Source organism: Homo sapiens, chromosome 14 (assembly GCF_000001405.40).
Source record: "Homo sapiens chromosome 14, GRCh38.p14 Primary Assembly".
Lineage (NCBI taxonomy): Eukaryota > Metazoa > Chordata > Mammalia > Primates > Hominidae > Homo > Homo sapiens.
Window position 1 is genome coordinate 91,734,169 of NC_000014.9, and position 221,312 is coordinate 91,955,480.

The 221,312-nt window shown below is 41.6% G+C and overlaps 2 protein-coding genes and 1 long non-coding RNA gene across 12 annotated transcripts, besides 4 other annotated features; 1 reads left to right on the forward strand and 2 right to left on the reverse strand.

The window, feature by feature from the left end:
• Positions 1-45,577: 45,577 nt before the first annotated feature.
• TC2N (tandem C2 domains, nuclear) lies at positions 45,578-133,368 on the reverse strand. 4 transcript variants are annotated; one of them, NM_001128596.3, is made up of 12 exons: positions 133,094-133,368; positions 79,535-79,657; positions 78,144-78,377; positions 68,086-68,253; positions 66,113-66,204; positions 64,821-64,896; positions 64,131-64,231; positions 63,617-63,733; positions 58,199-58,390; positions 53,345-53,459; positions 50,994-51,193; positions 45,578-49,042 (listed from the first exon to the last, which is right to left on the reverse strand). In NM_001128596.3, exons 2-12 carry the CDS (start codon positions 79,599-79,601, stop codon positions 48,932-48,934), a joined length of 1,473 nt encoding a protein of 490 aa, NP_001122068.2. In that variant the 5' UTR covers positions 79,602-79,657; positions 133,094-133,368; the 3' UTR covers positions 45,578-48,931. The 4 variants fall into 4 exon arrangements, with proteins under 4 accessions (NP_001122068.2, NP_001122067.2, NP_689545.2 ...); NM_001128595.3 differs by lacking the exon at positions 133,094-133,368 and adding an exon at positions 102,203-102,287; NM_152332.6 differs by lacking the exon at positions 133,094-133,368 and adding an exon at positions 102,015-102,287.
• Positions 95,384-95,584: a silencer, noted in NCBI's record as "peak2233 fragment used in MPRA reporter construct". NCBI's record gives its function as "represses an SCP1 promoter by STARR-seq MPRAs in K562 erythroleukemia cells {active_cell/tissue: K562}" and the evidence as "EXISTENCE:reporter gene assay evidence [ECO:0000049][PMID:32103011]".
• Positions 105,926-112,517, forward strand: LOC124903362 (uncharacterized). Its single transcript, XR_007064307.1, has 2 exons — positions 105,926-106,040; positions 112,159-112,517. It is a non-coding gene; the product is annotated as an uncharacterized LOC124903362 (long non-coding RNA).
• Positions 133,534-133,583: an enhancer, noted in NCBI's record as "active region_8925". NCBI's record gives its function as "activates an Ori minimal core promoter by ATAC-STARR-seq in GM12878 lymphoblastoid cells {active_cell/tissue: GM12878}" and the evidence as "EXISTENCE:reporter gene assay evidence [ECO:0000049][PMID:35858748]".
• FBLN5 (fibulin 5) lies at positions 135,243-213,526 on the reverse strand. 7 transcript variants are annotated; one of them, NM_001384161.1, is made up of 13 exons: positions 213,045-213,526; positions 208,739-208,793; positions 206,397-206,448; positions 205,682-205,782; positions 202,779-203,033; positions 160,782-160,904; positions 157,053-157,169; positions 153,025-153,144; positions 148,786-148,908; positions 147,124-147,250; positions 143,319-143,514; positions 139,329-139,507; positions 135,243-136,217 (listed from the first exon to the last, which is right to left on the reverse strand). In NM_001384161.1, exons 5-13 carry the CDS (start codon positions 202,987-202,989, stop codon positions 136,187-136,189), a joined length of 1,227 nt encoding a protein of 408 aa, NP_001371090.1. In that variant the 5' UTR covers positions 202,990-203,033; positions 205,682-205,782; positions 206,397-206,448; positions 208,739-208,793; positions 213,045-213,526; the 3' UTR covers positions 135,243-136,186. The 7 variants fall into 7 exon arrangements, with proteins under 7 accessions (NP_001371090.1, NP_001371089.1, NP_001371087.1 ...); NM_001384160.1 differs by lacking the exon at positions 205,682-205,782; NM_001384158.1 differs by lacking the exons at positions 139,329-139,507; positions 205,682-205,782 and adding an exon at positions 204,162-204,284.
• Positions 162,943-163,456: an enhancer, noted in NCBI's record as "NANOG-H3K27ac-H3K4me1 hESC enhancer chr14:92363455-92363968 (GRCh37/hg19 assembly coordinates)". NCBI's record gives its function as "activates a minimal SCP1, AML or CMV promoter by ChIP-STARR-seq in naive H9 embryonic stem cells {active_cell/tissue: H9 hESC(naive)}" and the evidence as "EXISTENCE:reporter gene assay evidence [ECO:0000049][PMID:30033119]".
• Positions 192,163-192,662: an enhancer, noted in NCBI's record as "H3K4me1 hESC enhancer chr14:92392675-92393174 (GRCh37/hg19 assembly coordinates)". NCBI's record gives its function as "activates a minimal SCP1, AML or CMV promoter by ChIP-STARR-seq in primed H9 embryonic stem cells {active_cell/tissue: H9 hESC(primed)}" and the evidence as "EXISTENCE:reporter gene assay evidence [ECO:0000049][PMID:30033119]".

Sequence of the window (221,312 nt, forward strand, 5' to 3'; positions counted from 1 at the left end):
CATCCAGGCTGGAGTGCAGTGGTGCAATCTTGGCTCACTGCAACCTCCGCCTCCCGGGTGCAAGTGATTCTCATGCCTCAGCCTTCTGAGTAGCTGGGATTACAGGCGTGCGCCACCACGCCCAGATAATTTTTGTATTTTCAGTAGAGACAGGGTTTCACCATGTTGGCCAGGCTGGTCTTGAACTCCTGACCTCAGGTGATCTGCCTGCCTCGGCCTCCCAAAATGCTGAGATTATAGGCATGAGCCACCGTGCCCAGCCTTCTTATCCTTTTTATGTGAGAAATTTTAAAGACTCAAAAAGTTCAAAGACTAAGATAACGAGGATGTTTCAGTCATCCAAGATTAAAATCACCCTCAGTTTTTAATAACTTTTTATTATGGGATGTGCCAAACATTGGGGGAAAAGTAGAGAGAACTATACATTATATATATGTAAATAATATATATATTATAACATATATATTCTATTTTGTGTAATTGCCTACCTTCGGTCTTGTTTCATCTATACTCTCTTTCACTCACTTCCTCCTCTAGTATTATTTTGTTGTTTTTTGGTGGTGTTTGTTGTTTTTTCTGAGGCACAGTCTCGCTCTGTCACCCAGGCTGGAATGCAGTGGTCTGATCCCGGCTCACTGAAACCATCCACCTCCGGAATTCAAGAGATTCTCTTGCCTCAGCCTCCCAAGTAACTGGGATTACAGGTGTGCGCCACCACGCCCAGCTAATTTTTAGTAAAGATGGAGTTTCTCCATGTTGGTCAGGCTGGTCTCAAACTCCTGGCCTCAAGTGATCCATCTGCCTTGGCCTATCAAAGTGCTGGGATTATAGGCATGAGCCACCGCATCCAGCCTGCAGGATTACTTTGAAGATATCCTAGACAACTGTATATATTTCAGTATGTATTTCTAAGAGAAAATGACTTTTTTTAAAGAAAAGAAAACCACAATACAATTTAAAACCTAAAAATAATAGTAAGTCCCAGATATCTACCCAGTGACTGTTTATATTTCCTCAGTTACCTCATTCACAAAATTTTTTATAGTTGTATGAATCAGGATTCAATAAGGTTCAAACTTTGCCACTGGTTGATGTATCTCTGAGGTGTCAAAATCTACAAGTAATTTTCCTTTCACCTCTCCCTTCACCCCATCATTTTTTTTTCTCTCGCTTTTTCCTTGAAATTCATTAAAGAAGAAGTTAGTTGTAATGTGTTTCCCATGGTTTGGATTTTGCTGAGTGCATCATTATGGTATCTTTTTACATCATAAGTTTATCATATTGTTCGGTAAATTGTTAAGTAGATTTAGAGGCTTGATCAGATGCAGGTTTAATTTTTTTGTCAAGAACACTTCATAGGTGGTGTTGGGTACTTCCATCAGGAGGCACCTAAGGTGTGGTTAGCTCTTTTTCTGATGTAGCATCTATCATTTATTGCCTAAATCTGTTAAATTCATTAGAGGCTGCAGAGTGGTGATGTATTATCATTTCTTCTTTGCTTATTAGCTGGAATACTTTTATAAAGATAACTTTTCATGCATCAACTATTTGTTTACTCAGAGGTACAATTCCTAAGAGAAGACAAATGCTTCATTCTTTTCCTTCGTTTACCATTTTGAAAATAATGAATTGATTCCCTAGCATCCTTATAGAGGCAACCAATAAAGTTCATTTTTGCTATCATTATGAACTCACAGGTTTCCATTTAAATATATTTAATGTATTTCTATCATTATGGTTATTATCCTTATTGATGCTCAAGGTGTCTAATTTTAACAGGTATGGTCCCTCCAAAGTTCGCTTCTGTCTTTTTGACATGACTCTAGTCATTTTTGACAGTTTCCTTCCTTCCTTATAAGACAAGATACTCTAGGCTCACCTTCTACATTTCCTGCCCCAGACATGGACTCAGTCATTTCTCTATATAATTCTGATTCCTTTTACTGGAAAATCGTATTCAGAAGCCATAGTTTTGGGAATTTGGCCAGTCTTTTTTTTTTTTTTTCTTTAATAAATATAGAAAACCTGGCCAGGTACAGTGGCTCACACTTGTAATCCCAGCACTTTGGGAGGCCAAGGCAGGCAGGTAACTTGAGGCCAGGAGTTCAAGACCACCCTGGCCAACATGGTGAAACTCTTCTCTACTAAAAATACAAAAATTAGCTGGACGTGGTGGCACACGCCTGTAGTCCCAGCTACTCAGTAGGCTAAGGGCAGGAGAATCACTTGAACCCAGTAGGCGGAGGTTGCAGTGAGCCAAGATCATGTCACTGTACTCCAGTTTAGGCAACAGAACAAGATCTGTCTCAAAAAGAAAGAAAGAAAGAAAAAGAAAGGAAGGAAGGAAGGAAGGAAGGAAGGCAGGCAGGCAGGCTTATGTAGGCAGGCTTATGTAAGATAGATGGTGGCCACCTAAAACTTAATTTCTCCACATATTCTTTTAAAAGTCCTATAATAAGAGGAGAATTAATAAAACAACTCATAGCACAACTGGGAGGCGGAGATTACTAACAACTTTAACTTACATATAAGTAGGAAAAGAAGCATATGAAACCAGAGGGATCAACTCCAGAGTCCACACCAAAGTGAAGTCAGGTAGAGGTTGTGTGGAAAAGAACAGAGGACAGCAGCAGTGGAGCAGCGGTGGAATCCGGATTAAATCTTCTCTAACGGAGTTCTGCCTAAAAGAGGAAATATACTGACAATGGGGTTGAGAACTGGTGGACTAGAACACTGCCTTGAAAATCTTCATGCAGTTTAGGAAACCATCGTTCTAAAGGAGAGGTAGATGTTTTGGAAGGGGGAGAAATTTTTGGATGTTTGATGGTGAAGAAAAAAGCAAGCAAGCAATAAAAATTAAAGGTCATACAGAAAGAAAAGAGAACCAGACGCTGGGAAAACACACCTACTCCACCCACAAAACTTCCATGTATAAAAATTGAACTTTACTGTAACAACAGAAAAGGATGCCTTTGAATTAAGAAGCCTAGGTACACACTCAAATTCTACCCCTTCAGGCTTCTCCAAAACAAGAGAAAACAGTGGCATTCCAAAATGAACACAAAATAACAGGCAATATCATACAAAGCTATTAGAGGGTAGAAAATGAGGCTGGGCACAGTGGTTCATGCCTGCAAATCTCAGCACTTTGGGAGGTCCAGGTGGGAGGATCACTTGAGCCCAGGAGTTCAAGATCAGTCCTGGCAACATAGCGAGAGTCCATCTCTACAAAACAGTTGAAAAACTTAGCTAGCCGGGTGCGGTGGCTCACGCCTGCAATCCCAGCACTTTGGGAGGCTGAGGTGGGTGGATCACAAGGTCAGGAGATCGAGACCATCCTGGCTAACATGGTGAAACTCCGTCTCTACTAAAAATACAAAAAATTAGCCAGGCGTGGTGGTGCACAACTGTAGTCCCAGCTACTCAGGAGGCTGAGGCAGGAGAATCACTTGAACTTAGGAGATGGAGGTTGCAGTGAGCCTAGATCGCACCACTGCACCTCAGCCTGGGCAATAGAGCGGGACCCCGTCTGAAAAAAAAAAAAAACTTAGCCAGGCATGGTGGTACACGCCTATAGTCCTGGATGCTTGGGAGGCTGAGGCAGGAAGATAGCTTGAGCCCAGGAGCTTGAAGCTGCAGTGAGTCATGATCACACCACTGCACTTCAGCCTGAGTGACAGAGCAAGACCCAGCTAGAGAAAACTGACACAACACTTCAACCTGAATTAAGTACGTTAAAATAATAATATTCATATTTTTTAAATCACCTTGAATAATTAGTTCAAAATAACTCAGACTAGAACATAGAACAAATAGGAAGATATGGAATGAGAGTTGACCAAACTCAGGAAATGGAAGAAAAAGACAAAATAATCTTATTAAATAAGATAAAGATTAAATATCAAGGTGCCCAAAAGAAAATAGTTTCGACCACAAACGTAATAAAGATCATGAAGGAGAAGAATGGCAACCATCAAGAGAACACAATTAAATAAGGAAAAAGATAAAAGTATCAGAGGAAAAAGTAGTACGTACAGACAACAGGAAAAGAAAATCCAACATCTTCCCCAAACTAAAGAAAGCACAAGTATACAGACTGAAAATATTTAAAGAATGCCAACATGAAGAATGGAAAAAGTTCATACCGGGTCACACCTTATGAAATTTCAGAACAAGGATAAAGGTTCTCAAAAACTTCTAGAGAGAAGTTCCTACTAAAGGAACAGAATCAGACTGACATGAGTCCTTATCCGCAATATTGAATGAAGGAAGAAAATGGGAGCAATGCTTTCAGAGTCCTAAAGGAAAAATAAATGATTTCAGTCTATAATTCTATAATCAATCAAAGAAAGTATGAGAATGAAATAAAGACATTTTACCCAAGCAAAGTATAATGACCATATGTTGTATTTTGGCTGATCAGCATCCATTCCACCAGTCTTTGACAGTAAGTTTTTTATTTTGGGGGACTTGCCCTCCCTTTGTAGTCTCGTGGGACTGTTAATCAAGGTACCCTGCCTTTCCATAGCCAAGTAGCAAGCATATGATCCAAGCCAGACAATAGGGTCCCCTCTCCTGGAGCGGGAATCCTGAGCATGGTGATCAAAAGACTGATGATAGTGAGAGCTGATTCTTGCGGCAGATTCCAAACAAGATTAATAAGCACTTTTTGCTATATCCCCCTCTGGAGCTGCCTAACCTTTATCTTTTCTGAACAGGGTTCATCCATAATTTCTGAGTCTGTGAGCACCCCATTATCTTTCAAATAAATTCCTTTTTAAAGTCTACTTTTACTGCATTATCTAATTGATACTACTAGGACTTAGAAATTTATATCCAATGAATTATTCTTGGGAAGTTATCTGAGGAATTCCAGCAAAACAAAAGACATGGAACCCAGAGAGAATTGGAGACAACCCAGAAGATAGTTAAATTCTGGGAAGACAAGAGGGTAGCAAAACTAGAGAGTAACCAATCTAGACTGGAACAGGATGACAGAAAGCTCCTGTTGAAAAAATAAACAGAAAAAGAAAAAAAAATTCAGTATAAAGTACGACTGAAAAAAAACAGAAAAACTTGAAGATATAAAAACACATAATTTTTATAAAATTCAACATTCCTTCATTATCAAAAATAACCATCAACAAATTAGGTATAGAAGGAATGTTTCTGCATGGTACTGGTACCAAAACAGAGATACAGACCAATGGAACAGAACAGAGCCCTCAGAAATAATGCTGCATATCTACAACCATCTGATCTTTGACAAACCTGACAAAAACAAGAAATGGGGAAACGATTCCCTATTTAATAAATGATGCTGGGAAAACTGGCTAGCCATATGTAGAAGCTGAAACTGGATCCCTTCCTTACACCTTATAAAAAAATTAATTCAAGATGGATTAAAGACTTAAACGTTAGACCTGAAACCATAAAAACCCTAGAAGAAAACCTAGGCAATACCATTCAGGACATAGGCATGGGCAAGGACTTCATGTCTAAAACACCAAAAGCAATGGCAACAAAAGCCAAAATTGACAAATGGGATCTAATTAAACTAAAGAGCTTCTGCACAGCAAAAGAAACTACCATCAGAGTGAACAGGCAACCTACAGAATGGGAGAAAATTTTTGCAATCTACTCATCTGACAAAGGGCTAATATCCAGAATCTAAAATGAACTCCAACAAATTTACAAGAAAAAAAAAACAAAATCCCACCAAAAAGTGGGCGAAGGATATGAAAAGACACTTCTCAAAAGAAGACATTTATGCAGACAAAAGACACATGAAAAAATGTTCATCATCATTGGCCATCAGAGAAATGCAAATCAAAACCACAATGAGATACCATCTCACACCAGTTGAATGGTGATCATTAAAAAGTCAGGAAACAACAGGTGCTGGAGAGGATGTGGAGAAACAGGAACACCTTTACACTGTTGGTAGAAATGTTTCTGAATACAGTAAAGGTAATACGAGCCACACCCACAGCTAACATCATACAAAATGGTGAAAAGTTGAAAGTTTTTCCTCTAAGATCAGGAAGAAAACAAGGATGTCCACTCTCATCAGTTTTATTCAACATAGCACTAAAAGTCCTAGCTAGAGCAATCAGGCAAGAGAAAGAAACAGAAGGCATCCAAACTGGAAAGGAAGAAGTTAAAATGTCTCTGTTTGCAGATGACATAATCTTATATTTGAAAACCTTAAAAATTCCATAAAAAAACTGTTAGAACTAATGAACAAATTAAATAAAGTTGTAGGATAAAAAATTAATAACAAAAATCAGTAGCATCATACACTAACAAAGAAGTATCAAAAAATTAAGAAAATCCCATTTATAATAGCATAAAAATACTTAGGAGTAATTGAACCAATGAGGTGAAAGATCTGCACACTGAAAAGTATAAAACATTGATGAAAGAAGTTCAAGAAGACACAAATGAATGTGAAGAGATCCCATGTTCATGGATTGAAAGAATTCATATTGTTAAAATGTCCATACTACCAAAAGTGATCTACAGATTCGGTACAATCAATGTCAAAATTCCAATCACATTTTTACATAAATAGAAAAAAAATCCTAAAATTTCTATGGAACCACAAAAGATCCCCAATAGCCAAAGCAATCTTGAACAAAAAGAACAAAGCTAGAGGTATCACATTACCTGATTTCAAAATATATTTAACAGTAATCAAAACAGCATGGTACAGCATAAAAACAGACACATTGACCAATGGAATAGGATAGAGATCCCAGAAATAAACTTACACATTCATGGTCAATTTATTTTCAACAAAGATGCCAAAAACACGCAATGGGGAAAGAACAGTTTCTTCAATAAATATGATTTGAGAAACTGACTATCCACATGCAGAAGAATAGAATTAGACCCTTCTCTCATCCCATATATAAAAATCATCTCAAAATGATTAAAGAATTAAACATAAGACCTGAAACTGTAAAACTACTAAAAGAAAACATGGGGGAAAACACTACATTTATCTGGGCAATGATTTCTTGGATATGACCCCACAAGCACAGGAAAAAAGGAAAAGTAGACAAATGGGATTACAACAAAAATCTTCTGCACAGCAAAAAAACAATTAACAGAGTGAAGAGACAAACTTCAGATACGAAAATGATATTTGCAAACCATACATCTGATAAGGGGTTAATATCCAAAATATATAAGGCATTCAAACAACTCAATGACAAGAAAACAAATAACCTGATTTAAAAATGGTCCTGGGTACAGTGGTGCAAACCTGTCATCCCAGTTACTCAGGAGAATGAGGCAGGATTGCATGAGCCCCAGAGTTTGAGTTCAACCTGGGCAATATAGCGATATTCCGTGTTAAGAAGAAATTTCTTTTTAAAGGGGAAAGGGCCTGAATAGACATTTTTTCAAAAGAAGACATACAAAATGGCCAACAGGTATATTTTAAAATGCCCAATATCACTAATCATCAGAGAAATGCGAATTAAAACTGCAATGAAATATCACTTCATACCTATTAGAATGGCTATTGTTGGTGGGAATGTAAATTAGTACAGATACGTACATTTTGTATTAGTATGCATACATTTTGGTAAATGGTATTAAGGTTCCTTTAAAAACTAAAAATATAATTACCATATAATCCAACAATTCCACTTTTGGGTATATGTATGTGTATATATATATATATATATATATACACACACACACATATATATATCCAAACAAAATGAAATCAGTATGTAGAAGCGATATCTGCATGCCCATGTTCACTGCAGCACCGTTCATAATAACCAAGATATGGAAACAACCTAAGTGTTCATCAATGGATGAATGGATAAAGAAAATGTGGTGTATATACTGTTTAGCTTTAAAAAGAAGAAAATTCTGGCAGGGCGTGGTGGCTCATGCCTGTAATCTGAGGACTTTGGGAGGCCGAGGCAGGCATATCACTAGAGGTTAGGTGTTCAAGACCAGCCTGGCTAACATGGTGAAACCCTGTCTCTACTAAAATATAAAAATTAGCCGGGAATTAGCAGAGGTTGCAGTGAGCTACGATCACACCACTGCACTCCAGCCTGGAGACAGAGCAAGACTTTGTCTCAAAGAAAAAAAAAAAGAAGGAAATTCTGTCATTTGCAACAACATTGATGAATCCAAAGGACAGTATGCTAAGTGAAATAAGTCAGGCACAGAAAGACAAATACCTCATGATCTCATTTATATGTGGGATCTAAAAAAGTCAAACTCATATAAGTACACCATAGATTGATAGTTACCAGAGGCTTGTAGGGGGTGGTGGCAGCATGGACAGAGAAAGGAGAGATGTTAATAAAAGGGTATAAGGGTACAATATTCCTTTGTCCTTATTTTCCAATAAGTCTTTTATTTTCAGAATGTGCCTTTTTATAGATTCTATTTTTATTTCATGTATGTAGTAACATTCTTTTCTGAGACTTAATGGCAGGGTTTTGGTTTTTGTTTTACTCTCCTTGCAAAGTTTGATTCTGTAAGTCATTTTTCCTTTTTATTTTTTCTGGTTTCAATCTTTCAATTTTGAGGCTTCTTAAACATGTATCATAATCCTTGGTTTTCTATTCAGATTTAAAAGCAAGTTCTAAGAAGCTTATCTGAGGCGCTGGATCAAAGAGAGGCCTATCTACTGTGAGTTTCACTGTAGCACATTCTGGAGTTGTTTTACTGGGGAAAAATCTCAAGTAGGTCTTTTCTCTTTGGCTTCTCAAATTCCCTGGGTCTTCCATCTCCTTCCCAAAGAGTACAGTCTTGGCTGCTAGTATTCTGAGATGTCAATATGCAGTATTTCATCTTGTTCTCCTGTTTTCAATAGGCACCCACATTCTCAAATGTTCTTGATATCTACCAGGCCACAGACCCTCTGTTTTACCCTCTCCCAAGAAGAAACTTCCAACTTCTCCCTGAAAGGGGGAAGTGCAGCTGGTAGACTGTAGAGTACTGGGGAGATAATCTAAATACTTCTTACATGAGTATTCAAACAATCCTACTTTTGACCCCACTTTCATTTCCACTTCAAAATCTACTTAGTGCTGTGAAGTCCTGAGCCCTTTGGGGGGTTCTAGAATACAAATCACATTGCTTTTAGTCTTTTCCAAAAGCCAGTTTAGGATTCTGGCTTTCCTACATCTGCTAATTTAGTTATCACTTAGCCATTTGCTTTCTAGCTGTCTAAATTTTGTTCCTACTGTCAAGTCTCCAGTTCTCTCTGTCCTTATGTGTTTACGCCACTTCAAAAATTCCTTTAGTGTGTAGTTCAGGAGTGAGAATACCTGTGTTCAAAGCCAAGAAACAGAAATTCTAAATGTGTCATGAATTTAAACAATTGATGGAGAGGGCTATGGTTTGAGTGTGTCCCCTCCAAAATTCAGGTGTTGAAACTTAACGGCCATTGTGATAATGTTAAGAGGTAGTGCCTTTATGAGGTCATTAGCCCATGAGGGCTTTGCCTCAAAATGGGATTAAGACCCTTATAAAAGAGGCTTCTTGCAGCGTTCTGCTCCTTGCCCTTCTGCCTTCTGCATGGGAGGGCACGGCACTCTTCCCCTCTGGAGGATGCAACAACACAGGGCCATCTTGGAAGCAGAGAGCAGCCCTCAAATCAGTGGGAGACTTGACCTACAACTACCCAGTCTCCAGAACTATGGGAAATAAATTTCTGCTTTGTATAGATTACTCAGTCTCATGTATTTTGTTAAAGCAGCAGACTAAGACAGAGGATAATTAAAAAGAGATCCATTTGATTTTGATGCTGGGAACATTCTCTTTTTGATGGCCTAGAGGTCATGACATTGGACCTCTAAGAAGGAGGAAATATGTTTCCTCCATTGGACCTCTAGGACCTCCACTGTTCCTCCACTGGACCCCCAGGAAGGAAGAAGATCAAATCCAGGCCAGATAGTGTGCCAGGATTATATTTCCTCCTCTAGAGGAGGAAATAAACAGTATTTACACAGTCATTGTGGCAAACATAACCCAAGGTGACCCACAATGATTCATGTCCTTGTATAATCCCCACCCCTTGAGTGTGCGTGGGACCTGTGACTTGCTTCTAACCAATAGGATATGGTAAAGATTATGAGACGTCACTCATTTAATTAGGTTATATTACATGACAGAGGTGTGGGATGTCACTCCTGTAATTATGTTTCATTACTTAAGAAGTCTTATCAGACTGCAGGGAGCCTCCTGCTGGTTTTGAAGATGGAAACAGCCATGTTGTGAGCTGCCTGTGAAGAGGGCAGGGAATTGCAGGCAGCTTCTAGGAGCTAAGGGTGGCCTCCAGTTAGAAAAATCAAGGACTCAAGGAAGTAAAATCTGTTAACAATCTGAGCTTATAAACAAATTCTTCCCTAGTTGAGCCTTCACTTGAAAAATCAGTCCAGCCAACACCTTGACTGCAGCCCTGTAAGACTCTGAACAGAGAACCAGCTAAACTTGTGTCTGGACCTATGAAACTGTGAGATAAAAAATCTGCACTGTTTTAAATCACTGTGTGTGATAACTTATTATGCAGTAATAGAGAACTAGTATAGATTATAACACTTTTTTGGAACTCCAAGTTGAGACTGCTAACTGGCCACTTTGGCCTCTCATACATCTTTGAATCTACAAACAAAGAAAGAGGTTACTGTACTGGCTAGACTGATGGATTATTTTTTTTTGAGACAAAGTCTCGCTCTGTCGCCCAGGCTAGAGTGCAGTGGCGCAATCTCGGCTCACTGCAAGCTCCACCTCCCAGGTTCACCCCATTCTCCTGCCTCAGCCTCCCAAGTGGCTGGGACTACAGGTGCCCACCACCACACCTGGCTAATTTTTGTATTTTTTAGTGGAGACGAGGTTTCACCATGTTGGCCAGGGTGGTTTCAATCTCCTGACCTCATGATCCACCCGCCTCGGCCTCCCAAAGTGCTGGGATTACAGGCATGAGCCACCGCGCCCGGCCGAGTGATTGACTCTGACTACCAGCGGGTAACTGGGTTGGTACTACACAATGGGGTAGACAGGAGTATATATGGAATACAGGAGAATCCCCCAGGGAATTGTTTAGTCTTGTGATTAAAGTCAATGGAAAACTACAACAACTCAATTCAGGCAGGACTGCTAATAACCCAGATGCTTCAAGAATGAAGGTATAGGCCATACCATTACACAAAAAGCCTACAACCAGCTGAGGCGCTTGCTGAGGACAAAGGAAACATGGCATGGATAGTAGAAGAAGGTAGTTATAAATATCAGCAATGACCACATGGCCAGTTGCAGAGGATGGTAATAGTTATGAGTATTTCCTCCTTATTTGCATGATTATGTTTGTGTATATAGTAACCAAATATTTTTGTGGTTTTCCCTCTCTTGTTCCCTTATGATCTAGCATGTGATAATAATGACTAATTTCATATCTCAGTATTTATGTTACAAAATATCAAAGAAGACTCAACATCACCCAGGGATTTTGTATCCTCTTCTTTGGAAAGAGTTAGCCTGTTACAGTTGTGCATAGAAAGTTGTATCATGTTAGGCAGAATTATGACTTTGCTATTGTCTTTATTTGGACATTAAGTATGATATAAGCAGATGTATATGGGTGCCAAGTTGACAAAGGGTGCACTGTGATGGCTTTGTGATGTGCCAGCTTGGCTAGGCTGAACTACATTCCCCAGAATTTCCTTCCTAATATGTTCATAGTTAGGCTGAACTACAAGGGATATTTTCTTGCAAATTGGAGGACAAAAAGGGAGGGAGCAGCTATTTTGTATAAATCACTTACCTTCTCCCAGTTATTATTCAAACACTAATCTAGGTCTGCTGTGAAGGGATTTAGCAGGTGCAATCACCCTCATCAGTTGGCTTTAAATTAATTAAAAAAAAGCAAAGGATCAGATTGCATATGAGCCTAGCTTAGTCAACTGGAAGGCTTTTAAAAGAGGGCCTAGGCTTTCCCTCAGTTCAGAGACATCAAGCTTCAGCCTGTGCTCAAGGGTTGCAGCCCACGTGTGATCTTTCCTTTCTGACTGCCTGCCCTACAGACTTCAGGCTTGCTTAGTTAGTCCTCACAATTGTATAAGCTAATTCCTTATAATAAACAAATAAACTGGAATGTATGTACATATATGTAAATATGTATGTATATTTTTATATATTGATATTATATACTTTGTACATTTATATAACATAATACTATATGTAATAAATAGCATTTACATGATTATGACTGTGTCAGAGTTCAACCGGAGAAGCAGAAACATATATATGTATGTGTGTGTATGTGTATATATATATATGTATGTGTATATATATGTGTGTGTGTATGTGTGTGTGTGTGCATACATATATATGTGTATATATGTATATATATATGTGTGTATATATATATGTGTGTGTATATATATATATGTATATATATATATGATCTCCTACTGGTTCTGCTTCTCTAGTTGAATTCTGGAACAGCCATAATAATGTAAACACCATTTACTGATTTTTAACATTTAAACTAAATTTAATAACAAAGCATGTGTTGGCAAGTCAAGAAATAGAGAAATTAGCATATTTTATAATCATTAGGACATAGAAACGGGTAAAAGAGGATACCTCTGCAAAGTGAGACTAAGGCAAGAGCTGATTGGAGCTCGAAACTGTTGCTTTCACCATTAGTTTTTCTGTCCTACTTTGTTTGTTCCTATGTGTATATCTCCAAATAAAAGAAAACAGCTTTAAAAAGATACACTCTTTCCTCCCCACTGGACAAAATAGATTAGTAAAGAGTAGGGATTCTGCAGTTAGATTTCTTGGATTCTTATTCCTGTGGTCTTTATTAATGGTGTTACATTGAAAAGGTTACTTAGCCTCTTTAATCCCAAGTTTCCTTATCTGGGGGATAATACTGCCACTTACCTCACATTGTGTATGAGCGCGTGTGTGTATGTGTGTGTGGGTGTACACACATATATAGACTTTCACTTTGCTTTACTTAAATTGTAGCTTACTATACACCCTATTATTTTCTTTATTTTGAGTCTAACAATACATGTTGGAGATTTTTCTTATAGCTGCCCCATTCTTTTTATCAGCTGCCTGTTATTCCATTGTGTGGATGTTCTATAATTTATACAACCAGCCATCTATTGATAATCTTTTGCTATTACAAAAAGTATTCTCCTATCATTTCATATGTATAATATAGCTATAAAATAGATTTCTAAGAATAAAATTGCTGGGTTAAAAGAAATATGCTTTTAAAATGTTGATAATATCAAATTGTTCTACACTGCTGCCGTGGAGTCAGTATGCAAGAGTGTGTTTCCCCATACCCTCACCAAGTGCTATGAGATCTTGAAAACATTATATCATCATTAACTTTGCATTTCTTATATTATCTACTTCCTTTCTTCTGAACTGTTTGCTCATAGGTTTTGCCCATTTTTTGTAGGTTGTTGATCTTTTTCTTATTGATTTGTAAATGTTTTTATATGTTAAGAAAATTAGCCCCTTTTCTGTAAGTTGAATTACAAAAAAAATCCTCCATCTGTCCTTTGTCTTTTGATTTTTAAAATAGTGATGTGATATTTTTTCTTGTAGTTAAATAAATGGATTTTCTTTTTTATCTTCTGGTAATTTATTGTTTTATTTTCTTCATGTTGTATCTTTGATTCATCTGGAAGTCATTTTGGTATAATCTATGAAGCAGAGATCCAACTTTTTTTTTTTCAGATGTCTACTCAGTTGTCCCAACATAATTTACTGAATAACCCATTTTTTCTTCACTGCCTTAAAATAAAACGTTCATTTAATTGCAGCATATATTTGGATCTATTTCTGAGTTTTCTAGTCTATTTCTGTGAATTGTTAATCCACTCATGTGCCAGTATCTCATCTTCATTATTGTAGAACAAGGTGGGTTTTTTTGTTTTTTTTGTGTGTGTGTTTTTTTTTTTTTTTTTTGCATCAGCTTGTCCAGTTCCAAACAAAAACAAAAATAAAAGTAGCCTGTTGGGGTCAGTTAGGTTAACTTAAGGAGAATTCATATCACGATGATGTTGCATTTTTCTATTCAAATGTGGCAATGCCTTTACATTTCTTTAAGTTTTCTTTTTTGTTTTCTCCATGGTGTTTTATAAGTTTCTTCATATAGATTCTGTTTGTTTAGTTTTGAGACATTCAAATGTTTCATGCTGTCTATTCCTTTATTTTTATCTTTTTAGTAGTATCTCCGCCTACTGGGTTCAAGTGATTCTCAAGTGATTCTCCTGCCCTTAGCCTGTCTCAGTGACCTTACTGAATAATTCTACTAGTTGGCCTTTCAATTGATTCCTGGGTTCTGCAAATATTGGTATGATTTCCTTTTTTATTATCTAAATCTGTATTTTAGTTTTTAAATTTTTTATTTTTTAAATTGACAAAATTGTATATATCTATAGTTCATGACATGATTGTTTTGGTATACATATACATTGTGGAATGACTAAATCAAGCTAACTAAGATAGGTATTACCTCACATACTTATGTTTTTGTGGTGAGAACACTTAAAATCTACTCTCTTAGCAATTTTCAAGTATAAACAATTCCATATTGTTATTATGTACCACAGATGTACCACAGATCTCTTGAACTTATTCCTACTGTCTGTCTAACTGAAACTTTGTGTCCTTTGACTAACAAATTGCCAATCCCCTAAGCCTCAGCCTGTGGTAACCACCATTCTCTGCCTCTGTAAGTTCTACTAATTTAGATTCCACATGTAAGTGAGATTACGCAGTATTTGTTTTCTGTGCCTGGCTTATTTCACTTACTGTAATGTCCTCCTGGTTCATCCATATTGTCACAAATGATAGGATTTCCTTCTTTTTAAAATAGCTGAAACTGGACCCCTTCCTCACACGTTATACAAAAATTAACTCATTCAAAAGCTAGCAGAAGGCAAGGAATAACTAAGATCAGAGCAGAACTGAAGGAAATGGAGACACAAAAAACCTTTCAAAAAATCAATGAATCCAGGAGCTGGTTTTTTGAAAAGATCAACAAAATTGATAGACCGCTAGCGAGACTAATAAAGAAGAAAAGACAGAAGAATCAAATAGATGCAATAAAAAATGATAAAGGGGATATCACCACTGATCCCACAGACATACAAACTACCATCAGAGAATACTATAAACACCTCTATGCAAATAAACTAGAAAAATTAACTCAAGATGGATTAAAGACTTAACTGTAAAACCCAAAACCATAAAAACCCTAGAAGAAAACCTAGGCAATACCATTCAGGACATAGACAAGGGCAAAGATTTTATAATTAAATCACCAAAAGCAATTGCAACAAAAGCTAAAATTGACAAATGGGGTCTAATTAAACTAAAGAGCTTCTGCACAGCAAAAGAACTAGCATCACAGCAAACAGGCAACCTATGAAATGGGAGAAAATGTTTGCAATATACCCATCTGACAAAGGTCTAATATCCAAAATTTACAAGAAACTTAAATGAATTTACAAGGAAAAAACTCCATCAAAAAGTGGGCAAAGGATATGAACAGCCACTTTTCAAAAGAAGACATTTATGCAGTCAACAAACATGAAAAAAAGCTCAACGTCACTGACCATTAGAGAAATGCAAATCAAACCCACAATGAGATACCATCTCAGGCCAGTCAGAATGGTGATCATTAAAAAGTCAAGAAACAACAGATGCTGGCAAGACCGTGGAGAAATAGGAGCACTTTTACACTGTTGGTGGGGATGTAAATTAGTTCAACCACTGTGGAGGACAGTGTAGTGATTCCTCAAGGATCTAGAACTAGCAATACCATTTGACCCAGTAATCCCATTACTGGGCATACACCCAAAGGAATATAAATCATTCAATTATAAAGATACACGCATGCATATGTTCCCTGCAGCACTATTTGCAATAGCAAAGACTTGGAATTAACCCAAATGCACATCAATGATAGACTGGATTTTAAAAATATGGTACATATACACCATGAAATACTGTGCAGCTATAAAAAGGAAAAGATCATGTCCTTTGCAGGGACATGGATGGAGCTGGAAGCCATTATCCTCAGCAAACTAACACAGGAACAGAAAACCAAACACTGCATGTTCTCACTTATAAGTGGGAGCTGAACAACGAGAACACATGGACATTGAATGGGGGACAACATACACTGGGGCTGGTTGGGGGGCTGGGGAAAGGGAGAGCATCAGGATAAATAGCTAATGCATGCTGGGCTTAATACCTAGGTGATGGCTGATAGGTGCAGCAAACAACCATGGCAGACATTTACCTATGTAACAAATCTGCACGTCCTGCACATGTATCCCGGAACTTAAAATTAAATTAAATTAAATTTTTAAAAATCATTTAATAATTACATTGGTAAGATATTAACATTTGTATAAGGGGAAAAAAGAACTCTATGTCACTGCTTAATTTTAAATTTTAAAAATAATCTTCATTCATTCAAAAATATTTATTAAATGTGTGCATACCTCATTAGGGTCTTGGAATAAAATATCGACGTGTCCTTGCATTCATAGAATTTATAGTATAGTGAGGGAAAAAGACAAAAATAAGTAAAAATTTGAGTAAATAAATAAGAGATCATGAATAGTATTGTGCAATAACCAAGAATAATGGTGTTAAGAGGTATGTGCTACTGGGGGAATGCATTTGAGCATTGAGAGGTATGCATGATTGAGGGAATGCCTCTTTGAGATGACACCTAGACTAAAAGATGAGAAGGAGACCTTCTGGTGAAGAGTTGTGTACTTAAGGGGTGGCACTAGAGGGAGTGGTTGTGGAGGGCAGAGAGAATAGCACATGAACTTCTAATGACTTTTCCTCATCACGTGATTCAATATTTCAAGGTAGGATAAGGATGTGTGTAATGAGAGTACATAAAGTATAAAAATGATCTTGTTGGGATAGGGAAGGCTTCCTAGAACTCTTAAAGTTTGTGCCTTCATTTCTATGAAAATCTTTAAAAACAGAAACATTTTCTGCACCATTTGGATTATTCCATATAACTAAGAACTACCATATAATTCTATTGCCCAAGTATGTGTTCATAATTTTTGTGTTTAACTTTATTGTTCCAAGCTTGAATAGAAAGAACAATTCGCAGTATTCCTTTCTCTTCCCAACCCTCAATTTTGACTTTTGTTACATTGACCAAAAGCATGGGAAATAGCCCATCATCTGAATGTCCTTTTCTGGTTTCTCCTCATATCTTTAAGCTCTTTGTTTTAGAGAACCCCGGGGCTGAGACCTTGGTATTCCTCTCTATCTAGACTCATTCCCTAAGCAAGTCTGTCCAGGCTCTTGGCTTTGATTATCATGTGTATACAAATGGCTCCAAAATTTATATTTCCAGCACAAATCTGGTCTCTGAACTAAATCCTATATATCCAGTTGCCCTCTTGAATCTTTGGATGTCTCACACTTAAAGTTCAATATGATCAAAATGGAAGTTTTCATCCTGTCCTCCTACCACAATAAACCTTCTCCTTCTCCACAGTTCCTTCATCTCATCACCTACCCAGTAGCAAAAGTAAAAAAACTTGGGAGTCATTCTTGATTCTTTCCTTTATCTCATCCCTCCATCCTGTGCTTCCAAAATTTATATCACCTCTCTTCCTTTCTTTCCACTTATGATGCCACCACCCTAGCCAAAGCAATCAGCATCGGTGTTAGTCCATTGTTGCATCACCACAAACAAATACTTGAGGCTGAGTAACTTATAAAGAAAAGAGGTTTAATTGCCTTGCCATTTTGCAGACTGTACAAGCATGGTGCTGGCATCTGCTCAGTTTCTGATGAGGTCTCAGGGCACTTTTACTCATGGCAGAAGGTGACACAGAAGCAGACACGTCACATGGTGAGAGGAGGCAAGAGAGAGGTGGGAGGTGCCATACCTTTAAACGACCAGATCTCACATGAACTACCAGAGCAAGAACTCACTAATCACCAAGAGGATGGCGCTAAGCCACTCATACAGGATCCACTCCAATGATCCAAACACCTCCCACCAGACCCTGCCTCCAACAGGGGAATTACATTTCAACATGAGATTTGGAGGGGACAAACATCCAAACCATATTACCATCTATCAAACTACTACACTGCTTTCTTGATTTCTCTGCTCCCATTCTAAACATTGTCCATATGGGAATGACAATTATCTTTTAAAGACCTAAATCAGAGCGAGTATTTTGAAATTTGCTTCAATGGCTTCCCAATGCAGTTAGGATAAAATAAGAACTCCTCATCACGGCCAGCGAGGCCATTTATTATGATCTGGCTCCATACTGTATTTTGAAGTTTTCCAGCTTCATCTCACGCTGCTTTCATTCTCCCTTCCCTCTATCTCTATGCTTCCGCCACCCAAACTAGTCTTCTTTCAATTCCTTAAACATATCAAGTTCTCTACCTGAGGGATTTTCCATATTCTTCCTCTGCCTAGAAGGCTCTTGTTCTAGATCTTCACGTGATTTGCTTTCTCAGAGCTCAGGTCTCAGCTCAAATGTCACTTTCTCAAACAAGCTTTTTTGATCACTTGAATAATCCGAAGTACCTGGCACATCCTTTAAATCTGCTTTTTTTCTTTGTAGCACTTATGTAGGTTTAAAGACAAACTCCACATTACATAGCATGGGTTAAAGATATACTTTATTGGGGAAAGAGAAAACTTACAAGTAAAATGCCACGGTTAGTGAGAGAACAAAAGATATGGGTATCTCATTCTCCTCCTACAAGAACCAATACTATGGGGATTTGCTTCTAGTTAGAGAGACAATGGCCTCTCTGCTATTCTCCCTGTTTATACAGCCTTAACATTGGAGGAATACACTTGGTGCCAGGCAGTCTGACTTTGACAGCCCAGCAGGCTGCTTACTGGAGTTGTTTAAGAATGCCAGCTTTCCTGCAAAGTTGAAATCACCTCTGCTGGGAAGACAAAGCCACCAGTCTCATAAGATTTGAGCACAGCCCCTCCCATGACATAGAAGAGAACTCCCCCGTTCTCACAGTCCAGGAAACCTAGAGTGAGAATTCAAGGCTATTTTCAGACAATCCTGCTCCTTGAACTGTAACTAATTTCTTGTCTTTCTCCCTTACTAGACTGGAAGTTCCATTAATACAGCAACCATCTCTCTTTTGTCTCCTATTGTATTCCTATTACCAAGCAAAGCGCTGGGCACATATTAGGCACTCAGTAAACACTTTTTGAATGAATGAATGGTAAATTGGGCACAGCAGGTACAACAAAAATAGATTCAAGATTAGAAAAACACAGCCAAAACACATTGATTTTCTGTCATTAGAGTGAAACAAAAATCAGTAAGTCTAGTCTAGCAGGAATGGTTCCAACTTATGAAATTCTTTCTTGATTCAGGTTTCTGATCAAACTAATTCCACAGAGCTTAAAATTAGCCTCAGTGGAGAGGTATTTATGGTGTATAATGGCAACAGTAGGATGAGTCAGATACTGCTCTAGTGGCACTGACTATAACATGTGGCACACTGGGTTGACTCAGTCCACCAAAAGCCCTTCAAAGAAAACTGTGCCTTTATATCAAATATGCTCACATGGCTGAAAAGGAGAAATTTAATAAGTCAATATACAGGTAGCACATGATATCAGCACTCCAACCATAGCTACTGGAATTCATTAACCTTTTCACGCACATGGCTCCTGGTGTGCTTTCACCCCCACAGCCAATGCCAGTGTCAGTCAGAGGGCTGCTCTTAAGCTGCCAAAGACCATTTTGCCTGAGTAAATTTCCTGGAAATTTACATCTCCCCAGGGACACTTAAACCAGTGGTTCTGAATGAGGACGTGACTTTGAGCTCCAGGAGTCAAAGTGTCTAGAGATACTTTTGGTTGTCATAACCGGGCCGGGAAAGGTGGCTGGGAGGCTACTGGCATCTAACACATAGAAGCCAGAGATTGTAGCCAGACAGCCTACAATGCGCAGGACAGACTCCCAAGACAAAAAACAAAAACAAAAACAAAAACAAAAACAAAAAAAACCAAAGAATTACCCCCAAAATGTCAATAGTATCAAGGCTAAGAAACTCCACCTCAAACAATGACTGATGGGCAGGGAAGTATGCACACTGTAGTTTTTTTCTCTTGTACCTGATTGGAACAGTTCTGAGATATGATCTACACTGTCTCCAGGGCTCTCCAGGGGGACTGAGCTAAAATTACTTGCTTGGAAGTTTGCCTGACATTGTACCATTGTTTTGTTTCCTTCTCTTCCCTGGCCACTTCCCCACTCCTCTACCAATTTTTCCTGAGAACACCTCCTAATAAGCCGCTTTTACACAAATTCCCATTTCAGGATTGCTTCTGGGAGAAACAAGCCAAAACAATATGTACAAGTGGATATTAAGGAGAACTACAGATTTTATGTGCATAATGTGGAGTAGGTTACTAAATGGTTAGCTATACTGTAACAGAACTCATAGCTGGACAAGCCCATAAGTAGGGTATCAGAGCATCTTAAACCAAGAAAGCATGGTGTGTTAGGAAAAAAACTAACAGTGAAGTTAGGAAACCCAGGTTCCAGTCTCACCTCTTAAGTGAGATCTCAAGTAAATCACAGCCAAGTGGAAAAGAGAAAATAAAAACTGGACAGTTATCTAACATTCTATGCTGTCTTAGAGCAGTGGTTCTCAAACAGGGGCAATTTTGACCCCTATGGAACATGTGACAATGTTTGGAGACATTTTTGGCAATCATAACCGGGAGCAGGGTGCTACTGGCATCTAGTGAGTAGAGCCCAGGCATGCTGCCAAACATCTATCTCATAATGCACAGGCAAGTCCCCCCTGCTCCCCACCAGCAAAGGATTATCCAGCCCAGAATGTCAATAGTGCTAAGGTTGAGAACTGCCTTACAGAGAAAATTAGATTAGATATTAACCTAAGAAATTTCTGAGGCTTAAAGTTATTAAAAATAGGTAATGTATTATTGAAGGAGACTACAACATAGTCTCTATATCCTTAAAAACAGCATATGGATGCTTTTCTGCATAAGATTGGGAGGGGTTATTCTAAACAGATCTTGAAATGTTATGTGGGAGAACTAAGCACCTATCCAAGTAGCTAGAGACAGAGGAGAGAGCAGGGGCCTGAATCTTAGCAGGTTTGCCATAGTGCTGAAGACTTGACTCTCACCCATGTACTGGGATTTAAATATATTATGAGCATATCTCCAGATCCATCCATCTCCCCTGCAATCACTGAAGACAACCTCCCTCACATGTTTAATAACTTTTGTATGCAACTTTGGGGACCAATTTTTCTCCACTAACATTTTCCTGGAGGGAAAAAGATAGTTTCTCCAAATTATATACAGGTAAAGATAAAACTATTTTATAGTTAGCTTATCTGAGTTAATAAAAACACTTAAATGTATAACATATTTGCTTATGAATCCGGGTTTATTCATGTGACAGGTGGTAAGATGATGCCATACTTAACTTTGACTTCACATTCCTGTTGGTCAAAGCCTCTCACACCCTTTTTAAACAAAGCTGGCAGTAAAATCCAACATATTGCGTAACTAACCAACGTTACATATTGCTCAGAAAACTCTACACTCCCAACAGGAAATTCCAGGAATGAAAGGATTTCTGTTTCATTATCAGAAAGGTGCCTTGTACTAGTAACCACAATAGGTAGGGTAAATTAAAAGATTTATTCCTGGATTGTTAATTTCTCTGAAAGGACTTAAGAACAAACTTAAAACTTTTGAGGTAGGTCTGACATAATGAATTCTCTTTCATCTGTGATAATACTTTTAAATGTGTTATCAGAAACTCTTCAAAGGTGCTTAGAACTTTGAAAGGCTAGCTGCTGTCACTTGAAAGTTAGGGTGACAGCTGAGACAGAGCCCAAGGTTTTCATTTGGGTAACTTGCCTGTCATGGATAGACCTAGCAGAGGCCTGTTTTCTGCACTTCACTGAAGTCTTATTCATCAGGAGTCAGGCAATAAGAGGCACATTTTCCTCTCCATGGTCTTTGGTAGACTCACTCATTAGAGGAGGACGTAGATATCATCTATTACAACTTCCACCATAAGGCACTTTGACAACCTGCTGTCAACTGCCAGATCAATACATGTTTAACAGAAATGCAGAGTTTTAGCTTTTTAGATCCAAGGTCTCAAAGCTGAGTATTTGCTCTTGATGATACAATTGTCAGTGTTATAGTCAGTAGCAAAGCATACATTTTAAGTTGATTTGTACTGTTCAAAGTCACTAAATGCAAAATTTAAAAAACTAAATAACAGTGATTTTTTGTTACTCCCATTATCATGTTTTAATCTTGCAGGGACATTGTATATCATCAAAGACATGAAATTAACATTAATTAAGATTCTACTCCAAATTTTCCAATATGTTTAAGTAAGATGCATTTAACTATTGAAGTGGTTGGGGGTGGTGGGTAACTGAAGGTACCAATTTAAATGAAGGCAACTTTACTGTCATTTGTGGTATTTAAAAAATAATAAACCTAAAAATGAGGTCTACTTTTATTCTTTACAGATTTGACATGTCAATCTTTATTTAAGACAACAAAAGTTTGTACACCCTCATATTAAGATATATTTCCTTTCTAGTCATATTAAAATAATCTCATTTTGTTACTCAAAAAGAATACATAGGGAAGAGAATGAACATAATTCAAGTAGATAGATTTCTAATTGGTTAAAACAGGGTTAAACAAATGATGTTCAAAATATACTTATTAAAGGGAACAGCACCTAGAAATAGGCAGTAGGGCAATGTTCACTTTAAGAATTTTATCAATAACTAGGGCAAAGAACAAAATCATTATCAAATTTTGAATTACACAAAAGCAATGGCCTATTACCTTGTTAACATTTGATATTTCTATATATCTTCTTCTCTAGTTGAAATGGGTAATGACTTGTATTACAAGGATGTTACACATTCTAAAATGATTTAAGCCAAAAGATTATCTTTAATACATTACTTCTAGATATAATATGTACTTGATGTCTGTTGCATCAAAGACTACTAAACTAGGCATCAAGAAACATGAATCCTTGACTCAGCTCTGTCATTAATTACCTTATAAATCTATGTAAGTCATTTATTTTGGACCCGGTTTGTTATTATAAAATGTTCATTTTAGCTCTGAGGTTCTGTGGTTCTAAGATAAATCATATGGGTTAAGTAACTAATAACATTTTAAAATAGCAATTGTTATGTGAAAATCCACGTTAGGTTAAATGCCATCAACCACTGAAAAACAGGATTGCAAGAGGAAGAAGAAAACTGGCCTAACAATAGCTCATTTAGAGAAAAAGACCTAGTGATAAACCGTAAAGTTCAAAGAGTGATAAGTCCAGAGGTAAAATGAATGAAATCTTGAGTCACATTATTAGAAATATAGCAACCAGACTACAGAAGAGAATAATCTTGTTGCAAGTGCTATGAGCTGGTCACTTCATATCTGGAATACTCAGTATAATTGCAAACCAGAAACACAGTATTTTTTTTTCTTTTTGAGATAAAGTCTTGCTCTGTCACCCATGCTGGAGTGCCATGGTATAATCACAGCTCACTGCAGCCTTGAACTCCTGGGCTCAAGGGATCCTCCTACCTCAGCCTTCTGAGTATCTGAGACTACAAGCACATGCCACCATGCCTAGCTACAGTTTTTTTGTTTTTTTTTTTTTGTAGAGACAGGATCTCCTTATGTTGCCCAGGCTAGACTTGAACTCCTGGGCTCAAGGGATCCTCCTGCCTTGGCCTCCAAAAGTGCTGGGATTATAGGTGTAAACCAGTGTGCCTAGCCTACAGTTTTTTAATTTTATAAAATGTTATTTCTAATTTTTCTCCAAAAGTAAAAGTGGCATTCCAATGGCAATATTAATTCAGGTATCCAGAACTCTTAACCTAAATTTGGGTGAGATGAGGAAAAGTGTATTGTTAATTTTATGTGTCAACTTGGAAGGTGTTTCTGGATGGGAATAACATTGACACTGATGTCCTCTGAGTAAAGAAGATTGCCCTCCATGATGTATGTGCACTTTATCCAATCAATAGAAGACCTGAGTAGAATGAAAAGACCACCTTCTCCAAGCCAGAGGAAATTCTCCAGCAGACTTCTGTGAGACTGGAACTGCACCATCAGCTCTCTTGGGTCTTGAGCCTGCCAGACCACATTGCAGATTCTTGGACTTCCCAGTTGCCATAATCACATATGCCAATTCCTTATAATAAATGTGTGTGTGTGTGTGTGCACGCACGTGTGTTTGTGTATTCAATCACATATTAATAGCTTTTATTTTTTGGTTTTGATCCCACCAAGACCAAAGCTAATGATTTCAGGTATTGAGGTTTGTATCTGAGTCTGTCTCTTCTTCTGTATCCCAAGAAAAGGAGAAATAAGCATTCCCAAAGAACATGGATTTACATATCATCGAATTCTCTTTTTCTCAGGACAGACTGTTTCAAAAGACTGGTGGCAGGTAATTAATCTCTTTTGATTAATGTTAACTATTTCTACTTGAGTCAGATTCAGTTGGGAAGATTGCCAAGCATTAATGGTCATTCAGTTGCACAAAAATCAGCTGAGAGCTTTCTCCTACCACTTTCTCATAGACATGCATGTAAGGCTGTATATCAATGTATGTTGAATAATGAAAAACTAAAAATTTTAAATGACTGGCACAACTTGGTATGGTCATAAGGCTGATAATAGGTTTCAAATGAATCATAGTACTATAAAACAAAAAAAAATACAAAGAAACAGTCTTCTCTGGATTCCATATATAATAGACACTCAATATACATTAGTTCATTGAAAACTACATCTAGCTTAGATTAATTTTAAAGCATGTATCTATTAAGACAACCATTTCTGTTTTTCTCCCCAACATAGCAGAATAGTGGCTTTGCCAGCTTGCCTCATGCATTTGGAAAAGGCAAAATAATGTGTAGAGATTCATACTGTGAAATTTTATCCAAGAAAGAACACGGGAGTTCAACATAAAAGTGAAAGAAACTTTGGATACTCTGAAAAATAAGGCAAGCAGCAGCCTGCGGGGTGGATCTGGTGGGAAACTGTGAGTGAATCCTCAGTGTGTGAGACGGGGAGAAACTGTCTCTGTGATACACATTCCCACTGGACAGCCAGGCAATCCAGGCCATGGAGGAGCTTCTTGACTTTACCAAGCCCTGATCTGACTCAGGGAGCAGTCAGGAGACCATGAGAAGGAACGGCACTGGGAAGTACCCCACACACACTCCCAAACATGGGTGCTGATAGGAGAAAGCCATTTTTGATGCTAACTCATAGTGGGTTGTATAAGAACCTGCCAACAAGCATGGGTTGCAGTCACTGATTTGGAGAGTCTCTGGATGGGAATTTGCAATCTAGTTTTGAGTAGGAGAGGTGAGTGGCATGGGCTCCAGCCACAGGTGTGGGAGTTAGATGCCTGATATGGATTGGATCTGTGTCCCCGCCCAAATCTCATGTTGAATTGTAATCTCTAATGTTGGAGGTGGGGCCTGGTGGGAGGTGATTGGATCATGGAGGTGTTTCTCATGAATAGTTTAGCACCATCCCTTTGGTCCTATTCTTGTGATAGTGAGTGAGTTCTCATGAGATCTGGTTGTTTAAAAGTGTGTAGCACCTCCCCACTGGATCTCTCTTGCTCCAGACACGCCTACTTCTGTTTTGCCTTCTGCCATAATTGTAAGCTTTCTGAGGGCTCCTGGAAGCTGGGCAGATGCCAGCATCATGCTTCCTGTATAGCCTGCAGAACCATGAGCCAATTAAACCTTTTTTCTTTATAAATTACAAGTCTCAGGTATTTCTTTACAGCAATGTGAGAACAGACTAATACAATACCCTCCCTTTGTGGTACTGAACTGGGAGGGTTTTAGTCTGATAGCCACAATTTTGACCTAGGCAGGAAGCTTTACAGCTTGAGGCAGTTTCATGGTCTGAAGACAAACTTCTTGTGACTTGCTGCCGGTGTTGGACTGCAGGAGAGAGCCTCACTGGGTCAGGAGCACGAGAACAAAGTGGATCCCACTACCACATCCCACCCCTCCTGTTTCAGAGGCATATCATGGGACCAGGACTACTGAGAGTTCCATGGCCCTACCCATCATCTGAAATGCCCAAGAACTTCTCCCGATTAACAAAGGTCAAGCATAAACTCTATTGCCACCACCACAGCTGGTTCTCACTTTTAGGTGCTACCTCCTGTCCTAAAGGTTGATCTACACAGTCCCTTACAACATCTGCCGACTCAAGAGCACAGAGCTCAAGAAGGAGACAAGCTTTGCATTGCCTCTGTTACCATCATTGCCCACGCCACCCAGGCTACTCAGGAGGCCTTGAGCCCACTCACCCACCCAGTACATCACTACTACACTTGGCATTTGAGAAAGCTACCACACAGGTTACTTATAACCAAGGAAATCATACAAAATCTATGCCACTGAATGTACCCAGAAGCAAAGCCAAATGACCCTACTTAACAAACACCATAGTCGCATCCTCAAGAAAAAAAAGTCCCACCCTAATGAAGGTAAAATTAAAAATAAGAAGCAGCAACTGGGCTGAGCACAGTGGCTCATGCCTGTAATCCCAGCACTTTGGGAGACCGAAGTGGGAAGACTGCTTGAGGTCAGGAGTTTGAGACCAGCCTGGCCAACATGGTGAAACCCCAACTCTACTAAAAATATTAAAAAATTAGTCAGGCATGGTGGCACACACCTGTAATCTCAGCTACTCAGTAGGCTGAGGCACAAGAATCATTTGAAGCTGGGAGGTGGAGGTTGCAGTGAGCCAAGATTGTGCCACTGCACTCCAGCCTGGGCAACAGAGCAAGACTCTGTCTCAAAAAAAAAAAAAAAAAAATTCTGGAAATGAAAAATTCATTGAAAGAATTACAAAATACAGTTGAAATATTCAATAATAGACTAGACCAAACAGAAGAAAGAATCTTAGAATGCAATGACTGGGCTTTTTTTCTCACTGAATTAATCCAGTGAGAAGAAAATAGAGAAAAAAGAATTTAAAAGAATAAGCAAAGCCTTAAAGAAGTATGGGACTACATAAAACAAGCAAACTGATAAATCACAGGCATTCCCAAGGGAGAAGAAAAAGCAAAAAGTTTAGAAACACTATTTGACTCACGCCTGTAATCCCAGAACTTTGGGAGGCCGAGGTGGGCGGCTGGCGGATCACGAGGTCAGGAGATGGAGACCATCCTGGTTAACATGGTGAAACCCCGTCTCTACTAAAAAAGTACAAAAAATTAGCCGGGCGTGGTGGTGGGCACCTATAGTCCCAGCTACTCAGGAGGCTGTGGCAGGAGAATGGCGTGAACCCAGGAGGCGGAGCTTGCAGTGAGCCGAGATCGCACCACTGTACTCCAGCCCAGGCGACGGAGCAAGACTCCGTCTCAAAAAAAAAAAAAAAAAAAAAGTATTCGAGAAAATAATTGAGGAAAACTTCTCTAGTCTACCAAGAGATTTAGACATTCAGATATAAGAGGCCCAGTGAACTCTAGGAAAACATGTTGCCTCACGACAACATATAGTCATCAGATCATCTAAAGTTAACATGAAGGAAAAAAATCCTAAATTCTGCAAGAGGAAAGCAGCTAGTCGCCTGATACAGTTTGGATGTTTTCTCACTCCAAATCTCATGTTGAAATATAATTCTCATTGTTGGAGGTGGAGCCTAGTGGGAGGTGTTTGGCTCACGGGGGCAGATTCCCCATGAATAGCTTTGTGCCCTCCCTGAGATAATTAGTGGTGATGGATTCATATGAGATCCGGTTGTTTAAAAGAGTGTAGCACCTCCCCTATCTCTTTCTTGCTCCTGCTCTTGCCATGTGACACAATAGTTCTCATTCACCTTCCTCCATGACTGTAAGTTTCCTGAGGCCTCACCAGAAGCCAAGCAGATTCTGGTAACATGCTTATACAGACTGCTGAACCATGAGCTAAATACTTTATAAAATACTCAGCCTTGGGTATTTATTTATAGCAATGCAAAAATGGCCTAACACATCACCTATTAAGGAAACTCCATCATACTAACAGCAGACTTCTCGGCAGAAACTTCAGAAGCCAGAAGAGATTGGGATTCTATTTTCAAAGTGCTTAAAGAAAAAACTGCCAACCACTAATCTTGTATCCTGCTGGAATAAGCTTTATAAATGAAGGCAAAATGAAGTCTTTCCCAGAGAAGCAAATACCCAAGGAATTTGTTACCACTAGACCAGTCCTACCATAAATGTTAAAGGAGTTTTAAACATGGAAGTGAAAGATCAATATTTGCCATCATAAAAACATATGACAGTATTGTCAATGAAAAGAGTTAAACTCTGTAAAATATTTGAAGAAACTTATTCTGAGCCAAATATGAGTGACCATGGCCCATGACACAGCCCTCAGGAGGTCCTGAGAACATGTGCCCAAGGTGGTTAGGATGCAGCTTGGTTTTATATATTTTAGGGAGACATGAGACTTCAATAAAAAAAATTTAAGAAATACATTGGTTTGGTCCAGAAATGCAGGACAACTTGAAGTGGGGGCTTCCTGCTTATAGGTAGATTTAAAAACTTTCTGATTGACAATTGGTTGGGTTTATCTAAAGACCTGGGATCAATAGAAAGGAACGTCTGGGTTAAGATAAAGGATTGTGGAGACCCAAGTTCTTATTTGCAGAGGAAGTCTTCAGGTACTAGGCTTCAGAGATCATAGGTTGTAAAATGTTTCTTATCAGACTTAAAGTCTGTGTTGATGTTAATGCCAGAGAGGTATAATGAGGCATAACCAACCCTCATTTCCCATCATGGCCTGAAACAGTCTCTCAGGTTAAATATTAAAAGAGCCTTGGTTGAGGAGGAAGTCCATTCAGATGGTTGAGGGGGGGCTTAGTATTTTATTTTTGGTTTACAGTATAAAACTCATAGGTCTTATAAAACAATCACACAGAGAGGACAGGGGAAGAAATCAAATGACAAAACAACAAATGACCAAATCACAAAGACAGATGGACAAAAAAAAAAAAAACCAAAGAATCTACAAAGAAACTAGATAACAATTAATAACATACTAGAAACAAAACCTCACATATCAATATTAACCTTGAACGTAAATGTATTAAACACTACACTTAAAATATATAGATTCATGGAATGGATTAAAAAAAAAAAACATGAACGAACTATATGCTGCTTACAAGAAACTCACCTTACTGATAAAGACACTTACAGTAAGGAGGTAAAGTGGTAGAAAAAGATATTCCATGCAAATGGAAACCAAAAGTGAGCAGGAATAGCTATACTTATATCAGATAAAACAGACTTTAAATCAACAACAGTAAAAAAAAAACTACCAAAAAAAGTTATTATACAATGCTAAAGGGATCAATTCAATGAGAGGATATAACAATCCTAAATATATATGCACCCAATGCTATAGCACCCAGATTCATAAAAACAAATATTACTAGACCTAAAGAGGGTAATAGACAGCAATACAATAATAGTAGGGAATGTCAACACCTAACTCAGCACTAGAGAGATCATCAAGACAGAAAATTAACAAACACTGGACTTTAATTGGACTTTAGACCAAATGAACTTGACAGACATTTACAGAAGATTCTACCCAAAAACAGCAGAATGTATATTGTTCTCATCAGCACATGGAGCATTCTCCAAGACAGTTCAAAGAAGAACTGGTACTGAACCTCCTCAAAATGTTCCCCAAAATTGAGGAATCCTTCCTGACTCATTCTGCAAAGCCTGTATCACCCTGATATCAAAGCCAGACAAGGACATAACAACAACAACAACAACAAAAACTATAGATCAATATCCCTGATGAACACAGATGCAAAAACCCTCAACAAAATACTAGCAAACTGAATCTAACAGCACATCAAAAAGATAATATACCACAATCAAGTAGGTTTTATTCCAGGGATGCAAGGAGAGTTCAACAAACACAAGTCAATAAATGTGATTCACCACATCAACAGAATTAAAACAAAAACCATACGATCATCTCAATAGATGCAGAAAAAGCATTTGATGAAATTCAGCATCCCTTCATGATAAAAGTCCTAAAAAAAGAGGTATAAAAGATCATTATACAAAATAATAAAAAGCATATATGACAAACCCACAGCCAACATCATACAGAATGAGGAAAAGTTAAAGGTATTCCCCCTAAAAACTGGTACAAGACAAGGATACCCACTTTCACCACTCCTATTCAACATACTACTGGGAGTCCTAGCCAGAGCACTCAGGCAAGAGGAAGAAATAAAAGGTATCCAAATTGGAAACAAGAAAGTTAAATTATCTGTTTGCTGACAATATGAGCTTATACCTAGAAAAGCCCTAAAGATGCCTCTAAAAGGCTCCTAGATTTGATAGATGGATTCGGTAAAGTTTCAGAATACAAAACCAATGTATAAAAATCAGTAGCATTTCTATATATCAAGAATGATCAAGTTGAGAACCAAATCAAGAACTCAATCCCATTTACACTAGATTAAAACATATATCTAGGAATATATTATTTAATGAAGGAGGTGAAGATCTCTATAAGAAACACTATAAAACACTAATTTTTAAAAAGTATTAACAGATGACATAAACAAATGGAAAAATATTTCAGGCTCATGGAATAGAAGAAACAATATCATTAAAATGATCATACTGCTCAAAGAAATCTACAGATTCAATGCAATTCCTATCAAAATATCAATATCATTTTTCACAGAATTAGAAAAACCAGTCCTAAAATCCATATGGAACCAAAAAAGAGTCCAAATTACCAAAGCAATCCTAAGCAAAAAGAACAAAGCTAGAGGCATCACATTATCAACTTCAAATTAGAAGAAAACCTGTTAGGGAAAACTCTTCTGGACATTGACCTAGGCAAAGAATTCATGACTAAGACCTCAAAAACAATTGCAAAAAAAAAAAAAAAACACACACAAAATAGAAAAATGGGACTTCAATAAACTAAAAAGTTTCTCCACAGCAAAAGAAATAATCAATGGAGTAATTACTTGAAAAATCAGATAAAATATCTGCAAACTATGCATCTGACAAAGGATTACTATCCAGAATCTACAAGGAACTCAAATAAGTCAACAACAAAAATACAAATAACCCCATTTAATAGTGGGCAAAGGATGTGAAAAGACATTTTTCCAAATAAGACATGGAAATGGCCAGCAAGCATATGAAAAAATGATTAACATAATCATAGGAGAAATGGCAAATTAAAAGCACCATGACATATCATCTCACACCAGTTTAAAAGGCTACTTTTTAAAAGTCAAAAAAAGGCCCGGTGCAGGTGGCTCATGCCTGTAATCCCAGTACTTTGGGAGGCTGCGGCAGGCGGATCACCAGGTCAGGAGTTCAAGACCAACCTGGCCAACATATTGAAATCCTGTCTCTACTAAAGATACAAAAATTAGCCAGGTGTAGGGGTATACGCCTGTAATCCCAGCTACTTGGGAGGCTGAGGCAGAAGAATAACGTGAACCCGGGACGCGGTGATCACACCATTGCACTCCAACCCCGGGTGACAGTGCAAGACTCTATCTCAAAAAAAAAAAAATTGATGTTAATGAGAATGTGGAAAAAAAGGGAATGCTTATATACTATCAATAGGAATATAAATTAGTATAACCTCTATGAAAAATATGGAGATTCCTCAAAGAACTAAAAATAGAACTACTATTCAATCTAGCAATCTCATTATTGTTTAATTTACCCAAAGGAAGTCATATTAAAAAGTCATATAAAAAAGATACCTGCACTCATAACTTTATGGCAGCACTATTCACAATAGCAAAGATATAGACTCAACGTAAGTGGTGTCCATCAGCAGATGATTTGATAAAGGAAATATGGTATATATATACCACATCTATATACATATATATATAATTATACATATAATTATATAAATGTGCTGAAATGTGTCCATATATACACATATTAATATACTTACATATATAGTTACATAAAGACACATATATCTATTTATATATAATTATATATATAAAAAGACACAAGGAAATTGTTATAGTAAAATACCTGTTTCTTTCTTTCCTTCTTTTTTTTGAATTTTTATTGGTAGGGATGGAGCTTCGCTATGTGGCCCAGGCTGGTCTCAAACTCCTGGCCTCAAGTGATCCTCCCACCTCAGTTCTCTTAAAGTGTTAGGATTACAGGTGTGAACCACCACATCTGTCAAAATACCTGTTCTGTCTTTATATGCTCCTCACATTCTCTAGGAAGTTTTCCATTTTTATTACAGGGTCACTGGAAAGTGTTATAAATGCACTTTTGATACTATCTGGCATCAGATAAAATGACAATTTATATATACGTATGTACATATTATAAATATATGTTATATATTATATTGTATGTATTATTATAAATACATATAAATATATAATCTATATAAAAATGTATATGTACACATATAAATTGTTGTTATAAAATACCTGTGGACAGCCGGGCATGGTAGCTAACACCTGTAATCCCAGCACTTTGGGAGGCTGAGGTGGGCAGATAACTTGAGGCCAGTGTTTGAGACAAGCCTGGCCAACATGGTAAAACCCTGTCTCTACTAAAAATTCTAAAATTATCTTGGCATGGTGGAACATGCCTGTAGTCCCAGCTACTTGGGAGGCTGAGGCAGGAGAATTGCTTGAACCTAGGAGGTGGAGGTTGCAGTGAGCCGAGATTGTACCGCTGCACTCCAGCCTGGGTAACAGAGTGAAACTCTGTCTCAAAATAAAATAAAATACCTGGGGTATATTACACACACACACATACACACACACACATATATATATACAGATATACACACACATGTATATATACATATATATAAATATAATATACATAATGGAAAAACTACTCAGCCACAAAAAGTATTATCATATCTTTTTCAGCAACATGGGTGGAACTAGAGGCCATCATCTTATGAGAAATAACTTAGAAATAGAAAGTCAAATACCACATATTCTCACTTATAAGTGGGAGCTAAATAATGTGTACACATGGACATAGAGTGTGGAATAATAAACATTTGAAACTCAGAAGGGTAGGAAGGTAAGAAGAGGTGAAAGATGAGAAATTAACAAATACTCATTATTTGAGTTATGATTACACTCAAAGCCCAGACTTCACAACTGCATAATATATCCATGTAACAAAACTGCATTTGTACCCCTTACATTTATACAAAAAATATAAACTATTTCTCATGTGCTTATTATTTTCTTTGGGTATGGACATTAAATTAACCTCTTCAAATGGACATGATTTTACTTATGACCAATTGGCTTCGTAACGGTACCTGATGTTTCACTCTTACTTTTCTCTATTCCTAAAAACTTGAACTTTGTCTATATTTGTTTTCTCATTATTACTGCCATGACAAAGTTATTTGGAATCTTAACAGATAAAGCCTTTTCCATGAGTGTAAATTTTCAGATGTTTTTTATAGGTATACTTTGGTAAACTCCCCTCCAAAAAAACATTCTGGAAGGTTTCTATAATTGTGACTATATCCTAGATACAGTAAGAAGAAAAGATAAACTCAGATTAAGTAAATTCTTGAGTAGCTTTAGCTCTAAGAACTTGTAACTTTCTCTAGCAAATACTACTGTAATATGCTAAATTGATGGCAACCATTCTGCCACAGTGGTTAAAAATGCAAATAAGTTACTTTTACATGACTTGTTAGCACCACCAACCCCCTACAAAAAGGGGAAAGACATGACTGAATGAAAGAATCTTAAATTTTAGATTACACTGTGAACATTATGAATCTCATAATGAAGAAACCCTACTTCTGAAACTTGTAAAACATATTGTGACCTTACAGAGAATCAGCAAGTCTTTAAAATATAATACTGTTATAAGATTGTATTTCTTTCAAATAGCAGTACACCACACTTGACATGAAAAATCTACTTCTTACTATTTTCTTCCTAAGGCAAAAAAAAAAAAAATGAGAAAACGTTGTCACTTTTGGATAAATACAGTGATGTCAGATATAATAGTATCAAAAGTGTATTTATAACACTTTCCAGTGACCCTGCAATAAAAATGGAAAACTTGCTAAAGAATTTGAGGATCATATAAAGACAAAAACAGGTATTTTAACAGATGTAATCCTTGTAATCCCAAAACTTTAAGAGGCTGAGGTGGGAGGATCACCTGAGGCCCGGAGTTTGAGACCAGCCTGGGCCACATAACAAGGCTCCATCTCTACCAAAAAAAAAAAAAAAAGTAAAGAAAGAAACAGTTATTTTATGACAACAATTTCCTCCTGTCTTTAGAAAACACATCACTGGTTAGAATCTCTCAGTTCCAGGCATCCAAATTCCAAACTGACATACTCTTGGGGTGCAGATTCACATAACTATGATGATGACCTGAAACAGTCTTTGACAAGCCAGAGAAGAATTCTACGCTAATAATTTTCTCTTACTTTCCTTGTGGTCCGAAGCTTACCAATCAACTACAATATAAACCCTGTTTAGCTTCCTTACCCTTTGAATGATAATGCCATATTTGCCATGCAGCTAATACAGTAATAAAGGAACCCCCACACCCCAAAAACAGTTTCTCAAAAGTGAAGAAATGTGTTAAGGAAGGAATAATCGAGTATGTTAAATACTTCAAATGCTATTGATAGACGAGATTTTGCAAACCTAGAGGCTTCAGACATACATTTATTTATTACCAAAGAGTGGAGAAAGTTCCTAAAACTGCACTTCAGATGACCCGGGTATAATGTCTGAGAGACATCGTAAAATGGGATTTTAACTTAGCAAGCTGAAATCTCATCAATTAAATGATAACTTGTCTGGCCAAAGATTCTGTAAACAGGTGGGGATGGTCAGAATGAAATATAGCAAATGGGACGGTCAAAGAAACGGTATAAACAGTGTAAGTCCTGTGCTCTCCAGGAGAAAGACACTAAATCTGGGCATCTGACAGTAAGGATCTTCAGCAGACTCCCGCTTGAGGCAGGATGTTACACTGGCCGCACCGTGGCCTGGATTATACCTCTGTCTACAATCCACTTCCCTTTGCTTTGATTGCATGCTCCCCAAACAATTACCTGGCTTCTAAAATTCAACTTAATGCATGCCCTGACACAATACAGAGATGCTGTAAAGGCAGACATAAATATTTATATCATTGGAAGGGACTATCTTCCATTTATAAATTAGTAAACTGGTATACAGTTTGCACATCAGACTTTGGAAAGTTTTATTAGCTGAACTAATTCCCCTAATTTATTAGCATCCTGATGAAATTAAAATTCAAGCCTGGTAAAACTGAGGGCCTAGACTTAAGGAATGTGAAGCCATCCTGAGTTGTTTTGGTCTTCCCAAGTTATTCTCACCTCCCTTCTCAAACAACAACCAAATTTACGTACCTCTCTTACAGCAACCAATCACAATCACGCAGGGTCCTGAAAAGAATTATTATTTCTGCTTTACAAATTAATATTTTGGGTGGTTAAACCGAAGTTTTCCAAATGTGGCCAAAACCAAAAGATTAATATCTTCCAACATCCTGATTTAAAAAAATGAAATAAGTATATCTTGTTCATTTTCCTTACTCCTAGGGCACAGAAATTATCTAGGCAATAAGATTAATATGGAAAAAGTGATTAAGAAATTCAAAAGAACAGATTACATTTTCATGTGTGAACTGCCTCAAGATAAAACTACATAGACTAGGTATGTGTTTGCATTTCACTATGTTCTACCTCCTTCAATAATTGGGGGCTTTAAGATTCACAAGCTAGGTGCAAATTATTGCTAGTGTGACTCACTATTAGTGATGGAAATGTGTCATACCCTTCAGATATGCTGGGAAAGAAAAAAGGTCAAGAACTATTTTCTTTCATATACCCAGGTAAATCATAAGGGAAAAAAATTTTTTAACCTTATCAGCTTTCAAGAAGGAAGCAGGGATAGAAACTCCTTGAGAATTCATCATTTATTACCACATAGCTGAGACAGAATGTGAGACACAATGAGCAGATCCGGCTCTGTACAACCATATATAACCTAAGCCAAAGACTCCATGGCATTATCCCAAACACTTTACTGTTCTGTTGTGTCTACAACTTAGTTTATTCTGGACTAGGAAAGGGAAAACTTCCTTATTTGTCAAGCTTAGTTTTTTTCTGGACTGGGAAAAGAAACACACTTGACTGTGATCAAATCTGTTACAATATTTCCACCACTCTTCCTACCCCGTTGATCATTTATTTCCCTCATTTTCAGGAAAACATGTCATTTTTCTAATTCTACAAGATAAATGGCATGTGTATTGTGAGCTTGGGTATATGCACATACACACACATTATCATAAGCCAAATCCTACCACTTACAGTAATTTTCTTGACCCTCGATGTGGCCATTCCCCTGTAAAAGCCCAGTATCTTGGGGCTGGGCACGGTGGCTCACGCCTGTAACCCCAGCATTTTGGGAGGCCGAGATGGGCAGATCACAAGGTCAGGAGATTGAGACCATCCTGGCTAACACGGTGAAACCCTGTCTCTACTAAAAATACAAAAAAATTAGCCAGGCGTGGTGGCAGGCGCCTGTAGTCCCAGCTACTCTGGAGGCTAAGGCAGGAGAATGGCGTGAACCTGGGAGGCGGAGGTTGCAGTGAGCCAAGGTCGTGCCACTGCACTACAGCCCGGGCAACAGAGAGAGACTCCGTCTCAAAAAAAAAAAAAAAAAAAAAAAAAAAAAAAAAAAAGAGCCAGGCATGGTGGCACGTGCCTGTAGTTCCAGCTACTTGGGTGGCTGAGGTAGAAGGATTGCTTGAACTCAGGAGGTTAAGGCTGCACGTGAGCTATGATCACACCACTGCACTCCAGACTGAGTGACAGAGTGAGACCCTGTCTCAAGAGAAAAAAAGTAGCTCAAGGAAAATAATATCTTTAAATATTCCTCTTTAGGTGGGGCAAAGGACATGAACAGACACTATTCAAAAGAAGACATACATTTGGCCAACAAGCCTATGAAAAAGTGCTGAACATCACTAATCATTAGAGAAATACAAATCAAAACCACAATGATATACCATTTCACACCAGTCAGAATGGCTAGTATTAAAAAGTTAAAAAACAACAGATGCTGGCAAGGTTGTAGAGAAAAAGGAATGCTTATATACTTCTGGTGGGAATGTAAATTAGTTCAGCCGCTGTGGAAAGCAGTTTGGTTATTTCTCAAAGAACTTAAAACAGAACTACCATTCAACTCAGCAATCCCATTATTGGGTCTATACCCAAAGGAATATAAATTGTTCTACCATAAAGACACGTGCACACTTAATGTTCATCACAGCACTATTCACAATAGCAAAGGCATGGGATCAACCTAGATTCCCATCAACGGCAGACTGGATAAAGAACATGTGGTACATACACACCATGGAATACAATACAGCCATAGCAAAGAACAAGATCATGTCTTTTGCAGCAACATAGATGGAGCTGGAGACCATTATCCTAGGCAAACTAATGCAGGAACAGAAAACCAAATACCATATGTTCTCACTTATAAGTAGGAGCTAAACATTGAGCACACATGGCCACAAAGAAGAGAACAACAGAAACCAGAGCCTACTTGAGGGTGGAGGGTGGGAGCAGGGCAAGGATCAAAAAACTACCTATCAGGTACCATGCTTATTACCTGGGTGAGGAAATAATCTGTACATCAAACACCTGCAACACATAATTTACTATATAAAAAAACTGCACATGTGCCCCTGAAACTAAAAGTTTTTTAAAAAATAAATGTATCTTTTTTTGGGGAAAAAAACCTGGATAATAATGCATTAGTACATTATTAACATGAGCATTTGAAGACAGAGAGAGATTCAGTGACGAAGATTGGCATATAGAACAGTCATATAGAAGGAAAGACCAGGAACAGACTTTCTGATTTTCTATTTGTTCATTCATTGCATGAAACCCATCAAATTTTAGTTGAAAATATTCTGTATATTCTGATGTATTCACTAAAATACAAGCTCTATGAGGGCGGTGTTTTTTGGTCTATTTTGCTTAGTGTTGTATTCCTAGCACCTGAAATGAGCGGCACAAAGTAGGTGCCCAATAAATATTTGTTGAAAATAAATATTGCTATGTTCTAGTTAGCTGAGCATTTACAGTAGAGAACTCTTAGGGTCTTTTCCAGGCAGGAGAGCCAGTGATTTTTATTACCACAGACCAAACTAGTTTTCAGATTTTCCATCAGGAAAGCAAAACATAGAGCAGGAGTTTTGGCAAATAGCAGGGATTGGAGAGAGAGGGAAGAAGGAGGGCAGGAGGAAAGGATGCAGGAAAGGAGAAGAGGAAGGGGTAATATAAGAATTTTGTATATATTCCTCTGAAGGAAATCTGAATTACAACAAGACAACTTACGTAAAACGAAAATGCATATAGTATTAGGAAGCATATAGGGTCACTATACAACTGCACCCTTACCTTCTTACTTTTCCATCCTTAACTATTCTCCATAAACTTCCCTTACTCTTAAAGGCCTCTATCTGGTTGTCCATCCGTCCTTCCCAGGGTTCTTTTTCATTATGACTTAAGAAAACGTTACTCAGCAATCTTTTTCACCTTCTTTATCTGCAGACCTATTATCTGTCCTTCCTGGATAAGGAGAGGTAGAGGAAACTGTCCCGAGTACTGAGATGTACATGGGATGAGGCCTGCTTCTCTTACAGCCTCTTCCCTGAATCCATTTCCTAAATTGTATCAGGAAGGGTCTCCAAAATTCTCATTCTCTCCCTCCAGGAGTAGAACTATCATCTAACCGATTTTCTACGCTCGTCTTCTTTCCTACAGAAGTCTTATAAATCCTGTTTAGGCCAGTAGACAACAACTACAGTACTTGTTTATGTAGGGTCACTTAAACATGTTAGTTACATCTTATAAGAAAATTTCAAAGCTGGACACAATCTAAGTATTGTTCCTACTTTATACAGAAATCAAATTTAACTCATTCCCTGCAAAAAATAAATGTTTTAAATAAATAAATATAATTTTTGTTCTTAGTAATGATATACATTAAGCTGCTAACATGTAATGATAAGGCAAAATCGGATAAAGATCTCAGCAATCTACTAAATTTAGCATTATGTGTTATAAACACTTTAAAATTTCAGAAGTTTTTTGTAAGCTTGATAGTATGAGTTAGATATGAAGCTATTATATTTCTTTTCTCTGATTAAGAAATGTACTAATGAATTTTAAAGTAAATATGGTAATAATGTATTATACAGCATTATCTCTTTCAATAAGAAGATATTGGCCTTAACTACCACTTTACTGAGCCATAAAACCTAACTCTATGTGTTCATTCATTTTTTTGTTGGTTCACTGTTAAATCCCTAACACTCAAAACATTGCCTATCGGTTAAATGTGTAAATGAACAAACATTGACTATGTACCTCTTATAGGCCAGATACTGTACTAGGTTCAGGAATGCAGCAATAAACAAGACCCTGCTTTCATGGAAATTACAGTCTAGGAGAGACAACTACGTAAGTTAACTATTTAACCATAATTCTGATAAAAGCTATAAAGAAAAAGCATAAAGTATATGAAAATAAGACCTAATATTGCTTGAAAAATCAAAAGAGACTTTTCTGAGGAACAGATATTTAAGCTGGCACCTTCAAAAAGAGAATAGGATTTAGTAAAGGGAAGAGTAAAGAGAGAAACTATTCCACATAGGTGAAACAGGATGTGTGAAGATCCAGAGGAAGCTAGGTGTGTATTGTCTGTCTTCCAAGAACTGAAAACAGATCAGTGAGATTAAAGAGGAGAATTGTTAAAAATAAGGCTGGAGTGGAAGGCAGAGCTCAGATTATACAGGGATATTGTAAATTTTTAAAACTTCCTATTTTCTTGATGCCTCAACATTCCCACAAACAGGCTATGAACACTATGTCTGGGCAATCAGGTGCACCAGTGTGAGAAGGCTGGTTCCTGCCACAAGTTCCCCTTTTTGTTATTCTGAGTGTGATCTAGTGACATTCAAACACTCCAATGAAACACTCTCATGCTTTTTGCTTATATACTGTACCCTGACCACCAACAAAGGCCCTTGTCCATAGGTCCTTCCCCCGACCCTCTCTCTCTCTGCTCCCCACCTGCTTGGGTGAGCTCACTCCCTGGGAGTTCCTCCCACATGCCCCCTGCATGGCATGCCATACCTCCCTCTTCTAGGACCTGCCAATATAATAAATCTCCTTCATTTTCATATGCCTCTCCATGGTGTTATTATTACATGTCCACATCTGACCGATCATCAAAAAAACAAACAAACAAACAAAACCCAACCCATTTTAAGTAACATAATTATTCCTTACAACACAACAGGAGAAAGGGGATCAGGATATGTCACCTCAAAGTATGCCACTTTGGCATAAAGATTTTGAGCTGAAAGCAACTGAGAGTCAACAGATGTAAGAAGAGTTCTTTGCCGTCCCCTTAACTGCCTAAAAGCAGGGCATAAATTATGCTTTGTGAAGGTGTTCTCCATACTCTGTGGACCAGGAAGAGGAGTGACTTATCACCGGAGATGGAGAGTCAACACCGAGATGAGTTTGCACAAACAGACCTAACTAAAATAACCCTTATCCTCCATTAGTTCCCCCATGTATTTCCTAGTCACTTCCCCACAATTTATCTCTTAAAGTCCAAACCTCCTTTCCTTTATTAAAAGGGTATATAAACTCCTAATCTAATTACCTCTTTGAGTTTCACTTTTCTGTGAATACTTATGCATGTAAACATTAATAAAAATGGTGTCTTTTCTCCTGTTAATGTCATTTGTTAGTTTGATTCACAGACCCCCATTCATTGAATATAAGAGGGTAGAGGAAAAGTGGGTCATCCCCTACAAGGGCCTTGTAGGCTGTGTTAAGGATTTTGGACTTCATACTAAGAGCACCGAGAACCAAGGTGTGACAATCAGATTATAAGGAAAGTACAGTACTACAGGTGGGATATGATTTTGCCTTTGATTAGAGAAGTTGAAGTGGAGATGGAGAAGTGGGTGCATTCAAGATCTATTTAGGATATATATATTTCTGAACAGGGTGACTTGAGTATGGGAGATAAGAGAAGAGTTCCAAGGTGTGATATTGATATAACATAGATTTGGTCTTTGTCGTTGACTCCTGGCACAGAGCTCCTAAAACCCTTAGAAGGCAGCTATGCTCACCACTGTACCATCAACACACCTAAGACCCTTGGAATTTCCTAAGCAATAAGTGTGATGAGGCATCTTTTCTTATATTTGGTTTTTGTCCCTGGCTCCTGAAATAGCTCCAGAGCGATGAAGGTGAAAGTAGCATCTTGTGTCATTCCTAACAAGCCCCTTTCAAACACACCCCAGTTTATGTTAATGAGGTGACTTTTGGAAAGCCGTCAAGAATGAGGGTCTTGTTGCCAGGAAAACAAAAATATAGTTAAGAGGGTTGGAATTTTCAGGTCCATCTCCCAAGCCCCCTCAACCTCTGGGGAGGAGAGAGTGGGTAGAGACTGAGTTCAACCACCAATGGCTAATGACTTAATCAACCATGCCTATGTAATGACATCTTCATAAAAATCTTAACTGAAGTCCAGAGGGCTTATTGTTGGTAAGCATATCGAAGAGCCTGCAAGGTGGCACTCCCCGAGTGGGCAGGGAACTTCCACATCCCTCCCCACTGGCTTGCCCCATGCATCTCTTCCATTTGGCTGTTCCTGATTTGAATCCTTTATAAAAAACTGACATATGTACATAAACTGTTTCCCTGAGTTCTGTGAACAATTTTAGCAAATTATCAAACCTGAGGTGTCATGAGAAGCTCCAATTTGTAGTCAAGTAAGACCAAAGTTGTGGGCAGCCTGGAGACCTGCCACTTATGATTGGCATAGGAAGTGGGGGGCAGTCTGTGGAACTGGGCCCTTAATTTGTGGGGTCTGTGCTAACTCTGGGTAGTGTTGGAATTAAGGTAAATTATACAACACCCAGTTGGTGTCCACAGGGAATTAAAGAATTGCTTGGTGGGAAAAGCCCACACATTTGGTGTCAGAAGTATTGTAAGAATAAAGAAACAGCTTTTCTTGTTTTAATTTCCCCCCCCCCCCCCAGCACAACCAGAATACAGAAAGAGAAATAGTTTTTCCATTTACATGTGTTAGTAACTGGTAGAAAATGATTCCAACAAATTTCTAAATAATTATTAGAATTTAAGTGTAATTAACTCAATGAATAGGTTTCTGGGATGACCAACTAGGTGGATGACAGTGCCTTTTACTCAGATGGGGAAAAGTGAAGATCACACTTGTGGTAGGAATGGGAAATCAAAAGTTTGATTTAGAACACGTTTAAGAAAAGATGTCCACATTAGCTATATGACAGTGGAACTCATAGCAAGATTTGGGTAGAGATGTAAATTAGACAGTAGATAGCATTTCAAGCCATGGAAATAGATGACGTTGCCCTGGAAAACAGTGTGGAATGACAAGAAAAGGTGGCCTATGACTGAGTCCTAAAGAACTTCTACTTTTTAAAGTCAGGTGCATGAAGATGAGCCGAACAGAGAAGAACAGACTAGGAAGGTTGTTAAAAAAATAAGCAGAGCATAATGACATGAAAGCCAGAGGAAGAGACGGTTTCAAGGAGAGAGGCAGGGAGAGACAGAGAGAGAAAGAGAGAGAGAGAAAGCTATTGTTAAGAAAGTTGATGAGAATAAAGGAAAAAAAATAGCTGAAAAGCATTTATTAAGACTTTAACATGAACTTTGGTGGAGTGGTGAGGATGGAAGATTGAAGAGAATGGACTAAGGACAGAGCGGTTAGAAATTATCTATAAAGAGGAGAACAGATAAGGCAGAATCTAGAACAGGAGAGGAAGTCTAGGAATATTTTTTTAAGAAAGAAACCACAGAGAAAGGTGACCTAACGGATGCTATGCTGAGAAACCAACCTTCCTATTCATTGAGTTAGTTACACTTAAATTCTAATAATTACTCAAGAATTTGTTGGGATTGTAGACTACCAATTACTAACACTTGTTGAGCAAGCAGACATGAAGGCTATGCTTGGGAACAGTCGGGTGGAAGAAGGAAAGTGAGGAAAGAAACTCCTGTGAGAATGAAAAGAGCTTCTGGTGCTGAGAATCTTCACTGGCTATGCATAGACTCACCCGTAGCAGTCCAACCCAGGGAAAGCTTTGGGGACCTCGGAAGACACACCTCTATGGGGAGCATGCTGCATTGGCTCCTGCTTTATGTAACGTTTCTTAGTCCATTCAGGCTGATATAACAAAATACCATAAACTAGGTAGCTTACAATGAACATTTATTCCTCACAGTTCTGGAGGTTGGGAAGTCTAATATCAAGATGCCGGCAGATTTGGTTTTGGGTAAAGGCTTGCTTCCTCATAGAAAGTCATCTGTTCACTGTAACCTTAGCTGGTAGAAGGGGCAAGGGATTTCTTTGGGTCTTTTTTATAAAGGCACTAATCCCTTAACAGCCTAATTACCAATGCCTTAACGACCTAATCTTTTCCCAAAGGTCCCACCTCCTAATACTATCATCTTTGGGGTTAGCATTTCAACATATGAATTTTGGGGGAACATAAACATTCAGTCCATCGGTGTTTACACGGGTTCCTTCATCAATACAAAAACCTAACCCCCAAAACTGTATCCGTAGGGTTCTTTGCATCAAACACATCACCAACCAATTTTGATACAGCCACACACCAGAGGTTTCAAAGATGAAACAAAGAATCCAGTAGAGTGAGTGGGAATGGTTCAAAAATAGGAGAAAATGGGCATAATAAATGGAACGAAATCCCAGAGAATGCGGAGAGGACTGGGTTCAGAAGTCATGAGGAAGGACTGGCTTTCCAACATAATGGGGGAAAGGATGTATATGGGTAAAAACAAGTTTGTGGATATGGTGGTAGGAAGTTGGAGGAAAACCTGACATTATTTTCTTTGCGAATCATGACATAAGGTCTTCTACTAAGAGCAAAGAAAGCAGCAGGCAGGCTAAAGGTTAGAAAAGAGTGAAAGAATGTATAAACTGTTTTTCACAGTGAGTCAGCTGACAACACAAATGAAGTAGGATGGCTAGGGAGGCAGAGTCAGTGATCATGAACAGCAGTGCTTGGTTTTGTGTGTTTCAGGTCAGGGACCTACCAAACCTTTCCTAATTCCTTCCGCTGCATTAAATTCTTTCTTTATTTGAGCCTCTAAAGCATTTTGTTCATACCTTAAAACCTGCTTTCTACTAGAATCTTGCTTTATATTATTTCATTTACCTACCTAAATATAAAATCTCAGTGTAAACAATGGCTTATTCATTCTTGTATCCCTGAAAGCACTAAGCATGGTTCTTTGTGTGAAGTACTAGATTTTTTTTGCATTTAGTTATTAAATATATCATATAAAATGGCCCATTTAAAAATGTGGTTTCGAGATTGACTTCATACATTATATAATCAAGAAAGATGAAAGACTCAGAAATTAAAAGACAATTTTAAACCACAGTTAACCAAATTTATTTCTGCTAAAATAAGTATCCTATCCTGAAGGGCAGACATTTTTATCATCCTACTGCCTCAGAAACTAAAGGCAGCACAGTGGCTTGCACCTGTAATCCAAGCACTTTGGGAGGTCGAGGCAGGTGGATCACCTGAGGTCAGGAGTTCAAGGCCAACCTGGCAAACATGGCAAAATCCTGTCTCTACTTAAAAAAAAATACAAAAAAATTAGCCGGGCATGGTGGTGGGTGCCTGTAATCCCAGCTACTCAGGAGGCTGAGGCATGAGAATCGCTTTAACCTGGGAGAGGGAGGTTGCAGTGAGACAACATTGTGCCACCGCACTCCAGCCTGGGCGACAGAGTGAGACTCCATCTCACAAAAAAAAAAAAGGATGACCCAGAAACAAATCCCACAGCATAGAATATGAAGATCAATACTGAATAAACATCATCACCATTTAAAAGTCATATTCTCATTTGGTGATTTAGTTTAACATAGAATCAGATAGCTTTCTATTGTTTCAGAAGACATACAAAACTTTTTTTTTTTTTTTGAGACAAGAGTCTCGCTCTGTCACCCAGGCTGGAGTGCAGTGGCGCGATCTCGACTCACTGCAAGCTCCTCCTCCTGGGTTCATACCATTCTCCTGCATCAGCCTCCCAAGTAGCTGGGACTACAGGCACCCACCACCACGCCTGGCTAATTTTTTGTATTTTTAGTAGAGAACGGGGTTTCACTGTGTTAGCCAGGATGGTCTCCATCTCCTGACCTTGTGATCCGCCCGCCTCGGTCTCCCAAAGTGCTGGGATTACAGGCATGAGCCATCGTACCCCAGCCCAGAACTTTCTTTCTAGACATCTACTGCCATTATGAGAGTCCTACAGTTTAATATAATTATTTATTGTAATCATGGTTTATAGAAATCACATTTTTTATAGATTAAAAAACTTAAAACTAAAAAAGTACTAAGTTAAAAAAAACTCCACTAGGAGATTACTAAAACTGTAGGCCACATTCATCTTCCTACAATTCTTCACCCACAAAATAAAATCCAATTTAGGAGGCTCCATTAACTCTTTTAATATATTTCTAAATCTTAAATCTATATTTCAAAATGAACATGGTACTTCATATGGGCCCACTTTTCATAATTCTTTCAACTCAATGTTTTAGCCAAAACTGCAAACATTTGAAATTTAATTTTGAATAAAAATTACAGCTTATGCACCAAGATAACATTAGAAAGTGTCTTCAGACATTTTATCAGGTATTTTCCTCATTACACCCAACCAAACACAGAAAGAAATATATATTTTTGAAATGTCAATTACTGCTATGCTATCAAAAGCTGACATTTATTACAAATTTCTGAAATCCTTCATAAGCAAGTATTTGATTAAACAAAAATGGAAAATGTTACTAGGAGATATAGTTTATACCTGGCTGTTGAGTACATTAGTATCAGAGAAATTCATGTAACTATATTTAAACAGAACTTCAGTTTAGGGTCTTTTCAGACCACAATTATATAACTTGTTCAAAATCCCACTAGTTTCTTCTTAACAGTCTTGGTAAGAGATGAAACTGATATACTTCAGAGGCCATTTCCCTAGGAGTACTGCTTTTAAAAATCATGCAAAACAAAAGCCAAATAGTGATGTTATATTTTAACCCAGGCTGCAGCTATTTGTGTTGATCTGAAAGCTTACAAGTAAATCCACTGTTAGGAATGAGCACTGTAAAAGCTATCAGCTATCAGCGTGAACCCTTCCATGGTTTCCTTTGATCACATGACATCATTATGATTTCCTTCTCCTTGCGTAAGTGGGTAAAGGTCAAGAAATGCCTAGGCAAATATGAAGAGAAGTTATTTTGGCATAGAATCTCATTTTTTACTACCAGCTCCTAACGTTTTTCTCACAATATGCATACCTATTAGCAGGAGATTGGATTTTTATTTATAGGTCCACATAAAGCTTCAAGGAAATAACCAGCATTAGTACCTCCTCACCTGAAAAAGGCTTAAGTAAACACTAATTAAAACATTTAGGATCTTAGTTGTATCAATACTTCTGTACCTGAAAGCTCTTTTAAATGTAAGGGTTTTCTTTTTATTGTTTTATTTACCTAGGATTCTAAGAAACTGAGAAGTCATAGCTTTCCCTTAAATTATACATCATACATACATTGTAAGAATATAGAAAATTAAATAAATCAAATAATTAAATATTAAGTTAAATGCATGACTACATATATTAAATTTGGAAATTCAAAGCATTAATAGAACAGAGAAACCAGCTAAAACAAATTGTAGCTTTTAAAATAAACAATAAAGCCCGTTATTTATTATCTAAAAGCCAGTAAATACATTTACTTCTTTGGTACCCATTAAAATAGTTGCATTTGCAGAGGATGTTTAGGGCAGCGAAACTATACTATATTATAATGATGCATACATATCATCATATATTTGTCCTCTAGCATGTATAACACCAAGAGGGGACTCTAATGTAAACCATGAACTTTGGATGATAATGATGTTTCAGAGTAGGTTCATTGATTGTAACAAATGTACCATTGTGGTGCAGGATACTGATAGCCTGGGAGGCTGTTGAGGGCTTTGTCAGGGGAGAAAGGAAATCTCTATCTTCCTCTCAATTTTTCTGTTAACCTACAACTGCTCTAAAAAAAAAAGTCTATTTTTAAAAACAATTTTTAAAAGTTGTATTCGTCTCAGATTCAAAATATTATCACACAGGTGATTTATCTTAAAAATCCATGTGAGTACTGACCTATATGTCATTTTTTGCAAATCTAAAACAAAAATATTTCAAAATGTTCAGTGGCAGAGAGTACTGGTACCACAAAATCAGAGCAGTAGAAGCAAAGGGGATATAAGATGTGGACATTTTGTAGCTTGAGGAGATGGCACCTAGGGAAAAGAGAATTAAGTGTTTATTTGGGAAAATGTTAATGATATACACAGAACATAGGAGCTGGAATAAAGAAGGCATGCTTAGGTTATAGCAAGGTATACTCCTGGCCTAAAATATCACCATCTTTCTCTGCATGCCTGGGACAAAGTAAGAATGGGGGCAGAAAAAAAGGGAAGACTGAGAACACAGAGCACTTAGTCTACTTATTAGCAAAAATAAAGTGAGATTTTCTAAAATCAGGTATAATGTCATCTGCCTCTCCAAAAAACTGTTCTTTTTGGCCACAGTTCTTATGGTCAATTAAGCTGAAATTATTTCCAAATACTGAGTTCTAATAAGTACTGGAAAGAAAACTGCAATAGAAAATATTTGTTACACAGTATAATCAGGTATGGTTATGAAAAAAATGAGAAAATACTCAAACACGGTAAATTATAGAATAATCTAAATTTTAAAAACTAAAAACGAAGTGATTATCATAAAATACTGAATTTTCTATTTAAGCTCATTTAATTCTGTGAATTAGGATGGACCATATGGATGATACTCTTATTTTAACTCCAAATAAAACAAATAGTAAAATATTTGAGGGAAGAAAACAGCAAAGTATGTATATTCTGGGTTTCCAATTAAACTTCAACCTTCTGGTGTTTTCAATTATTCCTGCCAAAATGTAGTTTTCTATTTCTGAAGTTTTTTGGAGATAAGTAGCTTACAAAGGGATAATGTGATGTCTTATGGGTAAAAAAATTATAAAACACAGGGCACAAACTTTCTCCAAATATAGAAAATAGTTGAAATGGTTCAATTCATTTTTACCGGGAGAAAATACATAGCAAGAGGTAAACAGTGGAGCCAAGACCTAATCAATAATGCCTAGCACTGAAATAATGGTAAAGTCTTCTAAATGCCAATAGTACTAACAGAGACTTGATATACCAGGTTTTGAATATCTAAGTAAAGCTTAAAATACAAAAGCGAAAACATAATATAGAAAGAACTATCTATGGTTGATATTCTCACAGACTTTATAATTTATTTAGTCATCCTAATAATACTTTGATTTTACTGTCTGTGTCTCTTGTTGCAGTTTTAAAACATTTCCTTTACTTTGGATATCTGATAAAATTCATTACATTTTCTTATCAAATTTTCTATCAGATACATTATATACCATAATTATAGCCCCCATAAATTGACAAATTTGTTGATTTGCCTCTTCTCATTGGTAGCAAATTGAAATCATAAGTCTTCTAAAAGAATGTCAAGTTCTTCACCAAATTAATGTGTGAAGTCTTCAAGATGGATTTAATTTGTGCCACCTGATAACAACCTTTTCTGGATTTATTACTGTCTCTTTCCACTGGTTCACTGCTTCAATGTTATTACTGTCTTCACTTATCCAAATCTGTAAAGGAAAGTATGTACAATCATTTAACTTGACACAATAATAATAACTACATTCAGACAGTTAGTTACTCTTACTGATGGAAGAAATTTGGAAGTTTGCTTTACATATTTTAAATTAAACATCTTTCTTTTTTCCAAAAGTCAGATTGATTTCTCTATTTGACATTTAAATGCTAAAACATTTAACCTGCTTAGTCATTCTGAAGACTAGTTTATAAGGTTCAGTTCAAAAATTCAAGGTGAAATATTACAAAATCATTTCCCCTAGAACAGTTATTAGTATCCTTTCCTATTCAACAAATCTAGGAGCTCAACTTAAAACTGATCCCAACCACTCAAAAATATTTTTGTAAGGATAATTAAACTGAGGCTAATCATGATTCAAATTAGATTGGTAAGGAATGTGCATTTTAAATCACCTTTTACAAGAAATAAAGTGTAATCTTAATTAAAATCTAATAGTCATTCTTGATCAATAGTAATTTCATAGTACCCATCACTTATGTAACTTAAATACTACATGTGAATGTATACATAGTATTATGCAAATTGTACAAAAGACATCACAATAATTATATTATTATGAAGACAAGGAATAAAAAAACTTGAATTTTCATCTTACCTCTAGCACTAACAAATGCTTTTACCTTGAAGTTAACTTCTCTGAGATTCAGTTTCTAAGAGATTGGAGCAGGTCATTGGTTTCAACCTTTTTCCTTTTCTTTCTTGGTCTAAAGAACCTTCCTTTCAAATGAAATCTTACAAATAATCCCAGTATGTAAAACAGACATTAGAGTACTTTCGTTGATACAGGGGTGGAAGACCTTGAGTTCCCCTTTGGCTACCCCATCATAGTTCCTCCTAAGGCTATACCAGATAAGCCATACGGAGCAGATGACCAGCAAGAACCTTTCCAGAATTATTATTCTAACTAGAATCTTAGCCAAGAGAATGGAATCACCACAAATGTTATCATGAAAATCATCTCAAGTAAATTTCCTATTCCATTCATACCGTTAAGTTGAGGCTCGATGATATACGAAAACTTTAACTGAATTGACTTCATAAAGGCTTAATGGTCTTCAAAATTATGCTGGTTATATGAATTCTTAAATTCAAGCTCTTTTCCAAATAATAAATGATAAAACAACATTTTAATTAGTATTTTACGTAAAAATATATATTAAAAAGTAAATCAAGGAGCTGATATCAATGTTTGAAAATTCATATATAATTTGAGGATTTCATGTAGACTGTTAATAATATCTTGTCAAGTTGAAGCTTTTAAACCAATAATATAGATTTTGGAATTTAAATGTGGTTCAAACAATCGTAATTAAGGTAAAAGATAATGGACAGCTACCACTAGTCTATTCAGAGTAAGGAAAGGAAACAAGTTCCTAGAGGACTGGCAAGTTAACAAGTGTTATGTTGTTTTATACAAATTGTACCAAGATTTTAAAATAATCCAGACAGTAGTATTAACTAAATAATATCACAACCACTGTTAAAATGGACATGTTCTAGGAATTCAAAACTAACTCAGGTAAGAGAATATAAAAAGTGCCCATGTTAAACATTAAATCAAAGATTAAACAAAATAAATTTGATACTCGAAGACTTAAGAAATTGATTTAAATACTTAATGTTCCCTCCTTCCACAAGGAACAAGTCAGTAGTACTGAAAAATTGATAATTCTCATCGTTTTTGAAGTAAAAAAGCTCAGAAAAAAACATATTTAAAGATAAACCTGATTGCTCAGAAATTCCAACTATTTGTATTAAAGCAAAAAGTCTGACAAGTTTCGATTTTTGTAGCAATTGAATTTTGATTTATGATGCTGAAGAACTGTACTCTATTTGACTTTAATATTATCCTGTATTCCCTTTGTTAACTGACTGTTTAAATGCATAGAAAAATATAAGGAAGGATAAAAACTCCTACTAACCTGGCCCACAAAGTGTTTTCTTCTTACAGAGCTTCGACTGTAAAGCTTAATGAGAAAAACAATTTCTTTTTCACTCTGTATAAGTGGAAAAATCATAGTCTCTCCCCACTTGACTCTTCCATTGGAGGCCTTCAGTAAGCGTGTCTTTTTCTTATAAATCAACTCTCCCGAGCTAAACATTCCCACCTTCACGAAAAAACCTAAAAAATTAGAAATATTGGTTTATAAAATGTTATTCAAAATACCATATAAAGATGTGTATATACACATCCAAGTTGGAATATATATATATAACATTTATTGTAAAAAATATAGATAAGTCACTTTTAAATGTTTGATGAGCTACGACCATAACAGAAAACAGTTCTAATCAACTTTATAACTTTGGCCATACTTTACTACTGTAACTTTAAATGAACTTAATCTTTCTGTGGCTGAATGCCATTAAAGACTGGAAATGGAGGCATAAACAACAATCACAGTAAAAGAGTGCACACTGAAAAGGATCACACTAAAGAGAGGTACCAATCTTTTGGACAGCTGGAGGTATTTATTTCACAATTATATAGGTAAAATATAAAAGACTCCAGGAGTTAAGTATATGCCCACTAGATAAAATCTGTACTTTAAATTTGAGATGTATAGAGCTTCCAGTAATGGCAGAATAGCTTGTATAAACTAACCTTCCCATAAACAACTATTATAAACTTTGGAAAAAAATTTTAAAACACTAAAAGCAGAAAGAAACTGGAGGGAAGTCAACTGGTAAAAGACGGGAACTTCACTGGGTAAAATTCAGGTTGATATAGCTTTTCACCTAAGCATACTCCCCTATCTGACTGACACACAGTGCCTACAGCTCAAGCAGAAAGTACAGTCTGACTAATTGGAGGTGACAGAGCTGGGGTGCCAGGGAAGCAAGAAAGTGAGAACTCCCAGAAAGGTGGGAGCCACAGTGAGGGCTGAGATCCGACCGTCAGATTGATAGAATGAAGAGTTGTGGTCATCCTGATAAGCTGTTTTAAGGGAAGCCCGTCATAAACAGCATCTGTTGTCCTTGTTTCCTAGAATTAATTATATATAGTTCTGATGATTTATTCCAAGTTAGGTTTTATTTGCTCATTTTTCTTTTAGGATTCTCCATCTATCTACACAGGTGACATTAGTCTATAATTACTTTTTGTGTGTGCTATCCATTCTGTTTTAGTATCAAGAATATGCTGACCTCACAAAATTACTTTTTCCATCTTCTTTTCATGCTTTGGAACAGCTTATATACAACAGAAATTACATGTTCCTTGAAAATTTGGTAGAATCTCCCAGTACAATTACCTTGGTCTAGTGCTTTTATTAGAGGCAGTTCTTTAACTACCTTTTCATGCTTATTCTTTTATTCGGATTTTCTTCCTCTTCTTAAGATTCTACTTTCAACTGCTGAATTTCTCAGAAAGTCATTTATTTTACATAGATACCCAAATAAATCGGTATAGCTATATATGGTATTGCTTTATACATGATAGAATCTCTTCTGAATTTGAAATTATATCCTCTTCATTGCTCAGAATATCATTCATGTTTTCTCTATTTTTTCACTTGATCTCACCTTCTATAGATGTGTCTATTTTAATGATTCTTTCAAAGAAGCAGCTTTTAGTTTTATTGATTATGCCTTTTGTGGTTGTCTCCATATCTGTCACCTTCAACTTTAGCTTTAATACCTTACTCTAATTTCTTTGGGTTTGTTGTTTTTCTAGCTTCTTGAATTGAATGCTCAGTTTCATTTATTTTTAGTCTTTCTAGTTACGGTGAACATGCATTGCTTTTGCCTGCCCCCATACAGTTCCCTTCTTTTAGTAGGGAAAAGGGGCACTTCTGCCCACTCAAATCTCTGGGACTAGACAACCAAAGTATCACAACTCCTGGTTGTAGACAAAACACAGGGAGAGAAAAGTGTTTCTAGGTTTGTTTTTGATATATATATTTTTTACAATTAAGTTTCTAGTTAGCAGGGCATTCCACAAAGGGCACAGACCTAGAGAGAGGATAAATCATTTCAGGTGGTAAAATATAACTGAAAATCCTCTAGACATTCAACCTGTATGAACTGATGAGCTAAATAAAAAACAGTATCAAAGGCAGAGAGGTCATAACTGGATAACACTCAAGAGACCACTGTATTAAGGTAGACACAATGGCTAAAATTTGAAATCTTATAATTTTAAATTTAAAGTAAATAAGTTAAATAATAAAAGTTACTAAGATTTTAATCTCCATTGTAAGAAATGTAAAAAAAATACTTTCTATTACTAATACTTTCTGAAGATTCTACTTTGAACCACTGATATACTTACTCAAAGTCAGAGGTGTTGATGAGCTTGGAAGGTACCGTGCCTCAAGAATTTGTAACTGAATTCTGCTATTTACTGCTTGAAAACAAGTCCCCAATTCAAGTTCTGCATGGCAAACCTGCATATCAAAAAAGTGTCATTTGGTAGTTAAGAATAAAGTTTTTGAAACAATTCAAAAATTAAAAGATAAAAAGCTAAGGTTAGAAATTTTGAAAGTATTCCTTTCAAATGATATTCAAAACTATAAGTTACAAGACAAAGTTATGAAGATAAATATCATGAATTCTTTAAAGTACTCATTTGCATGGTTTCTGAAAATACAGGTTATATCTATGTACTGAAACTTCAAAATCTGTGACACCTAGAGCCAATTCAAATTAAAAGCAAATTAAATTAATAAGCAGTATCACTGAAGAAAATGCCAGTGAAATTAACACAAAAGGAATACACTTTCAAAACAACTAAATGTAGTCAAATTATTTTTAGAGAACACACGAAATATGATTAAAAAGTTACATATGAAAATCATCATTATTTTCTAATTATGGAGATCAGAGTAGGTGCTACCACAATCAGAAGACAGCAATAAACAGATCTGTGGATTAAGAGTGAATTACTATGCTGAATGGAAGCAAGCTAAAGAAAGCTGGCAAGAAGGAAGCTAGTCAAAGTGATGAGGCAGTAAATAATAAGGAAAAGGTCAAAGAAAACCTGAGGCAAACGGCAAAATGAAGGAGACTTAGAGAAGAGGAAAAATTAAAATGTGTTCTTCAGTACTGCTGACCAACAGCAGAAGAAAGTTGGTTATTTGTCTGTGAAATACAACACAAGCCAGACTACTTAGGTGGATTCCAAGGTCCTTGGACTGAAAAATAAAAGGGAGAATGGTTGTCCAAACACAAAAACACTATTGTTTACATGTTGAAAAGAGTAAGAATAGGAATAAAGTAGGAACATAATGTTCACAGATCATACTAGGGCTCAGCATAGACAGACACAAAGTCTTTGTTAGTACTGATTCCAATAAAGTTACAGAACAACTGAATGACACTTGATGAAGACATTTATATTTGACATTGCTCAGTATTCCCCAATAACTGGCTCATAGCTCATTGGGAAAAACAACAACAACAAAAAAACAACAAAAACTCCAACCTCTCCATATACATAACATTGACAGAAGCTTGGTGTTTTCTTAAAATATGATTCTGTATTTCAAACCAGTCATGCCATAAGAAATGAAGAGATAGAAAAGGAAAAGTGAATTGCTTAACAAGTACAAACTCAACTGTTGGAATTTAATTTCCCCTTGAAAAGGTCTAAATTGATGATAAAACTTGTTATTTGGCAACAAATGCTGACTTCTAATAAATAAGTTAATTTATTGCTTTTGACTGTAATCAGAATGAGAATGAACTAACAACTTTTCACATGAACTAATTTGGTAGCCATAAAAAAAAAACCTTTGCTGATTGAAAAAAAATTGCTGTCCTTGGCATTTAAAAAATATATTTTAAAAGATAGAGTCATACTGTTTATAAAACACAAGGGAAATCATGGTTAAATTTTTTTATTATTTTTTATTACAGTTTTGTACCCACAATGTAATAACACTTATGAAAACACGTAAAGGTGGCAAAACGTCTCTTATTGTTACACAATTGTAGAGTTCACTCTCATAAAACAGAGCAGCATTTGGCAATAGGCTTACCATTTCCCACTTGCCAAGGTTATTTCACAAATTCAATTCATGTTCCAGGACATTAATTCAGATCATGAAAAACTGTTCAAAGAGTTAAACTATTGGCCAGGTGCGGTGGCTCACGCATGTAATCCCAGCACTTTGGGAGGCCGAGGCAGGCGGATCACGAGGTCAGATCGAGACCACCCTGGCTAACACGGTGAAACCCTGTCTCTACTAAAAAAAAAAAAAGAAGAAGAAAAAGAAAAAATTAGCCACCCGTGGTGGCTGATACCTGTAGTCCCAGCTACTTAGGAGGCTGAGGCAGGAGAATGGAGTGAACCCAGGAGGCGGAGCTTGCAGTGAGCCGAGATTGCACCACTGCACTCCAGCCTGGGCGACAGAGAGAGACTCCATCTCAAAAACAAAAAACAAAAAAAAAAAACAGAGCAGCATTTGGCAATAGGCTTACCATTTCCTACTTGCCAAGGTTATTTCACAAATTCAATTCATGTTCCAGGACATTAATTCAGATCATGAAAAACTATTCAAAGATTTAAACTATTTAAATCTCATAATAACCAAAAAATTAAAATTCCAATCAATTAGCAGTTATGTATTGCCTGCATTTAATAAGCACAAAACTGCTCCTGAATAATGTATCCTTTTATTCAGAAAAGAAAACATTGTTAGCCTTCCTGGAAGGGTTGAAATGAAATGCTGAGCATCATTAGAGAACATCACGATCTGGTGATGTTTGAGAATATCTTCTTAGCGGGGCAATACATGGTAGAGTTAAAAGAGCTGGGTTTGGAATCAGACTGCCTCCATTCAAATCCTGACTCCCCAACTACTGGCTGTATAACCTCAGGCAAGTGTTCCCCTGATCTCCACAAAACGGATAAAGAACAACACGGTGATAATTAGATCATTAGATCACGTAGCATTGAGGCAGCCGTAAGATAAATCTCTGTAAATGCTAGCTATTTCTTCAGGAAAACGTATTTCTTCCACATTATTCAATACCGAAATTTGAGATGTGAAGTAATTATTTACATTACTATTTGTCAAGGTCAAGGACTCTTTATTGAGTAAAAACCCGAAAGTTGTGCTGTTCATGGTGAAACAGTTGTCAGTGTGGATGGGAAAGTACGGCTCTTTAGACATCACTATTAGAATATTTATTTTCCTCTTCAACACATTAAAACAAAGCATACTATTATTGCTTTAGCCAATAATATGAAACATTCACACTTATTAACATAAACTCACTGGTCCAGCATAGCCCAAACACTCTTCTTTCAGGTTATCAATCTATAACCCTAGCACCTGGCATTCAGAAAATACACAAATATTTATAAAATCTCTGATACATGAAATATGATTTAGTAGAAATTTAGCCATAATTATTCATTCATATTTTCCAACGCAGATAATAATATCTTAATTCCCCAGAAAATCCCTGAGTTCTCTTCTTATATACTCTGTTTTTAAAGTTTTAATATATGAATTATCTATTTGAATAGTCTATTTGTGCCTTCTGTAAACTATGGCTGCAGATTACTACCTACTAAGCTAGTGTCAAAAATGCCAGTGACAAACTCCTGTCATAGTTACAGAACAGCACATTGGGGGTTGAGATAAAGAATAATAGGCAAGGCTGGGCGCAGTGGCTCATGCCTGCAATCCCAGCAAATTTGGGAGGCCGAGGCAGGAGGACTGTTTGAACTGAGGAGTTTGATACCAGAAAGGGCAATATAGCAAGACCCCTTATCTCTACTAAAAATTTAAAAAATTAGCTGGGCATGGTGGTGTGCCTGTAGTCCTAGCTACTCAGGAGGCTGACATGGGAGGATTGCTTGGTCGGGGAGATGGAGGAGGTAGTGAGCTGTGATTGCGTACCATACTCCATGCTGGGCTACAGAGCTTTCTGTCTTCCTCAAAAAAAAGGGGAAGGGAAGGGAGGGGAAGGGAAGGGAAGGGAAAGGAGGGGAGGGGAGGGGAGGGGAGGGGAGAAGAGGGGAGGGGAGGGAAGGGAAGGGAAGGGTAGATACATGTTTCTGCCCCATATCCCCCAAAATTCTAATTTTTTTTAGTTTATGTATGGGCATTTTTTTAAAGCTCCCAGATGATTCTAATGTATACCCAGAGTTAAGAAGCACTTCCAGTCACCTTAAATATTTTTGGAAACAGGTAAAATATAAATCCCATACAAATTTAAAACCGCATATAGGTTTGACCTTACAAAAGCTTAAGACTGATTTTTATAAACATTATCCTAACATTCAATCTATACAATTTAATTAGAAATTCCTAAACAATTTAAAAACAGTGTTCAGTTGGCTGAGAAGCAAATAGCAAGTCCCAATCAGCACCATTAGGTAATAAAGCTTTTTACAGAAAAAAAAAATCAGCTGTAAAAACTTCTAATCAATTTATGAGCTGCTGTATAGCTTACTCATGGTTAAAACAACTTTCCTAATCTATTTCAGGGCAATCTCTGATTGAGTGTGGAATTTATGATTCTTTCTTGTTTTTCCTAAGTTATCAGCTACCTAAAAAAACTTAAAAAAAAAAAGGTTATTCATACTTCAGAGTTATTTCCCTTGAAGTATAAAACATTAATAAGAAATGTGCCAGGAGAGGCCAGGCGCAGTGGCTCACGCCTGTAATCCCAGCACTTTGGGAGACCGAGGCGGGCAGATCACGAGGTCAGGAGATCGAGACCATCCTGGCTAACACAGTGAAACCCCGTCTCTACTAAAAATACAAAAAAAAATTAGCCAGGCATGGTGGTGGGCGCCTGTAGTCCCAGCTACTCGGGAGGCTCAGGCGGGAGAATGGCGTGAACCCAGGAGGCGGAGCTTGCAGTGAGCCGAGATCGCACCACTGCACTCCAGCCTGGGCGACAGAGCGAGACTCCATCTCAAAGAAAAAAAGAAAAAAGAAATGTGCTAGGAGAAGGTAACCCTGAGGTTATTTTCCAATGGAGAAAGAAAACAGTTCTGTTAACATTTTATCAATAATTTCTAAATATTTGAAAATAATATTATTGCTACTTGAGAGCCTTCCAGATCCTCTAATATTCTATTCAGGCTATTCTCTAACAAACAAAAGCCCATCCACCAACTAATTCTAAAAGTATGAAATACTCTTAACATACTATTATCGCTTACAGAAATTTTTGAAGGTGGTGTTATATCCAAAGAGTAATCCATTTCCTGTGTGCTAAGGGTTCTGAGTGACATTGAGCATTCTCCAATGGTTTTCTTCCTGGGAGTCTGGGTTTGAATCTTAAATACAAGTCTTACAGTTTGTAGATTTTGAAGTTTAATAGCAAATACAAACGTTTCCATAAATTCAATAGCCTTAAAAAAAAAACAAGAAAACATAAAATATATAAATAAAAGGCTTATATGCCAATACAAAATAATATTTTATTTTATATTTAGGAAAGGTATATTCAATTCTTTTTACAACAAAACATCTTTTTAATGTGAATGAAAATAAGAATGGCAATGACTTGTTTTTCTAGAGTTTATCCTGGGTTCTACCTTTCTTAATTTCACAAATCATCCTTTAAATTATTTAGGAATTCAGGTCATATTAACACCATGCTCACCACAATACAGCTTTTTCCCTTTTTGAAAATTAATTGTTTTTCCATCTTTGGTTCTGGCATCTTTCCTGTTATCAATACCATTCTTCAACAGTTCAGGAGAGTGGTGCAAGAATCTCATATGCAAGCACTCTCTTGTTCATAGTATCTAACTTGTTCACATAAAGAGACTTGAATTGTTTCTTTAAAGGAGTTATTTTTTGTCTAAAGAATCTTCCCATCTATCTCAGGCTTCAATTTCTCTTTTGGTGACATTTATTCCACCCTTTCCGATCTGAAAATCTAACTCCTTGATAGAGAAGACAAAGGAAAATATGAATTTAAAATTATATCTTCTCTCCTAAGCACCCATCTCAGTCAGCAAGTCACTGTTTTCTAGCCTCAGAACATTTTTAAATGCTCTTGTTACTTTTAATATTTTTAAATCGTTGGCTTACTATGGGCTAACATATTCTTGACACTAGACGGTTCTTTGCCATACACTTCCTTCTTTCCATCTTTAATGCATCCATTTAGAAAGGAGCTTTTATTCCTTTTGAAAAGGCAAGATATCTGGGCAACTAGCATAAATATTTTGAATACAGGCATACCTCATTTTACTGTACTTTGCTTTAATGTGCTTCATAGACATTACATTTTTTAAAAATTGAAGGTTCGTGGCAACACTGTGTTGAATAAGTCTATCAGTGTCGTTTTTCCACCAGCATGTGCTCACTTCATGTCTCTGTCACATTTTGGTAATTCTCATAATAGTTCAAACTTTTTCATTATTATTATATCTGTTACGGTGACCTGTGATCAGTGATCTTTGATATTACTATTGTAATTGTTTTGGAGTGCCACGAACCACACCTATATAAGATGGGCAACTTAATCGATAAATATGTGTGTTCTGACGGCTCTGGCAACCAGCTGTTCCATCTCTCTCCCTCTCCTCAGGCCTCCCTGTTTCCTAAGACACAACAATATTGAAATTAGGCCAATTAATAACCCTAAAATGCCCTCTAAGTGTTCAAGGGAAAGGAACAAACGTACATCTCCGACTTTAAATCAAAAGCTAGAAATGACTAAGCTTAGTGAGGAAGCTATGCTGAAAGCCGAGACAGACCAAAAGCTAGGCCTTTTATACCACTTAGTCAAGTTGTGAATGCAAAGGAAAAATTATTGAAGGAAATTAAACATGCTACTCCAGTGAATATACAAATAAGAAAGTGAAACAGCCTTATTGCTGATGTGGAGAGAGTTTTATTTGTCTGGAGAGAAAATCAAATCAGCCACAACATTCCCTTAAGCCAAAACCTAATCCAGAGCAAGGTCCTAACTCTCTTCAATTCTATGAAGCCTGAGAGAAGTGAAGAAGCTGAAGAAGAAAAACTAAAAGCTAGTAGAGGCTGGTTCACGAGGTTTAAGGAAAGAAACAGTCTCCAAAACATAAAAGTGCAAGGTGAAGCAGCAAGTGCTAATGTAGAAGTTGCAGCAAGTTATCCAGAAGATCTAGTTAAGAAGGTGGCTACATTCAACAACAGATTTTCAATGTAGACAAAAGAGCCTTCTGTTGGAAGAAGATGCCATGTAGGACTTTCACAGTTATGGAGGAGAAGTCAATGCCTGACTTCAAGGCTTCAAAGGACTAGGCTGACTCTCTTGTTAGGGGCTAATGCAATCAGTCACTCTGAGTTGAAGCCAACACTCACTTACCGTTTTGAAAATCCTAGGGCCCTTAAGTATTATACTAAATTAACTATGCCTGTGCTCTATAAAGGGAACAACAAAGCCTGGATAACAGCATATCTGTTTACAGCATGGTTTACTAAATATTTTAAGTCTACTATTGAGATCTACTGCTCAAAAAAAAAAAGATTCCTTTCAAAACATTATTTCTCATTGACAATGCACTTCGTCACCCAAGAGCCCTGACAGAGATGTATACAGAGATGAATGTTATTTTCATGTCTGCAAACACATCCATTCTGCATCCCATGGATCAGGGAGTAATTTCAACTTTCAAGTGTTATTACTTAAAAACTAAATTTTGTAAGGCTATCACTGCCATAGATAGTGATTCCTCTGATGGACCTGGGCAAAAGCAATTGAAAACTTTTTAGAAAGGATTCAGGATTTTAGATGCCATTAAGAAAATTCATGATGCATGAAAGGTCAAAAAAAGGACATTAGCAGGAATCTGGAAGAAGTTTATTCTAATCCTCATGGCTGACTTTGAGGGATTCAAAATTTCGGCAGAGGAAGTAATTGCAGATGTGGTGGAAACAGCAAGAGAACTAGAATTAGAAGTGGATCCTGAAGATGCAATTGAATGGCTGCCATCTCATGATACAATATGAACAGATAAGGAGTTGATTCTCACACATGAGCAAAGAAAGTAGTTTCTGGAGATGGAATCTACTCCTGGTGAAGATGCTGTGAACGTTGTTGAAATGAATTCAGAGGATTCAGAATATTACATAAACTTAGCTGAAAAGCAACAGCAGGGTTTGAGAGGATGGAATCCAATTTTGAAAGAAGTTCTACTGTGGATAAAATGCTATCAAACAGCATCACATACTACAGGGAACTTTTTTGTGAAAGGAAGAGTCAATAGATGTGGCCAACTTCACTGTTGTCTTATTTTAAGAAATTGCCACAGCCACTTCAACCTTCACTAACCACCACCCTGATCATTCAGCAACCATCAACATCAAGGCAAAACCTTCCAACAGCAAAAAAATTACAACTTGCTGAAGACTCAGATGATCATTAACATTTTTTAGAAATAAAGTATTTTAAATTAAAGTATGTAAATTACTTTTTTTAGACATAATGCTATTGCACACTTAATGGACTACAGTATAAAGATAACTTTTGTATGCACTGGGAAACCAAAAAACTCATGTGACCTGCTTTATTGCAATGTTCATTTTAGTGTGGCAGTCTGGAACTGAACCTACAGTATCTCCGAAGTATGCCTATACTGTGCCCAAACTGTTACTCTTGTTGTAATAGCTTATGTCTGTCTGTACAGCCAGAACTGTCTTTCTGAGGGTCTCACAACTACTGAGCTATCTTTTTCTTTTAGAGTCTCAAGTCATAGAATCACACCAATTATATATTACACACAAAATGTTTAATGAGCTTACAAATTATGCAAGTGTGATGCTTCATTTCACACTTTCTGTATTTTGCCAAATAGGAGTCTCCCAAACAAATTTATATATAATAATAAAATTGTAAAATGAAAGATTCCATACAAGTTTTAATATGGGAACATTTTTCCTAACTTTTCCTAAGTTAAATTAGCTTTATTTGAAAATCAAAAAGTAAAATTGTTTAATTCAGAAAGTATTCATCTATGAGTGTCAAGGTTATAATGAGTTAAGGTTTATTTCTAGCTAGACTTTCAATGATACATATTTTCATAAAGTAAGATCCCAATATATATATACATATATACATATACACATACATACATATATACACATTCATACACATATACACATACACACACAACCCAATTTTGATCATTGTCTTTTTCATTTATTAAAAATGTTTTTCCAGCTCCTTAAAAACTCTTCCTAAACATTAGTTTTCATAGTTACCTAGTTTTCTATCACATGGTGTTATGGGATGAATTACACCCCCCTAAAAAAGATATGTTGAAGTCCTGAGCCCCAGCATCTCAGAATGTGAACTCATTTGGAAACAGGGTCACTGTAGATGTGATCAGTGAAGTTAAGAAAAGGTAATACTGACATAGGGTGGACCCCTAATGACTGGTATCCTTTAAGAAGATGGCCATGTGAATACACAGAACACAGGTATAATGCCATGTGAAGACAGAAGCAGAGACTGGAGTGATCTACAAGCCAGGGAATGTCAAGGATTGCTGGCCATCACAGTAGCTGGAAGAGAGGCATAGAACAGATTCTCCCTCAGAGAAGGAATCAACACTGCTGACATTTTAATTTTGGACTTTCTCCAAAGCTGCAAGAGAGAAAATTCTGTTGCTGTAAGTCACCCAGTTTGTGGTACAGTACTGTTATGGTAGCCCTAGGAAACTAATACACATAGGTACACCATTAGGTTTTTCAACCATTCCTCTGTATGACACATTTGAAGTTTTTTCAATTTTTCTTCAAACAAAACTTCCAAGAGTATTTTATATATTTTTGTATTTTAGATTATTTCCACAGAAATAATTTCCAGTTTCAAAGTAGAATTACTGTTTAAAAGTATAAATATTTTAAGGTTTTGACATGTAGTGTCAAGATAATTTCTAAGAAGTTGTATGTTCTAGAATACCTGTAAAAGTTTTCCTAATTCTAAGAAGAAAGCAAAGAAAGAAAGAGGAAGAAAGAAACAGAAAGCAATACACGCAATTTAAATTTGTATTTCTATGATTAATAGTGAGAAGAAACTTTTTATATGTTTATTAGTCATTTGAATGATATTATTTTAAAATGATGTCTTTTAGAAGATATCTTTTCATTTGCATAGAAAAACAATAATCTTTTAACCTATAAAAAGTGACAGAAATGAAGATGTATTTAAATTAATGTAAAATCTAGGATCTACAAAACCAAACTCAGGATCATAAGTCTTTCTGTTATACTAATTGGAAATATTTAAAAGAAATTCATTGCAATCATGAATTTATTTTTCAAAGCCAAAGTGGGTTGGGGGAAAGAGAAGCCAAGATTTATTTCCTTTCACACAAGAAAAGTAAACAGGTTTCTTAGATATTGTTAATCTTCTATATATTTTAGTGAATAAGATATTCTTTTTAAATGCATCTTAATACTAGACAATGAAATATCAAATATTTTTCAGACTCAAAGTTGCCTTGAAAAAGCAATAATACATAGTTGTAGTTTCCCTAAGATAAAAGACTTTCTTATTCTGACTTGTTTACATGGGTAAAAGTGACAAATATAAAAAAAAAAAAAACAGAAAAGAAATTCAAATACAAACAGCCACTTACGTTGGAACCTTCCTTGGCTGAAGATTTGAAATGCACTGGTTTGGGCAATGTAAGTATTCCTTTTATAGAAACAGTAGGAGTGTCTCCATAACTAGAGGGCCAACTTAAATCTCTGCACTAAAAAAATTAAAAATACAGTTTGAATTTTACAAAGGATCCAACAATACAAACATTTGATGTATTTCTTGAGGTACTGACTTTAGATAAAAACTGCAAAAAATAAACTTGTCTACTGAGACCTCATGTTGCATCCACATTAAGCAAATTTTGACATATAATATTCTAGATGTTATGTCAATTTCCCTCTTGAGCTTAAAAACACACATACTTCCATCATACTACAGATTTTTTTCTTAGATGCCTTATTAAATACTATTTTCTGTAAAAATATTAAAGAATTCCAAATGTCAAAGGTGGCATTGGCCCATTCCCCAGAAAAGGGCAATAGTCAGTGTTTACAATGTCTAAATATTCAATTTTGTAATAAAAGCTGGTATTAACTATACTAATTTACCTGTAAAACTGTGATCCAGATCTGTTCTACTGAAGAATTATAAAACAATTTCACATTCAGTCTCCCAAAGTCCCTTTCATCTCCTGATAGAGTAATTGTATCTGAATTATAAAAGGACAAAGATGTTTCAAATGCCATGCAATCCTTCTAACCCAATTAAGCTTTGACACAATCCAATTTTAAGAGCACAATTTTAAAATGCTACAATTATTTTTTAAAGTTCACAATCTAAGAAGACAAAAATCACACTTTAATATATTTATTGAAGCACTAGAGGGAAGATATATACTATAAAAAGGTCTCATGGTTTTAAAAACTTAACCTAATTGCAGTGAGGGATTTAAATTAAAACTAAGAGAAATCTTTCCAAATAACATTTATATGGCCTTAATACTGTATTCTTCTGGAGGCTCCTTCACTAGTACACTTTAATACAAACAAAAGATATTCAACTGCTTCATCACTTTTTAAAAAGCCACACTTGTACCTGAACACTGAGAAATGGACCATGTGATCTGAGTATCCATATGCTGATAACACTACCAACATAGTTTTATTTAGACTTAATTTATTATATCAACATAGTAGATACAATCATCTAGAGTTTTTCACCTTATATACACTTTCAAGTTACTACTGAGTAGAAATAATTATCTTAAGAGTATAAAAGTAGGATACTTTATTCCTTACCCAGGCTTCTGTTACTCCCCTGAGAATTTTTCCTTGAAGAAGAACTACTGGGTACACTGGACAATGAATCATGTCTCTATAAATAAAATTATTCTTTAGTCAGAAATTGCATATGAAACCTTAAGGATTCTGATACATATGCCTCAATATCCATCCTAGTAACAAACTGCATGCTAACTATTTTGACAGTGTTACAGGTCAGAATTTCCCACTTACAGGTAGTGGAAAAAAAAAAAAAAAGCTTTTGGCATTTGTTAGGAATATCTTAAATATCTTACAAGATGATATACTGGAAAGCCTTTGCTGTTTTGGTTTGGTTTTGTAATAAGGAGAAAGATATTACTGCTTAAGTTTCATACCTGAGAGTATTAACGAAAATGAGAATTTATTTAGAAATAGCCTGCTATGGAAAAACTTGTAAAGCAGCAATTATCAAAGCATAGTCAATCTGGACCTGCAGAAACAGTATCATTTGGAACTTGGTAGCAATACAAACTCAGGCCCTACTGCAGAGCTACTGAATTAAGAACTCTGAGGATGAAGCCTGTCATCCTGTGTTTTAACAAGCTCTCCAAACAATTCTGATGTGTGTTAAACAACTGCTGCTATAAAAAAATTAAATCTATAAAAAGTTAACTCACTTGAGGATTAAGGATTATCTAGAATATATTTCCATTTTAAAAAATATATGTACATATATTCACATGGAAACAAGACCATGAGTACACATAACAATATTTTCACATTGCACTTACTCTGAGTTATAGGAAATATGGGAATTTGTCTTTCTACTTTGCTTACTTCTATTTCCTAATTTTAAATAATTACAGTTTACTTGTAATAAAAAAGAAACATTTTTTAAAACATCAAAATAATTCTCAATTCCTTTTCAAAACCAGGAGGATGCAGTGTTAACATCAGTGAATAAAGTCCTACATCTCAAAAGAAATATAATTTTTAAAACTAGCTGGTTATATTCAGTAAGAAAAGCTAAATTAATAAGCACTTTTAATTACACCATTTTAAATACCAACTGTTTCAAGGTTCCCTGAGAGCATACCAACTGAGATATAAAATTTATTGAAAAAAGAAAAACTACTGCCTTTTAGCAATCAAATAACAGCTTTCTAAAATAATATACATGGGAAATATCAATTATTTATTCTTCAGATATCAGAACAGATACATCTACAAAAAATATACAGCATATTCCTAATGTAATTCATACATTTCTGAATTTTTAATTTGAAAGGAAATTATCACATATAATTAAATTTATGTAGATAATTCACCTGGATGAATCGCTGAGATGAGTTTGTAAGATCAAACATAGATTTGCTTAGCCCAGGGGAACCGGGAAGTTTGTTCGTCCTTAAATCACAAACTACAAAGGGATATGAGAAAAGTATATATTTTTAAGAAACACTGGAATTCTACTTAATTACCATGAACTAAATCTCTGTAGCAATACATCATGAATATTTTGTGCAAATCTACAGAAGAGATAAAGCCTTCTAATAAAAATTTTTTAAACTTAAAAAAATTTTTTTCAGTTATTTTATTTTTGTTTGAAACAGAAATCAACACAAATCAAACAACACATTTTCACATCCACATCAATTATCAAACAGGGAAAATTACTTTTTTCTTTACATTCCCCATTCCTTGATCCAATAAATATAATCTAAGAGTAAACACTCTGTATTAAGTGTAGTGCAACTATTTATTATTAATAAGCATGTATTACTTTTAAAAATCAATACTCAATCCCATGTGCTCCTATATTTCTAGTCTGTATTTTTAGTTTCCCTCCTACACTGTAAGATCTGTGAAGAAAGGAACTTTGTATGCCAATTGTATATTCTAGCACAGTAGTGAACGTAAGGCAGGCCCTTAAATAAGCATTTCTTCTTTATTTTCAGTACCTCACCCTAAATTCACTGGTTGAGAGAGATATATATATATACACACACACATATGTATACATATATACATATATATACACACACATATGTATACATATATACATATATATACACACACATATGTATACATATATACATATATACACATACATATATATGTGTGTGTGTATATATATATATATATCCTGAAAAACTGAGAATTTTGTGAATCACAGACGAACATGATAGACTATAATTCACACAGTCTCAAATATGAAACTACAAAAGCTCTATAATCACTTAAGCAGTTTGTTTATATTTCCCATCACACCATGAGTTTCTAAATTCATCATTTTCACTGAATACAGAAAAAAATGAAAAAAATATTACTGTATTTAGTACAACATATCTATGTACAAATAGCTGTTGAAGAGTTTATGAATATACAGGTGACAAGTGAAATGCATACAAAATAATCTGGGCTGGTGTAGTGGCTCATGCCTGTAATCCCAGCAATTTGGGAGGCCAAGGCAGGAGGATTGCTTCAGCCCAGGATTTTGAGCCTAACCTGGGCAACATGGCAAAACCCCATCTCTACAAAAAAATTCAAAAAAATTAGTCAGGTGTGGTGGCACACTTCTGTAGCCCCAGCTTCTGCGGTGGGGCAGGGGTGATGGGGAGCTGAGGTGTGAGAATCACTTGAGCCTGGGAGGTTGATGCTGCAGTGAGCTGAGATTGCACCACTGCACTCCGGCCTGGGCAACAAAGTGAGACTCTGTCTCAAAACAACAACAACAACAAAAAGACAAAATAATCTGAAAACAAAACTTCTTTCTTCTTTATGTTTTTTCCCTTGTACCTGGTATGTAGCTAACTTCTTTCTCTTTTGTTATATGTATTTATCATGAACAACATAATGCTTTAAAGTATATATACATTGCAGAATGATTAAATCTAGCTAATTTACAAATGTATTACCTCACAGTTATCACTTTTGAATGATAACAAAAAGTGTTTTGAGAACACCTAATATCCACTCTCTTAGCACTTTTCAAGAATATATCATAATTAACTATAGTCTCCATGTTGTATAAAAGATCTCTTGAACCAAAGCTTCTTTCAAAAAAGGGAAATTAAATGGAATTTAGAACTACCAACAGATATAACTCATTAATCTTTCAATTCTTATATTAGATATAATACTACAGAGATGTCATAACGTTTATCACATTTATGAAGCTTGTTTTCTTATTTTTAAAATGCTTTTAATAGTAAAAATCATTTATTCCCATATCTTACATTTGATTTCTAAATTTCTTAAAGAGAAACACAGAGAGGAAAAGCACAAAAGATCTTCATACCCGATCCATACAGTCTCTTCACTTCTGAACGGGGAGGAAAGCGTCGACTCAAATCAGGTGAAATGTGCTGATACATATAGAATGGGTTATACACATCATAGCTAGGTCCGTGCTGGGATGAACTGGAAAGTTCTACCTTTCGATCTCCAAAAGATGCTCTGGCAGATCCTGAAAGCAAATGTTTCTAAAAGTTTATAACATCCTTTTCTTGGAGTTATTAGCCAACAGCTGGTACACCCAGGGTAAAAGAAAAAATATTTTGTCTCAAGTAATACTAAATCACATGTCTTTGATAGCTAAAAAGATCAGCACATATTTAGGGAGTTCTGTGTGAAGTATTATGCCAAGGATCAGCCATTAAGCCTGCATTTAAGACAGTCTGGTATATTTCTGGCATTTTTCTTTGCCCCATAGACAATTCTGTATTGTGTGATCTGAGTTTCCTCTTATTTTTCTACTTATATATAGAACATCTTTTAAATTACAAGATTGGGGGGGGAGATACATCCTTTTCAAGAAGACGTAGAACATTTATTAAAATTGACCACATGCTGAGATACACCGAGAAACTCTCAAATTTGGAAGGACTGAAATCATACAAAGTACGTTTTCTTACTACAATGCAATTAAGTTGGAAATCAAATAGCAAAAATAAAAATAAAAACTATTTATATGGAAACACTAAAGACCAAGAATAACCAAAAACTTAATCTTTAAGAAGAAAAACAAGACTGAAAGATTCGCTCTACTGGGAATTAGGAATATAATATTGGTAAGTGATAGAAAAAGAGATCAATAGCAAAGAAAAGAAGGCCTAGAAATAGACACCCGTTTCATGAACACTTACTTTATAATTAAGGTGGCACTGCACAAGAAAGAATGATCTTTTCACTAAAAGGTGATAAGACAACTGGATATCAACAGGGAAAAAATAAGCCTGCATTCAACTAAAGATATTCACAAAAAAATTAGTTCCATGGGGATTGTAGATCTAAATGAAATATTACAGACAAACCAATAAAGCTTCTATATTCAGGTTAACTGATAAGAAAGTTTTCATGACCTTAGGACAGGGAAGCATTTCTTAAATGGAACATAAAGAGCATTAATCATATACATACATATATACACACACACACACACACACACGTACATACATACACACACACACACACATATATATATATAATTTTATTTATTTATTTATTATTATTTTTGAAGTTGATTCTCACTCTGTTGCCCAGGCTGGAATGCAGTGGCATGATCTCGGCTCACTGAAACCTCCACCTTCTGGGTTCAAGCTATTCTCCTGCCTCAGCCTCCGAAGTAGCTGGGATTACAGGCACACGCCACCACGCCAGCTAAGTTTTTGTATTTTTAGTAGAGATGGGGTTTCACTCACCATGTTGGCCAGGCTGGTCTTGAACTCCTGGGTTCAAGTGATCCACCGCCTCAGCCTCCCAAAGTGCTGGGATTACAGGCATGAACCACCACGACCAGCCTAATCATAGACATATTTTAATAAACTAAACTACATTAAAATTTAAAATTCCCATTTGTCAAAGACTATTTAAGGTAACCCACAGAGTGAAAGAAGATATGTGCAACAAGTATAACTGACAAAGGGCTCATATGCATCCAAGTACTAACCAGGCCCGACCCTGCTTAGCTTCTGAGATCAGATGAGATCAGGAGCATTCAGGGTGGTATGGCCATAAAGGGCTCATATCCAGAATACATGAGGAACACCTACAAATCATAAGAAATCAATAAGAAAAAGACAGACGAGACTATACATAAATTGGCTTAAGACATTGATAGGCACTTCAGAAGACAATCAATCTCATTAGTCATGAGGAAAAAATAAGTTGAAAACCCAAGGAAATACCACTACACACTCACCAGAATGGTTAAAAGCAAAAAGACGGACAATAGTACGTGTTGGCAAGAAAGTAGAGGAATGTAAACGATCATACTCTGCTAGTGGAAATGTAAATTGATATAATCACTATGGAAAAAGAGTTTGGCAATTTCTACTAAAGCCGAAGATATTTATATTCTATGACCCAACAAGCCATTCTGAACATATACACAACTGAAGTGCTTGTACATGTGCACCAAGAGATAGGTATAAGAATGTTCGTAAGTATTATTACCCATAATAGCCAAAAAATTGGAAAACTCAAAATTCCATCAACAGTAAAATAGATATAGTATATACTTACTACATACAAATTCCTTATAATATGCTACACAGAAACACTACTGTACACTATGCCATTTAGAATACAGAACGAATTATAATATACACTTACTGTACAGATACAAAAACAAACTAAAACTACTGACAATTACTTGAATTAATCTAAAAAACATAATGTTGAATGAGAAAACCATAAACAAAAGAATACAGACTGAATAAATTATTTATATTAAGTTCAGAAAACAGAAAAAATTAAACTACAATATTCAGGGATATGAGCTTAGGTGGTAAGAAGAAAGGCAAGAGAGTCATGATTGTAACAATGGTGACACTGAACACTCTAGGGTGACTGAAAGGCAAAAAAATGGAGAGAAGCTATGGGGTTACTAGTACTACTCTATGTCTTTACCTAGGCTGTACCTACATGGGTATTCTGCTTTGTAATAAATCACTGAGCTGTATGTTTCTGTTTTGTGCATTTTTCTACGTGTATAATATTTCATAATTTAAAAAAGAAAATATAGGTCAAATTCCTTTCAAGGTTAATAATCATGTTGGGAATAATATGTAGACATAAAGCTAAATTCTTCAAAGGTTTAAATTATTGTAATTCTCTGTATAACAACATTGTGGTCAACTATGGACCACATATACGACAGTGGTTCCATAAGATTATAATGAAGCCAAAAAGTTCCTATGGTCTAGTGACATGGCAATGATTGTCATCAAGATACGTAGGCCTAGGCTAATGTGGATGTTTGTGTCTAAGTTTTTAACAAAAAAGTTTAAGAAGTAAAAAAAAAAGTTTTTAATAGAAAAAAGCTTATAGAGTAAGGATATAAATATTTTTGTATAGCTGCACACTGTGTTTATATTTAAGCCAAGTATTATTACAAAAAAGTCAAAAGTTTTAAAATATTTAAAAGTTTAGGCCAGGCATGGCGGCTTACGCCTGTAATCCCAGCACTTTGAAAGGGCGAGGTGGGCAGATCACGAGGTTAAGAGATCAAGACCATCCTGGCCAACATAGTGAAATCCAGTCTCTACTAAAAATACAAATTAGCTGTGTGTGGTGGCCCGCGCCTGTAGTCCCAGCTACTTGGGAGGCTGAGGCAGGAGAATCGCTTGAACCTGGGAGGCAGAGGTTGCAGTGAGCCAGGATCGTGCCACTGCACTCCAGCTTGGTGACAGACTGAGACTCCGTTTCAAAAAAAAAAAAGTTTATACAGTAAAAAGTTACAGTAAGCTAAGGGTGATTTATTGTTGAAGAAACAAAAATATATTTAATAAATTTAGTATATCCTAAGGGTACAGCATTTATAAAATCCACAGTAGTATACAGTAATGTCCTAGTTTTCACATTCACTCACTACTCACTCACTGACTCACCCAAAACAACTTACAGCCCTGCAAGCTCCATTCATGATAAATGCCCTATACAGGTGTGATATGGCTTGGCTGTGTCCCCATCCAAATCTCATCTTTAATTGTAGCTCCTATAATTCTCATGTGTTGTGGGAGAGACCTGGTGGGAGATAACTGAATCATGGGGACAGTTTCCCCCAGACTGTACTTGTGGTAGTGAATAAGTCTCAAGAGATCTGATGGTTTTTTTAAAGGGGTTTCCCCTTTTGCTTGGCTCTCATTCTCTCTTGCCTGCTACCATGTAAGATGTGTCTTTCTCCTTCCACCATGATTGTAAGGCCTCCCCAGCCACGTGGAACTGTGAGTCCATTAAACCTCTTTTTCTTTATAAATTACCTAAACTCAGGTATGTCTTCATCAGCAGCATGAAAATGGACTAATATAGTAAACTGGTACCAGGAGTGGGGTGCTGCTGTAAAGATACCCAAAAATGTGGAAGCAACTTTGGAACTGAGTAACAGGCAGAGGTTGGAACAGTTTGGAGGGCTCAGAAGAAGACAGGAAGATGTGGGAAAGTTAGGAACTGCCTAGAGACTTGTTGAGTGGCTTTGACCAAAATGCTGATAATGACATAGACAATGAAATCCAGGCCAAGGTGGTCTCAGGTAGAGATGAGGAACTTGTTGGGAACTGCAGTAAAAGTGGCTCTTGCTATGTTTTAGCAAAGACACTGGTGTCATTTTGCCCCTGCTGTAGAGATTTCCGAAACTTTGAACTTGAGGGAGATGATTTAGGGTATCTGGTGGAAGAAATTTCTAAGCAGCAAAGCATTCAAGAGGTGACCTGGCTGCTGTTAAAAGCATTCAGTTTTAAAAGAGAGCATAAAAGTTCGAAAAATTTGCAGACTGTCAATGCAATAGAAAAAAAAAACACATTTTCTGAGGAGAAATTCAAGCCACCTGCAGAAATTTGCATAGGTGACAAGGAGCCAAATGTTAATCATCAAGACAATGGGAAAATGTCTTCAGGCTATGTCAGAGACCTTTGCAGCAAGCCCTCCCATCACAGGCCCAGAGGTCCAGGAGGAAAAAGTGGTTTCATGGGCCAGGCCCAGGGCCCCCCTGTTGTGTGCAGCCTAGGGACTTGGTGCCCTGCATCCCAGTTGCTCTAGCAATGGCTAAAGGGGCCAAGGTACAGCTTGGGCCATGGCTTCAGAGGGTGGAAGCCCCAAGTCTTGGCAGCTTCCACATGGTTGAGCCTGCAGGTGCATAGAAGTCACAAGAATTGAGGTTTGGGAACCTCCTCCTAGATTTCAGAGGATGTAAGGAAATGCCTGGATGTCCAGGCAAACGTTTGCTGCAGAGGTGGGGCCCTCATGGAGAACCTCTGCTAGGGCAGTATGGAAGGGAAATGTGGAGTTGAAGCCCCCACAGAGTCTCCACTGGGGCACTGCCTAGTAGAGCTGTGAGAAGAAGGCCACCATCCTCCAGACCCCAGAATGGTAGATCCACCAACAGTTTGCATTGTGCACCTGGAAAAGCCACAGATACTCAACACCAGCCCGTGAAAGCAGCTAGGAGGGAAGCTGTACCTTGCAAAGCCACAGGGGTGGAGCTGCCCAAGACCATGGTAACCCACCTCTTGCATTAGCATGACCTGGATGCGAGACATGGAGTCAAAGGTTATCATTCTGGAGCTTTAAGATTTGACTGCCCTGCTGGATTGTGGACTTGCATGGGGCCCTTAGCCCCTTCATTTCAGCCAATTTATCCCATTTGGAATGGGTGTATTTATCCAATGTCTATACTCCTATTGTATCTAGGAAGTAATTAACTTTTGATTTTGCAGGCTCATAGGCGGAAGGGACTTGCTTTGTCTCAGATGAGACTTTGAATTGTGGACTTTTGAGTTCATGCTGAAATGAGTTAAGACTTTGGGGGACTGTTGGGAAGGCATAATTGGTTTTGAAATGTGAGGATGTGAGACTTGGGAGGGGCCAGGGGCAGAATGGTATGGTTTGGCTGTGTCCCCACCCAAATCTCATCTTGAATTGTAGCTCCCCTAATTCCCACATGTTGTGGGAGACACCTGGTAGGAGATAATTGAATCATAGGGGCAGTTTCTCCCATACTGTTCTTGTGATAGTGAATAAGTCTCAGATCTGATGGTTTTATAAGGGGTTTCCCCTTTTGCTTGGCTCTCATTGTCTCTTACCTGCTGCCATGTAAGACATGCCTTTCACCTTCTGCCATGATTGTCAGGCCTTCCCAGCCACATGGAACTGTGATTCCATTAAACCTCTTTTTCATCATAAATTACCCAGTCTCAGGTATGTATTCATCAGCAGCGTGAGAACAGACTAATACAAGGTGTATCATCTTTTAACTTTTATACCATATTTTTACTGTACTGAATACTGTATTTAGTATAGTATACAGCATAGTAACATATTGTATAGGTTTGTAGCCTAGGAGAAATATGGTATCCATATAGCCTAAGTGTTTAGTAGGCTACACCATCTAGGTTTGTGTAAGTGCCTCTACACTGTCCATGCAATTATAAGATAGCTTAACAACAACATTTCTCAGAACATATCGCCATTGTTAAATGATTCCTGACTGTGCTTGCAACACAATTTTAGTCATTATTGATAGCAGTCTGCTCTATTCACTCAAAATCTTCTCTTTTCTCAACCCATCATTCACGTGCATACATACATACACATATTTAACTTCTTTAATTAGGTACCACCTTACTTTCTTGACTCTAATAAAAGTAATTTTCTCTTTAATATATACAAATCAGATGGTTTTACCACTTCTTCAGTGAACCTATAATTTAGGAGTTAACCAATTTCTTCCTCATTCAACTCAAAAAGCAATGTTTTCTAGTGAGCACAATGTCAAGAACATAAGAAAAACTATCACATATTTCCAGGTGGATATTTCTTACCTTTTTTCTGATTATGAAAATAATAGAGTAAAAACTCAAAATTATTTAAGAATAGAAAATTCATTAAAAAAATTACAGTATGTCCATATGAAGAAATACTATGTATTCATCAAAAAGCAACAAATATGAAATGTTCACAACATATTATGTGGATGAAACAACTTACAAGGCTGCATGGTTTAATCCCAATGTTGTTAATAAGTATGAAAAAAAAAGAGAAAGATCAATTGATTGGGTATTCTGTAAGCCAGAACTTTTTAAAACTATTTTTGAGAAACACTATTGATATGCGCAAAGTAAGATGATAGGCCAGGCACTAGGTTCATCTTTTCTTTTCTCTAAAAAATTAAAATTGGGCCAGGCATGGTAGCTCACGTCTGTAATCCCAGCAATTTGGGAGCCCAAGGTGGGTGGAATGCTTGAGAATAGGAGTTCAAGACCAGCCTGGCCAACATGATGAAACCCCATCTCTATAAATACAAAAACTAGCTGGGTGTGGTGGTGTGCACCTGTAGTCCTAGTTACTCAGGAGGCTGAGGCATGAGAATTGTTTGAACACAGGAGATGGAGGCTGCAGTAAGCCAAAACCATGCCACTGCACTCCAGCCTGGGCAACAGAGTGAGACTCTGTCTCAAAAAAACAAATTTTAATTTAAAATTTAAAAAATCACTCCTACCAGACCCAACTCTCTTGTAGGTAACAATAAACTCTAGACCAAAACTAAAACAAAGCAAGAAAATAAAAACCCTGAAGGCAATGAAGAGTAAAGAAAAGTAATACAGATCTGGACAGGAGTTGATTCTGGGGAAAAAGGTAATGGCACAAAGTGAGTTATCTGTTTTTAATGACTTTTAGCCTGAGTACACATCAAAGTTGGCAACACGCAGGGTATATAAAACCCCAATAGAAAACTCACAGTCTTTCTAGCCTGAAGAACCACAGGGTACAGTTCAAGAAAATCAGAGCTGCAGGAAAGTAAGGTGGGAATCCTGGAAAGGAGAGATTCCCAAATTCTGTAAATAAAGCCTTTTCAAATATCTGTCTCATCTCTGAACTACCACCCAAGAGCTGCCACCCAAGACAAAATCTGTAGTTTAAGTCCAACCAGTTTACTTGTCTGGTAGGAGGGAGGAAGAAAGAAAGGAAGGAAGGGAAGGAAGGTGTGTTAGTCTGTTTGTGCCACTATAAAGGAATATCTGAGGATGGGTAATTTATAAAGAAAAGCAGTTTCATTTGCTTGCTGTTTTGTAGTGTGTACAGGAAGCATGGTGCCAGCATCTGCTTCTAATCAGGGACTCAGGAAGCTTACAATCATGGCAGAAGGCAAAAAGAGAACAGGCACATCACACGGCAACAGCAGGAGCAAGAGATGGGCAGTGGAGGTGCCAGGCTCTTTTAAACAACCAGATCTCACAGGAACTCAGAGCTAGAACTCACTTATCACCAAGGAGATGGTGCTAAGCCATACATGAGGGATCTGCCCCCATGATCCAAACACCTCCCACCAGGCCCCACCTCCAACATTGGGAATCACATGAATTTGGCGGGGCCAAACATCCAAACCATATCAGGAGGGAAAGGAGAAAGGGAAGGAGGAAGGGAGGGATGAAAGAAGAGAAGTAGGAAGGGAGGATGGGAGAAAGGGAGGAAAGAAGGAACCTTTTCAGAAGAATGTAACTGAATCTAGAGTCTCCACAACATAACATTCAATATTTTTGATATTGATATCAAGAATACAACCCCAAATTACTCCATATACAAAGAAACAGGAAAATGTGATCTATTTTCAAGAAAAAAGACAATCCACAGAATCCAAACCTAGATGATCAAGATGCTGAAATCACCAGATAAAGATTTTAAAGCTTAAAAACATAAAAGAAAATAGGTTTGCAATACTGTAAAAATAAGAAATTGCAGTAGAGGAAATCTATAACAAAGAACCAAATGTAAACTCTAGAACTAAAAAATGCAATGTCTAAAATAAAAAATTCATGAATAGGCTTAACAGCAGGCTAAAGATAACAGACGAGACAGTGAACTTGAAAAAAAGATCAATATTATTGAATCTAAAGAACAGAGAAAAAAAGATACTTGAAAAAAAAAAGTCTCAGAGACCCATAGAACAATATCAAAAGGTTCAACATAGGTATAATCGGAATCCCAGAAGCAGAAAAGAGAGGGGATAAGACAAAAAATATTTGGACAAATATTGTAGATCTTGATAGAGATTTGGATTACACTGACATATACTTTTGTCAATATTCAACAAATATACACTTAAAATTCAACAAATACACACAAAATTCTACAAATACTCACTTGGGCAGCTCACTGTGTGTAAAATTTATGCCAAAAGAAGAAAACTGTAAAGAGATCGTTGAACCCAGTAAATGATATATATGTTTAAGTGTTTGCAAGGAAATATATTGGTGTCTTCAATTTACTCTGAAATTCATTCCTCTCCAAAAAGTGGATTAATAATGGATAGAAGAATGGATAGGTAGACAGATATTTGCTAAAGCAAGTATAGTAAGTAATCTTAATGGCAGAATTTATGTGGTGGACATACAGGTCTTCACTATTAAGTTTTTTTTTTATTTTCCTGTATGTTTGAAATTTTTCTAATAAAATTTTGAGGGTAAAAAAGCTATTGTGACTTACAGTGTTTCAATGGACTAATACAAATTGTTTTTTAAAAAAACAAGACAAGAGCTACATGTTGTTTCATCTTCTCTCTAATAATTTGGCTTCTACATCAGCCAAATTCTGCCAATGGATCTACCTCATTCAAGTAACTATTTAGACTGGGAAGTACAACCTGGTAGAAGAAAGAAGAGAAGGAAAAGTGATTACTAACCAAATATTAGAAATTAATAAATAAGAAACATGTTTTCTACATTTACTAACTCCTTTACTTTTTCATTCTAGACATGTGACGGATAACTGAGGTATTCTAATTACAGTTATCCCTCAGTATATGTGGGGGATTGGTTCCAGCCCTCTATGGATACCAAAATCCATGGATGCTCAAGTCCCTTATATAAATGGTGTAGTATTTGCACATAACCTATGCACATCCTCCCATATGCTTTAAATCATCTCTTGATTACTTATAATACCTAACGCAATGTAAATGCTACTGAGATAGTTGTCATATTGTATTGTTCAGGGAAAAAATGACAAGAAAAAAGTCTGCACATGTTCAGTACAGATGCAATCATTCTTTTTTTTTTTCTGAATATTTTTGAGGTGCAGTTGGTTAAATCCACAGATGTGGAACCCAAAGATATGGAGGGCCAATTACATATTATTTCTTGAAAAAAGGCCAATTCTACATACAAATTATTGTATTATGATCAGATTTCAAAATGGGACCTTTCAAAACTACTGTACATTAAGTTCTTCTACAGAAAGAGCAAAATATAAAAAGTAAAATAAAAAAATTTTATATGAATTTTGTATTAAAAATATAAAAGTAAAATAATAGCACTTAAATGCTACATATCGATTTTTAAATACTGCTATTTTATTGTTTACCTTCAAGTTCTTCCAGATGTGAAGGAGTTTCTTGTGTCCTGGGTTGAATGTAAGATAACTTAAACTTGGGCACCACAAATGGTACTTCTTTGCCATCAGATGGTAATTTGGAAAGCAAATAATCCTCAGTACAGCCAAGCTGAGGCTTTACAGAAACAGAAGTCAATGGAGGTACAGAGATAGTAGCATTTTGACTATTTGGGACTGCTGCTTTAAAATCTCTTTCCACAGAAACTGCATATAAAAGAAAAAAAAAGTCACAAATATGAATATAGGTTACATATAATAATCTAAACCTAGCATACTTTGATATTTATTTAACCATTTTAGAAGAAATTCCTGACACATAAACTACTCTTGGGTCTTACCAAACACTTCTGGAATCTACATTAATTTTGTCCAGACGATATTTGAGCAATTAATACACTACTGTTAAAGTGCATTAACTTATCATAATGGTAAAAGCAGCTTTAAAGAGTCTTATTCCCAAAAGAATTCATAGATGGAAAACAATTTTATTTTGTAGTCAGTTATATAGTGCTTTCAAGTAAAAATCTAGTCATTTAAAACTACTGTCAACAAAAGCAATTCTTTTGTTGCTGGCAGCTACCCCAGTCGTAGCTTCTATGACCCATTTTATTCATTCTTTAGAATCATATGTGATTCCTAAGCTACATGATTTAAGATGGGAGGTAAGTTATTCTTTATATATATATAATGCTATCTGTAGACTGAAAGTACAAGTACTATTCTGTAGAAATTTATGAAATGTTTTAATGTAAAAAAGAAGGCTTCATACTCAAATATACTATGAAGCTCTGCTGTAGATTAGGAAATAAAAGTGCCAGAGAAGAGATAAGGGAGCCATGCAATAGAAAAAGAACTCTCCAGGGGTCCTTAATAAATGTGAGTCTTCATAGTTATGAGTCTCTTCCCCATTGGTCATTCATTCATTCAAGGCATTTTTAATGTTATACACATATTGTAGATTGTCTTTATTTAAATCAAAACATTGGTCAGAATATGTTGTCTCCCAAACATACTTCTCTTCCCTCCCTGTCTTTGCCTGTACTATTTCATCCACCTGTAATGCCCATGTCCAATTTTCAGTTTCTCTTCCTTCTTCCCACCCAACTTGCTAAAATCCTATTCAGATTTCCATAGCAAATGCAATTTTCTTTATGGTAATATCTTACGAATCCCCTGGGTTGAATTACTCTCTCTCTCCCCTATGCTCCAGACTACTTGAAGTTATGGAATATTTACTTAGTGTGCCTTATGTTTCTGCCTCCCCTAAGAAGTTGGAAAACATGCCTAATTCTTTATATTACAAAATGCCACAAATGAAGAAGATGCTACATAAATGTTACTGAAGTCAAAATAAAACTCACAGTTGTGTTTTTCTGTTTCACCATAGAAACATCCTCCACAGCAACTCTTTATAAATTCTGTTGCCATTACATTCAATTTCCAATATCCAGCAAAAGACACAAACTTCCAATCTTAATATTAATCTGTTGGTAGAATAGAAAACAAGTTAACCTGCTTGTCATGCTTAATACCATTAGATATTACTAAATAAACCACATTATCTGTCTTTCTAAGACATAATGAGGATTCTGAAGCAAAAATACTTGAGGAAGATAGATTTTTGTAACCATATGAAATTCTGTATAACTTATTTGTAAGTTATTAAAATTATGTTTAAAAATTACTAAATGAACAATCTCAATGTTAAAATCTGGAAAAAAAAAGAAAAATTCCATTCTTAATTTTCTTTCACGAAAAATAAGATGGAAGATTGAGTGAAGAGATATAGAGTAACAAGAGGGGTGTGTTTATGAGAGAGAGAGAGAGAGAAGGGACAGTGTGGAAAAAGAAGAGCAACATGGAAGAAATACAGAAAAACAAAGAAAAAAAGAGAGAAAGAAGAAAAAAGAAAGAGGTAAACTAGGACATGTGCTGATAAAACAGCAAGAAACCTAAGACAAGAGCACATAGAATTAGGAAGAAATGTTTGGGAAGGGAGATGAAAAGGGAAAGGTCAAAAAAAAAAAAAGTCAAGGGCAAACCTAGAAATAGAGAGTGGAGACTAGACAGCAGGAGAGACAGAGTGAGCTGAGGCACAGAGAGAGAAAAGAAATAAAGAGGAGAAGAGTAGAATGAAGCGGAGAGAGAGGGAAGGAGAAATGAAGATGACAGCAAGATGAGAAGTATAAAAGGGCAGACAAATCAAAGAAAAAGAAGGATGGAGAAAGAGGTAAGAAAAGGAGAGGGGAAAACACAAAATGTAAAAGAAAAGAGATGAAAAGAAAAAACATTCAAAGAAACAGTGAAAGTTAGAAACTGAAAAAAGGAGGAAAGATGAGAAAAGGGGAAAAAGATTGAGATAGAGAAGCAGAGTGAATTTAGGAACATTGGTCAAAGAATACAAAATTAGTTTTGATAAGAGAAATAGGTTGAATAGCATTACTCCATGTGAATATAGCTAATGAAGATCTGCAGTACTCTTGAGAGATGCTAAGGCTGGATGTTTACTGTTCTCTCCACAAAAATAACTATGTCAGGTAATGCAGATGTAAGCTAGATTTAATCATTTCACAATGTATAGGCACTTCAAAACATCACATTGTATACAATAAATACATACAATTTGTTCAATTTGAAAAGTAAAGAAAAAGCATATTTAAAAAAAAGTAAAGAGTGGTAAAGGAGACAGGGTTAGAGAGGTAGGAGAACACAGGGATAAATAAAAACAGACTAGGAGAAATGGAGATGAAATTAAAAAGCTGATAAAGAAACTAAGTATCTTAAAGGAAAGTTTATTCATTATTATACTCTAATAAATACACATATAGTATAACTAAAACAATTTTTCTCTTTCACCTGATCTATCTAAATCTATGTTCAAGCAAAAGTTAAAAGAAAACATGGCACCCCATAAAAAGTGTGAGAAAACATTCACTTCCTCCAGATCAATTATTCTGGTAATTCAAAGGCCCTATAATGGGCACCAATAAACAAATAAACTGCATACTTCATGAATTATTTTAATCTTTAGAGTTATACTAATAGAAAAGTATACCTTAAGCACTACATCACATACACACAAAAAGACACCACAAATAAGATATAGAGCAAATAAAGGAAGTCTATTTTACATTTACCAGGAAATTAAATTGTATAAGAACTTCATGTCCAATTTCCTATTGTCCTTGGTCTCAGTGCCTTTGTTCTAAATGCACTGCCTTCATTTATGCCTACTTAAACTCCATACGTTTTTCACAGGAGGTTTTAAACATATGCGAAGAAGTATAACAAAACCCTAATCACTCAGATTAAAATAATTATCAACTCATGGCAAATCTTATTTCATCTCTGCCTCCCCATATACCCTGTCCTTTGGATTATTTTGAAATAAATTCTAATCATATAATTTCATCCATAAACACATAAATAATGATCTCCAAAAGATGTGGCAAAGGACTTAGGAGTTAACTTCAAGGGGCTCTCACTGGCTGAAGGTGAATCATTTCAAGTATTAATACAAACAGTATCTGTAATGAATGGTAACATATCAAACATTTCTAAAATGTTGCTCTTTTTAAACATAACCATAATAGTATTATCATGTGTAAAATAATTAATGTCATCAACTACTTGTTCACTGTTCAAATTTCCCCTATGGTCTCAATTTGTATAGTTGTTTTGTTGAAATTCAGATCAAATTTTAAATTGTTTCATCTTTTGTTATTAGAAGTAGTGCCACAGTAGCTTTGTGCACACATATTTCTCAGATATTTCTCAGTATATATCTGTAAGATAGATTCCTAGAGATAAGACTATGGGGCCAAAAGGTGTATATGTGTAATTTTGCTTGTATTGCCAAAATTCTCTCTGAAGCACACCATTTTGCATTCCCAATAGCAATATGTAAGAGTACCTTTTTCTGTTACCAACAAAATACACTGTCAAACTGATGCTTAATACCATGGACTTTTGCCAGTGTGATAGGAAAGAAATGATATACTGTGTTGTTTTAATTTATATCTCTCTTATTATAAGTGATGTTGAGCTTCTTGTCATATAAGATTAATCTGTAATTGTTTATATGAATTCTATTCACTGTCTCCTGCCGACATTTTCATAAAGCTGTTGGTCTTTTTCTTCTCCAGTTTTTGAAGCTCTTTAGATATTTGAGAGATTAACACTTTGTCCATTATACAAGTGGCAAACATCCTTCTGGTTTGTCATTTATCTTTTTACTTTGATTATGGTGTTTCTGCTATGCCAAAGTGTGTGTGTTATACAAATCATAAAATAATTTACCCATGTTTTCTTCCAGTACTTAGTACAGTATTATTTTCTATACTGACATCCTGTTATACAGTATGAGAAATGGATTCAAACTTTCCTCTTCCCAATTCGCTATCTCATTAGCACAAACACCACATATTAAAAATTCCATATTTTCTCCACTTACAGGATGCTCCCTTTAGTACACATTAAATTTCCATATGCAATTGGGTTTATTGTGTATTTTCTATTCTCTTCAATTGTTCTGTCTATTCCTGTACCAATGGTATATCATTTTAATCTTAAATTCTTATATCATGTTATAACATGTAGCAAGACAAGTCATCTTTACCCCTCTTCACTTTCTGCATTTTCTTAGCTATTCTTGCTTGTCTGTTCTCGAAAATGAACTTTATAATCTGTCTAGCCCTAGGAGGAAAAATCTGATGGTACTTTCATCAGGATCATATTAAACTTCTAAATTATTTTTTTAAAACTGACATCTCTAAGAATATTGAGTCTTCCTACACAGAACATAGTATATCTTTATATTTGTTCAAGTTTATGCTTATACCTTTAGGAGTTTTTAGAGTTCTCATAAAAATTCTGAAGATTTCTCATTAAGTGTATGCCTGTATAATTTGCTTGGCTATCATAAATGGTATCTTCTCTTCCATTACATCTTGTGACTATTTCCATTTTTAAAATGTATGCGTTTTCAAAGGCCCTGTTCAGCCCCAGCATATCAGAGTAAAATACTCCGTAACCACCCAAATCAAACGAATAGTCTCTCATCTCTAAATGTCTAGTGTCTTTAAAAAAAAAAAGTTTAACATTTTTCTTAACATTTTATGAGATCTTGTTCTGTCTCCCCTGTTAGAACATAAACTGCTCAAAAACAATATTGTACTCACTTTCTGCTTAGCACTCAGCACACTACATGATGCTGGGAATATAATTGGAACTCAGCAAATACCTAGTTGATAGATAAGGAAACAAAGTACAACTATCTCCCATAAAAACTAAGAATATATTCATCAAACCACATCTCTGACCCCAATCAGTTTGCAAATATTTAACATTAACCATGACAGGAATGTGGTAGAATTGGTTAAAAATGACTGCTACTTCAGGGGGAAAAGTCCTCAACATTGATGGCCTTGAGTCATCCAAAATGAGTTGGGGAAGATGGAGGAAGGTAGTAGAAAGAGAGAAAAGTTTATATGAATGAAATGTGAAATCTAATTAAAATGAACACCCAGTAATACACTACAGGAAAGACAGTTAAAAAACACATGGATATTTTACTTTTGTACAAAATAGAGTAACAGAGACAGATTTATCCTACCACCTGAAAAGCAAATAAAATATATGGAACAGCAATTTTCAAGACACTGGCTATCAGACAGCAAAGAACTGAGAAATAGGAACTAAATGAGGTAAGCCTTCCACCTTACTCCCTTGAGGGAGTTTCCAGGCCATGGGAAATTACCCAAGCAAAGCCGAGAAGATTTTCTGAAATGAAGAGACAAAGCTGAAAGTATGTGGAGAATAAGGCAGCGAGAGTTTGCATAACAGACTACTGTAGAATAAAGAGGTACATACAGAGAACAATGGAGATCAGCAGAGGGTCCCACTCAAGTATTCAACAGAGTACTGATCAGCACACACACAAAAAAAGGAAGCTACACAAGACTGCGGGAAAAAAACACCAGAAAAATTTACAAAAACTATACATAACTGGTATTCACCAAGGTCAGGAGTGATGCTTGTCCCCACAAATCAGACTGGAAAAGGGATCAAATTGTTTACACAAAACTTAACTGTGTCCCAAAGCAAATTTACAGAAATCCAAAAATATCCAGCATTCAAGGTAAAACTCACAATGTCTGGTATTCAATTAAAAAAAGTACCAGGTATACAAGGAAGCAAAAAAATATATAGAACCCATAATGAAGAGGAAAAAAAAATCAATCAATTAGAAACAACCTAAAATTGAGACAAGGCAGTTGAGGACACTAAAATAGTTATAGCTGGACTCAATATGTTCAAAAGGTTAAGTAGAGATATGGACGATATTAAAAAGACCCAAATCCAATTTCTAGAGATGAAAACTATAATGTCTGAGATGGAAAATATACTGGATGGGATTAATACCAGATTGGATATTGCAAAAGAAAATATTAATGAACTTGAAGGCATAGTAAGATAAACTAACTAAAATGAGACACAGAGAAAAGACTAACATCAAAATGATAAAAAGCATCTGTGACTCATGGGACAATTTCAAGTGACCCAAAATACATGTATTTGGAGTCCACAAAGAAGACTGGGGATAGGGGGGAGGGCATATTTGAAGAAATAATGGCCAAAATTTTCCAAACTTGATAACTACAAACCACAGATCTAAGAACCTCCGCCAACACTAAGGTCAGGAAACATGAAGAAAACTACACCAATGCACACCACGCCATAATAACATCATTCAAAAACAGTGATGGGAAAATCTTAAAAGCACCCAGAGAAAAAAGACATGTTATGTACATCAAAGCAAAGATTAAGAATAGCAGCATATAGTTGAGCATGGTGGTGTGTGCTTGTAATCCCAGCTACTCGGGAGGCTGAGGCATAAGAATCACTTGAATCTGGGAGGCAGAGGCTGCAATAAGCTGAGATCATGCCACTGCACTCCAGCCTGGGTGACACAGAGAGACTCTGTCTCAAAAAATTAATTAATTAATTAAAAAGGATAGTAGCATAGCTCTCAATGGAAACAAAACAAAAACAGTAGAGCAAGATCTTTAATGTACTGAAAGAAAAAAACCCATCAACCTAGAATTTGACACTCAGAGAAAATCTTTCAAAAATGTAGGTGACATAAAGACTTCTTCAGACATACAAAAGTTGAAAGAACATATTACCAACAGAGCTACACCACAAGAAGTGTTAAATGATGTCCTTCAGGCCAAAGGATAATATCTGATAGAAATATGAATCTACACAAAGGAATAAAGTGCACCATAAGTATAAATACATGATTTATTATTATTGGGATTTCTTTACAAGTTTATTAAAGCTTAGACAAAAAAATTATACTGAGACAAAAGGTTTGTAACATATGTAAAACTAAAATGTATTACATCAATAGCACAAAGGCCGGGGGAGAAATAAAAGTAAAAATGTAAATAATTATAGTATATGTGATGTGGTATCATATCATTTGAGGACTGACTGTAGAAAGTTAAAGATATATACTATAAACCCTAACACAACCACTAAAATAAGAAAACAGAGTTACAGCTTATAAGCCAACAAAGGAGATAAAATGGAATAATTTTAAAATACTCAATTAATAAAAGAAAGCAGAAAAAGAAAGGGGGAACAAAGAACAGATAGGATGAGTAGAAAACAAATAGCAAGATGATAGATTTGAACTTAATTATATCAAGAATCACAAGTGTGAATACTTTAAAATATGCCAATTAAAAGGCAGAAATTGCCAGACTGGATAAAGAAGTATGATACAAGTATATGCTGCCTACAAGAAACATTTTAAATACAAATAAGTTAAAAATAAAAGGATGGATACCCCTTGAGAACATACACCCAAAATCCTCAATGAAATACTGGCAAGCCAAATCCAGAAACGTATAAAAGATTTATGTATCATAACCAAGCAAGATTTATCCCAGGATTGCAAGATTAGTTTAACATCTGATAATCAATTCATGTAATGCATCATATTAACAGAATAAAGGACAAAAACTATAGGATAATCTCAATAGATACAAAAATTTGACAAAATCCAATATTCGTGATAAAAATACTGAGAATAGAAGAGAATCTTTCAACATAATAATAAACAGCATCTATGAAAAAATCTATAGTTAACATCACAGGAACTGGTGAAAGATTGAAAGTCTCCCTCTAAAGCCAGGAAAAAAAAAAAAGATTTCTACTCTCTCTACCTTTATTCAACACTATATTTGAGATTCTAGCTAAGCCAATTAGGCTAAAAATATTTTGTCAAAGGCATTCATCTTGGAAATCAAGAAGTAAAACACTCTTCATTCACAGACAACAAGATCTTGTAAATAAAAAAAAAAAATCTAAGAAATTCACTAACAAACTTACCAGAAGTTCACTAAGGTTGCAAGATATAAGAGAAATATACAAAAGTTAATTGCATTTCTATATACTAACCATGAACACTCCAAAAATGAAATAGAAAACAATTCCATTCATAATAACATTTTTAAAAACTTAAAATACAAATACTTTAAGAAATGAAGTACAAGACTTATACACTGCAAACCACAAGACATTACTGAAAGATATTAAAGAAGAGCTCAATACTTGTGAAGATATCCCATGTTCATGGATTGGAAGATGTAATATCATTAAAATGGTAATATTATTAATATTGCTAAGGTGGCAATACTCCCCAAATTGATCTACAGATTCAACACAATCTCTACCAAAATCCCTTCCAGCTTTTTTACAGAAATTGACAAGCTGATCCTAAAACTCATATGGGAACGTAAAGGGTGCAGAATAGCCAAAACAATCTTGGGGAAAAAAAAAGAACAAAGTGGAAAGACTAACTTCAAAATTTACTACAAAACTAGTCATCAGGACAATATAATATTAGTATAAGGACAGATAAATAAATCAATAGAATTAAATTCAGAGCCCAGAAATACACCCTTACATTTATAGTCAATTGATGTTTAACAAAGGTGCCAAGAAATTTTAAAGGGAAAGAAATAGTGTTTTCAACAAATGGTGCTAGGACACTGAATATCAATATTTATATCCACATTATATCCACATGCCCTTCCCACAAAAAAAAAAATTGGATCCCTGCCTCCCACCATATACAAAAACTAACTCAAAACTGATTATGCACCTATATGTAAGAGTTAAAACTTCAAAACTCTTAGAAGAAAACATAGGAGTAAATCTTTGTAAACTTGGGTTAGGCAGTAATTTCTTAGACACAACACCAAAAGCACACATGATCAAAGAAAAATTTGATGTACTAGATTTAATTGAAATTAAAAACTTTGTGCTTTAAAAGACACCATTAACAAAGTGAAAAGACCACTCGGAGACTGAGAGAAGATATTTGCATATCACACATCCAATAAAATATGGATTATATCCAGCATATATAAAAAACTATTACAACTTAATAATAAAAAGAAAAATAACCCAATTAAAAAATAGGCAAAAGATTTGAAAAGACACTTCTCCAAAAAAATCTACAAGTGGCCAAAAAGCACATGAAAACATGCTCAACACAGTTAGTGATTAGGAAAATGCAAATTAAAACTATAAAAAGACAACAATATACATTGATTAAAAAGGATAAAATTACAAAGATTGACCATTCCAAATGTTTATGATATGTGACAAGTAGTATTCTCCTATTCTACTGGTGGGACTGTAAAATGGCATGACCACTTTAGAAAACAGTTTGACAAGTTTCTAAAGTTGAACATATACCTGCTACATGATCCAGACATGCCATTACTACATATTTACTTAAGAAAAAAGCAATCACATGTTTACACAAAGAGTTGTACACTGGTGTTCATAGCAAATCTATTCAAAATAGCCAAAAATTGAAAACTATCAAGTATCTATCAACAGATTAATCCATTTAGAAAACAAACTGTGGCTCAATGGAACACTACTCAGAAATAAAGAAGTAAGCTGGTTAAACATGCAACAATATGGATGAATCTCAAAATAATTATGCTGGGCAAAAGAATGCCAACAAAAAGAGTATGTGCCATACAGATATGTGCCATATTCTCTTGCATTTGCTTTATTAATAACAAAGTCATATTTCAGTTCTTATTTTGTCTTTAATTTGGCTTTTCTAGCTATCTTATTAATACTGATTTGTAGCTGAACTCCACTGCATGATTCAATTTATATAAAATTGTAGAAAATGGAAATTAATCAATAGTAACAAAAAGTAGATCAGAGGCTGCCTCGGGACAGTGAGGAGTGGGGAGATGAAGCACAGAGAGGGACAGAAAGGAAGGACTTGGTGGGGCAGGAGGAAACTTTGGAGTGGGGGTAATATACTCATTATCTTTTTTTTTTTTTTTTTTGAGACAGTGTCTCGCTCTGTCGCCCAGGCTGGAGTGCAGTGGCGTGATCTCTGCTCACTGTAAGCTCTGTCTTCTGGGTTCACGCCATTCTCCTGCCTTAGCCTCCCAAGTAGCTGGGACTACAGGTGCCCACCACCACGCATGGCTAATTTTTTGTATTTTTTAGTAGAGACGGGGTTTCACCGTGTTAGCCAGGATGGTCTCGATCTCCTGACCTCGTGATCCGCCTGCTTCAGCCTCCCAAAGTGCTGGGATTACAGGCATGAGCCACCGTGCCGAGCCTATACTCATTATCTTGACTGTGGTGATGGTTTCATAGGTACATACATACATGAAAACATGAAAACATCAAATTATCGATTTCAAGTATATGTAACTTACTACATATCAATTAGACCTCAATAAACCTGAAAAAATAATACATAAGTAGAATTACAGAACATTAACAGAAAAAGAGGCCTCAAAAACATTAGCAGAGCCGAAGGCTTAGAAATCATTTTATCAGGGGCCAGGCATGGTGGCTCATGCCTGTAGTCCCAGCACTTTGGGAGGCCAAGGCGGGTGGATCACCTAAGGTCGGGAGTTCGAGACCAGCCTGACCAACCTGAAGAAACCCCATCTCTACTAAAAATAAAAAATTAGTTGGGCATGGTGGCACATGCCTGTAATCCCAGCTACTCAGGAGGCTGAGGCAGGAGAACCACTTGAACCCGGGAGGCGGAGGTTGCAGTGAGCCGAGATCACGCCATTGCACTCCAGACTGGGCAACAAGAGCAAAATTCCATCTCAAAAAAAAAAAAAAAGAAAAAAGAAATCATTTTATCAAAGTCCTTCTAATTTTACCCAAAGAAAATAATGAGTCAAGCAACTAGATAATGTTAGGTTTAGAACCAAACCCTAAGCTTCACAACTTTTTCTAATACACCACATTGCTTTAGGTAGGGTATGGGTAGAAGGGCAGGACCAGTCAGGTTAACAGACTATGTGCTGGCTATCTACATAGCCACATGTTTGCTTTTTTAGCAACAAGGAGAAACAAATATAAATGGTTAAAAGTATACTGCCTATGTTCCAATCCTGTAACTTTCACTTATTAGCTATATGACCTTAAATCTGTTACTTAACCTTTTTAACCTTCAACTTCTTCATCAATTAAAAAACAACAACAACAACAACAACAAAACACTTCTTAGGGCTATTGTGATGATCAACCAAAGTAATGCACATAAAGTATAAAACTAGTGGTAGGGCTGTTTTAAGAATAAATGTTTGCTGTCATCAGCGGCATCATTATTATATTTATTATCATCAGATCCCACTTACAACAGATCTGATTCATGCTAGGCACTTTACCCAATGCCAGAAATGATATGGGGACATTTAGCTAGAACATTCTAGTATGAGGACAGATTGTAAAAAGACTTAAATACTTCCATATCAATAGATAAAAGCTATAAACACCCTAGTCACTTTAACTCCTCCCTAGGCACCCCTGAGGTAAATGTCTGAAAAAGCAGGGGCCTCCATGACTCTGCTCCAATATTACAGTCAGTGCTCATGCACGACAAGTTGTTAAAATACTTTTAATATCACTTCCTTTTGAGATTCCCAAAGGGCTTATTTGCCTCTGCTGGTCTGACATAGTCTAGGAACAGCCTGTCTATGGTATTCTCACAAATAAAGGACAGTACATCATCACGACTTTCCCCTGCAAACCTGCTTTTCCTCTGGTATTTCCTACTACAGTGCCACTATCCAGCTAATTAACTAAGCCAGAAATACAAGTGCCATTCTTGAGTCCTTCTGCTCCCAAAATCCACACATCCAATTCATCCATTCACTTACAAGCATTTATTGAGCATCTACTATGTACTAGGCAATTTGCTAGGCACTGAAGACAAAATAGGGAACAAGACAGACAAGCTTTTGGAGCGCTTACAACAGAGGAGGGAGATAAACAGAAAAATAAACAAACACATGATACATTCAATCCAATGAGGAAAATTAACCAGGATTCAAAAGGAATGAATGTTAACTTTGTATAATCAGAAAAGACTTCTCTGAGGAGGTAACAATCCAGCTGGAACATAAACACAAGAAAGGATCAGCTAGCAAAGTTCTTGATGGTGGAGCATTCCAGAAATTGCAAAAATCTTGAGTTGTACCCACTTTGCATTATTTTGCAAGGTACTAAGCAACAGAAAGAGTAGTTAGCAGGTGAACTGTGAAATAGGCAAGGGCTAGAATTCTGTTGAGTAGAGCCCCTTAATCCTTGTAATTTTCTTTTTCTTTTCTTTTTTTTTTTTTTTTTTTTTTTTTTGGAGATGGAGTCTCGCTCTGTCATCCAGGCTGGAGTGCAGTGGTGCGATCTTGGCTCACTGCAACCTCCGCCTCCGGATTCAAGCAATTCCCTGCCTCAGCCTCCTGAGTAGCTGGGATTACAGGCACCCGCTACCATGCCCGGCTAATTTTTGTATTTTTAGTAGAGACGGGGTTTCACCATCTTGGCCAGGTTGGTCTTGAACTCCTAACCTCGTGATCCACCCGCGTCGGCCTCCCAAAGTGCTGGGATTACAGGTGTGAGCCACCGCGCCTGGCCATCCTTGTAATTTTCACACCTTCCTTTCTATTCTCAATTTGACTATTTTGATTCAGATGTTATGATACCCCAAATTACAGAGAGCCAGCTAATAGGTTTGCCTTTCAAATTCTTTTTATCCCCCCACTGTGCTGCTAAGGTCCTTCGTCTGCTTTAAGTAATGCTATATCTCTCTATCACTTTCAGGATAAAATTTATTCTGCTAAATACAATATGTGACCCTTCTCTTGCTCATCTTCCACTACTTCCTTCTGCAAATACCAAGCTTCAAAATATAACTACCTGATGTGCTAGAAACACACCATTCTCTTTTTTACTTTTGCACCTTTGAACTACGTTAGGGTAGGAATGCTTCTTGCTGTCTCTAGTTTCTTTGAGAAAGATTTGTCTGTATTAGAAAACCTACTTGCCTGCAGATACATGCCATATCTAAATTAGCTTTATTAATAACAAAGCCCTATTTCAGTTCTCCATCTGTCTTATTCTTTTGTTTTTCTTTAATTTAGATTTCCTGGCTATCTTATTGATATTGATTTGTAGCTGAATTCCACTGTGATCAGAGAAATTGTATACAATCAATGATATTCATAGTATATCATCAATTTTAATAAATGTTCCATGTACATTTGCAACTTTGAGGTGCAATGTTCCATGTACATCACTAAATCAAATTCGTTGGTCATGTTAAAATCTTCTGTATCTTGGCAGGGCATAGTGCCTCATGCCTGTAAATCCCAGTATTTTGTGGGGGCCGAGGCAGGAGGATCATTTGAGTCCAGGAGTTCAAGACCAGCCTGTACAATATAGGGAGACCCCTATCTCTACAAAAAATTAAAAAATTAGCCAGGCATAGTAGTGCATACCTGTAGTTCCAGTTACACGGGAAGCTGAGGTGGGAGGATCACTTCAGCTCAAGAAGTGGAGGCTGTGGGAAGCCGTGATCGCATCACTGCACTACAGCCTGGGTGACAGGGTGAGACCTTGTCTGAAAAAAAAAAAAAAAGCAGGAAAAAAATATGTATCTCTATTGATTTTTTTTTCTGCTTGTTTTATATAGTACTAAAAGAGATGCATCTAAAAAGAAAACTCCAACTATGACTGTGGATATATCTATTTCTCCTTTTAGTTCTATCAGATTTGTTTCATATATTTTTATTCTAATTTATGAGGTACATATAAATTTATTAATCTCCCTTTCAATCTTTAGTAATACTTCTAGAAGCCTTAATGTTGGCTTGTCTGATATAACTAGAATTTCTTTCAGTTAATATTTGCATGTTATATCTTCTTTCCATCATTTTCTTTTCAACCTTTCTGTGTTATGCTCAAGGTGTCTTTTATAAGTAGTATGTAGTTAGATTGTGTTCTACTATCCACTCTGACAATCTTTGTATTTATTTGTATTTTAACTGTATTTAGTCCAGTCATAAAGATTTAAAACTGTTTTAACATATTGGTGATTTAAATCTCTTATCATTATGGTAACTTTTTAATTTCTAGAAATGCTTTTACCCTGAAAACAATTTTGTCTGATAGTTATAGCTATGCAGCTTTCTTTTAGAAAGCATTTGTATGGAATATCTTTTTCTGTTTACTGTTTCCATTTGTTTACCAACCTTTCTGTCTCCTCATGTTTTAGATATGTCTCTTATAAATAGCATTTAGTTAAAGTGTTTTAGTCCAGATAAACAATCTTTGTCTTTTGACTGTAATATTTATTCCACTTATATTTAAGATAACTGGCTGATATATATATGAATTTAAACCTATATTTTATCCTGGGCTTTCTATTTGTCCTACTTGTTCTCTGTTTCTTTCCTTTCATCCTTCCTTGGATTGACTAAGTGTTTATGATCTTCATTTTTTTCCCTCCAATAGCTTGGATATTGTATTACTTTCCTATTGCTGTTGCAACAAATTACCACAAATTTAATGGCTTTAAATAAACTTACTATCTTACAGTTCTGGAAGTTTGAAGTCTGAAATGGGTTTCACTGAGCTAAAATCAAGGTGTTGGCAGGGCTGCATTACTTCTGGAGGCTCTATGGGAAATTCCATTCCTTTGCCTTTTCCAGTTTCTAGAAGAAACCTGCATTCCTTGGCTCATGGCCCCTTCCTCCACTTCAAAGCCAACAAGACAGCATCTTCCAGTCTCCCTGACCCCTGCTACCATTGTTACATCTTCTCTAACTCCGAATCTCCTACAATCTCTCTTTCATTTATAAAGACTCTTGCAATTACATTAGGCCAACCTGGATACTCCATAATCCAAGATAATCTCCCCATCTCAAAATCCTAAATCACATCTGTAAAGTCACTTTTTCCATGTGAGGTAACATTCACAGGTTCTGGGAATTAGGACATGGTAATCTTTGTGAGGCCATTATTCTGTATACTATAAATTTTATAAACTCAATTTCCTTTTATTTAAATAGTCACTCTGGTTGTTTTAATACACACACTTAACATGTCAAAGTCTAAAGTTAGTCCTTTTATATTCTCCTGTTGCATAGTAAAAGGACTATTAAAAGACTTTTAGCTCCTTTACATGCCAATCAATCCATGTGTGACTTAGGCATGATGTCATCATTGCACATATTTTGATTCTATCTTGTTAAAACCCCACAAAACATTATTATTCTTTTGTAAAATTAGTGTTCATTTGTATTTACAAACATATTTCACCAATTACTTTCCACTTCATTCCTTCTTACATTCCTTCCATTTCATTCTTTCTTGCATCGCCAACTGTTCATGTACAATCACATTCTTCTTGCTAATATCCTTTATGATTTACTTTAGTGAAGGTATGTTGGTAGAAAACCCTCTGTTGTTGCTGATCTGAAAATGTCCCTGATTTTTATATTTTTTTGTGAAAAGTATCAATAATATACAAAAGTATAGCAAATATAAAATAAATCCACATGGACACATTATCTAGCTTTAATTATTATCAACTCATAGTCAAACTTTTTTCCACAATATCCTCCCACTTCCAGAAATTTTGAAAACAAAAATCAAGATATAATTTTATCTGTAAATATTTCAGTATGCATCTCTAATATTTCAGTATGTATCTCTAAAAGACAATATTGAAGAACATCTAATACCAAATATAACTTTACATTTATGTTTATATTTATATTATATATCTCTTTTTTAATGCAACTACAGTACCATCACACTTTCAGAAAAATCTATAATTTCCTCATATTAGTATTCACATTTCCCCAATTTTCCTATAATTTTGTATAGCTTATTTGAGTGAAATAGGTTTAAATATTTCTTAAATCTCCTTTAATCTACAAGTTTCCTTGAAAGTATTCTGATGCTGAAACCAGGTCTCTTACCCAATAGAGTTTATCATAATAGGATTTTGCTGATTGCATTCCCATGGTGTCATTCAGCAAATCTCTGCCTATTTTTCTGTAAAATTATAGTTCAATCTATAACTTAATACAGATTTTTAGGTTTGACTTTTTATTTTTAGTAAGACTACTACATAGGTTGTAGGTACATAATGTTCAGCTTTTATTTTTTAACAGTGTTAGCAACCATTGATCATCACCCTGTATTACTCTCATTCTTAAAGATATTTCCTCTGGTTATGAATTCTAAATTATAAGCTATTTTCTTTAAGACAAAAATATCTTATTCCATTGTCTTCTGTCCCACCATTGTTATAAAGAAGGCAGCTGCTAGCATAACCACTGTTCTTTTAAAAAAAAAAAAAAATCTTTTGTCTAGGCCCTAAAGTAATGTTAAGATTTTTCTCTTTGCCTTTGGTTTTCTTCATTTCACTGTGATGTTTCTAAGTATGTACTTTTTCTTGCTGGAAATTCATTGAGATTCTTGAATATACGGATTGGTGTCTTTCCTCAGTACTGAAAAATTCTCATTCATTATCTCTTTAAATATTGTTTTTGCCCATTTCTTTTCTCTTTCTTTTCTTGCAGAAATTCTAGTTTATTAGACTTTCTCACTATAATTCCTCACTCTGATCACTCTAATTTCCATGTCTCTTCACCTCTTTTATATTTTCCATTTCTGTCTCTTTGAGTTATATTCTGAATGATTTATTCTATCTTCCAGTTCATTCAATCTCTTTGTGGAGTACATCTAATTTCCTAATTAGTAGTTAAGCTGAAAGATGAGTTTTATTACTGCATTTTTCATTAGTAGAAATTACATTTAGTTCTTTTTTCAACCTGCTGTGTAGCTCTGTCACTTTTTAGACTCCTGATCTCTGAACATATCTTTAAATCTGTCTTTTATTTACTTAAACTCAGCCCAGTATAGTTATCTTAATGATCTATGACTGGTTTTTCAAGCTTTTGTAGGTTTATTTCGAGGTTCTATCATTCTGCCAATTCTTGCTCAGGATGTCCTACTTCCTTGTACAGCTGGTTATCTTTGACAATGAATTATTCATTGACCATGAAACTGTACTGGTAGAACTTTTTAAGCTAAAAATGAAAGTATACTCCAGAGAATATCTGCATTTGTTTACCAGACCATTTTCAATTCATGCGTTGACAAATAACCCAATTCTAAAATGGACAAAAGAATTAGACATTCCTGCAAAGAAGACAGACAAATGGCCAATAAACACATTAAGAAGCGCTCAATGCCACTGATCATTAGGAAAATGCAAATCAAAACCATAATGAGATACCACTTCACACACACTAATCAAAAAGACAGACAAAAAATAAGTGTTGGTGTGGCTGTAGAGAAACTGGAACCCTCATAAATTGCTTATGAGAATGTAAAATGGTGCAGCTGTTTTGGAAAACACTTTGGCAATTCCTCAAACACTTCACACAGAGCTACCATATGACCCAGGAATTCTAATCCTAAGTAAATATACCTATGAGCATAGAAAACATATTTCCACACAAAAACATTTTACACAGATGTTCACAGCAGCAGTATTCATGATGGCCAAAAAGTAGAAACAAATCCAAATGTCCATCAATTGATGAATGAGAAAACAAAATGTGGTATACAGCCATATGATGGAATACTATTCAACCATAAAAACAAATGAAGTACTGATTCACACTACAACACAGATAAATCTTGAAAACATTATGCTAAGAAAGAAGTGAGACATAAAAGACCACATATTGTGTGATTCCATTTACATGAAATGGCCAGAATAGGCAAATCCACAGAAATGGAAAACAGATTAGTGGTTGCCAGTGACTGAGAAGGAAGAGGCAAATGGGGAATGGCTGCTAATGGGTACAAGGTTTTTTTAGGAGGGTGACAAGAGTGTTCTAGAATTATATAGTGATAGTTGCACAGCTAAATGAATATACAAAAAAAAACCCCACTGAATTGTACATTTTAAAGGGGTGAATTTTATGGTATGTTAGTATCTCAAAAAAGAAATGATTTTTTAAATTTACATCTTGAAATATTTTTGACCACCAAGGTAATATAAAACTTCTCCCCATGGTCTGTTTGGTGGTCACAACTTCCCAAGGACAGGATTTTTTTCCTTTCTTGTTTTACCTGGCATCAAGACAACTTTCCTTGCACTCCCTTCAAGGAGGTAGAGTGAGTTTTTCGCCCTTCTCGTGACATCACAGCCCTTTGTGGTCCCAGAATTAGCCTCTTAGCCTACATTGAATGAGCCCTGGGCTGACTTCCAACTATCCTTGGTGACATGCAAATATACCAAGTGCCTATTCAAATGCATCAAGTTTCCCCTGTTTAGCAAATGCTCTCAAGGCAAGTAAGACTTAAAGGCTCCTTTAGTCTCTCATACGTTTAGCTTTCTCTTAGATTTTGGCATGTTAATTCCTATCTTTTGAATTGTTTTTTTAAATACAGCATTCTTAGCTGTTCTCAGCTAAGGTTGTCCAATACCTCACAACTTACACTGTTCCCAAAATGCAAATCCTATATTTATTTTTCAAGTTAAAATTAATTCTAGTAAGTTAGGAAAGGATTTGCAGCCTGATATAGTCTACATTAGAGTAGCTTCAGTATTATTTATGACTTCAGGTGATTACAGTAGATATTTAAGAATTAAATAACACATTTTATTACTTTTTAAAAAGAAAAAAATTAAACATTAATTTGAGGAGCAGTCTAATTTAAAAGAAGCATGGGTGGATAACTTGTTCTCTCAAGTATCAAGGTTCTTTAAACAGCTAAAGTAAATAAGACTGTGGTAAGATACATAAACAGATCTGTTTTAGAAAGAGTAGCTTGGAAACGACCACACATGTATGGAAACTTGATCTATGATACTTGTAGATCACTGAAATGAAAAACAGAATATTCAGTTCTATAATGCTGGGAAAAACTGATTAGCCATATGGGAAAAAAAGAAACTGGACCCCCACTTCACACCATACAAAAATCAGTTCTACATGGATTAAGGACACAAATATGAAAGGCAACTTTTTAAATAGATTTTCTTTTTTAGAGTAGTTTTAGAATCACAGTAAAATTGAGAAGGTACAGAGATTTCCCATATACCCCCCTGCTTTTAGTAGAAAATATCAGACTATATTTTTATAATCTCAGGGAAGGTAAAGATTTGTTAAACAAGATGCCAAAAGCACAAACCATAAAACAAAAAGTTGACAGAGTCAACTATATTCAACTATATATAAAACGTGTTAATCAAAAGACACTATAAAGAAAGTAAAAGACAGGCTGCTCACTTGGAGAAAAAGAAATGTGCCACGTGCATAACTGACAAGGGATTCACATCCAGAATATATAAAGAGCTTCTATTACAGAAATCCATTTTTAGACCGAGTGCAATGGCTCATGCCTGTTAATCCCAGCACTTTGGGAGACTGAGGCAGGTGGATCACCTGAGGTCAGGAGTTCGAGACCAGCCTGGCCAACATGGTAAAAACCCGTCTCTACTAAAAATACAAAAAATTAGCCAGGCATGGCGGCATGCACCTATAATCCCAGCTACTCAGGAGGCTGAGACAGGAGAATCGCTTGAACCCGGGAGGCAGAAGTTGCAGTGAGCCAGGATCATGCCATTGCACTCCAGCATGGGCAATAAGAGCAAAACTCCGTCTCAAAAAAAAAAAAAATCTATGTTTTAAAGTAAAAAAACAACAACAAAAAAATGGCCAAAGACATAAACACCCACAAAACATAAACAATGAAAGGTTCAACATCATCAGTAATTAAGGAAATTTAAATTAAACCCCCAATGGGATACCATTTCTCACCCGATTGTCTAAAAGAAAAAAAATTCAGGTAATTACGAATGTAGAAGTGTCTTACATGTTGCTGAAAAAGGGAACAAAATGAACACTTACATCCCGCTTGTGAGGCTATAAACTGGTACAGCCACTTTATAAAACAATCCGGTGTTTTCCAGCAAAACTGAAGGTTTTTAAAACCATGAACACAAAGAGACATGAGTTAGAAGGGTCACTTAAAAACAGATTTTAATGGAAAAAAGTAAAAATTAAATTTAAAAGCAAAAAAATAAAAAAAAAGACTGAAAACATCCTAAATATCCATCCGCAGGATAATGGATAAAGAATGGTAAAGTCACACAATGAAATTATGCGCGGCAATAAAAAGTGAACAAACTACAACACATCAGCATGAAGGAATCTCACAGAATGTGCAAAAGCAAAGCCATAGGATTCACATAGTAGAATATCATTTATACAGAGTTCCAAAGTAGACTAAACAACACAGTGTTTGGAATGCATAGACATGTGGTAAAACCATATAGAGAATCAAGGAGAGTGGAAAGAAAAAGATATAATCAGGGAGAATACACAGGTTGGCTTCAAAAAATGTTGGTTATGTATATTTCTTAAGCAATACATAGGCACGGGGCTATTTATTTTATTTGTATTCTCTGAATCTGTAGATGTGTCAAAAGTACTATTTTGCACATATGAAATAATTTCTCATTTAAGAAGTAAATAAATACATGGTTGTGGTACAAAACATTAAAAATTCAGAAAACTATATGAATAAAATAAAAATTATCCATAATTATATTACCCTGAAATAACTATAGTATTTGAAGGAGGTAAATATACTTAAATGATGTGCCTTTCTTCTATTCTTTATTTTTATTTAATCTGTTTTAAAGCTTTACTGAGGTATAATTTACCTACAGTAAATTTCACATATTTAAAATGTATAATTAAATGAGTGACATACATACATATAAATACATACACACACATTGGTAGAAGCATCATCTCATCAAGAAAATGAATATATCCATCATCCCCTAAAGTTTCCTCATACTCCTTTTGGATCCATCCCTCCTTACTTTCTCTTTCCCCTACCCCCAAGTAACCACTGATGTGTTTTTCCATCACATTAGTTTGCATTTTCTAGAATTTTATTGGGTATATGTTTGGGCATAGCTTATGCATATGTTTTACTTTCGCAGACAATGCCAAAAAGTTTTCCAAAATGACTACACCAATTTACACTTCCACCAGCAGATTATGAGACTTCCAGTTGCTCCACATCCTCATCAACACTTGGTTGCCAGCCTTTTCCATTTTAACTATTCTTTTCATATTCCTAAGGAAAATACTCATAAAATGATTTGTCTGAACTCTTGAGCAACAAAAAAAAATCAAACTTTCAACGAAGACTGAAGTGAAACTCATTATACAGAAATTTTAATCTAAGAGCTTTTTCCCCTGAATGCATAATAATAATTGAAGCAAAGGCCCTAAATGATGTATGCCTCACAGATTCTGCTTTAGTCCCAACACCTGATTTCTACATAAGATTTTTAGAAGAACCATTGGGACATACGTAAAAGAACCGCATAACTTAAAAGCAAGTTGAGAACATCAACATATTGGAACTCAGGTAAAATAGAGTCCAACACAGTTTATATGTGTGACTTAAACACTATAACACCTGAACTCAATACACCAAACAAAACACCACTAAAATTGTGTTCATAATTTGGATGGGGCGGGGCATAACTACTTTACCACGAATAGTTCTTTTCAACATGCTCAGCTTCTTGCTCTCAGCTTCTGCTACTTAACCATGAGAGAGGAACAATGTTATGAAATGATGCACTTCGTTTTTAAAATTTGTAATTATTATGGATAACACAAAGGTAGTCTATCATCCTTATTTCTCTTTTTTCTTTTCTTTTCTTTTTTTAATCATCTCCCTAATCAATGGATCGCCTCTCCTTCTAACCTTTGTTTCTCAAAATACGGATTCTAAACTCACATTTACTTGTGAGTGCAGAATCACTATTCTCTCCTCAGATTCATTCAAACTTGGCTTCTACCCTTACACTGTACTTAAATTATGTCTGCTGAGGTTAAAGCCCCCATCCTAACTTCCAAAGACAATAGGCACGTAATCAGTTCTTGACTCCCAGATAGACTTCTCTCCTTGTTAAAACTCTCCTCTCCTGGCTTCTATGAGACCACTGCCCCCTAGATTTCCTCCTTTCCTGATGCTCTTCCTCAGACTCCTTGGCTGTCTCTACCCATCGCTTAATGCTGGTGTTCCCCATCCTTGGTCTTGCCCTCTTCTTACACTATACTTACTTGAATGATTTCTTACACCCTTACAGGATTAACCACCACAAATCCACTGCTGCTTCCAACATTTGTAAGTCTGATCTTGACTTCAGAAAACCTGATACCAATATATCTATTGGTATATATCCACTAGACAGCTATGCCAGATGTCCCGCCAGAATCTCAAACTCATTTTCTCTCCACCTGAATTAATCTCTCAATATTAGTTTTATTCGTAAATGCACAATTATAATTCATATGAAGTCAATAAAATACAAGATATACTTAAATTTTTCATGAAGGGTTAAACAAAGAATAAATTTGTATTATGGCCTCTTCCTCAGTTATGAAGGTAACTCATATTCATTAGCAAAAATTACAAAATACAAAAGAGATGATAAAAAGCAAATATCCCAGCTCTCAAAGGCAAGCAACATTACTCCCTCCTTCCAGAAAAAGCAATTTTTAACCATGCTGAAGTTACACATCAAAATATGAAACTGGTAAATGGATTTTGTTGTTGTTGCTAATTCTCAATATTTTCCAGGCTATGTTCTACAATATTAATCAGGGAAAACAAATTTCTATTAACTGCCTACCTAAAGGGAGAACTAGAATAATATTTCAATTACAAAAGCAATCCTTTTATATGCTGTATTTTAAATGTTCTAAAGAAATCAATGGTTTTGGCTTGGCATCTATCTTGTCTATACCCAGATGTCTATCGGTGTGCACTATAGCCCACAGTTCATCCACAGTATCTTCCTCTAAAGAAAACCATAGCAAAGGAAAACCTGGAAGAAATAGAAGTCAAATCTAAAACCTAGCTGGGTAGATTGTGGTTTGCAAACACCACAGTAAAGGGACACTTTTAACACCCTTTCGCCACTTCACAAAGTTTCAGAAACATCACAGGTAAAAACCCTCTGCGAAGCTCTTCTCATCAGACCCCGCCAGGGAAAGGAAATTCGCTTCTCTTTCCCCAGAGCCCAGAAACCACCTGGACGCGCCGTCGGAAGCCCGAGCACGGAGCAGGGAGCCGGGCGCCCGGCGCGCGGCCGTCCCCGCCTGGGCTGGGGTCTCCACCGTCCCCGGTCACGGGTCCCCCTAGGCAGAGCCGCCCACCTGGCCAGCGGGGACCTAGCCTCGCCCCGTCGCCCACCCCTGGTGCCCTCCAGACCACCGCGCTTCCAGCTGTCGCGGGGCCTAAAGCTCTCTCAGGCCCCCGCGACACAGGCGTCGCTGAGGAGACGTGGGAACAGCCCCTGGGCCCCACCACGGCCCCATTTTAAAGAAAGTTAAAGACAAAAGAGACAGAACTGACACTCACCTCCAGCCCGCAAGGCGGGGCCGCCCTCACAGGCACCCCCCACAGCCCTGAGCGAGCTGCCAGGTGGGAGAAGCGCACCTGAGCCAAGCCACGCCGCGCCTTTCCCCGCCCGGGTCCCGCCGCCCTCCTCCGGGTCTCCACGTCCCACGCCCGCGCTGGGCCGGCGCCGCGCGGCCGCGGCCGGTTACCTGCTGGAGGCAGTGGGCGCTCTGCTGTCGCCGCCTGCGGGAACTGTGACTCCGGTCACCTCGCGCGGCCGCGCCTCGAGGTCCTGCCTTTCCCAGGGCCTCCCCTACCCTATCACTTACCCCCTCCCCTCCACTTCCCTCCCCGTACCCACTCCCACACCACCCACCAGGGCCGCCCCGCCCCTCGGGACGGGCGCTAAGGGGCGAGGCGAGGCAAGGCGGGGAGGGGCGAGGCAAGGCGGGGAGGGGCGAGGCAGGGCGGGGCAGGGCGGGGAGTGGAGTGGCGCAGAAGGGCTGGGCGCGGAGGGGCGGGGCCTCCCGCGTACCTGAGCCGCGCTGCGCCTGCGTCCTCCGCGACTCCGCGCTTGGCAGCCCCTTCCTGGGAAGGTGTAAAATGCCGCCAGGTGTGGGGTGTGTTTTGGGAGAAGAAGGGAGACAAGCGGTAGGAGGGGGAAGAGAGGGGAAGCTATTGGCCTGAGGAAACTTCTCTGACTTGGGGAGGCAGGGGCAGTCTTTCTGGCGATGTTTATGCACACTTTACTTAGAAGCGGAGTAGTCATGTTGTTACTTGACTTTTAGAGTTTTTATAAAAAGTCTATAAAGTCTTTGAGGATCAGCCCTGCTCTCTGCTTTTGTTGCTATCTGCTACTGCCTTGCCATCAATGGGTGTCTTGGAAAGAATATTAAATGTATCCACCACAGCACCTCACACCCCCGATTCTATGAGGGATCCCCTCTAACCCTGGTAAAGCGGGGGGCCTGGCCCTTTTCTCTGGGCTTCCTTGGTGGAAATCTCAACACTGCTTGGAAATGAGTTTCCTAGACTGTCTGATGAAGAATGGCTTAGCATTTTTTGTTTGTTTTGTTTTGACAGAGGTTCTGTCGCCCAGGCTGGAGTGTAGCGGTGCGCCCGTGGCTCAGTGCAGCCTCGACCTTCGGGGCTGAAGTGATCCTCCCACCTCAGCCCCTCCGCCAAGTAGCTGGGAATACAGGCGCGAGCCAGCATGCCAGGCTAATTTTTTAATTTTTTGTAGAGATGAAGTCTTATTATATGGCCCAGGCTAGTCTTGAACTCCTGGACTCACGTGATCCTCCCACCTCTGCCTCCCAAAGTGCTCCACCTCCCAAAGTGCTGGGATTACAAGCATTGAGCCACGGTGCCAGCCTGGGTGGTGGGACTGTAAAATTGAAAGAAAGGTTCATACTTTTCCTTCTGGAGAGCAGTCTTTCCCAGAGTGAGTTCTGTCCATCTCAAGGTCCTAGAGATGCTGCAGTGGGAGTAGGGGTAGATCACCAGATCACATTAATGTGGGGGAGAGAGACACAAAATATTTGTTTTCCTTGAGATTCACAATGCATACTAGCATTTTACAGGCATAAGAACCATGTTTTACTTTCTTTGATCCTGCATCTCCCAAATGTGTTTGACCATAGAACTCTTTTCTTGAGAAAGGCCTGTTTCCAATCTTGGGCATTAGTGTTTCAACAAACACTTTGAAAACCACTGCTTTCAACTCCTAGTACGTTCACATTTAATAATGTATCACAAATGTTTGCAAAGTTGTGCACTGTTCACACAAAACTTTCATGAGTCATCTCATTTAATCCTGGAAATTGCAATGTAGCTGTTATTATCTTCATTTTGCAGTTGAAAATATTTAAAGGTCAGACAACCAGTTAGTGGTTGCCCAAACATACAGTCAAGATTTGAATCTGAACTTTGAACTCCAAGGCGTTTTAGACTAATATTCATTCTGTCTCTCTCTCATTTGTTCCTTTTTTTTTTTTTTTTTGGGCAGGCTCTCACTGTTGCCCAGACTGGATTGCAGTGGCACAATCATAGCTCACTGCTGTCTCAAACTCCTGGGCTCCAGCCATCCTCCCACCTCAGCCTCCCAAGTGTGCTGGGACTACAGGCACATACCACCACGCCTGGCTAAATTTTTAAATTTTTTTATAGAGACAGGGTCATGCTTTGCTGTCCAGGCTGGTCTGAAACTCCTGGCTTCAAGCAATCCTCATGCCTCAGCCTCCCAAAGTGCTGGAATTACAGGCATGAGCCACAGTGCCCAGCTTCCCTTGATACCTAAGGAGAGCACATCCTTGGTTAGAAATCACTAGATTCATGTGTTAGTTGAATCTTCTCAAGGGCAAGACCATAACTTTTACTTCCTTGCAGCACCTGACTTAGTGCAGGGCACAAAAGTGTCATTGAAATGTGCTGAATGAATGAAGGAGGAATGAATGCTCAATAACTACTAATTGAAGTGAGCTGATGCTTGGTTCCTTAAATGAACAACTTTAACAAACTCTTCACTGATGCAGAAGTACCAAGAGCAGGAGCTCCCCTAATTGTTCCTAGTTTTCTTCCCTAGTCCATCTTAAAACATTTTCCTAGAAGAATCCTCTCTATTGACAGATACAGTTCTTGTAAAATCATGAAGCCAATTCCTTTGTTTTCCTTGAAATGGGCCTCCTTCCTGTTCTATCTGAGGCAAGGCTACTTGAATGGAGGATATTGTACACCTTTCTTTGTGCTCTTATTTCTAATCTCTTCCCACAAAAGGATCGTCCTCAAAATACTATGAACGGGTTTTTGTTTATTTTTTAATTTAGCAATTTTATATTATTTGAGGCCGATCTAAGGAGAAAAATAGACTGGTCAATATGGATAACGTGGCTGCTTAGATATTACTGTGTGTATCAATTCTTTCATTTGATAGAGACAAATCGCATAATTCCTACTCTAAACCCCTATTCATTCTTTATTTAATGCAGTTTAGAAGTGCTTTGTGACTCAGCCCAAGCCTACCTCTCCAGCCTTATCTCCCAGTATTTCCATCACACCTTTTTGACCTACTGAAGGAATTGCAGTTCCATAAACTGTCGAATTTGCACACACCATTCCCTCTACCCTTCTCTTACAGGTATCAACTAGCAAACTCATGTTCATCCAACCAAGATACCACCTCTTCTAGACAATGAAACCCCACAACACCCATTCCTGACTCAATTAGGTGCCATTTCCCAGCATAACCACCACAATCCATCTGTATCTCTATCATGGTGCCTACATCATAGCTGTGATTACTGGCTTCTTTTCCCACTTCCCTCTAGATGCATTCCAAGTGAGTTACCAATGGGCAGGAATGATGACTTCCACCTCTATTTCCTGAGCACACAGCATAGCACTTGATATAGAAGGCACTCAACAGTTTGTTGAATAAATGAAAACAGCTTTCAAAGAGTATAAATTCCTAGAGTGCTTGTGAAATAATTTTACAAATAAATGGTCATGAATACATTGGGGGTACCAGACAGATTTTTGCTTCTCTCAAAATTATTTCCTTCCCATTTTCTGCCTTAGAACATAACAGCAGAAGCCTATACATATTCATTCATTTCATGTATTTGTTCAAAAAATATTTCTGAGTGCCTGCCATGTAACAGGTGCAGTACTAGGCACTTGCTTCAGAGAGGAAGTGACATTTCAAAAGTGTCATGGATGCTCACCAAACCTCAATTCCTCTCCCTGGGCATGAAGCTAAACTGCTTTGCCTAGCCACTCCCCTTGCATCTAGGTAAGGTCATGTGGCCAGTTCTGACCAATGGAATTTGAGCAGAAATAGAGTTTCACTTCTGCATCTAGGCAACTAAGAACAGGTGAGCCTTCACCCCACTGTCTCCCTCTTTCCATTCCATGACAACCTTGGACTAAACCATGCTAACCATTGCTAAAGCTCACAATACGACAAGATGGGAGAAATGTCTGGGTCCTTGATTGGCTTCATAGAACAAAGCTCTCTCCACTGCCCACTAACTTTGATTGGATGGTGATGTGAGTGAAAAATATATTTTATTGTGTTAAACCACTAATATTTGGGGTTTTTTTCTAACACCTGGATTTACTTACTCTGATAGGCACTGTCATGAATGATGACATATAGATTACATTAAACATACCAAAAAAATGTTTCTCATGCTGTAGGCATTCTATGGGAGACATAGAACATGAAAATTTATCAAAGAGCTTATTAAGGTCATAGAAACTTTAAGTTTGTCCCAAGTAGATAAAGAAAAATCTTTATGGATACATAGCTTTCTGTCTCTCAGATGGCCACCTTATCAGAATGCTGACATCTTGACCTGAAAACAAGCACAGAGTCACCATTATGCCTTCTTCATCATCTTTATCTGCACTTCTCTGTCTCTTTCATGCACTTTGAAGGGTTTCCCTGAGTGGGCTTCAGGAGATCCAGTGTTACTCAAAGTCTAGTATATATTCAGGAAAAGAGAAAAATAAAAAGGCTAGGCTCCAAAAGGTCTTGAATAGCTTACTAAGGAATTTGTCCATTAATCCACAGGATACATAGTTGAATAAGCTAGGAACTATTTGTAGTGAGAAGAGTTGCTTTTTTCTTTTTTCTTTCCCTCCCTCATCATCTTACCTGGATAACTGTTACCCACTAAACTAAGGTAACAATGGGATAATGGGTGGTCACAGATGCTCCACCAGGAGAACTAATCATGAGAGTCTCATTTCTCAGTGCCCTCCCACAAAGCCCTTCCTCAAAACACCCATCTGCCTCCTCCAAACCCCAATAATCAATGAAACTTCATAGCACTAAAAGGCTGACACAGTTGTATTAGAGGTGTAAATGAGAAATATTCAGCACCTAGAGCAGGAGGCAATAGCACCAGTGGGGTCAAAGGAAATCTGTGAAGGAGGAAACAAAGAGAGAATCCAAAAACAAAAGAAGGTTTTCCACCAACCACATGATCAACTCACCCAGGCTGAGTAGCTGGTCCAAAGAGGATGACAGCACATGAAACTGCTCAGGATTCAAGAACAAAGGCTCCCAGACTCACTGAGAAGAGCAGAGAAACATCTAAACCCCTATTTCTGTGACCTCTGTATGGACTGGAAGAAATGACTCAAACCTGAAGCAAATGACCCTGCATTCTTCTGGACCCACATCAGCTTGCTTAAGTTGGAACTCCATTTCCCCAAATTTATTTCCCTATATGGTTCCAAGTTAGGTTGGCCAAAAAGAAGAATTGAGGCAAGATTTGGAAGGTGAAAGTGGAGCAGAGCCACTCCCTCTGAAGATCCTCATGACTACACGTGGTGGCAGACACACACAGAGATTCTGGGAGGTTCTTGCTCATCCTCCTCCTCATGTCTAGCTCTTCTTCCCAACTCTAGTCCCTGCTGGCCAGAGGACCCAAGATGACTTGAGAGCTTGGTGGGAGACCTCCAGAAGTGGCAGCTATGTATGGACTTTTCCACAGCCCCCCTCCTGGGTACCACTCCAGCAGTTAGACATGTGCGGCTTCCTAGAATCATTGCAAGTTCTGGCCTTACAAGTCCACCTGTACAGGGCTTCAGGATGGCTGGCTAGTGACTTTTCTCTAACCCTTCAATTCCACTTTCAGACCTTTACTTCACCAGTTTCTCACATAATTCTGCAAGAGATTAGTCCCATTATCAGTAAGACTCTAGTGGTTCTGCTTCCCTGATTAAACCCCTCCAATACATCATTCATGTTCTTGGCTACCTAGCAATAAGATTATGCAGATTGTACCATCCATCCTTCCCTTCCACCTTTTTTTTTTTTTTTTTTGAGACAGGGTCTGGAGTGCAGTGGTGCGATCATGGCTCACTCCAGCCTCCACCTCCCAGGCTCAGCTGGTCCTCCCATCCCAGCCTCCTGAGTAGCTGCGAGTATAGGCATGCCAACACACCCAGCTAATTTTTTGTATTTTTTTGTAGAGACAGGTTTTTACCATGTTGCCCAGAGACAAGGTTTCACCATGTTGCCCAGGCTGGTCTCAAACTCCTGGGTTCAAGCCATCTGCCCACCTCGGCCTCTCAAAGTGCTGAGATTACAGGCATGAGCCTCCACGCCTGACCTCCTTCCCCTACACTATTAAAGGCCAAGTGCTGAAGTTATTTATCTATAGGAACTACAGAAATTTGGGTAAAAATTATGCCCTAGTAGTGGTCTCCCCATGAGAGGGTGACTGGTTGCCCACTGCCTTCACACTGAATTTACATAATAGAACAACTGACTTTCAGCTTTTCGAGCTTAGAAACTTGTTCCTTTTCTCTTTTAGCATACTGAGTAAATCTCTCTTGAAGAAGGAAGTTTGGTCAGGCTCACCAGAAGTAGACAATAGTATGTCTGTCTATTAATATAGAATGAGAAATAGGATTGTTGCAAGGCCCAAACATGTATCTTACTGCCAAAACACTATGCCCTGAAGAAATAGCTATCCAGGAAGCTAAATGATAACCAAACGGTTGCCTGATCAGGGAAATGGAATGAAAATTAGGAGAGTTGGGAGGAATATTGAGCGTTAGCGTTGAGATATGATAGCTACCATCAATACCACAGAAGGGACTAACCTGTCACAGTTGCAGATAAGCTATGTGGTTCCACTTACTGGAGCCACAGTCCTAGTCATATTCCTTCTTTTTAGTAGGTTACAGTATTGGCCCCAGGACTTCATCATGCACTGTATCCATGCCCTTTGCTACGACTTTGAAGTTCCTTCCACTGAAGGAGTGGAGTATATTTCCCTACCCGTTGATTTTGGGTTCAGCCACATGATTTGCTTTGGTCAACAGAATGAAATGGAAGTAATCGTGTTCAGTTCTGCACTTAGGCCTTAAGAGACTTCATGTGTTTCTGCTTGCCTTCTTGTACTTCTACCAATGCTAGAAGACTTCCCTGGGCCAGCCAGCTGCTCCAAGGAGGGTAAGACACCCTAAAGCAGAGTCATGCCAGGTAAACCCAGCTGAGAACAGCTAATCCCCAGCTGCCCAGCAAGCGTGAGAAATAAAAGATGATTTTTTTTTTGTACCATGGCATTTTGGGAATATTTGTTACATAGAAATAGTTACCTGACATGTCCTCCCACCATGATTTTCTGGAATGGAGAATATCTAACCCCATCATGACCCCAGAGTTCCAGACCAATGTGCCCAGGACTCCCCTCTCAAGTCACTGGGCAGCACCAATTTAGCCAATAGTAAGTTAGAGGATTCAGTTTCTCACCCTCAATACAATTCACTTGAAATTTTCTGTCCTTTGGGTTAGATATAAAATCTAAATATTTTTTAATAACAGAGATGAGAAAGATTTAACAACTTTTCAGAAAGTTACTGCTGAATATTAGTGATTGTACATGCCACTCAAAATCACTGTGTGAAATAACATTCGAAGCCTATCATTTGTAACTTCTGCTTTCATCAGAGTTTTAGGAAAACACCTACGCCCAGCAAAATCCCCAGGGAGTTTTAGGACGCCAAAGCTTTCCTCATCTGTTTTTAAACCCACTCCACATCCATAAAGATAATTCATGAATAAATGTGGTTGGCAGATGAACCCAATATTCAAGGACATCTTTTTTAAGCCTTTAGTTAAGACCTTTGGTTTATTAGTTTACACGTTAGTCTCTCTATGAATTAGAAGTGGAGGGAGGGGCTCAAAATGCTTTATAATCCTATTTTTTTTCAGACATTCCCTCTTTCTCCACCACTCCCAGCCTTTCACTATCTTCCTCCACCCTTCTAGCTTATGAAGGGACTAATGATGTTGGGATAGTTTTTGAGGAAATGTGGGAGCTCTGTAATCCATTTCCTACTTGACGTGGGTTACATTTTTACCAGAAGAAAGGAAAAAAAAATGCAAATATATTTCCAGCACAGTTGGGCGGCAGCTCCATAAAGTGGCTTTTAAAGAGTTATCCCATTGCCCTGAGAGTTGACAGCACTCCAGGGAGGGGACAGGGTCTGTGAGGGCCAGAGAGGCATACCCTTCCATTCCTAAGTAACATCCCCCCAGGAAACAATTTGGCGTTTCCTACAAAACATGAACTTGTTTGGCAGCCTGAGCAACTCATCACTCCTGTTCATCTCATATTGCTTGCCTGATTAATAACAATGACATAGTGAATACAACTTCAATAGGAAACGGGGGAGGAAGAGCCAAACAACATCCTTGCCAAACAAACGCACATGCCCACAGACTCACACACCCCAATATATAAAGCCACTCTTAAAATGTTGGGAAATATAAAAATGTTTCCATCAAAACCATCTTATGGGCCCAACGTGGTGGCTCACGCCTGTCATCTCAGCACTGTGGGAGGCCGAGGCGGGCAGATCATGAGGTTAAGAGATCAAGACCATCCTGGCCAACATGGTGAAACCCCGTCTCTACTAAAAATATAAAAATTAGCTGGGCATGGTGGCACATGCCTTAGTCTCAGCTACTCGGGAGGGTGAGGCAGGAGAATCGCTTGAACCCGGGAGGCGGAGGTTGCAGTGAGCCGATATTGCACCACTGCACTCCAGCCTGGGCGACAGAGCGAGACTCTGTCTCAAAAAAAAAAAAAAAAAAAAAAAAAAAGCCACCTTATGTTACTGGCAGGGACCAGGGTCAAAGATTACTTCCTTTCTCCCATCCAAATAGTACATCAACATACTTGGGGATGACAATAGCTGTCATTCTTCATGGACCTACTACGTGCCAAACACTGTGTTAATGGTCCATATAAGTAAGTGTGTATACATTGGCTGGGTGCGGTGGCTCATGCCTGTAATCCCAGCACTTTGGGAGGCTGAGAAGGGGGTGGATCACTTGAAGCCAGGAGTTTGAGACCAGCCTGGCCAACATGGCGAAACCCCGTCTCCACAAAAATTAGCCGGGTGACGTGGCGCACACCTGTAATCCCAGCTACTCGGGAGGCTGAAGCAGGAGAATCACTTGAACCCGGGAGATGGAGGTTGCAGTAAGCAGAGATGGTGCCACTGCATTCCAGCCTGGGCAGCAGAGTGAGTGAAACTCCATCTCAAAATAAATAAATAAATAAATAAATAAATAAATAAATAAATATGTTTATACGTCTAGTCTAATTCTTGCAACAACCATTTAAGAATTAGTAGGCATTATCTAGGCATTACAGATAAGTAACTTCTCCAAGATCACAAAGAAGTAATGGTACAGATTGGATTTGAACCCAAAGCTATGTGTGACTCTAAAGCTCAAGCTCCTTTTGTTAAGTCACAGATTTAGTTGGTAAATTGTAAAGCCTAGACTTAAGGTTGTTTCCTTACTCAAAGCCCATTGGAATTGTCATCTCTTCTGTGGGTCCTTGACTTGTTCTGGACAGAATTCTGATGGTTACAAGTAACAGAAAACCTCTCCAATTAGCTCAAGTAAAAGGCAGGGAATGGTATTCTATTCCTACCCTTACTTTGGGTAAGGGAACATATATGGGAACATATTCAGAGAACTGAACAAGCAGGCATCAGAAAGTGCAGGACCTAAGGTAGCCCAGACACCCCTCAGCCTCGCATTCCATGAAGACTGCTTCTTTTTGCACACCTGCACATCCCAATCAGCTTATCTGAGTCACCAGTCTCTCAAAGCTGCAGTCTACACCTGATTCTCTAATTACTTCCTCAATGGTATATCTATCCAGCCTCTGGGCTCAGGAGCCACCACCTTAGAAGTAAGTGCTTCTCCCTTCCCAGTTTTCTGGGAGAGGAATCTGATTTGCTCAGCTCATATTTTCCAGTCAGGCCACACACAAGGTACAAATTGCTGGCTAGTCTATGGTTGGGCACCCGTTGATCAGATGTTTACCCTGGTCCACTTCAGAGGTAGCTGGGGAGAAGAGGGTCAAGGGATCTGCTGCTGCACCTCTGGGCAGGGAAGTACCCTGAAATCCAACAGATAGACGCTCAGCTTTTTCTCTCCTTTCTTTCATAAGACTGTCACACCTGCATTAGGATTGGATTTTAAGTAGCCTCCCATTGCTCTCCAACTGCCCTCTACTTATTTTCTAGATTCTTACAGTAACATCTTATTGGGGTTCTATCTGCAATGGCCTTATCAGAGTGCTAAAAACACAGTGGACACTAAAAAATGATTTGTTGTATTTAGGTAGAGTTCATCGTGGAGAGGACCAAGACAGAAGATCAAGAAGAATTTTTTTTTTAATCTCTTCCCTTGTCCACCGAAAGACCATCAAAACTAGAGAGAGATTATCAAATGCCTGGTGACAAGTCCTCGGCTGCACTGGCTTCACAGGAGCTTATGTGGAGAAGAAAAAGAATTTGAGCCACAGCAACGAAACTCTAAAGTTGTTTCCAACTCTCTTACCAAAAGAGGCATCCAGCCCAACAGCTCTCAACCTGGAGTAAAGCTCCCACGTGCCCTGTGGAGCATCCTCGCTTTGATTCCATCCCTTTACTCCCATTCAGAGAATTCTACTTGAATTTAAATAAATGACTCTTCTGCTATTATTGTGGTAAGCTTGATTCTGCTGTGATTTGAAAAGAACAAAAAATAAATTATTGCAAAACCTTTGTATTAAATTACTGGTAACAAATTACTGGTAACTTTGCTACAATTGGCATTGTGACTGAGGGCTGTTCGTTAAGGACATTCTGCTGCCCATGGCTGAGGTGACACTAACTGTATCAACAAGGATGTTTTCAGCCCCAGATAAACAGAAAACCCATGAAAAAGGATGCTTTCAGCCCCAAATAAATAACAGAAAACCCAATTCGAATGGTCATAAAAACAAGGAGGCCAGGCGCGGTGGCTCACGCCTATAATCCCAACTCTTTGGGAGGCCGAGGCAGGCGGATCACCTGAGGTCAGGAGTTCAAGACCAGCCTGGCCAACGTGGTGAAACACCATTCTACTAAAAACTACAAAAATTAGCCAGGCGTTGTGGTGGGCGCCTATAATCCCAGCTACTCAGGAGGCTGAGGTAGGAGAATTGCTTGAACCCGGGAGGCAGAGGTTGCAGTGAGCCGAGATCACGCCACTGCACTCCAGCCTAGGTGACAGAGCAAGACTCCATCTCAGAAAAAAAAAAAAAAGGAAATGTTTTAGTTTCTGCAATGGTTTAAATCGTCCACAGTTCTTTGAAACTCCTTTCAACAAAAGCTGGAACCTGTGTCCTCTGAACTGCATCTAGGCTAACCATAGTGACTGGTCAACCAGCAAAGTAGATTGGAAATGATGCTATGTGATGGCCAATGCTAGGTCAGATAAGGTGATGCAGTTTCTACATAGTTATCTTTGTGTGCTTACTCTTGGAATCCAGCTACCATGCTCTAAGGAAGCCCACACAGTTTGTGGAGACCCAAATGAAGAGGGCCACGTAGAAAAGAATAAGGCCCATGACCTTCACATCTGACTGAGCCAGCATTGACTTTCCAGTTTGTGAGGGAGCCGTCTTGGAAGTGGATCCCCCTGGTCCTGGCTAAGCTTCCCCACCTGACCCCTTGTGGAGCAGATATAAGCCTTTCCCACTCAGCCCTGCCCACATTGCAGATTCATAAACTAAATAACGATAAAATGCTGTTGTTTTGAGCCACTGTTTGGGAAAGGTTTGTTGCACAACAATAGATAACTAATATGGTTAACCTATGAGGAAATCCAAAGATAGATCAGCCTTCAGAGTCATTGATTTGCAATTCAACCATTTAGCATTGAGTGTTTTCCTTCCCTTTTCTCTGTTCTGCATTATGTAAGTTTCATCCTAAATCTAGTTCCATTTGTGGTTGTAGAATGGCTACCAGGGGAAGACCCTCCTCCTTCAATTCAGGTGAAGAGAATAGAATGAATTCCCCTGGAATGCTCTTAAGAGAAAGTAACTTTCCAAGAAGCCAGCAAACCTCTTATCCCTTTGGCCAGAATTAGGTCACATGCTTATTTTTGAACCAATACTGGCAAAGAGGATAAGATATCATTTTGACTAATCAGGCCTATCCCTTAAATTGAGACCAATTTCCCAAACCACATGGCTGCTGCTTATGGGATAGAATGGATGTTGGGAAAGTCGCTTCACCAAGTTAAGATATCTGAAAGAAGGGACAGGTAAATGAGAAAACCCTCAGGTGGTGGCCAGCCCGGGCACATAACTAAGAGAAAACCCACAGGATTAGGAGTATCCTGGGTAAGCCAGTCGAGGGTCTAGCATGATACAGATTGTCTACTTTCAAGACCCATGTGACTGCAGACCTTCCCTTTATCCCCTTTTCTGGCATCTCCCATTTTTGTTACCTGTCTTACCTTCATCAGCCATCTGCGTATTTATTCCAGCTCCCTTGCAAGTGTCAGCCTAGTGGGAGGAAAATGCACTATCCAACTTCTGGTAACTTTATTCCAATTTCTCTCTGAAGAAAAACCTCCTGACATATGTAAGGGTTGGTGTCATTATTTTTCCCATTTTTGCCAATGAAATAGCTAAGGCTTTATGATAGCCTTGGGAAGATTACTTCTCCCTGGATCCGTCTACTCACATGAAAAATGAAGGGAGTAGACCAGAAGATTAATAACCTCTTGAGCTCCAGGAGTTTCTGTACTCTTACTCCTATCTTTTCCAAGATGACTACAGCCATGCCTGAAAATTCGTATCATTTGTTGCTGCAATGCTGTATGCCTAGCTCTTCATAGTCATCATCTCCCCAACATTCACTATTTTGCTTTCACCGCTTTGGGCCATCTGCAAATCCTGCCTTCCTTTTTCACTTTCTGGGCAGGATGTCACTAAAAGTAATGAGGATTCCTTAGTTTTACTACGTGGCTTTTTCCTGTTTCTACCTTTGACCTTGTGCTGCCACCTTTAAACACAGCACAACAGTGTAGTGGAGTTCAGCAAACATTTAATTTCCAGAAATTTAATAGGATATTTCCTGAAAAAACATTTGTGTGAATTAAGTGTAGGAGACTCAGAGTCGACATCTGCTTTTAGTCTCATCATGAGGACCACTCTTCCTCCATTCCAAAGTTGCGTGGCTGCTGTGATTTCCCACTATTTCACTTCCCCAGTAAGAGTTGATTGGTTCATGAGATGGTATCTAACCCAAGGCGGTCAATCAAAATCCTTCCCTAGAATTTGTTTTAAAACTGTAACTAGAAAAAAAAAACAGTCCTCTTTATAGTGACACAAGACACTTTGGTGGCCACGTTTCCCAGGTAGAACAGGTCAATCCATAATAAAAGACAGTGAAGTTGATGTGCTGAGAGAAGTAAAGATAAGAGATGGTGAAGGATTCCAAAGGCATTAGATTTCTTGGTTGCATTCTTGGTTGAATTCACCTCTACTTTTCCCCTAGTACTAGTACACAAATCACACCAGGTATAAGCCCATAAATAATATATTTTGCCTAAGTTAATACATGTTTAGTTCTTGTCACTTAAACACAAGAGATTTAATATGAGTACTCAGAAAACTGTGTCCCTCTAAGATTCTTTGGAACTGAGTCTTTAGCATTTTTATTCGACTATGATTTGCATAAATGTTTATTTTCTTTAATTGCTTGCCTCTGAGTATTTGTTTATGGCATTAAAGATGGGGTTTAGAGGCCAGGCACAGTGGCTTACCCCTGTAATCCCAGCACTTTGGGAGGCCAAGATGGGTGGATCACCGGAGGTCAGGAGTTTGAGACCAGCCTGGCCAACATGGTGAAACCCTGTCTCTACTAAAAGTACAAAAAATTAGCTGGGCGTGGTGGCATGCGACTGTAATCCCAGCTACTCGGGAGGCTGAGGCAGGAGAATCACTTGAACCTGGGAGGTGGAGGTTGCAGTGAGCCCAAATCACACCATTGCATGCCAGCCTGGGCAACAAGAGTGAAACTCCATCTCAAAAAAAAAAAAAAAAAGATTGGGTTTAAAAAATGGGATTTAGAGGCAGAAAACCTGAGTTGAAGTTCTGGCATTAATACTTTTTAAACATGGTGACAGTGCAAGAGCCTCCCTGAGCCTCAATCTCTTTCCTAAAAAAAAAAAGGGATAATTATAATTGTTGCCCTAGCAACCTCTCAGAGTCATGATGATAATCAAAATAAGAAAATGGGGAGGGATGGGGCCATATTCATCTTTGCATTTCTAATGTCTACTTTAAAGCCTAGGACAGTATAGTACATACTGAACAAATATTTGGTGAATGAAAGAAAAAACACAAAAGCATACACTATAAAGCGGGGGTCCCCAAACCCCAGGCCACGGATCAGTACCAGCCTGTGGCCTATTAGGAACCAGGCCACACAACAGGAGTTGAACAGCAGGTGAGCGAGTGAAGCTTCATCTGTATTTACAGCCTCTCCCCATCACTCATATTACCACCTGAGCTCTGCCTCCTGTGAGATCAGTGGCAGCATTAGATTCTCATAGGAGCACAAACCTTACTGTGAACTGCGCACGTGAGGGATCTAGGTTTCATGCTCCTTATGAGAATCTAATGCCTGCCCAGGCACAGTGGCTTACGCCTGTAATCCCACCACTTTGGGAGGCCAAGGCCGGCAGATCATGAGGTCAGGAGTTCAAGACCAGCCTGGCCAACACTGTGAAACCCCTTCTCTACTAAAAATACAAAAATTAGCCAGGTGTGGTGGCAGGAGCCTGTAATCCCAGCTACTCAGGAGTCTGAGAGAGGAGAATTGCTTGAATTCAGGAGGCGGAGGTTGCAGTGAGCCGATATTGCACCACTGCACTCCAGCCTGGGTGACAGAGCAAGACTCCATCTTGGAAAAAAAAGAAAAAAATATCTAATGCCTGATGAGCTATCACTGTCTCTCACCACCCTCAGGTGGGACCATCTAGTTTCAAGAAAACAAGCTCAGGGCTCCCACTGATTCTACATTATGGTGAGATGTATAATTATCTAATTATATATTATAATGTAATAATAATAGAAATAAAGTGCACAATAAATGTAATGTGCTTGAATCATCCCAAAACCATCCCCTCACCCCTAGTCCATGGAAAAATTGTCTTCCACGAAACTGGTCCTGCTGCAAAAAGATTGGGGACCACTGTTCTGAAGGACTATTTAAATGCGAATTATATAATGAAGACCACTTTACAATAATACAGGGTGTGTATAAATATTAACACTGGCAACTTACGTTGGTCTTGGGCTGAATGACAATTTCAGTGTCATGAACAGAGCTTCCTATAAACAAGCTGTAAAGTGAGTGGAATTTGTGGACAGTACCTCTCCAACCTTTCTTTGGTTGTTCTCCCTCTGTGTGGTCTAAATAGAGTGTCAAGGTGTGTCTGGTCCCAAGTTCTGTAAGTGGCCAGTGCTCTAGAGCTGTTTGATGCTGTTGCCGTAGCGTCGGAATGAAGAAGGAAGTTTTAAAAATCACCTAAGGCTCTTTCACTTATAATTAGCACATAAACTTACCTGTCCCTTTGAAGTATCACAATGGCTGAGGCTCTCACAAAATTCTCAGGCTGAAAATTGCCTATTTATAACTTCTTTTTCTCTTCCCAAATGCCTATGTAAAATTATTCAAAGAAGACATGCAGATCCAAGAAGCACACTAGCCTGGTGCCATTCAGCATATGGGCAAACAGACCTCCACACTGTATTATGCCACCAATGTTTATCCTGGATCATCATGAAGTAAAACTCTATACGTGGTGGAGTCTAGCTACTAAGACAAAAAGTGGTCCACACTTTATTTTTAGCATCCATCAAAATAACTAAAGTTATTTAAAGGTTTAGTGCTTCAAAAAGTATTTTCTGAATTATCTGAAGTACATTTCCCAAAATGATTCATTTTCTAACTATTCAAGATGGCCTTAGTTTTCAAGTATCATTGCTCATTCAATGCTTCAATAAGTTAATCACAGGTACTAGATTCCCATAATGTAAATTTCACAATCCTTAACATTGTACTTGTGAAAACAGACAGTCTCTCAGCAATAGGCATACTCTATTGGAATAAAAATGCGGCCAAGCGCGGTGGCTCACGCCTGTAATCCCAGCACTTTGGGAGGCCGAGGCGGGCAGATCACCTGAGGTTGGGAATTTGAGACCAGCCTGAACAACATGGAGAAACCCCGTCTCTAGCTAAAAATACAAAAACCTTAGCCGGGTGTGGTGGTGCATGCCTGTAGTCCCAGCTACTCGGGAGGCTGAGGTAGGAGAATCGCTTGAACCCAGGAGGCGGAGGTTGCGGTGAGCGGAGATCATGCCATTTCACTCCAGCCTGGGCAACAACAGTGAAACTCCGTCTAAAAAAAAAAATGCTCTGCCTCACTAGCCTTAACTTTTTCAATCGGGAAACCTGCCTTTGATCACATTTCCTAAAGCAAAGATTGTTGTGAAAGAATAGAGTATCAAGAATTTTTGAATTTTGTTACCCCCACCAATAGATCACTAACTGGTTGTTTAAAGCAAATGATCTCCCACTTTCCTACCTTAATAGATGTAATATAATGTGTGTGCTTTAATCTTAGCTTGACCAGTAAACCATACCATGTCAAGAAATTTGCATGACATGTTTGAGGAACAGTGAGAGGGCCAGACCCACTGGAGCAAGAGAAAGAGAAAGAGAAGGGTAGGAAGAGAGGGCAGAAGAACATGGGGTAGAGTTGGCCAGGCATAGTGGCTCACGCCTGGAATCTCAGCACTTTGGGAGGCAGAGGGGGCAGATCATGAGGTCAGGAGATCGAGACCATCCTGGCTAACACGGTGAAACCCCGTCTCTACTAAAAATACAAAAAATTAGCCAGGCGTGGTGGTGGGTGCCTGTAATCCCAGCTACTCGGGAGGCTGAGGCAGGAGAATGGCGTGAACCTGGGAGGCAGAGCTTGCAGTGAGCTGAGATCCCGCCACTGCACTCCAGCCTGGGCGACAGAGAGAGACTCCATCTAAAAAACAAACAAACAAACAAACAACGACAACAAAAACACAACATGGCTGTTATTAAACATTTGCTGCTACTCTAAATAGGCTGAGAAGCCATTGGAGAGTTTGGAGTTGAGAAATGACATGAACTGATTTCACCTTAGTACAGATCACTCCAACTGTTGGGTTGAGAATAGAATGGAAGGGACAGGGGCAGAGGTGAAGGCAGAGGGACCAGGTAACTGATTCTGCCTATAATGAAGGTGAGAGAGGAAGGTGGCTGGGACTCAGGGTGTAGGAGTGAAGGTGCCAGGTATGAGGGTTAAATGATATATACACAGCATAATAATTGGCACAGTCAGTCCCCAGTAGATGTTCACTGCGATAATGGCATTCTGAACCCCAAGACTCAATAGTAGATGGTTGGTTCATTGCATGGCAGACCCAGGTAAGTGATTACAAACTAGATAGTTGATGTCAGAATTAGAAAAGGAACTTTTTGAACATTTCTGCATGTATCAATTGAAGTGAAATTGAGTCAAAAGTAAGAGTTCATGCTGCCCTTCACTGAATTCTCTGCTTGGATTTTTTTTTTTTTTTAAAGTACACACACACACACACACACACACACACACACACACACACAATCTGTGATCAAAAAAGTTATTGAAGTGCTGCAGTTGCCCAGAATTCAGCCTGACCTTGCAGCACTCCTAGTTATTAAAAATCATTTCTATGGGCTTGCATTTTTTGGTTTAACAAGCACAAGAGGCCATGAACTCTTAATATCTGAAGCAAACGTGTTAAACATCTGGGATCTGGCATAAGCTTCTCCTGTGGGATGCATTGTTTGTGCAAACTTTTATTGAATTAAAAAAAAAAGTAAGTACTGAGTTTCAAAATATTCGTGTAACCTAGTAAGAATATTTCTCTGAATCCAGAGTCAAAATACAGAGTTTTAAAAACTGATTTATAAACTTAAATTTAAAAATAGGTTAGAAGTCTTAAAACACAGCGTGGTTTTGAAGTGGAACCAAACTTCAGCTCTAGCTCTAACAGGAGATGGCTGATCTAAGTTAAATAGGTTTTTCCAGGCTAAAGGCACAGCTTCTGACCACTCTAAGAAAGCCATAGGGTTTGCAGACAGGGTACTGGCCTAGAGTTTAGGGCAAGTTCTGTGGCTTAAACACAGATAATCTTGGGCAACTTACTTTACCCTGGGCTTGATTTTCCTTATTTCCTATAGAAACTGGAAGGAAAAATACTTACCCATGGGTCTTAGAAATGTACGAGGATAAGAAATAAAATAAAATAGCAAGTGACAGAACTTTTAAAAGCTCTACACATAAGATGAGGAGGAGGAGGAGGAGGAGGGGGAGGGGGAGGGGAAGGAGGAGGAGGAGATAGGAGAGGGGGAGGGGAAGGAGGAGGAGATAGGGGAGGTGGAGAGGAGGAGAAGGAGGTGGAGGAGGAGGAGGAGGAGGAGGAGGAGGGGGTAAAACATAAGAGATTCCTATTTGAAGATGCAAAAGACCAAACAAACTGAACAAAGCTTTTTAAAGAAGAAAGACTAAGGGTTGTCTTTGGAGTGTTCCTCTAGGGAGGGACAACCTCTTGTATTCCTTTAGTATCTCCTTGAAGCACCCAGGGAAGCATTCAGACACAGGGGACAGTCTTATCAGTCTAGACTAACTGACAGACGGACAGGTCCCTCTCCACTTCCACAATCCATACCCTGAATATTCTGAGGAGTAGGGGAGAGCAAAGCCTGGCTCAGCCCACCCCATTGCCTCTGCTAGACTGAAGGACAGGAAATAGAGAAGGAGCCAGTCCTCCCCAAAGAGGGATAGGGATAGCTTTTTAAACTCACCTCTCCCTTCTGAGAGGAGGCTGCTATTCCTTGCAACGTATTTTTGTGCAGCTGAGGATCTGGAGGGGTTCTGACCTGAACAATGGGCTGGGAGCTGAGTTTGGGAGCTGGAGTTCTGCATAATAGAGTAGGATGAATTTGGAGTTTGGGGACTGTGTAGAAAGAGGAGATGAAGAAACAAGTTGAGCAGGGGAAAGGAAGGATGGGTGGTTGAAGTGGGAACCAGTGGAACGGCAGGGATGGAGGGCTGAAAAGCAGGTTCGCTTCTGTCCCACCTTCCACTCCCAAATCCTCAGGAAATTTGCCTACAGACCCAAATGCAAATGCACTGTATTAATTTCTAGGGCTGCTGTACAATGTACCACAAACCGAGTGGCTTAAAACAACAGACGTTTATTCTCTCACAGTTCTGGAGGCCAGAAGTCCAAAATCAAGGAGTCAGCAGGGCCATGCTCCCTCCAGAGGCTCTAGGGGAGAATCCTTCCCTGCCTCTTCCTAGCTTCTGTTGGTCATGTAAATCCTTGAAGTTCCTTGGCTTATAGCCTCAAAACTCCAACTCTGCTTCCATCTTTGTGTGGCCGCCCTCTTCTCTGTGTATCTTTGTGTGTCCTCTTGTAAGGACATCAGTCATTGGATTTAGAGCTCACCCTATTCCAGCATGACCTTATCTTAACTTGACTAATTACATGTGCAAAGATCCTGTTTCCAAATGAGGTCACGTTCTGATGTTCCACATAGACATATATTTTCAGGAGGACACTATTCAACTCACTACAGTGTTGTTTATTTTTGTTTTTATGGAAATTGAGTAAGAGGTAGAATCTCATGTCAGGGCCAACTGGCAAGGGACGATTGGATGGTGCGGGGCGAGGGGAGTTGTGGCAGTGGTAAAAATGGCCTGTGAACCAAACGAATTCAAGGGAAGTGCCGAGGTTGGAGTCAGAAGTGACCATGAAAATAAAAGCTCCCTCCACTTCCTATGGGAGTTTTTAGAAGTGTGGGAAGACTTTGGAATTCTACAGGGCAGGGAGTAAGTTCAAAGTAATATCATCTAGATCTCAAAGGCCAGGAAACCACAGCTGACTTCTGGGTTACAAATAAAACAAAGACATATGAGAGAGGAGAAAAAAAGATGAAGCAGAAGGAAGGACAAAAGGTGGAGAGATGAGCATGAAAGACAGATGAGTTTTTGAAGAGAGACAAGGAAACGAAAAAGCACCAGCTCTTTGGGGTCAGGGTTAAGGCTCTAACACAGAATCTGGCATATAAAAAGTATTCAAGATACTTTTAAGGGCCAGGCGTCCTGGCTCACACCTATAATCCCAGCATTTTGGGAGGCAGAGGTGGGCGAATCACTTGAGGTCAGGAGTTTGAGACCAGCTTGGCCAACATGGTGAAACCCTGTCTTTACTAAAAAATACAGAAAGGGCATGGTGGTGCACACCTGTAGTCCCAGCTACTCGGGAGACTAAGGCACAAGAATCACTTGAACCTGGGAAGCAGAAGTAGTTGCAGTGAGGTGAGATCGTGCCATTGCACTCCAGCCTGGGTGACAAAGTGAGACCTTGTCTCAAAAAAAAAAAAAAAAAGACAAGTTTAGGGAAGAAAAAAGGAAGATAGGGAGGAGGGAGAGCTGTGCCTGGGAGGCTTCATGTGGTATCACTAACAATTTCCTCCGCTGTCCCCAGAGCTGTCTATACTGTGGCTGTTTGTTCATGACCCTAATTAATGTCAAAGCCCAGAGTGCCATATGGGAGCCCTCTCTGCACCACAGGCCTTTAGACCGAAGAGGCAGCAGTCCATCTTCCACCAAGGCCTCTGGATTCTCTCTATCCTTTTCCAGTGATGCTTATTCTATCTAAACTCTCATTTGAGTGGCCATATACCCTGGCCTCTTGGTGTTTTTTGCTGTCCCTAGTGCCACCAGAGTTTACCTTACCTTGAAAGGTCACAGAAGTGGTCTAAATTAGGAAATATCCTTCAACGCCAAAAGGCAAGGAGAGCCCCGTGGATTAAGCCAGCTGTTTTCAGATCACTTGAGATACAAGTAGTTACAACAGTTTAGGATTGGAAAGATCCTGTGGTTTATGAGAAAGAGCGCTAGACCAAGAGGTAGATCAAGCAAGAGACCCATCTGCCAATCTGCCACTCACTCCCAGCGTTCCCTGGAGCTAGTCAATGCCCCACTCCAACCTCAGAGTCCTCATTGTAAAGGCAGTTGGCCCTCATGACAGAATTTCTAGATCCTTTCAGTTGTCATGGACTATATTCTATACTTTTCTGGAAGCATTCTCAACAAAATATAATTAAAATTACCTCCCTGGTACACCCATAGTGTATTTCCAGAGGGAAAACGTTGCTAGAAACTCCATTCCCAGTTTGTAGAAAGTGGCCAGGAAATGGGTCTGATTTCAAATCTTTCTGAAATGCAACGAGAGGAAAGCACTGAGGGAATGCCGAAGTGGGGCCACTTTAGTCTCCCAAGTCCCAGGAACCGTTTATAAACCGAGTCGTGGCTTGGGTGAATGGCTTGGGTATTTGGAACATTTGACGTGAAGAAAGATGTAGGGGCACCTGCTGCTTTCTCAGACAATAGGGAAGAAAAACACCAAGCACCTCCACACACATCATCTTATTTCTCAAAACAACTGGAGCCGGTATTATTATCCCCATTTAACAGATGAGAAAAGTGAGGCTCAAAGAACCTCAGTAAATTAGTCCAGGTCACAAACTAGTAAGTGGCAGGGTTGAGACCCAAATTCAGGTCTATTCAACTCCAATCCCAGCATTCCTTCCACTATTGGCAACAGATTCGCACTATGATGTACAGTCGCCTGAACCACAACAAAATTCCTCTAAAGAACCAGAGTGGTACCCAGCCCACTTTTCCAAGTTTGGCATAAAGAACAGAGCCATGCATTGAATTGGGAGTAACAGCTGTTTGGCCAGGGACCACAGCAAAAAAGTGTTCATGCAGGGATATTTAACCAGCTCAGTGCCCAGAACAGAGTAGAAGCTTGAAGAATATTTGGGTTTTTGTTGTTGTTGTTCTTTGTTTGTTTGTTTTTTGAGATAGGGTATTACTCTGTTGCCCAGGCTGGAATGCATTGGTGCCATCATGGCTCATTGCAGCCTCAACTTCCTGGGCTTAAGTGATCCTCTCACTTCAACCTCTTGAGTAGCTGGGACCACAGGCATGCACCACTATGCTTGGCTGATTCTTTCTTTCTTCTTCTTCTTTTTTTTTTTTTTTTTTTTGGTAAAGATGGGGTTTCACTATATTTCCTAGGCTGGTCTCAAACCCCTGGCCTCAAGCAATTACCTGCCTCAGCCTCCCAAAGTGCTGAGATTACAGGCGTGAGCCATCACTCCCAGCCAAGAATATTTGTTGAGAAGTTGAGTAAATACAGGATTCAGGGTTGACATCGACATCTTCAGCAGGTTACAAAAGAAGGATCTGAGGCTCAGAGAGGCCAGATGACTTGCCCTAGGTCACACAGCAGAGAGAATTGGACAAAGAACCAAAGATGTCTAGACTTTCAGACAAGGATCTTCCTGTCACATCACCGTAACTCCTCTGGCCAGGAAAATTTTTCCTGTACCTTTAATTAAATGCAGTATACTTTGGGGTAAATGAATGCTAACCTCCAACTGAGAACATTTATTTTCCTAATGAGTTCATTAGCAAATGACTCTGCTGCTTCAGGATGCAGAGATAGCTTGGTTAATGCACGTTTCAGTTTTCATATTATGCTATGAGTCATTTTTGTTTATCTTAGAATTTCTTTCCTCATCTGTTGTGTGTGGTGGCCCTAGTCACCAGGGATAGGAGCTTTGTCACTCACTCAGGAAGTGATGGACTGACCCCCTGCGAGTGGATGAAGAAACTGCTCTCATAAGCGTGGTTATGCAGATCAAAGAGTGGGTCCTCTACACATGTTCCCAATTAACTGTGGCCATCCCATTCCATATCCCTTCTACTCGCCAGCATAGTTTCTGATCCTTTAATAGCCCAAACAACAAGAGGGAAGCCCAGCCCAGCCAAAACAAAAGCAGAAAACAGCCAAACGAAGATGAAAACATCCTAGTGATTAGTGAGAGAGCTCCAGATATCCCAGTATCTGGAGCCACCTCGGGATACTGGGATATTTGGAGCTTCTCACCGCAAGGGGTCACCTTATCTGCACCTGGTGTCACTTCCCACAAGGACCCCAGAGCTCGGTCTCTAGCACCAGACTCTGTGCTTTCATACACACTGCTGGCCATCTTCACAATACCTTCACCCAAATGTGGCCATCTTCAATTCAGCATGTTTTATTTGTCCAGCTGTGTAATTAATATCTATGCATTTAACTGTATGTAAATCTTACCTTAACAAAACATAAAAATTAAAAAAAAAGAAGTAAGTTTAAAATGACATTCACCTTTCCCCTCTACCAAAACTCCTCCTCCTGAGGTCTTTAGCTCACCTCAGGGTGTGCCTTGGCTCCCTAAGCCTCCGTACCCGATCAATCACCAAGACCTATTGATTCCACCCATTCCACTTCTCCTGAAGCTTTCCCCTTCTCTGCATTTTCCCATCATCACATTCTACTCAACCTATTGACACTGACCACCTACTATGGGCCAGGCACTGTGCTAGGCTGTAAGTCTACATTATGAACAACACACAAATAGTATCATGCAGGAGTTTGCATTTAGAACCCCAGGTGGAAACTACACCACAGGGGCACTGGTAATACAGCAGAAGTGACTCCCTCTACACAGGGGTGGGGGCTTGGTGGGCTGCACAGACCACAGAGGTCAGGGATGGCTCTGGAAAGTTCCTAGAGAGGCTGATCTCTGTGGAAAGATGAATAGGCATTTGCCAAATGGGCAAAGAGAAGAACTGCATTCCAGCCAATGAGAAGAGCTCAGACAGGAGCAGCTGGAGGGAGTACATAAGCCATTCTGGTTTGTTGGGGATGTGTTTGTTTCTCCAAGAATTTGGTCTAAAGGAGGGGAAAGTGGTAGGAGCTGGAACTGGAGCAGCAGGCAGGAACCAGATCACGGAAGGTTTTGTCAATCCTATTCAGGAGTTTGAATCTTAACCTGTGGGCAGAGGGAATGTCAGTAGGGTTCTAACTAAGGACCTAGTCAGTCTTACTCTTTAGAAAGATCGCTTTAGAAATAATGTCTCTTATGTGAACAACTGCAATTATTTTTCTTAATTCTCATCTCCCCTCCCTCCATACACCATTTCCAAAGTAGAAAACAAGATGATGTGTCTTCCCTAATTAAAAATCAAAACAAAATTAAAACCTCACCACAGCTTCCCATAGCAGACAGCAGCAATTCCAGACTCCAAGGAAAATTGTTCCTGGAGATGTTAAGTTTTGTTATGGGGGGCTGGGGAAGGGGGGAAATCATTTCCTTGCAAAAAAAAAAAAAAAGTTGGATTAACCTTTATACAAAATTAAGCAGGTTTTCTTTTCATTGCAGGACTTCTCAGAGCCTTCAGTTTTCTAAAATCAACTGTGACTCTTTAAAAAGGGGATTCAGCATTCAAATCCCCAACTTATTAAACAAGTGAGCTCCTTGATCTTGGAGCATTGATTAGCATCTTCATGGGCTAGTCTTCTGTGAAATGCTGACCTGCACAATATGAAGTCCAAACTCAACTAGGTGAATAGTCTTGTGAATAATCTAGCCTCAACTTTTATCCCTTCCTGACATACACACACACATCCTTGTATCCTCTGTTCCAACCACACTGGTCTTCTTACTGCCCTTCCCCTCTTTCTATGCTTGAGGAATTCTGGGTCATCCTTTAAGCCATAGCCAAATAGCAACTCCACTGTGAAAAAGTGGTCTGTAGTGAGGGTTGCAGAGATACAGGTTGGTCTGAATCAAGGCTACTGTCCATGAAACCCTCTATGCAGTACGTGGAAATTGTTTGGATGAATAACTCTGTAATCTGCGAATCTGTGAAGAGGGCTGGACTACATTTTACAAGGCAATTAAGGGTTCTTTGTGACTGGCAAAGAGGCTCTGGCCTCTGGAGACTGCACTGTCCTGTATTTAAAGAAACTTCAGTTTTTCCCAGCCTCTCTGCTGTAGATTACATGAAGAACAGAAGCATCATGTCAAGCCGCTGGATACCATAATGGAGTGGGACAAAAGGAGTGCTGGAAAGATGTTTTGAAGTCCATGTTTGGGAATGAGTGGAGGTAGCCTGGATCTCCGACAAGGGGTACTGGAATGAAGGAAATTGATTCTAGGATGGAGAGACTGGAAATCAGAAAGACCAGAGAATGAATCCTCAGAAGAACAGCCACAAGAAAGTACCATGTTCACATAAGTTGATACAGATACTTTCTTTTTTAAAGCCGGAACAGGAAGAGGGCAAGTAACAACAACAACAAAAAGCTATGGCTTTGCTCAGGAAGAGTTGTTCTAGAGACTGCTTCTGTGTGCTAAGGAGAGAAGAAAAGAGGAATTTAAGGCAGAAGAAGTAATAATGCATAAAAAGCTTTGTGCTTTGTCCCTTGGACCCAGCTTTGCTTTCACTGGACAGGACCTAACCCTGACTACTGCCTTCCAACTTTGGGATGGAGAACAGACGGAGGGGAAGGTGGGCCAGTGCAGAGAAAGAAAGAAGAGAGAGAAGAGAGGCAGGGGAAGAAACAAGAGGAGGAAGTGGAGGGAAGCAAAGGGGTCACCAGCTCTTATGCAGAAGTAAACAGGAGCTGGACATGATGGCTGATGCCTGTAATCCCAGCACTTTGGGAGGCCAAGGTGTGTGGATCACCTGAGGTCAGGAGTTCGAGACCAGACTGGCCAACATGGTGAAATCCTATTTTTACTAGCCAGGCCTGATGGCGGGTGTTTGTAATCCCAGCTACTTGGGAAGCTGAGGCAGAAGGATCGCTTGAGCCTGGAAGGTGGAAGTTGCAGTGAGGCAATATTGTGCCACTGCACTGCAGCCTGGGTGACAGAGTGAAACCATGTCGTTGGAAAATATATATATATATGTATATATATGTTTATATATGTATATGTGTGTATATGTGTGTGTGTATATATATGCATTGCATCTGACTCAGCAACTCAATTTTGTAATTTTAACTCATTTAATCAATTGGTCTTAATTTAAATTATAGGCTGGGCATGGTGGCTCACACCTGTAATCCCAGCACTTTGGGAGGCTGAGGCGGGCAGATCACTTGAGCTCAGGAGATTGAGACCGGCCTGGGCAACATGGCGAAACCCCATCTCTACCAAAAATACAAAAAAATCAGCCAGGCGTGGTGGCGGGCACATGTGGTCCCAGCTACTTGGGATGCTGAGATGGTAGGATCGCTTAAGCCCAGGAGATGGAGGTTGCAGTGAGCTGAGATCACACCACTGCACTCCAGCCTGGGTGACAGAGTAAGACTCTGTCTCAAAAAAAAAAAAAAAAAAAGAAAGAGAAAAAGAAGTAAAGCATGGATTCAGAGTTTGAGCAGGCGAGGAAGAGGAAGAGAAAGAGAATCAGACCCATATCTGCCTTCCTCTTGGTTTTCACCTCAGCCGTCAACAGGTTTGTTGGTCTTTGTTGAACCAGCAAAGGAGCGGAGTGGGGCTGAGGGAAATCTGGTGAAAATTAAGATCAAGAGCAGCCTCGAGGCAATTTCCTAGGATGGAAGCCTCCTGCTGCTGCAGATCAAGTGTGAGGAGCACAAGGCAACTTGGCTCAGCATTTGCTGGAAGGAGCCACTTCCTCTCCTCCCTGCGGCCTGCCCCATCCCTGCAGTCACTCCAAATGAGGCAGCCTGCTTCTTTTTGGTGTGCCTTATTGTTCCAAAACTTCTTGGAGTACACCTGGGAACTCTTCACCACCTACTGATGAAAAGTCCCAGCTTTTATGGTGAAAAATGATGTCCCGGATTCTTTTCTTTAATCTCATTGAAGGCCCTAACAAGATAACACATTCCAAAGTTCCAACAGAACAACAACAACAACAAAAGCCAGAAGCAAAGGAGTCTACCTCTCTGTATGACTTCTGAGTTGAAAGGATCTCCTTGACTAATTATGGTTTTACTGAAAGATGTAGATGATGATTTTAATAGTGCCTTTGCTCAACAAAAATGTAGCTGTTACTGGCCCATAGGGCTGCTTCTTAGAAAGACTGGTGTGGAAAGACTGGCTTAGAAAGACTGGCTGTGTGGAAATGCCAGCCTTGGGGCGGAAACCTCCATGAGATCTTTTTAAATGTGGAACTAGAACAAAACAAAATAAGACAAAACAAAACTATGAGGTTACAGCATCACCATAAAGATCTAAGGTATCTACAAATATCATAGCTTGGTTTCAGTGACATTACCAAACCAAACTGGAGTGGGCTTGCCCAGCGCAGTAAGGCCAAACGTTCATACCAAAGTTTTATAGTGGGAGAAGGAAGGGGATTGATTAGCAAGACACCAAGCAAGGAGAATTGGGCAGCTCACGCCTAAGACCTGACCTCCCCAATGGCTTATAAGCAAGGGTTTCTAAAGGCAGGGGTAAACTTCAGGAAAGTGGAAGTTACAAGCAAAATTGTAAATCGATATATGGAGGTTATATACTGGTTTGGCCTAAAAAGGTGAGATAGCTTGAAGTGGGGGGCTTACAAAGTCATAGGTAGATTCAAAGATTTTTTGATTTGCAATTGGTTAAAGAAGGGAAGCTTTGTCAAAAGACTTGGGTTCAGCAGAAAAGAATGTGGGGTCTGGCCTGTGGGTGTGACTTCCTCCAGGCCCTTCAGGAAAAAGTTTAGAACAAAGAATGGAGGCTGGGCATGGTGGATCACAGCTGCAATCCTAGCACTTTAGGAGGCCAAGGTGAAAGGATCACTTGACGCCAGGAGCTCAAGATCAGCCTGGGCAAAAAAGCGAGACCCCAGACTCCATCTCTACAAAAAAAAAAAAAAAAAAAGCCTGACATGTTGGCACGTAGCTGTAGTCCCAGCTCCTCGAAAGGCTGAGATGGGAGGATCACAGGACAGGAGGTCGAGGCTGCAGTAAGCTATGATTACACCACTACACTCCAACCTGGGCAACAGAGCCAGACCCTGGCAAAAAAAAAGAAAAAAACCCAGAATAAAGAACAGAGGTCAGAATTCAGTCCTCAGAATTCAGTCCTCAGTTCTCCCTTACCTGAGGTCTGCATGCCAGGGGATCCATTTGGTGGGGGTCTGGGTTTCTGAAAAACAACTCAGGGATATATGTTAAGATGTTACCTTTAGTCTCTGGAGGGAACCAAACATCTCGCAACTCTAACTTCCCTGGCTATTGTTTTAAGCTACTATTACCTTCTTGTTTACCAAGTTGCTCCTTACTTCTCAGGGCTAGCTGGGTGCCTGGAATTTCCCTTGCAGGAACTCAAGATTTCGCTTTATTTCCATGCTTGTAGGGGAGTAGGGGGAAGGAGGCCCCTAAAAGGGGTCCCTGCTTCATCTCAATGTTGGCTTTTTTGGTAAGTTTTCAGATCAGGGGATGTAGAACGTTCACAAATAAAACAATCCACACTCGCTTTAGGGATAAATTATGAATGGTTCATACGTTAAAACTCCAAAGATGCCAAAGCACCTACCCTATTTTAAAGCATAGTAGCTATCGTGATACAAGCCAGTTTTGCAATGTCAAATTCATTCTGAGTAGAAGGTTGGAAACGAAGACTTAGAAAAAAGGAACAGGTTGAAACCAAAACAATCCTACCCAAACGAAAACTTCTTTTAAACAGAATCAAGTGATCCAATGACTCTGTGGCCTTAAATCAATGTTAATTAATTTCTCAAATCCTAATAAACAGGTATCATAATGGCACTGTATTTGTATGTGTGTACAATTTACCCTGCCTTCATCTTTTTTTTTTTTTTTTTTTTTTGAGACAGACTCTCGCTCTGTTGCCCAGGCTGAAATGCAATGGTGCAATCTCAGCTCACTGCAACCTCTGCCTCCTGGGTTCAAGCAATTCTCCTGCCTCAGTCTCTGAGTAGCTGGGATTATAGGTGTGTGCCACCACTCCCACCTAATTTTTGTATTTTTAGTAGAGACGGGTTTCACCATGTCGACCAGGCTGGTCTTGAACTCCTGGCCTCAAGTGATCTGCCCACTTCGGCCTCCCAGATTACAGGCATGAGCCCCTGTGCCCAGCCCCCTGCCTTCATCTTTACATTATTGCTCAAGAATATCCCAAATTCCTGAAAAAGTCACTGCCTGTCAACATGCAGTTCCCCTCTGAAAGAACACCAAAATGGCAATTCAGTAGATCACTCCTGTGTTGACACCTATTTTCTCACTTTAATGATTTATTTCTCTGATGGCTGCTGGCTAAGATTCATTATTAAGAACCATTAGTAAGTCAAACATTCTAACTGGAGGCTTTCATCCCCGCAAAAGCTACCAAAGTGATAAATTTTGCCTCTGTGCACTCCTTTGTCTTGGAGCCTCTTGGTTTTTTTTTTTTTTTTTTTTTAAAAAAACATCTTTTAGCTATGTTCAGGGATTCCAACAAAGATATCAGCCATTTGTTAAGTAACAGGACTAAGAAATTTGAAAACAAAAATATCAGCACAAGGAACAATCTGTATATTTGTTTGTAGTTTATAAGCATTGGCCAATTCCAAAATAATGAAGAGATTTGCTAAGTGCTCACGTTTTTTTTCAGATAAAAAAATATTGCATTTAAAGTAAACACAAATTGTATCAAAAAGAAAAAGTTTATCTAGCATTTATTAGTGTTTCCTTTCAAAATACTTAATAATTCTAAGCAGAGGCAACTTATTCTAAATTTCAAACACATGTCTATAAATTTTCATAAGAATTTTTCTTGTATAAAACAGATGTCTTAATAATTTTTAAAATCTAACTAAAATAATTTTGTGGACCCTGCTACTGCACCTACCACATTATATTCCAGTTTTGTCGTGTATGCTGCATAAACCCCTGGCTAAAGGTGTTATTAAAAAGTTATTAAAGTTTTAGATTAACTTTTTATAAAGTTTTAATAACTTTTAAAGTTATTAAAAAGTTATTAAAGGTGTTATTAAAAAGGTGTTATTATAAAGTTATCGGTGGACTGTCTATCCTGTTCATGTCTCTGAATCCAGCAACCGGCTTAACCAAAGTGGATTCTTAACCAAAGTATGTGATCCTCTCAAGACAAAGACCTTTTACAAACAATATTTCATCTGGCAAGAGGGGAGTAGAGGAGAGTTCCTTTGTCAAGTCTTCTCTCTGTGGGTGACCCCGTTGGCTCAGAATGAACAACTTGGGCACATTACAGTAACCACCCAGGCCACAAAAATGCGTTGAAACCACTGAAAATGAAATAATCAGACCTACTTAAATGTTTTTACCATCTGGGCAAATAACACCCCAAGGGCCAAGACTTACCTAAGAAAGTGTCTGAAGTATGTTACCCAAGCCTGAGAGGCAACAGGTAGGTGGATTTTGTGCCAATTAGAAAGTGTTATGATTGGCAAACCACTGCAAAACTCTGAAATTGCAGTGAAATGGAAATGCTGGCTGTCATCCCCAAAGTACATTTCAAGGAATCACAAAACTTCAGAATTAGAAGCAATTATTTAGGATGAACGTTTTCACCCACATGAAAGTTGGAAGATGAGGTGGTAACACGAGAGCTTTTGCAGGCGTCCCTACTCTTAATCCTGCGCCCCTTCCACCTTGGTACCCTTCATTCTTCAGGACCTGATGGAGTGGTACAAAGCAGAGGTCACTTGACAAGCTCAGCCCAGCTCCTGGATGGGGCAAAGCTGACAAGGAATAGGCACAGGGAGCCTGGAGATCTCAGGGTCCAGGAAACAGCCTGCCCCATTAGAACTGCACAGCAGAGCACAGCACTGGGATCAGAGAGCAGGCTCATCCCCAGTCTTGTACAAAAAATAACATTTGATGATTCCCAAGGGGTAGGTAAAGCAAGTAGCATTTGGGGTTCCAGCAGCCTCTAGAACTGTTTCCCAAATGTTTGGAGCTTGACTTTGCAGTATACACTTTGCCCTGGACTGTTTTTCTCTTAATTTTTAGGCCCAAGTGTATTTTAAGGTAAATGGATCCCACATGCCTCTGGTGCATTTACACTGAACCCATCAGACCACATTTTGAAAGCGCAATTTGAGGTCCAAGAAGCCCTTGGAGGCTGCTTTTATGAGCCTGAGTTTCTTTTCTTAGAAGCAGGAAGCCACATTTTGACATGAACAAATAAAACACAAACCTTAAAGACTCGGATCTGGTTCCAAATGTGGCACCTCTGAAACCAGTGGGTCCTCAAATCATCAAGACAGAAAGCTTCCCAGTTTTCTTTTTGAGAAGTTCATGGAGACTTACCCCTGTGTTCTGTTGAGCCCAGAGGCAGTGGTTCGGAGGCGCTCGGTGCAAAGCTCACGTAAACCTTCAGCATTTCTGATTCCATCCTTCTTCCCAGCCCCTGAGTCTCCCTACACAGCAGGGACCCAGGCTCACTGCTGCCTTCTGGCCTTTGCTTTTCGGAGCCGAGCTGAGTGAGTCCCAAGGGAATCACCCTCTGTTTTATAAGCTTTGAAACCAGAGCATCCTGAGCCATTTGGTGCTGATGTGATTGCTAACACCACTTGACCCTGACTGAAGAACCACAACTAGGCATGGTTTAGATGTGCTTAGTTAGAGAAAAAAATAACCACAGCCAACAGCAAAGTGAGGTGTGTGGTGTGGGTGTGAGAAATGCTCTTGGGGTGAGGAGGGAGGACTTGCAGCTTCTTGGATGCTACAGGGCGTGGAACATGCTGTTTCCTTCCACTGAAGGCCTAAGATACTACTAAGTGGAACAGGAGAATTCCCTGGCCCCCTCACAGGATGTGCAACAGGGGTGTGGCTCTCTCTTCAGCCACCCCAAGCTAAAACCCCTTATGGGAAGGGGAGCACGCAGACAGGCAGGTGCAGGAACCAGGGTGAGCACTTTTGGGCCCCAGCCCCATGACAGCATCCCGGGGTCGGTGTCTGTGACTTCCAAAGCCCGAGTAGGCACTGAAACAGTGCAGTCTTTCAGCCTTGCCATCCGTGGACAGCTTAAGCGTTAACCAGCTTAGTGGACCCTCTCCCTTTTTGCCAGGGCAGAGGGCCAGTGTGACAGTTTCCTGTATCCCGAGCTCTTGTCCAGCATCCCGGAGGGATCAGGTCACACATGGATTTGCAGGATGAATGCAGGGGTTTTATTGAGTGGTGGAGGTGGCTCTAAGTAGGATGGATGGGGAGCTGGACAGGGGATGGAGTGGGAAGATGATCTTCCCCTGGAGTTTGGCCATCCAGTGGCCAGTTTTCAGATCGTCTCCAGTCGAATTCCTCCCAATGTTCCTTCTCTTCTCTCCTTCTTTGCCGTGCTTTTCTGCCATTCATGTCTGCTCATCTTCTTGTCTCCCCGTCTGCTTCTGGAGCCTGGAGCCTGGGGTTCAGGGTTTATATGGGTACAGGATAGGGGACATGGCAGGCCAAAAGGCAACTTTTTAGGGATGAAAACAGGAATGGCTGTCCTCATTTAGGGCCATGGGTACCCAGGCTTGAGGGTGGGGCCTTTGCCAGGGAACCACCCTCTTCTACCCAGTATTTCCCTGTCTCCTGTCCATATCACAAGGATCTGTGGAATGCCTACTAAGACTAGGGGTCCAGGACACAACTCCTGATAGGCACTGTGGGGGTCCTTAATGAATACCTCACCAACAGGTAGGATGGGAGCACCCTCAGATGGATCTGTAGACTCCACCTCAGCTATCAGGGAGTGCACTTTTTTCCTGAAGCCTTGGGTTGATTCCTGGGATGGCACATAAAGACAGCCATCCCAACCTGTTCTCCTGTGACTTGCAATGTTGACTCTCTTGGCCCCTGCACAGGGTTCTAAGACTTGAAGGATGTCCAGAGGCCCTGACCAGGAAAAGAATAATGTATCCTACAATGAGCAGAAAAGACATTGAGGGCAAGGCAGCTAGGGCTCCAGCCCCATCTGTCCACCTCTCTTTCTAGGGTTTATAACAATACATTCTCAACTCTGGCTACATAGTCAAGTTTTCAAAAATCCTGATGGCCGGGCCCTACCTAAGCCCAATGACATCAGAGTGTCTGGGGGCATGTCCCGGGGAATCAATCTTTCCTCCAAAGTTCTACTGGTTATCCGTCTATGCAGCCAGGGTTGAAGGCCACTGGTTTAAAGTAACTTGAATACATTCCTGTTCTGCAGGAGCACCGGAAATAATCTACGTAAGAGAAGGATTGTTGGTTGTTTTCTAATCAGATGAAACAGGACTCAGGGATGATGCCTCCCCCTAACTTCCCCACGACCCCTATTTCTCTGCCCCACCGCCCCCCTCCCATCAATTTGCCAGAGTCACAGATAATGCCCTAGCTCTCTGGAGAGCTTTCTAAGCCAGCGCACAATAAACAGGTTTAAACAGAACTAGAACCCCAAAGGCTGACTCGTCTATGATGTCAAAATGAACCAAACACAAGCTCTCTTCAAATATTTAATCAGTTTGGAGACCTCTGCATTCCAATCCAATTGGGTAAAAATTCTAAAGAAAGCAAGATTAAGGGGTCCTCAAAGAAAACACTGGGCTAAAATGGAGAGGAGACTGGGTTTGGGAAGACAGAACATAGCATGTGTCTGAAGGCCTTTCGAAGGAATTCTACGACATATTTTTTAAAAATACTCAAAATGAACAAGACAGAATTAAACCGTTATACAAATTTAAGGACAACTGAAACTTCTTTTATGGTTGAAAATACCAGGCATGGTTTTGAAACACATTCTCTAAAAACCCTTCGATCCTGCTGTGGTTTGTTTACATAGCCTTCTCTGTGTACGCAAAAAGCAAACTAGCTACTCCCAGGGTTCCCCGCCAGCTCCCGGGTCTTTGCAAAGCAGTAACACAGTGAGAGAAGGAGTGGAAGAGGTGAAGAAGTGACAGCAAGCTGTTCACAGTCTTTGAACATAGACTCAGACCCCCGCAAACCTAATCTATTTTCTTTGAAAATAGTGGAAATAAACTGAAGGCCTTGAAAATTCACCAACAATCTTCTATCAGGGGAGCAATGATAATACTTTTTGATAACTGTGTCATAGGAACTGGGGGTGGCAAGTCCTGCAGGGTGACAGGTCTGCAATAGTACAGGTGAGAGTCAGGAAGTCGGGGCTGACTCTTCGGGGAAACGTTCAGCAGGAAATGCCTAACGTCTGTGTCGCTCTCATTCTCTCTGTTATTTCCTCTCTTCTCCTGTCCCTTGGTGCCAATGAGAGGCAGCGTCGGAGGCTCCAGCCCGAGGCTCAGAATGGGTACTGCGACACATATATCCGCAGTCGGATCACGGAGCTGCCTCTGAAGTTGATGACAGTGTTGACAGTGATCATTTCCAAGTCCAGCTGGATTTCCCGGGGCCCTTTGATGGGGCGTGTCATCACCAGGGTGGCACTGATGGGGCCCGTTTGCTATGGACAGAACCGGGGAACACCAGTGAGAAAAGGCCTGCATGGTGGCCCTGCAGCCCCACCTGGGCGCTCCCTTGCCTCCGTCAGTCAAACTGGCACCCCCTCGGTGCCTCAACTGTGCCATGCTCTTTCCCTGGCTTTGCCCACTCTCCACCTGGTTCTTTTCTGCAAACCCTTCAGGTCTCATCTGAAAGGTCACTTCCTAAGAGGAGCCTTCTCTGGTTCCCCAATCTAAGTCAGGTCCCCCTGCGACCTCTGACGCTGCAGCCTTTACTTTGTACAGGATGGAAAGCATTTATGACCATGTATGATTGTCCATACTGTCTACCTGATCCGTGTCTGATATCTAGGCTCCCACTAGGCTATGAGTTCTGTAAGAACAGGTACTGGGGTCAGGCTTTTCACCACTGAGTCCCCCTAGAAGCCAGCATGGTGCCTTGAACACAGAAGGTGTTCAGAAAACATATATTGAATGATGAACGAATCATTGATTGAAACTTCTGCATGGCTTAGGGCTGTCACTTCACCCCTCTGGGGCTCATCTCTCAAATGAGGGTTTGGCATTGAGTACATACACATGGACACAAAGAAGGGAAAAACAGGCACCAGGGCCTGCTTCAGGGTGGGAGGCAGGAGGAGGGAGGGGATTGAAAAACTACCTACTGGGTACTATGCTTATTACCTGGGTGATGACATCATATATACACCAAACTCCTACGACACAGTAATTTATCTATACAACCAACATGCACATGTACTCTTGAAAGTGGAATAAAAGTTTTAAAAAACGTTTTTGAGGAAAAATAAAATGAGGGTTTGGACCAGATCAGTAATTTAAAAAAAAAAAAAAAAAGGCATCAAAGGCTACTGGAACTTTTTTTGTTAAACTAACAATTCCAGGGGCCCATTCCAAGATTTTCTATGTCAGTATATTTTTAGGTGATGCCTGGGAAAGGTGGAATTTAAGAACCCCCCTCTAGGCACCCTAGAGTCATCTCCAGCTTCACCATTCTGTAACCTGATCACTGTGGTCCTAATAATTTCGCGTGAACTCTCTCCTCCACTGAGTCTTTTTCTAAAACTTTCAAGGAGGAAGGCAGAGAGGAATGACATCAACTGAGCACCCATCATGTGTGAGGCACTCTTCTAACCATGTTTATGTACATCTGCTTATTTAATCCTCATAAAATGGCCAGGCACCATGGCTCACAACTGTAATCCCAGCATTTGGGAGGCCGAGGTGGGCGGATCACTTGAGGCCAGGAGTTGGAGACCAGCCTGGCTGATATGGTGAAACCCCATCTCTACTAAAACTAGAAAAATTAGCAGGGCATGTTGGCAGGTGCCTGTAATCCCAGCTACTTGGGAGGCTGAGGCACAAGAATTGCTTGAACCTGGGGGGCAGAGGTTGCAGTGAATAGAGATCGCACCACTATACTCCACCCTGGACAACGGCGAGACTCCAGCTAAAAAAAAAAAAAAAAATTCTCATAAAACCCTGAAAGGCCTTGCCACTCAAAGTGTGGTCCCTGGACCAGCAGCATGGGCATCACCAGGGAGCTTCTTATAAATGCAGAATCTCAGGGCTAGGATCTACTGAGCCAGAATCTGTGGCTTAACACAATCCCCAGGGCTTTGTGTGCACATTAAGTATTGAGAAATATTGATCTAAAAGCACAGGACCCAGGTGGGGGGGCCCTGGCTGTCCTTGTCTAAGTGCTGTATGAAAGGTATGACTCATTACTTCCCCGTTTTATAAGTAAGCAAACTGAGGTCCCATGAGGTTAAATAATTGCTTAGGGTTACCCAGCTAGTCTTGGGCAGAACCAAGGGCTTCCATTCAGGTATTTCTGACCCCAAGCCCCAGGCTTTTTTCACTGCACAGCAGGTATCAGAAGAGGCTGATGTGTGTTTCACTTCTTCCTAGCACCCACCTAATGAGAGATGCTCGCGGTCAGTGCAAGGGACAGATATTGGCACTGTTAGAGGAAACAGTGTGAAGAAGAAAAGGGATGGGCTGGACAATCACTTCCCATACACTGCAGAGCCCAGCCCTGTGCCCAGAAGCTGCAAGCAACAGTCTCTGCAAAATAAAGGAACCTAGCTGGTTTAAAGCTACACTAGATGTTTTATCTGTCTCCATAAAAGGAGGGCGCCCCATAAAGTTCTGAACATCCCCAAGAGCCACCACAAGTAAGACAAGGGTGGGGCTGGCAGACAGGTGCAGGCCAGGCGCTGGGACCTCCCCTATCCATGAGGCTATCGGCAGCCTGACAGCCACACAATTTCCTCTTGGCACTGGTTCCTCCTGTTCCCGTCAGCATCCACGTTATTGGCACCTCCTCACGCAGATTTCTTGGACTTCCTTGTCAGCCCTTACGAAACCTGAGCCCTGGGCCAGGGCTTCAGAGGGTAAAGCCACACAAGGAAATGCCTGCAGCCTTTACATATACAAATATCTCACCAGCTTTCACTGCGTGAACAAAGACCAAGAGTTGAGAACCCTGAGCTAGGGACAGCCCTCCAGAGGGAGATCTGCAGAGCCCAAGGTCTGGAAGGGAGAAGGGGGCAAGTGCAAACTTCCAAGTTGTTCCTTTGGGCTCTCCTGGTAAATGTCTCCTGAGTACGAAAGAATCCTCAACTATCCCATTTGAAATCCTAGACTCTCCCATTTGGAAGTAACTGCAGAAGCTGGTGAGTCCGGCCTCCACCTGGGTCCACCCTACCCACAAGCACCTGGAAGAGCTCAAGTACCTGCCACAAGAGCTGAGGACAGCCACCTCCACATTCGGCTTTTAGGGCAGAGCCAGGGCATTAATGAAATAAACCCCTGAGAGCCCGTGGGCATTAGTAGGCTTGGTGGTGCGAAAAGATGAGGAGGAGGAGGATGGTGGCGACAGTGATGACGGTGGTGGTTATGATGCCAGGCATCTGGCTACAACCTTTCCTACACCTCTTAATTAATCTTCACAACCCTATGCTCTAAGTAGGTTAGGGATACTACATAAGGCCACCAAACTACTGCATGGTACTAGACTTTATGGCTCCAAAAATCATGCTTCTAACCACTACACTCTCTGATAAGGTCTCTGTACCTCTCCATTTACTCACCATCCCATGGGTCTTGACTTGACTTGAGAATCGCCACTTTGTGTTGTGTTTGCTAGGTTGTTTTCCCCCTCTCCGCTAAGGTGTGTGTGGGTTCCTCCAGGGCAGAGACCACATCCTGTTTGTTTCTCAACGCTCAGTGCCTGACTTGAAGCCTCATATGCAGTGGTGCTGAATGCACGCTGGTAACGGAAGAATGCACACGAATGACTGAACGCCAGTGGACTTGACCACGCTGGGAGTCGGCTGCCAACAGCCCACCAGCTGTGTGTCTTCTTGGCCCTGATCCCAAACACACTCAGGTTTATTCTAATCAACTTGTGGGATGGCATGGTCTGACCTGTGGCAAGCAGCCACGCTGTAGCAGGCCAGCTTCCATGGGCCCTGTCACTTGATCCACGTGTGTCATGGAGTAAGTGCACTTTGGCACAGTCTGAACCCCATGACCTTGCTCCTTCTTCTGGCCCTAATTATGACCCCCAAGCCACCTGGCCAAAGCCAATCATCAGTCCTCTTTCTAGGGCTCAGTGAGAGACAGGCAGCCAATAAGGCTTATGAATGGGCTTGTGTGTGTGTGTACACGTACGCATGTGGGCATAAGTGTGTGCATGTGTGCATGCAAGTGTGTGTGTGTGGTTTGCCTGCGGGGTGAGATGAAGCTCCTCCCATGTGGTTATAATCAAATCAATGAATCTCAGGGTGTGAGAGCCTGGATGGCCATCCAGCCCCACCTCCCACACGATGCTCCAGTCCCCTGGGTAGCATTCCCAAGCTCTCCATGGCCCAGCAGCTCCCAGCCTCCTTGCAGCAGTAGCAGCAACAGTAGCAGTGGCCACAACAGTATCTATACAATCATAACTGCTATTTCTGGAATACTTTCTATTGTAACTGGATGTTAGACTTTTCTTGTGATCTCCATTTCATCTGAGACCCCAAAGCTGGAAGAGTAGGTAAAGCATACCTCCCCATTCTGAAGAAAAGTATAACAGCACAGATTTTTGGTGCCAGGCTGCTTAGGTTCAAATCCTGCCCTGGTGCTTATTAGTTGTGAGACTAGTCGGGCAGGTTGCTTAGCTCTGTGCCTCAGTGCTCTCATCTGTAAAATCTGGACGATAAAACCATCCTATATCATAGGATTCTTGTGAAGATTAAAGGGTTACTGTATAGAAAGCACTTAGAATAGTGTCTGGCACATACAGGCACTATACACGGCTTGCTGCTGATGCTGTGTGTGGAGTTATTGGGGTTATACAGGACTTACAAAGCTGTGATCCAAAGCCAGATGTTTCCCTCATTCCATCACCCCCTCCAGCCTACATACATACTTTTTTGTTTGTTTGTTTTTGTTTTTAGAGACAGGGTCTCGCTCTGCCACCCAGGCTGGAGTGCAGTGGTGCAATCATAGCTCACTGCAGCCTTGAACTCCTGGATTCAAGTTATCTTCTCATCTCAGCCTCCAGAGTGGCTGTGGTTACAGGTCATGCCACCACACCTGGCTAATTTTTTAATCTTTTTTTGTAGAGACAGGGTCTCACTATGTTGCCCAGGCTGGACTTGAACTCCCGGGCTCCAGGGATCCTCCCACTTCAGCCTCCAGAGTAGCTGGGATTACAGGCATGAGCCCCTGTGCCCAACTCTACATATATTTTATTAAACACACTTACTAGCCTCCATCTCAATCAAGAGGGGTTTTCAAAAAAAGAAAAACTGTTTAGAGATGCAGGCCCCTGAAGTTCAAGGATGCAGAAAGTGGTACCAGACTGTCTCCAGGAGAAGTCTGGAGATGTGAGCCCTGAGCTGCCCCACACCATAGAGAGGAACGGGGAATGCAAGGAGCTGATGTTGACATCCTGAAAGGCCCTTGTGTAAGGTCTGCTGCCAGGATGCAGTGATACCCTCCACCTCACTACCACCACGGCACATCTGTATGAGACATAGCCCCAGAATTAGGGGCTGAGAGGTTTGGAGTAGCAGGTGACCAACCACAGGCCCTACTGCCCATATCAGGGACTGGTCAGTGTGAAGTCCTCAGGCAAATCTCCAAAAGACCCACAAAAGCACCCTGTGAGAGCAACAGCTTTGGGGGCTCTGCTCCTGAGGGAATACCAATGCCTGGTTACAATGGCTACAATCGGGGAGGAGCCTCACTCTTCCAGCCTTACCCTTTCTACCACCTGCTCCTCCCCTGCCAGCCCTGGAGGAGCCAGGGCCAGCACTACCATTACCGGGAGGGTGACAAGAGGACAGGGCAGAGGCCAACCACACCCCTTGCCTGCTCTGAACTAGGAGACAGGGAGAAACTTCACAGTGGGTAAGAGACAGAGAGGTTGAAGTTTCCATTTAAACTAGTACAGACTTTTGACGTGAGAGAATGAGACAATCCAATAGAAATGGAACATGCCTGTGAATCCTAGGGAATTGACGTGAGATGTAACCCAGGTGCTCACAGGTTTGATCCAACAGCGTGAGAAAAAGAAAAAGTCATTGACTGTTTCACCCCCACCACCAAACTCCACTTCTTTGATAAAAACTGTATTCCAGATAGGGCACTAAGTGGATAATCTCATCTAATCCTAAAGTAAACACTCATCTAGAGGTCCAGAGGTGTTAGGTCACATCACACAATTGTGAAATTGTTAAACTGTAGAAGACATGGCTCCAGAGCTCACATTAGAATGACTGAGTGGTTTCCCGGGGAGGGTCCCGCAGCTTCAGACAGCATGGACCCTCGGAAAGCCAGCCTTATCGGGAAGATTTCTGTCTTCCTGCCTTGTGGCCCATGACTTCATAGGGCCCAGTCTCTAATGAAAGCATATAAACGCCCATGGACCTTTTCAATATGGCTCCCCACAGTGACCCTGGAAGATCACAGCAGCATCTGTTAGAAATGCAGATTCCTGGGTGCAGTATGCTGGGTAGTAGCCCCCAAAAAGATGCAAGTCCTAAATCCTTGGAACCCGTTCCGTTATAAGGAAAAGGGTTTTTGCAGATGTGATTAAGAATCTGGACAGAGAGATTATCTGGATTGTTTGAATGGGCCCTAAATCTACTCGCAGGTGTTAATATAAGAAGGAGACAAAGGGAGATTTGATACACACAGAGGAGGAAGAGGAGGCAGCGTGACCACAGAGGCAGATATTGGAGTGATGCAGCCACAGTCAAGAAGTGCTGGCGGCCCCCGGAAGCTGGAAGAGATATGGAACGGATTCTCCTCTAGAGCCTCCAGAGGGAGCACAGCCCTGCTGACACCTGGATTTCAGCTCAGTGAAACTGATTTCAGACTCCTGGCTTCCAGAACTATGAGAGAATAAATTTCCTTTGCCTTAAGTCACCAAGTTTTTATTGTTTTTCAGAGATGGGGTCTCGCTCTGTTGCCCAGATTGGAGTACAGTGGTGTGATCTCAGCTCACTGCAACTTCGACCTCCTGGGCTCAAGCAATCCTCCCATCTCACACCACCTCCCCGCCACACTGCCCCAGGTAGCTGAGACTACAGGTGCCTGCCACCATGACCGGCTAACTTTTTTTTTTGTAGAGACAGAGTTTTGCCATGTTGCCCAAGCTGGTCTTGAGCTCCTGAGCTCAGACAATCTGTCCACCTTGGCCTCTCAAAGTGCTGGGATTACAGGCATCAGCCCCCGTGCCTGGCCTGCATAGGAGGTACTTAAGAAATACTTGTCACATGGGTTGGTTGAAAAGTGGAGACGTGAATGCCTCTCCAACAGAATATTAGGAGAAAAGAGACCTAAGATTGCATCTTGGCCTAACTTCCCATTTCACAGATGAGGATCCTGAGGCTCAGGAGGAGAAGCATCTTTTGCAAGACTACACAGAAAGTGGTGGAAACCAGGACCTTGAACCACACCCTCCACTCTTCTCTCTGCCTACCTGTCCCCCAGCCCCACTCTTACCTGCTTGCATACAGCACGTTCCTAGGAGAGACAGCACAAGGCCACTGTTACAGATGGCGTCCCCACTCCCCACTCCCTCTTACCCGCATGTAAAATTCTCTGCCCTCATTCCCAGATTTGATCTGGAAAATGTAATAGGCCCCAGGGTAGCGGGTCGTGGCTTGCATTTGGAAGATGTCAGCGGGAACGGAGCGTCCTGACACCACGTCCATGTCCCGGTACAAGATGGTAAAGGGCTGGTCTCTGCAGCCAGGGTTCTCAGCAGGACACATACAGCGGCTGTGGAAAGGGAAATCACGTGAGAACTCAAGAAATCCATTCCAGGTGCTGGCTGTGCCTACTTCCTCTCTTAAAACACTGAAAATGAGGCCACCCCATTTTTAGCATCCAAATGCCATAACTGTAGAATGTCTCTGCTCCTGGCTTGAGTCTAAAATCTCTCCAGCATGTAGGCGAGCTCTGTTTCCTAGAGAATGGACTTTTCTCACCAACCAGATGTTCTGGCTACTAAATAGAATACAAACCTTAGATCTCTGGTTTTCAGAACATTAGAACATTCTCCAAGATACTTTACATTTGCCACGTAGGCCAAATATGCCACTCCAGCCTGGGCGGCAGAGCAAGACCCTGTCTCAAAAAAACAAAACAAAAAAAAAGGAAGAAAGAAAGAAATTTTTAAAGTAAGAAACTGGATTAACAGGTCTTGGGGATCCTTGTACATTCTCTATTGTGCTCAGCCCAGTCTGCATGGAATGTTACTGAATCGAATATAATCAAATCTTGTCATTCGATAATTGATAAGCAAGAGTTAGAACTATGTACAAGATGTGACATTGGACATTTTGGAAATTCAATGAATAATAAGATCCTGACCTCAGATAGTTTACTTTCTAATAGGAGAAATAAACCACAGACACAAATATCTCTAATACAAAGCAACTATTAACAGAGTGCCCTAATATAAAATCACTGACTTTTACTACCAAAGAATGCCTGTTATAGACACCCCTTGATTCACCCCTAACACCCCCTTCCTCTGTCTCTGACCCTGCCCTGAGACTCCACCTAGGGGCCAGGGTTCACAATAGGATGAAGATGTCTGTTGAGACGCGCGGTGGTGGCCAACGCTAGGAGTCAACCTTGCTGTGTTTCTGCCACTAACTTCCAATCTATCCACAAAACCTGTTGGTTCTACTTCCAAAAGAGAGTCCACATCCAACCATCTCCAGTGCCTTCAATGCACTCTTGCCTTCTCGCCTTTGCACATGCTGTTCCTTCTGATCTTCCACTCTCTATTTAGTTAAAGTCAACTCATTTTCCCATTCCAGCCCAAGTGTCATTTTTCAGAGAGGCCTTTGGACTCCTCCATCTAAACCATCCAGCCTACTCTTCCTTTTTATAAATTTCCATTCATTCTGAGCAGAGTATGGTGTCTCATGCCTATAATCCCAGCACTTTGAAAGGCTGAGGCAGGAGGATGACTTGAGTCCAGGAGTTCAAGACCTCTGGCTTTACCAAATACATATATATGCCAGGAGCACTGGCACACACCCATAGTCCTAGCTACTTAAAAGGCTGAGGCAGGACGATTGTTTGAGCCCAAAAGGTTGAGGCTTCAATGAGCTGTGATTGCACCACTGCGCTCCAGCCTGGGTGGCAGAGCAAGTTTCATTTTTTTAAGGCTGCATCAAAATAGCCAAGTCAAAATGTCTCTAGTGCCAAAATGGCCACAATAAAGTATCATGTGCAGCATAGAAAATCATTGTTTCCTAAAAGAAGTTTGGAGGAGGGAGTGATGGCTCCCAGCTGAAGAGGACCACAAACAGCTGGGAGAGGTGGCATCTGAGCTGAAATCTGAAAGATGGGGCAGGACTGGCTATGTGGAAATGAAAGGAATGCCTTCCATATGGCCGGAAGTATGTGCACACAAGAAGGGAGGCTGGCCATTCCTGGGCACGGGTAAAGGCATGAGCAAGTCCTGTTCAGACTGGCAGGAGCACAGGACACCTGAACTGGACAAGGAGCTGGAAGGGGCTGCCGGAGTCTGACTGGACTGGAGCCTGGAGTGAGGGAGTCACGGAGCATTGTCAGCGTCATGCCAGAGACTCCACCAGTAACTCCAGCTCAGTGCTGCAAGCTGAAATGGGTCAGCTCCCCAGCCACAGACGGGGTGGCCTGGAAAAACCCAGAGAGAACCAGGAATAGAAGCTGGGAAGAGCAGCCTGGAGCTCTGCTCTGCCACAAACAGGCCTTACGTCGGGGGTCAAAGAGCCCTGTTCTAAAGGGTTGCTTAGTAGCACAGCTCTTAGCAACAAGTGAAGATGTCCCTAAAGGATCCGCCTGTCCCGGCATTATCCTCTCTTTTGCCAATTTGTTATCAAAGTGGGTACCACTGGTAAGCCATGAATTCCTCTCTTAGAGGCTGTATTCCGAGAGGGCAGGATGGGTGTGTCTGATTCATCCTTTCGTCTCCCATGCGGGGTTTGGTGTTGCTCAAGGGAAGTCGATGTGTGAACATTTGGAATATAGGAGGCCAAGGAGGAACTGAGATGGTTTAAAAAAGGGATAAAAGAGAAGGAAAAGGAACTCCTACTATGCCAGGAACAGAAAGCCACTGTCCTACTGCATTCACCTTTTGGAAGTTGTCTTCACTTTAATTCTCTCCTCAACTCTAATATTTGCCGTCTGGTGATTTAGTAAAATGTTGACCAAGATGACGTCAGAAACTTGATTAGCACCAACGAGAGAACTCTCCAGCACCTCAATACTCAACTGTCCAGCACCTCAATACTCAACTCTCCAGCACCTCAATATTCACGGAGCAGTCCAGGGAGATTGGAAGCATTCATTTCACCTGGGAGCTTGCCAGAAAGGCGGAATCTTGGGCCCCACCCCAAACCCACTGAATCACACTTTAACGAGATCACCAGGTGAGTCCTATGAGTGTTACATTTAGAAGCCAACCTCTGAAAGACCCCATGTATCCAGAACAAAGTCATTAGAGGGAAGAGGAGATTCTAGAACCCTGACTCAACTCTCGGCTTGGTTAGCTTTCTAGAGAATCTTTGCATAGCTCTGGCATGAGTAGCGGAGTGATAGAGAACTCTGTGGGAGTGTGCGTGCGTGTGTGTGTGTGTGTGTGTGTGTGTGTGTGTGTGTTTTGAGACAGAGTCTCACTCTGTCACCCAGACTGGACTGCAGTGGCACGATCTCAGCTCATTGTACCCTCCTCCTCCCAGGTTCAAGCGATTCTCATGCCTCAGCCTCCTGAGTAGCTGGGACTACAGGCCCGTGCCACCAGGCCCAGCTAATTTTTTTGGTATTTTTAGTAGAGATGGGGTTTCACCATGTTGGCCAGGCTGCTCTCAAACTCTTGAGCTCAGGCAATCCACCCACCTCAGCCTCCCAAAGTGCTGCGATTACAGTCATGAGCCACCGTGCCCAGCCTTGCATGTGTTTCTTACTGTGTGTTGTGGTCAAACATTTTGAAAAATAGTTCTTTCTTGTATATAGGGATGTGTTTCAGACCCTATAACTTGGAATGGAATGTTTTGCAAACTTTTTGACAACCTACAGTAACACACTTTGCACTGCAAACCAGTAGCACACAAAACTAAAAGATAAGTTTCAAAAAACAATATTGACTCTTGCTATGTGCAATGTACTCTGATATTTTCTATTCCAGTCTGTTCTATCTATTCTACTCTGTTCTATTCTACACACACACACACACACACACACACACACACACGCATGAGCACATGACGTAGGTAGTAGGCCAGGTCCCCTCACTTCCTGGCTGGTGCACTCTCTTTCACACCACACCTCCAACCTCCTGAGCCAGGCCCTCATCAGGTTTCTATTCCCCAGGGGGACGCCGTGACTTACTTATCACTGATCCTCAGATAAGGCTCCTCACAGCGGATGGGGTCAATGCATTTGAAGCCCCCTTGTAAATTGTAGCACGTCTGCTGCAGGTTGCACGTGTGGTTCCTGTGCTCACATTCGTTGATGTCTGAAATGCAGGGGAGACAAGAAGCGGAGGCAGGGCATTATTGGCCAGGCCAGACGCGTGGGGGTGGGGTAGGCTGGATCTTACTACAGAGCTGTACTATCCAATATGGCAGCAACAGGCCATATGTGGCTACTGAGTACTTGGAATGTGGCTGATCCAAATTGAGATGTGCTGTAAGTAGAAAATACACACCAGATTTTGATGACTTAGTACCAAGAAATAATGTGAGCCAGGCACAGTGGCTTACGTCTGTAATCCCGGTACATTGGGAGGCTGAGGCAGGAGGATCACTTGAAGCCAGGAGTTCAAGACCGGCCTGGGCAACAAAGCAAGGTCTTATCTCTTAATTTTATTTATTTATATATATAATTTTTTTTAATTTAAAAAAAGAATGTAAAACATCTCATCAATAATAATTTTTATATTGAATACATGCTGAAATAATATTTTGGATATACTGCATTAAAGAAAACATAGTAGTAAAAACAGGAGTTCAAGACCAGCCTGGCCAACATGGTAAAATACAAAAATACAGAAATTAGCCTGGCATGGTGGCATGCGCCTGTACTAAAAATACAAAATACAAAAATTAGCCCGGCATGGTGGCATGTGCCTGTAGTCCCAGCTACTTGGGAGGCTGAGGCAGGAGAATTGCTTGAACCCGGGAGGCAGAGGCTGCAGTAAGCCAAGATCACACCACTGAACTCCAGCCTGGGCAACAGAGTGAGACTCTGTCACAAAAAGAAAAAAAAGAAAGAAAGAAAAGAAAATATAGTAGTAAAAGTAATTTTACCCATTTTTTTCCTCTTTTAATGTGGCTAATAGAAAATGTAAAATTACATAGATGGCTCACATCTGTAGCTCACATGATATTTCTATTGCCTGGCACTACTACGGAGAATTCTTGCTTGGCAATGGGATAAGGCAGGTTCAAGGAGGCTGAGAATGGGTCAGTTGCTTCTGCAATGACCCCTCAGTGGGTGGAGCATGGGGCTGGAACCCAGGCTAAGCAGGCAAACAGGAGAAGGCCCACCCCTTTTACAGTCTGGGGTCCCAGCCCTTGCAGGAACAGAGCAGTCAGGTGCATGAGGTCTCCCTGGCAACCATGCTCTAGGAGATCACTTGGAGAAAGGCTAACCAAACTGCCCTCCAGGCCACGTAAGAAAGCCCGGGCTCTGGCCAGGCCATAAAAGTCCTGCTTAGCTCTGGAGCAGTTCTCAGAGGAGCCTCAGAGATCTGCCTGGGGAGGCAGAAAGCCACGCTTAGAGGCTGCCGTCTGCATCTGCAGAGTTCATTACAGAAGTTTAAGTGGCCAATATCCTGGCCAAAGGACGGGTTACAGGGAAGGAAGACAACAGGCCAGGCATCCTGCCCAGAGCTGCCACTATGAGAGCCACCAGCACCCACTCACACCCCCACCCCTGCCACCTTCCCAAAGCTGCACATGATTCCCCAGGTGAGGATATCCAGATGAGCCCCTGAAGCAGCTCCACCTCACACATACACCCCAGCCAGGCCCCTCCGGACAGCCTTACCTTGGCAGCTTCGGTTGTCATCCAGCAGGATGTAGCCTGGAGGGCAGGAGCAGAAGTATGTGCCGGGCTGGTTCACACACTCATGTTGGCAGAGGAACTCAGAGAAGCTGCACTCGTCCATATCTGGGGTGACAAGTCACACCTGCTGTTTGTAATCCCAGTCTACATGGGGATGGGAGCTTAGTGGCCATCTACTCCAACTCTCACACTGTCTTGATACATACAATGGCTTTACTGCCAAGAAGCTGTCAATTCACTTCTCCAGCACTTCTAGCAATGGAGAGCTCACTACCTACTGAGGATAACCATTGATATTTGTACAGCTCTAATTGTCAGAAAATTATTTCCTACATGGAGCTGAAATCCACCTCCATCGAGCTTTCAACATCTGCCTCTCACTCGGCTGCACCTTCCATTCATTATAAACCTATTTCACCATGTAGGGGAATCCACCCTCCGCCTCTGACCTGCCTAAGGGGCTGAGATTTCTTTGCCCACTGGGATTTTCTGGGGGTTTCCCAAAAAAACATTCCCTGGCCCTAGAGGGCCCTCTGAAGGGGCAACTTTCGCAATGCCAACTCCCCTCCAATCACCTCTTTCCCCAACTTCAGGAACAATATTGTTCCTAAAGTCACAATTAAGGGACATATCCAAAAGGCCAGGATTTTAATTATATTAAAACTTCACTGTGTAAAAAAAAAAACAAAAAAAACACACACACACAAAAACAAAAACAAACAAAAAAACTGCCTGAAAGAGAAAACTCCGGAGTGGTGAGGGATGGGCAGGGATATAATTTTTCTCTTTGTGGCTCGCCTACCTCGGATCCTCCCTGGGACAATGGAAGCAGCAGCTTCCAGCCAGCCTGACGTGGAGGGGAGCCCCTGTCCATGTGATTTACAACTCATCCGCATGGGCTATGGCGGTTGATGCAGATGCAGAAGCAGACGTTCCAGAAAAGCCAACTCTTCATCACACACAGAGTTTGGCAACAGAGCCCCTGTTTGAGCCTCATTCGATAAGCATGCCAAAGAAAACATGTTGTTCTTGCATTTGTTGTTTCCCAAAAACTTGCTTTCACTAGTTTCCCCATGTGACATGTCCTCGGATTACTCTCTCACTCACAGACCACTGGTGGCTGGAGTCACCCAGAGAGGGTGTCAACGCAAAAGAAGCTGCCTCTCCACCATCAGATAATTCCGGGTGTTACACGCCTTGTGCCTCTCACATCCCAGAAGGAAAAACTCCTTCCTGTCTCTCTCAGGGGTCCTCAGGTGATGGGTTATCAGCCAGCAGAATTAGGATGCTGATTTGAAAAGTCACGTGTGCTCAGGTAATATCTGATTTGGTTGTGCCTCCCCGCCTCCCCTAGAAGCCTTGTAGAGCCCCGGGTCTCTGGCTCCAGCCCATCATAACTGACTGTCCTATTTTATTTCCAAGTTTGTAGATTCCACTCATACTTTCAGTAGAGTAGTAGTGATGTCTGTCAATTCCTGAGGCTCCCTATATGCCAAGCAGTGGGTTAAATGCTTTACATGCCTCCTCTTATTTAATTCTCACCTCAACCCCATGAAGGAGGTGCTATCACTCTCCATATTTTACAGAAGAAAAACTGAGACTTACAGAGGTTAGCTGACTTGACCAAGTTCACAGATAACCAGTAAGGAGGAAAGCTGGGACTTGAACCCAGCCTCTAGATCCTACACTTAGAAACACGACACTGTAACGTCTCCCTGAGTAACTGTGCTGAGGGATCAGCGGAGCTGGGGAGCCCTGAGGTTGGGGCAAGCACCCAAGCAGGGTTAGCTCCAGGGCAGATGGAGAGCGTAGCACCTACTCCCAACTCCCACTGGGCAGGGAGGGGCTGTAACAGACCCTACTCGGTTTATCTTTGGGTCTGCAATTCCCAGACTTTGCTTAGGGCTGTGGCTCCACCCTCCAGTGGAAAGCTGAAATACAAGCCCAGTTTCTGGCAGGGAGCATGTATTAGGCCACTTTCACTCCTCCACATGAGAACCCACCATGGTTTCCAGGAACAGCTCAGCTTAGCAAATCCCTGAGAGACAAGGCTAGGAGGGGTCTGGGGCTACACGGAGAGGCCACCCCAGCCGTGATAACACAGTGAGGATAACAGTGCCTGCGGAAATGGAGAAGTGCAGAAAGGGGTTAAGTAGGAAGGTGCAGAAACAGACTCTCTCCATCACCCTGTTATCCTGGGCCAGTCTGCTCTAGAAAGCCTACATATCCCGGGGTCACACCAAGTCTTCAGGAGGGTGTGCATCATGGAGAACATGGAGGACAAGTTGGCCATTTGGGGCAAAATGAGTCAACTGAAAATCTTGGCCAAATCGGCATGGATGTAAGCTTCTCAAGAAGCCAAAAGTCTCTTACACCTACACTTAGGGAAGATAAATTAACATGTAATGACTAAAACTCCACTGTGTCCAAAAAAAACCTCCTTGAAAGAGAAAAGTCCAGAGTGTTGTGGGGTAGGCAGGAATATTTGTCTCTCAGTGGCCCGCCTACCTTGGATCCTCCCTGGGACATGGGAAGCAGCAGCTTCCAGCCAGCCTGGAACCAGCCTGGAGCTGGGCCACCCTCTGGGCCGTGCCAACTTATTTAATTTTTGACCACTCTATGAGGGTGGTTGGTTGGTTGGTTGGTTGGCTGGTTGATTTTTTTTAATAAAGGATGAAACTGAGACTCAGGGAGTGACTTGGTCAAGAAAAATAGTAAATGGCAGAGCTAGAATTTGAACTCAGGTCCTCCAGGGTCACTCTACCATATGGCCTATGCAGTAGGGCAATAAACGTCTGCGGATTAACGGAGGATTCTGGAGAAACAAATCATCTCACCACATAATGTTGGATTTTCCACACTTCTTAGTTCCTTGGCCCCAACTCCCCAAGGAGTGCCACGGAGGGAACTGAAATCTAGGAAGAAAGTGGCTTTTCATGCCTGAGGGTATTTTATTTCTGTTTCTGGGCCTTGTATTTAATCAGCCCAAGGCTCTCTGGAACTTCCTGCTTGTGGCTCTGACTGTCCTGGCCCTAGGGAGAGGTGTTCATCTGTTTCATGGGACGCTGTCCCCAGAACACTTCAGTTGTCAGTGAGACTATCACACAAGTTCCATTCATGACCTGGGTCAGTTCCTGTTACAATAAAACCCGGATTAGGAAACTTTCCATTCTGCAGGACAGAAAGATTTTTCACGCCCTAGTGTATGGCCCACTTATTTTGAAAGCACAGTGAAGCATTATTAATTTAGACTTTGCAAATTCACAACTGCTGATGATGCCAGAAGTGGCTGAAATGGAGTGTACTTTAATCTAACCTTTACAAAAAACAAGGCAAGAAAGGAAAAGAGAGAGAAAGAAAGAAAAGGAGTTGTGTGTGGCCCTATGTGGGATGCTACAGAGATAAATGTGAGTAAGAGGTGGTCCCTATTCTCAAGGAGTTTACAATCCAATAATATTTTTCTAACTAAGAAAAAAAATTTAACTTTCTAGGGGAAAAAAAGAGGGAGTTAATAAGAAAATTATAATAGAGTCCATAAACTAGTGTGGGCAGAAAATCTTATTTCCTTGGGCTTGGAAGGAATTTATAAAAGGTCAACTAACCCATCATATCTATGTTCTCACAACAAATTATTACGATTTCATTCATTCAACATTCAATCATTTATCCATTGATTCGAGAACTATTTTTTTTTGCATGTTCCCTGGGTGCCAGGCCTGGAGTGAGGCACTGATTATTTGTAGAGATTTCAGAAGTTCACAGAACATATGTGCTTCCATACATGTTCTCATTCATTCAATGTTCCCCCCAACCCTACCCGATAAGACATGCTATTATTCCTGGGTCACTGCCCTCTGTAAGTACTTTCTGTGATATCCCCAAGACTTGAGTCGGTGCTGGGTGAGGACAGACAGCTCTCAAACCAACATGCCAAATCGGGTGACTGCTCTCCCTCTTCAACCCCACCTCTGTCCTAGAAGGTAGCCCCATTAATTTTTGCATCAAGGGTCAGATGACAAGGAAGATGAGACTCCACCTCACCTTTTGGGAAGTGACTCATCTCTGTTCTGTGTGATTCTGACCCCACTGCCCTGGAGGATGTCCCAAACTGGACATGTGTCCAGGAAATGAGAGGAAACACCTATGAAGGAAGCCCTTGCCCTTCAACCCCTGCCCAGGCCCCAAGTACAGGTGGAAGTTTCCAATGCGAAAGCCCATTACCACTGCAATGAACGCCATCTTCCTCAAGTTCATATCCTGGGTCACAGCGGCAGATGAAAGAGCCGTAGGTGTTGACGCAGGTTTGCACGCAGGGGTTCTCGGTGGCACACTCGTTCACATCTGTGGAAAGCCAAGGCACATTGCTGACTGTCCTCCCAACAGAACAGCCACAATAACTAGGCAGAAAAAGCACCAGCAACGAAATCTACCACCACCAGGAGACCAGAGTCCCAGGTACCAAGGCTCTCCACCCAGGACCTTTGGGAGCATGATCTTAGATCCAAAAGTGTTCACTTAAGGACCGGGGCCTCCATCCACATGTCCCTTCTGGGGTCAAAAGTCAGGCAAAGTGGAAACCATATGTATACACATGATATAAACATATACACATATACACCTGCTGGTAAGTCTATGCTCCAACGCACCCCCCCAACCAGGAATTTCCAGGCAATACCTGCTCCTTCCATCACCGGTTGCATTCCATCAGTGAACACCCCTCACCCTCACTGACTTGGAAGTTTCAGGTTAACAAATAACCATGATGATTCTAATAATATATTTATTATGCATAAATAACTTTGCTCATTAGGGAAGGATCCTGCACTCACTTGATCCTTACAACGAGGACCATTGGCCCACTTTAGAGGTTAAGTAGGTTAAGGAGAAGACCACCAAGGGACACAAGGACTAATGGGAAATCCATTATCTTGAGTGTGGTGGTGGTGGTTTCATGCGGGTACACGTATGTCAAAATTAATAAAATCATGGTGCAGTTTATTATACACTGACTATGCATCAATAAGATTGTTTAAGCATTTTTGAAGGACCAGGCATAGTGGCTCATGCCTGTAATCCCAGCACTTTGGGAGGCTGAGGCAGGTGGATCGCTTGAGCCCAGGAGTTTGAGACCAACCTGGGCAACATAGTGGGACCCCATCTCTTCAAAAAATTTAAAAATTAGCCAGGTGATGTGGCACACGCCTGAGGTCCCAGCTACCCGGGAGGCTGAGGAGGGAGAATCACTTGAGCCTGGGAGATTGAGGCTGCAGTGAGCTGAGATCATGCTACTGTACTCCAGCCTGGGTGACAGAGTGAGACCCTGTCTCAAAAAAAAATAAAATAAAATTATAGGCTGGGTGCAGTGGCTCACACCTGCAATCCCAGCACTTTGGGAGGCCAAGGCAGGTGGATTACCTGAGATCAGGCATTCGAGACCAGCCTGACCAACATGGTGAAGTCCCGTCTCTACTAAAAAAATACAAAAAAATTAGCCAGGCATGGTAACAGGTGCCTGTAATCACAGCTACTTGGGAGGCTGAGACAAGGGAATCGCTTGAACCCCAGAGGCAGAGGTTGCAGTGAGCTGAGATCACGCCACTGCACTCCAGCCTGGTTGACAGAGCTAGACTCTGTCTCAAAAAAAAAAAAAAAATACATATATATATATATACACACACACACAGACACACACACATATACATATAATTGTTTTTGAAGATTGAGAGGTGTACCCAAGTCCACCAGCTAACAAGGACACACAGTGGGAACTGGAACATGAGTCAGGGGTTTTTCCACAAAAACCAAGATTCATTCTGCACAGCTCATCGTGCGGGGAGGGCAGGGAAGAGTCTCTTTCCCACTGGCATTGGTTGACCCATTGTAAGCACCATCCCACAATGCTCCATACACCAATGGCCAAAGTTCCAACTGAGAGATTTTCTATCCTCTTCCCAAGTCCATGTAAACCTCTTAGGCCTCTGAAAAGAGATGTCAGTGTTTTCAGAGCTAAAAGCCTTCACGGTGAGCAGACTGAGAGGCTTTTCTTACAGGGGAGGCTAATCCCATGGCCACAAAGTTCCTGCCTCCTAGCATCTCTGGAGCTCTCAGGGAGAAAACAAATAAATGAACAGCTGTAGAGAGAGGGTCTAGCAAGACACTGGCCCCCACCAGTGCCCGTGGGAGGTTGGGGTTTCCCCACCGGGGACAGGAGGGGGTAGGAAAATGTCCACTGTGCTAAGCCACTGAGTGCAAGTTCAGACAGGACAGTGCCGGCAAGTGTTAGGGCTGGTGGCCTCAGCCTCTGGCCAGGCGCTGGCCACTCGGAGGTGAATGAACTCATTCCACCCCCTCACCGCTCTCAGCTGCTTCTGAAGAGCAGGGCGACCAAAATGATTCTGCCCCCCTGGGGTTCTCACTGCCCTTTCCTGCCAGCCCTTTCCAAATGCCCTTCTGAATCTGCTGAGGGCACACAGGGCCCCACTCCAACCTGTTGGACAAGAAGTCTGGGCCCCTGGTTTTACTCTCAGATCTGCTACCACGTGGCTGTGTGACTTTGGCCAAGTTGCTTAACCTTTTTGAGCCTTTATTTCCTCAGTGAAGCAGAGCCACAAACACCTGCCTGCTGACCTCAAGAGGCTATTTATTATTTGGGTTCAGTGAGATGAACAGACGTGACAATGCTCTAGCGTGTACAGCACTCTTCCACACACGAAGAGTCAGGATTGCAAAAGCTCACCGGAGTATGCGACGCCCTGTGCTGCCCATGGGCCCTGCTGATGCAGCATCCCAGTGGCTGAGTGCCCATACCCAGGCCTGGGTGCCGGGCCTGCTGCTTTATTATGCTGTGGACTTGGCACTGCCAGGTGTATTATCTGCTCTTTGTCACACACCTGTCCCTCAGAGGCCTGAAAGACGCAGGCACCTTTTGGCTTGGGCATGGCTATGCCTCAGGAGGTACTGGGGGCACGGTGCCAGCCTGTGGCTGGCACCTCCAATCCCAGGCCTTGGCACAGAGAAGCCTGCATCTGCCCTAAGCTGCTTATCACAGCAGCAAGGGAGCCAGGCGCCCCCTCCTGCTCCAGTGGGAAGGAAGGGCCCTTGTTTATCCGCTTCCTCAACCTCCTGGCCTGGTGTCTACTCTCAGAAGAAAATGACCTCTTTTGGCGTGAGGAACACAGTCCAGAATTCTTGGAACAATTAGCAGAACAAGCTTTGGAGGAGAGACTTAGAAAGAATCCAGGGTCAAACTCTTTAACACTGATGCCTTCCTATTTACCGATGATTTAGATACAATTAAAGTAAAGGAGACCTAATAGCCTCCAAACTCAATGGCCAGGAGCCTGCCAGCCAGAACTCCAAGGGTGAATGAAACAAGGAAATGGGCCCTGCAAAGCCTGAGGTCTCCAGACAAAGACCTCATTCTGCGTCTGCAGCACTGCCTCCAACTCCAACCTGGGCCAAGCAGCTGCCAGGGGCTGGAGGCCTGGGCCGGGAGCTGGAATTTGAGGGGGAAGTCGGGGGCCAAAGCAGGATTTGCGCTAATTCCTTGGGTCTTAAGTCCCCCATTCACTTCCTGAGCAGAAGAAACCTTCAGATGGAAACCACAATAGGCATGCAACTTGTTTTTCTTACTTATCAGTATTTCAAATGATCATGTGAAAACCACAAAATGCCTTTGTTTCAGTCTGGTTTTGTGGGGGCACGCTGAGTAGCAGGGGATGTTACCACCACCACCAGACCCTTTGCTGAGGAACAGGCCATCCTGGCACAGGTTGGAGGGAAAAGTATAGCAAGAGACCTCAGAATCGCCCACGACACCCCTGCCTAGCATGGATGTGTTTATTTTATGATTCTTGGAGGGCCAGGGACCCTGACCAACCCTCCTCAGGCCTCAGGAACTGAACTTAGGCTACAGGACATGCAACCAAATTTCTGATTAGGCAAGAAAGCCAGCAAGGCTACTTCTGGATAGCAGACACAGAAAAGAAGCGAATCCATGAAACTGTACACTCCCAGCCAGTGGAGGATTGGGGTCCTACCCTCAGCCATATTCAGAGCACTTTTTGAGATGCTTCGCATAGCAAGGTTCAGGTCTCACGTTTCTGTAGTAATGGGGATGGGCGGGCAGTGGCAAGGAATGGGAATATACTGTAGCAGCAGTATTTCCCACAAACATAAGCTGCCAGGTGCTGAAGAAGGCTGCAGCTAGTGTCTCACATCATGTCCAAGTTATCATGCACGTCACATACCTTGGCAAGACCTTCCATCCTCATTGAGGGTAAAACCAGGGTTGCATGTACAAGAATAGGATCCAGGAACATTCGCACAGAGCTGCTGGCAGTAACCATAGCGACATTCATCAATGTCTGGAAACAGAAATGCAAGCAAAGTGAGACAGGTCTCCTCACTCAATGATGCCCCCACTAGCATGGCATGATTGCCTTGCTCTTCCCAAACAGGATCATGAACGGAAGCAAATGGGAACAGGAGCCAAGACAGTGCCTACTGAGTGTCACGGATGGTGATGCTGTCTCGAATACAAGGCTCAATCTCCCCACAATCTTTCCCCTCCTCGACCCATCTCAGTCCCATAAATACCTGAACCTATCCTAAAAGTTGCAGAAGAAATTTCTGCTTCGATTGGGATGTTGGGCAAAATGAGCTCTCCAATTTTACCCAGCTCTAAGATTCAACACTAAGGTTTATCCAAGATGGACTCTCCAATTTTTCCCAGCTCTAAGATTTGAGATTACCCAGCTCTTAAGATTTATCCAATGTTAAGATTCAACTCAAAGATTCCATATAGAGGCTCCACTGCCCAGGATTCTTCTTAACACGTAAGAAGAATCCATAGCATCACTCCAATAGGCTCCTTGCCAGCTCCATGAACAATGAATATGTCCAGCTGTCAGGAACAAGAGCCAGTTAGGCTGGGATGAGCTGGGCAGCATGACCCTGGAGACCCATGAATCCAGTAACATGAGGGCACTGGAATTCACCCTGAATCTCCTCCTTGCACCAGAGTGAACATAAAACTCTGGATAAACACATCTCTTCCAAGCCACAGCTGGCCTTGCCAGGGAAAGCGGCGGCACTGTGGGTGAATGGATCCTTTGAGCAGAGCTGGGCAATGTGACCTCCCTGTAATATGTATCCATCAATGGGGAGCCTGATGTCATTGGGAAAGCACTTCTCAACACCCCAAGCTGATGTGATAATGGGCTGGAGAATTCATTCCTGTGGGGTAAGGGTAGTGAATGAAATCACCGGCCTCCTGGCAGAGTCTGAGATGGCACCAATACAGGCTCCTGCTGTGACCAGTTGATCTGACTGTAGCTGGAACTGGTCCTTATCCCCACCTCCCCCAATCTAACCAGGTTTCCTCCCTGGTCCCCCTGTTCCTTTGGAACCAGGGGCCATCCAGGACTCTGGAAGCCGGCTTAGAGCCTCAGTCCTTGTGCCTGGTTTCTACCTACTGCCAGGAAGGACTCCACCTCCCAGATCCATCTTGATCCCTTACCTATTGTTCAGCCCTTCTCAGATTCTGTGCCCTGTCCTGTGATTCTGTTTTGTCTCTAAGTCCCGGCTACTTCTAACCTGGCCACTGCACTGCCCCTGAGTGCAGAGCAGCTCTTGCATAGAGGGCCCATTGGCTGTACAGTGGCTGGCCCTGACTTCTTCCCAGAGTGCAGTTGGGCACATCACCAAGGCCAGGCAGGCAGCAGGGGCTGGAGAGGGTACCCTTCACTACGGGTACCTTGGAAAAAAGGCAGCCCCCCTGACCCCTCATTTTTCTGCAAAAGCAGCATCTTCAGTGGTACACAGAACAGACAGTGTGTGGCTATGGAACTTGCATTTTGAAAGGGAAAGGTGAGTTTAGCCAGGGGAGGGCAGGAGTTCAGCCATAATTAGGCGACGTCTTCCTTTCAGATGTGAATATGAGTGGCTGGGCCACATGGTACCATGCTAGGCATCCATGAGCATCCTTTCCACAGCTCCATGCTCCCAGGAAGAGAACAACCCTCCCAGGTAGAGGAATGTCCGAGTTGCTGGCACCCCTCACATCAGAGGGTTTCTGTAACAGGGCTGGTATAGCCCGGTCTCCCCCTACCACTCCAGCGCCCCTTGTGGTGGGAAAAAAAAACTAGACTGAGACACGGGAGACTTGGAAGTTAGACCCAACTCACTTTGTCTAAAATGTTCTTTCTCTATGAGTCTCAGTCTGCGATGCTATAAAAGTTGGATGACATAATATTCAACATCCTTTCCAGCTCTGAAATTCGACATATTAAGTTCCTGTACAAATAACTCTCTGTCACTGATCTGCTTATGTTCAAATAAGTAGCATCAAATTTTCCATTATAGCAGAGGTTGGTTTGAATGCACAGTGACTGTCATATTCACAGACGCCCATGTGCAAGCCTGGAAAGGAGAATCAAGCCAATCTAGGCCTCAAGGATGCTTCGGACGGGGCTTGAGGGCAGACCTACTCAGCCTCAATCAAGAAACTTAGAAAGAGGTAGCTTTTCTTTGTTTCCATGATTTCGTTTGGATCTGTTTCTCAACTCCTCCAGGACTGACTTTCAGGCAACAGAATGGTGTCTTAGAGAATTTAAACTGGCAGGGCCTTTTCTAGAAAACACAGCATAGAAATCACACCCTAGAATTAGAAATTGAAGTGACAGCTAGAGTTTGCTGTGAATTCACTCACTTGGCTAAACCCAAAACTAGAGGGGAAGAAAGGAAAATAACCTTCCAGTAAAATAAACAGAAAGATCAGAGAGCAGATGCTAACTGCAAAGGCAGTTCTCAATTGGTGATGACTGACTCCTCAGGAGTAAAATGGAAGGCCATAGCCGGTGGGGTGGGTGTGGTGGTTGGTGGCGGGGAAGGGCAAAGACAGGGTGTTGAAAGGAACTGATGTAAGATCAGGATCTACTGATCCACATTCAAGACTTGCCACATTTCTGTGACTAAGCGAAAGTGTTCCCTTCTCTTAGCATTATTTCTAACTAAAGCAAAATCATCCTCACCTCTGTCACTTCCTGGCCTGGATATAAACTTCGTGAAGACAGGAAGAAAGTCAAGGTAAAATCAAACTTAAAAAATACATCCAAAACCATAGCCCTTAAAAAATATATTTGAGGCTGGGCATGGTGGCTCACACCTGTAATCTCAGCACTTTGGGAGGCTGAGGCAGGCAGATCACTTTAGCCCAGGAGTTCGAGACCAGCCTGGCCAACATGGCAAAACCCTGTTTCTACAAAAAATACAAATATTAGCTGGGCATGGTGGCACATGACTGAAACGCCAGCTACTCACTCAGGAGGCTGAGGCAGGAGAATCACTTGAACCCAGGAGGTAGAGATTGCAATGAGTCAAGATCGTGCCACTGCACTCCAGCCTGGGCAACAGAGGGAGACACCATATCAAAAAAAAAAAAAAAAAAAAAAAAACCGAAAAAAACCATTCAAGGCCGTGCGTGGTGGCTCACACCTGTAATCTCAGCACTTTTGAGGCGGGCAGATGACTTGAGCCCAGGAGTTCAAGACCAGCCTGGCCAACATGGCAAAAGCCCCATTTGTACAAAAAATACAAAAATTATCTGGGCGTGGTGGCACATGCCTATGATCCTAGCTACTCGGGAGGCTGAGGCAGGAGAATCACTCAAACCCAGGAGGCGGAGGTTGCGGTGAGCCGAAATTGCGCCATTGCACTCCAGCCTGGGGGACAGTAAGACTATGTCTCAAAAATAAATAAATACATTCAAAAACTATAATGATGACAAGATGGCGATGATGGCAATTGATTTTCAAGGGTGGTTACACATGTGAGTTCAATAGCCTTCCACCCCTCCCGCCCTCCCTAGCAAAGAAAAGCTTACTACCCTCAGGCAGCCAGCTATGCCCATACCTCAAAATGCCCCTGGCAACCGTTAACTTCCAAGAGTCCCTGTGACCCCCCCAGAGAGCTGTTACCTAAGCACTGGCCTTCCAGAAGCCAATATCCGTCGGTGCAGGAGCAGGTGTACCCGCCTTCAGTATTGATGCAGATCTGGGTGGGGTTGCACTGGTGGGAATCTGTTGCACACTCGTCCACATCTGTAATACAGACATAGTCCAAAGAATGTCACTCACATCCATCTAGAGCCCTGGAGCCACCAGGGGTGCCAGTGGCTCATCTTGGCTGGGAGGCAGTTAATAAGGTCACTAGGTTACACCCAAGGAGGTGGCAGTGCTTCCCCGATGGGCACCTCTAGGAGACACTGACCTCTACTGAAGGCTGAGCTAGTCTGCTCACCAGAAATCCACAAAGGGAAATGGCCAAGAAGGGAACCCTTATCCTCAGGAATCCTTCTGCCATCCTATGCCATTGCTCTTTGAAGGTGCATTACCTTGACAATAACCATTACTTGATTTAGAAAGCCATTTTGTATTAGGCTTGTTCATTCATATGTTAAACAGGGGTCTGCTGCGTACCTACTGTGTGCACAGGACTATGATAAACACCACTGAGAACAAAACAGAAGTAAAGGAAATGTCCCCAGCTGGGCATGGTGGCTCACGCCTGTAATCCCAGCACTTTGGGAGGCTGAGATGGGTGGATCATCTGAGCTCAGGAGTTCAAGACGAGCTCAGGCAACATGGTGAAACCCCGTCTCTACTAAAAATTAAAAATTAGCCGGGCCTGGTGGCATGCGCCTGTAGTCCCAGCTACTCAGGAGACTGAGCTGGGAGGATCGTTTGAGCCCAGGAGGTGGAGGCTGCAGTGAGCCGAGATCGCACGACTTCACTCCAACCTGGGAGACAGAGTGAGACCCTGTCTCAAAAAAAAAAAAAAAAAAAAAAAAAGTTCCCTGCCAACAGAAGCTGGCAGTCCAGTTGCTTAATGGTATTCACCCGTGAAAATCTTTCGGTCTGAAGCTCTCCAGTCTTCGCTCCACTCCATAGTTCCTGGGGCTAATCTCTGTCTGTCCTCTGCTCACAGCAAGTCTCTCTATGCTGCTCTAGAGCCCACTGCCATCTGTCTGGTGGCATGAAGATACTTGCATCCACCTCGGTCCCTTCTTAACTTAGAGCTTCAGAGCACAGATATCGAGCCATATTCATGGTCATTCCCAAGCCATCTGGTGTGGACAGTCAGTGCTCAAAACTGTTTGTTGAAACTGAAACATCCTCCTCCCCTTTCTCCCCTGCACTGCACTTTAGGGGAGAGCGCCCAAGATCCTGAAATGGACCTCCCGATGCCACACTCTCACTTTGACCTAAAGGAAGAGACTTTTCATTAAATATTCACACATTAATTTACTCCACAAGGATCCACGGTGCCTCCTGGATCTGCCTGGTCCAGAGGACCCCAAAACCTTTTCTCCTTGTCAGCCCTGCCTTCACCTGCACCTTGGTGGGTCACCTTCCCTCCCCTCTTCATTCCTGCATCAGGGTTTGCTCATCTACACCTTTTCTCCACCTTCACCGAATGGACCATGGTGCAGTCGGAAGTAATACTGAAAGCTGCAATTCACTGAGCCTGTGTTATGTGCCTGACACCTACCTTGTTACTTGTATTTACTCTCACATCACCCTGTGAGGTGGGCTCACAATCCCCATTTTACAGATGGGAAAACTGAGTGGAAAGAGCTAGTAAGCACCAAGCCAAGAGCTGAGTCCAGGCCTCCCTGCCTGCCTGACTCTAAGTCTACTCCGTGCAGGTCTAACAGAGGTCATGCCACCCAGGACCAAGCAGATTCAGGGGGGAGCTGGCAGACTGGGCTGAGGGAGGGCTGAGCTTTTGTTGCTTTTTACTGACCCCACTCCCACGCTGTCTGCCTCCTGACACTGCAGATTGCAGACTTGATCATCATCCATTCAGTTGGCTTCTTTGAATACGTACGGTGGGGATGGGGGTGTCTAAGACCCAAAAGTGCAAGCTCCTTGAGGGCAAGGGCCTTGTGTAGCATAGGGCTTTGTGAGCTTCAGTAAAACGTTCAACTGGGTGAGCAGTGGTCCCTCGGCTTCAGGTGATATGGCTACAAATCCACCATCCACCTGCAACAGCCCAACACTAACAACGCTGATCAGTCCCCACCCTACCCCAAAATGACAGCTGTCTGGGAATCCTATGGAAGTGGCTTTCCCTCCTCTAAACATGAACGACCTCCAAGAACCTAGTGCCAAGATGACGGCAGCCTCCACTCCACCCTGATGTTAAGCATGTGCAGCCTCAGTGGCAAAGACCCAGCCCTGTTCTCAGCTGCAAGGACTCCAGCCTCCCCTTTGCCTCCCTTCCATGCAGCTCTGCCCACCGAGCACAGCCTCCCAGGGGAGCTGGTGAATAATGCTTGGCCAGAAGCTGCTCCTGCTCAAATCCACAGTGAAGTCTATGACAATAAATAGTGCCACTATCGGCTGGTGCGTATTTACATTTTCCCAGCAGGGAGTGATGGATGGCAATTGTGTGCTGGGAACAACACTGCCTTAGGAATTTCTGTTCTTTTTCCTGCCTTGAGGGGAATGAAGGGTGAGGGTGACCAACACAGGAGAAGAATCACTGGAGAGGCTTGGTGGCAGCAAGTTCCCAAGCCTCTGTGCTTGCGTAATTTGCATCCCACACAACTGTGCCTGCCAAGTCCTACAGAGAGAAACCAGACGCATGCCAGCAGGCCAGGCTGGACTCAGAAGGGCACAAAGGGCCCCATCGTGGGCATGTGTGCGAAGTATTCAGGCCGAAGATCAAAATCCTTGAAGTTCACTCTTTTAAAAACTCCAGCACTTTTACTGAACTAAAGAATTAACTCAGCCAGGCGCAGTGGCTCATGCCTGTAATCCCAGCACGTTGGGAGGCCAAGGTGGGTAAGATTGCTTGAGTCCAGGAGTTTGAGACCAGCCTGGGCAACATGGCAAAACCCTGTTTCTACTAAAAATACAAAAAATTAATCGGGTGTGGTGGCGCATACCTGTAGTCCCAGCTACTCAGGAAGCTGAGGTGGGAGGATCACCTGAGCCCAGGAAGTTGAGCCTATGGTGAGCCAAGACTGCACCACTGACCTCTAGCCTAGGCAACACAGCAAGACCCCATCTCAAAAAATAAAAGAATTAACTCAGTTATACGACACTTTTGTATTTGTTTTGTTTAAAATACAGATTTTAAAATTAAAATTTTAACTTTCACTAACTTGTTTAATGAATTGTCAATAGAAACTATATTTTGAGACGTCAATAAGTCCCTGAAGTTTTTTTTGGCGGGGGGGGCGGAATCTCTCACCTTTATAGCCTGAAAACACACCTGGTGTAATGCTGTGTCCCTGGTAATGTTCAAGAACTATTGAATGAATGAACACATGAACGGCAAACATCAATCCCTCGCAGCCCCCAGAAAGGTTTTTCCAGCCAACTAGCTGACAAGCCCATTTGGGTGTGTGTACTTTAAAAACAGCCACCACCACGCCAACCACTGTCAGCTTACACACCTGATGGAGCTAAAACTGGAAGTGTTCACACGGTGGGCTTTCTCGGGGGGAGGCTGAAAGACTCATCACACATTCCAGCTCACAGCGGAACTTCTTACATTAAATACATTTGACTTAAATCACAGAAGGAAAAATACATTGAATCACTCCAAGGACATTCTTTGGCAGGGCCTCCCTTTCCGCATCAGTGGAAAAGTACAAGCTATGACAACCTGAGCAAGGGTCAGTATCCTCATGGGCAAACAGGGTCTGCTTTCTTTTCCTGTGCAGTAGTCAGGAAGAGTCCCCTAAGAGAAAAGAATGCTGGGTGCATTCAATCCTTTATTCATTCACTTGCTCACTCATTCATTCATTCATTCTTTTTTTTTTTTTTTTTTTTTTTGCGACGGAATCTCGCTCTGTCGCCCAGGCTGGACTGCAGTGGCGCAATCTAAGCTCACTGCAAGCTCTGCCTCCCGGGTTCACACCACTCTTCTGCCTCAGCCTCCCGAGTAGCTGGGACTACAGGTGCCCACCACCACGCCCGGCTAATTTTTTTGTATTTTTAGTAGAGATGGGGTTTCACCATGTTAGCCAGGATGGTCTCTATCTCCTGACCTCGTGATCTGCCCGCATCGGCCTCCCAAAGTGCTGGGACTACAGGCATAAGCCACCGTGCCCGGCCCCCATTCATTCATTCTTTATGCTCTACAGCGGCTGTGTGTTCGTGTGTGTGTGTGTGTGTGTCCTCCCCAGCCTCCATGACCTTTGGAAGAGCTGGCATCAAGCATATTCCCTCCCGCTGTATGGTACCCAGAAGCAGACTTTACTGGGAGTTCTCTCATCTCCCTGCTCCCTCCTGGCTGCTGTCACACCAGTCGGGTGCCTGGGCACTTGGAGGATTCTGCCACAGCAACCATAGCTTGGCTCCCCACAGGTGAGGCAGTGACTATCTGCTGCCCAGATGACCAGCACCCTGGCAACTGGAGGAAAGCGCTCACCAGCTCTCCCAGAACCTGGAAAAGCCCAGCACTGCCCCTGCCAGGAAGAAGTCGTCATCTGCATCAAGCAGCACAGCTCTGGTGACCTTGCAGTCTCACCTGCACTGGCACCTCTCCCTTGAGACATCCACAGAGTGGCCTTCTCAATCTGAAACAACTGCTCACTTAGGAAAGTCATCAAAACCCATCAATATCACCTCCTCGATGCCTTCCAAGGAGGCCATAGACAGAAAGGGCTTTCAGGCCCCAGGACAGTGGCCTACATATTTGGGAAACTCTTTTAGGATTTCATACCCTTAGCTATGTCTCACATTCCCCAGCCAGACAGTAAGCTTTACGTGGGCAGATATGCAAAGACAAGGGGAATAAAGGGATGTCCCTCAGGCTGGTGTGTTTTAAAGGAGTAAAAGAATGTCCTTCAAGTACAGAAAAGATCTTACAAAGGCACCAGATGAAGAAACTGGCCTCAACACATCAAAATACAACTGTCCAACAATCTCGGGGACAACAAAATGAACAGAACCTTCCATTGTGACTCACGGACAGCACAGGAAAGGGCCACAGCCCACACATCTGCTGACCGTTCCAGTCCTTGGAGCAGGACTCTGCAGAGGAAGCCAGTGGTGATTGGCACTCCTCTCCTTCACTGTATGGAGTTCTCAGACAGCTTCGTGGGTATTACATTGTTGATTTATGCCCATTTTATGTCCTCCCCTTGGGAGTGGGCTGGTTCTCAGAAAACATCACACAACCCACTTTTCTATCCCATATAAAAGTAATGGTTCCAAGTATGATCTTAGTATTAACTCACAGATTATTAAATAAAATCTCTATAGGCAGTTATAACAGACTTAATATATCACATTAAATATGCATAAATATGTTCAAATATAAATAACATGCATATGTATGATAGCTATGTGTTATATTTGAATGCACATATTATATACATATATGTATTTACAGTTCAGCATTTATTCCTGAAAGTTGAAAATACTTTGTTTTCATAACACAAATTCTAACAGAAATAAAATGTCCTTTAAAAACTGTACAAAACAAAACAAAACACTAATGGTTCCCCATGCCCATAGGGAGAACATTTTCTAGGTCATTCTCCAAGCACCAAAGTTTAAAAGAAAAATACACCAAAGGGCTGAGAACTCCCCAGAAAAGACTAGCAGGTTAAAGAATAAGAACTTTGGGAGCAGACAGAGCTGGGTGTGAATCCAGGCTCCCACATTTGGTAACTAAATAAGGCAGGGCAATTTACTGGATCCTTGGGTGTTCTGCAACAGGGCTGATGTAGCCTGCCTCGTAGGTAGATGTGAGAGTTCATGAATTAACAGGAGCACAGGTGCCAGCCTGACTGCCTGGCACATAGCTCCCTTCCCCGGGGAGGTGCTGTTTCTGACAGCTGTGGAAGATAGAAGAAGGTTGGTCTCTGCCTCCTGCAGATGCTGTTCTAGAATTCACTAAAGACACCAGGATGACAGCCCAGGGGTTTCATGGGCTATAAGCATGGTTAGTTCTGTGATTCAACTACAGCCAAAGCCAGGGACTTCTCCCCCTTGAGCCCCAGGCATATGGCGGGAGATCTGGACAAGAGGTAAGGAAAGCCAGGGTACATTCCTTCATGGAGTCTCCATCTCCACCTCTGCACCCAGGCATCTCTGGGCCCATCTATGATTCTATAATTGTAGGCATCCAAAAGCATAAAGGTACGTGTGCCTAATGGCCATGTATGATCAACCTTTTCACAATCTGATTCTTGCCTCTTCCCATGCCTTCTTTGCTCCAATACTGTGAACAGGCAAGGTCTGACTTTGTGAGCCTGTGTACCTAACGTCGGCTGAATATCTCAGTTCTTGTGTGAGAACGGCCATCAGCCAAAGGGAAACATTCTCACTGGGTGACACTGGGAGAAGCTTTCCAAGAGCCCTTGGAAGACACACCTTTCCAAGGCCTCCACTCTTCCTTTTTTGGATATGGCAAAAATCATTTCCTTGGTAGTAAATTTTTACCCAGTGAAATAACATGTTTTCCCAGCCCATTTTTGTTCCTTCCTTGCTCAAGCTAATGGGGCTTGATAAGAAAGAAGAAAACAACAATGGCACATTCCTACACCTCCAAGTGAAGCCAGTTTCAGGCCTGCTGCTGGGCTGGGTCGGTGCCATTTTTCAGCAAGACGAGCCCAGCCAAGGCTGGAAGCTACACAGGACCTACTTCCCAAACACCTGTTTAATTAAAGATCTCAGCGTTGGAGAACTCGCTGTCGAATTCCTAGGGCATCTGCACTCCATGTGTCTTACGGTCCTGGCCAATCTCTAGGAGCCAGATCTTTCTGTGTTTACAGCACTTTCCCCAGCACTTGAGATTAAGCATGGAATACAAAGTTTGTTCATTTTGCGCCTCTGATTAGGCAACAAATATGTGATCCATTTTCCAAACAACAAAATATCCTTCCCTCTTGAATGAAACCAGCTGGAATCCAGGTCCCAACCTCTCCATGGATTCTCTTTCTCTATCCCTAAAGCGAGAGCTGGAGGAGAGTTCTGAAAGGCCCCTTCAAGCTATGATCTTCTACAGAGACAAACTATGCAACTAATGGAGATCACATTGTTTGGTTCTTGGGTAATTACTTTCATCCCCAGAGCACTTGGTAAACATCAGCTGACTTTAGTTGCTTTCAAACTGGGCAGTGAATTGGCCAAGCCCATTCAACTTTTGCCAGTGTATGGTCCCTGCCACGGGGCCAGGGGAAACACATGTCCTCTTGAGCATCATGCATCAAGATGTCCTGAGAGGAAGGGGACAAGTCATGTCTAATGTCAATCTAGACATGGGTTTTTTTGTTTGTTTGTTTGTTTTTTTTTTTTTTTTTTCAAAAAGCCATGAGGCTTTGGCCATTATCATGAATGTAAAGCAAACAGACGTGGAGTTCAAACTAGATTTCCATTTACTAAAATTTTTGCCATTTGTCTATCGACAGAAATTTTGGAATCTTTAGAAGCCAGTAGTTTCCAAACCTGGTTACCCAAGAGAATTGCCTGACTAAATCAGAATTTCCAGGGCTGAGGCTTGGAAAGCTGTGTTATTTTAATGACACATTTTACCTAAATGAATCCAATGCAAAACTGTATCTAAAATCCACTGTGCCAAATCAATACTTCTCAAACTTTAATATGCGTATGACTCAGTGGGGATCTTGTTAAAATGTAGATTCTAATTCATTGGGTTCTACAATCCTAACTAGCTCCCACATGAGGCCAATGCTGCTGGCTTAGGGACCACACTTTGAGTAACAAGGTGCTAGACTGTTCCAAGTGGGATTTGGTTCTGTATCCATGCAGCCTGCTCAGAGTTTCAGAAACTATTAGGTTGGTGCATAAGTAACTGCAATATTTAAGAGAGTCTAAGAGGGAATTTAAGTTTTCAAAAATCAAGCAGCATGTTCACTTATAAGTGGGAACTGACCATGAAGATGGCCACAATAGACATTGGGGACTACTAGAGGAGGAAGGGAGGGAGGCATGGGTCAAAAAACTAACTACTGGGAACTATGCTCAGTACCTGGGTAATGGGATCCATCATACCTCAAACCTCAGCATCACACAAAATACCTAGGCAACAAACCTGCACATGTACCCCTGTATCTCAAATAAAAGTTGAAACTATTTTTTTTTAATGGGGAAAAAAATCAAGCAGCGATTCTTAACTGGATTCTTCTCTCTCTAAGATAAAGCCTGCTGGTTATAACAGAGTTGTTATTTTTGGAGTCTTATTAAAGACTCTAGCACAGTCTAGCCAAAACAGAATGCTTTTCTGGTGTACGGACAGAGCCTTTCTTTAACTCCACCCTGTAGTAGTTGGGTGCCTATGGCTGCAATGCCTTGGCCAGGGCATTGTGTGCTTCCAGAAGGTTCTCCTCCCTTGATCACTGGTGGGGTTTTGATTTCCTATGAACTCAATTCCCTGACTACCCATAAAGAGATAACAAAAAGTACAAAAGATCCCAGTGAGGAGAAAGGACAACATACTTCCTCCAACACAGAGCATCCCTTTTTTAACTGAGTACTCATGAACATAGTTTCTACATGCTGTGGATCCTGACTCCTGTAATCTCCCCATCTCCCCGAGGGCTCCTTCTTCTCATTCCCTCTGAGCCTATTCCTCACCCATCCTGACCTGTATCATAGTCTGTGAACTCCTTGCCCCTCCCACCTGCTCCCCACACCAGCGCTCCATTCCCAGAGCCCTGTCTCGGTTAACAGTGCCACCGTTTTCCAGTGGCCCAGGCTAGAGACCACAGTCATCCTTAAATCTTCCCTTCACGTCCCACTCTCATACAATTGCCATGGCCAGGCAGTTCTTCTGAAAATCTTGCAAATTTCCTACTTTCCTTACATCCCCTACCCCAAAGACTCCAGGTCCCCACTGTCTTTTCTCTAAATGATTGTAATAACCTCATCAGTTGTCTGGCAGCTCCAATCCCTCCCTGGTGAAAGTACACTAAATATTAAACCTCCAGAACCACCTCAAAACACAAAAATGGCAAGTTTACATTTCCTCCCTAGAACCCTCAAGGCATGCGCTTTATACTTTGGCAACACTGAGAGTTAAGCCTACTTTCCTACTCACATATGGGCAAAGCACATCTAGTTTTATAGCAGTTCACTTCCTACAATATACTTAGCCACGTGCATCGGAACCTCCAGTTTCTTGAAAGCAGGAAAAGGGCCTTATTCACAATCATAGCTTAAGCACCCCACACAGTGCCTGGCATACTAGAGAGTATTAAAGCGAATTATACTGGAAATGAAGATACTTGACTCTAAGACTCTTCCGAAAGCAAGAGGGAAATTCAGTTAAGCCACCAGACACATCGGAAGAGACAAGTCCACCATCTACCTTATTGTGGCCCGTCTCTCATTCCCAGAGGATGAAGAATATCTAGTGGACATTGGCTGACAATTCCAAATCCCACAGAGCCTCAGGCTGAGGCTCACAGTGCCTGGAGGCCTAGTCCCACCCTAGCAATGGCCCAGGGCTGATTTGAAAGCAGCCTCAACTTCCAGAAGTTCTAAAATACTATGCGTGTCTTAGTCCTGTGGGGCTGCTCTGACAAGAACGCTATAGACTATGTGGCTTAAACACGAGGCTTTTATTTCTCCCAGTTCTCGAGGCTGGAAGTCCAGGGTCAGGTAAGCAGCACAGTCAGGTTCTGGTGGGAGCCCTCACAGGGCGGAGAGAAAGCTCAGGGTTCTTCATCCCCTTATCAGGGCACCAGTCCCAACGTGGGGGCTCCACCCCTGTGACCTCATCCAAACGCAGTCACCTCCCAAAGGACCCACCTTGTAATAACGTCACATTGTGGATAATGGGCTTCAACATATGGATTTGGGGGGATACAAATGTTCAGTCCATAGCAAAGTGCTTGGCCTGATGGAGTAAGTGATGTTTCCTCTTTCCTCCTGGGACAGCTTGACATCCCAGATGGGAAAGAACTTTATTCTCAACAATCATAGGAGGGAGGAGCATCATAGAAGGGAAAAGATACACCTTCCTGGCCTGAAAATTGACATCAACAGGACCTCTCAGGGGATACCCAGGAAATCTATTTTTCAAGCTGGCCGTGAGAATACCCAGGTGTGCAAATTCAGCCCTTGGACTCAATCAGTCCATCAGCAGCAGCAAACATTCCCAGCTGGGTCACTCTCAGAGCATGATCATGAAATACGCACGTGCACCCTTCCCATGCCTGCAGTGAGAAGACCCTGCCACCACTTCCGATCCCATCACAACTCACCAGGGTGATCTGGTACACATCAGTGACCTTCTGCATGGCAGCCTCCTTATGTCTAAAATGGAACTCCTATCACCTGCCCCCCTAGAGCTTGCAGGCAAGAGAGGAGGGCAGATGTGGCACACAAACAAGCATGTGAGGGCGCTGCAGAGGGCTGGGAACACACAACAGGGTGTGTCATGAAGCTGCTAACAGGTGAGAACAGGTCTAGACACTGACGATGACCTAGGGGAAGGGGCCCCTCACATACACACATTTCTGGAGCCCAAAACCTCCTAGGACAAGGTGCAGAAGTGCCAGCTGGCTCTTTCACAATAACAAGTTACGAGAAACAGGCCGGTAGGTAACTAAGAATATGAGCTTTTTTTTTTTTTTTTTTAGATGGAGCCTAACTCTGTCGCCAGGCTGGAGTGCAGTGGTGTGATCTCGGCTCACTGCAACCTCCACCTCCTGGGTTCAAGCGATTCTCCTGCCTCAGCCTCCCGAGTAGCTGGAATTACAGGCACATGCCGCCATGCCCAGCTAATTTTTGTATTTTTAGTAGAGATGGGGTTTCACCATGTTGGCCAGGATGGTCTCGATCTTCTGATCTTGTGATCTGCCCGCCTCGACCTCCCAAAGTGCTAGGATTACAGGTGTGAGCCACCACACCTGGCCGAGTTGTTTGTTTGTTTGTTTGTTTTTTCACACAAAGTCTCGCTTTGTCACCCAGACTGGAGTGCAGTGGTGCCATCTTGGCTCACTGCAACCTCTGCCTCCCGGGTCAAGCGATTCTTGTGCCTCAGCCTCCCGAATGGATGGGATTACAGGCATGTGCCACCACACCCAGCTAATTTTTGTATTTTCAGTAGAGACAGGGTTTTGCCATGTTGACCAGGCTGGTCTCGAACTCCCAACCTCAGGTGATCTGCCTGCCTCAGCCTCCCAAAGTGCTGGGATTATAGGCATGACCATGCCCGACTGAGAATATGAACTTTTTGGTTACAGACCAACCCACTCTGCCAATCCCCTGCCCTCTCCCCACGCTTCTACCCCAGTAGGGTCCAAAGCTTCCTGCTCCTCATCTCTAGGAGACGACCCCAGAGTAGCAGAAAATAGTGTGGAGGCTACGACCCAACAGGAACTGGAAGCCCAGGAAACGAGGGGAAGAGGCTAAAGCCTGCTGGGACCATAGAGGTGAGGGAGAGGGAGCAAGAGAGAAAGAGCCCTGAAACATACCACCTCCCAGTTGAGGGGTGGCCACATGCCCTGGGAGTCTAGAAGTGCGGGTCACACCCACAAACAGTGCAGGGCTGAAACAGCCACACCCTGCTCCCCATCACCCTTTGGACTTGGTAAGAGATACAATGACATGAACCTAAAATAAATATTTGGATTAAACACTTTTCAGGATTGCATGTTTACCTGGCTGAGGAATGGGGCTGCCCTTTCCCAGCCACCCCTCTATGGGCACCAGCAGCTTCCTGGATGTCTCCAGTGAGGAAGGCAGGGAGGCGAGGGAGCTACATGTGGGGCCAACCAGCTGGCTGACCTGCCAGACCACCCTTGCCCTCCCTCCCACCATAAAGGCACAGTGCCCGAGTCCCACTGCCCCCAATGCCTCTGCTCAGGAGTCATTTATGCTATACCAGTGCGGCAACACTGGTATCGGTACTAGGGATTCAAAGATAAATGACACACAGGCCCTGTCTGTTTACAGTCTAGTTGAAAACAGACAAGGGACGAGGTAATCCCAACTCAGGATGGTGAATGTCATGCTGGAGAGAAGAATGGGGGCACTCCCAGGTGAAACAGCCTTCCTGGAGTAGAAGACACCACATGGATCTAGAAGGATCCTGCAGCAGAGACTATCATCTGCCAATATCTATTCTCCCAACCAAAGACTGCATTTTTAAGCCTCTCTCACAGTGAAGTGTGGCTATGTGACTAAGTTCTGGCCAGTGAGATATAAGTAAATGTAATATGTGCAATGTCCGGGTCATGCCTTTAAACAGAATTGGTGCATAGTCCCCTTGTCCCTTCTCTCCTCCTTCTAGTTGGGATGCAGATGTGATGGTAAGAGCCAGAGCAGCCATTTTGGAACCAGAGCTGAAAACTACACATTGAGCCTCCCTACCAGCCCGAAACCACCTGCCTCTGGACTGCAGCATGAGAGAGAAATAAAATTCTCTCCTATCTAAACCAGCGTTTTCAAGGTCTCTTTGTTACAGTGGCTTAGTGAGTACCCTAATACAAATGAGTAGGAGTTCGCCAAAAGAAGAAGGTAGGGAACAGCACGTGCAAGAGCACAGAGACATGAGAGGCACTGTACAGTCAGAGAGCCGGGGGGAGCTTCACTGGAGCAGTTAAAACACGTAGGAGTGCACAGTGAGAGCTGGGCTGGGGGTGGAGGATGAGATGGGAGCCCATCTATAAAGGCATCGTGTGCCAAGCAAAGGAAGCAAAAGAGAACGAGGAGGATAATGGAGGCGGAATGGATCGTAAAGAGGAAAATAAAAGAAAAGAGATGGATGAAGAAGGAAAAGTAGAGAGAAAAGAAGGAGTAAAAACACAGCCATCCTCTCCTGCATGTGGGAACTGGTACTGGTTCTCAGTCTTAGGAAATGTTTTCTCCAGTGAGATGCCCCCCACACACTAGTCCTAGCCCCTTGTAGTTCAGCAAAAAAACTGGCAATAAGTTTTATGCTTTAATAATGTCTCTGAGTTAGCTTCAATCAGAACAATTTGACTCTCATATTAAAAAAAAACCAAAAAACCCAAATGCCATAATAAAGTAAGCTCCCCAAAATATATTCACTGACACTAAAGGGTTGCGTCAAGAGTCTGCTCATAAGTGCCTGATCAATTGGGTTCTTAATAAATGCTTTTCCAATCAGTGTTAGCAGTAGTGGAGGAAATTCTAATAAAAAACAACTGACGCAATGTACTTCACACTTCTCTGCACTCCTCTGCCACAGACTTCCCAGAAGTTGCTGTCTATTGTCACTGCTCTGCCTGCACACCTCCCGTTCTTGACTCCAATCAGGCTTCCTTCTCTTTTATTCCATTAAAGCCTCTCTCATCAAAGTCACCAATGGCCTCCTCAATGACAAATCCAACAATCCTTTCTCATTCCCAGTCTTCATCCTTCACCCCTTCTTAGCAGCATTTGGCACAGTGAACCTCTCTCATCTTCTACAGAGACTTTCTTCATTAGGCTTCTATCACCCTCTCTTGGTTTGGGGACTTCTCAAAGGTTATCCTGGTAGTCAGCATGAATGAGTCAGGATACGAACTCAAGGCCGCCTATTTGAGCCCAGTCTTTTCTTGACCCTCACACCCTGGCTGACCCAGAGCCCTGAAAGGAGGAGACAAGTCAATAAATATTTGCTGAACTAAAAAAATGCTGCTGGGGGCAGAATTTTACATCTGGAAAGAATTTAGAAATCACCTAGTCCAGTGTTTCGCCAAATGTGCCTTGACTGTACATTTGAATCACCTGGGAAGTTCTAAAACATAGGAGCCCATCCCAACCCAGTTAAATCAGAACCCCTGGGAGGAACCCAGAAATTGATTTGAATGTACAGCCAAATTGAGAACTACTGACCTAGCCCAATGGTGTACATAAGAGTGTCTTTGGAGGCTTGTTCTAAAAATATAGAGCTCTTGATTCAGGAGGTCTAGAAAGAGTCCTGGGAATCAGTACTTTTTTTTTTAATTAATTAATTATTTTTTTTGAGATGGAGTCTCACTCGTCGCTCAGGCTGGAGTGAAGTGGCGCAATCTCGGCTCACCGCAAGCTTCACCTCCCGGGTTCACGCCATTCTCCTGCCTCAGCCTCCCGAGTAGCTGGGACTACAGGTGCCCACCACCACGCCCGGCTAATTTTTTGTATTTTTAGTAGAGATGGGGTTTCACCGTGTTAGCCAGGATGGTCTCAATCTCCTGACCTCGTGATCCGCCTGCCTCGGCCTCCCAAAGTGCTGGGATTACAGGTGTGAGCCACCGCGCCCGGCCAGGAATCAGTACTTTTACCAACATCAAGCTGATGCTAGCACAAGTGTTCACACCCACAGAAACACTAGCCTAGCCATAAGACTGTGAGTGATGCGAGGGCAGGAAACACACTTTATCTTTGTAGCCCCTACTCCAAGCACAGTGCCTAATACAGAATATTAATTTAAAACCCAGTCACTCACCTCATAACTGTTAGGATGACTACTGCTATGGTTTGAATGTGTCCCTCAAAGTTCATGTACTGAAATTCAGTTGCCACTGTGACAGTATTAAAAGTGTGGGAAATGCAACTAAAATTCTTAGGTCGATTACAGCTGGAGCTTTTGGGAGGTAAATAAAATTAGATAAAGTCATCAGGATGGGGCCCCCATGATGGAATTGGTGGCTTTCTAAGAAGACAAAGACAGACCCGAGCTGATATTCACACTCTTGCTTTCTGGCCACATGATGCCTTCCACCGTGTTATGACACAGCCAGAAGGCCCACCAGATGCTGGCACCATGCATTAGGACCTCTCAGCCTCCAGAACCATGAGCTAAATAGGCCTCTATTCTTTATAAATTACCTGGTCTGTGGTGTTCAGTTATAGCAACACCAAAGGGACTAAGACAGCTGATATGATTTAAAACAACAATTAAAAACAAAAAACAACAACAAAAAATAGAAAAAAACGTGTTGGTGAGGACGTGGAGAAACTGAACACTTGTGGGAATGTAAAATTGGGTAGCCACTATGGAAAACTGTATGGTGGTTCTCCAAAAATTAAATACAAAATTACCACATGATCCAGCAATATTACTTCTGGATATACGTACAAAATAATTGTAAGCAGGATCTTGAAGTGATACCTATACACCTATGTTCATAGCAGCATTATTCACAATAGCCAGGAGGTGGAAGCAACCCAAATGTCTATTAGCCGTTGAATGAATACCCAAAATGTGGTACATTCACATGAGGGAATATTGTTCAGCCTTAAAAAGGAAGGAAACTCTAGCACGTGCTACAACATGAATGAAGCTTGGGGACAGTATGCTAAGTGAAACACGCCACTCACAAAAAGACAAATACTGTATGAGTCCACTTATATGATATATTTAAAGAGGTCAAATTCATAGAAACAGAAAGTAGAATGGTGGTTATCACGGGCTAGAGAGAAGGGGAAAGAGAGAAAGTTGCTTAATAGATACGGAGTTTTTGTTTGGCAAGATGAAAAAGTTCTGCGGCACAACAATGTAAATACACTTCACACTACCGCGCTGTGCACTTGAAAACGGTCAAGATAATACATTTCTTGTTACGCATTTTTACTACAATAAAAAAGTGAATATCTGTAAATCAAAACATATTTCTTCATTGATTGCATTCTAAGTTCTATAAACTGTTCCCACTGAAAGAAATAATCGATCTGTGATCAAAAACAAAACCCCATAAAGAAAAGTCCAGCAGCCATCCTGTGCTCCTGAGAAACTTAACTCCACCCCAACAGCCCACATCTCTTCTGTAACCCCATCTCCACAGAGGAATTAAAATTCAAGCATCACGGAATCAGGGTAGAGTGCTGGGGAGAAAGGGATGGCGGGGAGAAAGATGAAGGTAGAGAAGGGGAGGCAGGGAAGGAAAGAAGCAGGAACAAAGAGGTCTGGACTATGACGTGGGCATCTTGAGCCTCTAGTAACTCGATTCAAAGGACAACACAGGCAAGTGGGAACACCAGCTTTGGGGTCGGATCTGGTTCAAATTCTGCTGCCCTCATTTTTTTAGCTTTGTAATTTTTTTTTTTTTAATACAGAGTCTCACTCTGTCACCCAGGCTGGAGTGCAGCGGCACGATCTCAGCTCACTGCAACCTCCACCTCCTGGGTTCAAGTGATTCTCCCGCCTCAGCTTCCCAAGTGGCTGAGAATACAGGTGCATGCCACCATGCCCAGCTAATTTTTGTATTTTTAGTAGAGACGGGCTTTTCACCAGGTTGGCCAGGCTGGTCACAAACTCCAGACCTCCAGTGATCCGCCCACCTCAGCCTCCCAAAGTGCTGGGATTACAGGCGTGAGCCACCACGCCTGGCCAGCTTTGTAATTTTAAACAAGTTTTTTGGTTGGTTGTTTACTTGCCCCTAAAAACCTTCGTTTCCTCGTTTGTGAAAGGAGTTGATAATGATGGTAGTTAATTCATGGGGTTTTGTGAGAATCACACATAACTAAAGCTCTTTACACAGTACCAGGCACAGAATTGGCCCTCAGTCAAGACTGGCAATAGCTTCATCTCAAGAAGTAGGAGGAGGAAGAAGAGGAAGAGAAGGGAGTGTGAGGGCGGGGAGCCCACCTCCTAAAAGAAAAAATAAAGAAGGAACTGAAAGTCAGGTTCTAGTCCGGAACCTTCCACTAGCTCCGCAGTGGCCTTCCAGCAAGTCTTTCTCAGCTCGTTTGAGAAAATAAGGCCTCTGAGGTCTCTTCTATCTGGAAAGGTTGGTGAATCCAAATGCTCTGGGGCCCAGTTGAGCTCCCTGCCCTCACTACTCACTGCCTAAACCTCTTACCTCTGCAGGGCTAAGGAGGCCCTCTGGAGGATGCAAAAGGAAAAGACGGAAAAAAAAAAAAAACGGCTGGGAGATGCCCACGCTGTGCCTCGGCACACAAAATGAGGGCATGACCTTGTAGACCTATTAGCAAGTAGGAAGAAAACTTGCTAAGAGGGTAACCTGAAAGCGGAAGACCTCCTCATCTGATGTTACTTTAAAAAGCATTTAGGAGCACAATTATTTATTTTCCAGTTTGTCTCATGTCATATGAATATTACACTGTGCATCATTGTTACATTGTATACATATTAGTTTAATGCACAAACATTGTTATAAATGTTGTTGTACTATCTAAATGTTATAATGTATAAACACTGCCATATTTCCTGAGATTTGCTCTAAAATAAGGAAGTTCTAACATTTCCCTTTGGACCTCTTTCAAGACTTTTTAAGTAGGCATCTTCAAAAGGCCCTTCGGGGCTGGGTATGGTGACTCATGCCTGTAATCCCAACACTTTGGAAGGTTAAGGTGTGAGGATCACGTGAGGCCAGGAGTTAGAGACCAGCCTGAGCAACATAGCGAGACCCTGTCTCTACAAAAAATAAAAAATAGAAAAATTAGCTGGGCAGGACGTGGTGGCCCACACCTGTAATCCTAGCATTTATGGGAGACCGAGGTGGGCAGATCACTTGAGGTCAGGAGTTCAAGACCAGCCTGGCCAACGTGGTGAAACCCTGTATCTACTAAAAATACAAAAATTAGCCAGGCGTGGTGGCACACACCTGTAATCTCAGCTACTTGGGAGGCTGAGGCAGGAGAATCAATTGAACCCAGGAGGCGGAGGTTGCAGTGAGTCGAGATTGTGCCACTGCACTCCAGCCTGGGTGACAGAGCTAGACGATATCTCAAAGAAAAGAAAAAAATTAGCTGGGCATAGTGGTGTGCACCCGTGGTCCCAGCTACTCGGGAGGCTAAGGTTGGAGGATCGCTTGAGCCCGGGAAATCGAGGCTGCCATGAGCCATGTTTGTACCATTGCACTCCAGCCTGGGTGACAGAGTGAGACTCTGACTCAAAAAAAAAAAAAAAAAGCAGTTCTTAGGGGCTCAGGAAAAGACTGAGACACTTTTCTTCTTTAATATGCTAAAGAGGTTGTTGATCCAAAAAGCAGAAAATGTACTCATCAAAATAAGAGCTGTTCACTCATCCATCCATTCATCCATTCATTCATTTAACCAATATGTATTAACCAATGTGTATTAACTCAATATGTACTCCATATTGAGTAGTGCAGAATGGATTCGTATTTTTCATTATTTGTCTTCAAACGCCCTTTTACAAGTATAATTCAATCACAAGTTTTTATCTACCTCTATTCCCTTAGGGAAGTCTAAGGTGTTACTACCCTGTCATTATAAGTGATAAAAATGAGGTGGAGATGGTTCGTGTACAGAACAAAAAATACACATCACGAACCCAACCAGCCCCTCCACTAACTAGCTTTATGTCCATTTCCCCATTTTTAAAATGGGAATATCATGCCTGAATATTTTGGAGGATTCAATGAGATAAGAGATTCCACTAGAGGAAATGCCACCTAAAATGTATTAATAGAGCCTATTACTATTAAAGAAGAAATGCATTTCTCTGGGTCATATAAGAAATAAGAGGGAGAACCGTTACCTAAATCTATTATGTATGAGACTGGGTGTGATGGTCTCACACTGCCAGTTTTACTATCCTCTCACTCACCCACTCAGTGCCTGTTTTCCAGGCCAAAGGAGGAAAGGAGTGAGCAGCATAGAAGACAATTTTGAGGGGCCATTATATTTCCAGTGCCCATTTGTGGAGTTATTTTGGAATATCAAGTAGCTGGAAGGATTGGACAATTTGAGCAGAGATAATTCTTCTAACGCCTGGTCAATAGATGTTCACTCAACTATCATTCAATTATATCAGCAAATACTTACTAAATGACATCTACATTCTTGGCATTGTGCTAGGCATTGTGGATACCAAAGTGAATAAATCATGAAGACCCTATGTCCTGATGACAACGCAATTAAGTTATAAATCAATAACAAAAAGATAATTTAAATCCCCATAAATGTGTAACATTCAGAAACTCACCACTAAATAAATCATGGATAACAAGAAGTGATTACAGGGAAAATTAAAAATTCTTACAACTTAATAGCAATAAATACCATACATCCAAACTTATAGGTCACACCAAAAAATATGTAGTCTTAAGTGCTGACTTAATGAAAGAAGAAAGGCTTACAGTTAATGAGCTAAGCAACCAGCTTAAGAAATTAGAAAAGGGGCCATGCACAGTTGCTCATATCTGTAATCCTAGCACTTTGGGAGGCCAAGGCAGGCAGATCACTTGAGCTCAAGAGTTCGAGACCAGCCTGAGAAACATGGCGAGGCCCTGCCTCTACATAAAATACAAATATTAGCTGGGCGCAGTAGCTCATGCCTGTAATCCCAGCACTTTGGGAGGCCGAGGCAGGCAGATCACGAGGTCAGGAGATCGAGACCATCCTGGCTAACACAGTGAAACCCTGTCTCTACAAAAATACAAAAAAATTTAGCCGAGCGTGGTGGCAGGCGCCTGTAGTCCCAGCTACTCAGGAGGCTGAGGCAGGAGAATGGCATGAACCCAGGAGGCGGAGCTTGCAGTGAGCCGAGATCATGCCACTGCACTCCAGCCTGGGCGACAGAGTGAGACTCTGTCTCAAAAAAAAAAAAAAAAAAAAAAAACAACAAATATTAGCTGGGCAGTATAGTACATACCTGTGGTCCCAGATACTTGAGGCCCAGGAGATCAAAGCTGCAGTGAACCATGATCATGCCACTGCATACAGCCTAGGCAACAGAATGAGACTCTCGAAAAAATAAAAAAAGAAAAAAATTTAAACAGAAACAAATCCAAAACATAGAAAGAAAAGAATAAAAAACAGGAATTGATGAAATAAAAGCAAAAGGAAAAGAAAGAGATCGGGGAGAGCAACAAAGCAAAATATTTCTTTTTGAAAACAGCAAACTGATATGACTCTGGCAATATCTGTGTGGTTTTTTTTTTTGTTTTGTTTTGTTTTGTTTTGTTTTTTGTTTTTTAATTAAAGAATTAACACAAGGCTGGGTGCAGTGACTCACACCTGTAATCCCAGCACTTTGGGAGGCTGAGGCAGGCAGATCATCTGAGGTCAGGAGTTTAAGACCAGCCTGACCAACATGGTGAAACCCCATCTCTACTAAAAATTCAAAAATTAGCTGGGTGTGGTGGCGAGCACCTGTAATCCCAGCTACTTAGGAGGCTGAGGCAGGAGAATCACTTGAACCCAGGGAGTGGAGGTTGCAGTGAGCCAAGATCGCACCACTGCACTCCAGCCTGGGCAACAGAGCAAGTTTCTGTCTAAAAAAATAAAAAATAATAAAAAAAAAAGAGTTAGCACAATATTGGGAATGAAAATACAACAGAACTACAAAGTCAGCAAAGATCAAATAGATAACACAAAGAATGGTAAGAAAAAGCTTATGCAAATGAAGCTAAAAACTTATTAAGTAGACAAGTTCTTAGAAAAAGGTAACTATGTAAAACTGACTTAAGAAGAAACAGAAAGTGCAAACAGTCCCCTAACTTTAAGAAATTATATCGTAGCGGCCAAGCACGGTGGCTCACGCCTGTAATCCCAGCACTTTGGGAGGCCAAGGCGGGTGGATCACGAGGTCAGGAGATCGAGACTATCCTGGCTAATATGGTGAAACCCCGTCTCTATTAAAAATACAAAAAAATTAGCCCAGGCGTGGTGGTGGGCACCTGTAGTCCCAGCTACTCAGGAGGCTGAGGCAGGAGAATGGCATGAACCCGGGAGGCGGAGGTTGCAGTGAGCCGATATCACGCCACTGCACTCCAGCCTGGGCGACAGAGCAAGACTCCATCTCAAAAAAAAAAAAAAAAAAAAAAAAAGAAATCATATCAGTAGCTAAAAATCTTCCCACTCACACACCCAAAAATACCAAATCTCAATGATCTTATAGGCAAATTCAAATAAACTTTCCATGAATTGAATTTGAATAAAATTTCCATGAATGACCTAAGGTTAGACCATTCTAACTTTCCAGAGAATAGAAAAGGAACAATATCTCACTCTATCAAGCTTATATGTGGACACCAAAACTAGTAAGAGTAATATTAAAAAAGAAATGTGGCAGGTCATTCTACTTTATAGACATTAATGACAAAAATCCTAAATAAAATGTTAGCCAAACAAATCCAGCAGTATATTGTAAACAAATCATACTATAACATGACCAAAGATAATGATGGTTACATATGGTAAAAATCTACCATTCTTTGCCTTTTATTTTTTGTTGTTCCTAAGGGCAGGATAACAAAGAACAGCTCAAAAGAATTCAGGTGGCCAGGCACGGTGGCTCACGCCTGTAATCACAGCACTTTGGGAGGCCGAGGTAGGTGGATCACTTGAGGCCAGGAGTTTGAGACCAGCCTGGCCAACATGGTGAAACCCCATCTCTACAAAAAGAATACAAAAATTAGCCAGGCCTGGTGGCCGGTGCCTGTAATCCCAGCTACTCAGGAGGCTGAGACAGAGAATCGCTTGAACGTGGGAGGCGGAGGTTGCCGTGAGAGGAGATCGCACCACTGCACTCCTGCCTGGGTGACAGAGCGAGATTCTGTCTCAAAATCAAACAAAAAAGAATTCAGGTGAGGGACTAGGCATTTCTTCAGATGTTCTGTAAAGAGGATTCATGGTATTATCTACCTGATAACTTTCAATGAAAGGGAGAGTTAGTTTTCTTTGGGGGCAGTATCAGTACTTGCTTACCTGAGGACAGGTGAGCAGCTCAGATGGCAGCTCTAGGCCCCTACTTTTGTTACTAGTGACCATCCCCCAATGTCATGGAAGGGTGTGTGTATGACTGAGATAGTGCATCCTTTAGTGAGTGAGTGCATCCTTTGTTATCTGTCACTGTGGGCTCAGAACAAACTTTGGGTCCTTCTGTTTCTTCTCTTTCCATGCAAAAGTTAGGATTCCAGGTACAGCTCTTGCCCTCCCACCATCCAAACTTCCTTCATCCGGTAACAGCACCCTAATTTTCCTTTAAGGAACTGCCTTTCTGCACTTTTGGTCCATGCACGGCAGGTAGCTTTGGACCCACTGCTGGTTCCGGGGTGGGCTTGTGATGTAGGCTTGCTAAATCAAAGCCCATGGGTTGCTAGTCATTGTGACGAACTCAGGGATGGGCTTGTGACCCATGCTGGCTACTAGAGCCCAACTATGACCTTTTGCCAGAGCTCGAGATTAAGGCAATCTCTCTGGGTTGTTAAACTAGAAAGACATAAGCCTGGAGCTGCCAGCGGCCTCCACTTGAGAGATCCTGCCCTGAGAATGAAGAAGCCTATGTTTTAGAGATAGTCATTGGAGAGAGAGAAAAAAATGAAGGCCATATGACACTACTTAAGCCCTTGCCCTCAGGCATGTCTGAAGCTAGTTCTACTTCTCAGCTTTCAGTTATGAAAAAACAAATTAGGCTGGGTGTGGTGGCTCACGCCTGTAATCCCAGCACTTTGGGAGGCCGAGGTGGGTGGATCACAAGGTCAGGAATTCAAGACCAGCCTGACCAATATAGTGAAACATGTCTCCACTAAAAATACACACATTAGCTGGGCATGGTGGCGTGCAACTGTAGTCCCAGCTACTCGGGAGGCTGAGACAGGAGAATTGCTTAAATGCGGGAGGTAGAGGTTGCAGTGAGCCAAGATCAAGCCACTGCGCTCCAGCCTGGGTGACAGAGTGAGACTCCATCTCAAAAAAAAAAAAAAAAAAAAAAAAAGAAAGAAAGAAAAAACAAAATACGTTTAGGTAGTTTATTGTTGTTTTGCTTAAGCTACTTGGAGCTGGGTTTCTGTCAGTTGCAATCAAAAAGTCCTGATGACTAATACACTGAATTTAATCAAATTTCCCTATAGCTTTATGGAGACACAGAGTCCTAATGTTGGCATTTGCTTCATCAAAAGCCACAGCACCAAGAGTAACAAGTGAATGTATTTCACTTTAAAAGGTAAATGAGAAATTTGCTCTATGTTCCTAGAAATCTCTGCAGAGCACGCCAGTCTAAAGTTGCCCTTCTTAACCTTTTTCATGTTGAGGCACACATAGAACATTACACAAGTGTGTAAGGTACAATGGAATGGGCAAATTGGCCCAAGGACTAAGCCTCCCTCTGAAGCCCCTGCCCCCCAACCCAAGAGCTGAAGAGATCAATATCCAGGCACCTGTACCACCCATGAACCAGTTGGGAGTGTCACATCTAGAATAAGGTAAAGGTGGGAGGTCAGGGAAGCTGTTTCAAGGGACAGTCCTCAAATGAGTCCTCTCATAACAAGATGGGTGACCTGCCTCATCTGATGGTACATTCCTCATCCTCCACATACCATTTGGGAACAAAGTGCTTCTAAGTGATTCGAAGCTTTTCAGAATCAGCCTGCCAAAACCCAGCTGTTTCTGCATAGTCAGGCTTTCTGGAGTGTGTGGCTCTGGATTTGTGGGAAGGACCCCAGCTCTGCTGAAACTGCTCTTGCTCTCTACAGCAGACCCAGATTTTCAGCCAAGAAACAAGAGGGCAGAAGGTCAGGGGACTGGGGGCGGAAGGAGGAGTATCCATAGAGCTGAGCCAAAAGAATGCCATTATTTAAGATATGATTGAAGAGTCTCTCCAAGACTGGCCAAAAGAGGAATTCGATTTGAACTCTGGGGGCTTAAGAATGCTGAGCACCCAGTTTGTAGATTCTTCTGTTGACCTACTGGGGCCAAACAAGGATGGAAGGATGGAAAGAGCATCTTTTCTTTATAAATCCAGTAGCTTGACTTTGTCTACGAGTGCACAAAATCTAAGGAAAGGCATGTTGCTGTTGCTGTTTTCTAACAACCTCATCTTCCTGTTTATCCAGCACTTATTACCCAACTTTCTTGGACAGCTGACCTATCAACAAGCCAGCAAACATTATTGACCCTGTTCTATCTGCAAGACAGGAGATAGGGGATATGAAAGAGACATAAAGATAACAGGACACGAAGCTTTAATGAGTAAGTGGCACAAGCACATTCCTAAGTCTAAGGTAGATGGTGAGAAATGTCCCAACAGAGGCACAAGCACAGTGTTTTGGGAACTCAGAGAAGAGGAGGTTCCAATGGGCTTGGGATGAGATCAGTAAAGATCTAAGAAGGCCTCTGGGAAGAAATCACAGATTAAGGTCATTAAGGATAAGAAAAAAGAATGGCAGCCGGGCACTGTGGCTCATGCGTGTAATCCCAGCACTTTGGGAGGCCAAGATGGGTGGATCACTTGAGCCCAGGAGTTCGAGGTCAGCCAGGCCAACATGGTGAAACCCTGCCTCTAGTAAAAATACAAAAATTAGCTGGGCATGGTGGCATGCACCTGTAATCCCAGCTACTTGGGTGGCTGAGGCAGGAAAATGATGTGAACTTGGGAGGTAGAGGTTGCAGTCAGCCGAGATCACACCACTGAACTCTAACCTGGGTGACAGAGCAAGACTCTGTCTCAAAAAAAAGAAAAAAAAAAAGAAAAGAAAAGAAAAGAAAAGAAAAGAAAAGAAAGAAAGAAAGGAAGGAAGGAAGGAAGGAAGGAAGGAAGGAAGGAAGGAAGGATTACCAGGGGTCTCTGACCTCAAAAGGGTCCCCACTGGAGGAAGAGGGCTGTGTCCTGTGTTATAGGGTGAATCGTGTCCCTCCAAAATTCATATATTCAAGTCCTAACCCCCAGTACCTCAGAATGTGACTGCAATTGGGGACAGGGTCTTCAAAGAGGTAATTCAGTTAAAATGAGCCCGTTATAGCGGGCCCTACTCCAAAATGTCTAGTGTCCTCCTAAGAAGAGGAAACTGAGACACAAACACCCACAGAGGAAAGACAAAGTCAAGTAAAGGAAAGGAAAGACACAGGGCCAGCTATAAGCCAATTAGAAAGACAAGGAACAGATCCTTCCCTTGCAGCCCTCAAAAGGAGCCAACTCTGCCAACATTGTGATCCCAGACTTCTGGCCAGCAGAACGAGGAGACAATACATTTCTGTTGTTTAAGCTGCCCAGTCTGTGGTACTCTGTTATGGCCACCTTAGCAAACTAGTACATTGTGTGGGCTTTCCCCCTGGCCCTGAGCACCTCCCAAGCTTCCAGAGGGAAGTAGACTGCCTTGTCCTTCTCCCTCCCCTGTCTGGTTTCAGAGTTCTTGTTGACTAGAACTTATTAGCGTGCGTGTGGCTCTTGGGGCTTGACTTGGAGTCCCACACACTCTTCCCCACGGTCAGTAGGCTGTGCTGGAATGCAATCCTGGCAAGCCTTCCCTCCTCCTCAGAGTCAAAAGCCAAGTTGCACTATCTCCTGTTGTCTTAATGACTCTATTTTATTAACCCATTTGTGGCTTGTCTGCCTGCTAATGCACCAGGGTCTCCTGCCCCATATTTTCTGTCTTTGGAAAGAGATGATGCTAGCAGTCAAATTCATTCAATGTACAACTATTTATTGAGCTTGAATATGGAAAGAATAGGGCTGTATGATTTACAAAGAGGACTGGTCACTTACTATCCCCAGTGTCTCGAAATGAATGAATTATCTAAACGAATCTTAAAGATCATCCTTCAACCACGGAGAAGTGACTTGCTCAAGGTCATTCAGCTGCTGAATCTGATCTCTTTGCACAACTCATGATTTTTGGAGATTAAGAAACCAGAGACTTTGGGCTTTATTCAGCGCTGCCAATGGCCTGCCAGGTGATCTTGGACAAATCCTGTCATATCACATACCTATCCTCCAGATTTCTCAACCAAACTATAAATGTCCCTCCTTGGTAAAGACTTCCTCAACCCCCTTGGGCAGAATCAGCTGTTCCCACGATTCTCAGTCCATAGCAGCCTTGTGGTGGTTTATGCAGGAGTTGCCAACCCTCCTCCTGGCAAGCCTCCAACCCACATACTCCATTGCCTGTGGCCCCCAATGGTAGCACGAAGTATGGACCAGGTCAGCCCAAGCCTACCCTCAGCACTCCCTTGGCCAAAGCAATATCTTCAGGGGATCTATCATTAGAACTGGTCTTCAACTCCTCTTTGTCAGGGAAGATAGATAACATTTCATGGTTAAAACCCAACTCCAATCTGGCAAAATTTCAACTTTGTTCTTCTGAAGCCAAAGGCTAGTAGGCCTGAGACACAGAGGGTTCTGAAAGTACCACATTGGGAATTCTACGAGGTGTTCTATGCAAGCCAGTCACGACATTTTAATTCTCTTACCCAGATGTCCTGCGGCTTCGTTGGAATTCTGAACCCAGAAAGTAAAATCCGTCACCTGGGATTTTATGAAAATTATCCATGTAATCTTTACCCAAAATTAATAATGACCCTTAGAAAAGGCTCAAGCATGAAAAAGTTAAAGAAAAAGGTAGTAAAGCAGAGAAGAGCTGAGACCAAGTAGCTCCCAGAGTTTCTGCCAATGCTTGTCCTTCTTCCCTCTCAGGTGCAAGACGATTGATTATGAAGCAAGAGGTTCCAGCTGAGCCTTCAGCCAATAGCCAGCTAACAGGTACTTAGCAAGCACCAACTATGGGCCAGGCAGTGGGGATGCAGCAGGTTACAAGGCAACGTTTCTTCCCCTCTTGAAGTTTACAGCTAAGGGATGGGAAAATCAACAAACAAATACATAAAAAGCCACCAATCAGTGGCTCTCAAAGTGCAGCCCCCGGGCCAGCAGCGTCAGCATCACTCAGAAGAAAAGACCCCACCCCAGACCTACTGAGTCAGAAACTCGGCAGCAATCTGTGTTTGAAGGCCTCCGGTGGATTTAATGCACGCTGAAGACTGTGCTGGAAAATGATAAGGCTGTGATTGGGAGTAACTGCGGTGTAATTTCAGACAAGGCAGCCTGAGTAGGACTCTCTAAGGGGTGCCATCTGAACTGAGCTGAAGCCAGAGAGGAGAATGAGCCCGCAATGTGAAGAGCCAGGAGAGAGTTCCAAATAGAAGGAAGAGAAAGTGTGAAGGCCCTGAGGTCCAGAAGGGCCTGGTATATTTGGGGTAGAGAAAGGAGCTGGCATGGTGCCTATGACCAACCAGGGCACGTCGTGGGATGGCCTAAAAGGGCCTAAAGCTGGCGGGCCCACATGCTGGTCAGCCTAAATCACAAGCAAACTCTGGGATGTGGGACAGTCATGGAGCCCTTCCACATATTCTCTAAAATGAAGGGGCAGACAGGCGCGGTGGCCTGTAGTCCCAGCACTTTGGGAGGCCAAGGCGGGCGGATCACCTGAGGTCAGGAATTTGAACACGGCCAACATGGCAAAACCCCATTTCTACTAAAAATACAAAAATTAGCTGGGCCTGGTGGCAGGTGCCTGTAATCCCAGTTACTCAGGAGGCTGAGGCATGAGAATCGCTTGAACCCAGGAGGCGGAAATTGCAGTGAGCCGAGATCGCACCACTGCACTCCAGCCTGGGTGACAGAGCAAGACTCTGTCTCAAAAATAATAATAATAATAAAGTAAATAAATAAATAAATAAATAAATAAATAAATAAATAAATAAAATGAAGGGAAGAACATTCCTAGGCCTGCCTTCCTCCCTGGGCTATTTTGAGAATTCCATGAGCTGGTGGACACGAAAGCATTTGGAAAAGCGAGAAGCAGTGTTCCAGTGGGAATTACTACAATGAAAGGACTCATGGCAGTAACCGCAGGACCCAGCCTCCATGGGGAGAAGTGGAGACCACAACAGACCACAGGCCAGTGCCACCTGGCCCCCAGCCACTGTCTGCTCTCTGGAGAGAAATGAGATTGAGACAATCCTGGAAAAAGGATCTGTTGAGGAGGTCTGAGGTCTGAGGTGGGATTTTCCAGAGACGTCTGATGGTGGGATCGCTTACATCTCTACCTTGTTGGTCAATCTGGGAGGATTCTTGGCTTCCTAAGGAGCTTGTGTTTTGCTCCAGCTGCTTGCAAACTTCCCCCAGGAATTATAAAGGCAGTGTCAGATTTCTCACAGGACCAGGCCAGGCCCTATCATCACAGTGAGAGCCAATTTCATCCATCCACTGATGCCCCTTTTTCAGGGGTCTCGGCAGAGGGCTCATCCCTGTTTTAAGCCTAAAGGAGACTTTGACCAGGACCCTGAGAACATGGAGGTGATGTAATTATGAGGTGACCCAGTAATTAGCCCCTACAGCTTAGACTACATGCAAAATCAATGCCTCAAATGAGAAGATACCATCTCCGAAAGCTGCCTGTCTCCAGAAGCCACCCTTCACCTGGTTGTCATAAGCATCTTTGCATCCTGAGTGGTCAAGGCTGGAGGAAGCCTCACAGATAATGGCCCAGCCCCTCTCATGCAGATGTGAACTGAAGCCCCAGAAAGAGAAGGAACTGGAGCACAACCACCCAATGAGCTTGTGGCAGTGCTAAGACTAGGCTAAGCAGAAATCTCCAAATAGGCTTGTAAACATTTCACTCCCCTGCTCAAAAACCAGTGTTCACAGAATAAAGCCCAAGTCAACTGCATGGAATTCAAGGCCCCACAATCTGGTGGGGAATCTTGAGTGCCAACCTTCTAAGCCTCATCTCTTATTCTGTGCCTGCCCTGCCCACAACATGTGTCCATGCTGCAGCCACACTGGGTGTCATAAGTGTGCAGGTGACCGGTTGACTCATGACCAAGACTGCTCAACATGCAGTGAACTTTCTTGTCTCCATGTCTCTGCCCATGCTGTTCCCTAACCCTGACTGCCCTTCCTCGTCTCTGACATGGAAATCCTATTCAATCCTGCAAAGACTTGCTAAAGGCCACCATATGCATTCACATTCCTCGTGGGCACTCCCATAGCACCTGGGACATATTGCTCTCATCAGTCACATCTGACACTGGCTCATGAAGAGAATCTGATGAGTTATGTACACCCCCCTCCAAAACCCCCACTCACACCCACTCAGCAGAGAGATCCTGAGGGCAGGGACAGCATCTCGTTCATCCTTAGACCCTCCTAGCCCTTGGCAGTGTCTGACACAGAAAAGTGATCAGTCAATATTGTTTAATCAAATGGACGCACAGATATGCAACCCTGTCTTTAGGAAAGCTTCTGTGACCACTCCAGCCAGAGCCAACAAAGTGTCCCATACCTACGTTCGTTGCCATCCCATTTCACTGGGCTACATAAAATTATTTGGGTTTCATATTTCCTGCCAAACCACCCGACTCCCGCCAAGAGGCTGTGAACTCGCCAGGGGGTGATGATATCTGATAAATTATGCCTAGTGTTCCATTATTGGAACGCTAAGCATGTGGGAGTTATTTATATTCTCCTGTTCAAGGTCATCACCAAGGTCTGATTGCAAAAATTTTAAAAATTGCAACATCAGGCATAAATGGGTTAATCTTTACATGCACAGCTCAGACCTCAACACATAAATGGTAAATGGATAAATGAATTCCATCAGTGGTCATAAGTTAACCTATGTAGAAACTGTACCTAATATATAATCCATTTCTCTTTCTCATTTGAATCCCACATATATAATTCACTCATGTAGCTTTTCTGCTTATTTAACAAATATTTATCAGGCACTAGAAAAATACTATGGTGAGACCGCGTGTGGTGGCTCACGCCTGTAATCCCAACACTTTGGGAGGCAGAGGTGGGCGGATTGCCTGAGCTCAGGAGTTTGAGACCAGCCTGGCCAACGTGGTGAAACCCCGTCTCTTCTAAAATACAAAAAAATAGCTGGTAGCACACACCTGTAGTCCCAGCTACTCGGGAGGCTGAGGCACGAGGATTGCTTGAACCCAGGAGATGGGGGTTGCAGTGAGCCAAGATAGCACCACTGCACAAGAGAAAAAGAAAAAGAAAAAAAAAATACAATGGCGAATAAGACAGAAAGCTCTGTTGGGTGGAGAGATGTTAAATAAATAATCACAAATGTGTATTTATCACAGCTATGGAGTGTGAGCTGGAGAATAAGTACAGGGTGCTGTGGTCACCCCTGAGTCCACTCTGAGCTCTCAGTTGCCCCAGGAGTCCTGTCCCATCATACTTCATCCCTGTCCCCACGGAGAAGGCCACCCCTCACTCAGCTCAGATGCAGAAAACAGATGACCCATCTTTTTCCCTAATGGAATGAAGCAGAGTCAGGGTTTTTTGTGTCTTTGCATTGTTTCATATAATCTCCCTCAAATTCTTAAACCCCTCCTCCCATGGAAACTGTTGAAGATGCCAATTTCATACTGATTCCGGATGCAAAGTCTGTTCTGTCTGACCTCACTGATTCCTGGGGGACGTGTTAAGACCTGTGAAATATGTAGAGCTCATAAATCAACTCTGGCTAGATTTCCACAAATGTTTTAGTTTGAAAGAAAGTCAGACAGCATTGACAAGACCCCAAGTATTCTGCTTCCCCGGCCCCAACATACCCGCCGGCCCCAGAGTCTGTGGATGCTGGCTGCCTGCAGCAGGGCCCAGCACTGGCTGTCCCCATCTCCCCTCTGGCCCGGCTCCGACAAGCTGGAGGGGAACAGGCGGTCAGTCCTTGACATCTAGTCTGTTGTCTGAGGCCCTCTGGAGGGAAGGAATCCTGTGAATGTCCTTTCCCTGCCAGCCCCCAAGGAGATGGCCCAGAGACCCTTCCCCAAGCATGCTCCTCTGTTTCCAAGACAAACAGGAGCCTCGGGATGGTTGCTGGGCTCCAGGGGGTGCCAGTGACATGTAATACAATTGAGTGGTGCCCTCTGGAGTTGTGCAAGGAGCTGGCGCTGGCTGGTGGTGAAGCCCTGGGAGCCAGTCTCCCCCATGGCAGGAAAACAAAGCTGTGGCTTCAAGGTACGAAGGGCACAGCCTCCCACAGCGTTTCCCCTTAAGGAAGGGGACAGTGGACGTGGGTTTCTTTGCAAGTTAATCTCACTGGAAGGTTCTTCACAGGCATCTTTTTCCATTAGCCCGTCAGTGCTTCTGTACATTAGATTGCATCTAACACTCACTGAGCTGCCGTGGTACCCAGCGTCTTGCTGGGTGCAGGACAGCCACAGCGACCATGGCCCCAGCCCACAAGGCGCTTAAGGAACAAGGAGACTCTTGGTCACCTTAGTCCCTGCTTGACACCCAGTACAGTGGGAGGAGTCAGCAGAGGGTGTGCTGGAGGTGAGTGCTGGGAGACTGAGTGAGGAAGGCAGTGGCGCTCCCCTCTGGCTAGCCTGGGTTCATCGGTGCCCGCACTCTTCCTTCCGCCATTCATTCATTCAAAAATCACTCCACGAGAGCCTCACTCTGCCAGATGCTGTGGATAAACAGTGGAGGCTGGCACTGTGCCTTTGTCTCAGGAATCCCCCTGCCAGGCACCCCACCCACTTCCCTGAACCCCCGACAGCCATGCCCTCCATTATGAAAGACAAGAGCCTGTGGGCACCTGCCTGCCCTCGGTGCCCACACCTGGGGCTGCTGGGAAGCCCTGGCCTCTGTGCCTCCATGCTCAAGGCCCAGGGCTGGCTGCTGGAGGGAGGCTGTCTGGCTCATGGGTCTCTCTGATGACGGGTCAGCCCAGTACCACCAGCACTTCCCCAGTCCCAGCCTGCCAGGCCTGGGCACCGCGTGGCCTGTGTGGTACATGTGTCCACAGAGGATGGCAGCCCAACGGATAGGAGAACGAAGGTACCCAGGTAGCTCTTCAGCACTCCCAGAGTCTAAGAGGGCCCCAGAGAAAGGCTCGAAAGCTGCCTCTGTGGCCTGTGTGAGGTCAGAGTGGAGACAGAGGGGGTGAAGTGTCAAGACATGATCACGAATTGAAAGAGGTCCCTCTTCTTCTCCCTCCCCAACTAATGCTCCTTCCACATACTTCCCCACTTGAGATAAGCAGCCAACAAGCACCTGCCACGTGTCTGACCCTATGACTGGCAGGGACTGCTAAGATGTAAAGCAAACAGAGTTGCTGCTCCTGTGAGATAAAGAGCTTGCAGGTACGTGGAGTGGATCGGGGGGAGTGGACGGGGGGCAGTGGACGGGTGGGAGTGACAACGCGATTGCTTAGAGGGTGAAGACCTGACTATCCTGCCTTCACTAAGCCTCAAAACATTCCCGGAAGATAAGCATCATTGTCCCATCTTGTAGCTGGGACACACTCAAAGGATTTAAAGGCTTTGTAACGGTGCAGTGATAGGATTCGAACCCACGTCTGTGTGAATCTAAGCCCATGCTCGTTCCACTGCATCACACTCTCTACCACTAGTGCCTGGCATCATTGAATTGCTCACTTCAGATCCTTTGAGAAATGAAGATCTCCATTTTTCCCCACAAAAGAAATAGCTTGGGCCTATGGGATGATATTTACATGAAGCTGTTGTCGTCAACATCAAACAGGATTCCTCATTTATTGTTTCAATCCGTTTTATCCCACTCAGGCACACACTCTCCATAAAATGAATGCCTTGCATTCATATGGTATTTTTACTTCTTTCATTTAACATCCCTGATAACATAAACATCTCCCAAATCCCCCAAATCCCTCTGTTTCTTGCATTACAGCAGGGTTGGGGGTGTGAGCTGCAGATGCTATGCAGACACCATCCACATAAACAGATAAGAGCCGCGGAGAACATCCACAGAACATCTGCGAATTTCTGTACAGAACCTATGTGAGTCATTCTGTTCTAGAGTCCTCCAGTGGTGGATTCAACCCACTTACATCAGAAGGATTTTGAAAAGAAATCTAAAACTAGCCTTGACAACAAAAGAGATGGTGTGATCACCTTGCTCCATCTCAACACATTTAGAATGACTGCACTTCTCTAAGGAGTATCATAGCATGCACCTCCTACTAACTTAAAAGACATGTGCTAAACAGTCAGCTCAGCTCTGGCCCTGGCATTCGAGGCTATTTGCAACCTGGCAGGTAACTTCAACCTCCTGCCCTCCAGGCAGTGCTCTCTGGAGACTTGGTAATGCAGCCACTTTTGCCAGACCAGAGCTGAATGGTCCTGCCATTAAAAAGTCCACACTTCATCCCTCCTCTGCAACACCACTCGCTTTTCACACACAACTGGCTAATTCCAGAGTGGAGTAGAAATAAAAGTAACATGACTAGACCAAGGAACATAAGATGAGAGCCAAGAAAAACTTGTAGGTCATTGAAAAGACTGCCACGCTAGACACTGGGGAAGTGACCTACTACACAAAGGCACCAAGGGCTGGGCATGGCCCACCAGTGGGACCCCACCCAGAACATGAGGCCAGTCAGTGCACTGAACCTCACCAGACCAGTGCCAATAACCAAAGCCATCTACCACTGAGGGTGGAAGGGACTTCCTCACAAGTGGAGACTTGGTAGGGTCCCGGCAGGTGTCAGCAGGCATGTGTGCTGTTAAAACACACGCAACAGAGAAGAGCCACGTCACCTAGGCAATCCAGGTGGGAAAGGGCTAACGCAAAAAATTATGTTTCCTAAAGATTGGGAAGATTTAGAATAGTAGAACATTCTTGAGTTGCAGGAAACCTGAGAAATCATCAGAACCAGGGAATTTAAACTTTTCTGTGTGTGCCTTGAACCTGTTTGGCAGACTGCTAAAGCCCATGTACTCCCTTCTCAGAATAATGCCCTAAATTGCATAAAATAAAACTCAGAGGATTACGAAAGAAAACAATTGTATTGAAATGCAGCTATCAAAATATTTAAAAAACGAATGTATGGCTGGGCATGACAGCTCACACCTGTAATCCCAGCACTTTGGGAGGCCAAGGAAGGAGGATCGCTTGAGCCCAGGAGTTAGAGACTAGCCTGGACAACATAGCAAGACCCTGTCTCTACAAAAGATACAAAAGTTAGCTGGGCATGGTGGCATGTACTGGTAGTCCCAGCTACTCGGGAGGCTGAGATGGGAGGGTCACTTATGCCTGGGAGGTTGAGGATGCAGTGAGCAGAGATCATGCCACTGTAATCCATCCAGCTTGGATAACAGAGCAAGACCCTGTCTCAGGCCGGGCGCAGTGGCTCACACCTGTAATCCCAGCACTTTGGGAGGCACAGGTGGGCAGATCATGAGATCAGGAGATCGAGACCATCCTGGCTAACACTGTGAAACCCCATCTCTACTAAAAATACAAAAAATTAGCCGGGTGCAGTGGCAGGCGCCTGTAGTCCCAGCTACTCGGGAGGCTGAGGCAGGAGAATGGCATGAACGTGGGAGGCAGAGTTTGCAGTGAGCCAAGATCGTGCCACTGTACTCCAGCCTGGGCGATAGAGTGAGACTCCATCTCAAAAAAAAAGACCCTGTCTCAAAACACACACACACACACACACACACACACACACACCCCACACACACACATGATACAGTGATATAGATACTTGTTTATCAGTGCATTAAAAAAAAATTAGGCAGATCTAGTATCTTCTATGATTTTGAAGGTTTCAAAACATTTCAAAATACTTCCAAGTATTTCAAAATAACTGCCACAGCTGTAATGTGATATGTAAATATCTGATTCTCTTGTCAATACCATCCCAGGTACTGCTAATAGTCCTGTGGCCTGTTGCCTACAATGGACAGTAATGCTAAATCTCAATTCAAAGTTAGTGGGGAAAAATATGACGATAGATCCCTTGATTTATATCCACAGACCCCAGATTACGACCCTTAGTATAATACCATCCTTTCTTTTCACAGATAATAAAACTTAGGCCAGAGAGGCCAAGTGGCTTTCTAAATGTCACACAGCTAATAAGTAGCAAATCTGGGATCAAAATCCAGTTCTTACTAATGTCTCATCTCATCCCTTTACCACTACACCATGCTACCTCAATCTAGGCCTTAAAATCATTTCTTTCCAGTTTGTGTTTTGTTTTTAAATAAGTAACACATTCTTCTAACAAATTCAAACAATATACAAATTGCATGAAAAAAATAAACCTTCTACCTTTCTTTAAACACAGTTCTGTCGAAAAATAGACAGATGAACTAGGGCCTTGCTAATTAAAGGGTGTTCCCTGGACCAGCAGCGTGGCATCACCTGGGGGCTTATAAGAAAATGCAGACCCTTGGGGCCCACCCCAGACCTCTTGAGTCAGAACTGCATTTTCCCCAGGTGATTCATGGGCACAGCTACTTTTGGGAACAGCTGTCCTGGACAACTTCCTGGAGTCCTGTCTGTGTTTGTGTCTCCCTGGAAGCACAAGTTAACCCCAACTCCTACTGCTGAAAATTGGCAAGAATTCAACTTTCAACTCCCTAAACGACACACACTATTAAATCTAATTCCCAGAAGAAAGAATAAAAAATAATGGAATAACAGGACTAGGGGTTTGGAGCAGGAGAAGTCATCACGGAATGATGAGATTTGAGATAATGAAAACAATAATTACAGTAACGAACTTAGGAAGCCCCTATGATAAGCCAGCCTCGATGTTAGACAATTTGCATGCATATCTCACTTAATTCTCCAAATTTCCTGTGGCAGTTGGTACTGTTATCCCTGTTTACGGGAGGAAAATCTGAGGTTTAGAGAAGTGAAGCCACTTGCCCATCATCCCAGCAATGATAGGGAAAGACTTGCAGCAAGGTGGGAAACCTGGGGAGGCCATGCCCATGAACAAGCTTGCTGGGGCCAATTCACAAAGACATCTGAGCGAACCCAGCTGCAGAACCCCCACCTCAATGCGATCCCATTTCCTCTCTGGGCCTGCGTAGTCCCAATGCCCTCAGCAGCTAAAGAATCGGTTTCATGGTTTCACGCATTTTCCTCCAGATCTGTTTCACGCATTTTCCTTCTGGTCTCAGCCTGAGGACTGAGTTTCAAGTTACAGACCAAGCCAGAGGACTGTATAAAAACTAAGAAAAGTCTGTTGGAGTGAAGGCCGCCTTCTCCTCCCTAGTTTTTGCTAACCACAGTCCTGTCAGCATTAGGGGCTGAGGTTCCTACTTGCCCCGGCCTTTATGCCACATTTGTTCCCACTTCCCACTTTTCTGTCTCACAATTTAAATAATCCCAGGTTCTGCTGCCATTTCCAAGCAGATTCCGAGTGAAGCCACATCAGGCTTAGCTGGGGAAAGCCGTTCGAGGCCTGCAAGGTAAATGTGTACTAGGCTCAGTTTTAGGTCATTTTAAAGGTTTTGAAGAATTAGACGTTTGATGCATTTTCAGACTCTGTGACTCTTCCCCTGGGTTATCATCTCAAGACCCTAGCAGCCTTCTCCACAAATCTTTCCCAGTTAACGTTTACTATGGGATACTCTGCGTAAACACTGGGCAAGGTGTTTGCACATGTTATCTGTGAGACAGGCATTGTTATATCCATTTTACAGATGAGGAAACCAACCCCCGTCCTCACAGGTAGGAAGTGGCCAAACCAAGGTGAGACTCAAAGCCTGTCTGACTTCCCAGTTCCAGTCCCCTCCACCCCAGAAGGCTTCTTATCTCTGCCTTCTTTTTATACCATCTCAGGAACTCATCAGAGGCCGTCTTGAATTTCAGCTGCTTGTGCTTGTGTTGCGTTTAATCTCCCTTCCTTGTCCACAAGCTCTAGAGAGAGCTCCGTGGCCATGCAAAACTCCACATCCCCCTCGGTGCCTAGGCCAGAGCCTGGCACCAACAAAGCACTCTGTACACATTGGTTGACTGAAGAAGTACTGGCTGGCTTTCAGGAAAAATAACTCAAGAGAAAGCCTCAGACCAACACCACCCACCTTCCAAAAGGATTCCATGTGTTGCTCTCTGCCTGTTCTCAGATCAATAACAATAACAAAAATCCTGGACTAGAAGAGAGAATCAAGATATTGCTTGTAATTTCACAAATGGCCGGAATTTCTGCAGTCCCCGGAGTAGCAGGGCTCTAGTAAAAGGCTGCTTTCTCAGCCGCAAAATATTTCACAAACATGAGTTACTGATGGAGTCTCTACATTTGCCACTGAGCCAAGCTGGTTAGCAAAGCTAGAACTTGGAATGTCCACCCAGAGAGATGACAAGTTGAGCCCCCAAGGGAATGAGTTGACAGAGTTGAGTGGCGGCCACGTTCAGGGACCCGGTCTTAGAGGCAGCGTGCCATGAGAGGAAGGTTCCTGAATGGGAGTCCACATCTTGGGTGCCCCAGCCACTCGGCACCAGCTCACCCCACCCCCTGAGGCTTCAGCACCACACCATCCTCAGCCCCACACCGTCCTTCTCTGGGATGTCTATGTGGCCAGCTCAGAACTCTACGTATGTGTTTGATTTGGCCTCTGTCTGGGTCTTGATTGTGAGCTGTTGGGTGAGGCTCTCCTTCAGCAGCCCCTCCCTGCTTACCCGTTAACCATGTCTGTCTGGCTCTCCCTCCCCTGAGAATCTGGTCACCAGATCTCCCAAGGGTCCAGGATCTGGGTGACACACTCTAATGAGCCATGAGTCCCATCACTGTCATGCCAAGATGCCAGTTTTCTGAACAACACAAAACTTGCTTGGCTCGTGGACTATAATTCCTAGGTCACTGTTCACTGTGTCTGCAGAAATGTCCCAAGTGCACACCTAGGGGCCTGTGGACTCAAACCTAAGGCCAAACATTGTTCCAAAAGGACAGGGTCTAGTCACCTCCAAAGTGGAACCAAAAAGAGAAAAATTGAGGAGGAAGCTCTGAGGGACTGGCCACCCAGGTGCTGAGCCCGGCCCCGCCCAGCCCATGGAAACAGCATGGCTTCATGCGGCACCAAGGGATGAAGTGCTTCCTTGAAAGTGGGTCCAAACCCTAGAAAAAGTAAACCGCCGTGAAAGGGGATGCTCATTTGCCTCCCCAAGGCAGACTGTCTTACACTTTGAGAAGAAATCAGTGCATGAAGAGGGCAAAAGATCAAAGATGCTACCTGCAAAATAGCCTGCCCAAAAATTTAACCTGAATTGGATCAAGTCCCTAGATCTATGAGCAGCTTACAAGAAAATATAGGGGACGAAGGAATAAGATAACCCGCGCCCCGGCAAGAGTGCAATCAGCCACCTCCGAAACGTATGAAATTCTACAGAACAAGCAGCTCAGCCTCTTCAACAAATAAGTGGCCAGGGAAACAGTAAAGACTAAAAGACATTTAAGAGACTTGTCAACCAATGCAATTTGCAGAATTTGCATGGATCTGATTTCAACAAACCAACAGACAACAGGCTGCTGAGATGGCTTCGTATGCATGGCCCCTTTGGGGCTCAGCTTGTCATCCCTCTGGGTGGATATTCCAAGTTCTGGCTTTGCTAACCAACTTGGCTCAGTGGCAAATGTAGGGACTCCAATAACTAATGTTAGTGAAATGTTTTGTGGCTGAGAAAGCAGGATTTTGTTAGAGCCATGCTACTCCGGGGACTGCAGGGATTCTTCTGGCCATTTGTGATGAAATTGCAAGGCATTTATGAGACAATCAGAGAGATTTGAACACTACCTGGATATTTAATGATAAAAAGAGATTATTATTGACTTCTGTAGGTTTGATAATGGTATTGTGCTTTTTGGAAGTTTTTTTATTTTAATTTTTTATTTTTTTGAGGCAGAGTCTTGCTCTGTCGCCCAGGCTGGAGTGTAGTGGCACGAGCTCGGCTCACTGCAACCTCCACCTCCTGGGTTCAAGCAATTCTCCTGCCTCAGCCTCCCGAGTAGCTGGGAAAACAGGTGCATACCACCACACCCAACTAATTTTTGTATTTTTAGGGGGTTTCATCATGTTGGCCAGGCTGGTCTCGAACTCCTGACCTCAGGTGATCCACCCACCTCGGCCTCCCAAAGTGCTGGGATTACAGGCATGAGCCACCGTGCCTGGCCTTAAATTTGTTTTTGTAAAGAATTTCTTTATCTCTTAGAGATAATTCTGAAGTCTTTAAGAATGAAATTATATGATGTCTGGGATTTGCTTTAAATTAATGCACTGAGTAGAGTGTAAAGAAGAAAGGAGATTGTGCCCGTGCTGATAACTACAGAAGTTGGGTGATAAGTAGGTAGGTGCTTACTATGCTCTTTCTACTTTTGACTAGGTTCAAAATTTTACAGAGCAAAAAGTTTCATTATGAAAAAAAAAGAGAGATAGCTGGGTGCCACGGCTCACACCTATAATCCCAGCATTGTGGGAGGCCGAGGCATGAGGATTGCTTGAGCCCAGGAATTTGAGACCAGCCTGGGCAACATGGCAAAACCCTGTCTCTACCAAAAAAATACAAAAATAAGCCAGGCATGGTGGCACATGCCTGTAGTCCCAGCTACTTGGGAGGCTGAAATGAGAGGATCACTTGAGCCCAGGAGGCAGAGGTTGCAGTGATCGAGGATCATGGTGGCACATGCCTGTAGTCCCAGCTACTTGGGAGGCTGAAATGGGAGGATCGCTTGAGCCAAGGAGGCAGAGGTTGCAGTGATTGTGCCACTGCACTACAGCCTGGGTAACAGCCAGACCCTGTCTCAGAAAACAAAAATAGCAAGAGAAGGACCTTGTTTTTAATCCTGACTTCAGCACTGACTCTGAGCACCCTCGAACAAATCTATACCTCACTGAGCCTGTTTTCTCATTCAAAGCCTGAATGGTTCAAATCATGGCTCGGCCCCTCACTTGCTGTGTGACTTTGAACAGGTTTCTTAGTTTCTCTGCTTCGGTTTCCTCATGGGTACAATAGGAATGATAATAGTTTTACCTTGTAGCTGGTTATGAGGATCAAGCGCATTAATTATTGTAAAGGTCCTAGCACACGAGTTCTATCCAAGTGTTTGATATTATTACCACTGCTGCTGCGGATGTTACTGTTGATCGCTATTCTTATTTTGATGAAGAGGACAAGACACCTTTGGAGATGTTTCCTCCTCTCCTAGAACACTAAAGTTTCAGAAATGTTTCCCAAGTCTCCCTGACTTACCCACTGCTCATGCAATGCCTCCTCCACAGGATCAGAGCTGTGCTCTGGAAAACACCCACATTCTCTGGGCAGTGACACCTCCACACTCACCTCCTTGTCTTTTCTCAATGATCCCCCCATCTGGTTTCCTTCCCTCCCACCTTCCGCCACGGTGCCTTGCTTCCCTTCCACCTGCTCCCAGGCCCACCTCTCTTCCATCCCAGTTCTTGGAAGGAGCGGTAGGTAGAAAGAGCCTCCCTTTCCCATCCCTTCTCTTACTTCCCCCCACCCCCACAATGCCAGCTCTTTACAATACGCAGAGGGACCTCAGCGAGGGCCATTTGAAAGCCCTGTGTAAAACCAGGAAACCATGGGGTGGGGTGAAGGGAAGTTAGAAAGAACTCAGGACTTATGAATGCATAATGCTGAACTTTTTGGAAATGGATGGGCCTGGTGCCAGTCCTCACTAGGGCTCCTAGATTGTATTCTCCTTACAAAAGGGCCATTATGAAAGTTCCGCATCTCCCGTGTGACAGGTTCAGAGCCATAAATGGCATGACGTCAGAGGGACCAGGGGAGGAATAGGTTTCCCAGCCATGTCCTCATTGTCAAGGGCACTGGGACCCTGGAAAGAGGTTTAGGGGAAGGAGGGAGACACTTTGGAGAAAGCCGCAGCAGTTCCCAGCCGTTCTGCAAAGGAGGCCGCTGAGCTTGCCCGAGGCATCAGCTAGACCTGTCTGCACCACGACCACCCAAGGCCCCCTGCCAAAACCGCAGAGTGCCTCGAAAGAATCATTACACCCTCTTCCTCACCTCAAGACACGTAAGGGCTGATCACTTGGCTTATCCAGCCCCCACGTGACATCCTGGAAGAGCAGCACCTCCCACCTCTATCTCTGCATTTTCTTTTGGGATCATTTCTTTTCTACCAGATAGGAGAGGTCATTTCCTATAGTTAGGAGATTGTAGACAGGGGAGAAGTTAGGGGAGCTGGACTGGCATCCTACCTCTGTAATTACCTAACTGGTTGGAGTCCACACTCTCCTTTCTACAAAATGAAGAAGTTGAAGTTAAAGATTGGTAAAAAAAAGTCCCTTCCAGTTACAAAGGTCTTTCCTCCTGATGCTGGTTATAAGGAAGCATGTTACCATCTTCTCCACCAAAGTTGGCTTGACCGGACCCTGCGCTCATTCCCTTTGCACAGTCATCTACGTTTAAGGTAAACATTAACCAGCTCTGTCTTTCTCACTCTTTCTCTCTCCCCACGCCAACACACACAGAGACCACACGCCTTGAGACCAGCGAAAATGCAGAAGTTTGGGTTCAAGCATACCCAGTGTTCCCTCATAGCTCTGAAGACACTTGTCTGCAATTATTGTATTAAAAAGAGAATGCACACTCCTTCATATAAGCATATAGAAGACACCTTAAATTAACCAACACAGCTTCCCTAATAGTGGGTTACAGCTCAACACTCCAGAGCCCTGAAATGGGACAACAAAATCTTGGGACAAACAAAAATGGGAAAAACAAAAAACAAAATGGGACAAACAAAAATCTTGCTAGACCAATGGTCTCTCAAACTTTTGGGGTAGAGGAAAAAAGTAATAAAACTTCAATTCATATATATTTTTTCTTAAGAGACAAGGTGTCACCATGTTGCCCAGGCTGGAACGCAGTGACTATTCACAGGCGCGATCACAGCGCACCTTGGTCACACCCCTTGCCAATTCCTTTGTGCCTGCTTCTTCCCGGAGGTCCATTCTTGCTGTGAGTTCCTATCAGTGAGGCTCCTTTTGGTCACAAGCACATTAGTTCCAACCCAAGTAACCTAATTTTCTTTCCAGAACAGTTGGCCGTGCCCTTCAAGGCTTCTTGTATTGCAGAAGCACATGTTCCAATCAAGGGTGCGGGGGCTGAGGACAGAGCTTTGGCCCTGTCTAGAACTTCCTCTGAGATTTACTTACTGTAATAAGTCTGACCAGATGTATTGGTTATTTGAGAAAATATTACCTTGGTCTTTAAATATATAGATGAGTTATAGATAGATAGATACAGATAGGTAGGTAGATAGATGAAAGTAAAATAAAGAAAAAAATTGGTTTTCTGGAGAACTGTGAACAAAACAGCAAAATAACCTCCCTAGTTGGGCAGGAACCCAGAGATACAGGCTGCTAAGAGTGAAATAAGTATGCAGAGAGTAAGTCATTGTTTCACTGGTGCATTGAATGGCAACTAACAACCCATTTGTGGTGAGCATGCCAGATACAGACGATGTCTTCACCAAAGCACAGCGGAGAGGAACAAAAGGCCGGGCTACTCACCCACACATTGGTTGCTTTCATCCATCTGGTATCCAAAGCGGCATATAAGAGGCCTGGAGATCGTGGGATAGTTTGGAGCTGAGAGTGGTGGGGCAGCTGCTGGGTACGGACCTGAGTAGGGGGTCGAGTAGGGGTTCGAGTAGGGCCCTCGATACACAGGGTTTGTCCGGGGAATGCATAAATACCCGCCATTTTGGTTAACACACATCATGTCTCCTCGGCAGGCCTCGGGGATGGTTCGGCATTCATCAATATCTGAAAGGCACAGAAAGGGCGAGCATTAGTGGCACCCCAACTGCCTTGTGTCCGGTGCATATTTAAGCAGAACTCGGTACCAGGCGTGGAGGAAGCACTCCCAAACACCTAGGGTGGTCCCAACTCATCGCGGTAAGGTACCCCAAATGTTGGCTGAAGTGTATCAAAGTAACCAGTGTCACTCAAACATCAGCCTTTCAAATACCACCATCATGATTTTGACCATATCTACAAAAACCTTGCTATAGTTTGAATGTCCCTCCAAAACTCATATTGAAACTTAATCCCCAGTGTTGCAATATTGAGTGGTGGGGCCTTTAAGAGGTGATTGGATCCTGAGGGCTGTACTCTCATGAATGGATTAATCTACTCATAGATTAATGGGTTAATGGGTTATCTTGGAAATGAAACTGGTGGCTTTCTAAGAAGAGGAAGAGAGACCTCAGCTAGCAGCCCAGGCCCCTCACCGTGTGATGCCTTGCGTACTTCGGAACTCTGCAGAGAGCCCCCACCAGCAAGAAGGCCCTCACCAGATGGAGATCCTCAACCTTGGACTTCTCAGCTTCCACAATTGTAAGAAATAAATTCCTCTTCTTTATAAATTACCCAGTTTTAGGTATTTAGGTATAAGCAACAGAGAACGGACTAAAACAAACCTGTACTATCATTTGCACATACTCTTTCTTTAAGTAAGCCCATATTTGAAGCCCAAATAAATGTATATTTAAAGTCTTACATGACTACAGCAAGTGAAAACTAGCATAAGTAGAAGGTAACAGTAAAAATAAATATACACTATTAAAATAAAGAGTGTTTATCTGCAGATGTACCATCTAATACATCAAGGATCCTCGTGTGCACATACTATACTCTGAAAATACTGGGATGGGCCTAACAATTGTCTCCACTTCTACTTCAAGTAACAGTGGTCAGGGGAGAAAGAGTCTCTTGCATCAGGAAAAGACAAGGCTTAGGCTGGGCACAGTGGCTCATGCCTGTAATCCCAGCACTTTGGGAGGCCGAGGCAGGTGGATCACCTGAGGTCAGGAGTTCAAGACCAGCCTCCCAACATGGGGAAATCCCATCTCTACTAAATACCAAAAATTAGATGGGTGTGGTGGCACATGCCTGTAATTCCAGCTACTTGGGAGGCTGAGGCAGAAGAATCGCTTGAACCCGGGAGGCAGAGGTTGCAGTGAGCTGAGATTGCGCCATTGCACTCCAGCCTAGGCGACGAGAGGGAAACTCCATCTCAAAACAAAAACAAAAACAAAAAAAAGAAAAAAGAAAAAAAAGAAAAGGCTTGACTGACAGCTAGTTGCTTGTTAAGAAAGCAGAGCTTTGCTTTCAAGTCAGCTCTGTGCCAGCCAACAATTTCTAGCCAGGCTGGGCTCTGCTTGTTATGTCTGGAAGGGGAGAGGTGGACTCTCTAGAAAATCAGCCTTGCTAGGGTACAGACAGGGGAGGCCTGAACTGTGGCTCCAGCGAGCAGTAGACATGATCCCGTATACCGAGCCATGTCAGCAGCCTTGGAGTCTGCTCTGTGCGGGGCTAGAGACTGGAGACCACATGCCTGCACCCGACAACTCACCCCCAGCATCTCATCTGAGAAACTCACACCCAATCCTACCAGAGGTAAAAGCAATGGCAAGGTGCAGAATGCAACAGCCTGTTCTCCAGCTTGAAGCCTGAAGCCATCGCTGAAATGGGGGGCCAGAAAAGAAGGCCACTGCTCTACTCTTGATTCCTCATCAAATCTTCAAATCAAAACACCTTATTTTAAAATCAAAACGTAAGCCCAGATTTCCCAGGACAGGGTTTTATTCCTCACTGTTCATCGATTTTTCAAACCATCTATCTCCCCTCTGGAGCATGGTGACGTTAGCTCAGAGAAGACAAATGATTTTGCTTAAATTAAATATAATTTAAAAGCTAAATACTTCCCCTAAGATGGGGGCAAGTAGGGCTGTCTTCTTCCGTTCATATGCCCTATGCTCTGTCAACAACAAACTATTCCATGCTCTGAGTGTCCTTTCCACACCTGGTCCTTGTTAATGCTGTTCCTTCTACCTGGAATGGCATTTCTTAGGATCCTATTCATCTTTCAATACCCAATTCAAATGTGACCTCCATTAATTTTTTTTTTTTTTTTTTTTGAGACAGAGTCTCTCTCTGTTGCCCAGGCTGGAGTACAGTGGTGCGATCTCAGCTCATTGCAACCTCTGCCTCCCAGGTTCAAACCATTCTCCTGCCTCAGCTTCCTGAGTAGCTGGGGCTACAAGCACATGCCACTACTCCTGGCTAATTTTTTTGTATTTTTAGTAGAGACAGGGTTTCACCATGTTGGCCAGGCTGGTCTCGCACTCCTGCCCTCAGGTGATGCACTCGCCTCGGCCTCCCAAAGTGCTGGGATTACAGGCGTGAGCCACCGCACCCGGCCCCATCGATGCTTTATTGACCCTGGACATAAGGTATTACTTTCTCCTCTTCTTTTGCAGAGTCCATTGCAAAAGATGGCATGCTAAGAGAATGACCCCCACAAACACTCCAAAATCTCTTCCTAGTCCTCAGAACCTGTGAATAGGTTGGGTTACACGGCAAAGGGGAATTAAGGTAGCAGCTGGAATTAAGCTTACTAAGCAGCTGACCTTGAGATGGGGAGGTTATCCTGGATTTTCTGGGTGGGCCCGATATATTCACAGGAGTTCTTAAAAGTAGAAGAAGAAGAGGCTGATTGGTCAGAGAGATGCTACAACAGAAAAAGAAGAGATTCAAAGTGAGAAACGCTTGACTCGCTGTGTTGGCTTTGAGGATGGAGGGAGGAGCCACCAGCCAAGGAAAGCAGGAGGCTTCTAAAAGGTAGGAATTGCCCTCCACTGACAGTCAGCAAGGAAACAGAACCTCAGTCCTACAACCACAAGAAACTCAATTCTGCCAACAACCAGAAGGGAATAAAAGTCTCCCTTAGAGCCTCCAGAAGAGCACACAGCCCTACTGACACCTTAATTCTATTCTGGTGGAGACTCAAGTCAAACTTCTGACCTACTGAACTGTAAAATCATACACTGGTGTTGTTTAAGCCACTAAGTTGGTGGTAATTTGTTACGGCAGCCCTAGGAAACACCAATCCAATAGAAACCTTCAAGAGAACAGAGATCAATTCTTTCACCCCTCTCAGTGCTTAGCTCAAGGCCAGGCACAAAGAAGGTGATCAATAAAAGGGCACCACTGACTTCAGTCATTCCATGTCACTGTATTCTCCCATGGGCATGGCTAATCATTGAACAACAGAGAAAGAAATAAATAGCACTGCAACTGGGCTGAATGCCTCCACCCCAATGAAGGATCCACAGTGGCTCATACCTAAACACTGTCCTGACTGGCGATCCAGGTCAAAGCCATTCGTGCACTGTGCCTGCAGGGAAGGAGAGAGGAGAAACAGGCAAGGTCATTTCACACCATAAAAGTCTTATTGCTGCAACACAGAAAGTTGGGGAAATGGAGCAAAAAAGAAAGGCCTCCAAAATACCAATACCTGTATTATAACCCCTATTTGTTCTTCTAAAATTTTTCCTTGTAATTATTTTATACTTAGAACTACTTTCTAAACTCCCCACACCAGGCCAGGCGCAGTGGCTCATGCATGTAATCCCAGCACTTTGGGAGGCTGAGGAGGAAGGATTTCTTGAGCCCAGGATTTTGAGACCGCCCTCAAGACCCCATCTCTGTGTTTTTAGAAAAACTTTATTTAAAAAAAAACTCCCTGTACCATTGCTTCATAGCTCCCATTTTTAGCAGACAGGTTTCAGGGTTTTTAATGCTGTAGTTGTGAAGAGCAAGAGGAATCATATCTGCTGAGCCTAATGTGGCATGCTCCCTGTTCATCCCCTTTCTGGGAATGAATAAGACTGCTTTTAAGGGCAATGACTCTTTCTTTAGGTGCTACCTCGCCTTCAGAGTGTCGAATATGAGTTATTTGCCCCCATGAAATCCTCTACCTGATTTTGATGTCTGTACATAAATAAAAGCTACACAGAGATGTGGTCAGTTTTCTAAGAAAAGTTGAATTGAGTAAATTTCTCCATTTCAACCTCAGCAAGATGACGACATAAAGATGCTTCCAGAAAGAGATAGATCTCAACAATTCCAGAGGGTTGTAGCTTTTACATACAACTTGAGCTACAAATGTATGTACTTAAAAAAAAAATGTGTTGGGTGGACTCTTCAGGAAGACCCCAGGGCCTGACATTTTCTAGGAGCTCCCATCCCTGGCCTTTTCTACAGCTTCGGAGGTTGGGCTTCGCTGAGCTGTTGGTTGATTTGCAGAGATGATGTATATGGCCTGCACTCCCGGGAGAGGGTTCAGGGGTCCCAGGGAGTTGGGGCAAAGGAAGTGGAACAGACGAGCCAGGAAGCTGTGCCGGGAAGCTGGGAGGCCAGGAGATCCAGGTTCCAGCCCTGGTTGTCAAGGACTGGCATAGGTTCAAGACTGCTGGACCAGGGCATGGCTTCAAATTCTCACTCTAGCCCCTACTCTCTGCGTAACTTTTCTATGCCTCAGTTTCCCCATCTGTAAAATGGGGGGGTATGTACGTAGTTCAAAATGGTGGTAAGGACGATGTATGTTAATCTATATAACGTGCCTAAAGTGCAGTAAACACGACCCTGAACCTCTGCCCTTGGGGCCTACCTGTCTTCATGTGTACACCATGAGGCTGCCTTAGAAAACCGCAAGGTCTAAAATTCTTTGTTACTCCTCCCAAAATCCTTCCCATTGCCAGTGGCCTGAATATGCTTCAAAATTCTTAATATGAAGAGAGAAAATGCTCCCCTACCTGCCTGCAGCCCTCAGCCTGCTCAGAGATAGGGCTTCTCTCACTTCTTTCCTGAGCCAGAGACACAGAGAGGCCACTCGGAGTTTTCAGGAGGGATCTGCCCACATTTCAGGGCTGACACACAGGGGTCCATCTCTCCTGTTGCTTAAAATAAAGTCCAGGATGCTGCAAGCTTCTTCCAGAACCCCTAAGGCCCTGAGCCTGGCCTCACCCACCCCCTTCTTACTCCTCTGAGGGGTTTCAGCCCAGGGATGGGCCCTCCTAGGTTTGGAGCTGAATTATGCAACACTACATGCTGGGATGTTTGGGTAACACCCACTTCCTCTCCCACCTCCTCCAGGAGGGGTGTGTCTGTGGCAACACATGCAGACCCGTGGGGGTCCTCAGGTGCCATTGCCCAGAAACACTACAGCATATTTTACTTTTCAACACTGAAGGTAGGTTGAGGCCTGCTGTGAGGGGCACAAATGAGGCCATGTGATCTGATTAAAAATGGATGCTGGGCTTAATACCTAGTGATGAATTGATAGGTGCAGCAAACCACCATGGCCCACATTTACCTATGTAACAAACCTGCACATCCTGCACATGTACCCTAGAACTTATAATAAAATAGAAAAGAGTCTTGGACTGGGAGTCAGGAAACTGAGTACCAGCCCCAGCCTTGTCACTTACAAGTCATGTCACCTGGGCCAAGTCTCACTTTCTCTGAGCTTCCACTGTTAACCTCTGAGAATGAAGAGCTCAGATGAGGTCAACTGTAAAGCCACTCCCACCCCCACAAACCTAGGGTTCCGTAGCGCAAGGCTGGACTCCCTCACCCCGGATTTTAATACGCTTGTAGATATTTTTTAAAAATAAAAATCTTACCTGTGCATTCCCAGGGCTTGGAAGACAGAGAGCCAGAATGGTAACAGTGAGTATCCTGTGGAGGTGAAAAGTCAAATATAAATGCCCAAGACAGATTCAGGTCTAGGGGAGTGTGGGTCGCATGCGGCCCGTGACGTGTAACGGTGATATCACCTTGGGCTTGTATGGGGTGGGGTGTGCTCCAGGGAGGTCATGGTGGTTCCAGACACCGCGACCACCCAAGCAGAACCACACCTCTTCTACTTGCCTCCTGCATTGGGATCATGTGTTAGATCACACTTTTTAATAAAGGGTTTGGCTGCTTCAAAAAAAAAAGCTAAGGTCAGGTGCGGTGGCTTACGCTTGTAATCCCAGCACTTTGAGAGGCTGAGGCAAGAGGATTGCTTGAACCCAGGAGTTTGAGACAAGCCTGGGCAACATGGTGAAACCCCATTTCTACAAAATTAAAAAAAAAATTAACTGGGCATGATAGCACGCGCCTAAAGTCCCAGCTACTCAGGAGGCTGAGGTGGGATCACCTGAGCCCAGGGGGTTTGAGGCTGCAGTGAGCTGAGATCATACCACTGCACTCCAGCCTGGGTGACAGAGCGAGACCTTGTCCTCCCCCCACCCCCCAAAAAAGCTAAAACCTCCCACTATGGTATTAACCAGTTCCTTGGTCTTTATTCTTTATGCGAGATGTGCTTGACTTTTGAACATCTTTATGCTGACATGATTACAGAGTGAATAAGCCATCATCATGCCCTCAAACAGTGAAAGGAAAAGAAAGTGAGAATGTGAGGCACTTTGAGTGGCACCAAAGAAAGGTGTCACAGGAAGTCACTGAACCAGAGCATTGAGTCCACATGTGTGAAAATCCCCCATCAGTGGATGGGTTGGGGTGGCCCTGTCCCCTGAAGAGTGTGGCCTGCGGGAACTGCTGCCAGCAGGTCCTGATGGAGGAAAGGACTCGGGGAACCTGCACAGCCCAGGGAAAATGAAACCCGCGGGAAAACAGGAGGAGGAGTCACGCACCCTGGGCTCAGTTCTGCCATGCACAAGACAGTGATGCTCTGGGAGTCTGCAACTCTGCCCTTCGCCACGCACAGGCTTTAATCCAGTAAGATTGTGGCCAGCAAGATTGCTTTAAAAATACAAAAGCAGCCGGGTGTGGTGGCTCATGCCTGTAATCCCAGCACTTTGGGAGGCCGAGGCAGGAAGGTCACCTGAGGTCAGGAGTTCGAGACCAGCCTGGCCAACATGGTGAAACCTTGTCTCTCTACTAAAAATACAAAAATTTGCCAGGCATGGTGGTACACGCTCTGAGACAAAGCGAGACTCTGTCTCAAAAAATAAAAACAAAATAAAAATACAAAATCTCTACTACTTCACACTCATGAGGCTATTAAAAAATGGAAAAGAGCAAGCGTTAGGGAGGATGTGGAGAAAGTGAAACTCCTGTGCACTGTTGGTGTAAATATGGTGCAGTCTCTATGGAAAACAGTATGATGACTCCCAAAACACTAAACATAGAATTTCCATGTGATCCAGCCATTCTACTTCTAGGTATATACCCTCAAAAAATTAAAAGCAAGGACTTGAAACAGGTATTTGTAAACCTGTGTTCATAGCAGCATTATTCACAATAGCCTAAAGGTGGACGCAGTCCTTCGATGGATACATGGATAAACAAAATGCAGTCTGTACACACAAGGGAATAGTATTCAGTCTTAAAAAGGAAGGAAATTCTGACACATGCTACAATATGAATGAACCCTGACTGTATTATGTTAAGTGAAAAAAGCCACTCACAAAAAAGACAAAGTCTGCATGGGTCCATTTATACGAGGCACCTAGTGTAGTCGAAATTACAGAGACAAAAAGTGGAATGTTGGTAACCAGGGGCTTAGTGGGAGGGGAAGATGGGGAATTGTTTAATAGGTACAGAGATTCAGTCATGCAAGGTGAAAAGAGTTCTGGAGATTGCACAGCAATGTGAATGCAGTTAACACTACTGAACTAGACTCTTCAAAATGGTTATGGTAGAAAAAAAGACAAAATCAGGCTGGGCATGGTGGCTCCCACCTCTAATCCCAGCACTTTGGGAGGCCGAGGTGGGTGGATCACCCGAGGTCAGGAGTTTGAGACCAGCCTGGGCAACATGGTGAAACCCCGTCTCTACTAAAAATACAAAAATTAGCCGACTGTGGTGGCAGGCGCCTGTAGTCCCAGCTACTCTGGAGGCCAAGGCAGACAAATCACTTGAACCCAGGAGGCAGAGGTTGCAGGGAGCCGAGATTGCGCCACTGCATTCCAGCCCGGGAGACAGCGAGACTCCGTCTCAAAAAAAAAAAAAAAAAGAAAATCTAAACAAAAGCAGAGCGTTATCTAGTACTATTATTCAGTTCAACAGCAGTTTATCCAAGCAACTACTGCTTGTGGGTGTGGATGCCAGATGGAGGAGCTACAGAACTGTGAAACAACCACTACCCTTGAGAACCAGTTGGGGAGCCACGACAATGTCCATACACCTTGGCAAGGGCATGGAAAGAAATACCTATTGGGTGCCATAACAACCAGGCTGTGGGTAGCAACAAGACTTCCTGGAGAAGGTGATCTTGAAGGCTTCTTCAACAGAGCAGTGAACCTGGGGACATGGCTGAATTCTGGGGCCCGTTACTACAAACGTGCACCACAACAATATAATCCCTCCCTTTCAGGACACATGGCCCATCTGCATCAGCAACCCTGGGTATTAGAGGACCTGGAGTTAAGCTGACATCCAGAGGGAATAGGGCCCTGATACGATCTTAGGAGATGCGAGGCCATTTCCTTTATCGAGTCCCCAATCCAAAAAATAAGGACGCTGAGAGTCCACAAGTTTTCATGTAAGTGCCTGGGTGAGCCAGATTCTAGAACGCTGGAGACAGCTCTGACCTTATAAAGTGCAGAGCCAAATCCCAGGGCTTTTTGATATTTGCCATGGCCAGATTTATATCTGGAAGGAATGAAAGAACAATAACAAATTTATTTTCCAGTCTGTGTATTATGAATTTCAATGTTTTCCTGTTTCTTCACATGAAGTTTCCTTTCAGTTGGTTATAAAACCCTGTCTCGTTTATGTTGGAGAAAGAACAGGCTGACTGCAACACAGTGGACTTCAAGAGCTAGTTGAAAAGGCATGCTAACCCCATCTTTCCCCCTACTCCCCGCAGCCCCATTCCCTTTGGCTAGAGGCAGCCCTGGGACAGGTCTTGCCTCAAGCCCAGCCTCTTGGAAGAGCCACAGCTGAGTCCTGGGGGCCAAACAGGTTCCAGGCTAATAGGATTTTCCTAAAATGAAAGAATACCCAAGCACTACTGCCTCACAGCATCACGAATAGCTGCACCTTGTGATTAAAAAAAAAAAACCCTGGAAACTCCAAAAATGAACTAACTATAAGAATAGCTGGGGGGAGGCAGGTTGGTGCTCATAACCGGTCCTGGGAACTTTCTAAAGCAGGTGGGTTCGCCGGTGTTGTGCCTCAGCCTGAAACACAAGGAAAGCCGGAGAGACCAACCAAATACCAGGACTGCCTGTCACAGAAGTGCTGGTCCCCAATCCAGGATGACATTGTTACAGCTTAGTTTTCAGCACACACACACACACACACACACCCCACAGACACATACATACGCACACAAGGTTAATTTGTTCAAAGCAGTATGTTTTCAAGAGCTCGCTGAATAAAGACTGTGGGTGTCATTTAGGTAAAGTTCTCCAAGACTTAAGGATTACTTAACTGTAATTGCAATTTCCTTAAAGAATAGCAAAACATTTGCTTACATGTATCTCTGTCTGCAGTTCCCACTTCTCATTGGCTTGAAACTTCTGTGAGAATCCCACACAAACATAGAGCAAATCCAGCCCCGCGGTGTTCAGCTAGCCTGTCTGCTTGTCTATCAGCCGATGCGGCGCAGTAATTGCTAGTGAACTAGTAATTGGCCTCCCGAAATTTAAAAAATACATACAAAAATCCCTTAAAACGACAAAGTTGCTGCCCTTTCCAGAAAAGAAAGAGGAATGAAGCGCTGAGAATTTCGCAGCCCTCTCTGATGCTGGCTTTTGAAACTGTATTAGAAAATACCCACTCCCAAAAGAACGCTTCAAGATGGAAATTACAGAGGCGCAGCTTTTTATAATTAACAATATCATTGCATCACTAGCTCATGCCTTTTCCAATATCCTGACACCGCCTGAATCGCAGCCATAACCATTTTCCACCCATCGGATTTTTAGCAAGGCTTCCAGACCCTGGAGAAAGAAAAGTCCAGCGCCGAGAACCCACCTTTTTATTCCTGGCATGTCCAAGACGCGCGAGGAGGAGATGCGAAGGCGAGAAGAAAGCTCGCGGGCGGGACCCCCGGAGGAGCTCGGGCACGTCGGCCTCCTCTGGGCCCTCGGGGCTCGCGGGTGTTTTATTCCAGAGGGGCCGAGCGAGTCGTGGAGAGGACACGGGGAGAGCGCCGGGGTCCTCCCAGCCACTGCAGAGCCCTCAGCGCAAGCACCTGGTTTTGCTTAGCCCTCTTCAGTAATTCAGCATTAAACCAATTGGAGGAGGAATGTTAAAAATGAACACTTCATTTTCTAAGTATGTTAAACAATGCAAATGGGGCCTCAGTCTGGACACAGCTGGTTCAGATTACAGCGCTCACCAACTGGCTAGACTCCTCACAACAATCTTGGGGCGTCTGCCAGGGCCCAGTGCTCGGCGCTGGGAGGAGAGCCCTTCCCCGGCCGCGCTCGGCTGCGAGCGCCCGGGCAGAAGGCGAGGGGCGGGCGCGCGCAGGGGTGCGGGGGCTGGGAGGGCCCGGGCCCCTTGACCTTCCCACCCAGGGGCGGGGCGGGGCTGGCAGCGCGGCCCGGCGGGGAGGGGCGTGCACGCCCGCGCTGCGTGGCAAGGGGACCCGCGAGAACGTTGTCGCCTCCGGAAGGAAAGGGACTTGAACTCACGACCCACGCAGCTCCAGGGACTAGAAACTCACGATCGATTGGGAAACCAGAACCTACGAAGCAGAGGCTTGGGGCGAGCGACGGGAGAGTCGCGATCTTCCCGAAGAAGGGGTGGGGAGCAGCGGGGTGGGGTGGGGGGGAAGAGGATGGAATCCCGCTGGTGCGAATTCCAGACTTCAGCTTGTGCAATGCAAGTCTTAGGACGCTTTTCTCTCCCCGCCCTCATTCCCCGATTCTCCCTGGCATTTTCTCGCTTTCCTGGAAAAGTGTCCCCTGGCTCGAAAGTGATTTTAACAAGTTAAACGGTGATTTGAAGAAGGGACAGTCTGGAAAAGCAGAATGGTGGAGACAGCACATAAGACATGCTGAGTCCTTTGCATTCATTCTAGTGGAGGCTTCAACCTGTTTCTTTTTCCTGTTTGTTTGTTTGTTTGTTTGTTTGTTTTTAAGCCATTGGAGTACTTTTGTCAATGAAATCTTACAGAAGGCACTCACTCTATAAAACGCCAGTGGATGGACTGTGGCCTATCCCATCTGCTTCCACCTGCATCTTCCTACCTGCAGCCGAAAAGCCCTGATCCAGGTCCCCTGTCCTCACCACCACTCTAAGCAGTAGGAATGATCATCTCCATGTTATTAGAGGTGAAGATAAGAGAGGTTAGGTAACCTCCCCATAGTCACGCAGCTATTCATTGGTACAGCTGAGCCTCTGGAGTCTACATATTTAGCCTTCCCTAAGGCATTTTTGGGGGTAAGTAAATGGAATTCTACCCAAAGGAGAATAACAGAATGTGGATAGTTGTTGAAGCTGTGTCCATTATACTAGTCTAATCTATTTCCTTTTACGTGTTTGAAATTTCCTGTAAAACACTTTTTTAAATACCTTATGTTTATAAGGTTGTTCATCCCCCCATTGTTTGTAAAAGCAAAAGATTATAAACACCTTTAAGGTCGATCAGCAAGGCACCAATAGGGTTAAATAAAGTAAGGGGCTTCCAAAGGGACTATTGTGCAACCAATTAAAACCTAGACACTTAAGAGTCCACATCAAACGACTCCATTTATATAAAATTCAAAGTCAGATAGTGACTGGGAGGCAGCCCAGCCCCTTCTGGGTGCTGGTAATAATCTAATGATTGATCTGGATGCTGGTTATGTAGGGGTGTGTACATTTAATATTTGTGAAGTCTTATGTATGTTATATCTTATTTTGAAAAAAAGACTGAAACAGCTCCGTATGCACTGCTATTGAAGGGTTTCCAATATATTTTGTGGGTCAAAACAGTAGAATATTGGTAATTTCACATAGATTGATCTAATATAGTAATAAATGTAAAAAGTAAGCTGCAGAACTGTGTGTAAAGCATGCCATCATTTGTGGGAAAAAAAATAAATACATAAGTTCTTGCTTGTACACGTACAGAAAAGACATCACCTGAAGGATGCACAAGAAACCATGAGTATTATTGGTCTTAGCTCAGGCTGCTATAACAGAATACCATAGACTGGGTGGTTTATGCAATAACATTTATCTCTCCCAGTTCTGGAGGCTGGAAGTCTGAGATCAGGGTGTGGGCATAGCCAGGTTCTCATGAGGGTCCTCTCCTGGTTGCAGATGACTGTCTTCTTGCTATGTCCTCACATGATGGAGAGAGGGAGACTAGGGTTCCTTTTTTTGAGATGGAGTCTCACTCTCTCGCCCAGGCTGGAGTATGGTGGTGTAATCTCGGCTCACTGCAAGTTCTACCTCCCAAGTTCAGGCAATTCTCCTGCTTCAGCCTCCCAAGTAGCTGGGATTATAGGCACGCACCACCGTGCCTGGCTAATTTTTGTATTTTTAGTAGAGATGGGGTTTTGCCATGTTGGCCAGGCTGGTCTTGAACTCCTGGGCTCAAGCAATCCATGGGCCTCGGCCTCCCAAAATGCTGAGATTACAGGCTTGAGCCACCGCGCCTGGCCAGAGACTGGGATTCCTTTTATAAGGGCACTGGTCCCATTCGTGAGAGCTTCACCCTCATGATCTAATCACCTGCTGAAGGCCTCATCTCCTAGAGCCATCACCTTGGGGATTCAGATTTCAACATATGAATCTGGGGGTTTAAACATATGGTCTGTAACCATCTCCTAGGAGGGAAATCAGGCAGACAATTGGAAAAGAAATAGGAGAGGAAAATTCGCTCCTCATTGCTCACTTTTTGGCATAACTTGAATTTTGTACCTTGTACCTGTATTACCTATTCAAAATATGAGTAATATTCAAAATAATAAAACTTAAAATATCTGATGTAGAACTAGTTGTGGGGGTAGGAAGAGTTTTAAGGGACTCAGTCCATTCACCTCGCAGATACTGTCAACCTTCTTGAAGAACACGGAAGGAGAGGAAATCAATATACCTGTTTCCTACATAGGCAAATTGAGACCGTTGGAAGCAAAACTGTCCCGGGACCCATCTTGGATGAGAGATTGTTTCCATCTTAAAATTGTAGGGTTGGAAAGGGGGAGAAAACGAAGACTGCCATAAAACACTTGGGTCCAAGTCTTGGTTTTTCCTCCTACCCTCTCGACATCTCAGTTTTCTCATCTGCAAGATGGCGATGATAACATCGCCAGGGTTGTTGCGGGAATGAAATAACAGTTATCCTCTTGATTTTCACTGTGTCCACGTTCCCATTCCCTACACAATGCCCTCCAAAATATCCTTAATAAATAGTAAATTATCCACTTCTGTGGACGAGGAAATCACAGCGCCACAAAACAGCCCATCTCACTATTGAATAACTCAAACTGTTAGAAAATTCTCTCTTCAGTTGAACCCAAATCCACTTCCCTGTATGTAATTACTGTTCATGGAATCTAATTCTCCCCTCTAAAGCCAGGGGCCCCCCAACTTGGAAACAACAAGCTTCCTATTACCCTTCCACTCCTCGCCCACGCTACTATTCTCATCTCCAGGCTGAACATCCCAGGGGCTTTCAGCTGCTCCTCATGTGCCCTGTGACCCCAAGGCAGCCTGTTCATCTCCTCTGGCAGTTTCTGTCTCTTGATTCATACTGAATTTGCACCAACAAAAGCAACCTGTAATGCACAGGCTACGTAACAGCATCTCCTCCACCCTGTACTTGGACTGCAAATTATTTTTAAGCAAGCACAAGGTTTTACATATGTCCATATTACATTTTTATCCACTGTTTAAGATCTTTCTCTCGGCCAGGCTCGGTGGCTCACGCCTGTAATCCCAGCACTTTGGGAGGCCGACGCGGGCGGATCACGAAGTCAGGAGATTGAGACCATCCTGGTCAACATGGTGAAACCCCGTCTACTAAAAATACAAAAATTTGCTGGGTGTAGTGGCGTGCACCTGTAATCCTAGCTACTCGGGAGGCTGAGGCAGGAGAATCGCTTGAACCCGGGAGGCAGAGTTTGCAGCGAGCCGAGATCGTGCCACTGCACTCCAGCCTGGTGACAGAGCGAGACTGTCTCAAAAAAAAAAAAAAAAAAGATATTTCTCTCAACATGAATTGTTGTCTAAAGTACTAAATATCACTCTCAGCTTTGACAAATACAGAGCTGCTGAATGTGACTTCTTTGACTTTATCACAGTTATCAATAAAAATGCTACTGGGAGGCCGGGCGCAGTGGCTCACGCCTGTAATCCCAGCACCTTGGGCGGCTGAGGCGGGCGGATCACCTGAGGTCAGGAGTTTGAGACATAATAATAATACAAAATAACACTAATACTAATTCTAATACTACTAATAATACAAATATTAGCTGGGCATGGTGGTGGGCGCCTGTAATTCCAGCTACTAGGGAGGCTGAGGCAGGAGAATTGCTTGAACCTGGGAAGTGGAGGTTGTAGTGAGCTGAGATTCCACCATTGCACTCCAGCCTGGGCAACAAGAGCAAAACTCTGTCTCGAAAAAACCACAAATAAATGTTACCGGGATAGTTGGAGTGCAGCAATCCATCCAGATTGGCACTAATCCCTTCTCTTTCTTCACTATTTTGGGGTCACTGCCCATTGTCTGACTCCAGGCGAGACCAACTTCTCTCACAAAAGAGCTGGTCTTTTTTTTTTTTTTTTTTTTTGAGACGGAGTCTCGCTGTCGCCCAGGCTGGAGTGCAGTGGCGCGATCTCAGCTCACTGCAAACTCCGCCTCCCGGGTTCACGCCATTCTCCTGCCTCAGCCTCCCGAGTAGCTGGGACTACAGGCACCCGCCACCTCGCCCGGCTGATTTTTTGTATTTTTAGTAGAGACCGGGTTTCACCGTGTTAGCCAGGATGGTCTCGATCTCCTGACCTCGTGATCCGCCCGCCTCTCTTTGTTAGAAAGTTCTTTCTTGAGCTGAACCCAAATCTGCTTCCCTGTATGGAACTAATGTCCATGGCTTCTAATTCTCCGCTCTGCAGGGACAGATTCCTCCCTCTTCTGCATAACGAGCTTCCTATCCATTAAAACGGTTCCCCGTGTCCACAAAGACTTCGTGAGACACTTTGTCAAGTGTTCTGCTAACATCAAAACACGTTACCTATAGCATTTCCTGATCTAGCAAATCTATTTTAAAAAGGAAAAATGTTCCTTTGGCATGAACTGCTAAATGACCCTTGCTGTCTTCCAGAGATCATCGCTTCCTCTTCAAAGTGTTTTTGCTGGGCCAGGCACAGTGATTCATGCCTGTAATCCCAGCCTTTGGGAGGCTGAGGCAGGCGGATCACCTGAGGTCAGGACTTTGAGACCAGCCTGGCCAACATGGTGAAACCCTGTCTCTACTAAAAATACAAAACTTAGCCGGGCATGGTGGCGTGCAGCCTAGTCCCAGCGACTTGGGAGGCTGCGGCAGGAGAATCGTTTGAACCCGGGAGGCAGAAGTTGCCGTGAGCCAAGATCACGCCACTGCACTCCAGCCTGGGCAACAGAGAAAGACTCTGTCTCAAAAACAAAACAAAACAAAATCGTTTTTGCTTTTTCATTTGCAAAATAGGAATCCTATCATCTGCTCCACCTCCCATCATCAGAATCAAACACAATCAAAACTATAAAACAACTTTACAAAATGCAAATTGTAGCATAAATGTAAGAGGTTATCATCCGCTGAATGAGATCTTCCTGGTTCCAGTGAAGCCCAATTTCTTCACTCTGCCGCTGTGGGTTGAAAGACAAATAAGCAATTTTATTTTTTTTGTAAAGCAGTGTGTCAAATTGGGGGAAAACTCACAAAATTATAGATTGAATGATATATGTTGACTATTAATATTAAATCAGAGCTGGGCAAGGTGGCGCATGCCTGTAATCCCAGCAACTCGGGAGGTTTAGGCAGGAGGATTGCTTGAGGCCAGGGGTTCAAGACCAGCCTGGGCAACACGATGAGACCTTGTCTCTACAAAACACTTTAAAACTTAGCCAGGCAAAGTAGTGTGTGTCTGTAGTCCCAGCTACTCATTAGGCAGAGGCGGGAGGATTGCTTGAGCCCAGGAGGCCAAGGCTGCAGTAAGTCATGATTGTTCTACTGCACTCCAGCCTGGGTGACACAGCAAGACTCTATCTCAAAAATAAACAAAACTTTTATTTTTTTACTGTCCAAAAATAGTCATATTGTAATGCCTTTTTATGAGCAAATGTAAAACAGGGAGGGGGTGTTATTGGATGTCAATGATTATGTTAGATGCTACAGCTCCTCTCCTTTGACCCCCACAATAACCCTGTGAAATAGGAAACCCTCCGTTTTGCAGATAAACAGGTGCAGGGACATCAGGGCCATGCAGATAATCAGGGGTCCAAACTCCAGCCCTCACCAGCCTGTTGGATTCTAGAGTCCTCCTTCCTTCCAGTTTACCAAGCCTGCTTTCTCTACTCACAGCTTCCCTGGCTACTTCCCTCCCTGTCTCAGCCCCCCAGGAATATTCCAGAACTCCATGGGCCCTTCCATCATTGCTCTGTCTCGCTCTCTCTCCTTTTTCTGAACGCTAGTAAAGCCTTTGGTTTCATATATTATCCAAACTTGGCCCAAAACAGTCAGAAAACTAAAATGACAGCCAACACGTGAGGTTCAGCATTGGGCAGAGGCTCCACCCCACAGTTCTGCCCATCCTGCCGTGAGGGTAGGGGAATGTCTGTTGGTCCTGATGCTCCCAGAGGCTTCCTCTCTCCTCCTCCCTTGGTCAGACTTCTCACTGAGTACTTGTCTCAGCCAACTCCTCACCATCTAGTCCCACCTTAACCTGCTAAAATCTGACTAAGTTCCCACCATTCACCCACATAATGCTCCCTAAGTTGCCTAGTGATTCCTCCTGGCCAAATACGATGCCTTTTCTCCACCTCTAATTGTTCCTGTGTCTCTAGTTGATGATGCATCTTCTCTCTTTCATCCATGGCTTTAAGTTTTCCTGGGTGTTTACCCCTACATTTTTTTTTTTTAGAGACAGCGTCTCACTCTGTCACCCAGACTGAAGTGCAGTGGAACTATCATAGTTCATTGTATCATCAAACTCCTGGGTTGAAGGGATCCTCCTGCCTCAATCCCTGGAGTAGCTGGGACTACAGTTGTGCACCACTATACCTGGTTAATTTTTTAATTTTTTGTAGAGACCAAGTCTCGCTATGTTGCCCAGGCTGGTCTCAAACTTCTGACCTCAAGCAACCCTCTCACCTCAGTCTCCCCAAGTGCTGGGATTACAGGCATTAGCCGCTGAGCCCGGCATTTCCCTCTGTAATTCTGATTATGTACTTTTTTTTTTTTTTTTTTTTGAGATAGAATCTCCCTCTGTTGCCCAGGCTGGAGTGCAGTGGTATAATCTTGGCTCACTGCAACCTCCGCCTCCTGGGTTCAAGCAATTCTCCTACCTCAGCCTCCTGAGTAGCTGGGATTACAGGCGCCAGCACCACGCCCAGCTAATTGTTGTATTTTTTTAGTAGAGATGAAGTTTCGCCATGTTACCCCGGCTGGTCTCGAACTCCTGACCTCAAGTGATCCACCTGCCTCGGCCTCCCAAAGTACTGGGATTATAGGCGTGAGCCACCGCACCTGGCCTGTACTTTAATGTAACCGACTGGTTTGAGAATGTCAGGATTTTCTAGACATACCTGGAATTTCCAGGAAATTCAGCAAATCATTAAAACACCTGAGCTTTTCTTATTGTTTTAGCTGACTGTGGTTTTGACATATAACCATGTGCAAAATGTGGGCTCTGTCCTAGAGACTTCAGGCAAGCAGACTCTGCCGGGGAGCCCCAGAGTTGAGGTCAAAAACTGGTAATGACCTGCTTCCACCTGCCATCTCTGTTTTGTTCTTGTCAATTTGTTTTCTGACATTTAATATGGATTGAGATTTTGGGCAACCCTAACATATTTACTATGACTGTAAAATGGTAAGATGGTCCATTTACCTCATTTCCTACTTACAATCCACATAAGATAGACTGTATTAGTGGCTCCCAGATTCTTGAATTTACCAGACTAGTAAAGTCAACCACCTTGAAAATAGAGAGAATATTAGGTGCCAATTTTTAATTTTGCCAGTAAAAACAAAAGAAAATACAACCATCATATATCACATCATCATATTTCATAAGAGAAAGAACTTTTAACACCACATGTAGGAGAGA

What these genes read in the sequence shown, in the direction of transcription:
- TC2N (NM_001128596.3), bottom strand. Translation starts at nt 79,601, where the DNA reads ATGGCAACAGAATTTATAAAGAGTTGCTGTGGAGGATGTTTCTATGGT. An exon ending in GAAGAGACTGTATGGATCGG is followed by an intron (nt 66,205 to 68,085) that starts GTATGAAGATCT and finishes ATCCCTTTGTAG; the next exon opens with TTTGTGATTTAAGGACGAAC. An exon ending in GGGGAGTAACAGAAGCCTGG is followed by an intron (nt 64,232 to 64,820) that starts GTAAGGAATAAA and finishes TTTATAATTCAG; the next exon opens with ATACAATTACTCTATCAGGA.
- FBLN5 (NM_001384158.1), bottom strand. An exon ending in TCTGGAAGGCCAGTGCTTAG is followed by an intron (nt 157,170 to 160,781) that starts GTAACAGCTCTC and finishes TTCTGTTTCCAG; the next exon opens with ACATTGATGAATGTCGCTAT. An exon ending in TATCTGAGGATCAGTGATAA is followed by an intron (nt 143,515 to 147,123) that starts GTAAGTCACGGC and finishes CCCTTTCCACAG; the next exon opens with CCGCTGTATGTGTCCTGCTG.